The sequence below is a fragment of the Malus domestica genome, chromosome 13, assembly GCF_042453785.1.
Source record: "Malus domestica chromosome 13, GDT2T_hap1".
Taxonomy (NCBI): domain Eukaryota; kingdom Viridiplantae; phylum Streptophyta; class Magnoliopsida; order Rosales; family Rosaceae; genus Malus; species Malus domestica.
Genome location: NC_091673.1, coordinates 7,755,740 through 7,999,083, shown reverse-complemented (window position 1 = coordinate 7,999,083; position 243,344 = coordinate 7,755,740). Strand labels below are relative to the sequence as shown.

The window sequence follows — 243,344 nt, the reverse complement described above, 5'->3', positions numbered from 1 at the left end:
CAAGTCATGATTCCCTCTTCGGATTCCGCGCCTGCCTTGAATGAATTCTGCAGCAGGCCATGCGGTAGTGATCTCCAGCAGGTTGGGGCAGAGCCTGGAGCCCAATATCCAACAAAGCAGCAATCTTGTACGGACAGGAACAAACAGGAGGGTGCAGGCCCATTTGGGCCATCCACAGACAGCAGCCCAGTTTATTCACTCAGAAAATTTGCGCCCAGAGTTTTCCCTTTTAAATTTAATTAATTCTCAAGATCAATTTGACGATCCAAGTAAAATTGGTACTGCATTCACAACATCCAATAAACGAGATCCGGCTAGATAATTGACTCTAGGGCTACAGACCATATGACATATGATGAATCCTTGTTTCACTACTCAACCGTGCCACCCAAGGAGAATGTTATCACAGCAAACAGTGAAATTGCTCTAGTTACAGGAACGGGTTCCGTCACCCTTACTCCCTCTCTCTATCTCTGCATAACACTCTTCTTGTTCCTTCACTATTGAATCATTTACTTTCTGTTGGTCAAGTTATGAAACAATTAGATTGTGTTGTACTCATGTTTCCCACTTTTTGTCTACTACAAGATATCCAAACACGGGCGATCATTGGCTTGGTACTAAGATGATAGGGTTATATTATGTGGATGATGTGGTACCGAGCCAAGTCAACCAAGTGAGCAGTGGTCACAACAACAAGGTTAAGAGAATCTGGTTATGGCATCATCGACTAGGACATGCATCTTTTGGTTATTTAAGAAAATTACTTCCGTCTTTATTTAATGGCGTTTCTGACTCTGATTTTCGGTGTCAAGATTGCATTCTTGCAAAATGTCATCGTACTTCTTACCACTTGAGTCTTAATAAAAGATTAGTGCCCTTTGAGTTAATTCACTCTGATGTATGAGGTCCCTCGCCAATAGCAACGCGCCACGGTATTTGGTGGTTTGCTACCTTTGTAGATGATTGCACCAAAATGACTTGGCTCTATGCCATGAAATAGAAGAGTGACGTTAGGCAAATTTTCCAATAGTTTTATCGAATGATTGGAAATCAATTTTCTCTTCCTATCAAAGTCTTGTGATCCGATAATGGTGGAGAATATCTTAATTTTGAACTATCACAATTTTTGGCAGAGCACGGCACACTTTATGAGACTACTTGTCCTCAAACTCCTCAACAAAATGGTGTGGCAGAACGTAAGAATAGACATATCTTGGAAACTACACAGGCTCTTCTAATTAAGGCTCATGCTCCTCATGCCTATTAGGCGGATGCAGTTACGTATTCCGTTTATCTTCTTAATCAAATGCCCTATCGAGTTCACAACTTCTGAACTCTCATGGAAGTCCTGACGGATTATGTCACTCTACCATCTTCTCTTCAATTATCACCTCGCATATTTGGATGTGTGGCTTATGTGCATCTTCACAAGAATCAACGGAGTAAATTCGATCCGTGTGCTGTTCGTTGTGTATTTCTCGAATTTAATAGCCAACAAAAGGGATATCGATGTTACCATCCACCTACTAAGCATTTCTATGTCACCATGGATGTCACATTTTCTGAAACCAAGATGTTTTTCATCCTTGATCAAACCCACTGTACTCTTCAGGGGGAGTTGAATAGTAAAGACGAAGACTACAGTTGGTTTGATGTTCTGCATGAACGAGACAATTGGCATGGTCCTAATAGTACAGGCGAGACCGAGACTGAAGACTTAGGGGTTATAAGCAACCCACTTGACCACACCTTACCAGAGGGTAATGGGTCCGCAAATGAAACCCCTGACCGAGAGATAGCTCATGCAACATCGAATAGTAGGCCTACACTATTTATGGATTCAATAGAAGGTAATAGGTCCGCGAGTGATACTAAGACTGTGCAAACAGAAAATAACACTCATTCTCCTCCACTAGTACACACTCATGTTCCCATGGATATCCAAGAGGTATGTTCTCATACTCCAGATATTGTTGAAAATTCCTATATTTTACATCCTAGGCAAAACCGCGGGAAACCACCTGATAGGTTTTCTCCGGAAGGAAAAGTGAGATATGCAATTGCACAGTATGTGTTCACTCATCAACTATCACCAAAGTACCAAGCCATGGTGAATCAAATGGTTGGGGATTAAAATTCCAACAAAAGTGGAAGAGGCTTTGCGAGATCCCTGTTGGGTAGAAGCCATGTGAGTAGAAATGGAAGCCTTACAAAGAAAAAAAACGTGGAATGTAGTGTCACTACCACAAGGGAAGAGACCAGTAGGATGTAAATGGGTGTTCACCATAAAGCACAAGGCGAATGGATTCATTGACACTCCGGTCGCCAAAATGAATACTATTCGAGTCCTTTTATCTTTAGTAGCTGTTGGTACCAAACATATTGGGCCTCAGACCTTGACACATTGGGCCTCAACATTTGGGCCTCATTACCCAGCCCATAATTATATAAAAGGAGGAGCCCCTTATTCTATAAAAGGGGACTCTTCCCCCCTCACAAATCAGACTTTGTGAACCCAACAGAGGGCAATACCCTCACAAACACAGCAACACTTTCTTTCTTTAGGGGACTTCCCCTCACCCTTGTAATCCATACATACAGTCAAAGAAATACAATCAGTGTGGACGTAGCCCAAACATTGGGGTGAACCACGATACATCTTGTGTTATTTACATTTCTTGCAGATACACGGTCGGATTTACGTTGTTCCAAGACCTCCGGTTTTGTGCATCAACATTTGGCGCTGTCTGTGGGAATCGACACGAAACGCTATGTCGGTTATCTCTCAAATTTTCATCTCACCACCGTGACAACCTCACCACCGTCCACCGTGGATCTGCAAAACCGAGAGACACTCTCTCTCTATCTCTCTCCCTCACCCCCGTAGATATTTCTTCTCATCTACCTCAGTCTTTGTCTCCATTTTCTTCCACCCAGCAAATTAGCCAAGCCATATCACGTTTCAATCCACTGAATCCCCTATTTCTTGGATCAGAGGTTAGCAAAACCAGCAAAGCAAAATTATGAGTTTTGAAAATGAGGCCCTTGATCTGATGTTGGTCTCAAGTGGATTGCTCATCATGTTTGTCTATCACATCATCCTTCTCTATAGATATATCCATCTCCCTCATACCACAGTGGTTGGCTTTGAAAACAATGACAAAAGAGCTTGGGTTGAAAGAATCATGCAAGTTGATAAAAGATATGTAAGAAGTGATGTAGGCACAACCTTAAGTGTGATTTCATCCAATAAATCAGCAGCAACTTTCTGTGTTCCATCTCCTTAACTCTCAGCTCCCTCATCAGAGCTTGGATCGGAAGTAATTTGAATCAGACAGTCTTCCAAAGTAAATTAATTTATGGAAGCACCAACCCATCAATCCTCGCAATGAAATGACAGTCATAAGGGGAGTCTTCCATTACCTTGACACAAACACCAGGCCATTGCACCAACACCAGCTTCCCGGAAAGGAGATCGTCAAACACGTCGGTAAAAGAATCTCAGAGGTGCAAGTCTGACAAGTTCGATTCCCAGAGCTAATCCAGTCACGATGCTCCCTCAACGAGAAGAAGGTGTGGCTCCGCCAGCGGTATGGTCGGCAACCCGCGCAGCCCTACATGATGATGCCAACGTCGAATGCCCAGGCACCTGCATGTGGGCCCAGCAGTCGCATGTGGCGCCTCCAGCTCCGCAGCTTCCCCAGCCCGCCTCCAATGACGACTACTCCATGGACGTAATCTTAGGAGAGCTACGCCCTGTCTACGTGGGTAAGTCCTAAAGACGTTACCTTGTGGCCTCCAACATCATAGACCACTCGCTTTTCAAGGAACTGGCCGACAGGTCAGACGACGACACGATCAATGTCGCATGCAAGGTCGTGTTGTTTGAGCACTTGTTGGGGATGCTGTGATTTGGGGCCTCTGTGCACATTTCACTATGAACTGGATAATCGGGTTGGAGCTCGTGACGTCGAGAGGCCGAACTGGTGGGTGGAGATTGTTGTTGCTTATGTTGGAGCTTCAATTTCTTAACAGGAAAGGTGTCGTCTCCGACAACCATCCATCGGAGAAGATAAGCACTTCATCTTCTACAAATTATTTTTGTTTATTTAAATATCTTATTATTATTTTATATTATTTATTACATATTTGCCCAGTGAAGATGCCTATTACATATTTTATATTATTTTTGTTGGATAAGCACTCCATCTCCTACATGATTGCTAAAACTTCACGTACAAATTATTTTTGTTTAGTTAAATATCTTATTATTATTTTATATTATTTATTACATGATTGCTGATACTCCACGAGAGCTTTCACTATTGCTAATGGAGTAATAAAGTTGAAAGTGGAACTTACCTCCACGGATTGGGTATCTTTACTTAAAATGAATACCTCCCAACTTTTGCTTTAAACCTTCCCCACAAACAACATGATATCTTTACTTTTTCTTTTGTATTTTATTTTCTAAAAATGGAAGTGAGTCGGCAGTCGAAAATATACGGGCTAGTCCGTACGATGTCTTTATATCACACACATTAGGAACAACATTACAGGCTACATACTAGCTGTTCACACGCTGCTTAATTATGTTATAATATCATTAGTCTTTGTATCTTATTAATGGTTTATCACATGACTATTTCCCATAACATGTGACAAGTCTGACCAAATTGGATATCAACAACTTGAATAAAAATAATATATATATATATATATATATTATTCATCACCTAGTGACACATATTTAACCCAAGTACATGCGCAATATTTATTTATGGTCTAAAATATTGTGACTGCCTTTAAACTATGTCACTTATACAACATGTCATTTATCACACAACAGAATAAATTATTTATTTATAGAAGGCACATAGTACAATATTTTGCCTTGACAAACTTTGTCAATTTGATTTATTCATTATACGGTCGTACTTATACTGTCATTTATTGTCAGAAATTATTGAGCAACTAGATCCACTGATCAACATTGTTGTTGATTAAAAAAGTCTACCAACTTATAGATTGATGAGCCACGTACTCATGGTGATCTCTTATCTGACCGGACACCCACTTGCTCGGACATTCGCTTATTGGGACACCTATGTGCCTGGACCCAACTCGATGACCCTACAGATAGCCCCAACTCGATGACCCTACGTATGGCCCCGACTCAAAGACCCGACTTGTGGACCCGATCCGCGGATCCGACACATAGACCCAATATGCGAACCCGACAAACGGACCTGAGTCATGTCGAGAATCAACTCATATTGAGTGCATGTCGACATAAAATAGATACTTGCAATGAGGAATACCATGAGCTGAGTCGCCTCGCAGCGAGCATAGCCTCTAGCCGAGCCGCCTCGCAACGAGCATCGCCTTCAGCCGAGCAAACGCCTCGCCGCGAGCATAGCCTCTAGCTGAGCAGCCTCGCAACGAGCATAGCCTCCAGCCGAGCAGTCTCGTATCGTGTGATACCTCTAGCTGAGTATTGCTTTATGTTGAGCATTGCCTTAGGTTGAGTACTGGTTCAAGACATCTAGCCACTTCGGCCCGTACATGGATTGGATTTGAAGTCTCCAGCCAAAAGACTTTCTTGACTGAAGACTTGGGGGACTACTATTGGTACCACACATATTGGGCCTCATTACCCAGCCCATAATTATATAAAAGGAGGAGCCCCTTATTCTATAAAAGGGGACTCCTCCCCCCTCACAAATCGGACTCTGTGAACCCAACAGAGGGCAATACCCTCACAAACACAACAACTCTTTTCTCTTGGGGACTTCCCCTCACCCTTGTAATCCATACATACAGTCAGAGAAATACAATCAGTGTGGACGTAGCCCAAACATTGGGGTGAACCACGATACATCTTGTGTTATTTACATTTCTTGCAGATTCACGGTCGGATTTACGTTGTTCCAAGACCTCCGGTTTTGTGCATCAACAGTAGCTAACCTGGACTGGCCCTTGAAACAGTTCGATGTGAAGAATGTTTTCTTACATGGAGATCTGGAAGAAGAAGTATATATGGATCTTCGACCAAGATATGAAACATCGAATGAAGCAGGGAAAGTATGTAGACTCCGAAAGGCTCTCTATGGACTTAAACAATAACCAGAGCATGGTTTGGAAGGTTCACCGAAGCAATGAAAAAGTACGGCTATAGACAGGGAAATACGGACCACACCCTGTTCATCAAACGCATGAGAGGTAAAGTTACTTTGTTGATTATCTATATGGATGATATGGTAGTTACTGGTGATGACATAGAAGAGATAAAAAGGCTGCAGGGGTATCTTTCATCAGAATTTGAGATGAATGATCTAGGAAGCTTGAAATACTTCTTGGGCATTGAAGTTGCTCGTTCTCGTGATGGTATTTACTTGTCTCAGCGGAAGTATGTTCTTGATATTTTCTTTGAAACTGGAATGTTGGCTTGTAAACCAGTTGAAACTCTCATTGTGTAGAATCATCACTTGGCGATATACCAGGATCAAGTTCCTACCAATAAAGAAAGATATCAGAGATTGGTAGGACGGTTGATTTACCTATCACTTACATGTCCGGATATTGCGTATGCAGCTAGTGTTGTAAGTCAGTTCATGCATGCTCCTAATGAGGATCACATGGCAGCAATGATGCGTATACTGAGTTATCTGAAAGGTGCACCGGGTAGATGATTGATTTTCAGGAAGTATGGACATATGGAGGTAAATGGGTATACTGATGCTGATTGGGCGGGAAACATTACTGATTGTCGCCATCAAGCTACTTTACATTCGTAGCAGGAAATCTGGTAACTTGGAGAAGCAAGAAGCAAAATGTAGTGGCTAGATCCACGGCCGAGGTAGAGTATAGAGGGATGGCACATGGAATTTGTAAATTGTTATGGCTCAGGATTTTTCTAACTGAGATTGGGTTCAAGCCTTAGGGAGCTATGTTATTATACTATGACAATCAAGGTGCGAGAGAAATAACCAATAATCCCGTTCAGCATGATCGTACAAAGCATGTAGAGGTAGATAGACACTTCATCAAAGAGAAGTTAGATGTCAAATTGATTGATATTCCATATGTGAGGTCTGAAGAACAATTAGCAGATGTGTTAACTTATGCGGTTTCAACAAGGGTGTTTCAAGACTCACTTGACAAGTTGGGCTTAGGAGATATCTATGCACCAACTTGAGCGGGAGTGTTGGCGTGAGTCAACCATTTAGTTTATGAATGTAATCCTATAATTTATTCCTTGTATAATTGGGATTCTTATTTCCTGTTATGTGGAATATTGTACAACTATATATTTACCTTATAGAGAGAAGAATAAACATACAATTCAAACCCTAAACACTTTTATCTCTTCATGTTTTAGGCTCCTTCATAGCTCCAATGAACCACCTCACACTTGTATTATGATTCCAAGTCTAGCGAGCTCAAATAAACACCGGAAGTACGTACGAATAGAACCAATCATAAACTTTTAATAAAAAATACAACGAGAGAGAGTTAACCCGTGTTTTATTATACAACTCAACGTCTGTTTAGTGTCCTGAGGTTTTGTATGTGCATATTTCTCAATAAATGTTGATTCGTTGACATTTTTGATATATATCGTTCCTTTCATGTTCTGATAATGTGAATCTGTATATCTGGTTGCTCGTAGGTAATTTGTTAAAATAAACCAGCAAAGAGCCTAATAAAATGGTTAATCATTGAGTGTTCTTGGCCTCCAGGTGTTTCACATTTTATACAATAGAAAAACATAATTCTTCTAAGGGGGGTGGATTATGAGATCCCACATCGTTCAGGGAAGTGGATCATCTATGCCTTATATGTACATACCCACCTCCAATTAGCACGAGGCTTTTTGGAAGCTCACTGGTTTCGGGTTTCGTAGGAACTCCGAAGTTAAGCGAGAATGGGCTAGAGCATTCACAGGATGGGTGACCCACTGGGAAGTTCTGCTCGCGTGAGTTCCCAGAAACAAAACCGTGAGGGCATGATCGAGGCCTAAAATGGACAATATCGTGCTACGACGGAAGGGGGCCCGGGTCGGGATGTGACAATATGCGTCTTTTGGGAGACATTTTCTCAGAAGGGTGCTTTGCTCCTTGGCGTTCTTTCATCGCTTCAAACTTCATCTGAAAAAGTGAGTATGTTGATATAAAAATTAATTAAAAAATAATTAATTAAGGAACTTAATTATTAGAGGCCGAGGCCCATTTTTGATAATTAATTATATATTAATTATCAATTAATTAGCATACCCCAAAGCCCAAAACCCAAAGTTGAGCCTAATTTTACTCTCCAAGATCCATCACTCAAATCACTTTCTAAAAAGGACAAAGTCTTATAAAATGACTAAACCTTTTGGTAGTGACCAATGTGGGACAATGTAGAATGATATTTCTACTAAAAAATTTCCAACAACTGTCAACCCCTTGCAATTACAACCTGCAATAACACCAACAACATAGAGAGGGAAAAATTGCAACCTAAAATCCCAAAAAAATGGACGAGAAAGCCAACAGCAAAACTGGGGAATTTGAGGAAACGGGCCCAAAATCCGACTAGCCTTCTCCAAACCCAAATCTGAATCCCAAAACTTCAAGGACAGAGGTTCCAAAAGTGGAAATCTGCCTGTATTGACAAGGGAAATGTCAATAGACATGTTCAAGCCGGGTTTGGGAGGTTGGGACCAAAACCAATTAGAGGTGGAGACATTCTTGATAAATATGGATTCAAATTACTTTACGCTTTCAATACTGAATCGAGTCGCGAGGTTTCGATTTGGTGTAATCCTAGAAACGGCAGGTCTGTGCTGATCGAACCAAAATTTCTTGAAAGGAGAAAGAGAGAAAGGAGCAACATGGATGAAGGAGATAGAAGAGTGTAAAAACTATAAAGGATAATTTTGTAACTTACACTCCTGAAGAAAAAAAAAAACTAAAGATGTCATCTTTTATATGTATTAGTTAAAACCATTTTGTATAAAATAAAGTTACAAATAATTTAGATAATTGAATCCTTAAATTGAGGAAGGGATGAGATTCCATAAAAATAACAATTGATTAATTAATATTGTTGAGTGCATTTTTTGACATAGAAATGAATTTTAAATGAATATGAAAAAAGGGCTTTGAGGTCGTTCATATAGAATCGGACTCCAAATGTCTAGTGTTTAACGGGAAAACCCAACTTGATGTTGTGATTGAAGGTATCCTCTTTGATGTTTAGTTTTTGAAATAGCAGTTGAGGTCAATAGAATTTAAGGAAAACTAATGAAAAGGACTTGAAAACTTTGAGTTTTAATGATAAGGACAAAATAAAGGGTAAAGTGAATAGTACTAGGATTGACTTTTTAGTGTAAAAATGTGGTTTTTCGTTAAAGTGAACAGTACCAGGTGCTTTTCGTTAAAGTTCCCTAGAATTTATCCCCACTCCTCGTGTTTGCAACAAGACAACACATCTAGTGGCTTTTTTTGTTACCCAAGAAGGGGCTTTCATAATTGAGATAGTCTTAAGCACCAGTATGACTATTTAATACTTTAGTTTCATACTAGCAATAGTGCCCGCGCGTTGCTGCGAGTGTTGAAACTATTGGATGTAAACATGCATAAAAAAAACATGAGAATATGGTGTAAAATGATATGTAAGCCAGTTTTGTACTGAGAAGGCAGACACACATCTTAATCAAAGTGAAAAATGATGTCTAAGGATTAGATCTAGTATATTTCAGCTAATGATACAACTGCCTCTGAATTCCTTGTTGCAAACTTGCCTATTGAAAAGCCTCTGAATTTAGCCTAAATCAGCATCACACCATTAAATCACATTATTAAATCGGAATAAAAACATTGAAAAACATATGAACTGATTCCCAACTTTGATATCTGAACTCAATAAAAACAAAGCCTTCAGATCAAAGCAAAAAACTGAAGATGGTTACCTGAATTCAATAAAAACTGAAATATGATTACTCTTAAGCATGCTTCTTTTCAGGAATCAGTAAAACTTGAAAATATCCCAAATAGACTCTTATACCTCATGTATCCAATAGAGCTTGAATTTCTAAGGGAAAAACTTGAAATCATACACGTAAGAGTTGTGTTCCCTCTGCCAGGTAAAAGTGAGAAAGACAAAGTTTTCCAAAATTCTAATAACTTTGCACATTATCAATTTCGCAACAAAACACATTGGTTCCAGCACTAACAACATAAAAAGTTTTAAAATTGCAATCTAAACTAATGTTTTCTTTCTTCCTCTCCCTGTTCGTAAAACATGAATCCTCTCATTTCTTCGCAAAAATTATAAATCTATTTGAATCCAACAATTATCAATGCATTTTAAAGCTGGAAAAAAAGCAGGACATAAAACTTATCCAAAATATAAGAAGAGCGTCACAGGTGCCAGCAGATCTCAAATTTATTAACTGAGCAACCAAAATGCAAAATACTGTTTTAGCCGGGAAAGGCCTAACAAAAAAAAGCCAAACCATAAAATACATACTGAAAAAATTTTCCAGCCCCCTGCTGCACCAACAAACCGTGTATCTACAATTTGAAAGTGTTTGTACCAGACATATACCAAATCGCATTAATGATTATTAAACTTGACCCTACACTACATATGAAAATTTACTCACTGCTCTAACAAATCACTCTCACAAATCCAAAATACCATAGATATCACTCTTCTAATTTTATCACGACCACCTAAATCTTATGAATCAATCATAACCATCACATGAAGTCAAATGAAAAAAAGCAGCTGTGGATTTAAATAAAATTGCTAGCACAAAAATCAGCAAGAAAATATGCATTACCAATTAACAACCCAAACATGCACAAAAGAGGTCCCAAATCACCAAAACAAAACAAAAAAAAATCAAATTCAGCTGCAAAGAAAACAAAGGAAAAAACAAATAATACATTTATATACCTTTAGCACAAAGAGTTCCAAGAATCAGAATCGAAAATCCAAAAATCTAAAAGGGACAGTTTCCTGAATCTGGAAAACAAAATGCATCAGACACGCACAATAACGATCCAACGAAAAACAAAAGATCGAAACCATATAAGCTGATAAACATGCAGAACTCACCTAGAAACGCCGGATTAGATCGGTCTCAACCAAGTTCAAAGCGAACCCAAGATGGGCACAAAATTTCTGAAATCAAAGAGCAAAGCCCATGAGATATTAACAAAAAGCGTCCAAAGGGCTTCTTTAGCCAACTCACTTTGCAGCGTACACATCTTAAGTTTAAGTATGTAAAACTGAAATTGCAATTTAACCATTCTACATCACCGCCCTTCATTTTTTTTCTTCTGAGTTTCTTTCAAATCAAACCTAAAGCAGCCAAAACCCAAAAAGAGCATGAAATAGAGTTTACTATATCTGTCTGCAACTTAATCCATGCGCTCTAATAGAAAATCAAATAAGCAAACGAAATGAAAACACCAAACTAATTATAGAAATTTAATTAGTACAAAACCCAGGGACAATGTCAATTCATAAATCACATGTACTCACAGATAAATAACGATCTTGGTATTTGTGAACTAAGGAGAAGCTGATTTAGAATCACGATTCGTAATATCCCTGTAAGCGACCAACAATCTGTCAGAGCAATACCATTTTGTTTTTCCACTAATCCACATGAGATGAAACCCAAACATGTCAAAAAAATTTGTGCCTTTCAACACAGTCAACACAGTCAACACATGGATTAGTCCATTGACATTTAGATTAATGAACCATTGTTCTTTACCACATGGCTGCAATTTTTATATACAAACATTAGTCTTTTAACACAAATTTTCAAGATTGTTTGCGTGTTCACCAAAAACACAAAGGCTTCCAAAATTCCAACAACCCTTTTAATTTCTTCTCAAAAATTCAAAATCCATTTTAATCCAAACTGGAAAAAAGCAATACCATAAAAAGCACACACAAATAATTTTAAAACAACTGCACTCACACAGTTTATATCACCAAGAACATATAAAAAAAAAATTAAATCACAATCTAAATTAATGTTTCCTCTCCTCCTCTCCGTGTTTGTAACCCCATGCAGCATAAAACCCAGAAAAACAAACCTTCACACAACCTCAACAACTCCTCTCATCAAAAACTACGAATCCATTTAAATCCAATAATTACCAATCCATGTCTGAAGCAGAAGGGCATAAAAATACCCAAAAAATTACAGCAACGTTGCAAATACCAGCAAATCAGAGATTTGCCAACTGAAGAACAAAAACACAAAATTCTCCTTTAACAGGGAAAACCCAAGAGAGCACCACAATTGACAATAAAAGGAAACGATTAAGGTTTCATCAAAACAAAGGAAAAACCAAAAGAAAATGATTATAAAATATACCTTAGTTGGATCACACTTGTTCCACAGCGGGCTGCAATGACGCCACCCTTGAAAAGAGGTGTAAATTGGCCAAAAACCCAGCCACAACCTAGAAATCCCAAACGGAAAAAAGGGGAAACAGCAGGAATTCTTTACCCCAATTAGAGATGTCGAAACCCTCTGAACGCAAAAAATCCCAAATCTAAATAGACGCACAACGGCCCGGCAACCACAAATAATCCAAATACTAATCAAATCGGCTAAAAAATAAAAAAAAACCCAGATCATAATTTTCAAAAAGGAAAGGAAAATGGTAGGCCCAATCGGTCTCATACACAGAAAGCTAGAAATCAGAGCAACAGTGCAGAAAGAAAAGGAAAGAACAAGAGAGTTCGAAAGGAAAATAGGCAGATTTCATTCATTCATCCTTTTCAGATTACAATGATCTATTTATATACAATCTGCAAGGGAACCCTAGCACAACAGGCTGGGCTTTAAGTGAACTTGGTTAAGGGCTAACAATCACAGGCTGGAAGAGAGCTAGCTAAAGGCCCAAGTTATATGGTCCTAACAACTCCCCCCTGCTTGAGAAGAGACTTGTCCGCAGGTCTGAAAATCAGGAAAACGTGCAAGGATATCATCAGCCTCTTCCCAGGTAGCGTCTTCCGTTGGTAGTCCGGCCCATTTGATTAACCATTTAGTTACTGGTTTGTTCTTTTTCTTGAAGATGCCTCTGTCCAAAATTGTGTCTGGTTGCCATTTGAAGAATCCCGTGGAGTCCATCGGTGGAAGGGTGGGACTGGTAGGAATCGTTGCGCCAACCTTCTTTTTGAGCAAGGAGACATGGAAAATAGGGTGGATTTTGGAGTCTTGTGGAAGGTTGAGACGATAAGCCACCGAGCCAATGCGTTCCAGAATTTGAAATGGCCCATAAAACTTAGGTGCAAGTTTGTTGGAATGGCGCATGGCGACAGATTGTTGCCTATAGGGTTGAAGCTTGAGAAAGACCCAATCACCGACCATAAACTCTCGTTCAGTTCGACCTTTATCATGGAGTTGTTTCATTCTGTTTTGGGCAAGCTGAATGTTAGTCCGTAAAAGACGAAGCAGCTGGTCTCGGTCCTGGAGTGCAGCATCGACTGACTGAACTGCTGTTGTGCCAGGGATATAAGTGTGGACATATGGAGGGGGAACCCCGTACAAGGCTTGAAAGGGGGACATCTTGATAGCAGATTGGTAGGTGGTGTTATACCACCATTCGGCCCATGGCAGGAAGGAAGACCACTGGCTTGGTTTATCCGCAGAAAAACATCGGAGATAATGCTCCAAAGTGCGATTGAGTACTTCCGTTTGGCCATCCGATTGAGGGTGGTAGGCCGAGCTATGGCAGAGCTTGCTTCCTTGGTGTTTGAAAAATTCCTTCCAGAAGTTGCTGAGAAACGTTGGATCACGGTCGGATACTATGGATTTGGGCATACCATGTAAACGGAAAATCTCCTTAATGAAAGTGTCGGCTATTGTAGCTGAAGTGTATGGGTGTTTGATGGGGATGAAGTGACCATATTTGGTTAGACGGTCGACCACAACCAAGATGACTGTGTAACCATGTGAAGAAGGTAAACCCTCGACAAAATCAAGTGCAATATCTTGCCAAATGCCATTGGGGATGGGTAATGGCTGCAAGAGGCCCGGGGGGTGGATGGTTTCATGATTTTGGCGTTGGCATTCGTTGCAGTGGGCAACCAATGTCTTGACGTCGCGTCGGATGCCGGGCCAAAGAAAACTGCGTTTCACGCGATGATAGGTTTGAAGGAATCCAGAGTGGCCACCTTGTAGGGAAGAATGAAGTTCTTTGAGGATTGTATAACGCCATTGTGATGTAGAAGGAACATAAATACGGTGCTTGTAGTGTATGACGCCATTGTGGAGGGAAAAACCTTGAATGGTTGTATCGAGAGAAGACAATAAAGCAGGCTAGACACTGGAAAGAGAAGGATCCGTCGCATAAGCTTGTTGAAAGGCAGGAATACAGTCCAAGATGGGAGAGGAGAGACCCATCAGCTGCATGGGCTCGGCTTGGCGGGACAGAGAGTCAGGAGCACCATTTTGTGATCCCGGTCGGTATTCAACCGAATAGTGATAACCCAAAAGTTTGGCAAGCCATTTCTGTTGATGTGGGGTTGTGATGCGTTGCTCGAGAAAGTACTTGATGGGTTTGTGATCTGTGACAATCCGGAATTTTTGTCCTAACAGATATGGTCTCCAGTGTTGGACGGCAACCACAATAGCTAGGAGCTCTTTATCATACGTGGAGAGAGCGAGATTGCGTCCGGATAAAGCTTTGCTAAGGTAAGCGATTGGGTGGCCGTCTTGGCACAATACTGCTCCGATGCCGGTGCCGGAGGCATCAGTTTCCACCATAAATGGCTTTGTAAAATCAGGGAGAGCAAGAACTGGAGTGGATGTGAGGGCCTGTTTCAGGGTCTCAAAAGCATTAAGAGATTCAGGAGTCCATAAGAAGTTGCCCTGCTGCAACATAGTTGTTAATGGCTTGGCGAGCACCCCATAAAGCTTGACGAACTTACGATAATAACCTGTTAAGCCCAGAAAGCTGCGAAGGCTTTTAATACAAACTGGGCGTGGCCAATTGATGATTGCCTCAATTTTAGATGTATCCACAGAAACACCATGCCCCGAAATAGTATGGCCCAAATAATCAATTTGATGTTGTCCAAATGAACATTTACTGAGCTTCACTTTCAAGCTGTGTGTGGAGAGAAGTTGGAAAACGGCATCTAAATGGGAAATGTGAGTATTCAAAGATGAGCTATACACCAGAATATCATCAAAAAATACTAACACAAACTTTCGTAAGTACGGACGGAAAATGGAATTCATAAGGGCTTGAAAAGTAGAGGGAGCATTGGACAATCCAAAAGGCATTACCAAGAATTCGTAGTGACCGTCGTGTGTACGAAAGGCAGTTTTGGCAATGTCTTCTGTGCACATTCGTATCTGGTGGTACCCGGAGCGGAGGTCGAGTTTGGAGAAGACGCAAGCACCATGTAATTCATCCAAAAGCTCATCCACTACGGGAATTGGGAAACGATCCTTAATTGTAGCAGCGTTGAGAGCTCGATAATCGATGCAAAGACGCCATGAATCATCTTTCTTTTTGACCAATAGAACAGGGGAGGAGAATGGACTGTTGCTGTTCCGAATGACACCGGATGAGAGGAGTTCCTGCACTTGTTTCTCAATTTCTGCCTTCTGAGAATGAGGGTATCGATAGGGCCGAACATTGATGGGTTGGGTATCTGGGAGCAACGGGATCGTGTGGTCAATATGTCTGGGTGGTGGTAGATCAATAGGGGAAGAAAATAGATGTTGGTATTGAGATAACAGGGAAAGAAGGGCGGGATGGGTATTAGATGGTGGGGTAAGTGGTGTGGCGGTGGGTAAGGTGGGTCGGTGGGGTGGGGGAGTAGTGGAAGAAGGGAATTGAGTGGAGTGGCACAGGTGTAAGGGTGGGTGGGCCGTATGAAGGCCTTGGAGGGTGTATGTGTGGCCATGTGTTGTGAAAAGCATGGTTTTGTGTTGAAAATGCTAACCTATCCAGCCTAGGGACTCGAGCCACTCGGCTCCCAACACCAAGTCATAACCAGGTATGGTGAGTAAGAGAAAGGACCCCACTAAAGTATAATCTTGTAATTTGACAGCCACATTATGAACTCGCATAGTGGTGGTGACCTGTTTGTGAGAAGCTGTGGTGAATGGTATTGGAGTAATATGCTCAATTTGCAGCCCTAACTGTTGGGCAATATCGACGCTCAAAAGGTTACAAGCAGAGCCGGAGTCAATAAGGACCTTGATGGGTGTGGATTCAATAGAGCTACGTAATCGCATAGGTTGACCAAATCCAAGGTTCGGGATCGAAAACAGCTTAAGCATGTGACAAGAGTGATCAATGGGGTTGTCCTCCGCAGGATTACAATCCTGAAATTCATGGGAATCATCCTCGGGGGTATCAATGTCCAATAATACCATCATTGGATGTTTGCATTTGTGGCCAGGGGTATAAGGCTCTGAACAATGAAAACATTCTTTTTTTCGAATTTTATCTTGGACTTCCGCTGGGTTTAAACGTTTGAAGGGTTGTGGTGGGTGATATGGAGTGTGGGGAGGACCTGTGGGAAGACATGTGGTGGGGGGAATGGGTGGTCTCGAGAAGGAGGAGGATGGGAAAGGGCGAGAGAGTCGGGTATAACGTTTGGCTTGGTTTTTGGTTTCAAAGATTTTGGCGAGCTTCTGGGCTTGGTGGAGAGAGTCGGGTTCGAGAGCCAAGACATCGTGACGGATGTCGTCTCGTAATCCCCCAAGGAACACATGTTTCAACTGGTTTTCAGACCAGTCAATCACCCTACAAGACAGTTTGGTAAAGTCGGCGATATATTCATCGATGGTGCCTTTGTGTTGAATGTGGGTGAGCTGAGATTCAATGTTAGCACGGTCACCACCACCAAATCGTTGAAGCAAGAGGTCGACAAAGAGGCTCCAGTTGTCACGACCGTACCTTTGTTCGAATCCACGCATCCAAATCGATGCATCGGCGCCAAAGTTACAGGCTGCCACCAAAACCCATTGATTTGGGGGAACCTCGTAGTAGTCCAGGTATCTTTCAGCCATGGCCAGCCAACCATAAGGGTCATCCCTAGTAAAACGTGGTAAATCGATTTTGATAGGTTTAAAATGAGGGGGTTGGGGAGGAAAGGTGGGTGTGAAGTGTGGTTGAGTGTGGGAAGGTAATGGAATGGATGTGGGCAGGGGGTGTAATGAGTTGGGTGGATATGTAAAATGAGAGGGAGGGTGGGGGGTCGTAGAAGGAGGGCTGGGTGCAAGGTGGAAGGCGTGGGAGAAGGATGAGGGCGGGGTGGACGGGTGTAGAGAGAAATTGGAGGAAGAAGCCTAGTATGGGTGAGAGGAAATGGCCCTGGGTGTAATGGTAGTAGGGGATGGTGTGGGCCGGGTTAAAGGAATTGACGATGGAAGAGTGGCCAAAGTGGGTGGGTGGGAGAGACCCAAACCCGTATAGGTTGTAGTCGGTGGTGGAAAGAGGGAGCGGAAAGATGGGTGAGTGGTGGGTGTGGAGGAACGGGGAGGGGTGGGTGTAGCAGTGGGAGGTACGGGAATGGGTGGGTGGGTTGACGATGGCGTCGTGGTGGTCGGAGGTGGGGGAAAAGTGGATTTCAGAAGGCGTAGTTCCTCCAACAGTAGTGATTGGAATGACGCAAACTGGAAAGTGATGGTGGTTTGAAAGGTTTCGTTGGAATGTTGCAGTTGGTCAAGAGATTGTTGGAAAGTTGTTTGCTGGTTTTCGAGAGCTGAAACAGAATCGGAGATATCATCGACCTGGTTACGGAGGTGGTCGTTGCGCACGTCCAATGCCGCGGCAACGATATCGGGATCGGCGCTAGGGGGAGGAGTGTTTTTGCCCATCGAAATGGTTCTGATACCAATTGGTAGGCCCAATCGGTCTCATACACAGAAAGCTAGAAATCAAAGCAACAGTGCAGAAAGAAAAGGAAAGAACAAGAGAGTTCGAAAGGAAAATAGGCAGATTTCATTCATTCATCCTTTTCAGATTACAATGATCTATTTATATACAATCTGCAAGGGAACCCTAGCACAACAGGCTGGGCTTTAAGTGAACTTGGTTAAGGGCTAACAATCACAGGCTGGAAGAGAGCTAGCTAAAGGCCCAAGTCATATGGTCCTAACAGAAAATCCAAAACAAATGAAAGCTTTTGCAGTAGTATTTTTCATACCTAGACGCCATTGAGGAATGGGATCATTCAATACCTCCTACTCCTCTCTCTGTGTCTCTCTGAGGCGCGGCATGTGCTCCCATCCCCGAAACCCTCACCGAATGACAACAAACCTAATCCCATCCCAATCCGTCCAAAATCCTACAGACAAAATTACCCTCCAACCTTTTGATAATTACCCTCCAACCAGCCCCATTTGGCTGTGGCATTGTGGTAAATAGCGTGAAATCGAGTGGCAAAGGTTTCACTGTAGATAAGCTACAGTCACATCCTTGCTCAAGTTTAGAAATTAGAATAGATAACGTGAACATTTCTATTCGAATATAATAAAATTTCTTTCTTCTGGAAAACAAAAACAAGAAGTGAAAGTACTTTAAGTTGAAAAATAACAACTGAAAATGAGGCATTAGAATCCTCTCAGAATCTCTTGCCCTTACTTGTAGGCTAACAACTATTACTCCCTCCCAAAACAGTCCTAACAAGTGGACAAGCCAAAACTTAATTACAAGGAAAGTAGTTCCTACAAGCAAGGAAGAAAGGTTGATAAAAGACGTAAGGTGAGACAATCACTTTAACCCATGACTACCCATCCTTGAGATCTATACAAATCGATTTCAATAGCTAAAGTATTTTTAACGATACTTAAGAAAATGAACAAACATATCGATGTCATGTTCCGCGAGTTTCGGGTTGTGATTCGTGCAATTCAATTAATCTTCAAGTTAAACGAAACAATGGATGCTGTCATGGAGATAATCAGATCCATGAGCCAATTACCTTTTTTGCTTTCTTAACTACAGTCTCTTTTCTACCTGTCCACTTTGGCATGCAGTTGCTTTTAGCTCTATATAAGTCTCGTTGAAGAGCACCATAGAAGCACAACTCCAGCTCCTTATACCATTATTGTTTTGTTATCAAGATATCATGAAGGTTCAAGTTGTAGTAATCTCCAAGGAGATTATCAGACCATCTTCTCCAACTCCTGGCCACCTTCGCCATTACCAATTCTCCTTTCTTGATCAAATGGCTCCCCAAGTCTACAACCCTTTGCTCCTCTTCTATGAATACAATGCCAAGATGCATCCCAACATCACTGAAATATCCAACCACCTTAAGAACTCCTTATCCGAGGCCCTATCGCTATTCTACCCGCTAGCCGGTCGAATAAAAGACAACTGCTTCATACATTGCAATGACGAGGGCATCCCCTACATCGAAGCTCGAGTGCTGAATTGCACTCTCTCTGATGTTCTCAGCAACCCCAACCCTGATGAACTTAACAAGTTCATGCCATTTGAACTCGATGATATTACCAATCCATTACCCTTTGGGGTCCAGCTCAACATATTTCAGTGTGGAGGGTTTGCTATTGGCCAATGCGTTTCTCACAAGATTGCTGATGGGTTGTCCTATTTCACGTTCAGCAAAATTTGGGCAGCCATTGCCCGTGGGGAACAAGCCAACATAGACCCTCCACAATTTGTGTCAGCCACACTCTTCCCACCAAAGGAGTTTAATACTGGATTCGATGGAGGCGTTGGAATCACAAAAGATAGAGTGACAAAGAGGTTCGTGTTCAATGCCTCTAAAATAAAGACCCTCCAAGCAAAATATGAAAAAGATATGAAAAGCCTCCAACTAAAACACCCCACTCGTGTTGAGACCTTATCCGCTTTCATATGGAGTCGATATGTGGCGGCTACAAAGGATTGTACCGTGAATAAGTTGTACATGGTGATCCACGCAGTGAACCTACGTCCGCGGTTTAGTCCACCATTGCCTCAACATTCTTTTGGGAATCTTTTTCGTGTTGCCATGACATCACCGCTGCGAATCAGTAATGGCGGGGAGGAAGAATGTGATGGGGTGGTGATTGGGGAGGTGCGAGAAGCGATAAGCAAGATTGACAATGAGTACGTGAAGCAATTACAAGGGCAGGGTGATGAGCACTTGGGTTTGATGAAGAAAGCTGCTGATAGTTTCAAGAGAGGAGACATGGTTGCGGTACTTAGCTTCAGTAGCTATTGTAGGTTTCCTCTCTATGAGAATGACTTTGGTTGGGGTAAACCTGCGTGGGTGGGATCACCGGCACTGACCTATAAGAACCTAGTGCTTTTCATGGACACCAAGGAGGGTGATGGAATAGAGGCATATGTTAGCTTGGAGGAGAGAGTCATGGTCAAATTCGAATGTGATAGCGAGTTGCTGTCTTATGTTTCTCCAGACGGTCGGGTCCTGCTGAGCTGCGGAAATTAATTTCACTATGTTTGTGTTATGTGTCACAAATAATGTTACCCTCACACAACTGTTCCCCTCTATCCTCCCACCCTTTGTGTCTCACACAACTGTTCTCATCTATCCTCCCACTCTTCCACCCAGAATACTCTTGCTAGATGCTTGCTTTTGAATGAGAAGCCTTATTTGACCACTATATTTGTTACCCTGCCTCGAGAGTGAGTCATCGTTCAATCAGAGTAAGGTGTGCAAAACCACTTTGGTGGTTTCGGTCTCTACACCGCCTTTTTCTACGGTTCTGATGGTGTTTTGTCTACTTGCTTTGTTAGTATCAAAATTCTTTGTTTGCTGGTCCTCGGGTGATGAACATGGTTGCTGGTGTTGTTTATTCTTTTTGTTGGCTAAGTGTTTTTGGAGCAATTTTATGTATTGTTTGGGGATCTTTGATGTTGTGAAATTAGTGATATTTGGTTTGTTTTTCATTTGGGGCAGCTTTGTTTTTGTTTAGGGGCGTTTGTTTTTTGTTGGCACCAATGGCGAATCAGCTGACCTAACCGATGGAATGGCGAGGTGTTTGGTAGTTGTGGCGGTGATTGCTTCTGTCAACAAATTGAGTCTAATTCGGTCATCATGTGCTTTGTCTGGGCTTTTATGTCCTCTCAGCCTGCTTTCAACTTGTTTTTATATTTCTCTTGTATTGTCTTCTTGTATCAATAAAGTTTATGTTTGACAAAATAAAAAATTAATCTCTTCTAGTTTTTTTCCTAAAATGCTTTACACTTTTATTGTATCAGCACTCATGTCATAACAAGTCCATATTGCTCAATATGTACCGTGTCTCGCCTAATATACATATGTTTCCAACATTATATATCTGTAGGAGAAGCTAATAAATCTTGAAAATTTCATATCACCTCAATAATACAATTGTTTTTTTAATAAAAAAAATAATACAATTGTTTTCAAGTTTCATGACGTTGGAAAATTAGGCATTTACTATTTTCAAAAAGTTTAGCAAACCTAACAAATTTTAGTGCGAAAGCTGAAGAGTGGTATGGATTCCTATTTAGGAGAGATTTCTTTCAAATCATTTTGACAAAAATATTCTTAACTATTTTAAATTATTTTGATTCATTTTTTATTAAATTGAGAGTATTTGTGTCACTTTGATTCTTATTTAAAAGAATTTTTTACGAAATGACCAAAATGATTGACGGTGGAAAAAACTCAGGAACCACTCCTATCGATTTCAAACTTTAGAGACCAAAATGAAGAGTTATGACAATCTCTTTTAACAAAAAAAAGAACCTACTTTTTCCGTGCAACTACCAACTCAAAAGTTGAAACATGGTTTTGCATGTGTGTTGTGTTCAAACGTCTTACGTAATTTTTTCCCTTTGTGATTAAGTTGACGTCATTATTAATACTGTGTAATAGCTGAAAATAATAATAATAATGCACTCTAATATGAGTTTGATTTCTACCGATTCTTCCCTCACTCTCTCGCTTGTGAGTCTTTGATGTTGTTCCTCCCAACATTTTTTAAAAAGTATAAAGTAAAGCGAATTCCATAAGTCCCCGCTCCCCCACGGAACCGGATCCCTTCCGGACCCAAATAAACTGAGTCTCCTAATAAACAAAGGATCCAGGCCGTTGAATACGAACAGAAGGTTCCTCTAAAAGTTATAATAATTATAGTCGTTGAATCAAATTTCAAAGGTCCGGATCCTGATTCTTAGGCTCAGTTTATGATCCGGTTCCCTCCCCCACTAGCTTAGTTTAGTGATCAGTCAATCTCACTCTCTCCGACAGCCATTGTCTTCTTTAATCCCCCCAAAATAAATAAGTACGCCGTCGTTTCACCGACACTCTGTCCCCTTATATATATCACCAGTTCATCACTCATCAACGTCTCACTTTTCTTGTTACTATAAAGCATTAAACTTTAATCTCAGAGGGAGATATGTATAAGGTGAAAGAGTCCACCACTGCTTCTCTCAAGTCACCCGCCGCCGTTGACCGGCGGGTCACCGGGTCGGGGAAGGCCCACGTTCCGGGTCAATGGGCAGGGATCAGTCAGTGCCGTGATCAGCAGCGGAGACAAGGCGGCTGTGACGGCTGCAACGCCATTGCAGAGTAAAGGCGTTGATAAGTTGTCTGCTTCTGAAGGTGGAGAGATCCAAGTGAAGGGGTTGCAGGAAGCAGTCCAGCTCATCACTGTAATTTCTCGAGAGGCATATGCAAACATGTATGGCCCTACTACCGGTGATAGAGTTCGGCTTGGTGATACCAACTTGTTTGCTGAAATTGAAAAAGATTTTACTGTTTATGGGGATGAATCGGTATTGGTGGTAAAGTTATAAGAGAAGGAATGGGCAATGCATTGGATACGGTTATAACTATTGCTGATTCATCTGGGAACGACCGAGCTGATTCACTGGATATGGTTATAACTAATGCTGTGATCATTGATTATAGCGGGATATACAAGGCAAATATTGGTATCAAGGATGGTAACATTTTTGCCCTTGGGACGTCAGGCAATCCAGATGTTATGAAGGGTGTAAATATCATCTCACATTACAGCATGTCGTTCTGGAAGAAAATTTCTAGGAAGTTGATAAACACTACAAAAAATCTGGGCACTGTGCACAAAAAATTAATTGTGCCCTTTGATGCTTAAGGGCACCAACAGATGTGCCCATAGACTGATAGCACCAATGCAGCAACTAAAATATCATGTGCCCTCTATAGGCGTTGCCTTTGAGCATAGGACACAATATGGCTTTTGGTGCTCAAGAGATAAGCACAAATATGGGTCTTTTTGTGCCTATGTTCTGACAATTTGTCAGACATCTAACCACCACTTGACATGCACAATTTCAAAAATTGTGCCCAATATAATCTATGTAAAAAAAAAATTAAAACGTAAAAATTTGAAAAATCTAAACAGGCTATAAATTGAAATTTAAGCAAAACAAAAGATATAAAAAAATTCATAAAATCAAAACAGCAATCAAAATGAAAACAACTGTCTTGAGCTGTAACAACAAACCAAACAGTAGAAGTGGGATATCAATAATGAAAGTATATAAGTATTCCTCATAAAAAAAACATGTGTAGAAGTGTCCTAGACAAAGTCAGCAGAAGTAATGAGATTTTTCATAAAGCAATCCATGCATCTCTACATATAGGCGGGTGGAACTGATTTCACCTCTTTTTCCAACTTGGTGGATAGTGCAATCATCTTCCTGAAATCCAAATGAAAGTGAAAATGAAAAATAAATAAATAAAAGGACCTATTTCCAGTCATGTTCAAGGACCAAAACTTTCAATCGGCATTAAAAACTCAATAGCAGTGATGCATTGCTACTTTGTTATACCAAATTACAGTGAATAAAATATGCAACTAAACTAAGCAGCTAAACCATCATTACTAGCGAACAAGATGTACAAAACAATAAAAGTTTGGACAATCATTGTTATGACATTAATTTCTAAGAAAGATAGAAACTACTAAGAACCTTATAGGTTCTGCAACGCACAAGCTAATAAATAAGTATTTTGAAATCTAATTTTCAACTTTAGTGAAGTCTTTCATGTTTCCATACGGAAAGATAAGATTCATGGAGCTATTTAGTTTCTTATGACTGCAGGTTTCCTCACTGTTCAATCTCTCCTAAGAGCAACCTAAACACTTAACTACAGCTAAAAATTTGCAACAAAGCCCTCAAGTGGGTACTTGTGGGCTGTACCAATGTAATATATAGTCCATCCCTCTAAAATCCTTCCCCACTATTAGTTGTGTATAAACAGTTAAGAAGCTACAACATAACAATAGCATATGTTCATTTCTAACAATAAAATCATCCAGTATGAAACATACTCCTTATTAGACATTGTAGTGTTTTAAGGAGAGTGAAAACTCAAATCCGATCTTCACACTTCTGCCTGCACTTTTATTATGAACATAACATGATCACCAACAAGTTAAATGAAGATAACAAATTAAATTTATGTTCATTTTGCTAATAATAAAACAAGTAACAAACATACATCATAAGTGACGTTTATTTACCCCAATTGTCAAAACCACAGCTCTCTTGCAAGGCATCAAGGAACAAAACTCTTTTCCTTGAAAGCGAAAACAGTTAGGATTAAAAAGGAAAAATTGATGGGCATGGTAACAGTACAAGAAATCAATCCAATGCAATGAGACAAATCCGACAAAATTCACGCTAAATGCCACATGAATTTTAGTTATTGAAATTTTGAGAAAGACTTAAAATTCATCATAATGAAAATCTGCTTATCAATGACAGTGCACAACATTGTAACATTAGATTCAGAAAATGGTTTTGATTGGTTTTGATAGGAAGCATTGTGAGTTAATCCCAAACATTTAATTCATGCTTCCAAAATTAACAAATTCTACAACTGCAAGAGAAACCCTACTTAAATATCTTAAATTCCAAAACCAAAAAACTGCCCTTATATGCTGGAAGATAAGATCCTACCATCTTCTCTGTATTAATTCTCCACCACAGTTGCATTCCCGTATCTGCATTACCAAACACATAAAAACAAGGCAATCAATTCTCCATCCAAGAAAACAATTCAACATTGTTATGACATTATCCTTCCGTTTGCTCCACAAATGAACTAATCCGAATGATATATCATATATGCAGCATTTGGACCTCTCATCGCCAAAGTCATGAGTAGTATAAAACATTAAAGTCATGATCTAATTCATTAAATTTGATCAACAAACAGAAAACACAAATGTAGAACTACAAAAATTGATGGAGCAAGAGAGTTGTCACATCTCGACCCGGGCCCCCCCACTACATCCCGAGCTCGACTCTGCCATAGCACGATATTGTCCGCTTTGGGTACCGACCAGGCTTTCATGGTTTTATTTCTGGGAACTCACACGATAACTTCCCAGTGGATCACCCATCCTGGGATTGCTTTCGCGCGAACTCGCTTAACTTCGGAGTTTCGATGAAACCCGAAGCCAGTGAGCTCCTAAAAGGCCTCGTGCTAAGTAAAGATGAGAATATACATATAAAGCTTACAGGATCCTCACTCCTGGGTGATGTGGGATCTTACAGAGACAATGAGGCTCTAATAATTAAATTATTTAATTAATTATTTTCAAATTTAATTAATTATTTTTAATTTTTAAGTTAATTATTTATTTATTTTTTACCAACAGACTCATCTTTTCAGATGAAGTCTGAATTGTGGTAGAAGAACATAGAAAGCAAACACCCATTTGAGAAGATGGCTCCCAACAGATGCATCCCTTCTCCATACCTGTTGCGAACAGACATGATCGTATTATATATACATCCATCTGCATGGCATTTAGAACATAGAAAAACATAATTCTTCTTTTATAATTCTTCTTCTACAATCCAAAGTATTCTTACTGAGAGAACCACAAAGAAATTCGCCAGAAGTTAAGTTTTCCGGTGTTGGAATTTTAACTTGATCGTTGAATCCTAGTGAAGCAGACGTCCGTAGAACTACAAGCACTGAGTAGGGACGAAATATATGTTTCAAGGACATTGCGGTACGCAAGTCTCGATCTTTAGTTTTAACTATTTAATATTATTTCTTGTTCGTACTTTGTTAAGTTAGTTGTTCGCATTCATCATTTATTAGCATGTATAAAATTATCATTGATTGTTGATATTTATCCAACATTTGTTTCATTTTCTTTCCTGCTCAAATGTAATCATGAATGAACGTTGTGTTTTCTAAATTTTTTGCGGACAATGAACAAGCATTAAGGGGTGATGAGTAGATTTTATATTATATATTTTACCTTAAGCTTAGTATATTTTGGTTAATATATTGGAAGAATTTTGATACTTTGAATTGTATTTTCAATATAGGACTTTCGACTTCCTCTGGAGCAAAATAGGACCAAATGGATGAATTTTGGAGTGATTCCAGTGGGAGGACGTTCTTGAGTCACTTAGCTTGATCGTATCAAAATTTAGGATTTTTCCACCAAGCGGTTATTTTCTAGCGATGAAATAAAGAAGCAGTGTGCAGTGCTGGAAAATGACGTTTTTGGGCTTAAATTGCATTTTTGGAGCCCAAGATGACCTCAGATGGGTTCGTGGCCTTCTGGAAAAGTGTTCAGAATATTCCAAACATTAAATCCAGCTATATTGGGCCAGTTTTGGAGCAGCTTATGGGTCCAAAACGTGGCTGTTCAGTTTTTAGGCGAATTTTACCATCTAATTTAGGGTTATGTTTCCTATTTTATTGGGATTAATTTTAGTTTTTAGGTTTTTGTGTGGAGGCTTAGTAGATATATTGCTTGGCCGTCTACCATATTTCTTTACGCTTTATTTTATGCAATTTTGGAGACAGAGAGAAGTGCTAGGGTTTTGGAGATTTTCTACTTGAAGGTGTTTTCAATCCTTTTCTTAATAATATTTTCTATGATTTCAATTATGAATATGCGGAACTAATTTCTTTTGCTAGGGCGAAGCCTTGAGCCTTAACATGAATATGTGATTTTTATTTAATTGCTTATGATTGATTGCATGCGTACTTTGAATTGTTAATCACCGAGATAAAAATTATCTAATTGTCTTAATGCCTGATCACCATTATGATTTTTTAGAAAAGTAATTTGATGCAATTTTGGTTGGAAGATTCCCTGAAATTGACATTGGCTTTTTGTGATTAATAATTGTAATTTCACTTAGAATGAATATCACGTCTTAAGGATTGCATGGTTTTTCAAAGGATTTTCATAAAGCATAATGAGTCTTTCATGTTCAGATTTGATCCGAACGTCCGGACGGGTTGCATGTCAGATATATGTTCTATGTTGGGGGTTCCAAGTAGAATATGAATTAGGAAAATCTAACCTTCAAAGTGGCATGTATAGATCATAAGTAATGGGTAAAAATTCATAGGATTGCTAGGTGATGGTGGAACCCTAGTGCTTTCTTAATTTGATTCTCCCAAAACTGTTTTCTTTTCTCTCTAGTCCTAATATAGCAGATTGTTTATTTTAATTCATTAATTTCGTTTTTATTTTAATTAGGTTATAAAATCAATCACCTCAATTTCTACTTTACAATAATTAAATGGAATCTGATTAGTTTCGAATTATTTAATAATCCCTGTGGAGACGACCTTGCGAGATCCGTTTATACTACAATAACTTTGTGATTCTTGCAAGTAAAATAGAAGATTTAAGCCCGTTCACATGAGTAGTAAAAATCCTATCAAGGGGTCCATTTTCTGAAACTTCTACGTAATGTGTAGGGATCACAACATTAGTGGGAGGTGGAACAGGACCTGCTACTGGGACTCGTGCAACAACTTGTACACCATCCCCATTACAAATGAAGTTAATGCTGCAAGCAAACTGACTACCTACCTCTAAATTTTGGCTTTACGGGGAAGGTATGCATAAACTGTTGTGTGTACTTAAAAATCTCTTCTTTCTTCCCCACCCAATGCCCACATTCAACGATAAACCTGTTACTTCCATTTTACAAAATGTGAAGTGATAGCTAAAGCTGTTTCATTTTATATATTTCTTCCTTCTTTTTTAATACCCTTGGCTTACTTTAGGGGAACACTGCCAAACCCGAAGGGATGCATGGTATATTAAGGGCTGGGGCGATGGGACTGAAGCTGCATGAGGACTGGGGAAGCACTCCTGCCGCAATCGACAACTGTTTGGCTGTTGGAGATCAATATGACATCCAGGTGCTAGATTATGATCTTTATTTCATGTTAGGTCTTATAGGCTGTTTCCGGTGGTAGTATCTTACGAGTTTAACATCTTCAAATACCAATTCTGATCTTGATAGGTTAACATCCATACAGACACCTTGAATGAGTCTGGATTTGTAGAGCATACAATTGCTGCATTTAAAAGAAGAACTATCCATACTTACCAAGGGTATAAATCACATTCTTGGTCTATTTGATAAGTTGGCAATTTTTCTTCAGTCTTCTACAAGTTCGTGACCACTGTACTTTGTACAGAGAAGAGGCAAAAAAAACTTCGGCAGCTGAGGCATCACACTGACTACAGTTTGAGATCGTGGCCGTTTGGTCACATCTTGAGTCCTTGACATTTATCTAACCATTCCTGCAAACTTTAATATTTTGCATTTTCGTACCTATATTTTTTGCTGCGAGTCTTGATGACTTGTCAGTATGATTATATTGCTAAGTATACATATTTCCAATGACTATGAGTATCTTTGGCGTAACTTCCTGCATGTTTTTACACTTCGTTTGTTCTTTTCTTCTTCTTTGTGTTTTTCCTTTTTAGTTCTCATAGTATATCCTTGTTATCCCTTGGCAGTGAAGGAGCAGGTGGGGGCCATGCTCCAGATATAATCAGAGTCTGTGGCGTGAAAAATGTCCTGCCGTCATCAACGAATCCCACGCGGCCTTTCACCTCAAATACTATAGATGAGCATCTTGACATACTGGTATGAGAATATAACAGAAGTAGCGATACAGCATGAACTAAGGTTGTTTAGAGTCTTTCGACTGAATGTTATTATGAAATTTCAAATGGTGCAGACGGTTTGCCATCACCTTGACAAGGACATTCCAGAAGATGTAGCTTTTGCTGAATCAAGAGAATAAGAAACAACTGCTGCAGAAGATATTTTGCACGATATGGGAGCAATTAGCATTGTATCTTCTGATTCACAGGCCATGGGTCGCATCGGAGAGGCTCTTATTACCTTCACCTTATGCATTCTAGTTCCTCCTGACCATAGAAATTTTTTATAAACTGAGATACATGCCCGCATATGTCTGTTTTTATCGACTTCATTGAAACTGTAACAAAACAGTAACAAACAAAAAAGAAAACAGAAAGTCCTTATTTGAATTGAATTATAGACATTATCCTTGTCGCCTTTTACCAAACCGTGGATTTTCAAGCCTTCACTTGAAAGTCCCTGTTTCTGGCGTTAGTAATAGTCTTTGTCTATTTATTTTACACAGAGGCATGTATACGGCTTATTGTCTAAAACCTTTTCGTGTCAGGTGATAATCAGAACTTGGCAAACAGCTGACAAGATGAAATCACAAAAAAGGTCGATAGAACCTATTGGATCCGACAATGACACTTCCGGATCAAACGATACATCGCAAAGTACACTATAAATCCAGCAATAGTTAATGGATTTTCTCAGTATGTTGGTTCTATTGAGGTATGCCACTCTTAAATTCTTAATAGACAACCAAAATAATTCGTTTCAAGCTTTTTTTAACCTCTCTCATTTGAAGAAGAGCATTTGGAAATAAATGAATAAAAGTTAATCTTATTACTTTGAGCTTCAACCTTTTTGAGTATTTAACTCTCCTGGATGAAACTTACCTTTTCGGAATTACTTGCATTTCGTGGGTTCCATAAACACTGTTATTGCCATTAAAATAGCGGAATTCTCATTCTTCTCATGGGCTTGCATGTTATGCAGGTGGGGAAGCTGGCTGATCTTGTTCTATGGAAGCCGTCGTTCTTTGGCGCAAAACCAGAAATGGTGATCAAAGGTGGTGCAATTGCATGGGCTAATATGCGTGATCCAAATGCAAGCACATCACCACATCTGATGTCACATCCCGGCCCCGGGTCCACCACATCTCAGGCCCGCTCCATCACCGTAGCACGATATTGTCCGCTTTGGGCCCCGACCACGCCCTCACGGTTTTGTTTATGGGAACTCACATGAGAACTTCCTAGTGGGTTACCCATCATGGGAGTGCTCTCGCGCGCTACTCACTTAACTTCGGAGTTAAGATGGAACCTGAAGCCAGTGAACTCCCAAAATGCCTCATGCTAGGTAGGGATGAGAATATACATATAAGGATCACTCTTCTAGACGATGTGGGATCTTACACCTGAACCAGTAAAGTTTATAGTTCACGACAGTTCTTATGCATGGATGCTTTTTCTAGTCATGACAATTCTTTTACATGAGAGCAACTCCAGCGATGCAAAGGCCTCCTAGGGCAACTCACTATTGAATAGCCTTCAGTGAGCAGTAACTGCCTTTAATAAATAGTAACTGCCTTTTTGCATTTTCACCCCTAAACTAAATAACTATGGCAATAGGCAATAAAATATTAGTATTTTTTATTTTATAAAATAATACAAAATAATTTTATTTGTAATTTCGGATAGAATTTTTAATCGGTTTTGTTGTATCACATGTCATTAAATAAGAAATTACAACCCAAAGTTTTTGAGAAAATATAAAATTATGGTGTAAATTCGAAGATAATGATAACATATTGGGTAAATTACATTTTACCCCCTCATGTTTGGAGTCGATTTCAATTCCTTATAACATCTTTAAAACATTTCAATTTCATACATTTACTTACCATTTTATTTCAATTTCATATATCCGTTAGAAAATCCGTTAAGTGATGACGTGGCTACCAAATTTATGCCACGTGGCAAAAATATTTTTTTTATGCATTTAAAATATTATAATAATTTATCCTATTAAAAAAAGAAACCCATCTTCTTCCCCGAGCACACCCTATCCCACCCCACCCCGACCTCGTCGATTCCCAAAAGGCCCTCCACCAAACCCAGATTTCCGCTCCTGCCCCCTCTCTTCCCTCAAGTCTGTCAAGGGATGCCTCTCCTTTATGGGCATCGAGCACTCCGCCCAGGGTTGGATCCTTGACATGTACCCACAGCTCTTCACCGTGGACCGCACTTTGCCCTTTATCCAATCTTCGATTTCCTCCTCACCGAGGTCCGAATCCCCTTTCCAGATATCTAGAAATCCATAATCCGGTGCCTAAGGGTGGGTTTTGGGTGCCATCAGATTGATTCTCAGATTGTCTGAAGAAGAAAGACCTCAAACAGGTAAACCTAATTTCGACCCTAATCCAATTCTCTTTCTGTTTTGTTGTTTCTTCCTTGCACATTTCATCTTTAAATTACATTTTATGTTCTGTTTGGCTGCTGGGAAAACCGTCGGGAATGAAAAGATTGGGTATTCCACTAGCAATAAATTTTCCAAGAAAAGGGTTTCTCTCTAATTGAATGGATATGCGAAAGATGCTTCTTTGAATAAAAATTGGGTTTTGCACTTAGGAGAAATGGACATAACATTTGAATTGGACTTTGTGGGTGCTTATTGTTTTGTCACGCCCCGGACCCGGGGTCGGTAGTAAAATAAGACCCCGCGCCCGAAACGCGAGTAAAAGTAAAAGGAAATTGACATGGGTTGAAAAAATGAACTCCTCTTATTAAAATAACTCCAAAACCTTACAAGGTGTACAAAAGTAATAAATTAAAATCCTTAAAACTCTTATCTTGGTTATCGAAACAAAGGAGGAGGTGTAAATAAGTGATGGATGTGGCAGCTGGGAAGGGTGCTTACAAGCACCTCAAAATGAAATTCTAAAATTACTATAGATATTACTTGCTCAAATAATAAAACTGTAAGTAAATATAAATAATACATTAAAAAAAATAGGCAAAGGTTTTGAAAATACAGGTCATCACATGTTTCTTCCTTGATGGGTTGCGGGGGAGGTGGGGTGGGGTGGGGTGTGCTTGGGGAAGAAGACAGGTTTCTTTTCTTTTTTAATAGGATAAATTATTATAATATTTAAAATGCATAAAAAAAATTGTCATGTGGCATAAATTTGGTAGCCACGTCATTACTTAACGGTTTGCTTAATGAATTTTTTAACGGATGTATGAAATTGAAATAAAATAATAGTAAATGTATGAAATTGAAATGTTTTAAAGATGTTGTAAGGAATTGAAATCGGCTCCAAACCTGAGGGGTAAAATGTAATTTACCCTAACATATTTATAGAAAAAATTAAATTTTTTTTTTATTTTAATTTTTTTCGGATTTTTTATTCAAATTCTTTCTTTGTCAGTCGGTTCCCACATCTCTCTAGCTTTCTCTCTCTTTCACTCTCTCTCTCTCACGCACAATACTCCATCATTTCTTTTACTTTGACCGTTTCCCTCACCTAGCCCTCTCTCTCATTTCCCTTACACTTTTTTTTTCTCTCTCTCTATCGATGTAACCCTTCCCCCTCATTTCTGAAACCTCTATCTCTCTTTAATCTCTCGACACTCTCATTCTCTTTCTACAACTATGAGAGCTCTCATCCTTCCTCTTCTTCGAAATCGAAGCAAATCAAACTAACAAACTCTGAAATCTCAATCCCATGGACGAGAGGAACTTGAATATATCCTTGCATGCATCATCAAAGCACCATTTGGGTGATCCACCATTGAAGCCGAGAGCTTCAAGCTTCCATTGGTCAAACCCAGGTGAGGTTATTGCCCTACTTCAATTGCTTGAGTTATTCTCTGGTTTTTTATGTGTTTCGAGTTGAAACCCTTGGGTTTAGTCTCTGCCATTTGTTTGTGGGTGTATCATCAGCCTCGGCGACGAACTCCTGCGAGAGCCGTTGAGTTCGAAATTTGCTGGGTTTTACATTTTTTTTAATTTTTTAATTTTTTATTACTTTATTACTTTTTTATTAATTTTTTACATTTTTATTAATATTTTATATTTTTATTAATTTTATATTGTGGCGACGTTAGCCTGGCGTCACCTGGCCCTCGGGCTCTCGGGCCACTGATTCGAGCCAGGCCTCTCACTCGGGCCCCCCTTCATCCACATGCCTGCATGGGCTAGAGCTTGTAGCTCTAGCTATTGGGTTGAAAAAGTTGCCGGTCCATTGGACTAGGAGTCCCGGTGGAGTTGCTCTAACTGATGAGTTACATTGAGGAGGGTCCGAAAGAATTTGAAGATATAGTAGTTGATATTCTTTCTGGGAATGGGATATGTAATAAGTTTAGCGGTTTTTGTTCTGATTACTGTAGATAGCCTTATGTCCTAGCAGGTTATTTCAAGGCCTCTGTTTGGTGCATTTGGCAAGGCTAGTAGTGCGCATTCCATTGCTTTTGTCAGCCCAGGGCCGGCCCTAAGTATTTAGGGGCCCTGTGCAAAATTTAGATGGAGGCCCTTCATTTTTTTTTCAATTTTTTCATCTATAAACCTAAACTATTACAAGTTACTACAACAAAAATAAGTTGTTTGATCGGCCAGGTGTTTTTTCTTACCTTCAAAGGTCCTGAGTTCGATACACGTTGGATGCGTTTTTGTTATCCCCTTTTTAAGTTTACAAATTTGCAAAAACTTACAATAGCAAAACAATATCACAAGGATTCGAACCCAGCACAAGGTATATAAGGAAAAAAAGCTAAACCACTAGCGCTAGAACCACATATATGATTATCTTTTACATCTAATCTATTTTATATGCATCTATATACATGTAATGAAAATTTGGGGGCCTTCTGAATTAGGGCCCTGTGCGGTGGCATCTTTTGCACACCCTCAAGGCCAGCTCTGGTCAACCAGGCATGGATCTCTCTCTCTCTCTCTCTCTCTCACACACACACACACACATATGCGATACATGAGCAAGACTGATTTTCTTTTATTTCACTGTGCAAACAGGCAGCTGTAGATAATCGGGTTAAAGACTTGTATCGCCGACGCCTTGACAAGAAAGTAGAAGCCGTGTGCAACGTTAGGAAACTCAGCAAACTCGACATGAAGCTCAATGACGCCCTACCAAAAATAAGGTCGGAACTATTTCATGTTTTAGTCTCCTTCATAGTTCCAATGAACCACCTCTCCCACATGTATTTTAATTCAAGTCTAACGAACTCGAATAAACACCGCAAATACGTACAAATAGAACAAGTTATATACTTTAAATAAAAAAATACAATGGGAGGGCACTATCCCGTGTTTTATAATACGACTTAATGTCTGTTTAGTGCCCCAGAATTTCTATATGTGCATATTTCCCAATAAACATTGATTCGTTGACTGTTTTGATATATCATTTTCCTATATGTTCTGATAATGTGAATCTATATATCTGGTTGCTCATAGAAAATCTATTAACATAAGAGTAATGTTTAGGTGACCAAGTTTTTAAACAAAATTTGCAAACCAAATAATGTGTCAGCAATAGAAGATAAAAACGTTAATCAATACTTAAGTAATAATTTAATCATCAATGTCCACATCATTTAATTTATAAAATTTAATTTAAAATTTTAATCTCACTAACATCACGTTTAATATCAACTGTCAAGGAGCCTTAAAAAATGTCTGGTCATTGAGTGTTCTTTATCTCCGCTTAATGTGTTTCACATGTGGGACGGCTGGAACAAAAATAGTATATAGAAATAATTAAACCCAATCCAATCTCAACTTCTAGAAATGAAAAATAATATACGAGCTAGGGTTTCATTTTTCACGTGAATTATATGCCTAGTAAATGGGAACAAAATTTGACTACAAACAAAAGTTAACAAAATTGACCTTCACTCGTGTATATTTTTAATTATCAAATTGAATACTCAAGGATTTAACAGAATTAACCTCCTTCTTCTTCTTCTTCGGTTCATTCATTTAGAAATTAATTTAAAAGAATTTTAACGAAAAGCTCCCGGTACTATTTATTTTAACGAAAAATCATATTTTTACATTAAAAAGTCAATCCTAATGTTATTCATTTTACTATTTATTTTGTCCTTATCGTTAATTCTTGTCTCTTTAAAATAAAATATGTTATCATATAAAAGGAGATTTTGTAGTTTAGATCTGTTTCTATTCAGTTGAATTATTTACAAATTGTTGTGTTGTTGGTTGGATTTATAGAAAAAAAACATGTGAAAGAGAAGATATGGATTTATATGACTTATTGTGTTGGTTTATAATTAACAAGGATGACAAGACAAAATAGTGGTCGTCCATAAACTAATCAAATGCATGTCTCTATAGTAAACTACACATTGTTGTCAGTTAAGTAAGATAATGCTACCAGCGATCGGATTATGTGTTTATGTTATATTAATCTCCAACTAATTAAACTAAGGAAAACTAATGAAAAATGTTTGAAAATTTGATTTTAATCATAAGGACAAAATAAATGGTAAAGTGAATAGTACCAGAATTGATTTTTTAGTGTAAAAATATAGTCTTTCTTTAAAGTGAATAGTATTAGAAGTTTTTCGTTAAAGTTCTCATTAAACTAACCTAACATTGTTGCATATTTTCTTCTATTTTTCCCCATTTTATTAATATTTTCAAGGATCGTAGTACTTGTTTGATTTTTCAGTCAAAATAGTCTCTAATATTTAAAATTGATAGAATTGATTCATGAATTTGTCTATCATCAATTATTTTGATTATTCCGTGAAAAATCTTGTTAAATAAAGAAAAATGTCAAAAATACTCTCAACTTTGTCAAATCATTTGCAACTGGATCCCCTCTGGACCCAAAGAAACTAAGTCAAATGATCAAATGATCTGGGCCATTAAAATTTGATCCAATGTTACAATTATTATGACTTTTAAAGGAGCTCTTGTTTGTAGCCGTTAGATCAAATTTCAATGACCAGGATAATTTGATCCTTAGGCTCAGATTTTTTAGATCCGGAGGAGATCCGATTCCAAATCATTTGACACATTATTATTAGATTGAAGATATTTTTGTCATTTTAATACTTATTTAACATATATTTTTGAAGCAAATTACTAAAATAATTGATAGATTATAGACAAATTCAAATACCATTTTTATTGATTTCAAATCTTACAGCTCAAAATAAAGAACCACGCCTGCAACTACCAAACTCAAAAGTTGAAACGTGGTTGTGACTGTGAGTTGTGCTTTCTTATTTGCTACCCCTTGTGATTAAGTTGATGTCGTTATTAACGATGTTCATGATGGAAAGTGATGACGCATATACACTCTGGTACAAGTTTGATTTTCATCGATTCTTCTTACACTTAACAACGAACCATCCACTAATACCATCGCTCTACTCAAATCTTATTTACACGCATTTTCGCTTGCGAGTCTTTGCAGTTGTGTCTCCCAACATTTTACAAAAAGCTACTACAAAAATAAAGCAAATTCCACCTAAAGCTGGTCAAATACCACTTTTATTTGATTAATTCTGCTGCCAAACTCAAAAGTTGCAAAGGACTAAAATAATTGATAGATTATGGACAAACTCAAATATCACTTTTATTTGATTAATTCTGCTGCTCTGACTTGTGGTAACAGCGGCAGCATTCAATGTCGATGATGAGGGGTCGAACGGGATAGGGTTGTGGTGGTGGAGTGTAGAAGCGAAGGTGAAGTTGGACCGAAACTTGAGGCGACAGTAACTAAAAAGCTTTTAATTTATTTAATTGTTAAATTTGAAAATATTAGTGTCTATTTAAATAAAATTTTGGATATATTTAAATTTTTTTATAAAAAATGACATTTTTGAAATTAAGAATTAATTTTTTGTTATATTTCTACCGCGAGTTCCCCCACTCCCCCACTAGCTTTAGAGAGATGTATTCAAATGAGATTTTAAGGGATTTTAATTCCTTTAATGAATCTAGGGGTATTTAATCAAGATTTCAAGTGATTCTCTGAAATTATAGGTGTATTCAATTAGAATTTTAAGATGGTTTATTAAAATCCTTAGAAATCTAGGTGTATTCAATTAGGATTTTAAAGAAGTTTATAACATTCAAGGTGTATTCAATTAGAAATTGATTTTAAAGAATTTGAGAAAGTTGAGGAATTATAGGGAATTGGAGAGATTTCGTAGTGTATTTTAAGCATCCACAAATCTCACATCTTCCTATGAGATTTCAAGGGAATTGAATCAAAATTTTATATGAAATCTCTACAAATCAATAAAACTCCATAAAAATCTATGAATTTATAAATCCATTAAAATCTCTTACATTCTCAATTGAATACACCCTCTTTAGTTCAGTGATCGGTCAATCGCACTCTCTCCGACAGCCACTGTCTTCTTTAAGCCCCCAAAACACACAAGTACGCCGTCGTTTCACCGGCAATCTGTTTCCTTATATATCATCAGCATCTCACTCTTCCTGTTACTGTAAAGCATTAAACCTTAATCTCAGGGGGAGATATGTATGCGGTGAAACAATCCACCACTGCTTCTCTCAAGTCAGCCGCCGCCGTTGGCCGGCGGGTCACCGGGCCCGGGAACTACATCAGGGTCCGGAAGGCCCACGTTCCCGGATCACGGGTCAATGGGCAGGGATCAGTCAGGGCCGCGATCAGCGGCGGAGACAAGGTGACTGTGACGGCTGCAACGCCATTGCAGAGTAAAGGCGTTGATAAGTTGTCTTCTTCCGGAGGTGGAGAGATCCAGGTGAAGGCGGTGGTGACGATCAGGAAGAAGATGAAGGAGAAGATCACGGAGAAGATTGAGGATCAGTGGGAGTTCTTCATCAATGGGATTGGACAGGGAATTCTCATTCAGCTGGTCAGCGAGCAAGTTGATCCTGGTAATTAGTTGAAGTATTTTCTTAATCATAACTTTTTAAAGATTTTAACTTTATTGCTTTTTTTTTTAATTCACTTTAATTAGTTTAGTATTCTCTTAATTTCAACTAATTAATTATATTATAACTATTTTCTTCCTTTTAATTCACTTTTTCTGTTCTTTAATGGGTAGGGAGTAATTTTGTGTTCTTTTGCCTGTTTAAGGAGTTCTTTTTCGTTGCAGACAAATCACTATTTCGCATTTGTGCATAAACTTTTTTATTTTTGATGATTTTAACGACTTATTTTGCACTTGTGTCAGACTGTGATTTGTAGAATCGAGCAAGACGAAGCACTGTTCCAACTTAAGACCACATTCATAGAGTTATGAATGATCTATAGGGTTTCGTTTATTTTCCTACCATGAATTAATATCTTGTTATCATTGTATGATTTAATTTGTCCAATTTCTGTTTTATTTTTACACTTTTGTAGCGCCAAAAAGTCTGTTTTGGCTTTGTGTTTCCTAATTTGGGGCAGTTTGATTGATCTTTGTTACTTGTTTTCACAGTTACAAATTCAGGAAAGATCGTCCAGTCTGCCGTGAGAGGGTGGCTGCCAAAGCCGGTGCCTTCGGAGTACGCACACATTGTTGAATATGCTGCTGACTTCACTGTCCCATCCGACTTTGGCTGTCCTGGGGCAATTATGGTTACCAATCTTCAGGGCAAAGAGTTCTACTTGTTGGAGATTGTCATTCATGGTTTCGACGGAGGCCCCATTTTCTTCCCTGCCAACACTTGGATCCATTCACGCAAAGATAATCTGGAAAGTAGAATTATCTTCAAAAATCAAGTATGAATCGTTGCTTGTGTATATTTATTTTTCCTGAAGTAAATATTGCATGAATGATCTTGCAAGAGGTATGCTTTACATTATCTTGTTGTTGTAAACAGGCATGTCTGCCTGGACAGACACCACCGGGCCTTAAAGATCTTCGACGTGAAGACTTACTCAGCATTCGGGGTGATGGGAAAGGTAGGAGAAAGGAACATGATAGAATCTATGATTATGATGTTTACAATGATTTGGGAAATCCTGATAAGAGTAAAGATCTGGCTAGGCCGGTCATTGGTGGCGAGGAGAGGCCTTACCCTAGGCGTTGTAGGACCGGCCGGCCTCCAACCAAGACAGGTGTGTATGATGATCTCTCTTTGTATTTATTAGTGAAGTCTAGTTCTCTGTTTACATTCACTCTGTAGTATTGACGTCTAATCGCTGATTTGATGGCATTCAAACAGATCCTCTAACGGAGAGCAGAATTGAAAAGCCCCATCCAGTTTATGTACCTCGGGATGAGGCTTTCGAGGAAATTAAGCAGAATACTTTCTCCACTGGAAGATTGAAAGCTCTGCTTCACAATCTTATACCATCTCTTGCTGCTACATTGTCAAGTACAGACAATCCTTTCGAGTGCTTCTCTGATATAGATGACCTATATAGTGACGGTGTCCTCATGAGAGAGAAAGACGAGGAGAAGAAAGAAGGCAAGAAACTGTTTCTGGGCAGCATGGTGAAAGAGGTTCTTTCCGTTGGAGAAAGATGGTTGAAATACGAAATCCCCGCTGTTATAAAAAGTAAGTGCACTTTTTCTCCTTCTATCCTTATTCTTTTCCCTTGTTTTGTAAGATTTGAAGCTCCTACTACTCCATTAGATTACAATAACTTTGTCGAGACTCTGAGGCATCAGTTTAATTTCGTCTTTAATCTCACTTCTTTCTCCTGCTGTTTAATTTGTGGTTAGTGGATAGATTTGCTTGGTTGCGTGATAATGAATTTGCACGCCAAACTTTAGCTGGGGTCAATCCAGTCAACATTGAGATTTTGAAGGTAATATACAAACAAATCCTTTGTAAACTACTATGTCCTTTCAAATCAAATGCCCATTTGAGAGTCCATAAGTTGGGTTCTATTTCACAGGAATTTCCGATTCTCAGCAAACTAGATCCTGCTGTTTACGGTCCTCCTGAATCTGCTATCACAAGGGAATTGTTAGAGCAAGAAATCAATGGGATGAGTGTAGATAAGGTAATAATGTCTGAATTCCAATTTTCCGATATATGATCTTTAGTTTGAACCAACATGAAGTGTAGAATTTTGCAACTAAGAAAAATGCAAATAGGATTTTATGTGAAGGCACCTCTAACAGTAACATTTTATCATACCAGGCAATTGAGGAGAAGAGACTATTTATACTTGATCACCATGACACGTATATGCCATTTATTGAGAGGATGAACGCCTTGCCTGGGAGAAAAGCTTATGCCTCTAGGACGGTGTTCTTCTATACCCCTGCTGGTATTGTGAGGCCTATAGCTATTGAGCTTTCACTTCCACCAACGGCTTTATCCCCGCAAAATAAACGTGTTTATACTCATGGGCATCATGCTACTACACATTGGATTTGGAAGCTAGCCAAAGCTCATGTTTGCTCAAACGATGCCGGCATCCATCAACTAGTCAATCACTGGTAAAACTGAATTCATTTCAATCTGGATGGTTTACATTGTCAGAGTTTTATCAATTAACAACTATTTTAGACTATGCTGTCAACACTTCTAATTTGTTTGGTAATTATTAGGTTGAGGACTCATGCTTCCGTTGAACCTTATATAATTGCGACTCATAGACAGCTTAGCTCAATGCACCCGATTTACAAGCTACTCCACCCACACATGCGCTACACTTTGGAAATTAACGCACTTGCACGACAAAGCTTAATAAATGGAGGGGGAATAATTGAGGCTTCTTTTAGTCCTGGAAAGTACGCCATGGATGTAAGCTCTGCAGCATACAAGGATATGTGGAGGTTTGACATGGAGGCATTACCAGCTGATCTTCTTCGAAGGTAATGTTTGAACAAGTGAATAGAGGCAGTATGCCGTGTATTATTTCCCAAATTAACGGAGTTATTATTTGACAATTGTGTGAACATTTTCCAGAGGCATGGCTGTGGAAGATCCTTCGGCTCCTTGTGGCGTGAAACTTGTAATTGAGGACTATCCTTACGCTGCAGATGGTCTCCTCGTATGGTCTGCTATAAAAGAATGGGTAGAATCCTATGTGGAACACTACTACTCTGAGCCAAATTCTGTCACATCTGACATTGAGCTCCAAGAGTGGTGGAGTGAGATCAAGAATAAGGGACACGAAGACAAGCGAAACGAGCCCTGGTGGCCTAAACTCAATACCAAAGAGGACTTATCCGGTGTACTAACAACGATAATTTGGGTCGCTTCAGGTCAACACGCAGCCATCAACTTTGGCCAGTACCCTTTTGGTGGTTATGTACCAAACCGCCCGGCCATTATGAGAAAACTCATTCCGCAAGAAGACGACCCTGATTACGAAATGTTTATTTCTAACCCGCAGCAAACTTTCCTTTCTTCCTTGGCAACGAAGCTTCAAGCCACCAAGATAATGGCCGTACAAGATACACTCTCAACTCACTCTCCTGATGAAGAGTACTTGGGTCAGGTGAACCCTCTGGAATCCCATTGGATCAACGATAATGAAGTTATGAAGATGTTCAATAGATTCTCTGATAGACTGAAGGAGATAGAACATACCATTAACCTACGAAACAAAGATAGCCGTCTTAAAAACAGAAGTGGAGCTGGCATTCCGCCATACGAATTGCTGCTTCCCACCTCAGGCCCTGGAGTTACTGGCCGCGGAATCCCCAACAGCATCTCTATCTGATAGCTGTACTCGGATCAATGCTTTGGTATGTTCTCTTTTGTTTCACTCTGTCCGAAGCCCGTATGCTCAAGCGATCGATTAGTATCTCAATCGATATACAGTGTTTATGCAATTTTAGCTTGTTATTAAACTAGTGACTGATCTGTGATCAGTGTAGTATTGTGTATGTGAAAACATCGCACATACTTTAGAATAATGAGCAATCTTTGCTTGGTGCTCAAGTAATTGTATGTACATGAATTCTAAACTAATGCTAGAAGAAAGAAACTGGAATTTATAACTTGGATAATGCAATAAGTCCTTCCTTAACACTTAACCTTGTGCATTCTTTGATAATTGCGTCAATCAATGATACACGTCGTATTTTCAATATACGGTGCACTTACAGTTGATGCAAAGCAAAAACAGAAGTCGTATTTAAGTAGGGCAGAAACTTGAGTGTAACCGGTGATATATTCTCATCAGTATAACACAATATATACACCGATATGATACGTACGAATCTCCCATTTAAAAAGGGTGTAAAGCAGACAAACCTGGTAGCCTTTGTACTAGATCAAATCCTTTTCCGATCAACGAAAGCAGAAAACCTTCATTGTAACCATCCTACCGAGTCTATTTGTATTGTGGCATTTGCTCATTCCTCATCAAGTGAAATCGAAAATAAATGTCTCTTCCTGATCAATTGACTTAATCAATTGACTTAACGAACGTTTGTGGCATTGAATCTGATGAACTTACTTAACCGACATCTGCAACACCGTGTCTTAAAATGGCAACCGAATGCCACTCTCACAGTTGATTTCGTACATTTTCGCCAACATATGACATCAGCTTTCCAGTAGATCCTTCCACTTGGGTTTCCTCCAGGCCAACCGTAGCAAATACTGGGGCCCACTGTCAGCAAATACTGGGGCCCGTTGTCTCCGTCATCCATTACACAACCCCCAGAAAACGACAACTACCTATAATGATCCAACGGCTGGAACTCATTAACGAGTTTACGATTCAAAGCTGCACCAAACAATTTCTTTTTGTTCACGTTTGCTATATTTAAAAATAAAATATTACCGGCTTTTCTGGTCGATTAGCAGATGCTTCCTGAACAAAAATTTACCAAATAAGAATAAAAGTGACTTAAGATTGATGTCCTGGGTTTGATCAGATTCTCAGTAACTAAGTTCCTAATCCAAAAAAGCTTCCAACTTTCCTACTTTTACCACCTTAATCTCGATTGGGTAGTCACCATTTTAGCTCCAAAGTCCACACCCATCAAAATCTCAGCTTTAAGCTCCCTAACCCATCCATGGCGGACCCTCATATAAAAACAGATGAGCCACCTTCCCAGCTTACCCTTCTTCTCGATTCAAATCACAACAACCGCCACCAAGCACCAGAAGGAGAATACAAAGACACCCAATTGGACCAAACCCTCCAACGGCTAGAAACGTTTCTCACTCTATTGGGCTTCGATCAATCCTCTTGGTTCAGCCTTGCGCTGTCCTGGACTGCTCTGGCTTTTCTCGGTGTGGTGCTTCCGGTGGTCGTGCTCGAGATGTTCAACTGCTCGGACTGCGAGAAGTATCAGGTAAAAGGGTTCGAGCTCGTTATCGTGGGCTCGCAGGCGGTTCTGGCGGCGGTCTCTTTGCTCTGCATCTCTCATTGTCTTCGCAAGTATGGCATTCGGAGGTTCCTCTTTGTCGATCGCTATAGTGGCCGTATGGTTCGGTTTCGAAACGATTACATCAGGCAGATTAAGGTATGATTATAGTTTGAAATGGTTTTACTTGCGAAGACCTTAAATATTGGAAGAACTTAAATATTAGGTTTATCATATATCGATTTCAAATTTGATGATATGAGGATTTTCATAGTTGCGAAAATTCTCCGGTGTATGGCATGCATCGATGAAAGAAAGGTTAGATGTGCGGCCAAGAATCCAAACAGCCAAAGATCCCGGCGTTACTAACTTACTATTGACTGATGCATACTAGAAAATCCTAGTAGTTGTGTGAACGAGTTAATCCAAATTTATGTCTTGAATGCGAGTTAAAGGTGTCCCCTTTGGTCTGATTTTAAATTCGTGATTATAAATATTATCTATTCAAATCTGTCATGCGTCTGTCTACTAACCAGTAGGATTAGATGGTATGCACATAAAGTGCTTACCAAATTCAGCATGTTTTGTTTCCACTTCAGACCTGCAGGTGAAAACATAATCGAAATCTTCCATCTTTGCATTTGTTTACCAATATTGATAGGCATAGCACACACTAGCTGCAGCCAGCAAATATCGGGAAGACTTAACCGTGTTATCTGTTTATTTTAACTTGTATAGACAATTTTGGCCTGAAGTTTCCAGTGCTTATTGTGCTTAGAACTTTCCTTGGGTATCATATCTTAACAGGGTTCTTTACGCCTGCTCATTTGGTGGGCGCTGCCGTGTTTCCTTTTGAAGACTCTGCGTGAGGTCATCCGCATGATATATGTCCATCAGTCATGGTGGCTGTCATTTGCTGTATTACTAGCTTTGGTTCTGTCATGGGCTTATGTGAGTACAATCACTCTAACAGCCAGCATTTTATTTCACTTGATCTGCAACTTGCAAGTTATCCACTTCGATGATTATGGAAGGCTCTTGGAAAGGGATTCTAATGTGTTGCTATTTATGGAGGAGCATATTCGTCTGCGGTATCATCTTCATAAAATAAGCCACAGGTTCCGGATCTTCCTTCTTCTGCAGTTTATAATCGTCACCACGAGCCAGTTTGTGACTCTATTTGAGATCACAATATACAGTGGAAAAATCACTGTCATAAATGGCGGCGATTTTGCAGTAAGTTCAATGATTTTTGTGAATCTAATTCTCCGTTGATTAACTTCTCACTCTTATAGGATTCGATTCAAAACCATAATGGATTCCCCCATTTAACACTGGACCTCTCTGAAAACTCTCTAATCATCATTGATTGCAGACTAAATTTAATGCATTAAATTTCCTTCCTCCTTTTCCATCAAATTTTCAGGTCTCCACAATTGTTCAGGTTGTCGGCATTATTCTTTCCTTGCACGCAGCTACTAAAATTTCTGGTAGAGCCCAAGGTATAGCGACAGTTGCCAGTAGATGGCATGCGTTAATGACATGCAGTTCTAATGATTCACCGCATAACAGAAGTTCAGACAGTTTGGTGAACTTTGAGGCTGCCAACAGATTGAGCTCACTGCATTCAAGTTACTCTGAGAGTGATTTGGAGTCGGCGGATTATGTTCATGTGCCTACAAATTCCCAGCTGGCTTCACATATGGCTTCATACCACAAGAGACAAGCTTTTGGTATGCATCAGCTTATGCTGTTTCAGTTCTTCCCGTTTGTATCAAACCTTAAATTTCAAGCATTCTGTTTACCATTTTTGTGTTTGAAAAGAAGGCGCTTTGGTCGACATTTATGGTTTTCGTTTGTTCATTTCCATGGTTCAGTTTGACTGGTTGTTGATTGTGGCTCATACTCTATCCCTTTCTGCAATGCAGTGTTATACTTGCAAACCAATCATGGGGGCATAACAATTTTCGGATGGATGGTTGATAGAGGCCTCCTCACCACGATATTTTTCATCGAACTGTCTTTGATTACCTTTGTTCTTGGACAGACAATAGTTTTTTCGGCTGCTTGATGCATTGATCCATCCTGGCTTGCACCTTCATCGCTTCGACCGTTTGCTTGGTTTTGTGAAGTGTACAAGAGTATGTGGAGGGGGGATAGTTTAGGCTTCTTTGGGTCCGGATAAGTACGCCATGTAGGTCAACTCTCGAGGCATTACGAGCTGATCTTATACAAAGGTAAGGTTTTAACGGTGCATAGTCAGTGCAGCTGTGTCATTATTTCCAGAATTAATTGACTAGTTATTTGACACTTGTATTAACATTTTCAGAGGCATGGCTGTGGAAGTTCCTTTGATTCCTAGTGTAATTGAGGACCATCCATACGCTGTGGATGGTCGCTATAAAAGATGGGTAGAATCATACGCGGAACACTACTACTCTGAGTAATTCTGTAGCATCCGAGATTGAGCTCCAAGAGTGATGGAGTGAGATCATGAATAAGGGTTATGGCTGTTCAAGATACTCTCTCAACTCCCTCCCCTCATGCATAGTGAAATTTGGAAGTCCTTCAACAGATTCTCTGCTAGAGTAAAGAAGATACGGAAGACCATTGACCTAAGAAACAACGATAGCCGTCTTAAAAATAGAAGCGGAGCTGGCATTCCTCCATACGGTTGCTGCAGCCGTCGTCAGCCCCCCGGCTAACTTGGCATTGCAGTCTCCAGCAGCATTTATATTTGATGACTGTAGAGTTTAGCCGAATACGAATCAATGCTTTGGTATGTTCTCTTTTGTTTCACCATCTGAAAAGCTCGTACGCATGAGCTCATTAGTGTCTTAATCGATAAACAACATTTGTGCAATCTTGGTTTGTTTATTGAACAAGTAACGAAAAATCTGTAATAATTTGAAAAACATCGCACATACTTTGGCGTAATGAACAATCTTTGCTTGTTGCCAAAGCGATTAATCGTATTTACATTTGAGAGCTTGAAATCTAAACCAACACCAGAAGAAAGAAAGTGGAATTTATAACCTGGACGGTGCAAGTTTGATTAATTCCTTCCTCAACACTTTACCCTGTGCATTCTTTGGTATTGCCATGGTGAATGTTACGCGTCGTATCTTCTTATATGGCGCAACCTACAGTTGATGCAGTAGGGTAAAACTAAAATTGGTAAAACTGTAAAACTTCGTTTTTATGGTAGTTAGATGATGAAAATAGTCTGAGGTTTACCTGTTTGGCAATAAAATCCTTGATCTGTGATTCATCAATGGCACTTCCAAGGCACCTCACCACAAACGCCATCGGAACTTGACCTGCTTCCTCATCTGGGTACCTGTCAATCATTTTCCACCCACCCAAACACAAACTCGATGAGATGTTGACACGTGAAGCTTGAACTCAATCACTTTCAAACGACGGAGTAAGTTACTTACGGAATCACAGCTGCATCGACAATATCTGGGTGGGAGTGAAGCAGATCCTCCAACTCTGCCGGGGCAACCTGATGCAAACATAAGCAATCCCATTGAAGCGAAGAAGAAAACGAAAGTGTTTGGTTAAAGGGTGAGGTGCAGAGGTGGCAAACCTGGTAGCCTTTGTACTTGATCAATTCCTTGAGCCGATCGACGAAAAATAGAAAACCTTGGTTGTCAATGTAGCAAATGTCTCCGGTTTTTAACCATCCTTCCGAGTCCAAAATTGCGGCAGTTGCTGCTTCATCACCAACGTAACCTGCACTTATGAGCACCACCACCACCACCAATCAAAGCATGAACTAGTACTCTATTATCCAACTCCCCATTCTATTTGTAATTCACCGTCAATTGTCTCTTTCAACATTTATTTTGATAAGATTTCCGCATAAGCTAATGAGGGTAAGCCTTGGCGCAACGGAGAGGTTGCTCCTTTGTGAGCGAAATGTCACAAGTTCGAATCGTAATAAACAAACTCCTTGCAAAGCAAGGTAAAAGGCTACGACGTTTTCCCGTCGGGTGATTCAGAATGAACGTCGTGTCCAAATAAAATACATGCGTGAATATCAACGTTACCTTTCATAATGTTGGGTCCTCTGACCCAAAGTTCCCCATGCATCAAAGGAGGCAGCGCAGTGCCACTCTCAGGATCCACAATCTTGGCCTCAAGATCTGACATCAGCTTTCCATTGGCTCCTTCAACCCCAGTTTCTTCCGGACCCACCGCGGCAAACACTCGGGCCGTCGTCTCCGTCATCCCGTATGCCTGCACAGCCCGCCAGATGGCTAAAAACATTAAACGTCGTCGTTAAATCCTTAAGCTCATCGAAAACATACACATCAGTCACTGACAACACACACACTCTAACCTTACCTGAGAGACTTGTACGTTGGGCAGCCGTTCCCTCAGTTTCTCGATCACGCTCTTAGCCAGCGGAGCGCCGCCGCAGGCGATCACTTGCAGCGAACTCAAATCGTAGCCGCCCATCTCGTTTCCATCCCCATACTTCGTCAACGCCACGGCCACCGGTGGGGCCCAGGCCACGTGGGTGATTCCGAACCGCTCGATGGATCCTAACATCGCCTTCATATCGAACCTCGCCATCCACACCAGCGTGTCCCCCGTCGCCAAAGCCCTCAGGCAGTACGCGATCCCGTACACGTGGAAAAACGGTGCCGTACAGAGACACACAGCGTGTGGAGCCGACGCGTTTCGAGCCGCGCTGCTGGCCAAATTGGATATCCAGTTCCTGTGAGTCAACTCCACGCCTTTGACCCTCCCGGTCGTCCCCGACGAGTAGAGAATCGTGGCTGTGTCCGATTGGCTCACGCTAATTTGGCTCCACTTGGTCGAACTCGGACACTTCAGCATCATGGACTCGAACTCGGACGAGTCGAGGAGGACGGTCCCGAGGCGGAGGGAGTTGGGGATTTTGTGAGCGGTGTCGGAGGTGGCGAATGCGACGGCGGGGTTGCAGAGACTGATTTGACGGGAAATTTCGGGATTGGAGCTGGCGGGGTTGGAAGGAGAGACGATGACCCCGAGGTAGAGGAGAGAGAGGTGGAGGATGGGGAGGTTGAGGGAGTTGGGGGAGAGAACGAAAGCGCATTGGCCGTGGGAGAGACCGAGCTGAGATTGGAGCGAGGCGGCGAGGTTTTGGACGCGAAGAATGAACTCGGGGTAGAGAATTTGGTGGCCGGTGGTGGCGTGGACTAGGGCGGGAGTAGAAGGCGGGGGAGGGGACTGGTGGAGGCGGGAAAGGATGTAGTGGGTGAGGGAAAGAGGCGTGGTTTGAAGAGGGAGTTGGGATTTGGGTCTGAGGCTGTGGAAAGTTTTGGTCTTTGAGCAAAACCCGCTCTTTGGATCGATGCTGCCGCCACCGTCGCCGCAGCTGCTCTTCTGTTCAGTGGCCATTTTTGTATCAGTCGTTTGAGGTTGAGGTTTCTGGATTTGAATTGGAAATGGAGGTATTAAACTTGGGTTTGGATTACTAAGTAGTAAGTAGTTAATTGCGTTTGTAAATTGTCCAATAACGCGTCACGTTTTATCTTTTACCGGCCTTTCCGCATCCGCTCATGCAAGAGCCATTTTTTCATCACGAGTGCTACCGTTTTAATTAATGATGTGTTATTTTCCTTGTTTTCTTATTTTTTAAGTGATTCGCACGTACTCACTCAAAAAAACAAAAAAACAAAAAAAAAGTGATTCACACGTACAGAAAGATACTACTTAAAGATGTGTTGTTTGTTTTAGTCATTTCTTTATTTCTTAAGTGATTATTCAATGACAAATCCAAGGGATCGTAATAAATTGGATAAATTACAAAAAACTATCTCAACTATTGGGTCGTTAACAATTTCATACATCATCTTTAAAAAGTTTCAATGTCATACATTTGTTTACGAATTTGTTGCATTGTTCTACCTTCGTTACGTTGTCTGTCAATTCCTTTTATGCTGGGTCCCACCCTCTCCACATATGAACTTCCACGTTGGCATCTGATACACGTGGATCATCTAAAAGGATGACACTTGTATATCATAAAAAATTTAAAATTAAAAAAAAAATTTAAATCAAAATTTTTAAAAAAACTTCCCTCGTGAATCATGCAATTCGAATTGAAGCGTAAAGCCCTAACCGTGCGATTCCCTTCCATTTCTTTCGTTCCAGTTCCCAAATCAAAGAACCCTAACCCTAATTTCATATCACCCACCCCAAATCGCGATCAATAGTTCATTGAGCGAAAACCCTTAGTTCGTGTTGTTGTCGCCTACCTTCCTTTTGTTCGTTTTTGTTGAAAACCATAAGTTCTTCTGGTTTTCAAAAGATTTGATAGTATTTCGAAGGATTTGAAATGGGCTGGAATGTGCGCAAGGATCCCAAGCAAACGACGCCTACCTACTGTAAGTACAAATTTCAGTTCATTTTGTGCTTTGTTGCATCCCCTTTTTCTAGGTTTGTTTATTCGAAAATCTTTGTTGGTGATTTGTGGGTTTCATTGATTGTTTAATCGAAATGCTTATGGATATGTTGTAGAATGAGGGTCATGTGGCTCATTTGTTTATTGTTGTCGAGAAAAAGATTGTTTGGGTGCTGGTGGTCCAGGGGTCCGGTGGGTGCTTCATGTATTTTTGTCGGGGCCTCGGGGAAAAGGTAGTTTGGGTGGTGGTGGTCCTGGGGGTCCTTTGTATAATTGTTCAACAAAAGTTGAAATTTGGGTGCTTTCTTTTGTTTTTTTTATTCAAATGTTGGATAATGGAAGGTCCTTTAGGTGTTTTGTTTGTTGGAGATTGGTGGGTCGTTTTCAAATTTATTCAAAATGCTAACTGATTTGTTGGATAATGGGGTCCTTTTGGGTCCTTTTGTGCTTTTATCTGTGATGTGCTTTGTGCTTTGCTTTGTTGTTGGTTGTTGAATTGCAATTGTTTACATTTGGGGTGGGTGTGGTCCTAAGGTTTGTTGCCTGCACTAACTAAGGTCATTTTGGTGTTTTTTTGTTGGTGAAGAAGATGTAGTGTTTTCTGTGTTTAGGGTTTAAGGTTTAGGGTTTACAGCTTAGGGGTTAGGGCTTAGGGGTTAGGGGTAAGGCCTTAAGGGATAGAGGTTTAGGGCTTAGGCCTTAGGGCTTGGGGGTTACGGGTTAGGCCTAAGGGCTTAGAGGTTAAGCTTTAGGGCTTGAGGGTTAGGGGTTAGGCCTTAAGGCTTAGGGGTTAGGCCTTAAGGCTTAGGGGTTGGGGTTAGGCCTTAGGTAGGGCTTAGGGCTTGGGGGTTAGGACTTAGGCCTTAAGGGTTAGAGGTTAGGCCTTAGGGCTTTGGGGTTAGGCCTTAGGGCTTAGGGGTTAGGGGTTAGGCCTTAAGGCTTCGGGGTTAGGGGTTAGGCTTTAGGACTTGGGTGTTAGGGGTTTGGCTTTAAGGCTTAGGGCATTTCTCTGTGATGTGCATTGTGCTTTGCTTTGTCTACATTTATGGTGGGTTGTGGTCTTAGGGTTTTAACTGTTTTTTTTTTTTTTTTTTGTGAATTTCAGGTTATCCAAAACTATTTTTGATTCGTTTGCACCATGGTGGGGAGCTCGGTCATGAATACTACTGTGGGGGGAAAGTTGCATATATAGATTATTGCGACAAGGATTTAATGTCACTCCCTGTGATAAATGATATGGTGGAAGCTATAGGATATAATGAGATGTTCATGAACTATTACTACAAGATTCCCAACATGGACTTTAGTAATGGTTTGAAGCCCATTCAGAGTGATGCCGATGTACAAAAGATGTGTAACTTTGTTCCAAAGGCTCGAGTGTTAAACATGTACATTGAAGAATTGTTTGCATAAGAAGCCTTTACCAAGGAACAACAATTTATGGAGTATACGAAGTGCACCGGTCCAAACATAGTGATTATTGAGGAATTAAGTGAGGAGGAAGGGGATATTATGGCAATAACTTGTAAACCAAGAAAAAAAAGGGTTGCTAGCTATTGAAGGACCCTCAGATAATAAAGGGGTGTCTATTGAAGAAGAGGTGACTGTTATGTGCTCGGATGAAGGTTTTCACCAAGAAGAGTAGCTGGTACAAGTGTGGCTAAGGAAGAAGATGTACAAGTTGCTCGAGAAGGAGGTTTACAAGATGTACAAGTTGATGAACAAGGTTTACAAGTTGGTGAAGAAGGTGAAGATGAACACGGTGATACCTTCTTTGATGTACCTATCGATTTTGAAGGAGACCAAGAAGAAAGTGAAGAAGAAGATCCTGAAGAAGACAGTGACTTTGTAGAGAGTGATGAAGATACCCCAAATTTTGCTAAGTATGATGTGATTCAAAAAAATGAGGTGCAAAGAGCAGGAAGGCAATCTCAGAAAAGGAAAAAAAGGCAAACTGAGGAAAGCAATGAAGGAGAAGAAGAGTAAGTAAATGAAAGAGAAGGGGAGAGACAAGAAGGGGAAGGACAATAAGAGGTTGAAGAAGCTGGAGATGGGGATGTGAATCTGGTTCATGAACCAGATTATAATTATGATGATCTGGAAAGTGTACACTCTGAAGGTGAGGAAGAAGGCCAAAAAAGAAAGCATTATCCAGAGTTTAATGAGAAAATGGAAATGAAGAATCCACAGCTTACTCTAGGGCTTATTTTCAGAGACAATGTGCAATTCAAGAGAGCTGTCATGATGTATTCCTTAGTGAAAGGATATGGGGAAATTCATTTATATAGGAATGAGAAGTTGAAGATTACTGCCAAGGGTGCAAAGGACTGCCCTTGGATGTGTGTTGTTGGCAAGATGCATGGATCAAGCAGCATCCAAATCAAGACAGTCCTTAATCACCACACTTGTGGGAGGACTTGGGCAAATAAGAACATGACTGTTTTTTTACTCACAGATTTGTACTTGGATCGGATAAAGCTCAATCCCATATGGCCTGTCAAATCTTTTTTATCAACTGTGGAATACGAGTGGAATCATGGGTATACAAAGATGAAGGTTTATAGGGCATTAAATAAAGCTTTCAAGATTATTGAAGGGAAACATGCAGAGCAATATACAAAATTGTGGGATTTTGCTGATGAAGTAAGAAGGATTAACCCTAGAAGTACTGTGAAGTTGAAGTTGGATGGGGAAAGGTTTCAGAGGATATATGTTTGGTTGGGGGCATGCAAAGAAGGCTTTAAGGCAGGATGTAGACTTTTGATAGGTTTATATGGGTGCCACTTAAAGGTTTTACATAGAGGGCAGTTGCTATGTGTTGTTGGCATGATCCAAATGATGAGACATGGGTTATTGCTTATGAAGTGGTGGAAATGGAAAAAATGCAGCTTGGGTTTGGTTCTTACAACTTTTAGCTAATGATGTGGGTATAGAAAACCAAAATGGGTGGACATTCTTACAACTGTTAACTGATGATGTGGGTATAGAAAACCAAAATGGGTGGACATTTATCAATGACAAGCAAAATGGGCTAATTCTAGCATTTCAAAAGGTCATCCCCAGATGCCACCACATATTCTGTGTGAGGCATTTGTACACAAACTGTAAGAATTTGTTCAAAGGGAAAACTTTAAAAGATGCTCTATGGGCAGTTGCCAAAACAACAATGGTTCCACACTTCAAAAAGGCAATGGATGAGGTTAAGAAGCTAAATGAGAAGGCCTACAATCAGCTAGTGAAAAAGCCTGCAACTCAATGAAGCAAGTCCCACTTTGAAACTTATCCAAAGTGTGACATGTTGCTCAATAATTTGTGTGAATCATTCAATGCAGTCATACTAGTGCCAAGGCAAAACCCTATGTTGATGAAGAGAATTCAAATAAGGTGAGGTATAATGATGAAGCAAGTAGGAGATTTCTGCCCTAAGATTAGGAAGAAGTTGGAGGAAGCCAAACTTTTAAGTGGCAGGTGCACTGCATAATGGTCATGAGGGACCAAATTTCAAGTGGATGCTATAGGTGAGGAACAATATGTGGTGGACTTGGTTAAGAAGACATGCTCTTGTATGAAGTATGACTTGACGGGAATACCTTGCAACCATGCAATATCTATCATCCATTTCAAGAGAGAAAAACCTGAGAATTATGTGGATGCATACTATTCAAAGGCACGGTACTTGGAAGTTTATTGTTACTTAATAATGCCAATGAATGGTATGTCATTGTAGGAGGATACTGAAAACCCACCAATCTTGCCTCCATTATATACAAGGCAACTTGGAAGACCAAGGAAGAAAAGAAACAAAGAAGCTGCTAATTTGGAGAAAGATGGTGAACAAACTCCCACCAACCCACCAAATAATCCTGAAGGTCCTCCTAAGCCATTTAAGCTAGGAAAGAAAGGGCAAGGTGCTTTGAAGTGTACTATATGCAAGCAAGAAGGACATAATTCACAGACCCATCATTGACATTTTCCTCTAAGGGACAAACAAGTAACATTTTGTACTTTCTTTAATCTTTTAATCCTTTAATCCTTAATCCTTTAATCCTTTAATGAATGATTTTATACTTTCTTATAGGCATCCACATCAGCCCAAGAGAGAGCATCATCATCAGCCGAAGCTGCACCTAAAAAGAGAACAAGGAAATCTAAGGTACAAAACCTAATCCTCTTCTTTGAAGTTTACAACAACAAGTTTAGTTTAGAACCTTACTTTGCATTTAACCTTTTTGTAATGAACATTGAAATTAGGCATCGCAATCAAGGGATGATTCATCTGCAAATCCTGAAGCTCATTCACCGAGAGCCACCAAGCAGAGAAAGACAAGGCAAACCAAGACCTAAAGATGCCAGAAATTGTAACAAATTACTGTTTTCACTTCATGTTTTATGTGCAGTAGGAACTAAAATTATGGTACATGGGTTCTAGAATTAGACATCACAAACATTGAATTTCTTTTGGTTTTTTGAACTGATTTGTATCCCTGAAAATGCATTGTTTTGCACTGCTTTGATAGATGGATTTCAGTATGTTTTTTGGATCAGTGCACTGTGCATTTTGGGATATTTAAGGATGTCTAATGCATATCTTTGTAAATGTTAGATGGCTCAATGATGCTATATGAGTTACAGTTCATCTTTTGGTCTTTGCAAATGTTTTGTTTCAAGTGGACTTTGTGTTCATTTTTGGTTATATCATGTGTTTATGTACAATTTCCATTTGGTTTGGTTTTTTTAGGTTGTATTATCTTCCAAAATTGGACCCCTTAAAAAAAAAAAATATTTTTTTTGCTGACGTGGACGATTTTTGGCGGGAAATAATTATGTTGACAAAGAAATTCTAGTTTTTTTTTACATGAAAATTAATTTGGCAGGAAATCTACATGGCAGACCACGTGGAAGTTCATATGTGGAAATGGTGGGACGTGGCGTATGCCACGTCATCATATAACTGACCAATTGACAGCCAATGTAACGGAGGTAGCACATTGCAACAAATTCGAAGATAAGATATGACATTAAAACTTTTAAATATGAGGTATGAAACTGTTAATGACCGAATAGTTGAGGTAGTTATGTATAATTTACCCTAATAAATTTCAAGTGTGGGTGTTTTTTTGGTGATTGGAAATTATCATTATTGAGATGGGAGCATATATTGTCGAGAACAGAGAATTCCACATTAATTCTTTTTTCTTTTATATTTTTTTCCAAAACTTGTGAATGGTATTATTTTACGATTTTGACCATATTTTTATTGAATGTTGTTCATTGTTTCCATTTTAAATCGCACAATTATCACTTAGTATTACAGTGTAGTGGTATTCCTCTTTACTGGTAAGTAAAAGATTTTAGGTTCGATTCTCGTCAATGCGATTTTGAACCCACTTATGAGGCTTAGCCCAATATCTCACCCCTTAATATAGTTAATATCGTTTGTTCAAAAAAAAATCATAAAATTAGACATGTTATTAACGTGGGCTTATATGTCAATGGTGTCAGGTCTGCCGTTCAGTTAAAATTTGTAGGAGTATTTTAGGAATATTGAAAGCTTCCCCAAATTGGTGTGCTTCCCTTATATACATATGAGTATATTGTAGTAACAGTCTCTCAATTTTAACTCAACTGGAGTAATGATCCCTCAGCTTTGACCCAACTGTAACAATGATCATTTCAATATGACTCATTTTGACAGAATTCTGATGAAGTTAATGAAAATGACTATAACTACAGGTTTTGATGAATCAATGGACCATTACTCTAATTGGATTAAATTTAAGGAACCGTTGCTATAATTTTCTATATATAAATGTAGTTATTTTAGTTAATTTCTTTTGTGTACAGTGCCAAGTGACGACTTCTTGTTTATAAATATAAATGGGGTTGGGTTTAGGGACTAAAGACGAGCTCTAAGAACAAAACAGATGAGGACCTGATATACCACCAAATGTACAAGTCCATATCGATCTCCAGACCAAATATATAAAAGTCCATCAATATTGTCAAACCAATTCTTTCTTTATCGGAAATTAGAATTTATATAGTACATGAAAAAATGTTAAATTAAGAGCTAGTTGACATATAAAATCAACTATATGACAGACTAAACTTAGTTTCGTTACCAAATGTGTGTCATTTTCCACCAAATAAAAAAGAAAGGAAAACTAATTAAAAAAACTTGAAAACTTTGAGTTTTAATGATAATGACAAAATAAATAGCAAAATGAATAGTACCAGGATTGACTTTTTAGTGTAAAAATGTGGTTTTTCGTTAAAGTGAACAGTACCAGGTACTTTTCGTTAAAATTCCCATAAAAGAATTGATGTGGAATATATAGTTGAGTGGATTGAAAATTATCTTAATTGACGTAACAATAGGAAAATTTAAGCATTTTAAATTTGAGCTTCAAGCTCTGGGCTCAATCTCCGTTATTCTCAACTTGAGATCGTGAGGCACCTGTGATACATATAATATTTTGCGGTATTGTTTGTGTAAAGCGGTCTCAACTTACGACTATGGAAATTATGGGCTAGGCTCTCTTTGGCGGGTTTTAATGCTCCACGAGAACACAAGTGGTACATCACGTGTTTTAATAGGAGTAGTGAGAAATTTTATTTTTTAAGTTATTAACTTTTTAGTATACATATCCCACTATTTGTATAATGACACGTGGTGTACTACCCCGTGTACCGATCACATTGAAAAATATCTCATTTTTCACTGAGCAAATTAGAAATCAAACTTATTGCTTCAATGTGACCTATGAACTTTTTTTTTGGTCAATATGTGACCTATGAACTTCATTACATCAAATTCTCTTGTTATATTTGAAAATTATGTTTTTTATGCTAGAGATGCTAAGAGAGCAATATTGAGAATCAAACTTATTGTTTTGATGAGACGTACGAGCTTTTCATCTTAAATTCTATTGTTAAAATTTTGTTATTTTGAATTATGTTTTCAATTAGAATTGCTAGCAATGCTAATACTTGATGTAGGTATTAAATTGAGGTATTTTTGTCAAATCAAGCCCTCTTCTGCACCGGTGGTTTCTTAAATTTAACGAAGATTTTTTAGAAAATAACCAAAATGATTGACGATGGACAAATTCAGGAACTACTTCTATTGATTAATTCTTAAAAACCAAAATAAAGAGTTATGGAGACCATTTTGATTAAAAATCATAATTTTTTAATAATTTAATACTTCCACTCTTTAAAGTTATCGTTTAATTTCCTTCAATTATCACGCTATATCGCTACCTCAAAAACAGACATCATAAATTAGTGCATTGAATCATATCCTTCCACGAAAACTCTTTCCCTATTTAACTATACCAAAATCATCACCATCTCAATCGAATCATCTGCCACCAACAATGCTCCAGCCCACTTGAATCAAACCACTCCAGTCTCCACCCCCTTAACCCTCTTTCCAATCACCGATCCCCCACCAATTAATTAACCTTAAACCCCAATCAAAACCGCATAATCCGACATGCTTAATTAGCTTAGTTGTCACATATGTCGGCCAATGATTGCTCTTCCGGTGAGGCCATGACTGGCCCGGACATGTTCTTATTTGGCGGGAACACAGAAGCCTTCGAATTCGACAAAGTTGGTGTTCTAAAATATGAAACAACAAAAGCATTTTCTAAGATTACAGATCCGACATTTGTTGCGAGTCACTTTTTGTCCCCTTTGTTCCCAATACATGTCACTCAATCATCGTTTTGTCTTCCCCTTAAAGAATTCCAATTTCCAGGCCTCCAGGTTAAGTATATTCTTAAGCGTAAAGAAAATCAGAAGATTCAGAAAGAAAGAAAAAAAACCTGGGTTTTGATCTGATTCTTTAACCCGACGACAGGCTGGGCCTGTAAATTAATTTGCAAAAAGATTCCTACTTTCCTACTTAAAGCAACAAAATCTCAACTGGGTTGCCACCGTTTTATCTCTAAACCCGCTAAAATCTCAGCTTTAAGCTCCCTAATTAAGCTCTTAATCCATCCATGGCGGATCTTTTTATAAAAACAGAGGAGCCACCTTCCCAACTTACCCCTCTGCTCCATTCTGATAACAATAACCACCACCACCATAACTACCACCACAACAACCACCACAGCAACCACCACAACAACCACCACCACCTGGGAGGAGAAGAAGAATATAAAGACACGCAATTGGACCAAACCCTCCAATGGCTAGAAACGTTTCTCACTCTCTTGGGTTTCAACCAATCTTCTTGGTTGAGCCTTGCTCTGTCCTGGACGGCCCTGGTTCTCATCGGTGTGGCTCTTCCGGTGGTTGCGCTTGTGGTGTTCAACTGCTCCGACTGTGACAAGTATCAGATTAAAGGGTTCGAGCTAGTTATCGTGGGATCGCAAGCGGTTCTGGCGGCGGTCTCTGTGCTCTGCATCTCTCAGAGTCTTCGCAAGTATGGCATTCGGCGGTTCCTGTCTGTTGATCGCAATAGCGGTCACATGGTTCGGTTTCGAAACGATTATATCAAGCAGATTAAGGTATAATTTGAAATGGTTTACTTGATGAATTGATTGTGTTATGAACATGTGCATTGTATATATCACCCGAAAATTATGCTATGCTCCGGTGTATGGCATCCATTGAATGAATGTAGCATTAGATGTGCGGCCAATAATTCAACGGCCACAGATGTAGGTGTTTATAGTATACTAGAATTTTCCACATATGAAGTTAAAATGTGGTAACCAAATTTTCTTGGGACATATATCTTGACAGGATTCTTTCTGCTTGCTCGTTCGGTGGGCGCTCCCATGTTTTATTCTGAAGACTCTACGTGAGGTTGTTCGGATGATATATGTCCATCAGGATTCATGGGGGTGGGGGATGTCGGTCGGCGTACTGTTAGCTTTGGTTCTGTCATGGGCTTATGCGAGTACGATCACTTTAACAGCCAGCATTTTGTTTCACTTGGTCTGCAATTTGCAAGTTATCCACTTCGACGATTTCGGAAGGCTCTTGGAGAGGGAATCTGACATGCTGGTGTTTATGGAGGAGCATATCCGCCTGCGCTACCATCTCTGTAAAATAAGCCACAGGTTCCGGATCTTCCTCCTACTGCAGTTCTTAGTTGTCACAGCTAGCCAGTTTGTGACTCTATTTGAAACCACAGGATACAGTGGAGAAATCAGTGTCGTAAATTTGTGTGCCTTCCCGCTCTTACAGGCTCATAAATCATAATTCCTTCTATTTTTTCTCCCAAATTTTCAGGTCTCCACGATTGTTCAAGTTGTCGGCATTATTCTTTCCCTGCACACTGCAACCAGAATTTCCCATAGAGCGCAAGGCATAGCGACAGTTGCCAGTAGATGGAATGCGTTAATGACATGCAGTTCTAACGATACATCTCACAACAGAAGCTCAAACGGCTCAGTGAACTCAGAGGCCGCCAACTCATTAAACTCGCTGCATATAAGTTACTCCGACAGTGATTTGGAGTCGATGGATTATGTTCAAATGCCTACAAACACACAGCTGGCTTCGTACATGTCTTCGTATCACAGGAGACAAGCCTTTGGTATGTATCAGCTTCCATTGCTTCCGAAGTACATCTCTTTGTATTCTCTTAGTTCACTTGTGTTGGTTGTTGAAGTGTGGGATCATGATCCATGTCTTTATTCTCCAATGCAGTGTTGTACTTGCAAACCAACATCGGAGGGATCACAATTTTCGGATGGACGGTCGACAGAGGCCTCCTCAACACGATCTTTTTCATCGAACTGTCTTTGATTACCTTTGTGCTTGGAAAGACGTTAGTTTTCTCCTCGACTTGATACGTTCCCACTCTTTCCCGGCAACACTGGCGTTGAGAAACCGACCTGCGAAAATAGACGTTAAGGGTTCACGCCCCGAATCGTTGATTTGTTCTGGTTTGCACCGCCATCTCTTCGCGATGTGGTACTTTGAAGTGTACGACTTGTTTCCGACTACAAGTCCAGCGGCCGGAGAGAAATAGGAAGAAACTTGTATGTTGTAAACTATATACTTCAAATGCCAAATTCACGCTTCCTTTTTGTATACAGTCTACATAGGAGAACAATTTTCACCTGACTACCCAGGTTTCATTGTCGCATGCCTAAACCAAACATCAAATTTTTGGAATGAACCGCTCAGCCGAATTCCCCCTCCCCTTTAATGTAAAAAATATCGATGTATTCAAAAAATATATAACATATATATATATATATATATATATGGAAAGGATCGAGACAAACAGTGAGATCAATACACTACAGACTACTCGGTGCGCAAATGCAACCTAACATTTTCGACTATGCAGACATAATCGAGTCCCACAACGGCAGATCGTTAGCTATGATTGTGCATTAACTTCATCAGCTAATTACCTGTATTTGCATGCGATAACTCTACCGCCCTAATCTGCCTCTCGAGCCTCATCAGTCACCACCTGCAGCAAAGCATATGGCAAGTATTTGTCTACATTCCACCTAGGCTTACTGATTCTCCTCATACGATATTTGGTTAAGTTTATGGGAAGCAGACAACTATATTCCATCTTCAAGCAACCCATTCGACTCCAGCTGTGCCTATAATGGAATTACGACACAGATAAGCAACAATAACCGAATATCAAGCAAGGAGTATCCTCTTATCCATTAAAGAGATTCAAATTCCGAAAACCCATTTATTGATACAAAACTACAAAATTTAGAAAATCAGCTAGAGTTTCCTCTAAACCATGTATATAAACCGTAGTCTATATGCTTCGAGTTAGTCATCCCTATACATCAGCGGACCACCTTAACCCTAACTTTTTCTAAACATGAGTTTCAAACTTTCAAACGAATTACACCATCATACTAACTTATATCCAAAGAAAAGACTCCTATAACTCTTTCAGCTTTCAACAAGATGGTGTTTATGAACCAAGCCTTAAGTATTCGTAAGGATACATGCATTGGCTTTTCAAAGTTCTTTATATAGAATAATTTTGGACCAGAATTCATATCCTCATTTTTGTCCTCAAAAAAATGCACGAAACAAGACAAACATACAAAAGAAAGTGCTAGATGACAAATATGTTTATATCGCTATCATAACTAGCATTTCAGTATCTACGCATTCAGATTTTAAGCAGCATTGAATTTTATTCAATTATATGAACAACATAAAAGCAAACTGAATGGGCCACAACATGCTCCTGAAATCGTCAAATTTAGAATATGAACCATCCAGGAATTGCAACCAGAATTGATTTTTATTCTTCATTTTCCTTTCTAATGCATTTCTCAATACACTTCTGGAACAAACAAAAAAAAAAAGCATACACTAAAATGCTGTCAAAATAATTCACGGAAAAAACCATTAAGATCCGAAGAAGATAACACCAAAATCTAAACAAACCAAGGGTTTGCATGGTACCTCTAGTTTGCCCATAGGAACAACTAAATGAAGTTCTATAAATTCCTGGAAGTGCAGGAAACCTCCTCAATTTGCTTGCTTTGATACTGCAGTGACATGCGCAGATATACGTCATAAATAAATCTAGAACTAGTGAAATGTTGATTCTTCACCATCAGAAGCAAAAAAGGGAATAACTGGACAAAGTGAATCATTTTCCATGTCCACGGGTACTGATGGAGGTCAAAATACCAAAAATGACACTAATAAAGAATGACACCAACACAGGGTAACCATAGAATAGAATCAATTTGGTATGAACTCACTGAAAATTTGCAAACAAAAGAACTACACTAAGCAATAAAGTTGATATCTGAAAAACTTGATGCCTACCCAGCACAGAAGCAAAAAGAGAATGAATACAGTTACAGTTCTCGTGCACATATATTAGAAAGGTAAATTACCATGTAACCAGTCATGTACAGCATTGTTTTTTATACGTATTTTGAGGGCTTCAACTTCCAAGAAGCTACAGAAAAGATGTGTGTTCACTATCCAACAAATGTTTTAAACGAATATATTGTCTATATTAAAATTAAATAATACCCTTATGGCTTAAAATCTTCATCCCCCAGAACATTCCACAGATATCGGAGATTAACATATTACCTTATAAAATAATACGGTAACTGTCAAACTCTTCATCAAGAAAAAGCAAAGAATGCCCCTCCACTTCACACCAACCGCCTCTTGCAAACACAACGTGAATATTAAATATGTTCTAATATAACCGGCAGTGGTAATATTGAAAAGCAAAAGAGAGCTGTTTACAATGTACCAACAAAAATATGTTACATACACGAGTTTCAGCAGCAATTGATTCTCTTTTCTAAAGAAAAGGCAATCAAAGTAATGTCACAGATGCATTCCTATACGATGATCAAAGATGAAAGGCAAAGTTAACCTCGACATGAAAGCAATGTCACAGATACATTCTCCAACCAAATCATGAAGTGCCTGCTAAAAAACAGCACAAATGATCGTCTGACATAGAATGTTTGCAACTTCCGTTTGAAGCATGTCTCTCACCTCAGCCTAGGCCACTGATCACTGATTAATTTCTACTAGCCAAATACTCCACCAGTTCCTATTTGCCCTTGCTGCAACTCCTTTCTACGTTGCTCTTCCAAAGGATCTGGACTTTTCAAAACTCTCCGCGTGCGCCTATTTACAACATGAATTTTGTTAAATGTAGGAAATCAAGTCCCAAGTAATACCACATGTGGGACTTGTTTGTAGCAATAGATAGATCAAGATACCTGTCCTGAGCATGATGAGCAGGAAAGGTAGGCATGAACTCCTTCGTTGTAGGAAGAGGAACTTCATGAAACCACTCATGATTCAGAGCATCTCCAGCTGTAATTCTCTGTATAAAATACAGTACATATATAAGTAACTATACCAATCATACCCAAATAAGGCAAGTCTAGGTAGCAGACTTACCTCTTCAGGATCATAAGTTAGAAGCCTGTTCAACAAATTAAATCCAGCATCAGAAAGTACTGGAGATCCAGTAAATGGCGTAGCTGGGAACTTCTTGCGCAAAAGATTATACCTGAAAGAAACAGGTCAGAAGTTAATGCATAAATGAAAAGCTTAGAACTGAAAGCATCACCAACGGAGGCCAGATAGCCAGATCAGAATCACCCAAAGCTGGAAGCCTGGGAAAACAGCGGCAAGAATAAGAAAATCAAGATGTCATAATGAAAATTTGGGAATTAGTTAAAAAAAATATTCATACTTACGGGTGCTTAACAAAGTTGACCTTCACTCCAGGAAGCTTGGAATATCCGGGCCAGATTGTCTCATTTGGTGTGCCAAGGATTCTAAAAATCTGTAGTGATTATAAATTTTTATGAGAAGCGCAGTGATTATAAACTTAAATAACTAAATCCACAGGTATGTGAATGAGTAAGAAAGTAATCAAACTTCAAGCACGTCAAATAAAATTAATTACCTTGTCAAGTTGATCGAATTCAGTTTTCCCATTGAAAAGTGGCTCCTTTGATAATAGTTCAGCCATGATACAACCAAGTGACCACATATCGATAGATGTTGAATATTCTTTCGCTCCCAACAGAAGTTCCGGTGCCCTGCATTGAAATAGCATTAATGACTAAAACTTTTGAGGGTACACAAAAGTATGCATCTACGATTCTACATACAACATACACAAACACACATACACATGCACACCAGGCAAAAGCAAACAATAACCCACACATAACAAATAAAACAAATCAGAGGAAAGACAATTGTGTAAAACATGACCAGCTATATCAATGGCCTTTATCACATTATACCCATCATGACTAACATATGCTGAGATGGCATCAACCTTGAAATACAAAGAGAGATACCAAGAATACAAAGCTAATTGTACAGTCAAATTACTTGAGAATAAAAAGAACTGAATCCAATAACAATGAAAACCCGTGAAACCATATGTCAATCTTGAAATTCAAGGTGGAAGTCGTCAACCAATTAAAAAAATAAAAGATGAATTAATAGGTTAAACTGATAAGCATAAAACACCTAAAGGATGAAATTAAAAATAAAATAAAGAGCAATGTGCAGTTGCAGCTCACCTGTACCAAAGTGTAACCACCAAATGAGTATACGGTTTTAAAGGACTCCCATACTGACGAGCCATCCCAAAGTCGCATATTTTCAACTCACCCCGGTTATTCATAAGCAAGTTAGATGTCTTCAAATCTCGATGAAGCACCCAATTATCATGAAGATATTTCACACCTGCCAATAACTGAAGCATAAGGCATTTAACTTCACTCTGACTGAATGGCTGCTTCTTTGTCTCCATGAGTGCTTTAAGATCATGTTCCATGTACTCCATCACCATAAAAATACTATCAAGGTTACTCCCCACCACCACTTCCTTCACATCAACAATTGATGGGTGATGAAGCGAAAGAAGAATGTTTATTTCCCTAAGAGAAGTCAATGGGAAACCTTCTCTTTCCTTCTCCATCTTTACCTTCTTCAAGGCCACAATTTCTTTAGTTTTCTTATCCATAGCTCTATATACAACACCATAAGTGCCTTCATCGATCTTGTTTAGTCTCTCAAACTCGTCAACACTTCTACAACCCTGAAGCATGTTCACGCTTCTTTGTGGAGGAGCTGCAGGTTCTGCTGTCTCGCGAGAGTTATTATCATCATCTGAATCTGTGTCTGACTGACTAACACTAGAACCATTATTACCATGATCCTTGTCAGTATCCATATAGTCATCCCTCTCTGAATCATTATCCTGGTAATCATCCCCACTGGAAGATCTTATACGGGCATCTGTTTCATCAGATTCAGATGACTGCGCTCTTGCTAGTTCGGACTCGTCTCTCTTAAGCTCCCCCGACTCTGAGTTTAATGAATTATTCTGTACTCTATCTTCCACTGACCCTACCAGAGGAGTTTTCTTCCTCCTTTTAGGCATTTCCTGGTTCTCTAAACTTTCACCTTCATCAGGTGATATATTTCCTGCTGCCCATCTTGAAGATGATATATTTCGGGTGGGAACATATTCTTCATCTTCTAGCTGCTCTGCTTCATGATCATTACCCGATTGCTGATTTGGTGAAGATATCCCTAGTGGAGACTCAGAGACACCATTACTAACATACCCAGACGCCACTGGCGCCTTAACTGGTGAGGAAGATTGTAAATTCTCGACTTGATCAATTATAGCTGAAGATACTTGTACACTGCTATCTGAAATAACATTAGGAGACTGATGATGTACCCTAGACAATGATGGAGGTAGAGGAATTGCTGCACCCGCCATGGTGATCTTATTTTTTGATGGATTACTCACTCCTTTGTCATCTCTATCCCAGACAATTGGCGAAAACTTCCTTTTCTTCTCTTTTGGAGACTGAGTTCCATTCTCCACCACTTTTGAAACCGTATTTTCTTTGACCTGCGCTGCCGACTCAATAGCATCGTCAGACCCACTCTCACTCGACAATTCACCAGGTTCCCTATCCAATGCCCTAACCGAAAACCCACAAGGCTTGGGCCCATGGCTCACAACCCGACTACTGCTATTGCTTGAATAATTCCTACTCGAAGAGGAGCGATCCCCACCATTAGCCGCATTCCCCTCCTTAATATCCTTCTGCCTAACCCTAATTTTATCTCTCAAATCCCTAGCTTGACCCATTTCAACATCAGGACTTCCGTTCCTAATCCTTTCATTGTCCTCTTTGGCCGTAGCAAAATCCCTCCTTGGAAAATCAAAACTGGACTCTCGACCCCTGATCTCATTTTCGCGATGGTCCCCATGTCTTCCAGCAGCCATAAATCTCTATATCCAAAGCTCTAAAGCACCACGGAATAAGGAACCCTTATCCCAATTCAAGTCAGCTATAAAACCCTAACCCTAAACCCCCACAAAATTAGCCCAACTACTTGTTCCCAATATTTGAATTGAAAATTCACAAAATTCGAAGAAATTGAATACGCAGCCCTAAGTCCGAACGGACTCGGATCCAAAAACAATACGAAATTCAAACAATAGAGCAGAAAACAATACCAGTTACTTATTCAATTCTCGAGCTATGCAGCCACGGAGATTACTCGATTTCGAAAGGAAACCCTAGAAATTGAACAAGCAAAGAATAGGAAGCAAAGAAATTGATGAATAGGTATAACTGGGGGAATTAGGGTTTGAAAGGAATTGATTGATACCGTTTCAAGGAGAGAGACGGCGAGCGCCGACTGTAAAGCGAAAGGAAAGCCCTCGAAGGAAGACCGAGGAGGGGAAAGGAGTGCGTACGCAGGTGCTTTGAGGTCGGATGGGTCTTTTGGCTTCGCCAACTTTATTTTCCTGCTTTTATTTTGTTTTTTGTTTTTTATTTATTTGTTCAGTTGGCAAAATATCGGTTGACTTAATTTCCATTTTTTTTCTGGGGGTGTGGGGTGGGTGGGGTGGGGGGCATCATGGACTTCATCATCAAACATTTTGCCCTATCATAAGATTTTCTATTTGGGGCAAAATTTTAAGATTTCACTACAATACATATGTATTTGAAGTATTGTGTATTATGTTTGGAAAAGTGGAATAACCGTAGATTCAAGAACTCATGTTAATACGATGCGATTGTTCTCAACTCAATTAAGTCCACTATTAGATTTCGGTTGAGTTTTTTGAAAATTGCTCATTTCGCTGCTAATGCATCTATTTTATGGAAATGGAATATACCTGTGGATATATAGTTCTTGTTGCTGCTGCTTTGATGCAGCATTTTTGGTTTTGATGTCTGTTTTTCTTGTGGGTATAAAACATCGATGATATCGGAAATATCGGTAGTCCAAAAACACAGAAATTTTGATGGAAATATCGGGATATTATCGATATTGATAAAAATTGAATAAAAACCACGGAAATTGTAAGAAAAACTTAGGAAGTTTTTATTGAAACTTTGCATGATGTTTATTTAGTCAATTATCTATTAGTTTATCACAAAAAATTGGAAGGAAATGCATTGCATGATAGATATAACTGATTTAAATTGATTATATAGCAAGCTGACAAACATTGTGAGTATAGAAAATATGTAGTAATTAATGAAAGAAGTTTAAACACACCATAATCATTTATATACAATGAATTAGTATAATATTTTACACTTTATACATTGCATGGTAAGATACATGAGTGACTTAGCAAGGTCTAAAATATCGATGATATCGGAAATATCGATAGTCTAAAAAAATATCAGTAGTTCAAAAACACAGAAATTTCGATAAAAATATCAGGATATTATGGATATTTTAAACCATGCTTGTGCCTACAACTCTTTTGTTGCTTTTTTTAGAGCAGCTCTTTGCTTTGCTGCTTGTATTATCTTTTTCTCATCAATATATTTTATTTATAATAAAACAAATTTGTTGCAACCATTTCACAATCGCCTTGAAGGCATTGGCGGTTATTGACCCCAATAACTTATATATTCTCTTCTATGAAATTTCATTTGACCCCTATACTAGCTTAAGACGAATGAAATAAACAGACCTTTAATCAATATTTTTTTAACTGACACAAATCAAAACTACGTCATCTATGTTTTGTTTCACTTAAAAAAAAAATTTAGCACGGATTAGTAATCATGTCATTAATCGCACTGAGACTGATTTGATACGTGCTTTTCCTCCATACCAAACACACAGACACCCCCACCATTGACATACAAATTATTTAATTTTTTGCTTTGTGGAACAGAAGGTTGCACACCAAAATATAAAATTATTGTAGAAAAAAATGATATCCGTTAATTGGGGAGTCCCAATTTACTTTAGGAAAAATAAATAAATATGATAAAATTCCACAGGGTTCAAATTACATATTCAACAAGTGGCAGTAAAGAAAAAAAGAAAGAGAAATGGTGCGTGCACCATAAGATACTGCTACCAGCAAAGAGAAGGCAACTTGAAAGAGAAATTAGAGGGCAAATGACCAGTCCTCCTTATGTAATCTGCCTTTTCTGAAGTCCTCAAAGCATTTTCATTGAGTTTGGCCTCTGCATTTGCCCTCTTTTCTTCAGCTATTCTTCTGGTTGCTGCGAGTTTATTCGTTAACTTCTCTTGGCCCCGAGTTTTCATTCTCTCCGCTTTCACCTGGTACCAAACCAAAAATAACGAGTCAGAAAAGCTGCATTTCAGTAGGAATTGGTACATGGTTGAGTGTGTTTCTTATGGCCTATGATTAATACTATCGGGAAGTGGAAAAGCCGAATAATGGCGCTCATCAAAACCATTGAGCACGCTCTCAAGTTAGTGATGCAATTTTCCGTTAATGCTGTAGTACTTGAAGAAGATATTGATCATAGGGGTGGGCAAACGGGTCCTGGACCCGCGGGTAGGGGCGGGTATTAGCGGTTCGGGGCGGGTACGGGGCGGGTCCTAATTTTAAAAAAGAGAAACGGGGCGGGGCGGGGCGGGTCTTTGAAATTTTAGGTTCGGGCCGGTTCCAAAAGTATAGAAAAACGGGTACCCGGACCGGCCCGTTTGCAAAAATACCCTGTGTTGGGTACTGTTACTGTCCCAGGCCCACTTCTTTTTGTCCCTCCCCGTGATGGTTCTCACTCTCGAGAACACACACCCAATCTCTCGAACCTTCTCCCTTCTCCCTCATTCCTCTTCTCTGTTTCTTCTCCCCCCATCTCTGCAACTCTCATTCCGGAGCTCGATCGCGCTGATGTCATCCCAGGCCGGCCAAGTCGGAATCTACGGCTACACGGCCTACTCCGCCAGCAAGTTCGGGCTCCGTGGCTTGGCCGAGGCTCTGCAGCAAGAGGTGATTTCTCACGACATTCACGTTTCTCTCGTATTCCCGTTGGACATAGACACCCTTGGCTTCGCAGATGACTTTGCCGCTCTTTCTTCCCGAGATGCAGATGACTTTGCCGCTCTTTCTTCCCAGGACCAAGACTCGCAGTCTCTCTCTTCTTCCTCGGACACCTTCATACTCGGCTTCGTCATCGCCAACATCGTTGGAATTCAATACTCTCATTTCTCTCTCACCCCTTTCTCTCACTCTTTCACAGTCTCACTCTCTACACGTCCCTCATTTCTCTCGGATCTGTCATGGATCCGAGTGTTCTGTGCAAATAAAGCTCTTTGTCATGGATCCGAGTGGTATTTGCACACTCGTAATATACTCAGACCGACATGCATCAGTCACAGATTCGAGTGGTGTTCGCCGGAGACGTGACGATGCTGAACGGCGCGACGGTGAAGGTTGTCGCTGGGCATCTAGGTTTCGCATCGGAGGAAGATAGACAACGACGTCGTTCCCTTCCGTTGGACCCGTGGACCCGGCCCGAACCGCCCGTTTCAAACAGGCCGGGTTATGTCCGGTTCCAACTTCAGAAATTTCAATACCCGCCCCGCCCCGCCCCGTTCCATTTTAAAGCGGGTCCGGTCCGGTCCCTTCAAATTTGGGCCCGGCCCGGCCCGTGCCCACCCCTAATTGATCACACTGGTGATTTGATTCACCAACGAAGCGGATGGGGAAAAAGGGTTCACGCTAAGGGTAGTTTTTCGTTGTAATCATGGAAAATAACTTAGCAAATGTGAAACCAATGTCAGTGATTTGGATCTGCATTTATCTTTTTCATGAAAAGAAAACTGAGCTAATGCTAGTTCTTTCCGCACTAAGGAGAGAAACTTGAACTTTTCCGGCAACAAGTAGTAAGTACCAACAAACATGTAATGTAGACAATTTCAATCTAGGATCTAAACAAGTAGAACAAACAAAAATTTTCCAAGAAGAAACTGAAACTCTGAACTCAAGAACGAGTTATATACCTCCATTTTTCGCATTTCCATCTCGGCTTTCCTCTTCTCATGGTTTTCCCAGGCTTGTATTCTCACCTCTTCACGTTTATACCTACAAATCCAATAAACAATTGCCCCAATAAGTCCCAACTTTGAGCAGAAAATACTCAAATTAATTGCAACTGGTTGTAACTAACCAGCAAAAACAAAACAGAATATCAGCAACTCACCTTGCTATATATTTGGCACGTTCTGCTTCATCCCAAGCCATTGCTCTTGTTTCCAAGGGACTCGGTTTAGTACCTTGATCTGAACTCGGATTCTCAGACAAATTCTTGCAAGCATTTGATTCTTCTGCATAACGTTTCGCTGTGCCGCTCCCTCTCCCACAAGAACTGGTCTGATCATGACCACTTCTTCCCCCATCAGTTGATACTTGATACCCTTGATGAGCGCCCTGCCTCCCATGCTGGCACGGCCTCACCGGGGTAGATGACCCCGAAGATATAGGGCTGCGCGCGGCCGGAGTTGTTGCTCGAATAGGGGTGGTAGTTCTTGAAGGTTCCTGGCTTGCAGTAGGGGTCATTTCTGTCCCCATGTCCCTCAAACATATAGATCTCATAGTCACTGTCGAGTTCTCCATAGATTTGTTGCTGCTTCTCCACACTGAATCATCACAATCCACTTTCTTCGTCTCCACATCGTACTGATTCGCCATAGCTGACCTAGGACAGCCATTTTCTTCTTGTTGATGATGTTCTTCTTCTCCATCTGAATAGTCCTGCTCCTTCTGTGGTACAGGAGCTATGAGTCTCAAGTCATCAGCATTTGAGTTTCTGGGTTTTGTTTTGGACTGGTGTTTTTCTGCTCCTCTGGACAATCCCACCAACCATTTTTGTGCATCATCCCATTTGGAAGGTGTTGGTTTTCCCAAGGCTGTTCTGTGATGGGGTGTCCTGCTACCTCCATTTGCTTTCTGAAACTCAAAATTTATACCAGTCCCTCCAGAAATCTCCTTATCCTCTATGGATCTCATCTTCCTCAAAATTGCAAATCTCTCTCTCTCTCTCTCTAAACTAGAACACCATCCCACGGTATCCACTCAACCAAGTTGCAAAAAAAAACTACTATTTTGCAGTCTGCAATTGCACAAAGCAGATTCTAAGTAAACCAATAAGATTAAAGATTCTATCTTTCTTAATTAACTTGTCTAACTTAATACTAAAACAGATCTGGGAGGCAAAAACCAGTCCAAATATCTCACCCCAGAAAAACAAAAACTACTAGGAATTATGCAGCTTGACAGATAACCATACAAAAATACACAGATTTTTTCAGTAACATGCTTAGAGCACATGAGATGCAGACACCTACTAATAATCTTCCTACCCACTAAGAAGTAGCTACAATGCAAATAGACAAAAACAACTACATGAAACCAAAATTAATTACACTGAGAAGCAAAAACCCAGAAGAAAAAAATATCTGAAACTTCCAAAACTGCAGCAAGGGACCAAGGGCCCATCTGGGATTTATCCAAAAATGCCAACTAACCTCTAAAGATTAAAACTTTAAACCCCAATTAACCTGAAGGGTCAAATTTTTAGGGCAGATAACCTATTTGTGAAAAGTCCCAGCTGAGAATTTAGGTGCAACTGGCTCAGCACAACTATTGACAGATGGGTTTTGCAGAGGAAACCTTTGTCCTATACTCCTATGACTGTGAGAATAATATACATTTTAGGCATGGATTTTTGTGACTGCAGAATTTACAAATGAAAGTTCAGATCCATTCCGCCATTAAAATACTTAAAAGAAATGCATGGCGGTAACAGTAAGAAATGGACTCGTTAGAAAACGAATTTCTCTGGGAATTTGTGGACTGTAATTTACCGAGGCAACTACCAGGTTACAAATTTAACAATTCACCTTCACCGTCGTCACTACTCACACAAGAGGAATATTGGGCAGGGTTACAGTAAAAGCCCACAGGAAAAAATTGAAACTTCTCTGCTCCCCAGACAGTTAGAAAGGTTTTGAAATACGGTTGCCTTTTAAACGGTAACTAGCTGACGGTAGAAATATTATTAAGAACACCATCATCATTTCATTTCGTGTCCGTCTGATTTCGGGGGTACAAGAGAAAGACGACTGCTTATAGTTTAACATCAATTTTCGTGTTTTTGTGTTAATATTATTAAATATTATGCTAATTCATGAATAGTCTCACCATTCAAAGAATCTCCTTAATATTTTAAATATTTTAAATTTGAGTGAAATAATACAATCAGTAATAGTTTTTTTGTGTACATTGAAAAATTAGGGACTTTCATAACACATGTATATCTATATTGATTGTAGTACTGCGTATTAACAACTTAATGTATGTATAAATTTCATTTCGCATGATATAATGATATTATATCATGCGCATATACATCAAATGGATACATGTATATCTACATTGTAGTACCACGTATCAACAACTCAATGTATGTATAAATTTTATCTCACGTGATGTTGTATCATGCGCATAGACATCAAGATGGCGATATGCTCGTATCACAAAGAGTTAACGTAGATAAAGAGGGATTGATTCTCTAAGACAACTAATATTTCTTAGTGACAATACCGTCCAATAGAAAGTTATCACGTGTTAAAAAAATGTATTACTCGTTTAATAAACGATTGTCACGTTATCAAAATGATTCTTTAATAAACGATTGTCACGTGGTTATTATGTGTTGGTTTGATGACACGTGGACGGTGAGGATGCAGGAGAGTGTCAGTGCCCATCAGGTGCAATGTCGGAGTGGGATTTGAATTGCATTAAAATGTGGGAGACCGGGGCGTTTTCAGTTGGATGTGGTCAAGAGTTTTTTCTGCTGCAAGGTCAGGGTGGGCACAAAATAGCTGCAATTGGATAATAAATGGTTGTATGCGGACGTCATGGACGATGTCGTTTCCGTACTGAATGCCAAGATAGTGATACTTCTATTACTAGCCATTGGGAAGTGAGTAAATTGCCTTTTGAAGGGTACCCGTTGGAGGGCGAGGCAAGACAAGGGCAACACCATGTGATTTGCCTTTTAAAAAAATGAAAACTAATGAAAATGATTTGAAAACTTTGAGTTTTAATGATAAGGACAAAATAAAGGGTAAAATGAATAGTATCAAGATTGACTTTTTAGTGTAAAAATGTGGTTTTTCGTTAAAGTGAACAGTACCATGAGCTTTTCATTAAAGTTCCCTTTAAAAAATGATTGGCTTTGTGCAGGTTCATCGGTTTGGCAAGGATAAGAGCAAGAATGATTACTATTTACAAAAACACACACACACACACACACACATATATATATAGGGAATTATTATTAGCACTTTAAAAATCTCATTATACACTCCAAACTTTCTATATTAGGAAAGAAAAATACACTTGTGAGAAGTGTATAATGAGATTTTTGGAGTGCTAATAACAATTCTCTAAATATATATATATATATAAAGCCTTTAAGAGAAGGGATCTCCATTTTTTTTTTATAAAAATAGGATTAGTTGTGGGGTTCACATCACATCGAACTTTAACAATCCGAATCGTCTATTTTTCAAGTTGCACCTCATAGATCATCTTTACAAAATATTAACTAAATCAGAAATATTTAAGACATTTAATTGGGTTCAAAAACATTAACGAATAGGCAAATAATTTTGAATTGAATTGAATTTTTGCAAGGATGATTTATGAATCGAGACTTACAAAGGATCGTTAAAGTTCGATGTAGAGTAGACCCTACACCTAAACCGTATTTTTTTAAAATGGGGATTCATTTGCATAAAGGGCCTATATATATGGTTTTTAATGCTTTGTAAGTGTGTTTAAATGTGTATTTTGTAAGTTGGTTATCTGAAAATAAAAATTTATGTTTAACTCTGAAATTTAATTTTAAATATAGAGTAAAGCAAAATATAGCATTACAAACAAACGTAATTAACTAAAAATAGTAAATTATAGCAATGGTCCTTTAATTTTAACTCAATTGGAGCAATGGTCCCTCAACTAAAAATTCATTACCATTGGTCCCTCAACTTTCATCCAACTGGAGAAATGATCACTTAACTTTAACCCAATTATATTAATGGTCATTCCAACATAACTCATTTTGACAAAATTCTGACAAAGTTGACGAAAATGACCATAGCTACACGTTTTGATGAGTTGAGGGACCCCAATTGTAGCAATGGTCATTCCAACATAACTTATTTTGACAAAATTGTGACGAAGTTGAATAAAAGGACCATAACTACACATTTTGATGAGTTGAGGGACCAATAGTAATGAATTTTTAATTGAGGGACTATTACTCTAATTTGATTAAAGTTGAGAGACCATAAGGCAAATGAAGAAGATAGTTCAATATTTATACAATAAAAAAAATTTCCTAGTTTTTTGTATCTTTCTCCCTTTTTCTTTTATTTTTAATGATTAGATTAAGCTTGATCGTTGGATTTTTTTATATTATAATTATTGAATACGATGGCCCAAAATGTGATACGCGACCCAACAATAACTTTTTCAAAATTATTTACAATTAAAACTCAAAGGCCCGGATCATTAGGTTGTTGGAAATCCAACCACCCTCATCTCGCCACATTAGTCAGCAGTTGGCACAAAATTTGAATCTACAGCAACAAGGCTCACGCTAACTGAAGCTATTAGCCTATTTGCCTAATATGCGCGTTATTTACATGCGTCAGACCAAAAAAAAAAAAAAAAACACACGTAGCTGATGTCAGCCTTGCCCATCGACGCAAGCCTTGGCTCAAATTGCTCAGACTTGGGGTTGATGGTAGCCTTGCCCGTCAGCACAAGCTTGGGCTCAAATTGCTCAAGCTTGAGGTGACACACCCCGTCCCGAAGGAGGGCATGCTGGCCGTCACGTGAGAGTGACGTAACCATTTGCACAGTACGGAAGCTTTAAGATACAATTTATAAGTTGATACACCCGAAGGGAGTCCTAATTTTGTCCAATCTGTCAGAACACCGTCGAATTCCTCGTAGCCACCACACCTCAGCTATTCTTTAACCTGGAGGGGCGCAAAACCAAAATTGAGTGGGTCAGTAAAACAATTCTTTTCAAATCCAATTTTTTCTCAAAGCATTGTAACCCCTCTCCGTAAAACCTGTATACTTTCCCAGAAATGTAAAATATAAATATACATATATATTCTCAAAACTTCATTTTTACTATCTCAACATTTTTCTTTATCAATCATGCCATGCCATGTCTAATTCAACAGTTAAGTATGGATGCATCAACAATAATCATATCAGGTACAAGAAAGTAATCAACCGGAGGCCCTCTAATAGCCCTGTACGGTTGAACCTAGAGCTCAAAATCTATCATTCTCACACTCTGCCGGAGTCACTCCGCGTGACCTGTACGGCCTTCTGCACATAAGTTACGCTCTAGTGCTTCTCATAATCATCTGTGCACATAATCTAAGGTCACCCACCAGTCGGAATCTCACTAACACTCTCGCGACTGGCCTGTCGTACCCACTCCGCGTGGACTGTACGACTAGCATCTACTTGGATCCAAGGCGAGCGTGCGATGCGGTGAATACTATAAGCACTAAACTATGGTGCAGGATTTGAGCTCAATATACATCAACATCATCATAACAGAAATAAATACTCACATGTGCGTCCACCGCACCATTTCATACATATGCATCATAAATCAATTCTTACCTGTGCGTCCACCGCACCAATTCATACATATGCATCATAAATCAATTCTTACCTGTGCGTCCACCGCACCAATTCATACATATGCATCATATATTAATTCATGCATGGCATTTCAACTCACATTTCTATATACTTTTCATATCAATTCTATGCATGGTATTTCACTTCCCGTTTTTCCACATAACTCATATGCATTTCATTTTAAACATATTTTCATTTCAATTCAATTTCTGGGAAACGTCAAGTATATATATATACGGAAAACAAAACTGCCCACTCACCTGGAGTTCGTCCAACAACTCCCTAGCACCACACATCAAGGCGTCACGACGATCGCCGCCTAGAATAGTAATCAAATCCAACCTCAGAATTCATATCGATAGAATATATAACTTATATAAAATACGTCACTACGTAGTTCGATCCGGAAGATCTGCCACTCAGATTTTAAATCCATAACTTCCAGAGGTACACAATATATCTCTAGGACAACATCCTAAAATTTCATCACCATCCAACGGTTGGATCTCCGTCAATTTCCAAAACTAAGTGACGGTTAACATTTTATATTATGGACTTACAATTCCAATTCCGGAAGATCCGTAACTCGGATTCCCAATCCGTAAGTTCCAATAATCCTCGAATATTACGTATTACAACGTATCAAAGTTTGGTAACGATCCAACGGTCGGATCGTCAATTCACATTTTTACCTAAATGTGAAAACTATAAAACGTTATTCGAACACCTAACCAACAATCCTTAATAACTTTCTCATACGGTGCTCAATTTGGGTATATGAATATACCACGGTGATCTACTCGACGTCACGGACGTCGACATATTTTTAAAATAATTTTATTTTTATTTATTTTTTTTACTGTAGCACCTTCTTCTTCCTTGGGTCGCCAGACTGGTTTTTCCGGCGGCCGTTTTTCGGGCAGTTTTTCAAATTGCCATAACTTTGTCATTTCTCAACGAAATCAAGTGATTCAAAAACGAGAGTTGTAGCCCTTGAAGAGACAAAGAGAATGGTACCTTGCACAACACCTAGTTCGCCGTGGTTTGGCCGGAAACTGCCTCGAAAGCCTCGGAGGTCGCCGGAAACTGGGTATTTTTCAAATGAGTATAACTTCTTCAATACTCAACGAAATTGAGTGAAACAAAAAGGAAAGTTGTAGTACTTGACGAGACGAAGAGATTGATACCTACCTCGACTCCTAACTCGCCGGGGATTCGCCGGAAAATGCCTCGAAAGCTCCGGCCAAACTTTGAACTTGTCGATCTCCGTGTTCTTACGTCCAAAAACTTCCAACGAAGCACTCCGAGCATCCTTGGGACTTCCTAAAGCTCACTATGAGCTTGGTTTGGCCTAAAACACAACCAATTCAAAGCTCATGAACAGTACACATTCACGGCAACTTTAGAAACTAGGGTTTTCGAAGTGAAACTTACTTGAAATGGGTATCATCGTGATCGTATGGTCTTCAGGAGTACGATGGCACTCTTAAATCCGTCGTTGGTGGAAGTTTAGGGTGTTTTTTGTGGTGGTCTTGGTGGTTGCCGTGTGTTCGAGAGGGTGAGAGAGAGAGAGATCTGAAATGGAAGAAGAAGAGAGAGAAGGAAAGGTTACGGGTTTTAGGGAGTGCTTTGAGGTATGAGGATCCCACCTTAACCCAAACACAACATTACAACCTAGTTTTAGTCCCTAACACAAATTAACCATAGTTTAGGAACTTTAAATAAAACAAATGTCATCTCTTTACACACCTTAATCTCGTTTAAGGTCATTTTTGAAATTTCACGTCCTCGGAATGAAAAATCCCGGGACGGGCTGTGACATGAGGCTGACGGCAGCCTTGTCATCAATTGCCCTCCACAAAAAGGACCGACGGAAGGGATTTTTTGGGCTTTGGGTAACGGATGAACTTGCTCTGTGGGAAGTGAGCAGTGGCGATTTGGAATTTGACAATAAATCACATCACATGAGGGTCATGTTAGCAAATGCATTTGCTTCCATTTGCATTGTTAATAAGTGATAACATATAAAGTGAGATTCTTATTAAATTCCACACCCCACACTTTGTTAATTTGTTATTTTTTGCAACACCATTATGCGCTTGTTTTCTAGTTACGAGTGATTTTGTATGCACAATTATCTCGTCATTTTGTTGCAGGTAAAGTTTTTTCCAATGGAAATAATAATCATAATAATATTATGCTAAAGTGAAAATTTTCGCGGACGAAAAGTTATAACATTCTAATGAATTTACATTTAATTTATTTCCCTTTGCGCTTTATGAATATATGAGCAACAAATTTAATCTCATCTTTAGCATCTTAGGCGTTTGCTAACACATTTTGACTCTGATACAGCTTAAATTTTTTATTTTGTTTACTAACACATACGAAATCAAAATGCGTATAAGCCTGGCATTACAACAACGCAATATCCAACAACTTTGACCCCTTGATTCCTAATTTCTCAAAATTCATCCATAAATAGCCTCGTTTTCTCGATGTTCATGGGCTAATTTTGATGTGTGCCTAGAATACAGCCTGGTGCATCAAGTATTATAATACAAATATCCAACCATTTATATTATAACACTTAGTGCACGAGACCATGTTTCCGGCACGCTAAAAATTCTCTAATGTCCGTGCACCAAACATTATTTAAGGAACACCCAAAGCCACACACATGAGCAGTTTACACATGTATTGGGCCCAAGCTCAAAATATTTAAAATCAAACCTAAGCCCAAAAGTATTCAGTCCAGTCCCTCAAACCGACCTTCTCCAACCCACCAAGGCCCAAGCCAACCACCAAAGCAACTACTACTACTCCTCCACTCTTTGATCTTTCTTGTTCCTCACTTCAATGGCGATCTATGAAGCACGGATATGGCGGCGGAGGGATTCGGGAGCGTGAAAACTCGAAGAATCTTGATTTGGGAGAGGCGGAGATTCGCTAATTAGCAAATATTAAAACTAAAACGACACCGTTATCTATTTATACAAGGTCATCTTCTTCCATACAAGTCTGAAACCTTTCCGCCGTCTTCCCACCGTCGGCAACTGCAAACAAGCGAATGCCAAACGGTCGAACCAGTTCGGAACACGATAAGCGTCTGAATGCACCAAGCCATATCGGAGCTGTATTTCAGCCGCTCCACACCCTCACCTCACCAAGCCGTTTCTCAGCCGCATTGAGCCGTTGCAGTTCGTCTCCAAATTGAAGCTCCCGTTCTTCATATAAGGCGATGCTCTGAACGTCGTTTCAGCTTCTGGGTTATGGCAGTTTCGCGGTTGTTCAGGAGTTTTAGCGGCCTACACAAAGCCAATGCCAGAATACAAGCATACCCATTTGGCTACAAGCATAGCAGAGCCTTATCATCGGACTCTTTCAACAATGGAGACGATACGGTGCTTCCGGTTCTGATTGTCGGTGCAGGACCTGTGGGTCTCGTTTTGTCCATACTTTTAACAAAGCTAGGTATGTTCTTGTCCTAACCGATTGTTTTTCCAGTCCTTAGGCCTTGTTTGGTTGCCTAGAAAGTGTGGGATGGGTGAAGGAAAACTCTATAATGCTCTACTTAGCAATTTTTAATATTTTCACCTTCAAAGATACGTACTTTATTATTTTTCTTTCAAAAAAAGTAATTATAATCAAATTGTCTGTAAAGGGAGTAGTAAGTTCGAGTTGTCGAATTTTCGTGCAAATGCTGTGCTATTACTCTTTTTAATTTGACATCATGCTTGAGATTATCTGGAGGTGCTTGGAATGATGTTTGAGATGGGGCTTCATAGAATGTGAAACTTCTTGTTGGAAGTAAATAACTTTTCGCTTCTTTTGCAAGAAATTTTATCAGATGAAATGTACTAGGTCTTGTTTACTTGAGACATAATCATGCATTGTATCATTTTGCAGGGGTCAAATGTTCGGTTGTGGAGAAGAGCAAAACTTTCTCGAATCATCCACAGGCGCACTTCATCAACAATCGATCCATGGAGGTTGGTTTTCATGTTTGGGAGATATAATTAAATTATGAGTTATTTGAGGGATTTCAAGCTTCATTTTATTGAGGGATTTCAAGCTTCATTTGAACTTGTGTATTAGCAGGTGTTTCGCAAATTGGATGGCCTGGCGGAGGAGATCCAGAGGTCTCAACCACCAGTAGATTTATGGAGGAAGTTCATATATTGCACTTCGCTCTATGGTTCAATTCTTGGGTCGGTTGACCATATGCAACCCCAAGGTGCATTTGAACTCTTTATTATTCCATTTTTTCCTTACTTGGCACACAGCATTTAGGTCTTACTTATGGGATTTTGAGATTAGACAACAAGAAATTCTAATTATTTGAGATATTCCATACAATGACCATTCCCATGTATGCAAAATTTTCAAACATTTATAAATATACTTTGGGATTTGGTACGTTAGCAGTTTCATTTTGATTTCACTTTGTCTCAGATTTTGAGCAAGTCGTCAGCCCGGTCTCTGTTGCACACTTCTCACAGTACAAACTGATTAGTTTACTACTTAAGCAGCTTGAAAATCTCAGCTTCAAGTTCTGTACATCTGATGGGTTGGAAGGCCTCAACCATGGAACCTTTCAGGAAAAGCAACTATTAATGGGGCATGAGTGTGTTTCCATCAAAGCGAGTGATGATTTTGTTTCTGTGACTGCATCTTTTCTCAAGGATGGGAAGCGTATGGAAAGGAATATCAGATGTAATATCCTTGTTGGTACAGATGGAGCTGGAAGTACTGTACGTAAGCTGGCTGGAGTGGATATGAGAGGTGAAAAGGACTTACAGAAGCTTGTGAGTGTCCATTTCTTGAGCAAAGGTCTTGGGAAGTATTTACTCTGTGAGAGACCTGGCATGCTTTTTTTCATCTTCAATACTGAAGCTATAGGGGTCCTTGTTGCTCATGATCTCGAGCAAGGGGAATTTGTATTACAGGTATTGCAGGCGTTAAATTGTTTTTGGAAACAAGTTTGGGGATCTAAATGTGAAATTGCACTCATTATCTCTCGTCGTCTGGCAGATTCCGTTTTATCCACCTCAGCAAAACCTTGAAGATTTCAGTCGCCAGGTATTTTCTTTGCAAATAAGCTAATTTAATGGAAATTGTTCTACTTGATCTCATGACTGACCCTTAAGTTTAAGGGCATATTCTTGTGGCCATGATGAGATTATCTTTCTTCATTGTGGGTAATTGCTCAGTTTAAAGGGTTTAAAGTTTTGTAGATATGTGAGCAAATAATCTTCAAGTTGGTTGGTCGAGAGCTAGGAGACATAAATGTGATTGACATAAAACCATGGGTTATGCATGCTGAAGTTGCGGAGAAGTTTCTAAGTTGTGGCAACCGAATAATACTTGCTGGCGATGCTGCTCATCGATTCCCTCCTGCCGGAGGGTTTGGTTAGTATTTTTATTTTTGTTATGCGAATAAGGGAAACTCGCCTGGAATTAATCATTCAAATGAGTTTAGGCCTTTCATGTGATTTATACAGGAATGAATACTGGAATTCAGGACTCTCATAATCTTGCATGGAAAATAGCTTCGGTAGTAGAGGGTACTGCACCGACTTCAATACTTAATTCTTATGAAACAGAACGTAGGCCGGTATTGGCTTTTATCTCCTTCATTTCTATTCTTTAACTTTAATGTGAATTAGAATGGATCTTAATCATCAAAATTTGCATTTTTTTCCAGATTGCTGTTTTCAATACAGAACTTAGTATTGAGAACTTCAAAGCAGCCATGGCTGTTCCTGCTGCACTTGGTCTTGATCCAACTGTTGCAAACTCAGGTAAACCAATCTATTATTACTTTATTGCATATTAGTTTCCTTGTTTGTTGGAGACATTTCGTTACTAATTTCCTTCTTGAATTGCAGTGCATCGCGTCATAAATGAGGGGGTTGGTTCCATTTTACCATCTGAATTACAGAGGGCCATTTTGGATGGAATTTTCACAATAGGTCGTGCCCAGCTATCGGAATCTTTTTTGAATGAAAACAACCCACTTGGGTCGTCAAGGCTTGCTAAGCTAAGGCGCATATTTGAAGAAGGAAAGAGCCTCCAACTCCAGTTCCCAGCAGAGGATCTTGGTTTTAGGTATCACATTATTCAAGCTGCTTTAATTTCAAATTCTTGGAGCTTGACTCGAGATTATTTTGAATTCTGAGACTTGAATTGCAAAACTAATTTTTTGCTTTGTAGAATTGGATCTGAAACTTGATGAAAACTCATCAATATGCTTTTTCCAATTTTATAAACCCATCATTGACTGAACAAGCACATTTTGTGTTTGTCAATTTAGGTATCTAGAAGGTGCACTTATCCCTGATAGTGATGGTGGAATGAGTGCTCCAGAAGGACCTACTGGTCGCCGGAGGGACTATGTTCCTTCTGTGGTTCCAGGTGCAAGGCTCCCCCACATGAACGTGAGGATATTGTCAGATACCTCAAGTGAGGTATGTTGCTATTGTTTTCTTTCAAATGTTTACATAATATATGTCTTTTTGCTGTTGTTGCCAATTGTTTTCTTTTTCACTTGTGGTGAAATTATCTCGGTCTGTGTTGGCGGGTTGTGGCTCCATAAGCCACGAAGCTTTATGTTTTAGTTCCCAAGTAAAAGTAATAACGCAAAGCAACTACTTCTTTATGCCAGTGTCAAAACAGATTTCTAGAAGATTAATTGTATTTCCAATTTTCATTCACCTCGACGGTGTATTCTTCTGTAGGTTACTATTTCTACACTGGACCTTATATCTGGAGACAAGGTCGAGTTTCTCCTCATTATATCGCCAACCGAGCCGTCTTACCATCTTGCTCATGCTGCATTCAAAGTGGCCGAGGAATTCAAAGTTTCTGCAAGGGTGTGCGTGTTGTGGCCTGCCGGCAGTGTTAAGGGAGTCGAAATAAAGAGTAAGGCATCATTGGCACCCTGGGAGAATTACATTGACCTCGTGGAAGTTAAAAAGTCACCAAATTCGTCATCATGGTGGGATATCTGCCAAATGAATGACAAAGGAGCCATCTTAGTTCGACCGGATGAGCATGTTGCTTGGCGTGTGAAGTCAGGGGTTGTCCGTGACCCTATAACGGAAATGAGAAGGGTATTCTCGGCTACTCTCGGCATAAAACAACATACTAAAGATCAAGAAACTGACACATGACATTTGTTATCGAAATAAAACCACATACTAAAACCAATTGACTTGACACATGACATTTGTTATCGAAATAAAAGTGATCTTGATGTGCAGGAGTAACGTATTAGGTTTGTCGTAACATTCGACATTTTGCAACAGAATGTATTTTTACGTATGTCACTTTGTAATCAAGTAAGCTATGTTCTCTCTCTCTCTCTCTCTCTCTCTGCACCGTACAAGTAAAGGAGGGAGGGAGTGAGCTTCGAAAAGATAATAAGAGGGCCAACTCACAAAGACTCCAACATGATACAATCAAAATGGTGAAGGGACAATCAGAAGCTCCACTTGAATTAGACAAGCAATTATCGACCGACAAATCTTCAACTTCCCCCATCTTATCTCTAATCTTATATCTTCAAAATCTAGTATTATCCTTCTATAAGTCGAGGGGAATGATTTTTGTACATCTTTTTTTATTTTTTATTTATATTCAGACACTCTTAACGATGGTCCTTGATTCTTTTATTATATAAAGAAAGAATTTAATATCTAAAAGAACGAATGGTGTCCATAAGGTGAAAACATGTGTGCAGAAATCCTTTCCCGTAGTTAACTCCAATTGCTTCCTTAGTTGAACTGTTTTCAATTCTTCTTGGATAGTGAATTGGTTACCTCCCAACGCTTTGGGATGTGCAAACATGCTTACCTTTTTTCTTCACGGGAGGGAAAATCTGAACTAAGGAAGAGAAACATCATGTAACTCGTTTGGAAGTGCATATAAAATAAAAGTACTTTTGATGAAAATGCTTTTAGAATCAACCCTTGGTAAAAATACAAGTGAATCATGAAACAACACTTAAGGTGCTTCTTGCAAAAAACACTCAAAGTGCTTTTGGAACCCAAAAACGATTTCATCAAAAACGATTTTAGTCATTTTAAAAACATTTCCAAACGAGTTGCGCATAATTACCGAGTACCACATGATAGTCTCCGCTCTCAAAATTGAGGAGATTTTGGTTTCGAAGCAATTGAATGTATGAACGAGTGGCAACTTTTGGCATCGTAAAAGTAAAGTTGTACTTTATGCCTTGCTTGGATTACAAAGGCAAATATGGACCTTTACGTGAGGTAGTACCAAAGCAAAATACGGTCATCTTCAGTCAACCGAGCATGGTACTAATCGTCTCAACAAGACCGTTTCGTCGCTAAAAACACTTTAAGTCGATCAAATTACATCTTGCAAACAATTGTTTTTTTACAGAATGAAGACATGGTAACTGAATTATAGACAAGAAGGCCTATGTCTTCAACGTTGGGGGAAATACCGCGTATGAAGATGGATCTGCAATTCGCAATCCAAATGTATATTAGATGTGGCACTAAGAGATGATACCACAATATCACTATCTATGTGGACGTAAACCGCTCCAGGATCATGTCGTATGACCGATTGTTATAGTAATCAAATAGCCCATGCAAGCTGTGACAATTCCAAGCAAACTGCCGGCAACAACCTGTCAAACAGGAACAAGGATCATCATAAAAAAGGTTTCTTTTCATCAAAGTTTTCGGTATCCTATACTCGTAGATACATCATCCATTAAACAATTTTAAGAGCACAAACTAATGCAATATAGAGACCTGAGGAGGGGTGTGGCCGAGAAGCTCACGAAGTGGTCTGCTCTCAGCCAAAGGATGTTCAGCAGGGAGTTCATATACAATTTGATTCAAAACCTGAAGAATATTCATATCCAATGTTAATGCATGATAACCAAATCAACCAAAATTTGAATAGGATACTCATAAAGCTGAATTTTATGAGGACAACATGAAAAAACATGGCATTCAGACATCAAAGTTTCGACGAAGTTAATTCTTAGACAGAGTGTTTTGATACAGAAACTCAAGAAAACGAAGGAAAGGGTGGGAAAGAGCTCAAAGAGATCCAGGAGATCAAAAACATCAAACCTCTGCTTGGCGTCCAGCCTGTAGTCTTACACCGGTTGCATCATACATCACCTGCCACCAAATTTTCTACATTAGAGATCTCCTATTGACTTGTACAATCTCAAAAACATGACAACAACAAATCTTTATCATTCATTTTAAAATGCTTTTAAGTCGGTGAATATATAGATATGTGGATACACATATTCAGCTGGATTGATATAAAATTCAGTTCAACGTAAGCCCAAATGACAACTTCACATTTTAAAAAGTAAACAAATTGCTGTAAGAAGTAAGGCCAAATGCTATCTGCAAAACGCTGCAGAAAGAAGTGAAGGGTCTTACCACACATGCTAAGATCAATGCAATTGCAAAGAGTGATCCGCCGACGCCTTCTTGGAACCCAATGGCTGTAGCAATAGCAGTAACAGTCGCCGAATGAGATGAAGGCATTCCACCGGATCCAAGAAGTTGCTTGAAATCCCATCTTCTTTCCTTGTACCTGCAAATCTATCAAGGTTTAAGAACTCTTAGGATAAAATAATAACACCAACAATCACAAAAGGAAAGAACAACTTCCCATAAATAATTTATACACAGAGGCTCATTTCCATATACCAATATCACGGGAATCAAATTACCATTGTAACATCAAAATGTGGCCAATATTTTACAGGAATCAAATTACCATACAAGCATGTTTTTTGATTAAAGATTACGTTTTTCTACGCAAGAATCAAGATCTGGGTAAAACCCAAATGTTAATATAAAAATTTTTTTTTGGGTACAATTGAATGATTGAAAAGGTCAATAAAGAACAAGATCATGCAGCAACGCAAAAACCGAAAATTGAGGAATTGGGTCGGATCCAAATTCGGAGAAATGGGTGAAAAGGGAGAGAGAAAAGTACCAGGAGGTGAAGAACTTGATGGATTGGGCAATGGAGAAAGCTACGACAGCAGAGAGGAGAGGGTAGTTGGTGAAGATTGAGGACGATGATGCCGCCGCCGCCTCAACCATCGCGCTTTTATTGCTTTCTTTGTCTAATTCTTCGAACGCGATTGCAAATTCTAAAGGTAAAATCAAAACCCAAATTCTGAAAAACCTGCAAAATCTGAAATCTTCGATTGTTTTTTTTCGCGGGAGGGAATGCGAGCGTGACGTGATAATTAGGGGAGGACAGAGAACTGACCGATTCCACAACGTTCTACGCTGTTTTGTTTGAAAACAAAGGAAGGTGGTCAGAGTCTCAGAGGTGGAAGGTGGATTCTTCTTCTTCCGGCTAGAGGCTCTACAACTAGAAGCAGCAATGACTAGAAGCAATGGCGTATTTTTTGTTGATTTGTAACCAACGGTCTTTGCCTCTTTCTTTTATTTTTTTATTATTTAATATTTAACTGAATATGCCTCTTTGTTTGTGAAACATTTTGGTAGAATATACCCAAATCCCAGGGTGGCATGAAATGGCTTCCCCTTCGGATTTGGATCCTCTCTTGAACAGGTGGTCCGAATCCTCTTGACCCAATAACACGAACCGTTAGATTTTGATTCAAAGGTTACAAATAGAGGGTTTCTTTAAAAGTTATAATAATTGTAACGGTTTGATCAAAATTCAACGGTCATTGTTATTGGGCCAGGAGGATTCGGATCCCTGCTTAGGAGAGGATCCAAATCCGTCCCCGTCTAGGTTTTTTAATCTTTAGAAGGATGAAGAAGGAATTAGTGTTTGAGTTGTACAATACAAGTTTCACAAATTCGGGTTCTTGTAGGTCGTTTACACGGATTTGTAACATTTTAATCACAATTGACAACATTTTTATTGCACTTAGGCTTGCTCTCGTTCCAATAATTTACAGTGTTTTCTAAATTTTGGTTTCTTATATGACTTAAATGCTTAATTATCTATGTTTTTTTTATTATATTGGTTGAGGAGTGCAGGTATGCTATTTGACCAATTTTTATAGACTGTATATTTCACAAAAGAAAAAAAAAATCTAACATTAATATTGGAGAATTATCTGTAAAACTTGCACATAAGAAGTCTAATGTTACACTCGATCACTATTTATTAATCATGATGCCGTTGACAACATGTAAATTATTCGTTTTAAAAAGTTGAATATAATTAGCATTTATGAAATATTACTTTGGAGACGCTCGTGACATGTCTCATAAGCAATGACAACAAACATTTTTACCATTACACAAGCAAATCATTCGCGTAATTAACGTCTTTTTGATTTTGCATCCTTAATAATAAAGAAAGTTGACCACGACTATCGGTTTGTTTTCAAATTTAATGGTTAACAAAATTGTACCTAGTTTTAATGTTTGTGTTAGTCGTGATCTATTGACTTGATTGATGGGTACATATTTTCATATATTTTCATCGTATACTTTCTTTGGATTTTATATATATGAATGGGTTAAATAAATTAATTTATATTGTTTTTATTTATAGGCATTCAATATTGGAGTTATGCAACAAAGAAGTGAAAAATAAGCTTTTTAGGTGTGTAGAGTAATTTCAGTAGAGCAATAGGCTAATTAACTGCACCAAGACATATGTGTTACAACAAGAAAATGAGACTGCAACGATTTTGGAAATCAAATGGACATGGAAGTGCTATTCAATGGATTTAAGAAGACATAATTATTTGTTTTTATTATTTCCATTTATTTTCATTTTCTTTAATAAGGACTTGAAAGTCCATTAGAGCTAGGATTAGTGGTCATTTATTTGGCATTTTCTATCAACTTTTCCAATTCTTGCCGTGAGGTAATATTAAGGAGATCAATTCTCCTTGTGGAGAGTTAGAAAGCCACAAAAAAAAAACACAATTCATATTCCAAAGGGGGACTGCGGCAAGAAAGGGAAAAGGGAAGAGTTTTCTAGTTTGTTTCTTCTTTTCTAGGGCTATGATGTAGCCTAATCATGAATACTTAATTGCCTTGTGGCATTGTTGTTATCAAGTTTTTCTTCCTTGTTGAGTATCTTTTGCGTAATGCGCTTGATTTTTATTTAGATGCTTGATCACTATCTAAGTTTTAGTTAAGTTGATTTGATGCAAGTTAGATTAGATGCCATACTTAACTTGGGTTTAGCTTCTTGCAATTGATACCATAAACACCTATTTGTAGATGCCATGCAATTAGGGTTTTTGTGATTTTCCAACGATTTCCGTAGAGATTAATGGGTTCTTACTTGTTTAAATTCATCTAGATGCCATAGAGGGTTAACATGTAAGGATACTTATGATGTAATCAAATGCCATGGCCGTTGAATAATTTAGGGAAAATCGATCATCAATATTGGGGAACTACTTGAGCATAACATATTAAGGGAATTAAGTAGAATTGGTTACGGTGAATTCGGATGCCCTAGGTGCAATTTTTCTTATGTTTTTAAATTTATTATTTCATGCATTTTATTTTTAAGCTTCGTTTAATTTTCATTTTAAGTCAAAATATCATATATTTTCCGTTAAAGCTTCTCCATTATAATTTGTTTCAATTTAGTTAGTAAGATTTTTAGAATCAATTCGATCTCTGTGGGACGATATATGTGCTTCAAAGCTATACTATAATCTGATTCGTATACTTGCGAGCACTAAAATTCAAGACTTAATGAGGTTAATTTTGGTTATCTAATTTTCGCAACATTAATCTAGGGTGTGAACGTAAGTGAATTAGAGGTTTTAGTGTAACAACCGTATAGCTATCACACTTTTCCTCGAAGGGTTTAGGAAATCACACTTTTCTGAAGGGTTAGTAGTTAGTACTAGCTAGGGTTCAAACTATTTGAATGGTTAGTACTACCAATATATAGCAACCCAAAACAAAACAAAATGGCCGAACCACAAAGTGAAGAGATTTCCGGTGCACTTGGATCTGCTCATTTTGGTCAAGAGAACGGAAATCACCTTGTTTCCTACTCCTAGTCCAACAACAACCATAGTAAATGGGAGGTACTTGAACAGCATCAAATAATTATAATATATACACTTCCGATGATTATTGTCTGGTGTTGCTCAAGTCCCTCTTGTTTGCTATGGTTGTCGGACTAGTAGTGGAGTGGGAAACAATGTGACTGCATAGTTTACGTTTCTTTCTCTACTTTTGTACATGAAAGTCATCGACAATGACAACAAACACCTTCTCCACACACAACCTACTCCCGGAGCTCACATCACATCCTTCTGAAAAATTTGTTTTGCCTACTAAAACGCAAATTTTTTGGTGTAACTTGGGTATATCCCTCTCTCTGTTTCTCGGATTTTTATGCCTGATGGAGAGAGGGAGATATGTCCCGTTTACACGGAAGAATCTCTGTCTCTCTTGTGTGTCTTGGGCATGTGAGTGACATGGAACCGAAGTCTCTACTCGAGAATCTTTCCACCGGAAGGGAGTGAAAGATATGAGTAGCTTACTGCTTACCTGCCATAACTGAGTTTCTTTCGGCGAAAAGTCATCAGTGAGTTCTGTGCTGGTGGGAGAAAAAAAAAATGTTCTCCTTTTCTTCTGTACTCTGTTTATCCGATCCCTACTGCATGAATAAACTCATTAAGCATGAGTTGGTTTGAAACATGTTTCTTGGTGTAATCTCGTATTCAATTGCTTTGTGTAATCAAAACCGCTGATTAGACTCACTTTTTCAGAATTGCAGCAACAACAACATCATTTGCAGCAAGCAAAGCTGGGGATTATTAAGGGTAAAAATGTAATACAGTTAGTAATATAGTTAGGTAGTTAGTATTTGGTTAAAATAGTTAGGATTTCTATATAAACAGTATGTGTAATCTTCATTTGTGTTAGTTAATACAAATCCTATTTCTCTCTCTAAACTCTCTCTCTCTCTAATATCTCTGTGTTCATCCTTCTCTTCATCCATTGTTCTTGATTTTCCTTTCAATTCCCAAACACAACAATGTAGTTAACATGGTATCAGAGCCACCAGGCTCATGCCATGATTCTGGTGGTTCCGTTTTTTTTTTCATTAGATTTCGTCATTTTCATCGTTTTTATTTCATTAGATTTTCTCTTCAAATTTTCTTGAATTTTCCGTCAAGTTCTTCGGTGTTTTCTTCTTCTCTTTGGTTCCAAATCGGTGAAGGAAGCAGAATCAATTTCTTACTCAGTTTTTTATTTTTGTGGATGCGAATCGGCTGACAAGGAGCGCTCTTGTGGAGATCCTTGGTGCCACCAGCATGTTCCAGGTGGCTCTGTTTCTTGAAGGGTTGGTCCAATTTCTTGAGGGTCTTGTTGGGTTGAATCAATTTCTTGTTGTATTGATGGTGTATTCATCAGTTTGATCTCTCGGGAAGCAGAATCGCTTGGCGATTTGATTTGGGTACCAGCATTGCAGTCGTCCTGAGAGAGACGCTAAATGCCATGTCGTATCTCCATGGCCACAGACGCTTCCACAGCGACATCAAGCCCGGAAACATCTTGGTTGACTCTGATGGGTCTAAGATTGTCGATTTCGGGGTTCAGGTTGTTTTCTATATCTTTAATCCTTTTCTGCGTATATGTTGTTTGTGAAAATGTCTTAAACATATACTGTGGGATTTTATGCATGATTAAGTGTGAAGGCCGATGTCATATGTTGAAAGATGATGAAATATGAGTTCTTGTTAATTGAATGATAAGGTCGATGCCAATGGATTGATGTTCTGAAGATTCCAGTGTTGAATACTGTTAATCTTGAAGTTGAAATTGTTAATCAAGATGTTTGATAAGTCTGTAAGAATTGAAAGTTGGATTTTAATTGCTTGAAGAACTGTGTGATTGAATTCTTTGATTGTACTTTGTTCTCTTCTATGAGAGAAAGATTAGACCTATGCGCAATTCATGTGTCTGTCGAAATGCCCAGCTCAAAATTTTCATGTGAAGGTGCTTATTGAGGAGTTTGTGCAGTATGTTTCCCTTATCTTAGCCTATAATTTCAGAGTCTAACCAACTCAGTTGTTAGCATGAATCTACAGTAAGTCCGATTATACGATGAAGTTTGAAGAAGTTGTAAACGGTAAATCCCACGAAGGGTAATTCCGTGATGTGAATAGGTAAATCCCACGAAGGGTAGAAGAAGTTGTTAACGGTAAATCCCACGAAGGGTAATCCCGTGTTTTGAGTAAGTAAATCCCACGAAGGGTAATCCTACATAAATGTTGATTTTAAGTTGTTGAAATTGTGAAGGCCGATGCCATTGTTCAAAGAAGTTGTTTTTGGTAAAATCCACAAAGGGCGATCCCGTGGTGCTATAGTTAAGGCTGATGCCACACTATAGTTTGTTAATTTTCTGTTTTTGTAAATATTAAAGGCCGAAGCCAAGTTGAATGAGATTGTTGACGGTGAATCCCACGAAAGGTAATCCCGTAAGAAGTTGTTATACCGGCATGAGGGTGTGCTACAACTACTTTATAGAAGGTTGTTCTTATGTAAAACTCTTGATAGAGAGGCAGAGGAATACAAGGTGTCTTTATTTGTAAGGCAGTGGAAGAAATTTGGACAGACATACAGAGGTTTTTGGTCAACAGCTACAAAGAGGTCATGGGGTACACTTGTGTGTGTTATGTTATGATGAGGACGTTGTTTTCGTATCCGTTGTTGCGAACAATTAGGCGTCGGGGATCAATCCGCCATTTACCATCGACAATGAACTTGATCTCGTTTCTGCCCGGATACAATTTAAGGCACAAAGAGAAGATTCCTGTATGCGACTTCTCCATCTTTCTCTGGGTCGTCCAACCATCATATGATCCAGCTTTGAGAACTTCTGAGGCTGATTCGGCCAAACTATGCAAGCAGTACGAAGAAGTCGTAAGGCCCTACGAGCATCATTAATCCTCTTTTGTTTCTCCTTCACAATCTTTTGCGCTTCGATTATTGCCATTGCCATATTTCCTTCCAAAACAGCCAACTTTGCACGTGTTGACCGCAACTTGTCCTGGGCATGCATAATCTCATTTTCCTGAAACTCTAAAGCATCTGAAAGCTTCTGCACATCTTCAGAGGAGCTTTCATGACCCTTCTGTGCTGCAGCATCATCAGCTTTAGACCTCAATGAGCGGAGTGTGGAGGAGAGCTCTGATTCAAGCAGGCTAATCCAAAGTGTTGACTCTAGTCAAAGTGCTACATGTGGACAGATGTTTGGGTATCAATCCAATGGCGGTTTTCCTAAATCTACAGTTTCAGTGCTACCATGTCTCAATGCTTCCAATCTCAAACTGAGTTTCCCCAGTTGAGATTGAAGGGGAGTATTAAGGGTAAAAATGTAATACAGTTAGTAATATAGTTAGGTAGTTAGTATTTGGTTAAAGTAGTTAGGATTTCTATATAAACAGTATGTGTAATCTTCATATGTGTTAGTTAATACAAATCCTATTTCTCTCTCTAAACTCTCTCTCTCTAATATCTCTGTGTTCATCCTTCTCTTCATCCGTTGTTCTTGATTTTCCTTTCAATTCCCAAACACTACAATGTAGTTAACAGGGATGTCTGCATTCGTGCAAGTACCGCCATATTCAACCATCAAGAGGTCAGTTTTGTGACATTAATTCGAAGTTAAATCTTGGGGAATTAGAAACCTCAAAACATTTTTGCTACCTACATTATGAAAATTCAAGGTGCACGTTACATTCAACGCTGGAAGTAAATGCAAATATACTTCACCCAACTCCAACCGTGTTAGAACTGTGAGCATCACCTGCCAAAATAAATACAATCAATAAATCATTTTAGTGCATGAACTCTTCTTTCATATCAAACTTGCGAGGTGCAGTTTCTTTGACCAATGAACAAATTTTCCCACGCGATTTCTCATCACCGTTGAGTGAGAACACAATACATGAAACTGTGAACCATATCTAAACCTATGCAAGCCTTAGAGAAATTGAATTAACAGAAGATGTTACATATTTAACTACCTAAACACAAGACTGCGCAGTTTGAAATATGTGGTCTCATCATAACAAAGATGGCAATTGGACAACCTCCCATCCCGTTCAGCTCGTCCAATCTCCTACATAATTTTACCATTCATTTTGTTAACAAATCTAATAGGAAGAAGCTTTTGAAAAAATACAGTGGTTTTGAAGAATCTTCCACCTGCACATACTCCTCCAAGCTTTCTGGCAAGGTGTAATGAATCACCTGAAAATGATGATACCGCTGAGGTGACTCTGGTTAGCATTTTACGATAATGTTGATAGATTTTTATCACTCCTACTTATCACTCCTACTTATTATCTGCAAGGTGAGGCTAAACTTCTCCATGTTCATGCTCTCTGGTACAACCCCATCTTCCAGCTTCCAATCAAATGAGTTGACAAGTGAAAAATGTATGAATGGGATCGTAAATTGTACTGAACCAGTCAAAATTCAAAACTAAAATGGTTATTAGACATGCTGTATAGTAGTGAATGGTTAGAAGGTAACAAACAAACCAGAAGCTTATGTTTAATTTGTAGCCTGTCCATATCCTCATTGCTCACTTCGCTGATGTTCAAGAGAGAATCCAACATATCATTACTTGTGACATAATCATTCGATTTTCTCGATTCCCACCTTTGTGTAATAATTTGATCAAAGAGCCGATCCATCTTGCGGAAACGATTGGGGGTTAAGTATCCTAAGCAGAGGAAAATAGTCCCCAAAGTTTGGCTTCTCTGTCTCTTCCATTATACTCCACACCATGTCCTTGAACTCTCTAGCCACCTCACTCCTCGGTTCAGCTACATCGATCGAGACAATAGTATGCGAAAACAAATTGAGCGTGGTTTTGAAACCAGGCCTTTCAATTTCTACCACCTTACCTTTCACAACGCTTTCATTGATGTCGGCTATGAGCTCCTGCACTTTTAGGTGACCAATGGCTTGGTCGGCATCAAGGATTTTCATGGCGAACAATTGGTTGTTGCATATTTTGCGGAGGTTTCTCCATTTCGCGGAGAACAGTGTCCAGGGCAAGCTGTCCTGGTGAAGGTCGCATGCTTGGATTGCGTCATGGATGGTTTGGTTGCGCAAGAATTTGTCTTGGGTTCTGAGTTGATGAAGATACTACAGCCGTGGTTTTTTGTCCGAGTTGCAGGTCAATGACGGGGCCATAGCATTGTGCAAGGTTAGAGAGAGAGAGAGATGGGGTTTATTGCCATGCTGTAAGAGGTTGCCAATGACGGGAAATGGCTTTGGCCGAGGTGGAAGAAGAAGCCTTTTGGGACTGGATATGAAAGCTTGAATCGATAAATACAAGAGAAAGTAAAGACATGGGATTAAGATACAAGAACTCAACAAATCCATCTCTGATCTGTGTCTAAGTGCAGACTCACCAATTGACACAAAACTTGAATTTACACCTTTTTCCTTTGTAGTTGAAACTTGAAACTTTGAGAGAGGCTACAAAAGTTTAGTATTCCTTATATTCAGGTATGATATACATGCACTCCCATTGTCTCTGCTGTTTCATTAGTACGGAACGTTAAAGTGACAGTATACCAATTGTTGGAAAAATTACTTAGTGGTGAGATAAGGATTAGGTTCCTTTCCTAATATGATTAGATTGCTTTCCTAATCGTCTAAGGTTTGCCACTACTTTCCTATTTGTTGTAGATGTGTCATCACAAGTGTTATCCATTACCCTCCAGCAAACCCTTCGTTGACATGTCAGCCAGTTGGTCAGTGCTAGAGACATGGTGGAGGACCAAATCCTTCCTCTGAACACGCTCCCGTACTAAATAGACATCAACCTCTACATGTTTGGTAAGATCATGAAATAGTAGATTGTGCGCGACAACAAAATACTATCATTGGTATTACTTTGTTCGATATTTAAAGATATTTCAAGTTCAAATTTCTCCTTCTATTTATAATAGTAAAGCGTACCTAAAAGAAGAAGAAAAGAAAGCTTCCATTGGCAAAATGAGGCCTTGTTCTCCCTTTGCTACAATATTTGGTATATTTGGGTTAATTTACATAAGCCTTGCTGTATCTTTTAATCCAAACAACAAAAACACCCACATAAATATAAAATTACAAATTAAAAGTTCATACTATTAACCATATCAAATTAGGACTTTTTTCGGCACAGCTCTTAGAGGATGAGCCATCTGTAAGGTGAGGCCAAACTTCTCCTCCATGTTCATGTTCTCTGGTATAACTCCATCTTCAAGCTTCCAATCAAATGAGTTAATAAGTGAACCCAACATCAAGTGTAGCATCCGCATCGCCAATGGCAGGCCTGGACATATTCTCCTCCCTCCACCAAACGGAATAAGCTCAAAATTCTTGCCTAAAACATCGATTTGATCATCTAATCCGAAAAACCTCTCCGGTACAAATGAGGTTGGGTTGTCCCAAATGCAGGGGTCTCTGCCTATAGCCCATGCATTGACCAGCACTTGTGCACCCTTTGGGACAATGTACCCGCAAATTTCCACATCTTGTTTGGCTTTTCGAGGGAGTAGTAATGGAACAGCCGGGTGCAACCGGAAGGTCTCTTTGATTATTGCTTGTAAGTAAGGGAGTCGAGCAATGTCCGATTCCTCAACTGGTTTTCCTTTGCCAATGACTTGCTCTAGTTCCTCTTGCGCTTTGAACAGTTTTTCCGGGTTGCGTAGTAGTTCAGCCATTGCCCATTCCAATGTGGCTGAAGTTGTATCCGTGCCCGCAACAAATAGAGCCTATATACACACATATTGCAGCAATACAATAATTAAGTAATGCAATCGCATATTTCAATGAACAAAATGATAATTGAAAAACCGAAATGATTATCAAAGGCACCCTAAAATATTGAATATGAGTTGTTAGAAATTAGAAAACTGACCAAAAGCAGATGTTCAATCAAGAGCTTGTCCACATCCTCATTGCTCACTTCACTGATGTCCAAGAGAGAATCCAACATATCATTACTTGTGACATAATAGTTCGATTTTCTCAATTCTAACCTTTGCGTAATCATTCGATCAAAAAGCGAATCAATCTTAACGAAATGTTTGATCATGCGCCGTCGAATGCCTTGGGGGTCAAGTTTCCTAAGCAGAGGAAAATAGTCCCCCAAGTTTGGCTTCCCTGCCTCTTCCATCAAACCCCACACAATCTCCTTGAACTCTCTGCCCATCTCACTGCTCGGGTCAGCTAAATCGACCGAGAAAACAGTACGCGACAGCAGATTGAGCGTTGTCTTAAAAGCAGCCCTCCCAATTTCTACCGCCTTACCTTTCACAACGCTTTCATTGACATCGGCGATGAGCTCCTGCACTTTCAGGTGACGGTTGGCTTGGTTGGCGTCTAGGACTTTTGTTGCAAACAATTGGTTGTTGCATATTTTACGGAGGTTTCTCCATTTCTCTGACACCGGTATCCAGGGCAAGCTGTCCTGGCGGAGATCGCAAGCTTGGATTGCGTCTGGGACGGTTCGGTTGCACAAGAACTGGTCGTGGGTTCGGAGGACCTCCTTTGCCACGGTTGATGAAGAAACTACGACCGTGGTTACTTGTCCAAGTTGCAATGAAATAATGGGGCCGTATCGTTGTGAAAGGTTAGTGAGAGAGAGATGGGGTTTGTTGCCGAGCTCCAAGAGATTGCCAATGATGGGAAATGGCTTTGGTCCAGGTGGAAGCAGAAGCCTTTTGGGATCGGATCTGAAAGCTTGAACTGAGAAATACAAGAGAGAGAGAAGACATGGGATTATCAAGCAATAACTCAAGAAATCCATCTGTGAGTTGACACACACAACTTGAATCTACAACCTTCTCTCTTTGTAGTTGAAATTTTGAGAGGGAGCCAGCTAGTAGAGAGAAACGTGTTGCTGTAATCAATGCTCATATCAAATGTCAGCAGCCCTTGTGCTTATTTTTTATCTTGGCACGTGGTCCCTTCTGCTTTGTTTATGTACGTGCAGTGCGTTAATTGGGGTAGGGTTGGGGGTTGTCAAATCTTCTGTACGGAAAAAGACTCTGGCTTCTGCGATCACTCTAAGTGTGGTTTGGAAGTGAGATGCTTAAAAAAAAAATATCCATGAAAAAAGCTGTGAGGGTTTTAGGTGTTTGGTAAAATGAAAAAAAAAAGGCTTATTTTGGAAGCTGCTGTGAGAATAAGCTGAAATCAAAGGAAAAAGTTGAAGCTGCTATTTGCAGCTTTGGAAAACTGACTTTTTTTCAAAGCACACGGAGCTAGAGTGCTCTTTTAATGAAAAGACTCACTATCAGACTGCTTTTTTTTTTTTTTTCCAAAAGCACTTTTACAAAAAAGTTTACTAAACACTTTGCTGATTTTTTTCACAGCCTTCTCACAGCACAGCCGCTTATTCTTACAACAACTTTTTTTTCAAAGCACAGCAATACCAAACCAGCCTTAACAACGAGACTCTTGGCCATCAACCTGCACACCTTAACCGTATTAACTCCTCTGTTGTCTCTTAAGTTTGAAAAAAGAACCAAGGAAAAAGCCATGCGACTGCTGCGAGTTGGGGTGTAGATAATTGGGCCCTTGTAAGGGAAATCGCGCTTCGTCCCCACGGCCCGAAAGCGTCTGGTGAAAGTAAATTGGAGCAGCAACTTGGCTGCCGGCGTATTCCATCCCAGATTCAAGACAAACCAAAGGACACAAAAAATCTACGTAAGTAGAAAAATTGGACAAAATCAATTATTTACTGGTTTACAACAAATCAATCAAACTCAAAAACAAAATAAACAAAAAAAATGCAAAAAGCATGAACCTTGATTCAAAAGAATAAATCATTTCTAGTCATGTATGCAAGTTTCACACAAAGCTTGAGTACTGCGCAAATAATAGTTTTCTAGTTTATTTTAATTTTTAATTTTGTGCATTGCGTTTGAGTTGAAAAAAATAGGTCTACCCAACCCAAACCGGAGTAAACTCCAACGTCCGATCTGAATACTTCAAGACTCCGGTCGTCGATGGTCACATTGGTCAGAGATAAATCTCAGATGTCGTCGGGTTGACTTACATCAACAGCCAATAAGGTCTTCTCTTGTAAATCCCAGAAGAAATCATAAGACATATACTAATTCTGCGGCTTCGTCGGCGTCAGCGAGAAGGGGAGTTGGCTAGACAAATGCTAGAGATGATTGATTTATTGATTTTTTTTTTCGAATTTGGGAGATAACAAAGTAGTTAAATGAGAGATTTTTCAATATGACCGGTGTACCATCCCGTGTCATTAAACAAATTGTGGGATATGTGTGCTAAAAAGTTAATAACTTAAAAAAAAAATATTCTCACCACTTTTATTAAAACAAGTGGTGTAGCACTTGTATTCTCGTCACAATAAAACATTTCTCTAAGTTAACATAGTTAACGTGCATAAATAAGTGGGCAAATGTCGCATTTCTAGAGAAGCTACAGAGAGCCACAGCTCCATTTCGGTGGATAAGATTTTAAATCTTATAAGAGTAATGTTAGGTAGACTAAATTTAGAAACTAAATTATGTGTCACCAATAAGAAATAAGTACGTTAATTAACACTTGAGTAATAATACAATCATTAACTCTCTTGTCATTTAGATTACAAAATTTAATCTCCCTAACATTATTACCCGAAAAGTTGACCAAAGAAAAATAGGATACCTTTCAAAAAGCTTTAGTTTTACTTATGTTTTGCTTTCTGGAATTCGATTTAATCTCACTTTACTAACTGAAACTCAAAAGTCATCACTTTGCTCCCTGGAACTCGATTTCGATCTCACTTTGCCCCTCTTGAAACTCAAAAGTCGTCACTTTGTTTTTTGGAACTCGATTTCGATTCCATTTTGCCTCTTGAAACTCCAAAATCACCACTTTATTTCCTGAAACTCAATATTCACTCCACTTGGGTTTGTTTCGATATATTTCGTTAAATAACCGTTAAGTTTACTTATATACAATGTTCTAAAAAAGGGCCTAGGCGGTGGTGAGCCGAGGCATTTTCTTGCAAATCGGATGGGCTATAGGCGGCCGCCTAGGCAGGCTAGGCGGTTTTTATTTTATTTTAATGAAATTAAAAAATAAAATAAAAAATCCTATATGAGTCTAAGTGGTTTAAAATTGTGAACTTGTTGTACATGTGTCATCCTACAATACTCCTCACTATGGTTATATGACATATATGCTTAATGTGTTTTTAAATTTTGGACTTGTTGTATACTCTTTTTGCATTTTATCATTTTTTTATTATCTTATCCGTGGATTTTATACAAGTATAATTTTTTGTAAGTGTCAATACGCACTTAGTTACAAGATATACAATAAATTTACCTAAATCCGCCTAGCCGGCTGACTAACTATTAACTAGAAATACAGAGTTTGACATTGATGAAGAATCTTAGAGAATGAAGGAAGGTTAAAGAGCCAAGGAAAATCTCAGAAAACTTAGAGAGGAAAAGTACTTCACGACTATTGTATTTTTGTTAATTGAGAGAGTTATTACAAGAGAATCCAATATAAAGGACTACCACTACTTTCTTAATGACTAAGCTACCCCTCAACATATCTCACTAAATCTTATCAAATCTTATCCAATTAACTAAATCTTACAACTATATCCAACTGACCTTACAACCAAATCCAACTGATTTGCTGACATGGCAAATATATGTAATATTGCCATGTAACCATACTCATCATCCCCCCTCAATCTCAGGTAGGGTTACCAATCCTGAGATTGCAGCAATGTTTGAAGAATGTAGGCCCATGGAGACCTTTGGTAAGAACATCAGCCGTTTGTTCTTTAGTGGGAACATATTGAACTTGCAAGTCTTTCTTCTGAACTTTCTCTCTTACAAAGTGAAAATCGGTATCCAAATGTTTAATCCGTGTATGGAACACAGGATTAGAACATAAGGCTAACATAGAGAGATTATCACAATGTAACAATGGTGGCATTGATAGAAACTGATGAAGATCTTTGAGCAGCAACCTAATCCATACTACATCAGCTGCACAATGGGCCAATGCCTTATATTCTGCCTCTGTGGAGCTCCTAGAAATTGAGGACTGTTTCTTTAATTGCCACGAGATTGGATTGTGTCCCATATACTCCACAAAACCAGTAATAGACCTTATAGTATTAGGATCAACTGCCCAATCCAAATCAGAAAATGCCGTAATAGAGTTGTCCAGAGATGCAGAATAAGTAATACCACAAGTTACAGTACCTTGAACATAGCAAATAATTCTTTTCACAAGACCATAATGGACATCAGTAGGTTGATTCATATACTGGCAAGCCATGTTTACAGCATAAGACATATCTGGTCGAGTAAAGGTAAGATACTGTAAAGCACCAATAAGACTTCGATACATAGTGAGATCACTTAAAAGATTACCTTCAGATGCTAAGAGCTGAGTGTGTGGCTTACATGGTGTAGATGCAGGCTTGCAATTGTCCATACCAGCTTTATGAATCAAATCTTTGGCATACTTAGATTGATTCAAGAAAATATCACCATTATCGCTATACTGAATCTGCAACCCGAGAAAATAAGACAATTTGCCCATGTCTTTGAGATCAAAGACATCTCCCAATTCTTGAATAACAGCCTGAATTTTGGTGGCATTAGATCCTGTCAAGATAATGTCATCAACATATAATAATAAGGCGACAACATCAGTGCCATCATGTTTGAAAAACAGACTGTTATCAGATTGAGACACTGTAAATCCTATAGCTGGAAGATATCCTATAAACTTAGCATTCCAGGCCCTAGGTGCCTGTTTCAAACCATACAGAGACTTAACCAGTTTGCACACAAAATCAGGATGTGTAGAATCCACAAAACCTTGAGGTTGCTTCATGTAAACCTCTTCTTCTAAATCGCCATGTAAGAATGCATTTTTAATGTCAAGTTGCCTTAATTCCCATTTGTTTTGAGCAGCAATGGAAATTATCAATCGAACTGTAGTGTGCCTAACAACAGGACTAAAGGTTTCAAAATAATCCAAACCCAACTCTTGAGTATAACCTTAAGCCACTAACCTTGCCTTATATCTGGATATTGAACCATCATGATTCTTTTTAAGTTTATAGACCCACTTACTACCAATGATTGATCTATGTGTTGGTGGAGGAACCAAAACCCAAGTCCCTTGACTCTTTAATGCATCAAATTCTTCTTGCATGGCAATTTGCCAATTAACATTAGTTGCAGCACTCCTAAAAGATTTAGGCTCAGAGATATCACGAACACTAGCCACAAATGAAAAACCACTAGAACAAGAATCCTGGAAATCAAGCTGCAATGATTGCAATTCTGGTAATGATGCTATGTAATTAGCATATGTCTTCCTTGAAATTGCACCAGTTTGTAACCTTGTTTGCATTCTTGGAGGAGAGGAAACAATGTGATGTGTAGTACCAGAATTAGAAGATGAAGGAAATGGAAGAATTACCTCCAGTTGTGCAGGATCAAGGACATGTAACATCAAAGTTGTTGAGGAAGATGAGGGAGTTGTTTCAGATTCAGGTACAATAGAAGAATGACTAAGTGTGCCAGAAGATTGCAGAGAAGTATTCATCGTAGTAGAACCAGACAAATCGATACTACCTTGACCCTCAACAAATTCCAGAGATGAAACATCATTGGGCATTGAAACTGATTGTGGCAAAAATATAGCAGAATGTATTGGAGAAGATACATATGTGGAATCTTGAGAACTAATCCCCTGAGATGTATTCTGTAATGTATGTTGAGACTTATATGGAAACAAATCTTCATCATGAATCACATGCTGAGAAATGATAAATTTCCGAGACTTTGGATGGAAACAAATTACTCCTTTATAGCCTAATGCATATCCCATAAAGACACATAAAGAAGCCCTTGGTTGCAATTTATTTACAGTGTAAGGTCTAATATATGGATAGACAGCAGTACCAAAGACTTTAAGACCTTGCAATTAAGGAGAAACACCATATAGTCTTTGATATGGGGATTGCATGCCTAAAACCTTGCAAGGCATTCTATTAATAAAAAAAAACAGAATGTGCACAGGCATGATACCAAAGATCCTGAGGTAATTAAGCAGTAGTCATCAAGGTAATAGCAGTTTCCACAATATGTCGATGCTTTCTCTCAGCAAGACCATTTTGTTAAGGAGTGTATGGACACGAAATCATATGTACAATGCCCTTGTGTTTTAGAAAATCATCAAATCTTCTACTTATATACTCACCACTACCATCAGTTTGCAAACACTTAATTCCAATATTAAACTGAGTGAAAACAAAACTGTAGAATTTCTGAAAGACATCAAACACTTTAGATTTATTGATTAACGGAAATATCCATACAAATCTGGTATACTCATCAACAAAACTAACATAGTATTTGTAACCTTCTATAGACGTAGTAGGTGAAGGACCCCAAAGATCAGTATGCACCTTTTGAAATGAAAAGTTACAAGACTCTGTTCTATCATGAAATGGCAACCTAGACATCTTGCCAGAAATACAACAAGAACATAAATGTTGATGAGTATCAGGAGAACTAACTATATTGGATTGTTTCAACATTACAGACAACACTTCATTGCTAGGATGACCACATCGTTGATGCCATACTTCAGACTTTATTTTCTGTCCAAGAAGAGCCACTGACTTTTGAGATGGAGACTTTGATAACAACTTCACTGGAATCCGAAACAACTCACCCTCATTGGTCCTTCCATGATATAGAACAACCTTGGTTACCTTGTCCTGCACAAAGAAATCATTATCATCACATATAAACCAACAAAAATTATCCTTACATAATTGTTTAACTGACAGTAGACTAACTGCAATAGTGGGAACATGTAAAACTGTTCTGAGAATTAAAGACTGAGGTAAAGTATGTAAACGTGCAGAACCAATATTTTTGATTTGCAAACCTTCACCATTTCCAATGGTAATCTTATCAGTGCTTGCATAAGATGTGACTTGTTGCAGGGAGTTCAAATCAGCAGTTATATGGTGCGAAGCACCAGTGTCCTTTATCCAGGAATCTTGAGGTAGAAGATTAGAAGGAGCTTGAGCTTGAATAGCTGTCAAGGAAGGAGCAGGAGCTGTGCCTTGATAGGCAAAGTTATTGCGACGATGACAATCCAAAGCACTATGACCACGCTTGCCACATATTTGACATGCCACAACCTGTCCCATAGAACTAGGACTAGTAGATCGTTTCCAACAATTAGGAGCTGTGTGACCATGTTTAGAACAAATTTGACACTCTGGGACAATATGAAGTTTGGTGTCAGTATTCCCTGACCAAAACTGCCAAGTACCTCCACTTTGTTTAGGACCAGAAAATTGTCCTCTTCCATTTCCAAAATTTGAACCTCTATAACCCTCATTAGGCTTGGAACCAGAGAAAGATCTTGAACCATTATTGGAATTAGGAAATGGCCTAGGAAGATTACCAGTGCCAATAAAACCATAGACATTGGGAAAATCAGGATATATAGGAGGCAAAGATGGAGGCATCATGTATGAAGTAGGAGAATATGGAACTTGAGGAAACAGAGAACCATCAATAGAATAAGGAGCATGTGGAAAAATATGACCTGGTGGCTGAGTATGCATGGCAGTAGAACCCTGAGATATAAATGGCATACTCACAGGTGGAGCATTATTTGGTACTCGAGTAATAGTACCACCAGTGGTGAAAGGAACATTATTAGAGTTACTAGAAGAACCCTGAGAATCACTTGACTGAGAAGAAGATCCTTGCATATACAACCCAGAAAAATTATGAGTCAAAATGTTAACCATAGAATCAGCCTCTCTCTCTGCACACATTAATTGCTCTTTGAATTCTCATAGAGAAATAGAAGTATCTCGAGTAAGAATTACAGTTCGTATAGTAGAATACTCCCTCGGTAAACCAGACAAAGCAGGCACCACAAAATCATTGTCTGAAACAAATTCACCAGCTGCAACCAATTGTTCTTTAATGTGTCTCATTTAGACAAATACTGATCAATTGAATCACCGCCCTTTTGAATTGTTTGAAATTCTGTCTTTAAGGTATTCACCCTAGCCTTTGAGATTGAAGCATATCTATCCTGAAGATTAGACCATGCCTCATGTGCAGTCTTGCATCCCAAAACATGTTCAATAGACTCATCAGATAAAGTAGCAATCAGTAAACTCAAAAGTGCTAAATCAATGGATTCCCATTCAAGAAAAGCTTCTGTGAGAACACTAGTAACCCCAGAAGTCGTATCAATCACAAATTTAGGAGGACACACTGCAGTTCCATCAAAATGATCAAACAACTTATATCCTTTCAACACCGACTTAAACTGAAAAACCCATTTTGAGAAATTCTTATCAGTTAACTTGATTGTCAACATTCCAAGCAAACCCTCAATTTTAACTCCAGAAGATGCCATGATTATCACAAATCAGGAAAACAAACAACTACTTCTTGAAAGAAACAAAATGCCAATTCAACAATTATCAGTTAAATTGCCTACTAAACAACAAACCTTGCAAGAAAATTACCCAGATGGCTTCGTGCCTGCTACATAATCTTGAATTGGCTTCGTGCCCCAACTGATATCATAAGCCACAAAACAAAGAATCAAAGCTTCACAAAAAGAACTCTAGAAATCCAAAAAACCCAGATGCGCAAGAAACCAAGAAGCACCAAGAAACCCCCGATCAAGAACCTCGATCAAACTCTCAGAGAAAACCGCCCCAAGAAACTATGAACCACAGGAGGACCGCCAGCTCTGGATACCATATTAACTAGAAATACAGAGTTTGACATTGATGAAGAATCTTAGAGAATGAAGGAATGTTAAAGAGCCAAGGAAAATCTCAGAAAACTCAGAGAGGAAAAGTACTTCACGACTATTGTATTTTTGTTAATTGAGAGAGTTATTACAAGAGAATCCAATATAAAGGACTACCACTACTTTCTTAATGACTAAGCAACCCCTCAACATATCTCACTAAATCTTATCAAATCTTATCCAATAAACTAAATCTTACAACTATATCCAACTGACCTTACAACCAAATCCAACTGATTTGCTGACATGGCAAATATATGTAATATTGCCATGTAACCATACTCATCACTAAAGTCTAGCGTTTTTTAGTACCTTGCTTATATAACATAATTAAGTGTCACTTATGACTGATGTAAGGGAGTAGATAATTGGGTGTAGATAATTAAGTGTCAATTATTTACTGGTTTACAACAAATCAATCAAACTCAAAAACAAAAAAAAACAAAAAAACTGCAAAAAGCATGAACCTTGATTTAAAAGAATAAATCATTTCTAGTCATGTATGCAAGTTTCACACAAAGCTTGAGTACTGTGCAAATAATAGTTTTCTAGTTTATTTTAATTTTTAATTTTGTGCATTGCGTTTGAGTTGAAAAAAAATAGGTCTACCCAACCCAAACCGGTGTAAACTCCAACGTCCGATCTGAATACTTCAAGACTCCGGTCGATGGTCACATTGGTCAGAGATAATTCTCAGATGTCGTCGGGTTGACTTACATCAACAGCCAAGAAGGTCTTCTCTTGTAAATCCCAGAAGAAATCATAAGACAAACATATACTGATTCTGCGGCTTCGTCGGCGTCAGGGAGAAAGGGACTTGGCAAGACAAATGCTAGAGATGATTGAGTTTTTGATTTTTTTTTTTTCGAATTTGGGAGATAACAAAGATGTTAATTAAAGATTTTTCAATGTAATCGGTATACGGGGTGGTACATCACGTGTCACTATACAAATGGTGAGATATATGTGCTAAAAAGTTAATAACTTAAAAAAAAAAATTCTCATCACTTCTATTAAAACACGTGGTGTACCACTTGTATTCTCGTCATAATAAAAAATCTCTCGAAGTTAACACAGTTAACGTGCATAAGTAAGTGGGCAAATGTTGTGTTTCTAGAGAAGCTACAAAGAGCCATAGCTCCATTTCAGTGCATAAGATTTGAAATCTTTTAAGAGTAATGCTAGGTAGACTAAATTTAGAAACTAAATGATGTGTCACCAATAAGAAATAAGTACGTTAATCAAGACTTGAGTAATAATACAATCATTAACTATCATGTCATTTAGATTACAAAATTTAGTCTCCCTAACACTATTACCCACAAAGTTGACCAAAGAAAAATAGGATACCTTTCAAAAAGGTTTAGTTTTACTTATGTTATGCTTTCTGGAATTCGATTTAATCTCACTTTATTCACTGAAACTTAAAAGTCGTCACTTTGTTTTCTGGAACTCAATTTCGATTTCACTTTGCCTCTTGAAACTCCAAAATCGCCACTTTATTTCCTGAAACTCAATATTCACTCCACTTGGGTTTGTTTCAATATATTCTGTTAAATAATCGTTAAGTTTACTTATATAACATAATTAAGTGTCACTTATGGCTGATGTAGCACAAGTATAAAACTCACAAATCCAATCAAATAGTGTCACCTCAAAAGAAAATTGAATTTTCAAACATTGTATAATATATTTTAAAAAATAGCAAAAAATATTCCTAGGTTTCATCTCTCCGACTCTGACCCCTCTTTTTCCCATTGCTCTGTGTGAAGTTTCAGATTTTCATTAAACTTTAGGTAAACTTTACAAGGCTTTATACACCAGGAGGTCTATAGAATATAGGGGTCCTGTAGTAGCTATACAATACAATTAAATACAAATTACAATTAAATTATAACAACTCATCTTAACTGCCCTTGTCTACACTCCCCCGCAAACTTGACGCCGGAGAGGAGACAAGTTTGGAACATAAGGACTGAAAACGCGTATTCGGGAAACCGTTCGTAAAAAATTAGCCAGTTGCGAAACAAAAGGAAGAAAGTGAACATGATGAGTTCCTGAAGCAACACGTTCCGGACGAAATGATAATCCAAAGTAATGTGTTTTGTGTGAGCATGAAAGACCGGATTAGCAACCATATATATGACACTCAAATTGTCACAATGCACCAGTATTGGCTCAAAGATTGGTACACGAAGCTCACGCAAAAGACCCATTATCCAAATAGAATCAGCACATGCAAAGGCAAGAGCCCGATACTCCATTTCGGCACTAGATCAAGAGACCGTCCATTGTTTCTTAGCACATCAAAAAATTAGATTGTCACCAAGAAAAATACAAAAGCCAGTGGTGGAACGATATGTGTCAAGGCATCGTGCCCGGTCTGCATCAGAATAAGCAATGAGATGAAACGGTTGTGAAGACAAAGTTAAGCGAAATCCTATACTCAAGCTGCCCTGAAGATAATGCAATATTTGCTTAATCGTCTCCATGTGGGCATTAGTAGGATGACCCATAAACTGAGAAACATTTTGTACAGCAAAGGAAATATCCGGCTGAGTTAACATAAGATACTACAAAGAACCCACAAGCTACCGATAAAGAGATGGATCTGAGAATGGAGCACCGGTGTGTGCAAAAAGTTGAGTCTTGGCTGCTATAGGTGTGGAACAAGGTTTACACTCTAATAAGTCACCACGTTGTAATAACTCCAAAGTATATTTGTTATGAGACAAGTGAATGCCATTGGATAAATAAGATACCTCTATGCCAAGGAAATAGTGCAGCTTGTCGAGATCCTTTAGTTCAAACTCAGTGCTCAAAGTTTAGATAAAGGATTGAATCAAGGGAGAGGAATTAACTGTTAAAATGATGTCATCCACATATAAAAGAAAAACAAGGATAGTGGAGCCATGATGATATGTAAACATCGAACTATCGGCCTGACTTTGAACAAAGCCTACATGAATGAGAAAGGTGTTTAGGCGTTGAAACCAAGCTCGCAAAGCTTGTTTAAGACCGTAGATGGCTTTTCGAAGCTTACAAACATAATTGGGACGATTGGGATCAACAAATCCAGGTGGTTGGGTCATATAAACCTCTTCTATAAGTGAACCATGGAGAAATGCGTTCTTCACGTCAAGTTGATGTATCGGCCAACCAAAGGACACAACAAGGTTGAGCACGGTTTGAATCGTGGTAGGCTTCACAACAGAACTAAAGGTTCATAAGTAATCAACCCCAGGCTATTGATGGAAACCTTTGACGACAAGACGCACCTTGTAACGCTCTATTGATCTATCAGAATGATGTTTTTTTTTAACACCCATTTACATCCGAAAGTGTTAGCATAATGAACATAAGGAATTACAGTTCATCTACCTTGTTTGAGCAACGCATTGAACTCATCCAACATAACCTGGTGCCATTTAGGAGACTATGAGGCCTGTGTAAAACAAGTGGGCTCCTTATCGGATTCAACAAAGGCAGCCATTGTAGAAGGAATAGGATGACGACTTGCAAAGTATGCTTTGGTTTTGGGTTTGAAAATTCCAGACTTGGACTGTGTGTGAGGTCCTGAGGAAGGAGCATGAGCCACATCACTAGCTGGCAACTCAGACTTCTTACACATGGGATAAATCCATGTGTATCGTGTGTAATCATCTGCAAACAAGACATAGTAACAAAAACTCAACACCGACACAATAGGAGACATCCAAACATCAGAATGTATTAATTCAAAAAGAGATATAGCATAGTGTTCTGACGATGTAAATGCTAGGTGATGGGATTTAGCCAACGCACAGTGATTACAAAAATCTTTAGTGGAGGCAGTAAAAGACGAGCCTAATACATCACTAGATGCTAACACACTAAGAACTTGATGGGAGGGATGCCCAAGACGACGATGCCAGAGTGAGGGTGACGTAAAATGGAAACAAAAACATGTTTGGCAGTATAACCATTTTTAGAAGCAAGACCAAGCTTAATGGGATAAAGACCATCTTCACATGGGCCCTGAAAAAGAACAACACCCGTATTTAAGTCACGTATGACAAAACCCAATGGAAAGAACGTTAGACTAACAAGATTATCATGTGTAAACTTAGTAACTGACAATAAATTTTTCTCAATTGCTAGAACATGCGAAACTTGGGATAACCAAAAAATGAATGACCTGGACTTAAAGGAAATTTTACCAGTGTGCGCAATAGGGAGGGTCTCACCATTACCCATAACAACCTTGTCATTAGAACCATACCCCATAGCCGAAGTAATGGAGCTAGAGTCACTTGTCATATGGTGAGTAGCACCAATGTTTGGATACCATGTAGGATCAGAGGGGGAAGTAATGTGCATGCCAGCGAAAGCTCGAGAGATATCATCATCAGAACAAGTTGCTTGAGGACACAACACAACTATATGACTAAATTGATTGCATGCCCAACATTGAGGGCCACGAGTAGCAAGACCTGGTCCAAGGATGCCAGGTTGTTGTTGTGCAGCACGCTAACCATATCGGCCAACACCACCATGCATAGTAGAACGGCCACCACCATACGTACGAAGATGCCGATTGCCACTTAAAGTGCCATGATGGCGGGAGGGTGAACCAGCATGTCCCTGAGAGAAATTACCATCAGAATTACGTGCGGAGTAGAAAGCATAGGAAGCCAAAACAACTTGAGTCATAACATGTTTGGATTCATAAACTAAAAGATGAGCACGTAAATCGTTGAATGACGGTAGTGGAGGAAAGTTGGTCAGCACCAAGACAAGAATCTCATATTCAGGCCCCAAGCCATTAAGTACATAAGTCACCAAATCATCATTCTGAACAGGTTGGTCAATAGAAGCCAATTGATTTGCCAAATGTTGGCAAGACCAAGATATTTTGAAATCGTTTTAGTACCTTTCTGAAGAGACAACAACTGAAACCGAGTATGGGTAGAGTTGGTGAGGGATTGTTGAGAATTTTTTTGACGAAGATGCTCCCAAATCTCACGAGAAGTAAACAACCCGACAGTCAAAGAGAAAACAGGCTCTGTAAGCGTAGCACACAACGTGCTGACAAGTTTTGATCAGTCTAGTACCACACCAGGTAATCGGGGTTGGGAACACTAGTAGTCACAGAAGGCACCACTGTGGAGGAGTCGGAATCAGCAGAGGTATTTGGTGAAGCTGCATGAGTGGTGGTGGTGATAAAGGGAGGAGGGCAATGGTGGGTTCCATCTACAAAACGCCAAAGGTTTTGGCCAATCAAGAATGGCTTAACTTGACTTTCCCAAGGTAAGTAATTAGGCTCAGAAAGTTTGACAGAAACTAGTGTAGAGATATTAGGGATTGGAGATGTAGGAGAGGAAGTTGCGGAAGCCATGAAAAAAAAAAGGGATAAGAGGCTCAATACCATGTGAAGTTTCATATTTTCATTAAACTTTAGGTAAACTTTACAAGGCTTTATACACCAAGAGGTCTACAGAATATAGGGGTCTTGTAGCAGCTATACAATACAATTCAATACAAATTACAATTAAATGATAACAACTCATCCTAACTGCCCTTGTCTACACTCTCTAATCTTTGTCCATACATTCATCCATTCTCTCTCCATCTCTAGCCACCTTATCATTAATTCCATTGGTTTTGTTTTTGGGAAATGTTCTTATGCAATTAATGGAGGTAGTTGATGAAGAGAAGATGTTTTGTTCTTTTTTACTATTAATTTATTTCAACGAAAATTTGACATATTACTAATTATGAATTTTAAATAGATGAACTTATTCTAAAAACAAGGCAATGTAGAGCGAATTTTGAGTTTTAAGAAATAAAAAGACGAGTTTTGAGTTTCGGAGAGCAAAGTGTGATCAAAATCGAGTTCTAGGGAGTAAATTGGCTTTTGAGTTTCATGGAGCAAAGTGTGATCAAAATCGAGATTGCTGTTTTTGACAGTTAACTCTATCGGTGTTGCTTAATTTCATCAATGGGCTGTGGTCAAGCTGCGGATATGAGAGGAGAAACAAGATCCTGCATTGTTGAGACCAGGGTGCATGGATATGCACATTCACATGCCCTACTGCACACCAAGTGGATTCAAGATCCTTGCTTCTAACTACCTTGGAACAAAAACTCACCATCTCTTCGACGAAATTGAAGAATTCTTAAAGCAGCTGGAGGTGACTCCTGCAGAGATTGCAGTTCATGAAAAGGGAAGATGCCGATAAGGACTTGTTGCATTCCTCAAAGGACAAGAAAACCATGAACTGCAATGCTGAAGCCAAGATTGAAGAAACAAAAGAAGACAACGAATAAGAGAAATAATGCTTGGAATACAAGTCATAATTCTAAATTATTAATGTGCAATACAAACCAATTGGATTTCCTTCTGTCACTAACATAAAACGTGAAACCCAGAAGAAGAAAAAAAATAGTTATCAAACGAGCTCTATGAACTTTTGAGTAACAAGAAAATCAAGAAATTAAACATTTTATTTTTATCTCTAGATAAATCCAATAAGATTCGGTCTTAAGTAAACCTTTTTATCTTTTTGATAACCTCTAACTTTAGTCAAAGAATAACTCGTTGGCGCCAATGTTGAAGGAAATATCAAGTTCAACGACAAAAATTAGCAACAACACCTACAAAAGGGATTAGGATTTTGTTGTTGAAAGAATAACTCGTTGACTTTCTTTCTTTCTAATCTAATTCCCTTTTTGCCACAACAAATTTTGTGTTATTTTACAGAAGCATTGGTGCATCTCTTAATCCAAAAACAACCACATAAATAAAAAAATTACAAATTAAAAGTTAATACAATTACCATATCAAATAAGAGGTTGAGCCATCTGTAAGGTGAGGCCAAACTTCTCCTCCATGTTCATGTTCTCTTGTATAATTCCATCTTCAAGCTTCCAATTAAATGAGTTAATAAGTGAACCCAAAATCAAGTGTAGCATCTGCATCGCCAATGGCAGCCCTGGACATATTCTCCTCCCGCCACCAAACAGAATAAGCTCAAAATTCTTGCCTAAAACATCGATTTGATCATCTAATCTGAAAAACCTCTCCGGTGCAAATGAGGTCGGGTTGTCCCAAATGCAGGGGTATCTGCCTATAGCCCATGCATTGACCAGCACTTGTGCACCCTTTGGGACAATGTACGCGCAAATTTCCACATCTTGTTTGGCCTTTGGAGGGAGTAGTAATGGTGCAGCCGGATGCAACCGGAGGGTCTCTTTGATTATTGCTTGTAATTAAGGGAGTCTAGCAATGTCCGATTCTTCAACTGGTTTTCCTTTGCCAATAACTTGATCTAGTTCCTCTTGCGTTTTTGACAGTTTTTCCGGGTTGCGTAGTAGTTCAGCCATTGCCCATTCCAGCGTGGCCGAAATTGTATCCGTGCCCGCAACAAATAGAGACTATAAAAACATATTGCAGCAATACAATGATTAAATAATGGAATTGTAAATTTTAATGAACCGAATGATAACTGAAAAACCAAAATGTTTATCAAACGCATCCTAAAATACCGAATCTGAGTTGTTAGAAAGTAGAAAACTGACCAGAAGCAGATGTTCAATCAATAGCTTGTCCATATCCTCATTGCTTACTCCACCGATGTTCAAGAGAGAATCCAGCATATCATTATTTGTGACATCATCGTTCGATTTTCTCAATTCTAACCTTTGCGTAATCATTCGATCAAAAAGCGAATCAATCTTTAGAAAATGTTTGATCATGCGCCCTCGAATGCCTTGGGGGTCAAGTTTCCTAAGCAGAGGAAAATAGTCCCCAAAGTTTGGTTTCCCTGCCTCTTCCATCAAACCCCACACAATCTCCTTGAACTCTCTTCCCACCTCACTGCTCGGGTCAGCCAAATCGACGGAGAAAACAGTACGCGACAGCAGATTGAGGGTTGTGACATCCCACATTGTCCAGGGGAGTGATCCTTAAATGTATATTCACATCCCTATCTAGCACGAGGCCTTTTGGGAGCTCATTGGCTTCGAGTTCCGTCGGAACTCCGAAGTTAAGCTAGAAGGTGGCCAGAGCACTCCCATGATGGGTGACCCACTGAGAAGTTGCTCGTAAGTTCCCAGAAACAAAATCGTGAGGGCGTGATCGGGGCCCAAAGCGGACAATATCGTGCTACGATGGTGGAGCGGGCTCAGGAAGTAGTCCGCCCTGAGTCGGAATGTGACAAATGGTATCAGAGCCAATCTCTGGCCGGAAGTGTGCCGACGAGGACGTCGAGCCCCTAAGGGGGGTGGATTGTGACATCCCACATCGCCTAGGGGAGTGATCCTTAAATGTATATTCACATCCTTACCTAGCACGAGACCTTTTGGGAGCTCACTGGTTTCGGGTTCCGTCGGAACTCCAAAGTTAAGCGAGAAGGTGGCCAGAGCACTCCCATGATGGGTGATCCACTGGGAAGTTGCTCGTGAGTTCCCAGAAACAAAACCGTAAGGGCGTGATCGGGACCCAAAACGGACAATATCGTGCTACGGTGATGGAGCGGGCCCGAAAAGTAGTCCGCCCCGGGCCGGGATGTGACAAGGGTCGTCTTAAAAGCAGCCCTCCCAATTTCTACAGCCTTACCTTTCACAACGCTTTCATTGACATCGGCAATGAGCTCCTGCACTTTCAGGTGGCGGTTGGCTTGGTTGGCGTTGAGGACTTTCGTTGCAAACAATTGGTTGTTGCATATTTTACGGAGGTTTCTCCATCTGTCTGATGCGGGTATCCAGGGCAAGCTGTCCTGGCGGAGGTCGCAAGCTTGGATTGCGTTGGGGATGGTTCGGTTGCACAAGAACTGGTCGTGGGTTCAGAGTACCTCTTTTGCCACGGTTGATGAAGAAACTACAACCGTGGTTATTTGTCCGAGTTGCAAAGAAATAATGGGGCCGTTGTGAAAGGTTAGTGAGAGAGAGATGGGGTTTGTTGCCGAGCTCCAAGAGATTGCCAATGATGGGAAATGGCTTTGGTCCCGGTGGAAGAAGCCTTTTGCGATTGGATCTGAGAGCTTGAACTGAGAAATACCAGATAGAAAAAAGACATGGGATTATCAAGCAATAACTCAAGAAATCCATCTGTGATCTCACCAGTTGACACAGAACTTGAATTTACAACCTTCTCTCGCTTTCTGGTTGAAAATTTGAGAGGGAGGCAACCAGTCCAAGCGTGAGAGAGAGAGAGAGAGAGAGAGACACGTTACTCTACTAGTGTCATATAAATTGCTTTTGTATCCGAGAAGATAATGAGAATTTGGAGTTGGGGAAATTTGTCAAATATCAGCTGGCCTGCTTTTGTATCTGAGAAGATAATGAGAATTGTTGGGGAAATTTATCAAATATCAGCTGGCCTTGTACTTGGTAGTTTATGCAAGGGAAATTAAATTTATAAATAAAATTTTGTAACTAAATGACATGAAAGTTGATGGGGAAATTTTCATATGTGGGTGCATGTAAAATGCAAATTGTTCGCTAAGTGGAATTGTTCTTAATGCTACGTAGCATCAAGTGATTTGAAAAATTGTTAGTTGAGATTAAAAGTAAATATCTAACAATTGTGAAAATCAAATCTAACGACAAACACACTCGTAAGACTACTTAGCGTTGGTGTTTCTTTAGGCGATGCGTATGGCCAGCTACAACTTGTGGTTGTTTTTAGTTGTTTTATTGGATTCACACGGAGAAGGCTTTTAAGTCTCTTTAATATATACATCAATTGTAGCTGTAAAGGCTTCATATATATAATTCGACTTAAAAAAAACACCATACATAAATTAACATTAAGTAAGAAGAGCAACCAAAAGAATATGTTAGTACTGACACTTTGAAATGGGATACAATCTCTAAGAGAGTTTGAAGTTGCAACAGTTTTCAAACAACTATCTAACCTCCTCCTCCCATGAAAACGGGGACGCCAATTTTGCAGTAACTGAGATCAATTACGTAATGTCATCTCATAAATTTAAAAACACGTAATGATGCTTGATAAGTCAAAAATGCCACAACGGCATACTAGGGAGAGATTTTACTGTAAAATGATTCCATTATCTCTATCTCTCATCAATTCACGTATAAGTTATTTCAAAATGTCGAACCAAAATTTTAAAATGAAATTATAGATAGAGTAATGTACATACACACTCTAAAAAATAAACATACAATGATGCAATCCACTTGTATTTACAGAGTGTCAGTTCTATACGTCTAAATAATATTATTGTTATAGATAACAGATTATGAGATTGTCCACCAAAGTCGACTCGGCTTTTTTTCTTGGTCTTTTTTTATAGTGAAAATTGCTTGAGAAGCTTGTTTCTCTCATCTGGAAGATTGAATTGGCTTGAACAAATTTTAGTCAAACAGCTTCATGTGGAAGCTGCTTTTTCCACATTTTCCATGAAATCCCTTCACCAATATTTCGAACTCAACTCAACAAACCAGCAAATATAAAAACTCATACATTGAAAGATGTTTTCTCTAGCAAACATGCCTTCAACGACATCAGTCATATCAAGCTACAAAACTTTTGCTGCAGGAGCAATGCTGGCCAGGACAGTGATCAATGAGGTCCAGACCAGAGCCAACCAGTTCATACCCCGAAAACTCCACGACTGAATCATGGCCACACTCAGAGGCCTATTCGGAAACCTCTTCCTAATTCTCAAGCGACTCTCATCATTGATGAGTTCAGCGACATCTCTGTCAATGAAATTTACCAGGCTTCCGAAACCTACTTGAGCACAAGGATCACCCCTTCTGTCGAACAGCTCAAGGTCTCCAAGTCTGCGCAACAGAACAATTTATCCATCACCATCAACAAAGGCGAAAAGCTCATTGATGGATTCGAAGGAATCAAGTTGGTATGGAATTTCTGTTGTACTGAAACGCGAAGATTGGAATTTGACTACGAGCTGAAATCCACCTCACTAGAAGTGTCTGAGAACAAATCAATTCAGGTCAGTTTCCATAAAAGATACAGAGAAAAGGTGCTGAACGCTTACCTGACGTATGTAGTAGAGAGATCAAAAGCCCTACAACATGAAAACAAGGCGGTGAGGCTTCATGCTCTCGGAAACTTTACTGGAATACAATGCAGGTCCATGGGGCTCTGTCGTCCTTCATCATCCGTCTACTTTTGACACATTGGCAATGGATCCCAAGCTTAAGGAAGAGTTGATCGATGACTTGGTGAGGTTCGTGAAGCGAAAGGAGTTTTACGGGAGAGTAGGCAAGGCATGGAAAAGTGGATACTTGTTGTATGGTCCTCCCGGTACAAGAAAGTCCAGCTTGACGTTGATGACTTGAGCTTTTGCAAATGAGTAGCAACTCCGAGCACAGGAAGCCGTTAGTCTCCACTGCAAATCAACCGATACTCGTAATCAAAGATATTGATTGCAGCACTGGAATTAGTGACCGAAAACGTGGAGTCAGCAACAACGACAGCCAGGTAAGATGAAACTTTCATCATGAAAGTGATTTTACCTATACAAGAAATTTTATCTATGATTCTGTTCTAAATAAGTTGTCTGTTTTCGACAGTTAACTCTATCGGGGTTCCTTAATTTCATCGATGGGCTGTTGTCAAGCTGCGGAGATGAGAGGATAATCATGGACAAACTAGATCCTGCATTGTTGAGACCAGGGCGGATGAATATGCACATTAACATGTCGTACTGCACACCAAGTGGATTCAAGATCCTTGCTTCTAACTACCTTGGAACAAGAACTCACTATCCCTCCGACGAAATTGAAGAATTGATAAAGTAGCTGGAGGTGACTGATCCTGTAGAGATTGCAGTTCATGAAAAGTGAAGATGCCGATAATGTGCTTGCAGGACTTGTTGCATTCCTCAAGAACACGAAAATGATGAACCGCAATGCAGAAGCCAAGATTGTAGAAACAAAAGACAATAAACAAGATATTAAGGCTAATATTTTAAAAGATAAAACTTAGAAGATACTTTTCTGATATGGCTAGTTTTCATGAGCTGTAAATTAGTTAGGTGAGCTGTCATTTTTCATAGGTTTATTGGTTGTATATATAACCATCTGTTGTAATCTTATTGATTAAGAAATACAATCATAAGTTTTCTATCATGGTATCTCTCGCCATCTATCTCACGACTCTCTCTCGATCCTTTCCCTAACCTGCTTTCGCACCGCCTCTTTCTTCCCCAAATTGTAACCCTAATCGTCATCAATGGCGGCGTCTGCATCTCCTTCCTCTGATAATGTCTCTCTTTCTCCTCCTTCTCCAGCCGTTTCTTCGTCACCTTTTTCCATTACCATCCAGAATATTGGTTCAATGGTGCTGATTAAGCTCACTACCACCAACTATCTCACCTGGAGTGCGCTATTTGCTCCGATCTTCCAGCGCTATAATCTCACCAGCATTGTCGATGGATCTCAGGTGGCTCCGCCGAAGTATCTCTATGATACCTCTGAAAATCGCACTTCTACCTTGAATCCTGATTTTGTTTCTTGGTATGAAAATGATCAGAATATCCTAATTTGGATAAATTCGACTCTTTCTGATTCATTGATTCCTTATATTGTTGGTGTCAATTCTTCTCGCGAGCTCTGGTCTAAACTTTAATCAAGACTTGCGACGGTGTCGCACTTTCACATTCATGAGCTCCGATCTCGGCTTCGCACCATTACCAAAGGTGAGTCCTCCGCCGCCTTGTTTCTTCAACGGATTGAAGAAATTGCTGACACTTTGGCCAGCGCTGGTGCTCCGGTTGATGATTATGAGTTAATCTCTGTCACACTTCATGGTTTACCTCCTGAATTTGACTCATTTGGTGATGCTGTTCAATTCCGAGTTGTTTCTACAACTCTTGATGAACTACACGGTCTTTTGTTGAGCAAAGAAATTCAAATCGAAAATCGGAAGAAATTTTCCTCTACACCGATCCAAGCCTTCAATACTTCTACTGGTATTTTGCCTACACCTACTGATCCTCCTAATTCTCAGGCTTACATTGCTCAGAGTTCCTCCAATTTTTCTTCCAATCAAGGCCGTGGCTCGCATCTCCGAAATTCACAGAATCGAGGAAATTTCAGGGGTAACAATCAACGTAATCACTACACCAAGCCTAATAATCAGCGATATTCTCAGAATTGTGGCTTCAGATTCAACAACAACTCAAATTCCTTTACTCTGGCAGAAGACTGACTTGTCAAATTTGCAAGCAATTTGACCATGAAGCTATGGAGTGTTCTCAGCGCCTCAACCCTAATTTTGGTGCTCAATCCCAATCTGCTTTCTATGCTACTACCTCTCCATCTTAACACACTTGGTTGCTTGATTCTAGAGCTTCTTCTCACATGACAAACTCCTATGCAAAACTGCAAAATCCTGAATCCTACTCTGGTCCTGAACAGGTCTACATTGGCGATGGCAAAGGTTTGCCTATTCTTCATCTCGGCTCTTCTCGTGTCTCTACTAATACTCACTGCTTTAATCTTAAGAATGTTTTACATGTTCCTGCATTAAAGCAAGATTTGCTTTCTGCCAACAAATTCATTCTTGATAATCAATGCTCAGTTCATCTGTATCCTTTCCACTTTCTTGTGAAGGACCTTCATTCGGAGAATGTGCTTTTTAAGGGACCTGTATGCGATGGATTCTATCCCTTTCCTACTACAATTTATTCTGCTGGTACTCAACATGCTTTTGCAGCAACATTCAAGGCCTCTCAGGATATATGGCATCAAAGATTAGGCCATCCTTCATCTAGAATAATGAATAAGATTGCTTCAACTTCTTGTATTTCTTTCACTGGTAGTTCCCATCAGTCTTTGTGTTCCAGTTGTGCAATGGGAAAATGTTCAAAATTACCATTTCCTTATGTTTCTTATTCATCAAGCAAGCCTTTGGAGCTTTTACATACTGATATATGGGGACCATCACCAGTTAGTTCTGTTCAAGGTTTCCAATACTATATCATTTTTGTTTATGATTTCTCCAAATATTGCTGGTTCTTTCCACTTAAATACAAGTCTGAAGCTTTCATTGTTTTTACTCAATTCAAATCTATGTTGAGAATCTTCTGTGCACTAAGATTGTGACTCTGCGATCTGATTCTGGTGGGGAATTTACTAGTACTCAATTCTCCAGTTTCTTGAAAACACATGGTATCATACATCAACTTACCTGTCCCCACACCCCAGAACAGAATGGTTATGCTGAAAGGAAACACAGGCACATCGTTGAGACCGCAAGAACCCTTCTTGCTGCCTCTAAAGTTCCCCATGAATTTTGGATTGATGCCTTTGCTACAGCTATATATTTGATTAATCGGCTTCCCACTGCCTTAAAGTGTTCTCCCTGGGAATCTCTCTTTCACAAATCTCCAGATTATCATACACTCAAAATATTTGGCTGCAAGTGCTTTCCTTGGTTAAAACCTTATGTTCACTCGAAACTTGATCCAAAAAGTCAGCCTTGTGTATTTTTGGGGTACAGTTTGCAACATAAAGGTTACAAATGTCTCAATGTTGTTACTAGAAGGATTTATATCTCCCGTCATGTGCTTTTTGATGAACTCCACTTTCCTTTTCATCACATTCCCAACTTTCCCTCTCTATCTCCCCTTCTAAGTACCTGTCCCAATCTCATTCCCACATCTTTAACCTTTACCAATCCTATTCCCACATCTCTGTCTCAATCCCTTTCTTCCTCTTCTTCTAATCCTAATCATGCACCTCCTCCTTCCCCACCCTTATCCCCTTCTCTGCCACCTCAAGTTCCTCACCCTTATTCACCTCCGGTTAATAATCACCCTATGCCAACCCGTTCTAAATCTAGGATTCACAAGCCTAAAGCCTACACAGCCACCAAACATCCCCTTCCCTCTTCTCTATCCCTAGACTATATTCCACATTCCTACTTACAAGCCTCCAAACACTCTCATTAGCGACAGGCTATGCAGGAAAAGTACAATGCCTTGCTCAACACTGGGACTTGGTCTCTTGATCCATCCCAGCCTTTTCAAAACTTGGTAGGTTGCAAATGGGTTTTCCACATCAAGAGGAACCCATATGGTACTATTGCACGGTACAAAGCCCAACTTGTTGCAAAAGGGTTTCATCAACAACAAGGTCTAGATTATACAGAGACCTTCATTCCAGTTGCAAAACCTGTCACTATTTGGTTACTTCTTACTATGGCAGCTCAATTCGATTGGTTTCTCAATCAATTGGATGTCAACAATGCTTTTCTGCATGGGAACCTCTCTGAATCTGTGTTTATGGTTCAGCCCTCAGGCTTTGAAGATCTTACAAAGCCAACTCATGTTTGTGGACTGCACAAATCCTTGTATGGGCTCAAACAAGCCCCTCGGGCATGGTATGAGAAACTCTATTCTGCTCTTTCCTCTTTTGGTTTCCATGGTTCACAGAATGATCATTCTCTTTTTGTTAAAAAGGATCCTACCTTGGTATTCATACTTGTATATGTTGATGATATCCTTGTTACCGGTCCTGATGCTCAAACTTGTCAAGCTACAATTTCTCAGCTCAGTGCTTTGTTTCCTATCAAGGATTTGGGCCCTCTTCACTATTTCCTTGGCATTGAAGTAAAACGATCATCCTCTGGTATTTTTATTTCTCAGACAAAATACATTTTGGATCTACTTCAGAAATCCAAAATGGATGATGCCAAACCTTGTGCAACTCCCCTCAACACTTTTTCTATGGATCATGAGTCTCCCTTATTATCTGATCCTACAGAACATCGATCTCTTGTTGGTGGGTTGCAATACCTCACTAGGTCTCAGCCTGACCTTTTATTTGCCGTCAACTTGGTGTGTCAGTTCATGCATCAACCAAGGGAATCATATCTTCAAACTGTCAAAAGAATTCTTCGGTACCTAAAGGGTACTCTTGAGCTTGGTCTGTGGTTTTCTAAAACTGCCACACCTCTTCGCATCAATGCCTTTTCTGATGCTGATTGGGCCTGCTGTCACCTGGATCGACGATCAATTGGTGGTTTCTGTATTTTTCTAGGTAACTCTTTACTTAGCTGGAGTGTTAAGAAACAGCCTACTGTGGCCCGCTCTTCAACTGAAGCTGAGTATCGTTCTCTAACTAATTCTACTGCTGAACTCACTTGGATCTGCAAGCTTTTGATTGACGTTAGTCTGAAACTTCCCTCTCCTCCTACGCTCTGGTGTGACAATATTTTTGCTATGCATCTTGCTAAGAATCTTGTCTTTCATGCTCGGACCAAGCATGTTGAACTTGATTACCACTATATCCGAGAGAAAGGTTTATCTAAAGAGCTTTCAGTCCATTTCATCTGCACACAGGATCTACTTGTTGATATTTGCACAAAGCCTCTGTCCAAGGCTCGGTTTCATCTTCTCCGACATAAACTTGCTCTTCGACACCCTCAGTTTAGTTTGATGGGGGATATTAAGGCTAATATTGTAAAAGATAAAACTTAGAAGATACTTTTCTGATATGGTTAGTTTTCATGATCTGTAAATTAGTTAGGTGAGCTGTCATTTTTCATAGGTTTATTGGTTGTATATATAACCATCTGTTGTAATCTTATTGATTAAGAAATACAATCATAAGTTTTCTATCACAAGAGAGATAATGCTTGGAATACAAGGAGCAAGAATATATATATATATATATATATATGTATATGTATATATGTATATGTATATATATAGATTTTCTCAATATATTTTCTTAATGATGATCATAGAAGAGAAGAAGAAATAAATAAATGAATTCGTTGACTTTCTTTCTTTCTAATTCGGTTGATTTATTGTAAGGATGACCTAAAAAATAGGCAACTCGAATTATCAAGTAACATTGCAGTATGAAATTGAGAATTGAAAATGTAAAACGAGAAGCTCCTAGGTAAGAAGATTGCTAGCATAGTACCCCAGTATTATTTGGCACTACCTGTTTCTTTTCTTCACCTGTAAAGATTTGAATTTAACCTCTCAGAATCTATATTATATAAGAACCCACCAACCCACTAACGGGAATGGTTCCCACCAAAAGTAGATGTGGGTGTCGAAGATTGCAAAGAGTTGGTGTTTAGCTTCACTTTGTCTATATGGGTCTTTAAAGGAAGAAAATCTTTCTTCCGGGCTAATCGGCTATATAAGTAGCAAATCCTACTCATTCAATTTGCACTGAATAAACCTTAAAATTCACTGAAGTTGTCAGATAAACTTGCACTGAATAAACCTTAAAATTCACTGAAGTTGTCAGATAAACTTGCACTGAATAAACCCTAAGATTTTGTGGTGAGGTAAGGATTATGGTTCCTTCTTATTTCTAATACGATTAAGATTATCTTTCTCATGAGATTAGGATTAGGATTCCTTTCCTAATATGAGTAGATTACTTTCTAATCTTCTAGCGTTTGAGATTACTTTCCTATTTGTTGTGGATGTGTCATCAGAAGCGTTATCCATTACCCTACAGCAACCCCTTCGTCAACAAGTCAGCCAGCTGATCAGTGCTAGAGACATGATGGAGGATCAAATGGACATCGCCTTCCACCTGTTTGGTACGATCATGAAAAACTGGATTGTGCGCCAGAGCAATGACGGAAATATTATCACACCAAATAATAGGTGGCTAATAAAATACTATTATTGGTATTATTTTTTTTAATATTTTTTAAAGATATTTCAAGTCTGAATCTCTCCTACTAATAGTAAAGTGTACCTCAAAGAAGAAGAAAAGAAAGCTTCCATTGGCAAAATGAAGTACATTTGAGTTATTTTACATATGCCTTGCTGCATCTTTTAAACTAAAAACAACCACATAAATGTAAAATTACTAATTAAAAGTTAATAAAATTACCATTTCAAATTAATTAGGACTTTTGGCACAAGCCTTAGAGGATGAGCCATCTGTAAGGTGAGGCCAAACTTCTCCTCCATGTTCATGTTCTCTGGTATAACTCCATCTTCAAGCTTCCAATCAAATGAGTTAATAAGTGAACCCAACATCAAGTTTAGCATCCGTATTGCCAATAGCATCCCTGGACATATTCTCCGCCCGCCACCAAACGGAACGAGCTCAAAATTCTTGCCTAAAACATCGATTTGATCATCTAATCCCAAAAACCTCTCCGGTACAAATGAGATCGGGTTGTCCCAAATGCAAGGGTCTCTGCCTATAGCCCATGCATTGACCAGCACTTGTGCACCCTTTGGGACAACGTACCCGCAAATTTCCATGTCTTGTTCGGCTTTTCGAGGGAGTAGTAATGGAGTAGCCGGATGCAACCGGAAGGTCTCTTTGATTATTGCTTGTAAGTAAGGGAGTTGAGCAATGTCCGATTCCTCAACTGGTTTTCCTTTGCCAATGACTTGCTCTAGTTCCTCTTGTGCTTTGGACAGTTTTTCCGGGTTGCGTAGTAGTTCAGCCATTGCCCATTCCAACGTGGCTGAAGTTGTATCCGTGCCCGCAACAAATAGAGCCTATATATACACATATTGCAGCAATGCAACGACTAAATAATGGAATCGTAAATTTTAATGAACAGAATGATAACTGAAAAACCGAAATGATTATCAAAGGCACCCTAAAATATCGAATATGAGTTGTTAGAAATTAGAAAACTGACCAGAAGCAGATGTTCAATCAATAGCTTGTCCATATTCTCATTGCTCACTTCACTGACGTCCAAGAGAGAATCCAACATATCATTACTTGTGACATAATAGTTCGATTTTCTCAATTCTAACCTTTGCGTAATCATTCGATCAAAAAGCGAATCAATCTTAACGAAATGTTTGATCATGCGCCGTCGAATGCCTTGGGGGTCAAGTTTCCTAAGCAGAGGAAAATAGTCCCCCAAGTTTGGCTTCCCTGCCTCTTCCATCAAACCCCACACAATCTCCTTGAACTCTCTGCCCATCTCACTTCTCGGGTCAGCTAAATCGACCGAGAAAACAGTACGCGACAGCAGATTAAGCGTTGTCTTAAAAGCAGCCCTCCCAATTTCTACCGCCTTACCTTTCACAACGCTTTCATTGACATCGGCGATGAGCTCCTGCACTTTCAGGTGACGGTTGGCTTGGTTGGCGTCTAGAACTTTTGTTGCAAACAATTGGTTGTTGCATATTTTACGGAGGTTTCTCCATTTCTCTGACACCGGTATCCAGGGCAAGCTGTCCTGGCGGAGATCGCAAGCTTGGATTGCGTCTGGGACGGTTCGGTTGCACAAGAACTGGTCGTGGGTTCGGAGGACCTCCTTTGCCACGGTTGATGAAGAAACTACGACCGTGGTTACTTGTCCAAGTTGCAATGAAATAATGGGGCCGTATCGTTGTGAAAGGTTAGTGAGAGAGAGATGGGGTTTGTTGCCGAGCTCCAAGAGATTGCCAATGATGGGAAATGGCTTTGGTCCAGGTGGAAGAAGCCTTTTGGGATTGGATCTGAGAGCTTGAACTGAGAAACACAAGAGAGATAAAAGACATGGGATTATAATACAATAACTCAAGAAATCCATCTGTGATCTCACCCGTTGACACACAGAACTTGAATTTAAGCCTGCTCTCTCTTTCTAGTTGAAACTATGAGAGGGAGGCAACCAGTCCAAGCGTGAGAGAGAACACGTTATTCTTATAAATTGCTTCCCGTATTGGAAAAGATAATGAGAAAATGAAATTGTCGAAATTGGTCAAATATCAGCTGCCCTTGTACTTATTTTTTATCTTATCACACTGGTTAAGATATCCAGATCCGTTGCACGCGGTCCCTTATGCTTTGTTTATGTATGTGCAGTGCGCTGAGGTGCTTCCCAAAGTTGACCATAAAAAAAGTTACCACCCATAGTTGAACATAAAAAAAAGTTACCTCCCAAAAACTATTTGAATCTTTTTAACTTACCAACTAATCTGTGGCGGAAAATTTTATAGTGCTATTGAATATCTTGTATTTGAGATTTTTAACCTTTAAATTTTGATAATTATATGTTTAATCATGAAACTAATGATTGAAAACCCTAAAATATATCGGAAGTTTTCATTCGTGGGTGCATGCAAATTGCAAATTGCTCTCTAAGTGAAATTGTTTTTTAATGGTATGTAGTATCAAGTGATTCGAAAAATGGTTGATAAAAATTGAAAATAAAAAATCTAACATGAAATTCAAATTTATCAACCAAAACAATCTTAAAATTAGATAGCATTGTTGTTTCTTTTGGGGATGTGTATGGCCAGCCACAACTTGTGGTTAGTTTTTAGTTGTTTTATTGGACTCACATGGAGGAGGATTTTGAGTCTGTTTAAAATAAATCAATTGTAGCTGTAAAGGCTTCACCTAACATAAACCACATAATTATTTGTTAAAATTAAGTAAGAAGAGCAACCCAAAGATTATGTTAATACTGATACTTTAAAATGGAACCTAATCTCTAAGTGAGATCCTAGTATTCTGCTGGAGAGTTTCAAGTTGCAACAGTTTTCAAGCAGCTATCTAACCTCCTCCTCCTCCCATGAAATAGTGACACGTCCCAATCCTTATTTCCCTAAATACCAGGATAAGCACGTGCTGGCCGACATCCGAAGGTGACGAAAGCCATTTATTGAATGCAAATGCTGAGAATAAGGAATAGATAAGACTTAGAAATATAAAAGAATAATGAATATGCATTTAAGGAACGTGTTCAGAGCATACAACTAACTAGAACACTAAAAGAAATAATATAAAATTCAAAGAATAAAAGAATGGGTCCTACACCGAGAAAACTCGAAGATGCTGATGCGGAAGTGTCATGACGTCGGGATTGTATGCCTCGATTCTAAGTCCTGAATGGGGCGCAAAACAAACATGAGGAGACCAAGTTGCTATATATATAATAAAACAGTTATCAACATACTAACCCCCAGGTTTTATGAAAACACATATATATCATGATAAACATAGGTTTTCCGAAACCTAGCATGCCGTGCAATGTCTCAAATCATAACTTGTATATATAATAATCACTAGTGAATTGTCCAATAACCCCCAGGCCCCATGCCGGCTCCCCGTCTCTGAGCAGACAGTCAAAGGAAAATACACTCCAGGCCCCATGCCGGCTTCCCGTCCCTGTGCTAAATAGCCAGAGGAAACACACTCCAAGCCCTATGCCAACACCAAACTGTCGCTCGGGACGGACCGGAATCTATCTCTACGTCCCGTAGTGGAAATGACCACTAGGTAAGTACAAAACCATTGAACATATATATATTGAAAAGCAACTTCATAGTATAAAGTCATTCATCATCTATACTATAAAGAGGTGTTCGAAACATGTTCTAGATATCTTATCGTCATCCATCAGATATTCTATAAGAACATGGGTTATAGGAAAAATAGTAATAATTGAAACTAGCCTCAGTAAGCATGTTATCTCACAAAACGTTTCATAAAACGTAATCATCAAATCATGTTTTTCATGTATGCATTTCTATTATTAAAACATGCATTTTTAGAAGGGGTCCACTCACAGATACTTAGCGGCCGAAGAGTCACGCAAACTACCAAATACGGAAACGCCACAATAATTGCCCCTAAGCACGTAAAGGGTCCAATTAATAAAACCATACTCAAACAATTTAATTTAGGAAAATAGACGTCGGAAACGGATTCAGAATGTCAAATTACCCTAAGAAGGGTCCCGGATAATTTCGCAAACGTCAATAGAATATTCCAGAGAATATTCCTTGACGGAATATTCTGATGGAATATTCCACAAAAAGGTTTGAGCCGGCTAGGGTTTAGGGTTGGAAGGGTTCAAGGGTTTAGGCTTAGACTTTTAGGTGGGTTGGGTTTAGGTTTTTAAACTAAAAGCGTTTAGGTTTTTAAATTAAAAGGGTTTAGAGCTTTAACATATAAGACACAATGGCCTTTAAAACCAAAAATAAATAAAACAGAAAATAAAAAGGGTTGGAGGGTTCTAGGCCCAAAGGCCTAAACTAAAAAAAAAGGGTTTGGGGTTTAAAGTGCACGGGCCCTAGGCCCTCACAGCAATGGCCCAAAGGCCTTTAATTAAACAAAATAAAATTAAAACAAAATAAAAAGAGAAATGGGTTTGGGTTGGGCTCGGCAGGAAAGGCCCGAAGGGCCTATGTTTGATGGGTCGCCAGACCAAGGAAGAAGAAGGCTGGAATTCGGCCGGAATATTCTCGAACTTTATTCGTTCATAACTTTGTCAATAATCAACCAAATCAAGTGATTCAAAAACAAAAATCGTAGCCCTCGAAGAGAAGAAGAGAATGGTACACGCACGACATCTAAATCACTGTGGTTTGTCCGGAAAACGCCTCGAAAGTCTTGGAGGTCGCCGGAAACTGGGTAAGATTCAAATGGATATAACTTCTTCAATATTCAACGAAATTGGGTGAAACAAAAAGGAAAGTTGTAGTAGTTAGTGAGACAAAGAGATTGATACCTTGCACGCTAGCCAAATCACTGCGGTTTGGCCGGAAATTGTCTCGAAAGTGACGGAATCCTCGCCGAAAATATGGGGAAAGCTCCCCGAGTTGTTTTCACGTCTAAACCTTCACCAAATACCATATTTTAACAACCACTGAGCCTTCTAGACTACTAGGAAGGAAGATCGAAGGGTGTTTTTGACTTACCTTGTCGGAAATCACGTGCACCGTGACTGTGCACAGTGCCTAGACGAGAAAGAGATCGCAGGGTGGTGAGGGAGAGAACGATGAAGGTCAGATGATGAAGTTCTCCTGTTGGCTATATGTATGTATGGGTGTGTGTGTGATGATACTCGGGGAAGGAAGGAGAGAGTGCATAGAGAGTTGAGAGAAAAAAGAGGGAAAGAGAGAGAAAGAAGAAGGTCACAGGGAGGGAACACAAATAAAGGGGTGGGCCCTTGGGCTCACCAGTTAAGAACTAAAAACCATTTTTAAATAAAATGGAGGTGGGGTGTAATAAACAGGGATGCCAATTATTTTGCAGTGACTAAAATCAATTACATAATATCATGCCAACAAGTCAAAATACATCATTATGTTTAACAAGTCTGAAATGCCACAATGGCATGCTAAGAAAGATATTCTACCTTAAAACGAGTTCATTATCTCTCTCTCTCTCTCTCTCTCTCTCTCTCTCTCTCTCTCTCTTTCTCTCTCTCTCCCTCTCTCTCGCCTAATCGAGTGAAGTTGTTTCAAAATGTTGAACCAAAATTTTAAATGTGATTATGGCAAGCACATGTAGTGTACATTTGCATCCAAAAGTCTCTTTTGTATGCCTCATTGTGTCTCTCTAAAATTTGATCCATTATATCCTTACCATCTCACATCATCAATATCTAGATCAAGAATTTTAACACATTCTGCAACTTTTCAAACAATCATTGTCCTGTTGTGTTATTTACATTCAGAAATTGCAAAAAAATATTCTTCTACCTTTACTGGAGTACTATTCGCATCCACACATCTTAAGATAAAAGTAATCTATTCTCAGTGATTGAAATCAAGAGTACAATCAAGTATCATCGTAAAATATTTAGCTTCTTTTATTTTTATTTTTAAAATGATTGCTCCTCTAATTTCATAAGATATCAACAATACCAACTCATTCTAAGTGGTATGACTAAGATAATGAACCTTTGTAGTAATTTCCTTCAATGCTCTTTTTCTTTCTTGATCTGGTTTTGCACAATTTTGTCAAATTGTTTCTTTCTTTTTTTTTTTTTCTTTTTTTTAATTTTTTTGCAATTTAAGAAGCAAATCAATCCAAGTGGTCACATTCGAGATGTGATCATAACTGATTTCATGATCTTTAAGCTGCACAGTAAGATGTGTCCAATCTTTGTAGCCCTCATTTTGCATATTGAGCTTTGAGAGGCCGTTTCTTGAACAATTTCCCACAAAAACAGCACCCTGTGAATACACTAGCCAATATATAACATGTTTCTTGGATAAGTATCGAGTGTAGAATACTGCATTAAAATGCCTATTAAACTAATCTTTAGGATCTTTCTCAATTGATAGATCTCTTGCATGACCTTTTTTGCTAATAAATCAATTCATTACTATCCCAAATTTGACAATCATAAATGTTCGAGGGAATTGACTCACTTGATTGTTTAGTGAATACATTAGGAGCATCCTCATGATTATCATTCTCATCAAGGTCGTCGTCAATTTCATCATGGCCCAAAATCATCAACTGATTCCTCATTATCATTATGTTGGTCATTAACTCAGTACTCCATTGAACTTTGTTGTTTTTTTTTAGCAAAGAACCTATCAATAGCTTATTTTTAGAGTGAGTCAATTGTTTAACTTCTCTAGTAGTTGCCATCTTTTGTATCTCAAACAAGGTCACAATGAAATTATAATGTATGAACAATGAAACCTGGTATTCTGCAATGCGCGTTTGTCTAGTGGTTTTTTGTGACTACTCCTCTCTTGATATGCCGATTACTTGATTAATTTCTATGAGTTTTGCCCTGAAGAGTACAACATAAAAAAAATCATACCTAAATCTTCAATTTCCAACTTAATACACTTGAATTGGTAAATATCTTACTTTAATTGAAGTCTGCATCACTCTAACTACTTGAATTGTCTCAGTAATTTCAAAATTTATCTTTAGTTAACATGAAATTATGAATTCGCGTTTAATGTGTACGTGGAAAAAAGAGCAGTGGGGAGGGGAGATAGAGAGATTTTTTAGTGTGACTGAAATACGGAGTGGTACACCACGTGTCACGGAATATGTGTGCTAAAAAGTTAATAACTTAAAAAATATAATTTCTCACCACTTATATAAAAACACATGGTGTACCACCCATGCTCCCGTCACAATGAAAAATTTCTCGAGAAGATATAGGAGAAGGGGAAAAGGAAAAAGCATATGGCGTGAGAGGTGGACAATATTTCGAACTCAACTCAACAAACCAGCAAACACAAAAACCCACATTGAAAGATGTTTTCTCTAGCAAACATGCCTTCAACGGCATTAGTCCTATCAACTTACATAACTTTTGCTGCAGGAGCAATGCTGGCCAGGACAGTGATCAATGAGCTCCAGATCATAACCACCCAGCTCATACCTCAAAAACTCCTCGACAGATCATCGCCACACTCGGAGGCCTAATTCGGAAACCTTCCCAATTCTCAACTGACTCTCATCATCGATGAGTTCGGTGGCATCTCTATCAATGAAATTTACCAGGATTCTGAAACCTACTTGAGCACAAGGATCACCCATTCTGTCAAACAGCTCAAGGTGCCCAAAGTCCGCAAGACAGAATAATTTCTCTGTCACCATCAACAAGGTTGAAAAGCTCATCGATGGATTTGAAATAACCAAGTTGGTATGGGAATTCTATTGTACTGAAACATGAAGATAGAAATTTGACTACAAGCTGAAAGCCACCTCGATTGAAGTATCTGAGAACAAGTCAATTCAGGTCAGTTTCCATAAGAGATACAGAGAAAAGGTCTTGGGCGCTTACCTGCCGTATGTAGTAGAGAGATCAAAAACCGTACAACATGAGAACAATGGGGTGAAGCTTCATGCTCTCGGAAACTTTACCATAGAGTACAATGCAGGCCCATTGGGCTCTGTCGTCTTTCATCATTGATAGGACTTTTACCGTTTGCAAAAGTAAGAATAAAAACACTTAAAAATACTTGTACGAGTACAAGGTTGTCATACTCAAGTAACGTCATTTTTCACATATTGAATGAATAATTTGTATTGAAAACCAACTCTTAATTAATTATTTGAAATAAAGTTTGGAAAATGTTGATTTTAGAATTTAATTTAATAAAAAAACAAATTAAATAAATCAACTAGAAACCAGTTTAAAGATGTTTGTACCATACTTAGGGCCTCAGTATTTAGATTTCGTATAAATACTCGGAGGACTCAAATGTAATTATGTAATAAATGAAGGGCCAAATATGTAAAAATGGGAGGAGCCCTTAGTCTATAAAAGGGCCTCATCACCCTCACAATCCAGAAGGCTCTCATCCTCACATACAGAAGCCTCACATCCCCAAAGAGAGGCTCATATCCAGCAACCCCCTCACACTTTCAAACTCTCTCCTTCTCTGAGGCTCTCACCCTCACAATCCTCTCACAAACAGAGAAATACAATATCAGTGTAGACGTAACCCAAACATTAGGGTGAATCACGATACATCTTGTGTTCTTTACTTTCTTGCATATTCACGGTCGGATTTACGTTGTTCTAAGACCCTTCCAGTTTTGTGCATCAACATTTGGCACCGTTTGTGGGAAACAATACGAAAGGTTGTGGTTCTCTTTCATTTTTTCACCTCCGCCGTGAATCTGCAAAATTTGCAAAGACCAAATGAAACCCAAAGCTTTCCAAAAAAACCGAATAGTTCATTTTCTCTCTCTCTCTGCAAGTAGCCTCCTCACCAAATACCTTCTTTCTCTTTCCTACTTCTCTCTTTCTCTCTCTAGAAATTCCAGTTTTCTTTTCAGACAGTAAAAAAGAAGAAAGAAGAGGATGAGAGAGAGGCAACATCAATGGCTCTCACAAACCCAACAACTCTGTCCTCCAAATCAATCCGCAGCACTCTTTCAACTCCCCCACCCAATAACAACAACAGAAAAAGCTGAAAACCGAAAGATTGCGATTCCTCTCTCTCTCTCTCACTTCCTCTGATGTCAAATTGTATGGTGGAGGGCTGCATAGTTGAGACCAGCGATGGAGTCAAGCTCAGCGCATAACTCTTCAAACCAAAGAAGAAGAAGAGATCAAGAAGGGCAGCCATGTGGTGGTTCTGGTGCACCCATACTCCGTCCTCAACGGCTGCCAAAGCCTGTTAAGAGGAATAGCAGCTGGGTTGGCAGACAGAGGCTATAAAGCTTTGACCTTTGACATGAGAAGGGTTGGGAAGTCAACAGGGAGGACCTCTCTCACTGGGTTTGCAGAAATTAAAGATGTAATTACTGTCTGCAAATGGGTTTCTGAGAATCTATCAGCTGACGGGATTTTATGGGTCAACCCACGACCACGTGGCCCAAAGCCAAGATCTACTGAAGGTGAAACTAGTTCAGAAAGTCTTGTTCTAAGTGGTACACATGACCATTACGAAGGTGTCATCGTCCACATCAACGAAAATGATCTCATGGATCCTGCCACCTTCCTTTCATTACTTACCTCTTCGATTGCCCATTGGAAGCTTCAGGGGAAAAAGGGTGTTTGGATCAAGTTGCCTATAGAACGAGTAAATCTTGTTGAAGTTGCAGTAAAGGAAATATTTTGGTACTATCATGCAAAGCCTATGTATTCGATGCTCGTGTATTGGATTCCCCAATCCTCTCACACCCTTCCTTGCAACACCACCCACCGTGTCGGAATTGGCACTTTCGTCCTCAACCTCAACCACATCGACATTACCGAAGGAACTTGGAGCGGCGGAAAGGCACTTTGGGGTAGTGGAGGATGAGGATTTTTAGCCACATTGGCGGGAACAGAGAGACCAACAGTGGAGTGAAATGGGGTTTCTGAAATTTTAGGCAATGGCATCGGTCTCGCTGGAAAGGGGTTCGTAGAGATATGACAGCATGCTGGACACCACGTCTGGTCCCCAACGACTGCTTTACTTTTTTTATTTAATATGCTCCACTATTCCACTATCCCACGGGATAACATGATTAAAGATAAGAAGATGCCCACCAAGGTTCCCCGTCTCCACTTTCTGTTGGACCAGAAGATACCCATCAACATTCTGAAAAAGATGAAACTTTCATCATGAATGGGAGTGTAGTTCCCCAACGACTGCTTTATTTATTTATTATTTTTTTTAATGATGTGATTTACTTTTCTTATATGTTGGAGACATTTGTATAACCCCATCAGATGGTAAATAAAGAAAGAAGGCAGCATGCCAAAAAAAAAAGTACGTCCAATATTTCAAAATTATTCGGCAGGCTGCCGCTATTATCACTAACCAGGTGATCAAAAGTACGTCCAGTACTTCAAAATTATTCGGCAACCTGTCGCTATTATCCCTAACCAGGTGATCAAAAGTACGTCCAGTACTCCAAATTTATTCGGCACCCTGCCGCTATTATTACCAACCAGGTGATCGAAAGTACGCCCAGTACTCCAAAATTATTCGGTAGCCTGCCACTATTATCACCAACCAGGTGATCAAAAGTACGTCTAGTACTCCAAAATTATACATGAGCATCACTCATGTCAATCATACATAAACATTCATGAGCATCACTCATGTCAATCATACATAAACATTCATGACCATCATTCATGTCAACATTCATGAGTATCACTCATATCAACATTCATGAGCATCACTCATGTCAACATCCATGAGCATCACTCATGTCAATCAACACAAACATTCATGAGCATCACTCATGTCAATCGGCTTCGAAAGCTTCATTTACAGAGCTCCAGCTTTGTGAGCTCCAGCTTCAAAAGCTTCGTTTACAAAAGTTTCAGCTTCAAAACTTCACTTGCAAAGCTTCGCCTGCAAAGCTTCGCCTACAAAGCTTCAGTGCATGGTCTACAAAGACCGCCTCCGAACAACCGCCACTTCGGCCCATACATGGATTGAATTTGAAGTCTCCAGCCAACAACCTCTATTGATTGAAGACTTGGGGGACTACATTATGTACCATATATTGGGCTTCCGCAACTGGGCCTCATGAAAAATACTTAGGGGACTCTAGCCCATTATTTATGTACTGATGAGTGAACCCTTATTCTATAAAATGGACTCCCTTACTTTCATTAGAGAGCACCCATTATTTATGTATTGAGAAGCGAGCCCTTATTTTATAAAAGAGACTCATTCACCTTCATTAGAGAGCATCGCCGCTAGCTGAGCAACCGTCTCGCCGCCAACATCACTCCTAATCCATCACTTATGTATTGAGGAGCAAGCCCTTATTCTATAAAAGGGACTCCCTCACTTTCATTAGAGAGCACCCATCACTTATGTATTGAGGAGCGAACCCTTATTCTATAAAAGGGACTCCCTCACCATCATTAGAGAGCATTGCCACCAGTTGAGCAACCGTCTCGCCGCGAGCATCAACTCTTATCCCATCACTTATGTATTGAGGAGCGAGCCCTTATTCTATAAAAGGGACTCCCTCACCTTCAACGCCACAAGCTGAGCCAACCAAGGCAACATAAGCCACAAGCAGAGCAGCCTCACAACTGTGGTTATTTGTCCGAGTTGCAAAGGTATAATGGGGCCGTAACGTTTTGACAGGTTAGTGAGAAAGAGATGGGGCTTGTTGCCGAGCTCCAAGAGATTGCCAATGATGGGAAATGGCTTTGGTCCAAGTGGAAGAAGAAGCCTTTTGGGATTGGATCTGAGAGCTTGAACTAAGAAATACAAGAGAGAGTATAGACATGGGATTATTATGCAATAAGTCAAGAAATTTGATAGGGATTTTTACTACTCATGTGAATGCGATAAAAACCTCCTATTTTACTTGCAAGAATCACAAGGTTATTGTAGTACAAACGGATCTCGCAAGGTCATTCTCCACAGGGATTATTAAATAATTTGAAACAAATCAGATTTCAATTAATGATTGTAAAGTAGAAATTTGGATGATTGATTTTATAACCTACTTAAAGTAAAAACGAATTTAATGAATTAAAATAGATAATCTGCAATATTAAAGCTAGAGAGAAGAAAACAGTTATGAGAAAATCAAATTAAGAAGGCACTAGGGTTCCACCATCACCTAGCAATCCTATGAATTTTTACCCATTACTTATGATCTACACATGCCACTTTGAAGGTTAGATTTTCCTAATTCATATTCTACTTGGAACCTCCAATATAGAACGTATATCTAACATGCAACCCGTCCGGACGTTCGGATCAAATCTAAACATGAAAGACTCATTATGCTTTATGAAAATCCTTTGAAAAACCATGCAATCCTTAAGACGTGATATTCATCCTAAAAGAAATTACAATTATTAATCACAAGAAGCCAGCGTCAATTTCAGGGAACCTTCCGACCAAAATTGCATCAAATTACTTTTCTAAAGATCCTAATGGTGATCAGGCATTACGACAATTAGATAGTTTTTATCCCGGTGATTAACAATTCAAAGTCCGCATGCAATCAATCATAAGAAATTAAATAAAAATCACATATTCATGCTAAGGCTCAAGGTTTCGCCCTAGCAAAAGAAATTAGTTCCGCATATTCATAATTGAAATCATAGAAAATATTATTAAGAAAAGGATTGAAAACACCTTCAAGTAGAAAATCTTCAAAACCCTAGCCCTTCTCTCTGTCTCCAATATTGCATAAAATAAAGCGTAATCTAAAACTGTAGACGGCTAGACAATATAGTTTCCAAGCCACCACCCAAACCCTAGCCAACTAAAATTAATAAAAACCCTAATTAAAAATAGTAAAATTCGTCTAAAATCTGAATAGCCACGTTTTGGCCCATAAGCTGCTTCAAAACTGGCCCAATATAGCTGGATTTAATGTTTGGGCTATTCTGAACACTTTTCCAGAAGGCCACGAACCCATCCGAGGTCATCTTGGGCTCCAAAAACGTCATTTAAGCCCAAAAACGTCATTTTCCAGCACTGCGCACTGCTTCTTTATTTCATCGCCAGAAAATAACCGCTTGGTGGAAAAATCCCAAATTTTGATACGATCAAGCTAAGTGACTCACGAACGTCCTCCAACTGGAATTACTCCAAAATTCGTCCATTTAGTCCTGTTTTGCTCCAGAGGAAGTTGAAAGTCCTATATTGAAAATACAATTCAAAGTATCAAAATTCTTCCAAAATATTAACCAAATTATACTAAGATTAGGGTAAAATATATAATATAAAATCTACTCATCAAATACCCCCAAACTTAGCTTTTTGCTTGTCCTCAAGCAAAACAAGACTCAAACAAAAATAAAAACTTAACAAACTAAACAACTAGCTAAAATTAACTGACAAAAATTTTCACCTTCAAAGTTGCCATCCATAGCAAATTTTAAAAACTAGAACATCTTTTCAAAAGTTCCAACTAATCCCACCACAGAGTCTAAGCCATTTAGAATCAATTAGAAAAGAATTCACAAACTTCCTTTGGTGTAAAGTGAACCAACATAATTAAGGGGACTCGACTAAAACCCTTACCTCTCGTCCTTATTTATTTCACACATACTAACTTTAAATATAACTCTATTTCTTTTTCTTCTTTTTTTTTCTTTTTCACTTTTTTTTTTTTTTTTTTTTTCCAGTAACAGTAGTGGTCGTGCAATGTCGGTTCACTTAAGCTTTCAATCCAACCCATGTAACGAGCTTTAGGTCAATGACTCCCAAACCACTAGGGCTTTAGGGCACTAGGTGTAGAACACCCCTAAGGACTTATTAACCCGAGCTGAAAAGGCTACGAAACCAACTAACCACCCTGCCTCATGCCAAAACTCTACCGTTTGACGCGAGAATCACTGCTGATTAGGCAGGACTGGCCCGGTTACTAGGCAAAACCTCGGGTGAGACAATTATTACTTTATTCACAATAATAACTAACTTTACTTAAAACAAAAATTAAAAATTAAAAATAAACTTAGACTAAAAGCAAGTATTTCAATCTCACTCCCCACAAACCATGTTGGTGTGATGTGCAAAGTTCAAAGTATAATTCATGAATTAGTGTCTAAGTAACGATAAATAGAAAAGACTCTAATGTGGGATTAATCTTTACCATGTCCATTTGTTCTAACGTTTAAAATAATCTATGGATATTAACTTAGCAAGAATGAAAATTTTTAAACGACACAAAAATAAAAAAACTAAAACTTACTTTCCCACCCCCAAACTTATTTCACACTTTGTCCTCAAGGTGTGGAAAAAAAAAAAAAAAAAATTAAATAAATAAATAAATAAATAATAAAAAAAATGACAAAAATAAAATAAACTTAAACTAACAAATAATAATTATAACAAGGAAAAGTAGTAACAAGAAAGGAAGGCATAAAACCTGGCGCCTTTGGAAAACATCACAGCATGCATGTGATAAAGAGTAGGCATGGGAATGCTGGCACACGGATGTGATGTGTGAGTGATAAATGAATGGCCAAATACAAGCCACGCCTAGCCGTGGAATTAGCGTGAGAATGGCATGCAGATGTGGTTTAAAAATATTTTGTCAGTCAGGGCACCCACATAAAAAACTGCACCAGTCCATTGGATTCCCTTCTGTCGTCGAGTACCGAGCCAAACGGCTCCTTTCATGCCTTTCTTTATTTTTTATTTTTTTCAAACCAATCCGTGTTGAGAAATAAAATAATAATGCCGCATCCCCAAGTCCCCATGTCTAGTACCCCGAAAACCTTCAACCTCTCTCTCTTTAATAGCAGAAAACAGTATCAGATCTCAAAAACTCAAAAGCCTTCTCTCCATTTTCCTCTGACCCCATTTTTCTCCGCTCTCTCTCTCTCTTCTTCATTGCTCCAGAAAATGCAAAAACCTTCTCCCTTCCATTTAGTTTCTTTTTCGCATTTCCCTCGGATCCCATGTATGGTGGAGCAACACAGGCATGTCTGATTCCTCTATAATAGTGCTCTGGTCCGCAACACCGAGACTCAAACGAACAGATCTAAAACAGTTCGTCCAAAAATCCTCCCTTTGCAGGTAAAAATGAAGCCATGCCATGTCTCCTTTTTGTTCGTTCAAATGTAAAGATGTAGCTTCATTTCTGCAAACTTCATCACCAAGAGTAAAATGAAAATGTTTTTGACTGATGCATTTGATTGTTCTATGTATGTCTCAGTTTCTCACAGATTGATGCATCCGTAGCCTTCCATAACCCAACAACGCGCACCTCCGTGAGTACCCCGCCGTGGTGGAAAATCGGAAAAACGGAAACCCAAAGGTAAAATCACCCTCCAATCTTGGGGTTTCATTGTCCAATTAATTTGTTGGAGAGATCTGGAACAAACACTAACACCTGCATGTGGTTTATCAGTGGGAAGAGCCCTAATGGTTTCAAATCCGAGACAACCACACAAGAACACCCCCGGAGTCAGCAGCTCAGCTCAACCAAGGATCTGCAAATGTTGAGGTAAAACCCGTAACCCTTTTGATGGATGAATGATGATCTGAGATTTGAATAATAAAACCACTACTGTGACTGAAAATTTTTCCCTCAACTCCAGCGTACAACCGAGAGACAACAACCGTGAGCTTCCGGTCTAGTGGTTCCTGAAGGCAGCATAAATGAAGAATGTCTCGGCTCTGCAAATAAATAAGGTAACGATCTTGTACTTCTGCTTCTGCTGGACTCAACATTTACATATTCAACTACATTTTATTGCTGATGCCATACGAACTGAACACATACAATCACTTGAATAACTTGGATCTCTGAACTGAGAAAATACAGGTATACCATATGAACAAGAACCGTTAGAGGACATAATGAAGAACCATCCCAGACTTTAATAATGACATACTATTCAACTCCAATGCAAGAGTAATAAATCTGGTGAAAAATAGTCTGGTTGCTAACTCATGAATCTGGTTAGTTCTGTTTTTGATCTGTATAGATGCTCGTTCGATGTCCTGCATTCCCTAATATTTGTGCTCTTTGTGTAGGGGTATACAGATCAATGATAGAGCCAAGGAAACAGAAGGGTGGACAAATATCAGCTGCATTAAACAAACAGCACAAGCTTCCAAGAGCCCAGATCGGTGAATCTGGGAGGTAAAATTTCCTATCCTTGCAAGTGGAATTGTTGTAGATCTAGTAATAATAGCTGTACTCAGTTCTGTGGTGTATGGATCTGTGATTTAATTGTGCTTCCTCCATGCATCGCAAAACTGAGCTGCAGAAAATTAATTGCTCTAAATTCTGTTTTTGTGCTGGATCTGCAACAATCTCCCCCAAACTTGCATCTGTGAATGATTTTTTATGTTGACTGCTTTAAATTTCCAGCATAGTGTAGATGTGGTTGATGTGAACGTTAGACTTGCTGTTGGGTGCAGGATTCCAGCATAGGACGCGCTTTATTTTTCACGTTCGCAACCTGCAATTAACCAATATGCGTCAAAAAATTAAAATAAAATCAAATAAACTGGGTAAATAAAATCAATATGCAATCTTCCATTTTTTTCCGAATTTCTTTATTTTTTTATTTATTTTTTTTTTATGTATGTTTTTTTTAATATATATATATATATTTTTTTATCTTAAAGAGAAAATCAAACGAAAATTAAAATTAGGAAAGAGTTTAGAAAAATTGGGTTGCCTCCCAGTTAGCGCTTTATTTTAAGTCTGTAGCTAGACGTTGCGGAAGTCCGGTGGCTAGATCATTGGTGCCTTCAGAGTCAAAAACTCGCCTACACCAAATTTCTCTATGCATGGTTTTAGTTGATGTTTGGTCACCTTCAATGAGAAATCTGTGCCCTTAGCCTTAATGTCCACATTACCATTCTGAAAAACTTTTGTAACCAGAAAAGGGCCTTTCCATCGAGACTCTTGTTTCCCTGGAAATGTCTTGAAATCTGAACTTAATAACCACACTTTTTTACCAGGCTGTATTTTCTTAAAATTTGGGCTGCTTGGCAAATTTTCATATTTTTTCATAGTGTTAATTGGCTGGTCTTCATGTAGCACCATTTGCTGCTGTGGTTTAGGACTTGTACAATCACGAGTTAAATTTGGAGGCTTTATGGACAGATGGTCAGTTGATGATCTGTTCATAAACTTGGCACTTGGTAAACCATCCAATGCATCAACACGCATGCATTCTTGCTCGTCACCTGAATGTATGCTTGCTTCAAAGAACTTGAAAACAACAGTTTGATCTTCAACCCGGAATGTTAATGTTCCGGCTTCAACGTCAATAAGAGTCCGGGCTGTTGCCAGAAATGGGCGGCCCAAAATAATGGGCGTTGTCAAATCCTCATCCATGTCCAACACCATAAAATCAGCCGGTAAATATAAATTGTCAACTTTCACAATAACATCTTCAATGACTCCTCTAGGGTAGGTAATTGAACGGTCAGCCAATTGAATAATACTGGAGGTTGGCTTCAGCTCCCCTTCACCTAGACGTTTGAAAACAGAATATGGCATTAAGTTTACACTAGCACCTAAATCAATTAAAGCACTACTAAAATCACAATTTCCAATGGTGCAAGAGATAGTAAAACTCCCTGGATCTTTTTTCTTTGGAGGCAATTTATGCAATAAGACCGCACTGCACTGTTCTGTTAGAATCACTTTTTCGGAATCCACAAGCTTCTTTTTCTTTGTACAAACGTCCTTCAAAAACTTGGCATAAGATGGAATGTTCTTGATTGCATCAATTAATGGAAGATTAATTTGAACCTTAGCCAGAGTTTTCATAAAATCTGTCAACTGTTGATCTTTAGCTTTAGGCTTCAACCTTTCTGGGTAGGGCATAGGAGGCTCATAAACACGTTCTGCAGTTTTTGTGGTAGCTTCTGCAGTATTTTCGGATCTTTCTTGAGACTGCCCAGAATCTGCAGAAATTTCAGAATCTGCAAAATTTGCAGATTTAGGTTGAGGCAGTTCTGCTGCCTGCGAATTTTCAACAGAATTTTCATGTTTGCTGATGTAACTTTTGCCAGACCGTAAAGTGTGTACAGCATTGCATTCCTCTCGTCCTCTTGGATTAGGTACTGTTTGACTAGGAAATGAACCTGGTGCCCTTTCTGAAACCTGCAAAGCAATTTGCCCAATTTGTTTTTCCATATTTTTCATTGATGCATGCAGATTTTGGATTTCTTGACTGGTAGTATTTGCTAATTTTTCAATTGCAACTTCCCAAGCAGCCTTAGGTGCAGCATGTTGTGGTACCTGCTGTTGAAATTGAGGCCTAGTGTGTTGATCTTTGTCCCACTTTAAATTCGGATGATCTCTCCAACCTGGGTTGTAGAAATTTGAATACGGGTCATATCTGGGACGTTGAAAATTATTGAATGAATTAACCTGCTCCGCCATAAACTCCGGATAAGCATCTTTATGTGGACAGCTCAAAAAATCATGATTTGTCAAACTGCAAATGCTGCAGGCAGATTGTAAGGACTGCTGTACAGCAACTTGAGAACCTGGCATTCTTTGTAATAACATGTCAAATTTTGCGTCAAGCCTTTTCTCCATTTTTTCAATTTGTGCTGTAACATATGGAGAACCAGTAGACATCTCAAAAGCTGACCTAGATTGTGGCTGCTCCACTGCCCACTGCTGAGTATCTTCTGCCATTTTTTCAAATAACAAACAAGCCTCTTGTGCATTTTTGTCTTTGTAATTACCTCCGCATGATGCGTTGACAAGAGTTTTTGTAGTCATATTCAACCCTCTGAAAAATATGTGCATTTGATCAGTAGTGTTAATACCCGAATGTGGACATTTTCTAATCAACTCCTTAAATCGCTCCCACGCCTCATGAAACTCTTCATTCGGTTTTTGGGCGAAAGATAAAATCTGTGTTCTTATGTCAAGGGTCTTAGAAGCCGGATAATACTTGTTTAAAAAATTTTCACTGAGTTGGGCCCAAGTTGTAAAGCTTCCTGATGGGAGTGTGAGGAGCCATCTCCTTGCCTGATCTTTTAGAGTGTATGGAAATAACCGCAACTTAATAGATTCAGCTGAAAATCCCCTCACCAAAATGTTTTTGCACCCCATTAAAAATTCTGCAATGTGCATGTTAGGATCATCAGATGATAACCCATGAAACGTAGGTAGAATATTCAACATGTGCTGTTTTATTTCAAATGCAGTCCCTTCCTCCACTGTCGGATATGTAATGCAACTGGGTATATTTGTTATATGGGCTGTCAGTGAATCACCCAGGGGCAGACCTGCCTCTGGAATTACAAACGCCATTTTTTCTTTGTTGTGCAGGTCAAAGTCTGATTGCAGAAAAGTCTCCTGCAGAGGACGAACCCGCTGCAAATTTTGCTCTCTGCGCCTCCTCCTTAAATTCTGCTCAAGTTCTGGATCAAGTGGAATCAATTTCTGCACTGTTGAACGGGTGCTGACCATGCACAGATTTCAGAAATCTGCACTGTTGTACTGTTATAATCTGTAAAAATAAAATAAAACGAAAATTAATTTTTTTTTTTTTATATGTATAAACAGCAATAACTAATTGAAAATCTGATTCGTAGGGATTATTTTAAATAATCCCCGGCAACGGCGCCATTTTCTTGATAGGGATTTTTACTACTCATGTGAATGCGATAAAAACCTCCTATTTTACTTGCAAGAATCACAAGGTTATTGTAGTATAAACGGATCTCGCAAGGTCATTCTCCACCGGGATTATTAAATAATTTGAAACAAATCAGATTTCAATTAATGATTGTAAAGTAGAAATTTGGATGATTGATTTTATAACCTACTTAAAGTAAAAACGAATTTAATGAATTAAAATAGATAATCTGCAATATTAAAGCTAGAGAGAAGAAAACAGTTATGAGAAAATCAAATTAAGAAGGCACTAGGGTTCCACCATCACCTAGCAATCCTATGAATTTTTACCCATTACTTATGATCTACACATGCCACTTTGAAGGTTAGATTTTCCTAATTCATATTCTACTTGGAACCTCCAATATAGAACGTATATCTAACATGCAACCCGTCCGGACGTTCGGATCAAATCTAAACATGAAAGACTCATTATGCTTTATGAAAATCCTTTGAAAAACCATGCAATCCTTAAGACGTGATATTCATCCTAAAAGAAATTACAATTATTAATCACAAGAAGCCAGCGTCAATTTCAGGGAACCTTCCGACCAAAATTGCATCAAATTACTTTTCTAAAGATCCTAATGGTGATCAGGCATTACGACAATTAGATAGTTTTTATCCCGGTGATTAACAATTCAAAGTCCGCATGCAATCAATCATAAGAAATTAAATAAAAATCACATATTCATGCTAAGGCTCAAGGTTTCGCCCTAGCAAAAGAAATTAGTTCCGCATATTCATAATTGAAATCATAGAAAATATTATTAAGAAAAGGATTGAAAACACCTTCAAGTAGAAAATCTTCAAAACCCTAGCCCTTCTCTCTGTCTCCAATATTGCATAAAATAAAGCGTAATCTAAAACTGTAGACGGCTAGACAATATAGTTTCCAAGCCACCACCCAAACCCTAGCCAACTAAAATTAATAAAAACCCTAATTAAAAATAGTAAAATTCGTCTAAAATCTGAATAGCCACGTTTTGGCCCATAAGCTGCTTCAAAACTGGCCCAATATAGCTGGATTTAATGTTTGGGATATTCTGAACACTTTTCCAGAAGGCCACGAACCCATCCGAGGTCATCTTGGGCTCCAAAAACGTCATTTAAGCCCAAAAACGTCATTTTCCAGCACTGCGCACTGCTTCTTTATTTCATCGCCAGAAAATAACCGCTTGGTGGAAAAATCCCAAATTTTGATACGATCAAGATAAGTGACTCACGAACGTCCTCCAACTGGAATTACTCCAAAATTCGTCCATTTAGTCCTGTTTTGCTCCAGAGGAAGTTGAAAGTCCTATATTGAAAATACAATTCAAAGTATCAAAATTCTTCCAAAATATTAACCAAATTATACTAAGATTAGGGTAAAATATATAATATAAAATCTACTCATCAAAATTCATCTGTGACCCAACCAGTTTACTCGCAAAACTTGAATTTACAACCTTCTCTCTTTGTAGCTGAAACTTTGAGAGGGAGGCAACTAGTTAAAGCGTGAGATAGAGGTTTCAAAGTTGAATTTTTTTTTTTTTAAGAAAACTAATGAAAAATGTTTGAAAACTTTGAGTTTTAACGATAAGGGCAAAATAAAGGGTAAAGTAAATAGTACCATGATTGACTTTTTAGTATAAAAATGTGGTTTTTCGTTAAAGCGAACAGTACTAGAAGCTTTTTGTTAAAGTTACATTTTTTTAAATCTATTTTGTGATAACCAGAGTGGGCGGCCGCCTAGGTTTACATTTCTGAGGGCCCCAAATTTTATGTAAATCAAATTATGTGATTGTTGATAATTAGATTATTACTTAACCGTTGATTAATGTGCTTACGTTCTATTAGTTGTTAATTATTGAATTATTACTTAGTCGTTGATTAACATGTTTACTTCCTTGTGTTTGTTCAAATATAAAGTTTATAGACTTTGAGAGGTAGGCAACTAGATAAAGCTTGAGAGAGAGGTTACATAATTAAAAGTTCATTACCTATTTTATGAAAACAATAGTAGATGGCCGCCTAGAGCCTCCATTCCTGAGGTTCCCCAAATATATTTTATTTTAAAAATATAAATTAGTATTATAAATTTTGTGTTTGTAAATCATATGGTGTGATTGTTATCGATTATTTTATTGGTTAACGTGCTTATTTTTTATTAGTAACACATCACATAATTTACAAATGTTATCTAAAAAGTAGATTTTCCCTAACATTACTTGTTTGAAATACATATATTGTAGTTGTAAAGGCTTCACCTAAGGGCTAGTTTGGTATTGCTATGCTTTTGGGGGGGGAGGCAGTATCATAGTAACCAGCTGTGATTGTATGAAATGACCAAAAATGGTATAATACTAGATGTGCCATTAATTTAATTTTCTTAACAAATAAAGGTGAATTACTAAATATACTTTATTTTTAAAATAAAAATATTTATAAACTTTATCTTAAATATTAATTAGTATGACAAACTACTTCAATTGAAATATTTTTTATTCTATTTTCTTCTCCAATGTTCGGTTCTCCTCTTTTGCAAAACGTATATTTTCTTTCCTCTTCCGCCGCCCGCTCCCTCTCTCATCCTTCTCTCTTTGTCTCTCTCTCCCATCTAGAATTCTATAGTCATCCTTTTTGCCTTTTTTCATCTGATTTTCTCCACTCTGAGGACCACATCGTCCAGAAGTTCCTTCTCATCTACCTCAAGATCATCGACAAGATCGACTTTCTGATTTCTGAGACTGTGATTTCTACTTTTTTTCCCCTAATTATATAACTTCCACTACCACTAGTTTCCAAATTTCATCTCATCAGCCATCCACTACTTTCCCCATTACTTTCCGATCCACCTTCCTCTTGGAGTTGCAGAAGGAGCTTGCTATGAAGATCTGTTGTGTGAAATTGTGCATCTTGGATCGAGCACTTGATGGTTTTTGACAGCTGGGTTTTGGATTTGTTTCTTTGGTATGCGATGTGACAGCGAGTTGAAAAATACTCCAATGGGATTTCGATTTCGAAATTTGAAATTCGATGAAATCAGAATATCAACGATGAAGATTCGATTTTCAACCCAGCAAGAAGGAGAAACGAAGGAGGGTATTTTTGAGATTGTGAAAGTTTCATTAAATTCTACTGTTCACCCACCTCCTTGAAAAACGGCTTGTTTTGAGAAGCAGCATTTTGCTGCTTCTGCTTTTTGCCACTTTTCAGCTTAAAATGACCTGTGACTTTGAACATAAGCAGAGTTACCAAACACAAATTTTACTCCAAACACAAATTTTACCAAACCTTACCCAACACCTATACATAAACCACATAAATCAACATTATTTGTTAACTTGAGTAAGAAGAGCACCCAAAAGAATATGTTAATACTGATACTTTGAAACATATTCGCTAAGTGAGATCCCGAGGATTGTGCTGAGAGAGTTTCAAGCTACAACAGTTTTCAAGCAGCTATCTAACCTCATCCTCCCATGAAGTAGGGACGCCAATTTTGCAGTAATTCATGTCAATTATGTTATGTAAAAAAGTTAAAACACGTAATGATGCTTAATAAGTTTAAAATGTCAGAATGGCGTATTAGAAGAGAGATTTTACCATAAAACGATTTCATTATCTCTATCACTCGTCTAATCATGTCAAAATATTTCAAAATGTCGAACCAAATTTTTTAACTGATTATGGCAACCACATGGAGTATACATTGACCTTGATGTCTCCCTCTTGATCCATTATCCTATCATTTCCCTCTCACGTCATCAATTTCAAGATTAGGACTTTTTAACACTTTCAGCAACTCTTCAAACAGTCCTTGTCCTGATTTGTTATTCACATTCAGATATTACAAAAATATTCTTCTCTTTTACTGGAGTACTATTCACATCCACACATCTTAAGATCAAAGTCATATATTCTTAGTGGCTAAAATCAAGAGTACAATCAAGTATCACGGTAAAATATTTAGGTTATTTTATTTTTTGAATGGTTGCACTTTTTATTTCACAAGATATCAACAATATCATCATTATGGATAGTATGACAGAGATAATGATTCATTATTTTAAAAATGTTGAAGATAATTCTTTATGAATGAATCAGATTCAACCATCATTTCAACTAGGCTGGTAAAATTTCCTTTAATTTCTTGATAAAGCCTCTCGTTCTTTCCACGAAATGCTAGTGTGTATTTAGCTAAATATTTCACAATGGAAATCAACATTTGTAGTAACTCTCTCCAATGCTCTCTTTCTTTCTTGATTTGGTCTTACACGGCTTTGTCAATGTTTCATTTTTCTTTTCTTTTTTTTTTCTTTTTTTTTTTCTTTTTTTTTTTGGCAATCTAAGACGCAAATCAATTAAAGTGGTCATGTTTGAGATATGATCATAATTGGTTCCATGCTCTTTAAGCCTCATACTGAGATGTGTCCAATCTTTGTAGCCCTCATTTGCTAATTGAAATGCTGCATTAAAACGCCTATTAAACTGAACTTTAGGACTTTTCTTAATTGATAGATCTCTTGCAGGACCTTTTTCTGCTAACAAATGAATCCATCTGGATCTCAGACCATCCCAAATTCGAGGATCATAAATGTTCAAGGAAATTGACTCAATTGGTTGTTCTGTGAAGACATTAGAAGCATCATCATGGCCCAAATCATCAACTAGTTAAATTGTGTTGTTCATTAACTAAGTCCTCCATTGAACTTTGTAGTTTTTTTCCTTTAACAGAAAACCTATCAATAGCTCCTTTTTGAGATTGTGTCAGTTGTTCAACTTTTTTTTTCCTTTGGCACTTCAAGTAACCAGATGAATATTTTTTAGTAAGTGCGATCTTTTATATCTCAAATAAAATCAAAATAAAATTATAATAAGTGTGAACAATTAAACCTAGTAGTCTACAATGCATGTGCGCCTAGTAGATTTTTTGTGATTGCTCCCCTCTTGCTATGACGATTATTTTAATTTATTTCTCTGAGTTTTGCCCTGAAAAGTACAAAAAGAAAAAAAAATCATTATAAATCATAAATACCTAAATCTTCAATTTTCAACTTAAAATAGTAAATATCTTACTTTAATCAAAGCCTACATCACTTGAATCAAGGATTAATGGTGTATGTGAAAAAAAGAGCAGCGGACTCGGCACTCTCTCTTGGTCGTTTTTTATAGTGAAAATTGCTTAAGAACCTTGTTTCTCTCATCTAGAAGATTGACTTGGCTTGAACAAATATCATAGTGAAAGCCTTGTAACATCTTAGTCAAACAGCTTCGTGTGGAAGCTGCTTTTTCCAATTTTTGTGCTATAAAATCCCTTCACCAATATTTCCAACTCAACTCAACAAACCAGCAAGCACAAAAACTGACACCCAGCTCATACCCCGAAAACTCCATGATAGAATCATCGCGACACTCGGAGGCCTATTCGGAAACCTTCCCAATTCTCAAGTGACTTCATCACTGATGAGTTCAGTGGCATCTCTGTCAATGAAATTTACCAGGCTTCCGAAACTTACTTGAGCACAAGGATCAACCTTTCTGTCGAACAGCTCAAGGTCTCCAAGTCCGCGCAACAGAACAACTTTTCTGTCACCATCAACAAAGGCGAAAAGCTCATCGATGAATTCCAAGGAATCAAGTTGGTATGGGAATTCTGTTCTACTGAAACACGAAGATCAGAATTTGACTACGAGCTGAAAGCCACCTCAATTGAAGTATCTGAGAACAAGTCAATTCAGGTCAGTTTCCATAGAGATACAGAGAAAAGGTGCTAAGCGCTTACCTGCCGTATGTAGTAGAGAGATCAAAAGCCATACAACATGAAAACAAGGCAGTGAAGCTTCATGCTCTTGGAAACTTTACCACAGAGTACAATGCAGGTCCATGGGGCTCTGTCGTCTTTCAGCATCCGTCTACTTTTGACACATTGGCAATGGATCCCAAGCTTAAGGAGGAGTTGATCAATGACTTGGACAGGTTTGTGAAGCGGAAGGAGTTTTACGGGAGAGTAGGCAAGGCATGGAAACGCGGGTACTTGTTGTATGGTCCTCCCGGTACAGGAAAGTCCAGCTTGATCGCGGCCATGGCTAATTACCTTAAGTTTGACGTCTATGACTTGGAGCTTATGCAAATTCGTAGCAACTCCGAGCTCAGGAGGCTGTTAGTCTCCACTGCAAATCGATCGATACAAGTAATTGAAGATATTGATTGCAGCATTGAATTGAGTGACCGAAAACTTGGAGGAGGCAGTAACAATGACAGCCAGGTAAAAACCACAATGCACGTGATTTTACCCATACAAAAAGTTCTATCTATGACTCCGTTCATATTAAGTTGTCTGTTTTCGACAGTAAACTCTATCAGGGTTGCTTAATTTCACTGATGGGCTGTGGTCAAGCTGCGGAGATGAGAGGATTATCGTGTTTACGACAAATTACAAGGAGAAACTAGATCCTGCATTGTTGAGACCGGGGCGCATGGATATGCACATTCACATGTCCTACTGCACACCAAGTGGATTCAAGATCCTTGCTTCTAACTACCTCGGAATAAAAACTCACCATCTCTTCGACGAAATTGAAGAATTCTTAAAGCAGCTGGAGGTGACCCCTGCAGAGATTGCAGAACAACTCATGAAAAGTGAAGAAGCCGATAAGGCGCTTGCAGGACTCGCTGCATTCCTCAAGAACAAGAAAACGATGAACTGCAATGCAGAAGCCAAGATTGAAGAAACAAGAGACAATGAACAAGAGAAATGATGCTTTGGAATACAAGGAGCTTATACACTGACACACACACACACACACACATATATATTTAGATTTTCTCAATGATGAACACAGAAGACAAGAAGAAATAAATAAATGAATTCGTTGACTTTCTTGAGGAAATTTTAGCAATGGTTTTTCAACTTTAACTAAATTGCAGTAATGGTTCCTCAACAAAAAATTTGTAACCATTAGTCCTTCAACTCATCAAAACATGCAGTTATGGTCCTCTTCGCCAACTCTGTCCAAACTTTCGTCAAAATGAGTCACATGCCACATACGTGAGGTTGAATCAAGGGGCAAATACGGAAAAAAAAATTGTAGCAGACGTCCCTCAACTTTAACCTAATTTGAGCAAGTCCTTCCACCTTAAATCATTTTGACATAAGTTCTGACGGAATTGACGAAAGGAACCTGTAGACATCGAAATTTCGTAAATAAATGTTGACCGATAAATCAAAGTGTCAACGCTCATGTATTACATAAATTTTACACGTAGCGTGTGACTCAACGAAAATTGAAATGAGTTGGAAAAGTCATCAAATAGGACACGTGTCAACACTTGGCAGAAACGACAGAAACGACTTATTTCATCTGGGATATTATATTCAAAATTAGGCATTGGAAAATTCTATAAATACAAGCCCATTTCATTCATTTAAAAGAACCAATTCATATTACACCTTGAAGCTCTGAAGCTCTGAAACTCCGAAGCTCTCAAGCATCCAGGTTCCCGAAGAATCAAGAAAGTGTTCTTCGGTCTTCGTTCATCGTTCTCCCAAGATCAAGCCTCGACGGCCCTTGGATCAACAATCATCCACCTTCAAGATCAAGCCCCGACGGCCCTTGAAGAAAGCGTTCTTCATTCTTCGTTCATCGTTCTTCCAAGATCAAGCCCCAACGGCCCTTTGGATCAACAATCATCCACCAATTCAAGATCAAGCCCCGACGGCCCTTGAAGAAAGTGTTCTTCGTTCTTCGTTCATCGTTCTTCCAAGATCAAGCCCCGACGGCCCTTGGATCAACCATCCACCAATTCAAGATCAAGCCCCGACGGCCCTTGAAGAAAGCACCATCGTTCATCATCCGTTCATCCAAGATCAAGCCCCAACGGCCATTTGGATCAACAACGTCGACAAATCCACACATCCAACCGTTCTTCAAGATCAAGCCCAAAAGCCCTTGAAGATCCGTTCATCACTGTTCTTCGAGATCAAGCCCAAAGGCCCTCGAAGATCCGTTCAAGCCCAAAAGCTCTCGAAGATCCGTTCGTCACTGTTCTTCGAGTTCAAGCCCAAAAGCCCTCGGAAATCCGTTCATCATTGTTCTTCAAGATCAAGCCCAAAAGCCCTTGAAGATCCGTCAATCACCATTCTTCAAGATCAAGCCCAAAAGCCCTTGAAGATCCGTTCATCCTCGTTCATCCAAGATCAAGCCTCGACGACCCTTGGATCAATCGCACATCCCACAAATCAACACCTTACGGAGATCGAATCAGAGGATCAAAATAGAGAGAGATTGTAACCCAAAATCATCAAAAATACAAATATTTGTTTGTGCACGTTGTTCTTGTCTCTTTCGTTTCAGGAATTTTCCGTGTTCACAGAACCACAATTGCATATTTTGATGAGATAAGAGACTAATGGTCACGGATTTTTAGTTGAAAACCAAACATCCAGTTGGGTTAAAGTTAAGGCACAATTGCTACAATTTTCTCTTCTTTCTTTCTAATTTAATTGATTTTTTGTAAAAAATGAACTAAAAAAAGAAAAACTAATGAAAATAGTTTGAAAACTTTGAGTTTTAACGATAAGGACAAAATAAAAGATAAAGTGAATAGTACCATGATTGACTTTTTAATGTAAAAATGTGATTTTTCGTTAAAATGAACAGTACCGGAAGACGGCTTGAACATCAAGCAACATTGAGTATGAACTTGAGAGTCAAGAAGTTAAAACAAGAGTTCCTAAGTGAGAAGATTGCTTGCACCTCCTATTATTTTCGCTTCCCGAATATCTAGTAATAATAATCAAGGTATATTCTAAAACAATCATAATGAATATGAATGAATTGAGTTCTCGCACACACACACACACTAGTGGAGGAATTGAACCACATCGAACTTACTGATTCCCTAACAAGGCCGGAGCAACCACAAACCTCCGATGCCTCACACCACTACCAGCACCTAATGACAAGGGAAAACTTTACAATTACGTCGTGAAAACATCGCCGATTCGTTTTCACGACGATTAGTACAAATATATCGGAAGATTCGGAACTGATACAAACATTTGGCAAGTACCACAAACAGCCCCTTCAAACACAAAAAAAACAAGTAAAATACAAGTACTCGGCACCATCTCCTCCATAAATATCGGCTGCACTGAACTACTGAAGGAAGTGGCCAAAATGCACAGCGGGAACTTTAAGTGGGAATAGAATGGAGACTATCACATTATAGTACAGTTGCACTTGGATTCCAGCTTTGGAGGCTTCATGCTGTCTACCTTGGGAAGCCCTACATTCCGTTGCAAAGACTCATCAACATTCTCATCATTCTCAGTCTTACTAGCAGGAAGCTCAGCATCTGTTTCCAACTGCTTTGGCTTGCCCTTTTGAGGTTTTAAAGAACGTCGACTAACAGTTCTGCCCCGCGGTTCCTTTCTCTCAGGATTGGATTTCCCCAATATTGTAACTGTAGGCCGAAAACCTTCTAATGGGACTGAGGTTTCCTTTTCCATTGCTATGGCTGCAGCCTCGTAGGCCAGATCGTGGACAATGGAACTGCAGAAGAGTATTGTATCTGTTGCCTCTTCTAGTGTCAGGCTTCTCGTCTTGCTTCGACCTTGATACTCAACCATTACTGTTGATTCCTCTTCTGAAAAAAATGTATAGGCATGTCAGCTATTCACTCTAATTCCATATAATGTGGTCAGGAAGCACAAAAAAATAGGGAACCATGCTTCTTCCAAAAACTGGAAAAATAAGAGTGCCACTGCCAGACAGCATGAGGGAGAGCAAAAAAAGTTGAACACCGAAAAAAGTTTCTATTTCTGATATTGTAGTCCATACAATACTCGCCACCCTCATCGAGAAAAGTTTTAAAGTAAAAAATAAAAATAAAAAATGTCAAACAATAACTAGCAAGAAAGAAAAAAAGTTGAATACAAATTTTAAATCATACCTAAGATGCCATATGCATTATTAGAGGTGGTGTTCTCAGGAACTGAAGGTGTCATATCACTGTCGGAAGGAATTGGAACTGAAGGCTCCTGACACTCCTCAATCATGCTTTTTGACTCGATGGAAGCATCACTGTTCATTGAACAATGGGCACTGTGATTACTTTTTTCAGCATCCACTCTGTCAACACTACTGTTGAGAGTGGTGTTTTCCTCCTTGAATGAGTCTGGATTTACAACTGATATTTCTAGATCTGTGGCACTCCTTGCATGGTTTTGCGATTCTTCACCGTTCTCATTTGAAGCATAATTTTCACAACCTGGTGCTACCCAATTCTCCTCTAATGGAGTGCTAACTGCATGATTTGACAATTCTGTGGTAGAAGCATCAAATCGTCTACTGGTAGAACTGAACACAGTATCATCTTCCTTGACAACAGTTGTCCTGGTAGAAGCTGTAGCAGTAACATCTGGTTCTGTACATTCTGAAGCTAGCAAGGATTTTTGAGATGTCATGGGAGCCACCTCTGCAACATCATATTCCACATTTCCCACAGTAACCTCAAGATCATCATCATGTGTGTTTGACAAAAGACCTAATGTTTGGTAGGCATGGTTTGGATCTCCATATGATGATGATGATCCAATGCTTTGGGGTTTCATGTTTGTGTCATTTCTGTGATTGTCCATGTCCGATGATCCAACACTTCGGGTTTTCGTGTTTGTGTCATGCCTGTGGTTCTCCATGTCTGATTTCTTGCCGCTCAACTGTCGCTGCACACGAGTCTCCGTTTGTCTAGCTGAGCCATAATCAACTGAAGATGATGCAGAGAAACTATCCATGTCTGATTTCTTGCTACTCAACTGTCGTTGCACACGAGTCTCTGTTTGTCTAGCTGGGCCAAAATCAAATGAAGATGATGCAGAGAAACTAGCATGGCCAATGGAGCTTCTCATACTGTTTGAACTATCTCTAGCATATGACAGATCCTCGTAAGGTATGGTAGTGGCTGTTAAAGTCCTGCCCTGAACAACATCCCCCTTGGGACTGCTTGTCCTCTTAAGCAGTATGGAAATGCCTGCACCTTCTGAAATGTCAGCCCTCGTAATTGTATAGTTGTTAAAATGATGCAAATTCTGACTCACGGTCGCACTATTAGGCTGGCTACAACCAACAGTTAGTGCACCCACCTCTTGCTGGTTGGCTAGCCCATTCTCTCCTCCCTCCTCCACTGGTTTTACAAGAGACTCTTCTTGTAAATAATTAGGGATTTGCTCACTGTCAATAGTTTCGCCTGAACCGACATTCTCTTCACCCTGGGATTTGTTTAGAATTCCCAAATCAGAAACTTGGGGAGATCCAGGCACAATCACCATGGTTTCCTTTGCATCCAAATGCTTTTCTTCTTCCACAATTTCGACAGACAAAGATGGGGAGCTTTCAGGAACTTCAGTTATCTCCGGAATCAGGACAGTCAAAAGTTTATCTGTCCTGCACTCTGGACAAAATCTAATGTTCCTTTCCACCTCATCAGAAACATAATACCTGTGACCACATTTAAGACAATGTTCCATGCCTTCGAGATTATTGACTTCTGAAAAATCACCCTTAACATGAGAATCTTCAGAGGTTCGACTGACTTCTGTGATGTTATCAGGGTGACCATAATCTTCAGAGTGACCAGCTCCACACTCCACTGTACTCGTGTCTCCATTGAAGTCACCATGATGAATGTCATGTGAGCCATCATGGAAGTCATGCTTGGTGTTTTCATCTACTACATCCATCTTGTCAAAGCCAAAAATTTCTTCATGAACATCAGAGTATGGCACTTTCTCAGATTCACTGGCCATATCATCCTGGTTGTGATCACTCCCTTCTGTATCATGTGCGACACTAGTACCCAGATCAGTACTCGCATTGCTGCTAGTTGTGACTGAGGAGTTCCTGGAAATCAGAGGACGATGCGCAGAGTTTGCTGTTCCAACATAGAAGGTGCTAGTGGGAACACTAGATAAGAGTGGCCGAAACATATTCTGGGGACCTTTCCGTTGATCCTGCATGGACATGGTAAGTCATTAACCCTATGATGTGGATTTCTATACCGTATGAACGGAAATATCACAATGAGTGAAGTGCAAATGTAACATTTAATAACTATAGGATTTCAAGATGTAAGATCATAATGGCAACCTAATAAATATTGAGAGAGAGAATATTACAATAATTCAGTGCGGTTCTTGTTTTCAGCATCTTTTTATAACTCTGGTTAAACCCAATGTAACGTTATTACTTGAAATAGGAAAGAAACACACCAGAAAGACCTTGAATTGAAAGCTAGAGAAACCTTTAGCAGACAAGAAGTTCAGAAATTCTAAAGAATTGTATTGCTTAGTCATTGGATAAGAACTTAAGAAAACTATCCCTACTTTCAAATAGTTGCCTCTCATCGGATGATAAAAGAATTATTTTATAATAAAGGATGCAATTTAATGCAGTAGATCATAAAGTACCATTTGTCGAAGGGCAGAATCAAAGTATCTTTTTGGAGCAGAAGATGAGGACACCACTTTGGCTGGTCTCTTTGAGAAGGCCACAGCTCTGTTGTTTGAAAAAGTACCAACTCTTCTTGAAGTTGATCGGTCCAAACTACCCACCGGAAGAGATTGTAGAGAGTCTAGATCATCATCACCAGAAGATGCTATAGAACCTTTGCTGTGAGAACTAAATGGGTCTAGATCATGACTATGAGATGAACTGACACTTCTAGAAGCAGTTGGAGACATTGATTTCCTTCTGTAGTTGGAGGAATTGTCCCTACCATTTCTAGATGCTGGTGAGGAACCCCTCACATATGTTGCCGGTCGATCAGCAAGAGAAGTACGAAGATTGGGAGGTGCATCACAGGAGAAGCCTGGAATATTTGTTTGCCATGCTCTTATTTTTGGTGAAGCAGAGTTCCCTCGACTCGTCTTTGCTGGGGAAGTTCCTCTTGTCCCAGGTGAAGCCCCAGTACTACTGGACCCAGTGCTCATCCTCCGTGGTGTGGGGGTAGACGACCTTGGAGGAGGTGTTGGGGATTTACTTGGGGGAGTAGATGGTCTCTGTGATGGAGTAGATGGTCTCCGTGATGGTGATGGAGTAGATGGTCTCCGTGATGGTGATGGAGTAGATGGTCTCCGTGATGGAGTAGCAGGACGTAGACTTGGGGTTGGACTGGAATGGCGTACCGGTGATGGCTGTCCCCTTGACTGGATTGTACTATTCCCCGAACGAGGAGATGGGCTTAAGCGATTAGGACTAGCACTACCCCTGCTGCTTCGGTAACTCTTCTCCATCTGCATTAAATGAAAGGAAAATAAAGATATCAGCATAATCTTCAAAGTCTACGAGATGATGACTAACATAATCGAGTCCCATAAAAGTGATTTGACCCCCTACCGTGGATGATCTTGATATAGAAATAGGTTGACTTCGAGGTCTGCCCCTCTGTGGTGCATTAACTTGTGGTGGTTCATCATCCAATGAAGGAAAAAGAGGAGTGTCGGGAGGCGTTACCAACCTTTGAAATTTAAAAACCAGGTCATTCCGTCAGTAAAAAGACATAAACAGGACCAGCGCTGATAAGAATCAGTAAAGGAACAAAATGCAACCCACTTCTATAACATGTTGATCATTCAGTTTTTGCTCTATGAATAAATGGACAAATCTCAAGCAGTGAAATTTTCCAGCTATTTGACAGAAACTCTTAAAATCTCAGCCAGATAAGATGCAAGAATGAAAGTATGCATGAAACAGACAAACCCTCTTAGTTTGCGAGATCATTTTGGCACCCGAAAAATCACTTCCCACACTCCTCTATTTTCTCACATGAGGGGAGTTCATAAGGTTGTTTAAAATTGTTTTTGGAGTGCCAAAATCATCACCCAATTTTTTTAGGAAAATAATATCTGTGTTCTTTGTCCTCTGACAAAGTAAATTATTCTGGTTTACTGAAAAATTCCCAGTTTTAAGGCAGGACACTCGTCTTACAATTTACAACCAGGGCGTATCACGTGCTTACAATGTAAAACGCATGCAAATTGATCCTAGATGAAATTTAATCATTTCTTTAGTACTTAAGATTGAAAAGCATATCCTAAACCAGTAATATAGCATCGATAAATTAAGGTATCAGATAAAGAAAAAGTATAATTCACCAGTCATAGTCATTTTTCTCCCCCTCCACATTAAACAGATCGCTACTCTCTCCACGTGTCGGAATGGTGATTCCAAGCTTCACATCCGAAAATTGCCTCATATTTGTAGCTGTAAATTTAAAAACATAAATGAAACCCTGTCAGCCCTATCACCAGAGACAAAATCCTGAACCTTACACTTCCTAGCAAATGATAAAATGGTGGATGACATCTTACAGAATATAACTTCAAGATCATCTGACTGAAGCAAGAAATCCTCTTTTTCTCGGGTCTGCATTTCGTTGAACAAGGCAAGATCTTCGTCTTTCTCTTTCAAAAACACTCCACTTTCAAAACTTTGACCCCTTCTGTGATGGTTTGCTCTTGGCTCTCTTCCGGGAGAGCACCTCAATGACGGAGAAGGAGGCATCTCTCACAACATAAAAACTACACAATCAAAACCGACGCCCCAACCGCTCCATACATCGCAAATTGAAGCAGTAACCCATCACATACACCTAGCTAGTGCTCACAATGCCAACAATTTAAGCAACCAAGCTTCGTTTCCGATTCCCCCACAACACAAAATGCACCAAACTAATTTAACTACAATTCCAACCTCTCAATATCAGTGGGAATCATACATGCCAGGTCCAGGTCAACTCAAACCACAAATATTAAGTAAAAAATAGTACAAAATTGCATTAATTAACGCAGCAACTGAAACAACCGTACCAGTCGCAATGCAGAGGCTAAACGTCGACGTATCTAATCCAATCAAATCAAGACCTTCATCGTGTACCGAAGTCTCAAAACCCTAGATTCTGCCATTTGAAGACACCAAAAAAGAGCAACCACCGCACCCGCCACCAAAAACCTAACTCCAACTCCAATTCAGCTCCGGCCAACCACTACGCCGCCACTGAACCCGAATTCACACCGCCATTGACGAAACCACTACCGGCGCTTCCACAGCTCGACGACACACAGACAAAAATAGCTTCCGCAAAACTCACTGCGATCCCGAGAACTCGAAGCTCGACCGCAGCGAGCTCGAAGACAGCAACCGCAACGCGACGAATGCTGTATCAGGCAGTCGGATCTAAAGCATTTATTGCTCTGCCTAGGCGCGCACGGATCGGAAGACGAATGCGGTTACGGATCGGTGCGGCAGGAAATAGAAAGTGGAAATTTTGAGGAGGAGCTCCTGAAAACTGAAAAAATAAAAATAAATAAATAAAAACTGGGGATTTGCTGTCGTCTGGATTTGCTTGTTTCCTCCACAACAAGCTTTCGTTTTCTCCTTTTTGTTTCTTCAGTTTTCTCTTTACTCGTCCATTTTTTTTTCTTTTCTTTTTCGTGATTTTCTTTCTGTCAATTGCACTTTCTCTTCTTCTTCTTCTTAATTTTTACGACCGTTGCCACTGCCGTTATAGTAAGTAGTCTCTCTCTCCACTTAATCATGTATTTGTAACACTCCTTTTCATATGGTTATTTTCTAATTAAAGTAGTCAATAATTTGCATTTTTGCCGAATGATACTGTAATTTATATATATATTTTTTTCGAACGTTACACTAAACTCACCTTCTTTTTAAAAAGTAATCAAATAATATTAGTGGTTCACCTAAACGAGGAAAGTCTAACTCGAGTGATGATGGATCACAGTACTCTAGTCAACTTACCAAAATCAAAATTTGAAAATAATCTACACTAAATAAACCCAAAATTGATTTAAATTATTCTCACCGAAGAAAATCAAGAAATTTTCCTACCTACTCCATTTATGGCAAGTATTTTGATGCATTGCGTTGTTTTGGTGGATTTACGATTATACGATACACGCACAAGTTAAACATTATAACCATATAAGTAAAAGTTATGAATATTTGTTTAATTGTGATTTGTCTGCAAGGATGAATGACTTCTTATATATAATGAGTCAAGTATTTTCCTTTCGTTGTAAGAAAACCCTCATGCTCTATGTCAGTTTTCGTACACTTTCATTAGGTATACAAGTTTAGTAGCAAGAATGAATCGTATTGTTGATTCAAAAAATAGTCGTCAAGCATACACTTTCATGAAGTTTAATTCCTCGATCGTTATAGAGCACAAAATCTTTTGTTGTGTTAATCACATGCAATTCTACAAATCTGTAACTGAAAAATTATGAAATTCCCTCTCATAAGATAACAAGTGATGCTAATGGAAACAGATCCTTTATGAATTTGAACCATACGGATCCTGCAAAACAAATAATCTCAGTGATTCACGTAAAATCGTGCGGCTGCGATCACTCTTCTCCTTCAACTTTCTCACTCTTTCTCTTTCTCCTCAATATCGTTGCCTTCTTCTTCCGCGGCGATCGACGAAAAAGAACCACATAGAAAGAAAGAAAGAAAACGAAGAAAGTGGGGGGAGTTGAAGGTTGGGGAATTATGTATTAGAGATAATATTGTAACTAATAAAACTTAGAGATGTTATATTTGTTTTATCTGTTTTGGATATTTAGGAGAACCGTCCTTTCTGTTAGATAGATGAGGTGTCATGTACAAGGCTTTATATGGTTTGTATATATACCAACAATGTAATCTTATTCAGTAAGAAATGAAATCACAATTATATGTTACTCTCTCTCTACAATCTTTTCTCTCTCTAGATTCTAACATGGTATCAGAGCAACAGACTCTTGATCTTGTATTCATCTTGGTCTATGTGGATGACATCCTTGTCACTAGTCCCAATTCCCAAGCTTGCCAGGATACAATCTCTCAGCTCAGTGCTATCTTTCCCATTAAAGACTTGGGTCCACTACATTTTTTCCCTGGCATTGAAGTAAAAAGGTCCTCATATGGCATTTTTATCTCTCAGCCCAAGTATATCTTGGATTTACTCAAGAGAGCACATATGGATGGTGCTAAACCATGTGTTACTCCTCTAAGTACTTCCTCCCTGGATCATACTTCTCCATTGTTGTCTAATCCTGCAGAGTATAGATCCTTGGTGGGTGGACTGCAATATTTAACTTGGTCCATACCTGACTTATCTTTTGCAGTCAATTTGGTATGTCAATTCATGCAGCAACCTAGAGAATCACATCTCCAAGCAGTCAAGCGAATACTTAGGTATCTCAAAGGCACCATTGATCTTGGTCTCTGGTTTCCCAAGTGTTCCAAGCCCCTTAGCCTCAATGCTTTTTCAGATACTGATTAGGCAGGTTGCCATTTGGATAGACGATCCACTGGTGGGTTTTGTGTTTTTCTGGGAGATTCCCTTATCAGTTGGAGCGCCAAGAAACAACCTACAGTGGCACGCTCTTCCACTGAGGCTGAGTACAGATCCCTTGCCAATACAGCTGCAGAAATCACATGGATATGCAAATTATTGGTTGATGTTGGCTTGGTTCTTCCCTGTCCTCCTGCACTATGGTGTGACAATATTTCTGCTATCTCTTTAGCCAAAAATCCCATCTTTCATGCAAGGACTAAACATGTGGAAATCGATTATCACTATATTAGGGAAAAAGTGATGTCTAATGCTATATCGGTTCAATTTGTTTGTTCACAGGACCAACTTGCTGATATCTGTACCAAATCCTTGCCTAAGGCCAGATTTCTATTTCTCCGAGACAAACTATCACTTCATCTACCTCAGTTCAGTTTGAGGGGGCATATTAGAGATAATATTGTAACTGATAAAACTTAGAGATGTTATATTTGTTTTATCTGTTTTGGATATTTAGGAGAACTGTCCTTTCTGTTAGATAGATGAGGTGTCATGTACAAGGCTTTATATGGTTTGTATATATACCAACAATGTAATCTTATTCAGTAAGAAATGAAATCACAATTATATTTTACTCTCTCTCTCTACAGTCTTTTCTCTCTCTAGATTCTAACATTATGCAGTGGGATTGGGTTGGGAGGGGGAGGGGGAAGGAGAGGTGAGTGATGGTAGGGAGGTTTGTACGATATCGATGATTCGGATCTGGAGATGATTAGTTCCAATGTTAATAATCACATTAGATAATGAGGTTGTTATATTTGGATAAAACAATGCTTAATTAATCATTGTTGACTTGGATAATATCCACAAAAATGTAGATTGTAAAATGAACAAATGAAAGATAACCCATAAGTGTCAATGAGGCATTCAATTAAACCCTAAATAAAGGCAGTGGGACAGCGATGGAATTAGATAAAAGGCCGATGTACCAACAACCATGTGTTAATGTTATCATGAATTTGTGCACTAAATGGAAAGGTACTGCACAATGACGTCGTTTTAATTGGCAGGTGATGGAGAAAGAAAACTTGGAAGCCTTCAATGTAACCACAACCACTATTTATTTTTTCCCTTTTATATTCATTGTATGGCTTTCAACAAATCTTATGTAAAACTACACTCATAAAATATATAAGGTGTTTGTTCAATCAACCAAACTAATTAAAGTATTATACAAACCAATTAAAACTGTCGAGAAAAACCACGACCGTAATGTAGTTTTGTTTTATTCCATCTTCGAACGATATTAAATAAATAGGAGTGGATCCGTCGCACCATTTTTTTTACACAACTTTTGACCTAAATTTTTTCTGGACCCACTCAGTGATATATTTCAATGATCCGAACAGTCTATTTTTTAAAACATTATTCATATATTATCCTTGTAAAAAAAATAGATAGATCCAAAAGCATTAAGACATTCATTTGTAATGAAGAAAATGGACGAATACGTTTTCTACAAAGAAACCTAAATTCTTAATCCAATTGTCATAGGGTTCAAATTTGGGTGATTTTTGGTAGACATGGTCTTTAAGAGAATACCTAAAATTAAAGAAACGGTTCGAATCGTTAAAATACATTACAAATTGAGTTTCACAAAAATTTGTGTAAAAAATATTTAAAAAAATAATATCACATACCCGTCTCTAAATAATTAATAATAAATTTGAACCTGCTTAGCAGAACGACTTGAGAAGTACTACATGTTACAACTGCATGCATTATTTATATTATCTCGAATATATTTTGTCCGTCCGAGTAGAATAACAACTTGAACTAGCATTAAAGTAATAAATGTTGAAGAAAAATATAGGTTAAATACGGTTTTTGGATGATCAGGCCAAAATTTTAAATAGTTTTTTCTGTTGATTGTATTGGGTATTGGGCAATGGCATACAACGTTCCACAAAGACGTAAGGAGATGGAGACATATAATTTGGTAGTATCCAGCTGTGTATTTGCTGTATATTATAAATGAGGGTAGTGCGGGAGACTAAATTTTTTTAATTAAATTTGTAAACTAAATGATGTGGTTGTTGATAATTAGATTATTACTTAAACTTTGATTAACGTATTTATTTCTTAGTAGTGACACATTATTTGATTTGCAAATTTAGTTTAAAATTTTGATCTCTCTAGCATTACCCTATATACAAATGTATAAGTTCTATTGCATTTGCATGTATAAGTGACATATTTAATAGCTCGAAATAATTGAAACGCAAAACCTAATACCTAACTAATGTACACCTTATTCAACAAAACAAAATGAAATAAAATAACGTGTATATTATATATTTGTTTGCACCAAAGATCTGGTGACACATCGTATAATTTATAAATTTAGTCTAAAAATTTGGTCTGCCTAGCATTACTCTGATTTATAATAAACTACATAATAGATCATCTATAATAAATTGGTATCTAATTGCTCGTATACAGAAATTGAACTTTTAGACTCTTCATTTACCATTTAAAAAAACTACTAAATCTATCTCCAAATGAGAAGTCAAATATGTCAACTAGGACCTAAAGACATCAAGGTGTTATCTAATAGAGATGTCATTTATGACGTGACGGCCGAGCCATTTGACTTCTTACTTTCTAACTGTGTTATATATATATATATATTTTTTTTTTTTTTTTTTTTTACAGCAAACAAAGATGGAGTGAAATATATTTAATTTGATTTTTTAGTGCATGGGTCTCATTGACGACCAATAAGATAAAAACTAAAACTAATTTTAATTATTTTTAATAGTTAATGTAACATCCAATATATTAATAAAATAAATATTTGACATATCTATTGGAAATGAAGAAGATTTTAAATTTATATTCTGGACATATCAAACATCAAATAAAATTTTGACATATTATATTTGACATCTCCTTTAAAAATGCTCTAATCGTAGTTTTAAGCCACCTATTATCCTTAATTTTGATTTGAAAAATTAAATGAAACTAACTATTTGGTTGAAAAATTAAATTAAATTAACTATTTGGTTGAAAAATTAAATTAAATTAGCTATTTGGTTGAAAAATTAAATTTAATTAACTATCTGTTGCAAAAATTAAAATAAATTAATATACTAATATTACCTGTTCCCGATGCAACCAAATGTCCAAACTCAGTTGAACTCAAATCCTCGCTTTCATTTTCCAAGCACACGTGAACTTGAAGTTCGCGATATTCGTTTGACATTTACCTTTGTGTTACTATTTACTTTCTACCAACCCTCACGTTACTATTTAATTAACACCAACACGGTGCGTTTTGGTTTTAAAGATGATGCTTCTGGAAGCAACATCCCGAAACGCCGCCGTTGCTCGCCACTCACTCCGCAACGTTCTGAAACGCTGAAACCCAAACCCTGCATCAGCGCACCGCCACAACTAACACCACCATGTTGGCGGCTCTACGATCTCGGTCACTCCCTCTCTCGTCTGCTTCTTCCTCGTCGCTCCTTCAACAATGGAAGCTAGGGCTTCCAGTTGCGCTCTCCACGTTCGCCGGAAGAGGCCTCCTCGATCTCCAAGAGGTCGAGAAGGTTCTCAGCGACGTGAAGGCCGACGACGTGAAGGTCATACCGGCGGATAAGCACTGCGAATGGGCCGATTTCATGGTTCTTGCCACCGGAAGGTCCACGTGGCACGTCAAGAACATCGCTCAGGCCCTAATTTACAAGGCAGGTTCGAATTTATATGTAATTTCAATTCCTAATTTGTGTTTGGTTCCCTAGAATCGGAGGGAAACGGAAGAGAGTGAAACGCTGAGTCTTCTTTTGTACTGGTTTGTTGAATTCTGTCTATTGCCGATTGAGTAGAAAATGGAGTGTGATCTTATTATCTGTTTGGTTGCCTAGAAAATTTGAGTTTACATTTTCCTGTTGAATGCTGCTTTATGATTAACTAGGCTCCATTGCCTTGGTTTTCGATGATGAACTCGATTACCATCTGATAATCTTTGTCTGTTTATATGAGCAGTCTAAGCAAAAGCAACAAGGAGCTGAGCGGTTAGTGCTTCCCAGTGTGGAAGGGCAAGAAGGAGGAAAGTGGATTGTCATTGACTCTGGTATGTTCTGCACTTTGTAGGGTCGTCGGTTTTCGTTGTCGAAAGGTAGTTTTGATTAAATATTTACTTTTTTTATGGTATGTTCTATAAACTGCATAAACCCACCACCACAATAGTTCTGGAGGACTCAAAATTGTTTTTATTTTTATGGAAATGTCCAGTAGCCACACCGGGGCTCAGACTTTCCGTAGTGTGCACTTTAACTAAATTTGTGAACGACTAATGCCATTTTTGTATTTCATATTGTCCTTGTGTGAAAAATGAAATCTTACAAATAGTAGTAGGATATAAGAATCTTGCAGACTTCTGTATAATTTTCGAATAATGTTCCCCCACGAATGCACAGTACTTACATGCCTCCTTGATATTGTTTGTTCTTTTCTTTTTGGGTTTCAATAATGGGTTTCTCTAGGCAAAGTGATAGTTCATGCTCTTGATGAGAACGCTAGAGCTTATTACAATTTGGAGGCTCTTTGGACCTCGAAGAAGTCGGAAAAAGAAACATTGGAGGTAAATTGCTGTACTTACTTTGAATCATATTTTACTTCGTTATGCTACCCAGCCAATTGGCACCACTAAATGTTATGAATGATGTTTCTGGGAGATCAGACCACCTGAGCACTTTTTCACTAGGTATAAGCCCCCTTTCAGAAATAAGGACGTTGATCCAACCAAATGTCTTAGTGAGCTGTAGAATTCAGTTTTATCTCATATTTATCATAGAGCAAGTTTGATGAATGGAAAAGTGATTTTGGTTGGCTGAAAATTTGCATGATGGGTTTTAAACTAATTTTTGGGGTAATTTAGGTTATCAACATTTCAGAAGTTCTTGTATAAAAAATGAAAACGCTCTTGTATCGTTGTAGTTACCGTCATCCTGAAATTAGTTGGCATTAACGGATTATTTCTACAAATTTAATAGTCAATTAGTTTCTTAGGGTCCACCGGCATTGCAAAGCTAGAAGTAAAGTTCTTATATGGGTGGCTGAAGCCAATGCTCTTCCTCTGTTTTTCCTTTTCGTGGACTTTAGAGGAAAACTGTTGTCCAGCCGTGTTAAAATTCTGTTAGTTTATTGATATTTTGTTTATTTGTTCGGTTAACATTACCAAATTGGTAACCTATCTCCTCAACTCTCATGTAGATGCAGGGTCCTTGCGCACAAAAATTCCTCTAAATTTCTTGTTTTTTTTATTTGTTTAGGATTTGGACAAGGCTTTTGTGAAGATTCGTCCCAAGAACAACTGCAAGAGGAAACCGACAACGAAACGGGCATAATCATCAAATTTCATATGTATGAGAACCCTATACCATTTTATCTTTAACATCATCAAGCTCCATGCTTGTTCTAAATGTACATTGTGGTTGTCTATCTAGTTGAAATTTTCTTGGTGTTGGACTCAGACATATACGCTTAAGTCTGTGACGTTTAATGCCCCTTGCGTCTGATTTGGTTGATTTTTAATAGCAATAACTCTTTCTTTAACCGTCCTTATTACAGTTTTGTAATTAGCCACGAATTTTGTTAACTTCCGGGCCACAAAGTTCGTGGCGGGGGTGGGTATCGGGTAGGTAGGGCTGGGATGAGCTTCAACCCATGCGCGATATTAAGAGGAGGGAATGTACTTGGGTTGTTCTTGGATTACCAGATTTCATAAATTTCTTAACTGGCATGGGAATACCACCACACGACATTTTGTGCCAATGAAATAAAAATAAGGGGACAAAAACTTACCACGGGCCGCCACCACGTAAGTCCTCCTGATTCAGGGCCGTTGGTGGACCAGAACCGGTCCACGTCCTTAAAAGCCAAGACTATGACCCAGACGTCCGTCGTTATACCGCCAAAAGCCCAAACGATATTTGGAGCCAACAAACAAACAGTTGCAACAAGTTTGGTCCTGAAAATTTTCAACAAAAAAAATAAAACGGGTCGAATTGGTTGAGAGGAGTAACCTAATTTTCCTGCCCATCAATCTTAAAGTCCCACCCAAGTCCTCAATTCAACCTCAATATCACCATCCTACCCCTCCCAGCAACACCCTCATCACTGTCATCAGTGGCTGCATGGTAATTAAATGCAAAAGCAGCCCCACTCGTCAATCCCAGCAGCCACCTACTAAGAACCAGCTCAAGCTTCTTCACTCGACGCCTTGTTTCCATCGCCACTCCCAACCGTCTCGACTCTCTCCGGAGTTCCCAAAGCACTTCAACGCAGAAAAAACCGCACCAAAACGCACTCGTTTTATAAAAGCCGAACGGCATTGCCTCGCATTTCTAGCTTCTCACTTCTCCCTTGGCGTTTTTCAATCCTCCCGAGCTCTCTCATGGCTTCCATCGCTGCATCAAACGTCGTCGCTCTAAAGTCCGCCGGTAAATTTGGAGCTCCCGCCGACGCCAGGGCCTGCCAGTTTAAGCAATGGGCCCCGATTGGCGGCGCAGCCGGATCGGGTCGGAGCATTGGGCTTCAGTACAGATCCAAGCGCTCCTCCACTTCCTCTGGTAATTCGAATTGCAATTAGCTATAGAAAACGATTGGTATTGTTTTGATTTAACCTGATTAGGGATTTAGAATACAGAAATCAGAAGGCTGTTGGCAGTGTTATGTAAGAAATTTGGAATTTGATGGTGATGGTGGTGACACGTGACAGGTCACGTGAGGGCTCAGGTGGCGACGCTTGAGCAAGCGAGCGCCGGGGAAGCCAAAATCGTGGAGGGTCCGGTGGTGGTGGTGACCGGAGCTTCTAGAGGCATTGGCAGAGCAATTGCTCTGTCTTTGGGCAAAGCTGGTTGCAGGGTTAGTTTTTTAGTGTAATATTCTTTGTTTCTGTATTCTGGGCTTTGGTTGTTGATTGTGAATTGATGATTGTGTGTGCATGCAGGTCCTCGTTAATTACGCAAGGTCATCGAAGGAGGCCGAGGAGGTTTCCAAAGAGGTACAGTAAAATCATCTATGCAAATTATCCGAATTAGTCTTGCTGACTTGAAATTTGTTGTGTGCTATGATTAGTGAATGTGTGTTTGATTTTGTGTTCTTTCAGATTGAGGCGTTCGGTGGACAAGCTATTACTTTCGGAGGAGATGTTTCGAAAGAAGAAGATGTTGAGGCGATGCTCAAAACAGTAAGCAAATGTTCCTTCTTATGATTAATTGGGTTGTTTTGGCATGGTTATGCTAGTTTGGTGTGCTTAATGATTTTGCATCTGCAGGCGCTTGATGCTTGGGGAACCGTTGATGTACTGATAAACAATGCAGGTTATTCCAAACTTCACCTACTTTTTGTGTAATGTCCAATTTCAAACACGATCGTCTTAACTTTTGTACCATGATTTCAGGAATTACCAGGGATGGTCTATTGATGAGAATGAAGTTAAAACAATGGCAGGAGGTCATTGATCTAAATCTTACTGGTGTATATCTATGCACCCAGGTGTGTGCTTTGAATTTTCATTTTCATGGAAATGCTACTTGACTTCAATGTGGAACTGAGAAACTTAAACTTGTTTGTTTCAGGCAGCAGCTAAAATCATGATGAAGAAGAAGAAGGTGAATGCCATTCCTTTCAAAGGAGATTCCCCGCCCTTTTCTTCTTATGTCTTATCTCAGTCGGATAATGCTTCTTGCAGGGAAGGATTATCAATATAGCATCCGTTGTTGGTCTAGTTGGAAATGTTGGACAAGCCAACTACAGTGCTGCAAAAGCAGGAGTAATTGGTCTGACCAAGACTGTTGCTAAGGAGTACTCCAGCAGACACATCAATGTGAGTGCTCCATGTTTTTTCATATTTGCTATACTAATCGACTCATCCCGAGATGATATTAATGCTGTTTTATGGAGTGGGTCATAATTAATAAACAATGGATTTCCTTCAGGTTAATGCTGTTGCCCCGGGCTTTATTGCATCAGACATGACTGCCAAGCTAGGCGATGACATTGAGAAGAAAATTTTGGAGACTATCCCATTAGGTGAGTCTGGGGAAACTCTAATTATTCAAGTCAGATATTTTGTAATAATACTGATAATAGTTTGCTAAAATTATTTCATGGTGGCTGTGATTACAGGAAGATACGGCCAACCCGACGAAGTTGCTGGACTGGTGGAATTCTTGGCCCTTAGTCCAGCGGCCAGTTACATGACCGGACAGGTATGATCTTTTTGTTTTTAATTAATCACATTTAAGTAACTGGCCCTTAGTCCTGCGGCCAGTTACTTTAATGTGACTTGTTATGGTCTATGAAACGAGAATAGGAATGCAGTATATGCCACCTATCTTCAACCCATGATGGATTTGACTTGGACTCAAGTTGACGGTTTAACTACAAGTGATAAGTTTGAATGTGATGGAGTTTACATGTTTTCTTCGGATAAGTTTAGCCTCTTTTCCCTCAAACATCATAATGTACAGAAGTTCTTTAGTTATTAACGTACTGCGTTTCCCTTCAAAATGATTTATTGAAGAGATAAGTGAAGGAGATATTTGGATCATCAAAACTAATTAGAATGGAAGTGTATCACATTTTGGACAAGTGACCCTAGATCACGACGGCAGTAGTGCGTATTGTGGTGACTATGTTGCAATTAAGGAGCTTTTGTAGGGCGGTTTATCAGAAACCTTTCTTGAAATTTATTTATCGATGCCGTTCTTGCAGGTGCTCACCATTGATGGAGGGATGGTGATGTAGGTCTACTCTACCGCCGGCCTCGGAGAAGTGTATTACAGCCTTTGAGCTTCGGGGTTCGGATTATACGAGATGGATTCAGTGGTTTCTACTATGACGGTAAGAACTTAAGTGAAAGCTCAACAAGTTACAAATCTTTTGCTTTAAGTTAGTTCGACAATAAATTTTACTGCAAGGTTTGATAGAATTTCAGTTTTAGCTTGTTAATGGCACTAAAAAATCTCTGTAAAATGACACTGTTTGTGGAATGTGTTTGGTAAAATCGATTATGTTGTGACACAGAATTCCGAGGATGTATTGCCTCCAAAACTATGCACTCCGTATATTTACTGTCACTGTGGCATCTAGACTAGTAACATTGCATTGTACGTGTGTTTTTTCTCCGCATGACCTGATATAATTAAATCGGGATACCACGTAGAGCTGTAAACTTCCCTTATTGTTAAGCCAGCCATTGGAATCGAGGGTTTGTATGGTACAACTCTACTTTAGTGACCATAGAAAAAAGGGAACTTTAACGAAAAACATCCATAACTGTTCACTTTAACGAAAAATCACATTTTTACATTAAAAAGTCAATTCTGGTACTATTCATTTTACTCTTTATTTTGTTCTTATCATTAAAACTCAAAGTTTTCAAGCCCTTTTCATTAGTTTTCCTTAGGAAAAAATAGATGCAAGGAATATTTCTTTATTTTTTTTGGTTGGAAGCATAAAAGATAAGATTATTACGTGTTAGGATTCCAAAAATTGACATCCGAATAATCGACCGCCGTCGAAGGTGAGAGTAGAAATCCATTAAACTTGTATTCGTTGACTTTGATGTTTAAATAGCCATAATTTTATTATTATTATTATTTTATTTAAAGACTCTGGTAGATTTAAACAAATTTATTATATTTAAAATAAATAAGTGTTCTCTTATATTTAAAAAAATACATAATTATATATTTATATTATGCATAAATTGTAAAATAAAATTACATATAAAATATAAAGTAATTAGACATTGGACATTGGACATTGGACATTGGACATTGGACCCCTCTTAAATTCTAATCTACATATAATACGAGTTACTTTTGACAAACAACATATATTTACCTTGAATATTAAATTTTCTTGGATCAAGTTGAGTTAAGGAAAATTATAACATGATTAGGATTCTGTTTAATGCCGGTCCACCCACCAGGATTTCCTTCCTACTTTTCAATTTTCATCCACCTCACTTTAAAGCATTCTCACTCATCATCTTCAAAAGCTGGTAAGTAACCTTCTATCCACTCAGATTCTCTCTCTCTCTCTCTCTCTCTCTTCCCCCTCTCTGCAACTGGTTTTTAATTTCCATGGAGACCTCAATTCTTCCCTCCCCAACACTTCCCACTTTCTTCTCCATCTTTCTCCTCATCTACCTCTATGCATACTTCTTACTCTTCCGCAACTGGGGCCCAAAACACCGACCAGAAGCATCAAGCTGCCTCATCTCTCTATCCCACGGCACCGCCGCTGCCGCCATGGCCGCCCACGCAATCCTCCGCAGCCACAAAGCCACAACCTTCGCCTCCCCCAACACCCCCACCCAAAACACCGTGCTCGAATTCAGCATCGCCTACTTCTCCCTCGACCTCCTCCACTACCTCCTCTTCTTCCCCAACGACGTCCTCTTCATCCTCCACCACCTCGCCACCCTCTACGTCTTCACCACCTGCCTTTACGTCGTCCGCCACGGGGCCCACGCCATCCTTGTTCTTCTCTTCCTTGCTGAGATCACCAGCGGCTGCCAGAACGCCTGGACCCTCGCCGATTTTCGGAGGGCCGGTTCGCCCGCCGCGGCCAAATTGTACGACTTTTTGTCCCCTAAATTCTATGCCTTGTACAGTGTTTTTAGAGGGATTTTAGGGCCAATGTTCATGTACAGGATGGCGGTGTTCTACGTGAGCGGGGCGGCTGACCCCGTGATCCCCAGATGGGCATGGGTTTCTTGGATGGTTGTGATTTCAGTTGCCATTTGTCTTAGTATTTTGTGGGTTTTGAATCTTTGGATCGATTGGTACAAAAACAAAGCGCAAAAGAAAAAGAGGTAGAAATGCCTTTTAGGATGCTCTGTAATTTGCTAATTGTATGTATCCCTAAATATAAATATATAAATCAAAATTGGAACCATTTTGATTCTCGACTTGTCTGCGGTTTACTAAACCATGGGTATTAAAACGATTCCAATACTTCAATTTTCATGTGTTTACTAATACGAATGAAGTTTAAAACGGCCTAAAAATCAAGAATCATATCAACTAAGGGGGCTAGTTGAGTAACATGCCAAAGAAGAACATCAACACGAACCAATAAGAGACAATAATGCTTTTAAATTTCTTATATGATAATGCGTGATTAGTTTAGAATACCATCAGCGCACGGAATGGAATCCCTGTTACATTAGACAGGCTGGTCTTCTTCACTAATTGGTTGTCATTTATGGAGAAGGGTCCAAACTTCCTATCAGGGTCTTACATCGACTCTCTGCGCATGAGTTTGATTCTTCCTTGGGGAGCCTACCACAGAGTGTGACTAATAATTGCATGAAATGCACCATAAATTTATCACCATCAGTCGTTACAAAGCACATAAAATGACGTGCAATCGACCCTAGCCTATTGAGCTTTTTGAAACTTACTGCAAATTGAGTACAAGTTACAACAAATTTAACTTAAATCCGATGTTTATATGCTTATAATCGAAGCGTTCGTTGTGTCAGGATTACCGTAGTAGTCAAGCTCGACGAAAGTACCTCCTCCTTCTCCCTTGGCAAGTCTTCCCGGATTGACACAAATGCATTTAACCTGCTCTTTCTCTTCACCTCTTTCGCCTAGATTCAGTACCTATACTCAAACAAGTAAAATCCCCGTTAGCTTCTGTAGGTAAACATTTCAACATCTTGGTTACATATCTCTCAGTCGCAAAATTTAAAACCCAATCACTATCGGAGCGAGTGAGGTGCACCTTTCTGTACGACTTATTGGAATTGCTTTGACGTTGAAATTGGAATAACCATTTACCTTCACAAAATACTTCATGTCAGAGGGTAAGATGAGAATATCTGGGATCAATGAGATGTTTAGAGCTTCGGGAGCAAGCGAAAAATCCAATGGAGTGTCTTCTGCTGGTGGATACAGAGGATAAAAGCTGTCCCAAAAAAATTGCAAAATAAGTTTAGAATATCAGATAGTAGAGCTCCTCAAACCATATAGACCTTACCACCATCATGCGCAAGAACTTCTAAGAGATTAGGACGTGCCTGCGTTGGCTAATTATATGGTTTGCAAGTCTACTCAACCGGTCACTGGGTTTTCCACCCTTTGGAATGCGCGACATCTCCTCTGCACTAAGGTGTTTGAGAACATCCACAGAGCAGCAACCTATCTTGACCTGAAACCAATATGTGGTTGAAAACTTTGTCCATATCATATCATACTTTGGCTTATCGATGCAACTAAAGCAGGGATCGAAGGATTTGTAACGTCCATAGATAAAAATAAAATGGTCATGGATAGAGCTCAATCAAGTTACAGTTCATTTATTTGCCAATCCATCTTTCTTGGCCAAGCTTGTCTACTAAATTAGAATCCGAGCTTTTCAGATAATAAAATTTTGGACCACGTCGTGTTACCCCCGGGACTGAGTTAGTGGTCGAGTCGTTTTTGGTAATTGACACCCGTCACATTAGTTTCAATTCATATAAATAAAACTGATAACTCTAGCATCAACACTCATTTTAGCAAATTTACAGAGGTGGGTCATTTTCAGGGCAAGCGCTTGGTTACCTCATCTGCCTCAAAAATCCCTGGATTTGTGAGACTGGTTATCTGAGTACGAAAGGTAAAATCAGTTTAGTAAGCATAACCGCAGAAAACTAATTATTAGGGATTTTGAATGATGAAAGCTCGAAATCTACAAACATGTACCTGATGCTTAAGGTCAGGTGGATGAATATCAAAGGCAGGCTGCACAACCAAGACATTACATTCTATTATCATCTCAATGAATTGTAAACAAATTATTTACCAAAAAAAATGTAAGCAAATTAAGCAGATATATACTACTTTTACTCAGAAGTAACATTACCTGAGGGAAAACAAAATCATGGTTAGCATCCCGTATAGATGGTACAAGAACAACTCGTGCATGCGAACCCATGTATTCAACATGATCTTGCAACTGAAAATAAGATAAAACGAAAAAGGGCATGAAAACCAACACATAGAGAGAGTTCTTCAGCACAACTATTACACAACGCTCTGAGTAGATACCTTTCTAAGAATCTCAGTTTGGAATATTTCATCAAAGCTCCTGTCGACCGTTCCTTTCTTAATTTCTGGATGTTCAGAATCAATGAATGGTCCTAGCTGAGAAAGAAAAAAAAAAGATCAGTTTGTAAACAACATGAATGGTTCAAGCAGTATAATCTTGTTTAAGAAAAATCCAATTCAAGAAAAGTTGGTACTCACCAATATAAGCAACTGAGGCAGTTTTTTGCTTGCATATGCTAGAAGCTCTTTCAGAGGCTCAAACAATAAGTTGTCTGTTGTGGTAAAAGGACCTGATGCGATGATCTGTATAAATACAGAAATTATAGGCTACCAACACTGATAAACAAACTTGCACAGAATTATGAAAGGTCAGAAGAAAAAAAACAGCAGTAATTAATAAGCCAATAATGTCCACAGTTGCCTCTCATCGAGTAACATAGACTAAAAGTTTGCATACCACTGATAGCTCTGGTTGTTTAATGGACTGATCAGTTGGCAAAATCTCCTGATCCAAAGCTTGCTTTTTAGCAGGAGGCAAGTTTCCATCAGCAGCAACAGGTAAAGGGACTGAATCTATCAATTTTGAAGCAATGAAGCAGTGTCCACTAGGATTGGTCCCTTCAAAACCTACTACCTGCAGGAATGCAATCCTTCCATGTTAGATTTAGACTACAGTATTTCAAACTTTAAAATCTGACCATGGTTCTATGTCTTTCATGTCCAATTTCCATACCTGGCCTGGAAAGATTGAAAATTGGCTCAAATGTTGTAATTCCATACGAACACGTTGGCCTCCAGAATGCTCTGCACTGTCAAAGATTGAATGGGAAAGATAAAATACTTATCTAAAGAAAAAACTATAGATTACCAGAAGTGTCTCTAAGTTGTGTACAGAAGTAAAACATAGGTAGTTGTGCTTCACATTTAACAAGTCCTTTCCAAGAGAGTGTTGCCTGAGGGAAGGCTAAGATCCTCAGACACTATTGTTTAATAGCTAAACATATGCAAAGATTGCTTTCCTTGTGTGGATGTTAGTAAACTGTTTCACATGAAGAGTATAAAGGAGCGTCCAGGACTTTCTACCTGCACTGCAACAAGGTGGATTTGTCGTTCAAATGGCCCTCTCCGTCACAACAGATCATGCCAGCAGTAAACATAATTTTCTGAAACAAAACAAGTTTACATCAACAGCTTCACGATGACTTGGAGAGGTTGAGTTTCCAAAACACCTTCCCACTATCGGGGGAGGGGGAGGTACCATACCTGAGACGAAACTGTAGGGTCCAGCGGTTCCTCATACTGGCCAGATGAAACTAATGCAGTTGCATACTTTCTAATTCGGTTTTCAAGTGCGTTAAACTAAATCAGCAAAATATTAAGTTAGTTCAGAATATATAATTATATATGGAGGTTAAGATCAACATACTATAATAAGTTTCACTTACCCTATCTTCAATTCTATCGTACATAAACCTACAACCTGTTTCAGGTCCTGAACCATGGATTACTAAAGAACACCACTTTCCAGGTTTAACCTTCCTGATGAATTCATCATCCCCAGGATTCTCATTACCTTCCTTCTCCCCATTCTCTATATTTGGCTTATTATTGATGCTGAATTTCACAACAAACTTGTCTGTTCGTCGCCCAAAAGGAGTTACAAGTCTTGATGGTTTTCCAGAAGAAGGAACGCTCCCAATTGTTTGTGGTGTTGAGTCAGACGTCACTGAGTAATGGTTCTGAGATTCGGTTGGTGGAGTGCTAGGAACCTCGTCCTTTATATCTACATACTCATCATTCAGAATCCTGCACGCAGTTTCTCGTCAAATACTGAATTTTGAAACTAGAGTCACAATAACCCCATATCTACAATCATTCAAGCCGCCACAAACACACAAACATCTACAGATATAAACAGAAAAGTGAAAAAACCATATATTGTGCTCACATGTCCACATCTCTGCTTGAGTAGATATGCAGATTGGGCTCTGGTTCATCGATGGCTACTTTCTTCTGTTCTTGCAAATACCCTAAAAACCCATCCATTTCCACATCGCGTACCACCGTTCCATTCATTTGCCTGCCCCAAAATCACATTTTAGCAGATTATAATTGGCAACGCAAGTTAATCACAAAAAATAAAAAAAAAGGCAAACAAGTCTATTTACAAAATTAATCCCTTTCTCCGGCGACCATAACAAAAATACATTATACAGAAAAAAACAAAAAAAAACTAAAACTAAAGTTAAAACTATCCTCAGATTCCAAAAGTTAGAGTAAAAATCGTAAATTGGGGAAATTGGGAGAGAGATGAACCTGTTGAGGTAGTAAATTTCCCAGCTCGTAACGAGATCGGAAGGCGAAAGACTCAAATTTATGCAGAATGTAGCACCTAATCGACAATTGAGGCATCAATACGCACTCTTTTGTAAAAATTAGGGATTGAATTCAATTGGGAACAAAAATGCGAAAGATCTTACATTTTCTTAGGATTTCCTTTTCGTCGTCGAAAGTGAAACCGCTGCTGCTGAACTCCTCTTTGATTTGGCCTTCCATGTTGCGCGCTCTGGTTCTCTCTCTCTCTCTCTCTCTCTCTCTCTCTCTCTAGGGTTTCAAAAGCTGCCACTCTGGGAGTTGCAGAGAAATGGCGGGAAGATTGAGATATTTGGCGGGTAACACTGTTCCTTATTTCCTATACCTTTTTTATTGTCGATTCCCACGTCTCATGACTGCAACGACATGTCGTTCATAAATTCAGACTAATTGTTCCTTCTTTTAGTACAATTTGGGCCAAAGCGAAAAAGCCCAAAACAACTGTACAAATTGGCAATAGTAAGCCCAGCTATATTGACCCCAAACAATGCCCAACTCTAGTTGAAATCCTTCTTATGGACGTAATGTAGGGTTACCTCACCCAAGCTATAACATGTGCAATTCTATTAACATTATCCAATCATCACGGGGTGGTCCAGTGATTGAAGGTGAATTTCAGGCCCGTATTCCACACGACACGTTTTGGGTTCAATTCCCGACCTAGTGGTCAGAAAAATGTTGATATGCCTCTATGATTCTTGCCGGCCCCTGGAATGGTGGAATGTATTTGCAAAGCCACCCGCTGATCCCTCTTTTAAAAGAAGAAAAAAATATTCATTTGTGCAATTATAACTCGTAATGCATAAATAAGTAACATTACGTGTAATTTTAGTCATAGACATAACAAGTTCTTTGTGATGACTTGATCTTAGTCATGCTCGTATACGAATACCTCTGTCACTTCTTTTATCATTCCTCATTCCAATCATTCTCTCAAAACCCTCTATCTGAATTTTTCATTTCCGCTATTACGTGCTATTGGATCACTAAGACTGAACCTTCTCCAAATCCGCCATTGTTCTACATCTTCTTTCTTGGTTAGATGCAGTGAGCTCTATGGCTGCTCAACTTTGATTCGTGGTAGTAGTAATGGTTTAAGCTTCATGGGTTAATTTAAGGTCTTAGTTCTTTTAGTTGCACAAGATTGGATATATATCATGCTATATATGTATGTTTTTAAGTTGTTTGTCCGACTTTTAATTCGGAATTTTATTTTAAATTTTTTTGGTTTGATTTAAAAAAAAAATTAAATAAAAATCCGTAAATGGAGATGATTGTAGAAATATCTCTACTGCATGTTGAACAATGCTTGCAGACCAAGTAATCTAATTCCTTTTTTTCGTTTCTTTTTTCCATAGCGTTGTGTTTACATAAACGATTAACGAATTAAACAAATACTATTTAGACATGATTATTCTGCAAGAACTCTCCAAGAGGAGGTCGCCCTTGTCTCAAGTCCCATCGTGATCGTCGGACGGAACCAAAAGTCAGTTAATCCAGAAACGCTGAAGGGTTGCCTTGGTGGTCAAGCAACAGTCATCATATCTGTCTAACTTCGAGCTTTGAATATGAGTAGAGATGAATGTTTTGCTGCAGGTAAAATTTGCAATTTAAGAGAAGAATTTGTAGGTTTTCGCTTGCAAGATGATACTCCGTAGGGCACCGATGGGTGCTAGAATCATCAGGGTAACTCCCAGTATAATGCATGTCTGAAATAAAACTATAAGTCAGCACTATGAGTGAGCCCGAAGAACAAGTAATCGAAGCAAAAGAAAGCGTAGCATACCCAGTTTATGAACCAAGATAGACTGAAAACTCTAGGTTTGTAGATGGCGAGCCACATGATGCAGGGAAGCTGCAAATTAAGAACAGCATTGGAAAGTTAAGCTCTATTTGACATGTTATCGAAGCGTTACTGCAAATTCGCAAACCTGAGGAGGGAAAAAGGGTACGTGTGTGTGTGTGTTTATGTATGGAAAATAAGAGCATTGAATCCTTTAATTTGCTTACGAAGTATGTAGTTGGGGCAAAAGCAAATCCTCCAAAGAATCCGAGAAGGCCACCAAAGAAAGGGATGGCCATACCGACGACCATGGTAAATGCTGCCAAATTAAGAACACATTATATGGTCAGTACTGAAATATTAGCGTGCAAATCAGGAAAGCACTTTGCAGTAGTGAGGAGAATTGGAAGCTAACTCAGTTCACGTACCAACATATGTCGTGCGAGTAACGAAGCGAAGGGTGAAAGAAGGCTCAAAGTTCATTTTCGTGACGAGAAAAGTTTCAACCATGTCAAAAACTCCCATTGCGAAAACTTGGTAGCTTCCAATGACATGGATCACAACAAACATGTTAGCCGCTGCAATTAGCCAGACAGGTTTTTCGAGTGAGATGAGGACGTTGTCTTCAACAGTGTTTCCGTAAATATAGTAGCCAACAAAAGAAACAGGGAAGTAGCACAAAGCCACCACAATGTATGCCACAACCACTCCTTTCCACATTGGTCCCTTGGAAGGCTTCTCGGGTGTGGAAGGAATCGTTGCTTGGATCTCCAAAACGACATTGTGGCCGGCATAGGCAAATGCTATCTCTCCCAAGCCACTAAAGAAGTTGAAGACAGCTCCGGAATTGGATTTAGCTTTGTAGCTGTAGTCCACATCCGGTGCCTTCCCCCTGTGTATGGCAGCTCCCCATGCAATCGTTGAGTAACTGCATATGATCACAAACAAGATTCAACACAGGAATGGAAAGAAATCGGATCACAAGAAAAAGTAACCCTAAATTTTTGTCACGGCCAAATGATTGTGCGCAGTAGCTTTTGAATAAACCTACGTATACATACGAACAAGCAAAACACTGTCCACTTCAGTTCGAATTATAAAATTTTGGGAATTTGGTTGTAATTAGTCTCGATAGCATTACTTGGGAATCAAGAAATCTCTAGATTAACGATACTAATTGGGGGATTTAATTAAGAAAGACTTTGGATACGGTCCCTAGTTATGAATATTTTTTTATTGAAACCTTGTTAGTTTTTAATTTTTGATCGAAATCCCTGAAATTAATGTGATAATTTATTTCTATGTATGGTACTATATTTTTTAAATTAAAAATTGAAATTTATAGTTGTTTATATTAATAAGATTTTAAATAAAAAACCATAATTTGTGCGATTAAAAATATTAAAATATAAATATACTATTGTGTGTGTGTGTGTATAGACATGGGTACATTCATCAAAATTAACCAAAAAATTATTGTACCAAAACATGGGAACATTCTTCAAAATCACAACAAAAAAAAAAAAAAAAAAAACAATATTAGACTTAATAACATTAGTAAATTTCTTCGATTAAACTTGACATGGATACATTCTCAAATCAAAGAAAAAAGAATGTACCCTTATTAGTTAGGAGTTTAATAAAGGTTTGAGTATTAAAATTCTAAATCAATTATTAATTTTTATTTTAAAAAATTATATAACTGACATGTAAATTCATTACTACATTAATGTTAAGGACTTGGATTAAAATCTGAAAACTAATAAGGTTTCAATCAATGAACATTAGTAATTAAGGACTTGGATTAAAATTTGAAAACTAATAAAGTTTCAACCAATAAACATTAGTAACTAGGGACCGGAAACTAATTTTTCCTTTAATTAATTACCTCAAGGACATGACTGCAGCGGCAAGTGAGATACCAGAGACGGAGTTTAAGTTGGGGAGGTGGGAGATAACGAAGTGGACAGAAGCAAAAATAAAAATCCATAAGGTGAGTTTGATGTCTTTGCAGCTAGGGCAAATCACATCATGGAACTTCTTCAATGATTTTCCCCCTGTGACCATATAGACAATATTGACACCAACTTCCACAACGAGCTGTTGGGGCACCACAACCCAGAGCCCCAGCTTCTCCCCGAAGGCATACTGTCCCAGCTCGTGGTACCGATCGAACCGCTTCCCCGGCACCATTTCATGCATCTCTACCATTTGCCACAGTGTGTATAGGGTGATGATCCATGACAGAAGCATGACAGCCACACCAGGACCCCTGTGATTTTAATTTCCCAAAAATGGAAAAGCCCATTTCATTTTGTTAGGAATCAAAATTCTGTTTGAAATTGGCAGATAGAGATCATATACAAAAATTGTAACTTTGTAACATTCAATTTGGAATGCATATGGCTAAATGAGGAGTGCCAAAATCGCTACACTACGGGTGTTAATTCCAAGATTCCTAATCAAATTTTAGGAATGAAAGTCATGAAACAAAACAAAGGGTAGTTTAGTGATGTTCACACTCCTGTTTTCTCCTTGTGCACTCATTTTCTTGTTTCTGCCCCTTGATTTTCCTCTGATTTATTCAGTCCGAAGGTTAGCAAAAATTACTTGCCATGAAACGAACGTATAGACATATACATACCATCCAAGCTCAGACATGGCATACGGAAGGCTGAGGACACCAGCCCCAACCATGGCAGTGACATTGTGGAAAGCTGAGTACCACCATTTGGCATTCCTAGAAGAAGTGACCGGAAGCCAATCCTCAATCTTCTTCTGCCTCGCCTCTTCGGCTTCCATCGATGATTCTGCCATTCTCTCTCTCTCTCTCTCTCTCTCTCTCTCTCTCTCTCTCTCTCTCTCTCTCTCTCTCCAACAGATCGAACTCACAAAGCCATGACCTTTGTTTATATACTAGTCAGTAGAATGCAAGAATGCCCAAAATAGCAAAAGCGTTGGCCAGATTAGGAAAAGGAAAGCCTTCCGTTTAGGGGGAGTCTTTGATCAGGATGACAGTATGGAAAATTACCACCAAGCCCCTATTTTCTCACTCCTAGTCCTTGACAACTTGCTCTATCCGTAACCTCCAGAGGGTTCAAATGTAAAATTACCCGTGAAAGCCAACCCTAAGTCCCTCCAGCCTAACTGTCTCCAAACTCCTGGGGGGACTTGACCTCTGAGACCCTTCAAACATGGTTCCAGGGGGACCATGTCCTTGTCTTTAAGACAGGCTCCCACATTTCTCTCTCTCTCTCTCTCTCTAGGGCATCCCATCCACATACTAAGCTCATCGGTGGCATTATTTTGGTGATCTCGTCTCTTTTATTTTTTTATTTATTTTATTGGTATTAAGATATTTTTCAAATAGATTGAATCCACAATCTATCATAATCCAAACCGCTAAGCAATCATAACCCTAACTCATTTTTGGTTTATATTTAAGAGCTAGGACATAACTTATGTCGAAGTGTCATGCCGAGAGCGAACTTTGAGTTCCACATCGACTTTGCATCCTCGTATTTGTAATTTGGGAAATATGGGTAACTGAAAAATGGAAAAAGAGAAGAAAGTTGAATACTGTACGAAATTTCTTCTGGCAGATGACTCCTGTAAAGAGGAATTCTGGCCGGTGTATCAAGTACACATCATGTTACAGCAAACTAAGAAATCAAATTTGTGGACGGAAACAAATCAGAGATACATGTTAACGCGAAAATGACAGACATCTTGAACATCACCTTTCCGTACGTGATCTGCTTTTGTGTTTGTGATAATCTGAGTTTCAAGTCGATTATACAGAACCGTAGAGCAGATTGTGGCTGTTAGCAGTAATCTGATATCGAAAGCTTTACAGAGGTATGAAAGACAAGCAAATTCAACACATCAGCAAATATATTCATGTCTCTAACCAATAGTTTGATGAAAAGAAAAACGAGAACAGCAGGGAAAACACAATATGCACAGATATTATAAAACATGTAACCCTTTAACATTTCTTGAACATTATTCAGACAACTTTTACAACTAGTATGAAACTATGCACATATCCACAAAGATTATAAAAATATGTGATCGGTAAGGGGGGAAAGGATAATAAAGACAGAAGTGTATCGATAAAGAAATGAACTTTTTGAGAACTCACCACAATTCTAATCTATCTATAGGTCTAAGCAAGAACACCAACCCGTTTGTACATTCTGATCAAGCAACTAGAGGACCGGAGTGTTTGTGATTTTGATTCGACCAAGTGGAGCTAATTGATTCATTCACATCCAGGGCTTGTGCGCCAACAGACAAATATTGGTTTATTAACTTCTTACTGAGGGAATTATGTTTGAAGCTCGCTTGTGGATGTGGTGGTTTGCCATTTGAACTAGAGGGTCCCAAAATGTCAACACCCTTCTCTTTGTCCATGAACTTAGGGGAAGACATAGATGATCTTGCCTGAATCACACCGTGTGATAAACCAGCAGTAAATTTCATTTTAGTGTATGGACTCGGAAGAAAACTCCTCACGGAAACTGTCCTTTTGTTGTTTGGGAGGGAGGAAGATTTGGCATACATCTGCCGAAGAGGGATTGGATTGTCGTCCAAATCTACACAGGTGCTAAATGACTCCACAGAATCATTATCTCTTAAGTCTATGCTAGATTCCTTTTTTTCTTTCCTCCTCCGCCATTGAAGAAGAAACTTAAGGCGCCTTGCAGCATAAGTTACAGAACTTGACTTCTTATTGTTTACTGTGTTGGGTGAGCCAAACTGTCTTAGCTCACCTGAGAACGTGTTGAATTGCACACCTGACTGATCGCAATTGGCATCAGAAGCATTGTCAATGCCCGTGTATAATAATATCTCTGCATCAGGAATTCTGAAAGAGGTTCCCAGACTGCCTCCAATACCCCGCATTCTCAAATGGGAAACAAGGGCGCTCCTTGCTTTACGGTCCTGACGATTGGAGATCCCTCCAGCTGAAATCAATTCCTTGATCAGAAGTTCGGACGATGCTGACTTCGGCCTTTGTTTAAGAATATCTAGAGGGGTCATGCCGCCAGAGTCACGGATGTTCAAATCAATTGATGGAAGAGTCATGAGGAGTTCCACCAAATTAGATTGAACATTCTCAATTACAGCCATGTGAAGAGCAGTTCGTCCATCATTGTTCTTAACATTAACAACGTCCTGCATGTTCGCAATATCACCACATACTAATTGCTTAAGGAGCTCAATCTGTTTGTCCAGTCTCCGGAAACCAGGGCTTCTGAAACCAGCCACTGCCAAATGCAGAAAGGTGTCTCCATAGTTGTTTGATGACATGGTTAACGAGGGAGATGCACGAATTAGGACATCCACCACAGCCAGGTGACCCCTATAAGCGGCCACGTGTAAAGCTGTGTTCCCTTGATTATCTACTATTGTGATGGTATCGAAGAATGCTATTAGATACTCAACCACCTGCACGAAAGGATGATCAAACTTCAACATTAACATTGCAAGTAATAGTTCAATGATTAAAAGAAAGTTCGAAAATCAGTCAGCAAAGACACTCTGCATGTTCATCAACCGATGAATGATATATTCACAGGTTCAAATCTTTACATAACCAAGCAAGAAAATGAATTAAACAGAAGAAAAAGAGACTTCCTTTCATGTATAGAAAGAGTATTTAAGTCAAGTTTTGGTGCCTGTGAGGACATTAAATTTGGTGAGCAGCCATCAAGATGTTGAAGCCAAATAAGCACACACATAAACTGAAAAAATAAGAAAATAAGTGAAGAAAAATCTTTCCGTCTTCTGTAAACCTTACTAAGTATCACATCCAGAGTACCTTCAATTACATCAACATTCTACGAAACGATACCAAAGTAACTAAATTCAATCATCTAACAAGGTAACAAGCATATATGTGACCTCACCTCAACCTGCCCTCTGCCAGACGCTGTATGCAAGATGGTAGATCCCTGAGCATCTCTATAAGCCAAAACATCCTCACAATCCCCAAGCAGGTCCCTCAAAATCTCCAAATTGCCACCTCTAGCAGCGGCATGAACCGCCCGGTTCATCATTTCCCACTTGAAATCCGATGTAACATCACCCAACCTCTCTTCGAATTCTCCATTACTGAGGCTAAACCTTGGAGACACTGAGAAATCAAGCAGCAGCCTGAAAACCTCAGAGTTCTTGCTCCTGGCAGCAGCATAGAAGATGTCAGTGACTCCATACTCTCCTTCTCCAAAAACAAGAAGAGGGTCTCTCTCCAGCAACTCCCCGACAAACCCTACATCCCCGGCCGAGGCCGCAGTGTAGAGAAGCCATCCGCCGTAGCCGGCCCTGATGAGAGAGTTGTGTCCCCTCTGCATTTGGCACTCGTGGAGGAGCCTCTTGGCAACTTGTGACCGGCATTTGGCAACATCATCGAACTGAGCCTCGTCGTCCCAGACAGTTTCAAGGCGGCGGATGCGGCGCAATGAGGTCAGCTTGATGAGGAGGTTGGTGTCAAGGTGAAGAAGCTCACTGACCAAATCATATAAGCCATTGGCTGCTGCCCAATCGATTGGTGATGCATACCACCATTGGTCTCCGGTGCTTTCCCACCTTAAAGGGAAGTAAGATGGTGGCATTGTAACACAAGAAATGGCTACCAAAAACTCAAATAGCAACTCTCAGAGGAATTTAGTCAAACACGTGGAGGCAAAACACAAAACCCAGAAAAACAGAGCACGCAAAAGCAAATCAGAGATGAGATATAAAGCGAAAGTGGAAGAGCCCAAAAGGATAAGAAATGAAGTTCATTTTGGTGGGAAAGTTGCAGAAAAGCTAAAGATTTAAGCTTTTTATTGGCTTGAAGGTATAAAAACCAATGCAACTGAGTTTGTTAAACCAAAAAAAGAAAAAAAACAGATGGGAGAAGTGACCCATCAACTGTATGAGAACAACATGCAGTTTTGGATCAAACCCAACAGATTTTGTACTGAGAAATTGAGATTGGAGGACTGGGAGGAGAAGATAAAGCAGGAAAGGCCATTGTTTCCAGATGAAGCTATGGAGGTGAAAAGATAAGCAGGGGAGAGGAAAAGTGAGGAGATTGTAGGAAGATAATAACAAAACAAGAGGAAAATGGCCACTTGATTTAATGGGGATTTTTGGAGGGTATTTTACTAATTTACATGGTGGAGGGAAAGGTAGAGACAAAAGCATCGAATGATACAGATTAGCTTTGGGTCCCTGAGAGTCCAGTGCAGATTGAGATTTGAAGTGACAGAGTGAGAGAGAGAGAGAGAGAGAGAGAGAGAGAGGGTGTTTTATAATGTTTGCATAGGTGACTGGTGACGGACCAAACTAGGCGAAAGTAGTTCGTTCAACTGTTTTGAGGACATGTTTTTTTATGGAGGGATGGATTTCAAACGACCGGCGGTGCCGGTTCAATCGACTCTTGGTAACAGCTTTTCTGTAAAGTCGTCCGTTCGCTCGAAGACACCCACAAGTTTCAGTTTCACACATGCATAGCACTTACCCAAGAGTTGTTCGTGGGTACTCCCGTCCCTTAATTTTAAGGAATCTATCACTACTTTGATGTTGTTACAAAAGGTCTAATTTTTTAGTAATACGGTCTGGTAATATTTATTTTCACTTGAAAGTGAGAGGTTTTAAGTTCGAATCTCATGGACGGCAAATTCGATACCAAATTAGGTTGCTCATTGTGTGGCTTAACCGAACTTTTCATCTTTTTAATGTAAAAATATTGATGTACTAAAAAAAAAATTCAAGTAGGGCAGAAGGAAGGATAGAGGGGTCATACCGAGGGTGGGGGTATCCTAAGGTAGGGTTGTCCTAATAATCAAGGTGTATAACTATAAATAGAAAGTTGGGTGGTTAGTTTTTAAACGAGAGGACAAAATGGCATGTGCACAGTTTGATTTGTTGTCGTTGAGAAACATGAATGCATGTATCTCCCATTTCACTACACATTCATGAGAACTTCGGCACTTTATCGTTAACTGTCACTAAAGCCAATAATAAATTGGGAGTTCATCAAAAGTGGGTGGCAAGGACGGAGTTAGAAAATTTCGTAAGGGACGACTATAACTTTTGTTTTCTTAGACGCACTAAGTGATAGTCTAAGAGTATGTTTTTGCTCATTATCCTCAAGTAGTTGTAATGCTCATTAACCTATTTATTATTGTTAAATGAGTTTAAATTTTGAGAAATTCTAGCTAAAATGACGGCTTTGTCGCTTGATGGGTACCCAGAGAGGAAGAGTCATAAGAACTTTTTTTTTATTTATGATCATTTTTTAACAAAATTAATGAACATTTTATCGTTTGTTCAAAAAAAATTAACGGTCATTTTTTAACATATTATGGGATAACGAGACAAGTTTAATTAAATGAAATTCATATAATCTTTATTTGTTTATTTGAGATAGAGAGATGGAAACATGAGTTAGAGGGTCCACGTGATCCAACAATATCTCGAAATGCAGCATCACCTTCTAACAAACAGTCAAAAGATTCGTCCAGGATAACAACGACAAATGCAAATCAAGAAACGGATGACCCCATCTATCCAATCATCTAAAATTTAGCGAGTTGTCCAAGTTAAGCCAACCCTTAACGACCTAAGCGCGGCCTCTGTAGCACTCTCCCCCAATGCACACAAAGCCGGCGTGTCCAGAAAGCAATTTCACAGGAGATGATGTAGAAGCTGAGGTCTTTCACTCGGTGTAAATTCTTGATGTGATTTCACCACTACAACAATAACCCAGCCTTATTTCACAAAGTGGAGTCAGCTGCATAATCATACAACGTCATTACATTAAGTATTCCGGTAGCTTCAACTATTTCATATCTTTTTTTATGGTCTCTTTCAAATTCTTCCTAGTCTTCTTCTACACTTTTGCCACAAACCTCTGTGTCATAATCGCATATTCTAACCGAAGCATATAAGTCTTTAATTCACATGTCCAAACTATCATAACCGATTTTCTCTTGTATCGGATTTTTTTTAGAAAATTTTAATAAAAAACTCCGAGTACTGTTCACTTTAACGAAAAACCCTATTTTTACACTTAAAAAAATCAATCATTGTATTATTTACTTTACCCTTTATTTTTAACCTTACCATTAAAACTCAAAGTTTTCAACACTTTTTCATTAGTTTTTTATTTTTTATTTTTTATGCTTTTGCCAAATGCCTCCGTCTCATAGTCTCCACAATAGAATTAGGAAAAATGGCACCGACACCCAAGGCAGTGATTGGTTGGGACTTCGACAGTGTAGACTGCAGTTGATAAGGAATAAACCACCTCAGCTGGCATAGCTGCAATGATCTATTAAACTTCGCACAATAAACTTACCGCTTCTCTACAACATATGTTTGCCAACCCGAAGAGAATCGGACATGAAATCAAACACCGTTAATTGTCCTCGGGTTGGCAAACATCACAATGCTTAAGCTAACCAAGGAGAATAATAGCAAGCAAAATAACAAACAAGCAATCGAGGGTAGAAGCAGAATAAGAGAAACACATTCCATACGACAACCCCCTCAATTTTGCCTTTATATTCAAACTTGCAAAAACTAGAGTACAAAATGCCATATTTGCGTTTTAATCAGCAAAAAGGGGAGGAGAGGACGAACCCATAAAACTGAATGTCTAAAGCATAAAAAATAGAAAACTACGAGAGGAAACAAGATAACACTTCTTATTCTGAACTCCAAACCATAACACTTGAAAAGCCTAGAGACACTCAACACTTGGAAAATAAAGGCCTTGGATCCTCAAGGATTATGGATTTAGAGGGTGGATGCTACGTGCACGATCAAGTCAACCACACGGGTACTGTAACCCCACTCATTGTCATACCATGAGACGAGCTTGACAAAGGTATCGTTCAATGCAATTCCAGCCTTGGCGTCAAAGATGCTTGACCTGCAAGAGCACCAAAACACCTAATTAGGCTACATTCATGGTATCTAACGAACAATCAGCAAAAACACCATAGGAGAGCACAACAATCCTACGTTTTTTAAGGGGCAAACTTAGATTCAAAACTGTTTTAACATAATATTGACAATGGATAACAATACCACATTCATCAAAAATGGATTTAATATTTTACCTGCTGTCACCAATGAAGTCAGTGGACACAACATCATCTTCGGTGTATCCCAAGATACCCTTCAGCTTGCCCTCAGACTCCTCTCTGTTCATGACAGAATCACAGATAAAAATTAGCACCACAACAACGTCATGGTTATTTAAACAGCAACATCCTGATAAAGGATACCAAACATATAGAAGAACAGAGCAAAGCTTACTTGATAGCAGCCTTGATCTGGTCATAGCTTGCAGGCTTCGCAAGCCTGACAGTAAGGTCAACAACTGAAACATCAACAGTGGGCACACGGAAAGCCATTCCGGTCAACTTTCCGTTAAGTGCTGGGAGCACCTTTCCGACGGCCTTCATAAAACACACAACATACAAACACATTAGTCAAGATAGCATTGCAAGACACCTTACAAGAGACAGTCAATAGTAGAGAGCATTGTTAATCAAAATTCACCAATTACCTTGGCAGCTCCAGTGCTGCTAGGAATGATGTTGAAGGAAGCAGCACGTCCACCTCTCCAGTCCTTCTGTGATGGACCATCAACAGTCTTCTGGGTGGCTGAATAACAAGGTAAACATAAACTTAGGTTAGTTTCAAATTCAATTCATGTTATAAAAAATCATACAACTTCAAAACTCAAGAGTAAAAGCTCACCAGTGATGGAATGCACTGTGGTCATGAGACCCTCAACAATTCCGAACCTGTCATTGATAACCTATGAACAATTGAAAAGAAAAACAAGGTAAATCACAAACATTCACTAGTGCAGAAAGCAGCAAGCACCCACAACAACAAACAGACTCAAACCTTGGCAAGGGGAGCAAGGCAGTTGGTGGTGCAACTAGCATTGGAAAGAATGTGGATGTCTGGCTTGTATTCCTTCTCGTTCACACCAACAACGAACATGGGAGCATCCTTGCTGGGGGCAGAGATGATAACCTTCTTTGCACCTCCCTGGATAGGAAAACCAAACAATTCAGCACTACAACTTAAAAGTAAACATCTAAAACCATATGAACTCCGCATACATAGACAAGATCACCATAGAGGCTATGACAGATCAAACAAAAGTAACTTCAGAAGTAACAATTAAAAAATTCCAAATGCCTGCATCTTATGTAAGATCTTTTAACGAAATCATAATCACTAAATAGGCTACAACAAGAAGTATGCCCAAATAACCTAAAAAGTACTAAGTGAATTCCAAATGCCTAACACAGATATAAGAAGCGCAATCACAATACGGACAATCATGATAAACCACCATAAATTTCACATGCTATTTTCTTAAATCAAAGCATGCCATACTGATCAGAGCAATAATATCATAAAACTAATGGAAAGAGAGTAAACCTTGATGTGGGCAGCGGCTTTCTCCTTGTCAGTGAAAACACCGGTAGACTCAACAACGAAGTCAGCACCGCACTCGCCCCATGGGATCTCCTCTGGGTTCCTGTAAGAGATCGAGCAATTAAGCATTGAAATCTATGAAACAAATCAAACATAGCACCAGAAACAACAAAGTGGGTTCTATGCTAAGTTCAATAACTGAGAGTAAGAAACAAATTGTACCTGATCCCGAAAACGGTGACGGGCTTCTCACCGAAGAGAAGGGTCTTGGAGTCCTTGACCTTGAGCTCATGGTGCTTCCATGGACCATGGACTGTGTCGTACTTGAACATGTAGGTCTAAACACAAAAACAATCACACAAATCACTAATCAAATCCGAAATCGAAAACCCAAAACCCTAAATCTGAAAACCCTACAAAATAACACAAAACTTCAAGTAAATAACTCACCATGTAGTCCGTGGTGATGAAGGGATCGTTGACAGCAACAAGTTCAACATCATCCCTCTGAAGAGCGACCCTAGCAACCAATCGTCCGATTCTTCCGAATCCTAAACCATTTCAATTCAAATCTCAATCAATTCACAGATCAAATCACAAATGAACATACCAAAAATCAAAACTCAAGGAGCGATGGATCTGATCATCACCGTTGATTCCGATCTTGATCTTCTTGCCAGATGTTGCTGATCGATACAAACAAGGACAACAAACAAATGGTCAGAAAATCACACAAAAATTACAGAAAAATCAACAAACAAAAAAACACAAGATCTGAAACAAAAATGGCGAAATCGAAATCAATAATTGAGAATCGAGATCAATAGATCAATACCCATGATGATTGTAGAGAGAGAAAGTATAGTCTAGAGAGAGAGGCAGATAAGAAAGCTGATCGAGGGTTTTAGAAGGTAGTGTGAAAGAGAGTGAGTTACGAGAGAGTATATATAGCGGCGAAGGGTAAATCCGGAGACATATTTCAATATCACATTTGCACGAGATGCTACCTTACGTGTCTTTATATAAATAATAGGTTATGTATATTAAAAAGTTAATAATTTAAAAATTAAAATTTTCTACTAGTTACGTAAAAACACGTAATGTACTATCTGTATTCTCGTCACAACTAAAAATTTCTCGTATAACCGGTGGGTAGTCCTGATCTCGTGCAGCGGTTTTTATTTGACAAAAAGAAAGTCGCTTTGCAGCCGTTGATTACGTTTAGGGCTTTGTATTAGCCGCTGATTTACTATTAGCCGCTGGATTTCCGCTCTCCCGCCGTTGGGTCACGCGCAGAATCCGCTTTCGAGATTTCGCATTCATGGGAAGTGCGTGGTGAGCAAGGTGGTCCGGGTGCACGTTGCGCGCGTGAGAGTGGGGTCGGCGCTTTTGTTTTTTTTTTTGGAATATGCGGACGAAGATGCGGTGTGGAAGATGACGTGGCGAAATTGAATTGGGCTTGATAAGTGAAAAGTCGAATTGGAAAGAGTGGCGTGAGAATGAGCTCATGTGAGCTTGAGCTTCTAGATAGTTCTATGGTTTTTCCAACTTTTTTTTTACGGTTTTATTGCGAGGAAGATGATGTTCACATGTCACTTTAAGTAATTGCCTTTAAATTTACTTAATCTCAACCTTCTAATGCATTTTGTTCGCATCTCGAACAAACGCTTGTCTATGAGCTTATTTGAAAATATATTTAAAATGATTCAAAATGTTTTTAGTGAAATTATTTTTGGGTTCCAAAAAAACTTCAAGTGTTTTTGGAAGAAGCACTATATTGTGTTTCTTGCATAAAGTATTTTAAATATTTTTCCAAAAACCACTTAAATTTTTACTAAAAATTGATTTCAAAATCTCTTTTACAAAAAATATTTTCATTTATTTTAAAAGTACTTTTGAACCTTATTATACGTGGAGTGATTGAATTTGTGTGGTTTTTCTTTAGTAGTTGTTAAGTGGGCTAATTTCGTAACAATGGACACCAAACTTTTATTTGTCTACAAGTTTGCAATGGAGCCCACTAAATTTGTGGTGGTTCAACTACTATTTGCATATTTCAGAAGGGCTTCAAACCTAAGCATTGAAGTTGTTTCTTTCTTGTGTATAGTACTGGTTTGGTACTGAGGTACTGAGGTGCTTTTATAAAAAATAGGTATAAAAAAAAGTTGAGTTCAAAAATATGTTTGGTAAATACTTAAAAACAGCTTATTTTCATAATTTTGAATGAAAAAAAACTAAAAAACGCGAAGCAGCAAAATGAGTTTATTCTCACAGCACATCAGAATCAATTTTTTTTCAAAGTACAGTAATACCAAACCAGCCCGTTGTCAATTGGAGCGCGATCGGAATTGTATAGATCACCTTTGATGTGGCATCTTTTTCTGTTTATTCGATTTAACGGTCTAAAATTAATAAGGTATGTAAGAAGTAAAATGTGTCTATTGATAACACTACCCAAACAATAATGTTTTTTTATGACAACTTGGCAAATATTAAACTATTTGATTAGATGTAGCAAAAACAAATTTTCCTCGAGCAATTAACAAATCAAATAAAGCAAGTAACCAATTAAATAATAACGAATATAACACCTTTTGAAATTGATTTAACAATGCTATCAAAGTTGATGGTTTTTTTTTTGTTTTTTTTTTAAGAAAAGCTACTAGCGGGAGGATTCGCTACAATAGTCTACTTTTTCGAAGGTTAAGAAGACTTGCATAAGCAGTTTAGTCTTTTCATGACCATCATCGTGTAATCCACGAGCACCAAGAATTGAACTCATGATGTGTTATGTGGAATATAAATATGAAATTCGTCTCAACCACTGAACCACCCATGGTAGCTTTATCGAAGTTGATGTCGAAGTTGGAACTTGGAACACACTCTAAAAGGCACAATTCTGCTGCAAAGCAAACACCACAAGAGAATTTTGAAAGATTGTTGTTGTCATGCCTTACCCATGGATGATGATGCATCAACTCACTCTGCCCACACATTAATTCTTAAAAAGCCACAACCATTGCGAATTGACCTTTAAACTTTATCAAATAACTACTGGTCTTATATACGGTATGCGCAAACATCCATTCCAAAGTTGGAATAATTTATATACGAGACAATACGTATTTTGATTGTCCCAATATCATAACCATAATTGTTTATTTTCTTACTCACGACTCAATTTTAATGTTCGTCTCTATCAGAAAAATGATGATGACTCAATAATTGAATCATCATGATAGTGTTAATTTTTATCATAATCGTTGATTTATTTTATACTTCAGGTTGACTAAACATATCTTAATTTTAATTTACTATTACAATAATTAAGGGAAGAAAAGAATTCTAAACTCGGGATGGATGAGGGGAAACGAAATACTCTATCCACTAGAAAATAAGTATTATTCTAAATGATAAATTGGAAAGAAAAAAAAGGTAATAAAAAATTTACGAGCAAGTGATGGATTACTCTGGTGATTATAGTACGTTTATATGAAGTGGATTTGGACTTCAACCCATATATTCGGACTTTTATAAATTTTAAAAAATTTGGTGGGTAAAAGTTTGACATCATTCCTCCTGCATGGGCAATGCTTTGCCACAATCGTGCTATCAAATTATTCTTGCTAAAAATAATAATAAGTCTCAAATTCAATGTCTTCCAACAGAGAAAATAAAATACCTAAATATATAGCTAGGCGTGCATGCAACATCACCAACAACCAGGTAGAGGCGTCGATTGACGACCGATTGTTAGGTAAGCATTTTCAATAACAAAAGTCAACCATGAAATGAAATGAGAGACTCAAGAGTAAAGGCTAAGTAATTAATCAGTAAGTAACTTGTAGTTTAGTTTGTTAAGCATATTTGTTTTTGTATTCGAGACTCTATTAAGAATTTCTAGACCTGGTGTAGATTACCTTATCAATTGTAAAAATAAAAAATAAAAAAATAAATCTATTTTAAACATTAATTAACATAAAAACATTACCCTACTCTAACTCAACACACACTTAGAGCTCGATTGTGACTATTTTTGCAAACTCAATATGCTAATAATTGTGTTTTGCTAAAAAGTTGAATAAAAAAAATCGAGTGTTTCTGAAAAAGCATTTGGAAGTTCTTCATAAGCATAGATGTAATGTGACTTCTCCAAAGAATACTTATCCAACGTAGAAGTCAGTTTTAAGATTGTTCTTCCTTATTATAGTTAAAATTACTTTTGATTGTCAAAAAATACTCTTATACAAGCAATCCAAAACTTAATCATGCTAAAAAAAAAACTCAATGAATTTGTTACAAAATTGAACACACTCAGAGCTCGTTTGTGACTATTTTTGCAATCCTAATATGTTCATAACTCCTTTTGTTAAAAGTTAATTTTTTTTTTAAATGCAAGTACTTCTAGAAAAACATTTGAAAGTTCTTCATAAATACTGGCATTTGCCTACACACTTTGTGTGTATGAACACATTTTTTTAGAAAATGAGGAGAGAAAGGGAGTGGGAGGTTTTTGTTTTTGGTTTTTTAAATTTTAAATTTTTTTTATTTTTTAATATTGGGGTAGTTTAACATCACATGTAAATGAGACTTTAATAAAAAATAGTAAAATTTGGACTTGTGAAATTACATTATTGCCCATCATATTTTTATGTGATAGAATACTAAGTTGTTTTTTCATCCTCTTTATGTTGACAAAGATAGTTTCATTAATTAGTAAAGATAAACATAATATGGCTTCTCTAAATAATATTTATTTTAGTTAAAAACACTTTTGATTGTCGAAAAACACTCTTAGCCCCTATACAAGCGATCCAAAACTTAATCATGCTAAAAAATAATCAATCAATTTGTTACAAATTATATCAGACGTGCATGACATAGAACAGGGACAAGACAGTGATCCAATCTTGTCAGTGGCTTTGTTTAAAACCTTGTTGAGATCTGCTAAGTTCTATGCCAGAAAAATAAAAAAACTAAGAATATTATGTATTGCCCAATGATCGATGAACTATTTGAAGGAAGCTGGGAAGGGAACAATTGAATAAAGTCAAAGGCAGATGCCAGAATTTGTATTAAAATTTGCAGCCGACGGAGCAAGAGAGAAAGCGAGAAAAACAATAGGAATATAACACAGAGTTGGCTGGAAATGTTGGACCTTGATAGTTTGCTTTGTACTTTTCTCAAGTTATATAAATTTAGTCTGCTTTGTTCTTAATTGACCACATCGTGCTTATAGTTACCTCCAGTTGCCCAGCTCATGATGTTTGAACGGATTGAGGGATAGATAAACCCTAATTTGATAGCAAAATTCTCAACGACTTGGATTATGAATCTATGGCACGAGTGTTGTTCTATATAATAAAGGGACTCAATAGCATACGAGAGCTGGAAACTCAATGAAACCGAAAGACGTAGTCCAAGATAAAGAAATGACAACAATGAACATGAAGGTGGGTCTCGATTTGTGGTCAATATTGGATATAAGTCAACAATATGTGATATAATTATATATGTTAATAAACAATAAATGCGGATAGAAAAATTAACAGAGTATGAACAAAACAAAAATATAAAACATACAACTTGAAGATCGAGGCTTCTATACTGCAATGTCCTTGAAGCAGAAATTTCGTCCCTACTCAGTGCTTGTAGTTCTACGGACGTCTGCTTCACTAGGATTCAACGATCAAGTTAGAATTCCAGCACCGGAAAACTCAACTTCTAGCGAATTTCTATGTGTCTCTCTCAGTAAGAAGGTTTAGGCATGTAGAAGAAGAATTTGATATTTTCGGTGTTCTATATACCATGCAGATGGATGTATATATAGTGTGATTATGCATGTTCACAACATGTATGAGAATGAGATGTGATTGTTGGAAGACATCTCTTCAGAGGGGTGTTGTGCTCTCTACGTTTTTTTTTATTTCAGACTTCATCTGAAAAAATGAGTCTGTTCAAATAAATACTAATTTAATTAAATTTGAAATTAATTAAAAATAATTAATTAAAGAATTTAATTTTCAGAACCCCAAGGCTCAAGGCCCATCTTTTAAAAATTAATTATATATATATATTAATTATTAATTATCAATTAATTAGTACATCCCAAAGCCCAACCTTAAGGGTGAACCCAATTTTAGTCTCCAAGACTTATCACTCCAATCACTGTCTATAAAGGACAAAACCTTATAAAGTGAGGAAAATTTTTGGAAATTACCAATGTGGGACAATGAAATTTTTATTCAAAATTTCCAACAGTCAAGACGGATAATGTGATGACGAGTGACTTCTTTGTTGGATGCATCATACCTTCGGCTAGGTAGTCTTTTTAGTTGTTTTGGGCTCCGACCCAGTCCAAAATTTAGAAAGGGGATACAATCCGATTTTGGGCCGGATTACGGTGCTACTTGTACTTGAGCATTGTTCTGACAATAATATGACAATATTATGGCACACTTGGGGTATAGTCTCATTAGTTAGAACGGATGTAGTTCTTTTATACGTATGAATAGCTCATGTAATATAGAAAACGAGGAATCAAATTGTTAGACTTCTATCGTATAATGTTACTCAAGAGTTCATTCTCATCATTATCGATCCGCAAGAAGTACATAACTGGTCAAAATGGCAGAAAGCACCTTTCATAAAAATGTTTTTAAAATCAATTCTTACTTACATTGCAAGTTAATCATGGAAAACACTTAAAGTGTTTCTTGCAAGAAGCACATAACTGATGCTTATTGTAAGAAGCACTTCAACCTCTTTTTAAAACCCAAAAATATTTTCTGTTAAACTGCTATCAGTCATTTTAAAAATACTTCAAAACGAGCTCATGCGAATTTTTTTTTTTATTGAATAGACATGTACGAAAGAACTTCCATAGGCCCATTGGGCCAAAATGGGGGACTCAATTAACTTGTGTGAGGACCAAAACAGAAACTTAGTCAAATAGTTCCTCAACAGGGAAGGCCACAAACTTTGAACCGAAAAATTAGAATTAATCGGAATTTGGATAAAAATAGGTCAAGGCTGTGCTTTTTCTTTGGAAACTAAAAATGGGTAATTAGTGGGTGCTATAAATAAAGAGCTCATAGTTGTGAAAAAAAACTCAGGTAGTTCTGCCTTGTCTCTCACGCCACCTCCAAGAAAGAGAAGGGAACAGTTGTTCAATCATCTTCTCTTCTCTTCTTCTTCGTTTCTCTCAACAGCTTTACGATGGCTTCCTCCTCCAGATGGATAAGGCCCGAGGTACTGGAATTATTTCCATTCTCGACTTCTTATATGTTTCTTAAAGGTCAGAATATTGGTTTCTTAGAACCCTAACTAATTAATGTGGCACTCATATATGTGAAATGTATTTTTTGTTGGCCTGGATGCATAGGTGTTCCCCCTATTTGCTGCAGTTGGTATAGCTGTTGGCATTTGCGGCATGCAGCTTGTTAGGAACATCACCACCAACCCTGAAGTCAGGTACGTAGACCCATTTGCCCGTATGCACAAATAGAAACGATTACATGATACAAATAGAAACGATTACAAATAATTATTCGATGGTGTTGATTAATCTTGTGTTATGTATGTTTCAGGGTTACCAAGCAGAACAGAATTGCAGGGGTGCTAGAGAACCATGCAGAGGGTGAGAGATACGCAGAACATGGACTCCGGAAATATGTCCGAAGCAGAGCCCCCCAGATCATGCCATCTATCAACAAATACTTCTCAGATCCAAAGATTCCAAAGTGAATCGAATGATGCGATTCATAGACCTTGCAGGGATTGGAGAACGTAGGACACAAAATTTGTTTGGTAAAAGGGTTTATGAGACGAATTCTATGTACTGAGAGCTGCCAAGTTGTTGGTGTGTGTATGATTTTGTTTCTCAATAAAGTTCATATTATTCAACTCAGGTCTAAAATTAATTTCCTACTTTGCTTGTGGGCTAAGAAACAAAACCATAGCAGTAATATGCACTGAACTTACATACAAATCAATGAAGTTAAGACTAATAGTAGAGTTGGATTGGGATACCCAACTAATCGACATTAGATAAAAGGCCGTAATATGATCTTAACTCTGAACTCGAGTTTTTACAACAATCGCTTCCCAATAGGCAAAATTCAGGAGCAAAAGTTAATGAAAAGACCACACAGTTGATGAACTAGTTTTGGTTCTTAGTTCTAGCCTGCCCAAGCAATGGAAATATCATAAATTTAATCAGCATGGACGTAGAAGCAATCGGGGAGCTCTTCACTTCCATTCATGGAGTTTTTGGCTTATTCCACTTCAAGTGTTTGCGGTGCTGTTGGTTCTAGCAAGTCAAGCTTGCTATGTAGCATACTCGGCGAGATTCCAATTATTTTGTGACACGAATGCTGCTCCAGGGAATCCAGATTAGTCCTCACAGTTCCTTGAAATAAGGTTGAATCTTGCGGGATTATGCCCAAACTTGACCTTAAGTCTTGCAACCCAATTTTGAAATGTCTAATCTGTCAATGAGAATCTTCCCTCCTGAGGGTTCTACTATTCGGGACAGTGCTTGAATCAAAGTAGACATTCCACTTCCTGTCCTTCCCGCAACACCGACTTTCATATTTCCCGGGAAGGTGCAGGTGACCCCTTTGATCACCATATGGAGAGCTGGGTGATACTGAACTTGCAGGTTCTGAAGTTTGACTTTTCCTTCAGTTGGCCAACCAGTGTTTGGCCTAGAACCTTGAATCACAAGCGGTGCCTCACTTGGTATTCTTTTGAATTCAAGAATTCTCTCAACTGATATCATTGAGTTTTCGACATTGCATGGATTCCAGATAACCAAGCCTGAAGGACCATGAGGTTAAACCAATAAGATGCAGCCAATCTTGCCAAACCTGAGATTCAAAAGCATTAATCCCAATCAGATTGAATGAATTAATAACATTTCCTCTTAAATCTTGGTTTAGTAAAACATAGGGGACACAAGGGGGCTTACTGGGATAAATGGCGGATGCAGGCAAGGTCACCAAGACGATGAGGACTATGAAGAAGGCTAAGTTGAAGAGAAAGTTCATTCGCACCATTTCGTGGTTACATAATTGTGAAAGGCTACTCCTGAAAAATCGCTTCTTACTTTCTTCATGAAGCGATCTTGTTCTTGATTGAAACAACGAATAGTTGCAGCCCCCGTGATTGATTCGGAAAATTGATGCAGTATTGGAGCCTTTTGAATTGTAACCATCCTGGATAATTCTCTGGCAGTGCTAATGCAATACACCTGGGGAAAAGCAAAGCACAGTACTTATGCGTTTAATTTTTATCAAGAAACAAGATTATGCATTGCAATTTTAAGTGTGGAACGAACTAAGGTTCTCTTCTTGTTTACCATGTACCACGTGGAGAGCGCAAAGACGACAAGGAAAAGGAGGAAGACTTGCCAGGCCACTACAGACATAAGGATGACGGAACCTATTAGCTGGATGAGTGCAAATACTAATCCAGCTAATCTGAATGGAATATCCATGTCCACTGTGCTTTGATCAGTCGAAGACTGTAATATTCATAAGTTTATGTAAGCAACGAGAAAAGCCATGTTTTGTAGTACTCTTAGAATTTGATTTATAATTCAATGAAACAGTTTAACAAAATCTAACGTTGAACTTGTGAACTAGAGAATATCTTACTTACCCTATTGAGGATTCGACTAGAAGGAGTGGAATAAAAAAAACGCCATAGGTGCTCAGAAAACTGAACTCATCACCCATGCAAGAGACGCTGGGAAGTTTCAATGGTGACGGCTGAGGTTATAACAGCCCTTACCAAGATGAAGACACAGCTCCCTCCCTCCCGATTACAAAGCGAAAATCCAGTTCATCTCTTCTATGGTAATTCCATTTTCCTTCTTTGACGCCCAAACAATCCAGTAGTTTCTTGCCATTTCAAGCCCCTGGAAGAGAACTTGACAGAGCAAGATAACAGGAACAAGTGTGCCTCCATATGCACGAGTCACAAATGTCGAATACACACTCCACTTACTCGTCCTGTGTGTGCTTCTTCTTCCTCTTCTCGGCTTTTCTTATTAACAACATTGTTGTTAATGGAAGCTTCTTCCACTATTTCTACGTGTAATATTTTAGCAGTTCGTTTTGTATTACGGCAATAAGTAGTGTGTTCTGAGGAATCTTGCTGACAAGTCCGAACTTGCCGTAGAGATTTTGTATTTGCCTCACGAGTTCACCATTACGATCTGCAATCAGCTCCTTGGACGTGCCGGACAGACCAATATGACTGTCTTTAATTACCTATCTTAACCAAGAAGATCAGACTTGCAGAAAGAAAAAGAAAGAAACAATACAGAGAATATAGAAGAAAACTTAGAAAGAATATGAAAGGTTTTGTATTGATAGAATGATATTTTTCTTACAAACAATAAGCTGCAATCAGCTTTTTATATCCCTATAGTAGCCTAACTACCTTGCTTACTGTGTAAGCTACACAGCACCATCCTAACTAACTTTCAACAGAAATATGAATGACATGGCAGATGATGTGGCATTCACTTGAGTCAATTATTATCAGTCAACATAGTCATGTGAGACCCTAAGGGGTAGAGGAAGACCCAGGAAAACTTTGAGAGAGACCCTAAGAAAAGACTTAGAGTACTTGGATCTAACGGAGGACATGACACAGGACAGAACACAATGGCGTTCTAAGATTCATATAGCCGATCCCACTCAGTGACTTGGATTTTCCAAGTCTCCAACCGAGAAGTTGTCCTCGTTCGGGAAATTAAGGGAACACTACCTCAACCTACATGCTCCACTCACAAAGCTCCAACATACAAGCTTCAACAAAAGAAAATTCAAAGAACTTAGCGAAGAAGGCTTTGGTGATTTAACACAATACGTTGAAATGAAGGAAAGCTTATTTATTGATATCTTGATAAATTACAAATATGTACATATACTTGAGTCAAAATAAACAAACAAGAGGGAGCCTTCACAAAGGTTGCTTAGGAGAAGTCTCGGCAGTCGGTAGAGCCCCAGAAAGAGAAGGCACCGGAGGGGGATCATTCGGAGCCTCAGTACTGGACAGAACCCTAGAAGGAGGAGGCATCAGAGGTTGATCATTTGGAGCTTCATTACGCGGTACAGCCCCAGAAGACGAAGGCAATAAATGCCTTTGGAACAAACCCACAAATCTCTGATGATCAAGTAAAACCTGACCATCAGATTCCTTCATCTGGTCAAGCTTCCTCTTCATGTTTGTAGCATAGTCATGTGCGAGCCGGTGCAACTGTTTATTCTCATGCTTGAGCCCTCTAATCTCCTGTTTGAGACTCATCACTTCAGCCGCCAATGATTCAACTTGGCGGGTTCGAGCAAATAGGCGTTGTGCCATATTAGACATAGAACCTGCACACTGAACACTAAGAGCCAGAGAATCCTTAACAGCCAACTCATCAGACCGTTTGGAAAGTAGTCTGTTATCTTTGGGAGTGAGAAGGTTCCTGGCCACTACCGCAGCGGTCATATCATTCTTCATCACGGAATCCCCAACAGTAAGAGGACCAGTAGGGGAGACGAAGGATGGGCGCCATATGTTGTCTGGAGAAGGCGGGGCTGCCTCTTCAACAAGGTTCAAGTCAAAACGACGGTCGGAGGGGCCAGACATTTTCAAAGGTGTAGAAGAGAGAAGAGGTCGGACAAATCAAGATCTTAGAAGTGCAAGAATGGAGCTTCTACAGGTGGATATTCAAGTGTGCTTTGGAACTTAATGTTAGCCTCTATAAAAATCTGCACTCGACGAAGCTTCAGAAATCGAAGAGGCGTTTGCTTTCTCAAAAGCTGGGCTGCTCAGAGACCACGAGGGTCGATCTCAGAAATCGAAGAGGCGTTTGCTTTCTCAAAAGCTGGGCTGCTCAAAGACCACGAAGGCCGATCTCAGAAATCGAAGAGGTTTGCTTTCTCAAAAGCTGGGCTGCTCAGAGACCACGAGGGTCGATCTCAGAAATCGAAGAGGTTTGCTTTCTCAAAAGCTGGGCTGCTCAGAGACCACGAGGGCCGATCTCAGAAATCGAAGAGGTTTGCTTTCTCAAAAGCTGGGCTGCTCAGAGACCACGAGGGTCGATCTCAGAAATCGAAGAGGCACCTACTTTTCCAGCCTTGTCAGCACCTGTCACACGCACACTCAGCTTTGCGGAAATTATGGGCATTCTGTCGAAGATTTCTGGCGAAGTAGAAAGCACATGAATCGTACTGTTCAATCACCCACTTCCCACACGCAACAGTAGCTCATGGGTACCACATATAACTTTGCCAAAGTTCTCTGACAAAGTCGAGACACGTGAAGCTTGCAACTCTCACTACATCGCTCTGACCAAGAAGGGTAAAAGAATAGCAAAGAAACAACACTAACAAAGTTTAGACACATAAATTTTGACGGCCTAGCTACCATATTATTACCTACAAGGGTAAAGGAACAGTACCACTGCTGGATAATTGGAAAGTCCCGGTGTGTCAACCTCTGTGCTTCATGACAAGGTAGACTAGCAAACATGCCCAACCTTTACTCACATTCGAGAAAACACTCCCAACAAGATTGCTTGCCCCAAAATCGAAGAGGCATCGCCCTCCGAATCTCGAGAGCCAGACTCCCAACATGATTACTTTCTCAAAAATCGAATAGAGGGTAAAGGAACAGTACCACTGCTGGATAATTTGAAAGTCCCTGTGTGTCATCCTCTGTGCTTCGTGGCAAGGTAGACTAGCAAACATGCCCAACCTTTACTCACATTCGAGAAAACACCCCCAACAAGATTGCTTGCTCCAAAATCGAAGAGGCACCGCCCTCCGAATCTCGAGAGCCAGACTCCTAACATGATTACTTTCTCAAAAATCGAAGAGAGGGTAAAGGAACAGTACCACTGCTGGATAATTGGAAAGTCCCTGTGTGTCAACCTCTGTGCTTCGTGGCAAGGTAGACTAGCAAACATGCCCAACCTTTACTCATATTCGAGAAAACACTCCCAACTCCCAACATGATTACTTTCTCAAAAATCGAAGACACCGCTCTCCGAATCTCGAGAGCCAAACCCCCAGCATGATTGCTTTCTCAAAAATCGAAGAGGCATCGTTCTCCGAATCTCGAGAGCCAGATCCCCGACAGGATTGCTTGTTCGAAAACCGAAGAGGCACCACTTTCCCAACTTCAAGAGCCGGATCTCCTTGGATAAAGCTTGTCTGTAATCTTCACACGCAACATCAGCTTTCCAGATACCACAGACCACTTTTTCAAAGTGCTCTGACAGAGTTAAAACTTGTGAAGCTGGCAGCTCCCACTACCGTGCTATGACCAAGCAGGGTAAAGGAATAACATTATTACTTGATGTTAGGGAGACTCCTATATATGTCGACCTCCATCCCCAACGGACAGGCAGACCTGCAAAAATGCTCAACCCTTCCTCTTATCTGAGAGGGCACTCCCAACGAAGCCTTTCGAAATATTCAGCTTTCTTTCCCCCCGATAATACCTCTGTAAACAAGCTATACTAGAGCAAGAATATCTCATATCATCAGGGTTAAAAGCAAGAGTATCCCATATCATGCTTTTTCCCTGTCTTTTCCTTTGGCCTTGTTCTTACCTGCAAGACAAGGAGAAAGAGAGCAATCAGTCAGCACTTGGAATCAAGCTTCCAGCCAGGAACTGACTGCCTGGAACCCCTTACCCTGGCATTGCTCTCGAGTACTCATCTTCAACATCTTATGCTTCCAAGGAAGATACCGCATCTGCCTGAGGATAGGGCAAGTGAGAAGGATACAAGGAAGCATGTGGAGACAAGCGTAACAGCACACGTGCCGATACATCCACTACTCTGTCAAAAGCAAAAGTATCCCATATCAGCAGGGTCGAACGTACTCTAGATTTGATGGACTTGTTTTGACCCTCAAATTCTTCAGTCGGCCTTATACTTTGGAGGAAACCAGAAAACCCTCCAGCCCAGTTCAAGAATAAGCCTGTGGAAAGTTACTTCTTCAAAAGCAAAAGTATCCCATATCATCTCTTCTCATTTTTCTTCTCTTTATCCTTCATGCTGCCTGCAAGATAGGGAGAATGTGAACAATCAGCCGGAGCTCTGATTGCTTACCTTGTCTGTTACCTCTTTCAGCAGATCCCCTAGCTCGGCGACTTGGAGGACTCCTACTACATGGTTTGTATCGCGCTTGACCAAGCCTGAAACTACAAGTAAGCTTCAAGTGACATTGATACATTACCTTGTGCATCTCCACCAGTTACAGATACCACCCCTGGATGGAGGAAGAGTACTTCCAGAGAAGATTCCACATCTACCTATGAGATAGATAAGGAAAGTCAAGCCGATACCACACTCCGGGACTTAGAAGTTCGTGGTTACGAGATCATTCTCCCACAATATTTCCTAATGTCATTTGTACTAAATCATTCACTTGTACTCCCTAAAGGAGAGCTTGAACCTATGTACTTGTGTAAACCCTTCACAATTAATGAGAACTCCTCTATTCCGTGGACGTAGCCAATCTGGGTGAATCACGTACATCTTGTGTTTGCTTTCCTATCTCTATCCATTTATATACTTATCCACACTAATGACCGGAGCAATCTAGCGAAGATCACAAAAAGTGACCGTTTTCGCTACCTAGGATCTATCTTGCAAGAGAACGGAGAATTAGATGGAGATCTCAACCATAGAATACAAGCTGGATGGATGAAGTGTAAGAGTGTATCCGGCGTGTTGTGTGATCGTCGTAGGCCACTGAAGCTCAAGGGAAAATTTTATAGGACGGCAATAAGGCCAACGATGTTGTATGGCACAGAATGTTGGGCGGTGAAGCATCAACATGTACACAAAATGGGTGTAGCGGAGATGAGGATGCTTCGTGGGATGTATGGGCACACGAGAAAGGATAAGATTGGGAATGAGGATATCCAAGGTAAAGTAGGAATAGCCAAAATTGAAGGAAATATGAGAGAAAATCGGTTCCGGTGGTTTGGACATGTGCAAAGAAGGCCTACTGACGCTCCGGTTCGAAAATGTGACTACGGGACAGAAGTTCAGGGCCGAAGGGGTAGAGGAAGACCTAGGAAAACTTTGGAAGAGACCCTAAGAAAAGACTTGATTACTTGGATCTAACGGAGGACATGACACAAAACCGAGCGCAATGGCGTTCTAGGATTCATATAGCCGACCCCACTTAGTGGGAAAATGCTTTGTTGTTGTTGTTGTATAGTCATGTGAGACGGAGCTTGAGCAGAAAATGTAGTAAGAGAAGGAGGTGGAGGTGCCCCCTGATAGGAATAGTTATTCCGATGTCTACATTCCAGAGCATTATGACCTTTCTTTCCACAAATTTGACAGATTATAATCTGATAACCATCACTCCTATTCGAACAGTTTGCAGCAGTATGACCTCTGCGAGAACAAATCTGACATTCAACTATAGGACCTGTTTTGAAGAGGAGTTTAATGCAAGAGGAGTTTAATGCTGAGGTTATAATCTGACATTCAAATCTGGCAAACTGCAATGCAAGAGGAGTTTAATGCCCTCAAAACTCAAGGAACTTGGCAGTTGGTTCCTTCTCCACCAAACAGAACCATTATTGGCAGTAAGTGGGTATATAAAGTTAAGAAGAATCCTGATGGAAGTGTATCGAGGTATAAAGCCAGACTTGTGGCTCAAGGTTTTTCCCAAGAACAAGGCATTGACTACTCAGAAACTTTTAGTCCAGTAGTACGCCACACTACTGTACGACTCATTTTATCCTTAGCAGCTATAAATAAATGGGAATTGAGGCAGTTAGATATCAAAAATGCATTTCTGCATGGTGACTTACAAGAAGAGGTGTATATGAAACAGCCTCAAGGGTTTGTTGATCAAACTAAACCCCATTATGTCTGCAAGTTGATTAAATCGTTGTATGGGTTGAAGCAAGCCCCTCGGGCATGAAATTCAAAGTTCACAACCTATTTACCAGCTTTGGGATTTATACCCTCTTCATCGGATACCAGTTTGTTTGTGAAGAATGATGACAAGGATGTGGTGGTTCTTTTACTATATGTCGATGACATCATTTTGACAGGATCAAATGCTAGCAAAGTTCAGCAAGTTATCGATGATTTGGCAGGTGTTTTTGACTTAAAGGATATGGGCAGACTTACTTACTTCCTGGGACTTCAGATTCAATACAAGGAGAATGGAGAGATATTTGTGAATCAATCCAAGTATGTTAAAGATCTTATTCATAAAGCTGGAATGGAGTCTTGTAAACCTGCGAATACACCATGCAAACCTCACAATCAGATGCTATTGAATGAGGGCATACCATTGCAGGACTCCACATTGTACCGAAGTTTGGTTGGTTCCCTGCAATATCTCACTTTTACACGTCCAGATATAGCTTATGCTGTGAATTCCGTGTGTCAATTTATGACTGCTCCGACAGATATACATCTTACTTCTGTCAAACGAATTATTCGATATCTTCAAGGCACTGTCGAATGTGGTCTTACATATGCAGCTGATACTGACATACATTTGACAGCGTTTTCTGATGCTGATTGGGCTGCTGATTTGAACACAAGACGATCTGTGACTGGTTATGTGGTTTATCTTGGTGGGAATCCAATCTCTTGGCAGTCAAAGAAGCAATCCTCTGTCTCTCGCAGTTCTACAAAGGCGGAATACAAGGCACTTGCTCATACTGCAGCAGATGTGGCATGGATTCGGCTCATTTTGAAAGATTTGGGAGTTGCATTACCTGTTCAACCCACTATATTCTGTGATAATAAATCCGCAATAGCACTCAGTGCTAATCCGGTGTATCATTCGAGAATCAAACACCTTGATACGGATTATCATTTTGTCCGTGAAAGGGTGCATAATGGTGATCTGTTGGTTGAGTATCTCCCTACTGATGAACAGACCGCTGATATTCTTACTAAAGGATTACATAGTCCGCCATTCACTCGTCATTGTTTCAATCTCAAACTTGGTTTCCCTCGTTGAGATTGAGGGGGGATGTTGACTGATAATAATTGACTCAAGTGAATGCCACATCATCTTCCATGTCATTCATATTTCTGTTGAAAGTTAGTTAGGATGGTGCTGTGTAGCTTACACAGTAAGCAAGGTAGTTAGGCTACTATAGGGATATAAAAAGCTGATTGCAGCTTATTGTTTGTAAGAAAAATATCATTCTATCAATACAAAACCTTTCATATTCTTTCTAAGTTTTCTTCTATATTCTCTGTATTGTTTCTTTCTTTTTCTTTCTGCAAGTCTGATCTTCTTGGTTAAGAACCTAAATATAAATAATTGAATTATAATCATGAGTTAGATAAGTGAGTATTTGAAAAAAAAAATGTCCATGTAATCAATAATTAACTTACCAAAACAAAGTCTGCTGCTTCTAAAAATTCTAGTTGATGAGTGACATAGACGACCGTCTTTTCGGACGAGTTGCAAGAGACATTCCTGAACCAATTCCTGATCAATTACTACTGCATATACATTAAGTAAATACACTCGAAAACAATGAACTAGAATTTTGCCTGCCTTGGACAAGTGTGTTCGGGTATGGGCATCAACGGCACTTTTGGCTTTAACCTCATGGTCCTGCAGGCTTGGGTTATTTGGAATCTATGCAATGTCGACAACTCAATGATATCAATTGAGAGACTTCACCAAGTGAGGCACCGCTTGTGATCGAAGGTTCTAGGCCAAACGTTGATTGGCCAACTGAAGGAAAAGTCGAACTTCAGAACCTGCAAGTTCAGTATCACCCAGCTCTCCCAATGGTGATCAAAGGGGTCACATGCACCTTCTCGGAAAAGAGGAAAACCAGTGTTGTGGGAAGGACAGGAAGTGGAAAGTCTACATTGATTCAAGCACTGTTCCGAGTAGTAGAACCCTCAGGAGGGAGGATTCTCATTGACGGATTAGGCATTTCAAAAATTGGGTTGCAAGACTTAAGGTCAAGTTTGGGCATAATCCCACAAGATTGAACCTTATTTCAAGGAACTGCTAGAACCAACAGCACCGTAAACACTTGAAGCAGAATAAGCCAAACTCCGTGAATGGATGAGAAGAACTCCCCGATTGCTTCTACGTCCACGCTGATTAAATTTTCCATTGCTTGGGCAGCCAGATTTGAGAGAGATTGAGATGGACTTCTTGTAGATTAAGGCAATGAGAGCTGCTCTTACTCGTAGACCAATTCGTCGAGCAGCAAAGCACAACTGTCTTTGAGTAACCGATTCCAACGTCAGTGTGAAAAAGAACATCATGGCAAGAGGTATTCCGTAATGGTAGCTTGAACCATCAAGGTTTTTGAGCATATAGTTCACAAAGTTTGTGATTGGAAACGGACCGTTTAGGATGCGAAAGCATTAACTCCAACATCAAATTAAGAGTAACAATTAACAAGTTATTCATAAAAGTAAGACCAAAGGCGATATTTCAAGAGCAAATTCAGAGTAGTTACCTGTAAAGACAACATTTAGGGCCAATGACACTCATGTAGCCTGAAAAATTGCTTTGGTAAGCGAGGAAGAGTCTTGAAGTTGTTATGTTTGGGTTAAAACTTAAACTTTGGGCTTAGAAGGGAGTTGGCCCAAATAGAGAAGGAAAAGCCCGAAGCTCAGCCCAAACCCAGAAAGCAGAGAAGGCCTTTCCCCACTAGATGCAGATCATTTGCACCACTTGCTCACCTACCCAAGGGCCAAGTGGTAGCAAATCAGCCCAAAAGTACTTTATAAGGGCAATACAAGTAAATAGCTGATGAGTCACTATCCTTCAAACTGCATTCGGGCAGGATTATTTCTACAGGAGGCCAAGCCAAGGTGTCTATAAAAGGAGAAAAAGAAGTCAGAATCAAAGACACTCAAACAAACAAATACAAGCACAAACTTTGCTCAAAGCCAGATTTGCCTTCAAAACGAAGCTGTAGTCAGCCCAAGCCTTCATCCCCTTCGGGATAAACCCTTTGTAATAGCTCTGCTATCTTGTTCAACTCTTGCTGTAGTATCGATCTCTTTTCTGTAAACTCACCTCCTAAACCTTTTTCTAAGCTTTCAAACCTTCTGATAAACCACAAAGATAGGAAGTTGCAAGACGATCAGCCTTGCCCGACCCTCTTTGTTTTTGTCTTTTCATTCATTAGCCTAGCAATATGTTGTATACTACAAGTTGTATCCAAGTTATTTCTAGTAATATGGCTATTAAAATACTCTTTCAGCACTTGAATCCGATTTGAATATGTCTTCACAGTTCAAGTCAGATCTAAGTTCTAAGCCTTCGAGCATATAAGATTTGATCATTCTAAAAAGTCCTTGGCCTCAAGGCATAAAAAAGAACCTGATGTGGACTTAACCCATCCACTACAAACTTTGATAACAAGAAGTCCGAAGTTACTTGGGGCGCAAGTAATCGACCTGTCACTTAGTTTTATTGCTGTTATATTATGATTACCATATAGCGTTCGAGTATGGGGTGAGTTCTGATGGGAAGCCTCAAGGCCTATTCAAGGCCCCACAAAGGCACCTATTTGGATTCATCCTATTTCATAGGCAAGAACATTGAGTATAGAAGGGGTTCTGATGGGAAGCCTCAAGGCCTATTCAAGGCCCCACAAAGGCACCTATTTGGATTCATTCTGCTCTTTGAGCTCAGGTAATCAGAAGTATGATGGTTATAAGACCCATATAACCAACAAAAGGAACCTTATGTGTTCGAGTACTAAGTTAGTTATTTATGGGAAGCCTCAAGGCCTACACCTAAGGCCCCACAAAGGCACCTGTCAATAACTAACATAGTTTCGCGAATATATATAATTAAACTCAAACATCCGTTCTACATCTGCCATGCTGAAGATGGCAGTGGCACACTTGAGCACTTAAAGGTTAATCTTGATTGTGAGCCTCAAGGCCTACACCTAAGGCCTCACAAAGACACATTTCAAAGTTAACTCTGTCCTTCTCCTTCAGCCTTGCCTGACAAGACCGCCAGTAAAGCAGGAGCCCGACAGAAAGCATCAACCGGCGGCAACCTCTTGGGGAGCTGTGTGCTCATCGGACATGAAGCATCCCCCACGAAAATTCTTGCCACAAACATAGTTTTGGCACGCTCGGTGGGATATCATTTGTGTAGATCTTGCATGTCCAAAAAGAAAAGCCATACACTTTGTAGAAAGAAAACGAAGAGTGATTTTTCTCAACTTTTACTACCAATGACAGATCAATAAGGAAATCCTTCTTCCCCATCGGGACATGTGGTCCTAGAAAGCCCATCTTCATCCGGGAAGTCGGAAGGAAAAGAAACTAATGAGGAATTGCAGGCTACTATGATACAAGTATTGAGAAGCATGGAAAAAATCTCGTTGGAGACCAAGGGGGAGGTCAGTAGACTGTGTACCTTAACAGGAAATCTACAAAGAAGGCTCGATCTGGAGTTTTCCACTCCAAAAGGCGCTCAAGGAAGTGGGATGAGCCAGGTTACCATCAGAAGTGAGCCAGTTATTCCCCTATTTCCACTACTAGAAGAAGAAACGGATAGGGGAAAGAAGAAAGCAGTTCTTGAAGGAAGTCAACCCATGGTAGAGCCGGTCTTGGGGAAGGAGTTTCCTAGCTTCCTGTTGTTAACATTTAATAACAGGAAGCAAAGTGAGCAGGAGAGGACAAAGTATGGGATGCCCATAACAACAAGAGAGTCCAGCAAAAAAGAAAGCTTTGCAGCCCCGGACAAACCTCTTCCTTATAGGCCACCCCCTTTGGCTCATAAGGGATGGGGAACCAACTGGATAAAGCCTGAAACAAAGAAATAAGCATTCATAGGCAATGACCGAAGCCCGAAGGACGAGTCCGCCTTTATTTTCCAGAATAATACAGCTACTCAACAGCTAAGGGATGAGTTGGCTGAATTGAGGAGGGCAGTAGTTCAAAACGCTCAACCACGAGCTCGCCCAGTGTTCAGGATTACTTATCAAAAGCCTTATCCTGAATACATTGACGAACAGAATCCATTTCCTCCCAACTTCAAGATGCCCGCATTCCCAACATTCACGGGTGAAGACAGCGGTGTGTCCTCCAGAGATCACATTTTCAAGTTCTCTAATCATTGTGTGGCGTATGAAGACAACCCAAACTACAAGTTAAGGTTGTTTGGGAATTCGTTGGCAGGACTTGCATCCCAGTGGTATTCTCTATTACCCCCTAACTCTATTGCCAACTGGGGGCAAATTGAGATGGCTTTCCATGAACAATTTTACAGAATAGAACCAGAGATGACTATTAATGATCTGGTTGAAGTCAAACAATACGAGCATGAGTCCACAGAGGACTTCATGATGAGGTTCAGGAAGACAAGGATGAGGTGCCAATTCCCTGTTAACCAAGCTCAGCTCATATCAATTGCTCAAAGGGCTCTGAAATTACCTTTGAGGAAGAGATTTTATGATACACAATTTAATGAGCTACATGAGTTAGTCATTGCTGCCATAAGATATGAAAAACTATTACTAGAAGAATAGCAAGTGAAGCATACGTCCAAAACTCCTCCATTCTACAAAAACAAAGCTACAATTCATCATGTGGAGGTAGGAGAAATTGGGCCAGAGCAGGAGGACGATCATGATAGAGAGGAGATCGAGGTGTGTGCTACTGAAATGACTACGCCTTTCAAACCCTTGACGGTGAAATGATTAGTTCAGCCCATCAAGAACCAGAAGATCGTGATGAATGATGGAGACTTTGTCCCCATGAAACCTCCCAAATATCAGAGCTATTCGTTCGATCTGGCCAAAACACCTGAGATTTATGAAGAGCTGGTGTGGGTAAGAGTGATTGTGCCCGACAGTACAAAAAAGATGCCCAAACCAGAAGAGCTGAGGGGAAAGAAGTATTGCAAGTTACACTATACCTTCAACCATTCTATAACTAATTGTGTCCAGTTCAGAGACTGGGTGCAAGACCTTATAGTGAAGGGAAAGTTGTTACTTGACAAGCCACAAGCTAGCATGATGGTTGATACCAATCCTTTCCCGGAAGCTCCTATCAACGCGATCCATCTGGTTTAGATGGAGAAGCCAATGTCATCGACTGGTACGACAAAGGGGAAGATGGATCTCGGGTCGTCACAACACCATTGCTCAAATAAAGAAGAAAGTAAACAAGGGGGCAAAGAATTGCCCGAAAGAAGTTTGGATAGGGGCCAGAAGCAAAGCAAGCAAAAGACAAATACATGTTCATTCCACTGAGAGAGGGGTTACAAGTGATCCTAGTCTAATAATTTTACATTTTCACTCAGGGTGATTATTCGGGAGTGATATGTCTGCATAATTGTAAAAATCCTACTAGGTTCGGCCAGGACGGTATGACTATTTGCAAGCTGAGATCTAGAATGCTCCAACTCCGAGTTTGTCTTCTTCACTTCTTCAATTTGATTTTCGAGGGTGTCCAGAAGAGTTGCTTGCTCAGCCTTGAGAACAACCAGTTGTTCTTCTAGTTTTTGGATTTCAACAGTCACCACTCCAATTCTTTCTTTCGTTAATGAACCATCATTCATCAACTTGTCTACCTGAGCAGAAGTGCTTGATTCCTTCTCCTGGAAACATCTTACACGATTGGCTTGTCTTTCTGCCCTCTTATGTTGATCCCGAATAGCCCTCAGATTTTCAAAGAAGGAGAAGAAGGAATCATGTTGGGTTTTGGACAGTTGGTCAGCTTTGAAAAGCTCACTTGTAACCTTTTCCAGATCATGAAGGGCCTTAAGGCTAAATGAAGCGGAGAAATCCTTCCTTGCCCATTCTTGGAAAACTCGCTTCTGCTCTGGAAAACCTAAAGGTGAAGAATGCTTCGAGGATTTTAGCCTTGTCTCGAGCTGCCCGAATTTTTCAAACAGTTCGGGCAACTTAGCAGTTTTTAAAGCTAAAGAAGCAGGAGGGGGACTTCGCACTCCAGTTTCCTCTAATGAAGTAGCGCTTACTGATGGGGCAGTTTTTAGCTCTCCAGCCTTCTCCATTCCAGGATGAGCAATCCTAGCACTCCTAATAGTTAAATGAGGTCGGGGAAACTTTGGTTTACGAACCAAATGAGGAGGAGAAGTTTCTTCAGGAACTTGCTACAAAGACCAAAAGAAGATCAGATTGTTAAATAGACAATTTGAAATGAAGGAAAGTTTGGGGATGAAGAAATATACCTGACTAAGCCTTAGAGTCTCACAAGGAAGAATACTGATTCCTGGTTGAGGGGAAGACTCCCTACCACTTACGGAGGAAGAAGAAGCTGCACCTAAACCTTCACCAATACCCTGAAAGCACACAGGAAGGGCAATAATGGTTAGTAAGCAGATGGTAAGAGAAGAACGGGAAAGAAATATCTCCTTACCAGAGTTCGACCCTGAAGGGATGAATAAGGTCTATCAAGGGTAACTGTCGGGCAGGCAAACATCTGCAGAGTAGTTGCTTCTGAAGTTACAGGAATCTTAGGGACTATGGGTTCGTCACTTGTTCTTGTTGCCACTAATGGATTTTGTATTGAATGAGGCTGAGGAAGAGGTAAATAGAAGTTAATACCGAAACAATAAAAGGGGATTCACTGTAAGGATGGTTACTCACCAAATTACTGTCCTCATCCACGAAGTGCAACATTACTCTTGTGGATGGATCAAATTGAGAAGATGGAGTTGCCTCCAGGACAGAAGGAGAAATCAAAGGAGAACTTTGACTAGGCAAGGGAGCAGATACCCCGACTTAGATGAAGTCAGAAGAAAGAAAAAGATCGAGCATTACCCCCAAAAATCATGAAGTTACCTAAGGTTTAAGAAATGAAGTATACCTCTGAAAGATCAACCCTGGGGGGGGGGAGAGGTTTGTTTCTTGAGCAAGTGGTGAAGAGGCCTTGGGCGGATGAAGCTTTTCGTTTCTTGCAGCCTGACTCAAGTAACCATGCTCAGGGTTTTTGTGAAAGCAGGAAAGATTATGCAGATATAAAAGTAGACTATACCTCAAGTTCTTTAAGGGTGAGGTTTCTCAACTCTTCAGCCTTTTTATACATTGCAGCTCCTAAGGGTTCATCCTTGGAGGCGATGGTTGGTTTCTTTGATGCTTGAGGTCATGTGTTCAAGAAAAACATAGGTAACTGGATAAAGAAGAAATGTGGCAGCGTAACAAAAGGGAACATAACTCACTTGAAGATTTTTGCTTCTTTCTACCCGCCTCAATAACTGGAGCATGTGGGTATGAAGACTTGATAGTTTGGACGGTTCTGGTTCTCTTACTCTTTCTAGTAGGAGTAGGAATTCGTCGTTTAGTCTTGGGGGGATGCAGGATTAGAATCTGAGTTCTCAATCACGACTGTTTTCCTTCGCTTAGACACTTGGATGGTAGCTTCAGGCGCTTCTTTTTCAGCTCCTGAATCTTCTAAAACATCCCCACATTCTCCAGCTTCTCGCCTCTCAGCCTCTGCCGCAGCTCCATGAAGAACTGCTGCATCAGCTGAGTCATCCTCGGACTCAGTAGGTACTAATTCAACATCCACTTGGGCTGCAGGGTTAAGAAGGGAAAAAGTTAAAAGGGTTTAAGGGAAAAATTATGGAATCAAGATAAGAAGAAAGGATACCTATCAGAAGAACTCGATTCTTTTCTTGAATCATCTCCTTCCAATTTTCAAGTTCGCCCGAACTAGGGTTTGATTTGAGAGAAAGTTGACCGAACAGGCGATCATAAGTCTCTCTCAAGTCTCCTCCATATTTCTTGGTCCATTTGTCTTCCCACCAAGAAGAGAAGAGTGAAGTGCATTCAAAATTGAGGATGATGAACTTTCGGGCAGCCTGACTCATGACTTCAAGACTGCGTCAGGCAGCTCTAAAGGTCGCCTCAGAAGGAGATACTAAACGAAAAGAAGTGCCACAATGAACAGAGTCAAAGAATGGGATGGGGATGGTTTGCCTAAAACCTAATTGCCTGCTGCAAAAGTTGGGGTGATACACCTCCAACCCTCGATCGTACCGATTGCCCCGAACTCCCCAGGCCATATCTCTCGATTGGATGCAACTAATAAATTTGTCCCTACAAGAGGAGGTGGCATCTTCCCTAGGAGCATCGTGAAAGGCCTTGTCAGAAAACCAAGGATATCTTCTCAAAACTGATGCACCCCATTCCAGGTCTGATCGAGTCCTACAAACCTTGAAGAAATAAAAACAGGCGAAGGTGGAGTGATCAGTAAGAGCAGCTTCGGTTAGGATTCGAGTAGGGGCTACACCTTCTGGGAACTCTAAGTTGGCAGCCCGAAACTCTGGAAAGTACCATTGGAGCCATGTTTGTATCATCCATATGGGTCCATTCAGGTTAGTCTCAAATGGCTCGCCTTTAGTCATTTCGAATAGAAGATGGTAAAGATGAGAAAGAAGGAATTGACCTGTTGCCACATCGTCGAAGTTATGAAGAGCTTCCACCAAGGGGATCCATTCAACCTTCACCCATTTAGATTTGTTGGGGAAAATATGTTTGTTGAGCCAATATAAAAGGAAATACATGTGTTCTTGATCTCTATCAGCACGGGAAGAACCTGCTCCAAAATTTTCTTTTACAAAAGGGATGAATCCCTTGAATGATGTCTCGTAACTCTTGAAGGTTGCAAAGTTATATTCCAAGAAGAGGAAGGATGTGGATGAACTTGAGCTTTCAGCAATCGAGGGGAGAGCCCAGTCTTGAGTAATGTCTATTATCCTGCCCGATGGCCTTAACCCGAAGACTTGAGCCATATCTAGAATAGTCGGAGACATGGGACCTATGCGAAAGTCAAAAGTGTTTGTGCCCGAGTTCCAGAAAAGAAGAGAGGAAGCAAGCAGTTCGGGCTTAGGAATAATGGTGGTTTTTGAGAGCATTATCAACTCATAAATGCCATTATTCATCCATTTTTTCTTAAAGATTGGCTCTAGTTCATCAATCCATTGGACCCAAGCCGGATCATTCATCAATGGAAAGCCTCGGCGATATGACGACCATTTAGATGAGGAAATGCCCGACTTAGCCAAATAGGGATTTGGAGAAAACCAGTTATCCTTGGGCATATTATCTTCTATCACTGCAGGGACCCGAGAAATCCATGCAGGACCCAACGATTGTACTCCATGTACTTCAAAGAAAAGCTCAGAATACAAACCTGCTTGAGGGCGATGCAGGCCATTGAGTAAACGGCGCAAAGTGGCGATACCTTCGCCAGACTCATATGATAGATGGATTTGGCTGGATCCTGAAGCCATTTGATGAAGTTTGGAAATAGAATGACAAGGAATGAGCGACTGGAGGGTTAGGAAGTTTTTGATTACGGAAATAAGAAGAATGCAGGAGATTCGGGAGTGATGGGATTAACCGAAGAAAGGCGATGGTTGCTTTTGAAAAGTGTGCAAATCCCGAGAACGAAAGGCGTGGGTATTAACAGAGACCTATTCAATCAATATTGGCGCCTGGAATTCCAGTCTGAATATTGATTGAAGGGGGCACTGTTTGAGTTAAAACTTAAACTTTGGGCTTAGAAGGGAGTTGGCCCAAATAGAGAAGGAAAAGCCCGAAGCTCAGCCCAAACCCAGAAAGCAGAGAAGACCTTTCCTGACTAGATGTAGATCATTTGCACCACTTGCTCACCTACCCAAGGGCCAAGTGGTAGCTAATCAGCCCAAAAGTACTTTATAAGGGCAATACAAGTAAATAGCCAATGAGTCACTATCCTTCAAACTGCATTTGGGCAGGATTATTGCTACAGGAGGCCAAGCCAAGGTGTCTATAAAAGGAGAAAGAGAAGTCAGAATCAAAGACACTCAAACAAACAAATACAAGCACAAACTCTGCTCAAAGCCAGATTTGCCTTCAAAACGAAGCTGTAGTCAGCCCAAGCCTTCATCCCCTTCGGGATAAACCCTTTGTAATAGCTCTGCTACCCTGTTCAACTCTTGCTGTAGTATCGATCTCTTTTCTGTAAACTCACTTCCCAAACCTTTTTCTAATCTTTCAAACCTTCTGATAAACCACAAAGATAAGAAGTTGCAAGACGATCAGCCTTGCCCGACCCTATTTGTTTTTGTCTTTTCATTCATTAGGCTAGCAATATGTTGTACACTACAAGTTGTATCCAAGTTATTTCTAGTAATATGGCTGTTAAACGACTCTTTTAGCACTTGAATCCGATTTGAATATGTCTTCACAGTTCAAGCCAGATCTAAGTTCTAAGCTTTCGGGCATATAAGATTTGATCATTCTAAAAAGTCCTTGGCCTCAAGGCATAAAAAAGAACCTGATATGGACTTAACCCATCCACTACAAGCTTTGATAACAAGAAATCCGAAGTTACTTGGGGCGCAAGTAATCGACCTGTCACTTAGTTTTATTGCTGTTATATTATGATTACCATATAGCGTTCGAGTACGGGATGAGTTCTGATGGGAAGCCTCAAGGCCTATTCAAGGCCCCACAAAGGCACCTATTTGGATTCATCCTATTTCTCGGGCAAGAACATTGAGTATATAATGGGTTCTGATGGGAAGCCTCAAGGCTTATTCAAGGCCCCACAAAGGCACCTATTTGGATTCATTCTGCTCTTTGAGCTCAGGTAATCAGAAGTATGATGGTTATAAGACCCATATAACCAACAAAAGGAACCTTATGTGTTCGAGTACTAAGTTAGTTATTTATGGGAAACCTCAAGGCTTACACCTAAGGCCCCACAAAGGCACCTGTCAATAACTAACATAGTTTCGCGAATATATATAATTAAACTCAAACATCCGTTCTACATCTGCCATGCTGAAAATGGCAGTGGCACACTTGAGCACTTAAAGGTTAATCTTAATTGTGAGCCTCAAGGCCTACACCTAAGGCCTCACAAAGGCACCTTTCAAAGTTAACTCTGTCATTCTCTTTCAGCCTTGCCCGACAAGCCCGTCAGAAAAGCAGAAGCCCGATAGAAAGCATCAACCGGCGCCAACCTCTCGGGGAGCTGTGTGCTGGTCGGACAGGAAGCATCCCCCACGGAAATTCCCGCCACGAACATGTTCAGTGATTCTTGAGGCGCATAGGAAGCACTTTCTGCTCTTTCCGAGGGAGGAGCCGACGGTATATATTGTCATTTCAGTTTGAGGATTTGATTTCCCCTTTTGAAAAGCGGATTCATCCATCTAAATGTTAACTTGCTCCAAATTCAAGCTTCAGTGTGATGTGTACTGTCACTGACTTGGGGTAAGCTTCTCAAGTAATGGTTGTCGTGCAAGATCACCGTACGTGCAACTATCCATGACTACTTAGGCCATCTCCAACTGAAGGCTGACCAGATGGCTCGTTTTAGCTCTCTGGTCCTCCAAGAAATTAATATTTTAATGAATAGTGCATGGCCATATTTCTTACCATCTCCAACTGAGGGCCATAGGGCTAGTTTTAGCCCTGTCACAAAAAAATCATCTCCAACCAAGGGCTAAAGGGTCATAGGGCTAAACACAATTTATTATTAAAAAACTACAACTTAAATTCAAATCCAACAACTAAGTGACGTAAGCATGACGTCAGCTAGAAGTTGCACGATGACGTCAACTAGTCGTTGGATTTGAATTCTTTTGGGCTATAAATAGGGTGGATATTCGGCTATAATTCACACACCTTTGAATTCAATCTATTTCAATTCAACCTCTTTCAATTCAAGTTTGCAATGAATTTGTGGCTTAACTGTGACCGCACAAAATAGGAGGGGATGTGAGTGTATGGGAAGTGGGAGGGCAGAAAAGCCGAATCCCATCAAAAGTGGGTGGCAAGGGTGGAGTCAGAAAATTTCGTAAGGGACGGCTATAACTTTTGTTTCCTTTGTAAGCCTGGATGGAGTGGACTAACTTCTTTTTCACTAACGAGGAGAACTAAATCGAAATTCGCACTAAGTTATAGTCTAAGGGTACGTTTTTGCTCACTATCCTCAAGTAGTGGTAATGCTCATTAACCTACTTATTATTGTTAAATGAGTTCAAATTTTGAGAAATTCTAGTTAAAAGAGTGGCTATGTCGCTTGGTGGGTGGTCAGAAAGAAAGAGTCATAAGAACTTTTATTTATTTATGAATACGGACAATATCCTTAGTTGTTAGAAAGAAAAAAAAAGTTAAGAAGAGTTTCAAAGTAAGTTAGTACCAATAGAATAGTTGGAGGGTAACATGTACTAATTGGAGGGTGTGGAGCCTCCTAAGTGTGGTGCTCCAATGCAACTTAATTCACGTTCATTTTATTGTTTGTTCAAAAAAAAAAAATTAACAATCATTTTTTAACATATTATTGGATCACGAGACAAGTTTAATTAACTGAAATTCATATAATCTTTATTTGTTTATTTGAGATAGAGAGATGGAAACATGAGTTAGGGTCCACGTGATCCAACAATATCCCGAAATGTAGCATCACCTTCTAACAAACAGTCAAAAGATTCGTCCAGGATAACAACGACAAATGCAAACCAAGAAACGGATAACCCCATCTATCCAATCATCTAGGGCTCCAAGGACATCAGAACAGAGGAGCTCGGAAAAAAGACCATTTCTCTTAACTTTTAATTCTTGGGGTGTTTTAGGCTAAGGGCTCATTTCGATGTCTAAAATTTGAATGAATTTAGTGAGTTGTCCAAGTTAAGCCTATCATTAACGACCTAAATGCGGCGTCTGTAGCACTCTCCCCCAATCGCACACAAAGCCGCACTACTACAAAACTACCCATTACTGGCACAAATAAAAACGACAAGAAAAGGTTATTACTGAGGGATTTTAAGCAAAATCCGACAGAAAATGGTTGCAGTGGCGGATATCATAAGTGACAGCATTGCTCGCGTCAGGAAATAAATTTTCTGACAGAAAATACTATAAAACCGACAGGATATATATTTATTTATTATAATTTATGTCGCATAAAACCGACAGAAAATACTAAAACCGCCAGGAATTCTGTCGGATATAACCGACAGAGAATTTATTATAAAATATATAAAATCATTCTTGTCGGATAAAACCGACAGAAAGTATATTAATAAAAAAAAATCTGCGTTCACCATCCAAAACCTCGTCGGAGCTCGAGCTCGAACTCGAACTCGAAAACATCAGATCCCTCAACAACTTGAACAAACAGCCAAAAACCCAAGAAAACACACACAAAAGCTGAGAGAGAGTAGTAGATTTCATGGAGCTCGAGCTCGAGCTCGAACTCGAAAATAATATGTCGTGGCCTTTTGCTCTCTACCACTGGTTGAGCAAGATTGGATGGAGCCGAAGCTACAAAAGGTTCTATATCCCAAGGAGAACTGCAGCATGCTCGAGCTCGAACTCAAAAATAATATGTCGAGGCCTTTGAACTGCAGCATGCTCATCCCATTGAACCTGCAAGAAATACAACTAAAGATAAGTAGATGAACAGGAAGAAATAAAACAGCATTTGATCTGTAACTTGTTAGCATCTTAACCTTCAACGATCACCATTTAGATTCAGTCCACTGAGGACATAAATCCCCAACCTCAACTATTGTGCCTGTGAACCTGAGTAATATGAAAGACACAGAGAGAGAGAGAGAGAGAGAGATAGCTAAAGCTAGGGTTCGAACTAGAAGTAAATGAGGAGAGGAGAGAAGAGAAGAAGAAGGAAATGCGGAGAGGAGAAAATAGGGAAGGGAGAAGCACCGACGGCAGGGAGAGATGGAGGGGGGGTTATAATGTGGAAATGCTTCATTACTGTCGGTTAAAACCGACAGAAATCTTTTTAATAAAAACCGACAAAATTTTTTTAATAAAAACCGACAGAAACTTTCATTAATGTCGGCTATAACCGACAGAAACAAAATGGCGGCAAAAATTTTAAACTTTCCCCCAAATTTTAAAATTTTAAACTTTCCCCGAAATTTTAAATTCCCCCCCCCCAAATTTTGTTACAATTTAAAAAAATAAAATAATAATTGTTTGGTTTAATAAATAAATAAATAATATGTATTTAAATAGAATATGTTTTTAAAAATTAAATAAATAATTCTTTGGTTTAATAGATAATTTTTACATTTTTGGTTTAATAGATAATAATCCATGTAAAATATGCGATAAATAAACAAAAAGAGAATTGTACAATGAAAATGTCTTCACACGAACTAAATATTGTCTAATCAATACTTGAAAAACATAAATAAAAATTTAGCACATATTACTTTTCCCACTTCAATTTAGCACAAATTTAGCACAAAATTTTGGCAAATTTATGCATTCTACGAAATTAGTTTCCATGATCTAACCGTCAAACTTGTTTGTAGATACTACAAGATCGCATATGTAAAAAATCGTAAAAAACAAACATTCAAAGATTACGTAACGGAACAAAAGTTTTCGACGGTTATAAACGAAAATTCACAATTTAACGGTTATTTTAGCTTCGATTTTAATGATTTTTTACAACTACACTCTTCGATCCTATAAGAATGTAATGAATGAATTTGATCTTCAATTTAAAATATTTACACTAGTGGATACCACAAAATCTTATTTTATTCTTAATGGAAGTATAACATTAACTCTAAGTGTTTGTTTAATCTACTGTTTTGATGTGATACGCATTCTAAGAAGCTTTTTTCAACGATCCAACCGTCAAAATTATTTGTACACACTCCGAGATTGCATACGTAAAAAATCGTAAAAAACAAACATTCAGAGATTACGTAACGGAACAAAAGTTTTCGACGGTTACAAACAAAAAATCACAATTTAATGGTTATTTTAGCTCCGAATTTGATGATTTTTTACAGCTACACTCCTCGACCCTATAAGAATGTAATGAATAAATTTGATCTTTAATTTAAAATATTTACACTAGTGGATACCACAAAATCTTATTTTATTCTTAATGGAAGTATAACATTAACTCTAAGTGTTTGTTTAATCTACTGTTTTGATGTGATACGCATTCTAAGAAGCTTTTTTCAACGATCCAACCGTCAAAATTATTTGTACACACTCCGAGATTGCATACGTAAAAAATCGTAAAAAACAAACATTCAAATATTACGTAACGGAACAAAAGTTTTCGACGGTTACAAACAAAAAATCACAATTTAACGGTTATTTTAGCTCCGATTTTGATGATTTTTTACAGCTACACTCCTCGACCCTATAAGAATGTAATGAATAAATTTGATCTTTAATTTAAAATATTTACACTACTGGATACCACAAAATCTTACTTTATACTTAACAGAAGTATAATATTAACTAAGTGTTTGTTTAATCTACCGTTTTGACGCAATATGCATTCTACAAAACTTTTTTCAACGATCCAACCATCAAACTTATTTGTACACACTCCAAGATTGCATACGTCAAAAATCGTAAAAAACAAACATTCAAAGATTACGTAACGGAACAAATTTTTTCGACGGTTATAAAAGAAACATCACAATTTAATGGTTATTTTAGCTCCGATTTTGATGATTTTTTACAGCTACACTCCAGAACCCTATAAGAATGTAATGAATAAATTTGATCTTCAATTTAAAATATCTACACTAGTAGATACCACAAAATCTTATTTTATACTTAATAGAAGTATAATATTAACTAGTGTTTGTTTAATCTACAGTTTTGATGCAATATGCATTCTATGAAACTTTTTTCAACGATCCAACCGTCAAACTTATTTTTACACACTCCAAGATTGCATACGTAAAAAGTTGTAAAAAACAAACATTCAGAGATTAGGTAACGAAACAAAAAATTTCGATGATTATAAACAAAAAATCACAATTTAACGATTATTTTAGCTTCGATTTTGATGATTTTTTATAGCTACACTTCTCGATCTTCAATTTAAAATATTTGCACTAGTGGATAATTTTTTATACTTAATGGAACTATAACATTAACTCTTAAGTGTTTGTTAAATCTATCAATTTGATAGGATATGCATTCTACGAAACTAGTTTCAACGATTCAACCGTCAAATATGTTTGTCTATACTCTGAGATAGCATGTGTAAAAAATCGCCAAAAAAAAAAAACATTCAGAGATTAGGTAATGGGACCGTGAGTGAAAAAAAAAATATTCACACCATTTGTTTATTTATTTTTAATCAATGTAACATTTTAAAATAATAAAATAGTCAATTTCTGTCGGTTATAACCGGCAGAATACTAAAATAATAACCGCCAGAATCTAAAATAATAAAATAGTCAATTTATGTCGGTTATAACCGCCACAATTAACTTAGAAACCGTCAGAATAATTTAAAAATATTAAAAAAAAGAGAATTAAAAAATACTGAGGGTTATAATAATTTTATGGCGGTTAAATCCGCCAGGAAAAATCCGTCAGGACTTTATGTCAGATATATTCGACAGAAAGTAACTTTAATCCGACAGTAAATAAATTATGTGTCGGAAATCTTTTATCCGTCAGAATGACTTATTAACCGCCAGAATCGTCCGACACCTAAAGCTAATATTGTAGTAGTGCCGGCGTGTCCAGAATGCAATTTCACGGTTCACCGGAGATGATGTAGAAGCTGAGGTCTTTCACTCAGTGTAAATTCTTGATGTGATTTTACCACTACAACAATAATCCAGCCTTATTTCACCTGGAGTCGACTATATAATCATACAACGTCATTGCGCTAACTCTTCCGTTAGCTTCAAGTACTCCATATCCTTTTTTATAGTCTCCTTCAAATTCTTCCTAGTCTTTTTCTACACTTTTGTCACAAACCTCCGTGTCATAATCGTATATTTTAACCGAATCATGTAAGTCTTTAATTCACATGTCCAAACTATCATAACCGATTTTCTCTTGTATCGGATTTTTTATGCTTTTGCCATAACAGAATTAGGAAATCATATAAGTCTCCACCACAACAGAAATAGGAAAAATGGCACCGACACCAAGGCAATGATTGGTTGGGACTTCGACAGTGTAGACTGCAGTTGATAAGGAATAAACCACCTCAGCTGGCATAGCTGCAATGATCTATTAAACTCAGCATAATAAACTTGCCGCTTCTCTACAATATATGTTTTGCCTACCCGAAGAGAATCGGGCTTGAAATCAAACACTGTTAATTGTCTTCGGGTTGGCAAACATCACAATGCTTAAGCTAACCAAAGAGAATAATAGAAAGCAAAATAACAAACAAGGAATCGAGGGTAGAAGCAAAATAAGAGAAACACATTCCATACGACAACCCCATCAATTTTGCCTTTATATTCAAACTTGCATAAAAATTAGAAAACTCCAACAGGAAACAAGATAACACTTCTTATTCTGAACTCCAAACCATAACACTTGAAAAGCAAGCCTAGAGACACTCAACACTTTGGAAATTTGTAAACACGGGAATTCTTCTTGTCTTGGGTGCGAGGGGGCTCACTTCTTTATCTCATTTGCCTTGGTCTTGTAAACACGGGAATTCTTCTTGTCTTGGGTGCGCAGAGGCCCACTTCTCTTTGTCTCATTTGCCTTGGTCTTGGACGAGGTCTTGATGGGCGCAGAGGAGGTCTTGACGGGCATCTCACGGAAGACAAGGGTCTTGGAGTAGTTGACCTTGAGCTCATGGTGCGCGGAGGAGGTCTTGACGGGCTTCTCAGGGAAGACAAGGGTCTTGGAGTAGTTGACCTTGAACTCATGTTGCATCCATGGACGCTGGGCTGTGTCGTACTTGGACATGTAGGTCTAAACACAAAAACAATCACACAAATCACCAATCAAATCCGAAACCAAAAACCCTAAATCTGAAAACCCGACAAAATAACACAAAAACTTCAAGTAAATAACTCACCATGGGATCGGTGGTGATGAAGGGATCGTTGGCAGCCACAAGTTCAAAGGGATCGTTGGCAGCCACAAGTTCAAAGGGATCGTTGGCAGCCACAAGTAATCCTAAACCATTTCAATTCAAATCTCAATCAATTCACAGATCAAATCACAAAAGAACATACCAAAAATTAAAACTCAAGGAGCGATGGATCTGATCATCACCGTTGATTCCGATCTTGTTCTTCTTGCCAGATGTTGCTGATCGATACAAACAAGCACAACACACAAACGGTCAGAAAAACACAAAAAAATTACAGAAAAATCAACAACAAAAAAAAAAAACACAAGATCTGCAACAAAAATGGCGAAATCGAAATCAATAATTGAGAATCGAGATCAATAGATCAATACCCATGATGGTTGTAGAGAGAGAAAGTATTGTCTAGAGAGAGAGGCAGATAAGAAAGCTGATCGAGGGAAGGTAGTGTGAGAGAGAGAGCGAGTTAGAAATATATATAGGTGTAGCGCTTTGGAATATGCGGACGAATATGATGCCGTGGCGAAATTGAATTGGTAATGGCCTGAGAACTTGAGCTTCTAGGATTACCGGTTAGAATCAGGATTCTCTCCTGAACATTCCTTTTGTATTCTTTTTTGCTCTTTCTTTGTTTCTGTCATCACTGTTCATTCTACAGTAGAATGGCATTTTCGTCCCTGCCGTGCAACAGGATTCTTTTATTTCGGTTGCGCCTGAAATTGAAGGAGCAGAAAAACTGGATTGTTCGGGAGACTTCTTTCTTTTGATTTTGTCACCTGGCAGCTTAGCATAGTGACACGTGTTGATTGGGACGCGTGTCACTTTACCCATCTCTTTTTTCTCTGCTTTTACTTTGCTTTAGTTTTTTGTCTCCTCTTCCAAACTCCTCCATTTTCCATCGCCCTCTTCGATCTCTGCTTCGTGTTCTTCGATATTTGCTTCGTGATCTCTTCCATCTCTGCTTTCTCCGTGATTTCGTCTTTTCTGATCGACTTCTATTCGAATTGAAAACCTTCTAGATCTCTCTTCCCTAAATTTCAGCAGCAATTTTGCTCCAAATCTTTCCAATTGAAAAAACCCACATCATCATCATCTATTCCTCATCACCACAGGTACTTTCTACACCTATTATATGTCCAAATCTGTTCAAATATGTGATTTGATATAATTAGACTTCAGAAAAAAACTTGATTTTGTGGGTTAGAAAAAATTTTGCTAATTTTTTGGGTTCATCCTCATCACCATCGACGCGGGCAAAGCTTCCCAATTTGACCTCTTTCCAGATTTTTCTAACCCATCGTTTGGTTTCCGAGAAAAAATAATAATTTAATAAGAAATTTTTTTTTTGTTTTTTGCTTTGCTTTGCTTTGATGCAGAGATTAAAGGCACAGAAGGAACCGTGTGCGCCGAAGGGTTCTTCAACATTAAGATTCAGATACCCGAGGTTGGGTCAAGGATTTTGCCTCTGAACTCAATTCAGGTACACATAGTCTCTCTCTACTTTGATTCTCTCATTAGTTCTTCGCTTGGGCACCGACAAAGTGTCAAACATGAAATTATTGAATTAGTTCGCATGTTATTTTCCACTACCTGAGCAACTGACGGAAATCTAGGCCTGCCATATAACTAATTGACTTCAAATCTCATCAAACATCCTCAATTTTTATTTGTTTGTGGTTTATCCACCCCCCTCCATGTATTTTATTGACATTTTTAGTTGATCTGAAAAACATGACAAAAATCTTTACAATTACGATATGTTGTTTAACAAATGCATGTGTGCATTGTGCAATTGTGTGGTGTAGAGCGTAACATTTCATATACTTCTCTAAAAATTGGATTCTTATCGTTTCTCACAGGTGCCACACCCTCATATATCAGTAGCTTGGCCATTACCAAAAAAAAAAAAAAAAAAAAAAAAAAAAAAAACTGGCGCTTTTGCTTGCCACTCAGGTTTGTCTCGAAATTAGGTTGTTTTTTGTTCCGATTTTTGTCCTTCAGTCATGTTGTGTTTATCCGTTTAATTGTTGATACAGGGCTTGCAGAAAAATTGTGAAAAACTGCATTAAGGTACTCCCCCAATGAAATCGGCAATCACCTGTTCACCCAAGGTCTCCCCCTATTTCTCTTTCTCCTCACTTTCTCTCTAAAATCTTTATCCTTTTCAAATTTATTTGTCTAATCTTTTTAATTTGAAGTTTTCAGTCTTCTCTATTAATGCCAAATAAAAAAAAATAGTATTGGACTAAGACATAGTTGTACTAATGGATCTCTAATTCTAATAAATCTTGCATGTTGGCCGAAGTGACAATAGTCAGAGTTCCCCCTCTGTCTGTCTCTCTTAGTTTCTAATGAGACATAGCTGTATTAATGGGTCTCTGATCTTAATAAATTAAGGATTCTCAACCCATATATGATTTTAGTTTTGGGTTTTTCTTTTTTTGATAGCCAAGGTTAATTAATCCTTAATACCTATATTAATAAATTTTGTTATTAATTTGAGCACAAAAGTCCTAAATTATTTTCTAAATATAGGGAGAGATCTTTTTGCATTGTTTTAAAGGAGCATGAAAGTTCACTATTGTAGGCCTCATGTTCTGTTAAACCTTTTTTTTCCAGTTAGATCATAAGATATCAATCAAAGATCGATTTGATAAAAGCTAATGTTTAAAATTGTTTCTCTTCAAGTGTTTTCTAAATATGTTGCAATCTATTTATTTACAACTTTACCATAATCTTTTGGTAATTAAATTATAATAATCTGTGAGGACAATCTTATTGATTGGATTGCATGTTTGAGAATTTAGCTCTTTGTTTGCAATTTGAATTGCATGACTTTAAATGTATTCTATTTTCTTCAATTCCCAGCTTTGAATTCAGAAAGCAGTAGCTGCTACGGTTGAAATCCAATTGCATATCTTATTTCTACGCCTTTGTTTCATCCGTGGTTAGGTAAGGCTCAAATCTTTCAAATTTGTCTTTGTTTTGGATTGCATGTCTACATAAGGATTTAACATTTTGTAGTGTAGTTTCAATCATAAAAGATAATCAACTAAGGTTTTCTGAATCATTATTAGGGTTGGTTTTTGCATAATAGTTTCGAAATGTAACTTTTATGTGTTTGTTTTGGTTGATTGTAGATTACATATTGTCAAGTATTTAATAATTGACTTCTTTTCCTAGGGTTCTCAGCCCATTATCTGTTGTTTGGAGTTTAAACTTTTTTCAAGCCATGTTAACAAGGTCTAGAAATACCAAACTGAATAGAATGCTACGAGAAGGCCATATCGTTGGTTCTTCCAGTGGTATACAAGTTTGTGATAATCCAGGCTTTGAACCTCAGAACAAAAGACGAAAAGACGACCATATTGTTGGTTCTTCCAGTGGCATACAAGTTTGTGATAAACCAGGCTTTGAATCTGAAAACGAAAGACAAAAAAATGTTGACAATGTGTGTTCAACAAGTACAAACACAGTTCAAACCACTGTCAATGTCGATACATTTGATAATCCGAATCAAATTAGTAAAGGTCAAGCCAATTTTCAGAAAAATAAAAAAGGTAAACTATCTTTTTAACGTACAATTTCTTTGGGTTGGTTATGTATTTATGACTTTGCTTCTAATAGGTTGACTTTTTTTCCCCTTCTTTTTTCACCTTTTTTCAATAGGAAATGTTCAGAAATATGTGGATTTGGGAGACAAAAAGTATAAGTGCATCTATTGTGGTGCACTTTTTTGGATAAAAGAGTCTTTAAAGCAGAAGTCCAAGAATAATGAGCCCCTTTATTCTCTTTGTTGCCAACAAGGAAAAGTCAAGCTCCCACGTCCAATGCTTACTCCTCACTTTTTAGAAAATTTGCTTGACCCAACGAAAGGCCAAACAAGCTTATTGTTTAGAGAGAACATTAGAGCTTATAATTCAATGTTTGCATTTACTTCAATGGGAGCTAAAGTTGATCACACGGTTAACAATCAGTTAGGCCCGTACATTTTTAAAATTAGTGGTCAAGTGCATCATTTAATGGGCTCTTTGTTACCCCCTGATGGTGAATGCCCAAAGTTTGCTCAACTATATGTGTATGATACTGCTAATGAAATTGGAAATCGTTTCAATGCTATTAATTGTAAGGAAACAAATATGAAGCTTGATGAGAATATTGTCAAGGGTCTGATCAACATGTTCAATGAATCAAATGAATTGGTTCAAGTGTTTCGAACAATTAGAGATAAATTTGAAAACAATTCTCTCCCTTCTTTGAAAATAACTATATTGGGTAGGCAGTTAAATGATGATAAACAATATGGACAGCCTACATGTGATGAAATCGCTAGTTTAATAGTGGGTGATATTGGTCAATTTGACTCAAATAGAGATATTGTCATAGAGTTTAAAGATGGTGAACTAAAACGTGTGACAAAATTAAATCCAAAATTTATGTCTTTACAATATCCCATTCTTTTTCCATATGGTGAAGATGGATACAGACTTGATTTGAAATTGAATATCCCCTCAAACAATCGCCCATGTAAAAGAGGCAGAGTAACTATGAGAGCATTTATAGCCTATCAAATTCAAGAAAGGGAGTCTCAATTAGATACATTGTTAAAAGGAGGAAGACTTTTTCAACAATTTTTGGTAGATGCTTATGCAACACTTGAAGAGGATCGATTGGATTATATTAGAAAAAACCAAAAAAGCTTACGAAGTGAGGTGTATAAAGGCATTTATGACGCTGTATCAAAAGATGATCATGATGCTGATAACATAGGCAAGAAAGTAATATTACCTAGCTCATACACAGGAAGCCTTAGATATATGCTTAACAACTATCAAGATGCGATGGCTATTTGTAGACAATTTGGTAATCCTGATTTGTTCATAACCTTCACTTGCAATATCAAATGGCCTGAAATTGTGAGAGAATTTGATATAAAACTTGGATACAAGTTAGAGGATAGACCGTATATCATTTCTAGGGTTTTTAAGATGAAACTTGATGATATGATTAGCTACATAAAATCAGGAGAACCTTTTGGAGAAGTTGAAGCAGGTGAGTTTAAATTTTTTTTTTTTCTCAGTTTCTTTCATTTTATCTTTACAATGAAACTGACTATGATTTATATATTTCCTAACTTGATTGCAAACAGATGTTTGTACAATCGAGTTTCAGAAAAGAGGGTTGCCTCACGCTCACATCTTAATTTGGTTAAAGAAGCCTTACAAATGCTACTCTGCTGATGACATAGATTCCATCATTTCAACTGAAATACCAAATAAAAATTCAGATCCTCTCCTTTATGAAATTGTGAACCAATTCATGATTCATGGTCCTTGCGGACAACTTAATCAAAAGTCTCCATGCATGCGAGAGGGAAAATGTTCTAAGTTTTTCCCAAAGCAATACAAAAGTGAAACAATTTTTGAAACAAATATTTTTCCTATGTATAGGCGTCGTGATGATTAGTCAAAATTTATGGTTAAAAATGGGATGCAAATAGATAATGGTTTTGTTGTACCTTACAATTCAAATTTATTATTGAGATACAATGCTCATATAAATGTTGAGTCATGTTGCCAATCAATACTTATAAAATATCTTTTCAAATACATAAACAAAGGTTCAGATCGAGCAAGAATTGTTTTTGAAGAGAATTCAAACAATGAAATACGTGCTTATCTAAATTGTAGATATATATCTCCATACGAAGCTGTTTGGAGATTGTTTGAGTATCCAATTCATATGAGAGAACCTCATGTTGAATGATTGCCAGTACATCTTCCTTTGGAACAAACTATTGTTTTCAATAGTAATCAATCCCTTGAATCAATTGTTAGTCAAGAAGCTTCTGAACACACAATGTTGACAAGTTGGTTTGAAATAAATAAATTTTTTCTTGAAGCGCGAACACTAACTTATGCAGAATTGCCATCAAAGTTTGTTTGGGAATCTCGACATAAGATTTGGAAGCCTATGAAAAGAAAAGGAGGATCCATAGGCAGAATTGCCTACGTGCATCCTGCATCAGGTGAGTTATACTATTTAAGAATGCTTCTTAATATTAAAAAAGGTGTTCTCAATTTTGATGACATTAGAACTGTGAACGGCATTATTCAACCATCGTATCAAGCTGCATGTAAATGTTTGAGTTTACTAGGGGATGACAAAGAGTGGATTGAAGCTTTAGGAAATGCAGTTAATATTGCAACATCTCGCGAGTTGAGACAATTATTTGTTACAATGATTTTATTTTGTGAAATAGCAAATCCTCAACAGCTTTTTAATAGTCATTGGCAATATATGTGTGATGACATTTTGTATGAGCTTCGAAAATCTTTTGCAATGTCAACTCTGAATTTATCAGAATTGGAATTAAAAAACTCTCTTCTATTTGAATTAGAGCAACTATTTAATGCATCATCTAGCTCTTTAAAAGATCATAATTTGCCTATGCCTGATGAAAGAAAAATGTCAGAAATTAGAAACAAATTGTTGAGGGAAGAATTAAATTACAATTGTGATGATTTAAGTCGAGAACATTCTGTTTTGGTAACACAGCTTAATGAAACCCAAAAATTTGTCTATGATTGTGTTATTAGTATTGTGAATGAAAAAAGGTCAGGTCTCTTTTTTGTTTATGGCCATGGAGGAACTGGAAAAACATTTTTATGGCATACAATAATAAGTAAAATCAGGTCTGAGGGTAAAATTGTTTTAGCAGTTGCTTCATCTGGAATAGCTTCATTACTTTTACTAGGTGGTAGAACTGCTCACTCCAGATTCAAAATTCCTCTCATAGTTACAAATTGCTCAACATGTCAAATTAAGAAAGGGACTCATCTTGCTAAATTAATTGAAAAAACAGATCTTATTATTTGGGATGAAGCTCCTATGAATCATAAGCATTGTTTTGAAGCATTAGACAAGTCACTTTCTGATATTTTTTCACATTCAAATGATTCAAATAAAAATGCTCCATTTGGTGGCAAACCTTTTTTATTAGGCGGTGACTTTAGACAAATTTTACCAGTTATTCCTGGTGGAACAAAAGAACAGATAATAGATGCCTCTTTAAATAACTCTTATTTATGGCCTTTTTTCAAAGTATTTCAGTTGAAGGAAAATATGAGGCTTTCACAAAAGGGATTAAATAATGATCAAAAGAAAAAACTTGCTAATTTTGCATCTTGGATTTTACAGATAGGTGATGGCCAAATTGGAGATACACTTGATTCAAATGATAAAGATACATGTTGGATTGAAATTCCAGATGATTTACTCATTCATTCATACTCTGATCCTATTCATTCTATTTTTTCAGCAACTTATCCAGACTTTGAAAATAATTTTGCCAGTTTTGAATATTTACGAGAGCGAGCTATTGTTACACCAAAAAATGATATTGTAGTGGAGATAAATGATTATGCAATAGATTTGTTACTTGGTCAAAAACACGTTTATTTAAGCTCTGATTCTTTATACTCATCTACTGGAAATTTTGAGAATCTTAGTATAATGTATCCTACAGAATTTCTCAACACACTTGATTTCAATGGCTTGCCTTCGCACAACTTAATTTTAAAGATTGGAATGCCTATTATGTTGCTCCGAAACTTAAACCAATCTTTAGGTTTGTGTAATGGAACAAGATTGGTTGTGACTCAATTATTTGATAGAATTATTGAAGCTAGAATACTTGCTGGCAGCAACATTAATTACAAAGTTTTCATTCCTTAAATAATCTTGACAGCAACTGAAAACAAATGGCCTTTTGTACTTAAAAGACGTCAATTTCCAATAAGACCATGTTATGCAATGACAATTAACAAAAGTCAGGGACAATCATTGAAACAAGTGGGACTCTATTTACCACAACCTATCTTCACTCATGGTCAATTATATGTTGCATTATCTAGAGTCATATCAAGAGAGGGTCTCAAAGTTTTAATTACTAACAACAATGAAATGCCAAATACATTTACAAAAAATATAGTTTACAAAGATGTTCTGCAAAATTTAACAACAGGTTGTAGCTTGCATACATCTGCAATTAAAAACTTACATACTATACATTTTGATATATAGACACTTTTTTCCTAACAATATGTATATTTTGCTTGCAGATTTACAAGACAATGAGCATCGTGCCAATTTGTAGCAGGAGTCACTCACCAAGACATTGCAGGGCACGGGTGTACAATTCGGACTCGGTCATGGGGTTTCTTAAGGTAGACTGTTATCAAGTTTGAATTTTCTAATTTTCTTTCTGCAAATTATTTTTTATTTTTGGAATTGCAATTGTATAATCGGATAAGAAAACTAGAAAATATGTTCGATTAGAACAAATAATTTTAATCATATCTTTCATTTATTTTTGGATTCTATCTTGGTATCATGTTGAGTGTTAGTCTTATCTTTAAACTTTATGTGCTGCTGAGTTTGTTAAACTCTAACCGTAATTGTAGGTTGATTTGGACCTGGGCAACTATGAACGCTTCCTAGATGTGACTCTTACTAGGGGTAACAACATTACCACTGGCAAGATATATCAGGTGCTTCTAACTCGATTTTGACTTCCTTTGTGGTATGCATCATTTCCTAATTTTGACTTCGAACTTAATCTTACTTATAGTTTTTAGTTTTTGACAAAGATGTAAATGTAATAACTGAGGTTTGTAATAGGGAGGGAGACACCATCAGTTGCTGGAATCATTAACCCCGGTTCTGAGGGATTTCAAAAGCTATTTTTCAGTTAAGAGGAAATCACCATACCAGTGCACTCAAAGTAAGTCGCCATTCTCTCATCCTCTTCCTAGATTTCGACTTTCGTGGCTGCAAGCCACCTTTTGTATATTTATGTATATGCATGTATGCTTGGTTAATCTTAATTTTCCATATCCAATATATTCAAATCATGTTATTAGTCAGATTACCATTCTTGATCTGTTGTTTCGAGATTGTTTAACCTTTGGGTTGATAACTGTTACAGCATTGAAGCATCATGCGCCGCACATCCTACTGCTGATGTCTTAATCAACTTCGCTTCATACAGAAGGTCGGTGATTATTTTATGAGTAGTGTTTTGGAGTGCGAAACTTCTATGGTTGTACCTAACGATGAATGTATGTTGAAAAACAAAGTCAAAGATAAGTTGACGGGTTTGAGAGAAAGCAAAGGTGAGATTAATTGGAATTAGGCCATTCACTAGAATGGATATATTCTTATGTGTATTTGGAATACAAAGTAGTATAATACTAGCATTGGCACCCCCGCGATGCTGCGGGTATTTAAATAGGCATACAACATGTAGAAAGTTATATTTGAAACTTTGCTTAACTCAATTTATTTACAACTCTACGTAACTCAAGGAATAGATAAAAGTTTGTTTCCAATAGATCAACGCTTGAAGTTGCAAGAAAAATAAAAGAATCAATTTATGAGCAGTTGGAAGAATCATTATTTGTAAAAAATTTGTTGATTCAAATATAAACAAATGAAACTGACTGTAAAAGAAAGGCTTACCGAATGTTGCTCCAAACTGAGTTCTAAAAGAGTGTAATTGTGGAAATTCAATGCAACGCTCTGTTGAAGAGATATAAAAAGTAGATCACAAAATATTTACATCACCGTAAACAAAGATGTTGGAAGTTGTTTATACATAAAATATTAAACTTGTACAATCCTAAAACAAAAGATTGAAACCTGTTTACAGATAGACAAAAAACAATATAGTGATTGATTGGATTCTACCACTTGCATCTACCTCTCAAGTGGAACCAGCATTTATATACAAAAAATTAATGAATGCTGGTATACATGCAAAAAATATTATGAAGTTCAGACCAAAGAGACATTTACATGGCAGGCAAATATTATCAATATTGTTTGATACAAAATAACAAAAAACGGTTAATGCGTTTCACTATTGGAGATAGAGTTTTGGCACCGCATCGTTCATCCATAAGCAAGCAAGCTAGGGAAAAGAAATAAAATAATACAGTTAGATGGATATTAGATATATATCAAAATAAATGAGAGAAAAAGGACATACCTGAAGCACAACCAGCATGTAAATGCGAACACAATAGCTGGGAGAACGAACATCACCGTTTCCTGAAAATACAAAACACAACTAAATCATACACTCATAATTACAACCACGACACAAACAAAAACAAACAAAAAAAAAAACACAAAACACCGTTACGTAAAAATAAAATGAGAATCAAACCACATAGTCACTTAGAATCCCAACACAAAAAGAAAACCCTACTAATCTATAAGTCTCACCCCCATAAAAAATCCAAAGGAAATAGTTAACTCTAAACCTTCAAAATCAGCTAAACCCAAATTCAAACAAAAAACCTAACTTTAAATACAAAATTAAAAACAAAAAAGGGCAACCAACTTGAAACCTTCAAAATCAACTAAACCCAAATTCAAACAAAAGGCCTATCTCTAAATACAAAATTAAGAAAAATAGGCAAAAGATAGAAGCAGAAAAACGAATGGAAAAAGTGAACAAAGAGAGGAGTGAAAACGAAACAAAAAGGGTAAAATCCTCTCAACAACAGAAACACTACCGATGATCAACACGTGGTCTGCTCTACCCAATATAAGTATATGTACATTTTTTTTTCTCCCACCTTGCACTTCGCATTTATTATCTTTTTTTTCTGCTCTACTGAGTTTCCGAAAAAGATATAAAAAAAAGGACGGAAGGTGACTGTTCATAAACAGTGTCACATCATGACCTATCACTTCTTTTCTGTCCTAGCCAATATATTTTACTTTTTTTTTCTGCCAGTTCTGACCTCTGACTTTTACATTGAACCTTCATTACTTACTACCACAGCCATCTATATGTATATATAAATATATATTTCTGCCACTTTTATTTATTATCTCTTTTTTGAGAAATGAGCCTTTATCACTACCAGGACCTATTAAAATCTCTAATCTGGAAAAAAAAAAAACAAACAAAAAAGTAACCAATCCCAATATAAATAAATAGAAAGAAAAAAATAAGTCACCAATCACAATTGATTACCTCAGATAGTCTATTTCACATTCTTATACATGACAAACCAAAAAAAATTCAAAACATATATATAATCTCAAACAGGTGGTAAGCACTGACAACAGGAAATAAAACCAAATACCACATCAATCCAAAACCCAAATTTTATTTCATTTTCTTCGCATCAGATCCCCAAATCAAAATGGATCTGACCCCAGAAGAGCTCCAATTTCTCAACATCCCAGATCAATTAAAAAAATTAAATAGATTTAAATTCGGATATAGGAAACAATGAATGAAAGAAATCATATAAGAAATATACAGACACTACAGAGATCATTTAATATAAAAAATCAAGATGCTCAGAGACACAACACAGACACTATTCATACTAAGAATTCTTAGATACCTGTTGAAATTAATTAAATAAAAAAATTTCAGGGCAGCCAATTTATACCTCCGATATTGGTCCTTCACAGACTTTGCCGAGTACAAACTGCAAACATAAACACTACCCATTATACCTTTTTCAGATGGATTTTAGAGAGAGGCGAGAGAGAGATTAGGGTTTAAGAGCAATAACAAAAACTAATTTTATGTTGAGATAACCCAGTGAAGCAGTTGTGGTAGGCGTCTCTCAGATTTGCACAGGGAGAAGCGAAAGAAGAAGAAGGTAGAGAGGGGGTGGTCGATAGCTTACCCGGCGTTTGAGAGTGACAGAAGGCAAGTTGAGAGCAAAGGAAGCAGAGATTTGCGAAAGAGAGAACTGGAAACGGATGGAAAAATCGAGAAGCTGCAGTCGAAGTAGAGGTTCAGACGATGATGGACGCGTGGCCAACTTGGACAAATGCGTAATTTCACTATGCCAAGACTGAAAAACAACGGGGCAAGGAAAGTTGAATGAGGGCAATTCCGCCATTTTACTGCTGGTAAACAGTGCTTTTCCACCGGGTTTTAGTATATAGATAGGGTTGTGATTTTCACACACCCTTAATTACCTTTCCCACACCATTTCTTATTTTTTTAATACTTAATTGATATCTTACTATTTACTCTTCCATATATACCCTTTTTACTTTTTGACTTTTAAAAGTTGTTTTTTTTTTTTATTTACTTGAAACTCCCCTGCTTTTTCCCTTGCTTTCTCCTGCTTCTTCCCCAAAACCCAGACACCTCCTGCTTTTTCCCCAAACCCAGACACCTCTCGCAGCCCGATTCCCTCGCCGCTGCAAATATTTCCACTGCTTCTTCGAAGCCTCCCACTCCCTCCGCCGAGCCCAACGAGACCTATTCTGAAATATTTCCGTTCCCCTGTCCTCTTTATTACTTCTTGTGAAAAACCACAATGGATGACTTGATAATAACAGATAAAGAACTCCAGATGGACATTGAGTTGCAGAAGATATTGGATATGGCATGCAAGGAGGATGGCATGGAAGAAATTTCAGAATGCATTCCTCCTCTTAACACTTTTGATGGTAATTTTCTAAAGTATTTTCTCAAATTATTAAGATTGATTTTGGAATTTAGGGTTTTTGTTCTCTTCTTGCCTCAATTTGTTTTTTAGGTTTAGTTTTTTCTTTCCCTAATTTGTGGTTCAAATGATAATTGAATGAATGAATACTGGTGGTTTAAGATAAATGTATCATGTAACAATGAAGTAACTAAATCCAGGGGAAGAAATTTAGAAAAATGCGTCAAGTAAACAAAAAATCACGAAACTAAGTTTGTAAATGTTTTTGACATCAGAATTTTTTTTACAAGAATAACAAAAAATTAGGCAATGCTCAGAGACTAAGGAGCAAAAGATTAAAAACTACCATGCTTACTTGAATGCACCGGGCAATGCTCTATAACATATTTTTCTCTCATGTACACGGTACACATGCTATTTACACATCTAGATAAGAACCGTTAGATTGAAAATGAACAGACGAGATAAAAAGTATGATTGATATATTTTTTTTGTTTGAAATCTCTAACTTAAATTCTTGGTGTCTTTTGCCCAAAACAAAATCTCGGTGTCAACTCTGTAATCCAAACACTTGAACTTCAAATGAAGCAAAAAATTACCTATTCCTCATAAAAACTGGAGCAAAAATGTACTTTAACTATTGGTTTCTGTTGGGGTTTATAAAAACTGGAGCAAAAATGTACTTTTGCCCAAAACAAAAACTGGTGTCAACTCTGTACTCATAAAAACGGAAATAATAGAGAATATCGATTTGTGTTGGTTTTGGGGAAATTAATTTTCTATTGGAATCTATTGGTCCCCAATACACTTTAACTTAATGGTAAATTGGTATTAGGTTTAATTGTTGTGGTTTTACCTAGGCTCCATGTTTTGGTGTAAACTTGATATAATGCATACAATGCTTTGGTATAAATTTGATACTTAAATGTCTAGTCCATTGATAAAAAGTATATATTCTACATATATAAATGTGTTGGTTTGTGATATATAGGAAGTCAACCAACGATTGATGAGCCCGATAAAATGCTCTCTTTGTTGGCGAAATGTTTTGAAAGTCGAGAAGACCTCATCGGGGAAGTTCGTAAGATAGCATTAATGCAAGGGTTTGCAACCGTTATTAGAAGATCTAAGACAAATACATATGTTGCTATTGGTTGTGATAGAGGTGGGTATTATCGAGCCTCTAAAACTTCACTAGATGAAAGAAAAAAAAACTCAGGATCTCGCCTCATAAATTGTCCATTTGAAATCAAGGGGCGTAAAAAGAAATGTGAAGAATTTTGGAAGCTAGAGATAAAAAGTTTATTGCATAACCATGAACTTTCAAATGACATGTGTGGACATCCTTCTTGTCGTCAATTTTCACAAGAGGAAATCTTACGAATTAAAGAAATGAGTAAGGCTGGTATACCACCACGCCAAATTCTATCTTTGCTTCGGCAAGGCAATCCTCATCTTCAAGTAGTTTCTCGAAACATCTATAATCTAAGAGCTAAGATTGTGAAGGAGAGTCTAGCTGGGCGTCCAGTTATTCAAGCATTATTAGAAGAACTTGGTGAAGGTGGTTTCACTTATAACATTGAGTATGATCATGAAGGCCACTTAACTCATTTGATCTTTGCTCATCCCTTGTCTATAGAGTTGACCAAGAGCTACCCATATGTTTTTGTGATGGATTGCACATATAAGACCAACAAGTATAAGATGCCATTATTGGATATCATAGGAGTTTCAAGTTTCAACACATCCTTTTATTCTTGTTTTGTTTTCATGCAAAATGAGAAAGAAGAGGATTATGTGTGGGCTCTAAAAATGTTTAGTAAGATTTTGGGAGTTGATAATCATCTTATGGTGATTATAACAGATAGGGAGTTGGCATTAATGAATGCTATACGCATTGTCTTTCCGAGTACTTCCAATCTTTTGTGCGTGTGGCATATTGAGAAAAATATACTTGCAAATTGTAAAGCTCATTTTGAGGAAGAAGTTGATTGGATTGATTTCATTTCTACTTGGACAATTTTAATCCAATCTCCTAATGAAACATCATTCAATGAAGCTTGGAGTCGTTTTGAAGTTAAGTACGAGGAGAAGAAATTTGTTTTGAAATATATTCTTGGTACTTGGCTTCCATACAAAGAAAAGTTTGTAAGTGCATGGTCAGAGAAAGTTACCCACTTTGGTAACCGTGTTACTTCAAGAGCCGAAGGTGCACATGCAACGCTAAAAAAATATCTTCAAGTTTCAACTGGAGGTCTTCGCGAGGTAAAAGAAAAAATATGCCTTGCTATTGAAAATCAATTTCAAGAAATCAAAACTCAACATTCAAGTGAAAAAGTTAGAGTTTCACACAAGTTTCGACTTCCCTTCTTCAAAGAGGTTGTTACTCATGTATCTAGATTTGCATTGAATGAGTTATATAATCAATATGAAGCATCAAGTTCTTCTGATCTTCCATGTCAATGTAAGGGTCATTTTCTCAAGACAATGGGTCTTCCTTGTGCTCACATGATTAGAGAGATGAATATTGAAGTCTTGCAACTAAATGACATACATCCACAATGGAGGATTGATAGAAGATTGTTTGTCAATGATCATCATGTAAGCTTGGACAATGAACAAGATCAAATAAGCGGCCTTCTATTGGAGTTTAAAGATAAGTATGAAAAGTTGACTCTTACTCAAAAAGAGGATACCAAAAGGCAACTTTGTGAATTTATTGATACTTCTCTTCCATTAACTCTTGAGCCTAATGTTAAACCTCACAAAGGTCGTCCAATGGGTTCTAAAAATAGAAAAGAATCAAGCTCTACAAAGCATGGTCCTTCAAAGTTTGAAATAGTGGAGAAGGCTCAGAAACGTGCTCGACGGGTATGTCATTTTTTTATTTATCTTTTAATATTGTCTACTATGGTCATGATTATTTATATATACGTATAACTTAATGTTCATTGTTTATAGGTGTGATGAGCATAATGATTTGCCAAAGAAACTTTTTGTTAATAATAGCTTAGATGTGTAAAGAACACATTAAGGTACATATATTTTTGTTGATTTTTCCCCATAAAAATACTAATTAAGTTTGTAATTTTCTTTCCTTTTGTTGACATGTTTTTATTTTCTTGTAGGTTGGAGTGCATGGGTTTCATATCTTTTTGGTAATATTGACATCTCCTTTTGAACACAAGATTAAAGGCCAAACATAGTGTAGGCAGAATGTGAAAGCTTGTAATGATATCTGATGTATTTTTTGGGGCATGAGGCTACTATTATGGGGATTCAAGTGTATGTGGATTGCTTACTAGTATTTTGTACAATTCATGTAACTTATGCATATATGCTATATCATTAGGTAATCGTTTTATTTTTATTTATATAATAGGTGTTTTATACTTGTTTTGGGATCTCTCAGATTAGGCAGTAGAACTTGAGTTACAAATGGCATATATGGTTGAGTGTTAGAAAAAGAAAAAAACAAGTTTAAAATAAAATAACAAAAGTTTCAATGGTCAAAAAGTAAAAAGGGTATATATGGAAGAGTAAATAGTAAGATATCAATTAAGTATTAAAAAATAAGAAGGGGTGTGGGAAAGGTAATTAAGGGTGTGTGAAAATCACAACCCTATAGATAATGTGATATATGTGGTTTATACTTTCTATACTTTTTCTTATGTCTTTTTATGCCTTGGTCCAATTACCTTTTGAATTCAATCTGTTTTTTTAGAAACTTGGTTGCAAGAAAAAAGTTGGAAGGGCAACATAATTGGAAAATTGGGTTACAACAATCACCCTTTAAACTGCAGAGAAGTCTTCATTTGAAGTTCTTTTCGACTGGGATGAGAAGATTGGAGTCCCGAGAGCATTCATAATTAGAAATGAGCATCAGAGTGAGTTTTATTTGAGTTGATAACTGACCTTTATGTGCATTTTTGGTTTGGCTCTTATTTGAAATATTTTTCTAATTGTGATCATTGTGCCTCATGTTTTGTTAGGATTTTGATATTCTAATTTCTTTGTATAAGATTAGTGTATGTGTTAGGAATTTCGGGTTTAGTCATTTTTGTATACTATCACAAGATATGTGCTTGCACTTGCTAATCTTTTTTGCTATGTTTGTATAAATATGATATTGATGTGGTTATAAGAAATAAGAAAGTGACTTCAAATGCCCATTTCATTTGAGTCTTATCTTTTCCGTCTGAATATTAATAATCAGATCAAATTCTTTGACCTAAGCCGTAAATTTTGTGGGTTGAAAAAAAAAACACTGAATTATGTGAAGTGGAATGAAACCATAGGTTTTTGTAATACATTTGGAAATGAACATTATTATGCTTTTGTAATATGATGCTCTCTTAATTTTATTATGTAATTTGTTTCTGTAATACGATGATCTCTTAACTTGCTTTTGCAGATCTTCTTTGGTTCCTATGCTAGCTTTGTGTGTCTCCATCTCCAAATAATTTAGTTGAAAATCACTAATACGCATGCAAATTTGAAAGGGTTTTGATCTTTCGATGAGTTTAAAATGTTTGTTGGTGGTTGGTTGTATTGCTGTCAAATATTTGTTGGATAGTTTGGAACGGAGAAGTTGGTTGATTTAGAGAAACTGAATACACATGGAATTTGGAAGAGTTTTTGGTCTTATATTGGTTTAAACTACTTTTTTGACAATGAGTACTGGAGGGAACTTTTGGTGTTCCATTGAACAATTTTTGTCATATTTTATCAATGTAAATGACACAATATTTCTTAACGTTTTTTGCATGTAAATAGCCCAAAGTTCCATAACCTTTTGTATGTAAGTACTGCTGTTGATCGAAAATCACAAAAACTACCCAAGTGGAATGTGTTGATCTAATATGCTATGTACATAGATAGCCAAAACTTCTACAATTTTATGTGGAGTATCAATTAAATATAGCAATGAATTGTATTAATCTTTTATGACACAATTTTATATATCTTTCAAACATAATGCTTTTTACATTTATTAATCCCGCAACAACGTGCGGGCAATAATTTCTAGTATTAAACTATTTGATTAGATGTAGCAAAAACAAATTTTCCTCGAGCAATTAACAAATCAAATAAAGCAAGTAACCAATTAAATAATAACGAATATAACACCTTTTGAAATTGATTTAACAATGCTATCAAAGTTAATGGTTTTTATTTTATTTTATTTTTTTAAGAAAAGCGACTAGCTGGAGGCTTCGCTATAAGAGTCTACTTTTTCAAAGGTTAGGAAGACGTGCATAAGCATTTTAGTCTTTCCATGACCATCATCGTGTAATCCGCGAGCAACAAGAATTGAACTCATAAAGTGCTGTGTGCAATAATTTGAAATTCGTCTCAACCACTGAATCACCTCATGGTAGCTTTATCGAAGTTGATGTCGAAGTTGGAACTTGGAACACACTATAAAGGGCACAATTCTGCTGCAAAGCAAACTCCACAAGAGAATTTTGAAAGATTGTTGTTGTCATGCCTTACCCATGGATGATGATGCATCAACTCACTCTGCCCACACATTAATTCTTAAAAAACCACAACCATTGCGAATTGACCTTTAAACTTTATCAAATAACTACTAGTCTTATATACGGTATTCGCAATCATCCATTCCAAAGTTGGAATAATTTATATACGAGACAATACGTATTTTGACTGTCCCAATATCATGTTTATTTTCTTACTCACAACTCAATTTTAATATTCGTCTCTATTAGAAAAATGATGATGACTCAATAATTGAATCATCATGATAGTGTTAATTTTTATCATAATTGTGATTTATTTTATACATCAGGTTGACTAAACAAATCTTTATTTTAATTGACTATTACAATAATTAAGGGAAGAAGAGAATTCCGAGCCCGGGATGGATGGGGGGAAACGAAATACTCTATCCACTAGAACATAAGTATTATTCTAAATGATAGATTGGAAAGAAAAAAAAGGTAATAAAAAATTTACGAGTAAGTGATGGATTACTCTGGTGATTATAGTATGTTTTTATGAAGTGGATTTGGACTTCGACCTATATATTCTGACTTTTATAAATTTTAAAAAATTTGGTGGGTAAAAGTTTGACATCATTCCTCCTGCATGGGCAATGCTTTGCCACAATCGTGCTGTCAAATTATTCTTGGTAAAAATAATAATAAGTTTCAAATTCAATAGTCTTTCAACACAGAAAATAAAATACCTAAATATATAGCTAGGCGTGCATGAAACATCACCAACAACCAGGTAGAGGCGTCGATTGACGACCGATTGGTAGGGAAGCATTTGATGAAGTTATGAATCTGTGCGGTTGATGAGAGAGAGAAAGAGAGCTTGATTTGGATTGTAAGAAAAATGATTCTCATTACATTTTCTGATTTCTTATTACACAAGGATATATACATCAATAATAATATCCTATTCAATGCTGAGTTAGCAATACATAACCGACTATATCAAACTTAGCTTAATAGCTAAGCTAAGTACTAATCTAGTGCCTTATGTGCATTACAATCTGGTGGTCCTTCATTATCCTTAATATAACTCCCAAGTACCAGTGGATTGAAGTGCTTGATATTCATCTGTCATGGCTTTTACCCAAGCAGGATGCTTGGAGGCTTGAAGATAAGTGGTAGGGGTCGGAGGGATGATGGTGAGTGGATCAACTGAAGGGGAGAGAGGATGCTTAGTGGCTGTAAAGATCTTAGGCTTAGAAATACCTGCTTTGGCTCGGGTAATCATAGGATGTTGGTTGGCTGGGATAGTTGTAGGAGGGGGGACACGAGATGAAGAAGAGGGAGGAGGGAGGGGTACTGGTGAGGAGATAGGGGAAGATGAGGGATTATTTATAATGGGATGAGGGGTTGGAGTAGGATGAATAGGTATAGTAAGAGAAATAGGGTGAGAGAATGGAGGAGAAGAAATAGAAGGAGGGGATACAGTAGGAAAAGGTAAATTGGGAGAGTGCTTGAAAGGGAAAAGAGTTTCATCAAACACCACATGTCTCGAAATATATAACCTGTTAGTAACCGGATCAAGACAACGGTAACCACTGTGATTCAAGCTATATCCCAAGAACACACAAAGTTTACTCTTTGGATCCAACTTACTGGATGAGTAAGGTTGGAGCCATGGATAGCATGCACACCCAAAGGTCTTCAAGAGGTGATATTGAGGTGTAGCTTTGAAGAGTAATTCCCAAGGACTAATAGAAGAAGCCTGAGGTGGGAGGCGATTGATGAGGTATACTGCAGTTTGAAAAGCCTCAATCCAGTACTGAGATGGTAAGCCACTGTGAGATAATAAAGTTCGACCCATTTCAACCACATGTCGATGTTTGCGTTCCGCACATCCATTCTGCTCAGGAGTGTGAGGACAACTCAATTGATGAGTTATGCCTTGAATATTAAAGAAGCTTTGCAAAGTAGCACTTAAGAACTCACCCCCTGAATCAGATCTCAAACGTTGAACTTTACTGTCGAAAAGAGTTTGAACTTTGAGAACAAAAGTCTGAAGAACAGAACACACATCGGATTTATAATGCAGTGGATAGAGCCATCTATATTTAGTGAAATCATCAACTAGTATTAGGTAATAGCGATATCCAGTACAAGAAGAGGTGGGGGAAGGACCCCATACATCAACATGAACAAGATGAAATGGCTGAGTAGAACTACAAGGCAAAACAGAAAATTGCAATCTTGAGGCCTTCCCAAATTGACAATCAGAACAAACAGACTTCTGAGAATGTGAACCAGCAACATACAAGTGACCTTTATTTACTATTTTATTGAAAACTAGACTTGAAGGATGACCAAGTCGTCTGTGCCATGTAGTGATATCAGCTTTAGCAATCATTAAAGCATGAGGTGAAATAGCAATGCCAGAAACACCATTAGAAGCATGCCAGTAGAAAGGGTACAATCTTCCTTCACTGGGGCCCTGGAAAAACATCCTCCTAGTTCTTAGATCCTTGATGTAGAATCCAAAGGGATCAAAAGTCAGCGAGCACCAGTTGTCATACACAAATTTATAAACGGACAGGAGATTATGAGAGGCTTGAGGAACTAATAACACATCACAAAGTTTGAACACAGCATTAAGAGTACGTATTAAAGCATTTCCAGTATGAGAAATACACAAACCTTTGCCATCACCAACGAAAAGTTGGTATGTGCCAGTGTATGGTGTTGCAGAGTTTAGAGAGGCTGGATCATGAGTAACATGATGAGTCGCTCCACTGTCAGTAATCCAGTAGCTTGGAGGATGGGATGCAGTCAGAGCATTGAAACCCATGGGAGGGGAACGGTGAGAAGCAAACTGGGAGAGAGAGCCACAGTAAAGAGCAGAGTGACCATATTGATTACAAAGCTGATAAGGAATGGATTGTCCAGGTTGGGATGGTCCAGGAGTGTGACCGGAATGTGCGCCAGAGAATGAGGAACGAGAGGGAGCAGGACCAAGAATACCTCCAGAGTTATTATGTTGGCGATTGGCACCAAAGTTGCGATTATGAGGAAATCGATTACGATTGTGGTATTGATTGCGATTCTGATTCTGATATTTTCCCATGAAGTTGCCTTTGAAAGAAGGGGAACCAGATGATCCTTGTTGAGCAGCATAAGCATGGAAATGTGCAGAACTTGAGGATGAAGAGACTCGAGTCTTGTGTTTTTGAAGAGAAATCTCCTTACTAAGGAGAAGACCATGGAG

At 38.6% G+C, this 243,344-nt stretch overlaps 28 protein-coding genes, 2 long non-coding RNA genes, 1 other non-coding gene and 5 pseudogenes across 73 annotated transcripts; 17 read left to right on the top strand and 19 right to left on the bottom strand.

The window, feature by feature from the left end:
• Positions 1-9,648: 9,648 nt before the first annotated feature.
• LOC114820596 (uncharacterized) lies at positions 9,649-18,464 on the bottom strand. Of its 2 annotated transcripts, XR_011574836.1 has the most exons (6): positions 18,199-18,464; positions 12,395-12,482; positions 11,545-11,613; positions 11,116-11,181; positions 10,954-11,022; positions 9,649-9,818 (listed from the first exon to the last, which is right to left on the bottom strand). It is a non-coding gene; the product is annotated as an uncharacterized lncRNA (long non-coding RNA). The 2 variants fall into 2 exon arrangements; XR_011574835.1 differs by lacking the exon at positions 18,199-18,464 and having other exon boundaries at positions 12,395-12,746.
• Positions 18,465-19,086: 622 nt separating this feature from the next.
• On the top strand, positions 19,087-20,626 carry LOC103423883 (stemmadenine O-acetyltransferase-like). Its single transcript, XM_008361960.4, has one exon. The coding sequence runs from the start codon at positions 19,123-19,125 to the stop codon at positions 20,452-20,454; it is 1,332 nt and encodes a 443-aa protein (XP_008360182.1). The 5' UTR covers positions 19,087-19,122; the 3' UTR covers positions 20,455-20,626.
• A 2,178-nt stretch (positions 20,627-22,804) lies between these two features.
• On the top strand, positions 22,805-36,695 carry LOC103452414 (urease-like; annotated as a pseudogene).
• A 770-nt stretch (positions 36,696-37,465) lies between these two features.
• Positions 37,466-41,586, top strand: LOC103452114 (lipoxygenase 6, chloroplastic). Its single transcript, NM_001294083.1, is given in 9 exon segments — positions 37,466-37,847; positions 38,396-38,679; positions 38,781-39,018; positions 39,126-39,461; positions 39,629-39,714; positions 39,805-39,912; positions 40,053-40,354; positions 40,466-40,732; positions 40,827-41,586. Coding segments are annotated over 9 exon segments (2,763 nt in total).
• Positions 41,587-42,671: 1,085 nt separating this feature from the next.
• On the top strand, positions 42,672-46,148 carry LOC103452116 (uncharacterized). The gene is made up of 5 exons (XM_008391605.4): positions 42,672-43,345; positions 43,994-44,422; positions 44,613-44,919; positions 45,115-45,423; positions 45,516-46,148. Exons 1-4 carry the CDS (start codon positions 42,893-42,895, stop codon positions 45,255-45,257), a joined length of 1,332 nt encoding a protein of 443 aa, XP_008389827.3. The 5' UTR covers positions 42,672-42,892; the 3' UTR covers positions 45,258-45,423; positions 45,516-46,148.
• LOC103452115 (4-coumarate--CoA ligase-like 9) lies at positions 46,041-48,742 on the bottom strand. Its single transcript, XM_070810489.1, has 6 exons — positions 47,540-48,742; positions 47,242-47,431; positions 46,779-46,924; positions 46,627-46,694; positions 46,424-46,526; positions 46,041-46,329 (listed from the first exon to the last, which is right to left on the bottom strand). The coding sequence occupies exons 1-6, from the start codon at positions 48,578-48,580 to the stop codon at positions 46,216-46,218; spliced, it is 1,662 nt and encodes a 553-aa protein (XP_070666590.1). The 5' UTR covers positions 48,581-48,742; the 3' UTR covers positions 46,041-46,215.
• Positions 48,743-57,444: 8,702 nt separating this feature from the next.
• Positions 57,445-58,805, top strand: LOC108169266 (uncharacterized). The gene is made up of 2 exons (XM_070810395.1): positions 57,445-58,105; positions 58,344-58,805. The coding sequence occupies exons 1-2, from the start codon at positions 57,596-57,598 to the stop codon at positions 58,803-58,805; spliced, it is 972 nt and encodes a 323-aa protein (XP_070666496.1). The 5' UTR covers positions 57,445-57,595.
• LOC103452113 (cyclin-dependent kinase G-2) lies at positions 58,199-65,900 on the bottom strand. Of its 6 annotated transcripts, XR_011574485.1 has the most exons (9): positions 63,635-65,894; positions 63,004-63,139; positions 62,792-62,880; positions 62,490-62,601; positions 62,306-62,412; positions 62,076-62,210; positions 61,008-61,093; positions 59,972-60,172; positions 58,199-59,443 (listed from the first exon to the last, which is right to left on the bottom strand). XR_011574485.1 is itself a non-coding variant. In XM_070810394.1 (7 exons), exons 1-6 carry the CDS (start codon positions 65,362-65,364, stop codon positions 62,111-62,113), a joined length of 2,274 nt encoding a protein of 757 aa, XP_070666495.1. In that variant the 5' UTR covers positions 65,365-65,894; the 3' UTR covers positions 61,764-61,915; positions 62,076-62,110. The 6 variants fall into 6 exon arrangements, 2 of the variants coding, with proteins under 2 accessions (XP_070666495.1, XP_028947672.1); XR_011574484.1 differs by lacking the exon at positions 58,199-59,443 and having other exon boundaries at positions 59,756-60,172; XR_011574487.1 differs by lacking the exon at positions 58,199-59,443 and having other exon boundaries at positions 59,756-60,172; positions 62,490-62,707; positions 63,635-65,888.
• Positions 65,901-67,332: 1,432 nt separating this feature from the next.
• LOC103452111 (uncharacterized protein At3g61260) lies at positions 67,333-71,393 on the bottom strand. Its single transcript, XM_008391598.4, has 3 exons — positions 69,575-71,393; positions 69,375-69,456; positions 67,333-67,682 (listed from the first exon to the last, which is right to left on the bottom strand). Exons 1-3 carry the CDS (start codon positions 70,378-70,380, stop codon positions 67,473-67,475), a joined length of 1,098 nt encoding a protein of 365 aa, XP_008389820.3. The 5' UTR covers positions 70,381-71,393; the 3' UTR covers positions 67,333-67,472.
• A 2,496-nt stretch (positions 71,394-73,889) lies between these two features.
• On the bottom strand, positions 73,890-76,752 carry LOC139190599 (uncharacterized). Of its 2 annotated transcripts, XR_011574920.1 has the most exons (5): positions 76,549-76,752; positions 76,306-76,465; positions 76,132-76,200; positions 75,375-75,433; positions 73,890-74,426 (listed from the first exon to the last, which is right to left on the bottom strand). It is a non-coding gene; the product is annotated as an uncharacterized lncRNA (long non-coding RNA). The 2 variants fall into 2 exon arrangements; XR_011574921.1 differs by lacking the exon at positions 75,375-75,433 and having other exon boundaries at positions 74,307-74,426; positions 76,549-76,694.
• Positions 76,753-77,937: 1,185 nt separating this feature from the next.
• On the top strand, positions 77,938-82,378 carry LOC103452108 (uncharacterized). 2 transcript variants are annotated; one of them, XM_008391594.4, is made up of 11 exons: positions 77,938-78,588; positions 79,024-79,106; positions 79,216-79,351; positions 79,570-80,063; positions 80,149-80,196; positions 80,352-80,526; positions 80,619-80,731; positions 80,822-80,918; positions 81,006-81,225; positions 81,431-81,584; positions 81,855-82,378. In XM_008391594.4, the coding sequence occupies exons 1-11, from the start codon at positions 78,387-78,389 to the stop codon at positions 82,287-82,289; spliced, it is 2,157 nt and encodes a 718-aa protein (XP_008389816.2). In that variant the 5' UTR covers positions 77,938-78,386; the 3' UTR covers positions 82,290-82,378. The 2 variants fall into 2 exon arrangements, with proteins under 2 accessions (XP_008389816.2, XP_070666919.1); XM_070810818.1 differs by having other exon boundaries at positions 79,213-79,351.
• Positions 82,379-83,462: 1,084 nt separating this feature from the next.
• LOC103452109 (uncharacterized) lies at positions 83,463-85,540 on the bottom strand. 3 transcript variants are annotated; one of them, XM_017336698.3, is made up of 6 exons: positions 85,405-85,540; positions 85,123-85,282; positions 84,558-84,714; positions 84,234-84,284; positions 83,907-83,999; positions 83,463-83,779 (listed from the first exon to the last, which is right to left on the bottom strand). In XM_017336698.3, exons 2-6 carry the CDS (start codon positions 85,230-85,232, stop codon positions 83,699-83,701), a joined length of 492 nt encoding a protein of 163 aa, XP_017192187.1. In that variant the 5' UTR covers positions 85,233-85,282; positions 85,405-85,540; the 3' UTR covers positions 83,463-83,698. The 3 variants fall into 3 exon arrangements, with proteins under 3 accessions (XP_017192187.1, XP_008389818.1, XP_008389817.1); XM_008391596.4 differs by having other exon boundaries at positions 85,123-85,317; positions 85,405-85,539; XM_008391595.4 differs by having other exon boundaries at positions 85,123-85,326; positions 85,405-85,534.
• A 7,036-nt stretch (positions 85,541-92,576) lies between these two features.
• On the bottom strand, positions 92,577-93,509 carry LOC139190360 (geraniol 8-hydroxylase-like; annotated as a pseudogene).
• Positions 93,510-94,098: 589 nt separating this feature from the next.
• LOC103452110 (geraniol 8-hydroxylase-like) lies at positions 94,099-96,044 on the bottom strand. Its single transcript, XM_008391597.4, has 2 exons — positions 95,035-96,044; positions 94,099-94,888 (listed from the first exon to the last, which is right to left on the bottom strand). The coding sequence occupies exons 1-2, from the start codon at positions 95,923-95,925 to the stop codon at positions 94,271-94,273; spliced, it is 1,509 nt and encodes a 502-aa protein (XP_008389819.2). The 5' UTR covers positions 95,926-96,044; the 3' UTR covers positions 94,099-94,270.
• A 7,101-nt stretch (positions 96,045-103,145) lies between these two features.
• On the bottom strand, positions 103,146-103,580 carry LOC139190771 (uncharacterized). The gene has a single exon (XM_070811243.1). It carries the CDS (start codon positions 103,578-103,580, stop codon positions 103,146-103,148), a length of 435 nt encoding a protein of 144 aa, XP_070667344.1.
• Positions 103,581-110,693: 7,113 nt separating this feature from the next.
• LOC103452107 (geraniol 8-hydroxylase-like) lies at positions 110,694-113,168 on the bottom strand. Its single transcript, XM_017336916.3, has 2 exons — positions 111,546-113,168; positions 110,694-111,401 (listed from the first exon to the last, which is right to left on the bottom strand). The coding sequence occupies exons 1-2, from the start codon at positions 111,912-111,914 to the stop codon at positions 111,237-111,239; spliced, it is 534 nt and encodes a 177-aa protein (XP_017192405.1). The 5' UTR covers positions 111,915-113,168; the 3' UTR covers positions 110,694-111,236.
• On the bottom strand, positions 112,313-113,075 carry LOC139190513 (inactive cytochrome P450 76AD1-like; annotated as a pseudogene).
• Positions 113,169-114,135: 967 nt separating the features above from the next.
• On the top strand, positions 114,136-115,932 carry LOC103452410 (AAA-ATPase At3g50940-like; annotated as a pseudogene).
• A 5,772-nt stretch (positions 115,933-121,704) lies between these two features.
• On the bottom strand, positions 121,705-123,675 carry LOC103452106 (geraniol 8-hydroxylase-like). The gene is made up of 2 exons (XM_008391592.4): positions 122,605-123,675; positions 121,705-122,458 (listed from the first exon to the last, which is right to left on the bottom strand). The coding sequence occupies exons 1-2, from the start codon at positions 123,490-123,492 to the stop codon at positions 121,832-121,834; spliced, it is 1,515 nt and encodes a 504-aa protein (XP_008389814.1). The 5' UTR covers positions 123,493-123,675; the 3' UTR covers positions 121,705-121,831.
• A 7,183-nt stretch (positions 123,676-130,858) lies between these two features.
• LOC114820352 (nudix hydrolase 2-like) lies at positions 130,859-131,428 on the top strand. The gene has a single exon (XM_029090950.1). The coding sequence runs from the start codon at positions 130,859-130,861 to the stop codon at positions 131,426-131,428; it is 570 nt and encodes a 189-aa protein (XP_028946783.1).
• Positions 131,429-136,169: 4,741 nt separating this feature from the next.
• Positions 136,170-141,159, top strand: LOC103414332 (uncharacterized). Of its 4 annotated transcripts, XM_070810446.1 has the most exons (7): positions 136,309-136,627; positions 136,767-136,868; positions 136,962-137,057; positions 137,152-137,245; positions 137,379-137,515; positions 137,591-137,699; positions 140,868-141,159. In XM_070810446.1, exons 1-4 carry the CDS (start codon positions 136,533-136,535, stop codon positions 137,189-137,191), a joined length of 333 nt encoding a protein of 110 aa, XP_070666547.1. In that variant the 5' UTR covers positions 136,309-136,532; the 3' UTR covers positions 137,192-137,245; positions 137,379-137,515; positions 137,591-137,699; positions 140,868-141,159. The 4 variants fall into 4 exon arrangements, with proteins under 4 accessions (XP_070666545.1, XP_028947257.1, XP_070666547.1 ...); XM_070810444.1 differs by having other exon boundaries at positions 136,170-136,627; positions 137,591-141,159; XM_070810445.1 differs by lacking the exon at positions 137,379-137,515.
• Positions 137,959-141,008, bottom strand: LOC114821371 (uncharacterized). Its single transcript, XM_070811242.1, has 2 exons — positions 138,381-141,008; positions 137,959-138,021 (listed from the first exon to the last, which is right to left on the bottom strand). The coding sequence occupies exons 1-2, from the start codon at positions 141,006-141,008 to the stop codon at positions 137,959-137,961; spliced, it is 2,691 nt and encodes an 896-aa protein (XP_070667343.1).
• Positions 140,358-140,462, top strand: LOC114821875 (small nucleolar RNA R71). The gene has a single exon (XR_003769712.2). It is a non-coding gene; the product is annotated as a small nucleolar RNA R71 (small nucleolar RNA).
• A 4,950-nt stretch (positions 141,160-146,109) lies between the features above and the next one.
• LOC103430731 (AAA-ATPase At3g50940-like) lies at positions 146,110-148,093 on the top strand (annotated as a pseudogene).
• A 1,914-nt stretch (positions 148,094-150,007) lies between these two features.
• LOC103430673 (uncharacterized) lies at positions 150,008-156,775 on the bottom strand. Its single transcript, XM_008368825.4, has 6 exons — positions 155,572-156,775; positions 155,356-155,464; positions 154,598-154,718; positions 153,670-154,494; positions 151,158-153,213; positions 150,008-150,851 (listed from the first exon to the last, which is right to left on the bottom strand). The coding sequence occupies exons 1-6, from the start codon at positions 155,762-155,764 to the stop codon at positions 150,424-150,426; spliced, it is 3,732 nt and encodes a 1,243-aa protein (XP_008367047.2). The 5' UTR covers positions 155,765-156,775; the 3' UTR covers positions 150,008-150,423.
• Positions 156,776-161,731: 4,956 nt separating this feature from the next.
• Positions 161,732-164,177, top strand: LOC103452406 (protein Iojap-related, mitochondrial). The gene is made up of 4 exons (XM_029091922.2): positions 161,732-162,307; positions 162,606-162,693; positions 163,106-163,203; positions 163,895-164,177. Exons 1-4 carry the CDS (start codon positions 162,026-162,028, stop codon positions 163,967-163,969), a joined length of 543 nt encoding a protein of 180 aa, XP_028947755.1. The 5' UTR covers positions 161,732-162,025; the 3' UTR covers positions 163,970-164,177.
• A 385-nt stretch (positions 164,178-164,562) lies between these two features.
• On the top strand, positions 164,563-167,656 carry LOC103452100 (3-oxoacyl-[acyl-carrier-protein] reductase 4). Its single transcript, XM_008391588.4, has 11 exons — positions 164,563-165,193; positions 165,343-165,488; positions 165,574-165,627; positions 165,733-165,813; positions 165,901-165,946; positions 166,027-166,121; positions 166,205-166,237; positions 166,318-166,452; positions 166,565-166,658; positions 166,755-166,837; positions 167,343-167,656. Exons 1-11 carry the CDS (start codon positions 165,019-165,021, stop codon positions 167,373-167,375), a joined length of 975 nt encoding a protein of 324 aa, XP_008389810.1. The 5' UTR covers positions 164,563-165,018; the 3' UTR covers positions 167,376-167,656.
• An 871-nt stretch (positions 167,657-168,527) lies between these two features.
• LOC103452099 (TLC domain-containing protein At5g14285-like) lies at positions 168,528-169,535 on the top strand. The gene has a single exon (XM_008391587.4). The coding sequence runs from the start codon at positions 168,719-168,721 to the stop codon at positions 169,454-169,456; it is 738 nt and encodes a 245-aa protein (XP_008389809.1). The 5' UTR covers positions 168,528-168,718; the 3' UTR covers positions 169,457-169,535.
• Positions 169,536-169,934: 399 nt separating this feature from the next.
• Positions 169,935-174,357, bottom strand: LOC103452098 (uncharacterized). 2 transcript variants are annotated; one of them, XR_011574523.1, is made up of 16 exons: positions 174,157-174,357; positions 173,993-174,068; positions 173,625-173,756; positions 173,122-173,482; positions 172,940-173,035; positions 172,760-172,839; positions 172,410-172,485; positions 172,134-172,310; positions 171,875-171,979; positions 171,677-171,772; positions 171,492-171,584; positions 171,332-171,370; positions 171,191-171,232; positions 170,625-170,795; positions 170,426-170,552; positions 169,935-170,248 (listed from the first exon to the last, which is right to left on the bottom strand). XR_011574523.1 is itself a non-coding variant. In XM_008391586.4 (16 exons), the coding sequence occupies exons 1-16, from the start codon at positions 174,230-174,232 to the stop codon at positions 170,090-170,092; spliced, it is 1,866 nt and encodes a 621-aa protein (XP_008389808.1). In that variant the 5' UTR covers positions 174,233-174,357; the 3' UTR covers positions 169,935-170,089. The 2 variants fall into 2 exon arrangements, 1 of the variants encoding a protein (XP_008389808.1); XM_008391586.4 differs by having other exon boundaries at positions 170,665-170,795.
• A 1,001-nt stretch (positions 174,358-175,358) lies between these two features.
• On the bottom strand, positions 175,359-178,719 carry LOC103452097 (lysine histidine transporter 2). Its single transcript, XM_029091157.2, has 6 exons — positions 178,477-178,719; positions 177,721-178,104; positions 176,261-176,760; positions 176,060-176,151; positions 175,836-175,904; positions 175,359-175,758 (listed from the first exon to the last, which is right to left on the bottom strand). The coding sequence occupies exons 1-6, from the start codon at positions 178,647-178,649 to the stop codon at positions 175,660-175,662; spliced, it is 1,317 nt and encodes a 438-aa protein (XP_028946990.2). The 5' UTR covers positions 178,650-178,719; the 3' UTR covers positions 175,359-175,659.
• A 1,082-nt stretch (positions 178,720-179,801) lies between these two features.
• LOC103452096 (uncharacterized) lies at positions 179,802-183,175 on the bottom strand. The gene is made up of 2 exons (XM_070810443.1): positions 181,748-183,175; positions 179,802-181,286 (listed from the first exon to the last, which is right to left on the bottom strand). The coding sequence occupies exons 1-2, from the start codon at positions 182,450-182,452 to the stop codon at positions 180,036-180,038; spliced, it is 1,956 nt and encodes a 651-aa protein (XP_070666544.1). The 5' UTR covers positions 182,453-183,175; the 3' UTR covers positions 179,802-180,035.
• Positions 183,176-185,365: 2,190 nt separating this feature from the next.
• LOC103452095 (glyceraldehyde-3-phosphate dehydrogenase 2, cytosolic) lies at positions 185,366-222,608 on the bottom strand. 3 transcript variants are annotated; one of them, XM_029091500.2, is made up of 11 exons: positions 222,504-222,608; positions 222,315-222,350; positions 222,115-222,215; positions 187,518-187,633; positions 187,299-187,398; positions 186,753-186,899; positions 186,600-186,660; positions 186,406-186,503; positions 186,153-186,295; positions 185,954-186,037; positions 185,366-185,763 (listed from the first exon to the last, which is right to left on the bottom strand). In XM_029091500.2, the coding sequence occupies exons 1-11, from the start codon at positions 222,505-222,507 to the stop codon at positions 185,628-185,630; spliced, it is 1,026 nt and encodes a 341-aa protein (XP_028947333.1). In that variant the 5' UTR covers positions 222,508-222,608; the 3' UTR covers positions 185,366-185,627. The 3 variants fall into 3 exon arrangements, with proteins under 3 accessions (XP_028947333.1, XP_028947332.1, XP_008389804.1); XM_029091499.2 differs by lacking the exons at positions 222,115-222,215; positions 222,315-222,350 and adding exons at positions 187,746-187,846; positions 187,946-187,981 and having other exon boundaries at positions 222,504-222,578; XM_008391582.4 differs by lacking the exons at positions 222,115-222,215; positions 222,315-222,350; positions 222,504-222,608 and adding exons at positions 187,746-187,846; positions 187,946-187,981; positions 188,131-188,485.
• On the top strand, positions 194,396-195,200 carry LOC114820544 (uncharacterized). The gene is made up of 3 exons (XM_029091501.2): positions 194,396-194,546; positions 194,680-194,768; positions 194,885-195,200. The coding sequence occupies exons 1-3, from the start codon at positions 194,514-194,516 to the stop codon at positions 195,039-195,041; spliced, it is 279 nt and encodes a 92-aa protein (XP_028947334.1). The 5' UTR covers positions 194,396-194,513; the 3' UTR covers positions 195,042-195,200.
• Positions 222,609-222,716: 108 nt separating the features above from the next.
• On the top strand, positions 222,717-239,257 carry LOC139190347 (uncharacterized). 27 transcript variants are annotated; one of them, XR_011574505.1, is made up of 13 exons: positions 222,717-223,241; positions 223,506-223,609; positions 223,989-224,082; positions 224,166-224,240; positions 224,998-225,081; positions 225,313-225,689; positions 225,799-228,157; positions 230,253-230,357; positions 230,595-230,681; positions 230,812-230,914; positions 231,119-231,184; positions 238,348-238,510; positions 239,038-239,257. XR_011574505.1 is itself a non-coding variant. In XM_070810437.1 (11 exons), the coding sequence occupies exons 7-10, from the start codon at positions 230,265-230,267 to the stop codon at positions 231,160-231,162; spliced, it is 327 nt and encodes a 108-aa protein (XP_070666538.1). In that variant the 5' UTR covers positions 222,717-223,241; positions 223,506-223,609; positions 223,989-224,082; positions 224,166-224,240; positions 224,998-225,081; positions 228,053-228,157; positions 230,253-230,264; the 3' UTR covers positions 231,163-231,184; positions 238,348-239,257. The 27 variants fall into 27 exon arrangements, 7 of the variants coding, with proteins under 7 accessions (XP_070666538.1, XP_070666541.1, XP_070666539.1 ...); XR_011574503.1 differs by having other exon boundaries at positions 231,119-231,305; XR_011574508.1 differs by having other exon boundaries at positions 230,595-230,713.
• On the bottom strand, positions 231,733-234,068 carry LOC103452104 (uncharacterized). Its single transcript, XM_008391590.4, has 4 exons — positions 233,850-234,068; positions 233,607-233,645; positions 232,181-232,242; positions 231,733-232,102 (listed from the first exon to the last, which is right to left on the bottom strand). The coding sequence occupies exons 1-4, from the start codon at positions 234,066-234,068 to the stop codon at positions 232,084-232,086; spliced, it is 339 nt and encodes a 112-aa protein (XP_008389812.2). The 3' UTR covers positions 231,733-232,083.
• LOC103452617 (PKS-NRPS hybrid synthetase cheA-like) lies at positions 234,271-237,979 on the top strand. Its single transcript, XM_070810434.1, has 4 exons — positions 234,271-234,627; positions 235,615-237,494; positions 237,585-237,658; positions 237,752-237,979. The coding sequence occupies exons 1-3, from the start codon at positions 234,495-234,497 to the stop codon at positions 237,588-237,590; spliced, it is 2,019 nt and encodes a 672-aa protein (XP_070666535.1). The 5' UTR covers positions 234,271-234,494; the 3' UTR covers positions 237,591-237,658; positions 237,752-237,979.
• Positions 239,258-243,344: the final 4,087 nt, after the last annotated feature.

Excerpts from the sequence above, each read along its gene's own strand:
- LOC103423883 (XM_008361960.4), top strand. The coding sequence starts at position 19,123 with ATGAAGGTTCAAGTTGTAGTAATCTCCAAGGAGATTATCAGACCATCT.
- LOC103452116 (XM_008391605.4), top strand. The coding sequence starts at position 42,893 with ATGGCGGACCCTCATATAAAAACAGATGAGCCACCTTCCCAGCTTACC. Across the intron at positions 43,346-43,993 it reads ATTACATCAGGCAGATTAAG|GGTTCTTTACGCCTGCTCAT; the intron begins GTATGATTATAG and ends ATATCTTAACAG. Across the intron at positions 44,920-45,114 it reads CCACAAGAGACAAGCTTTTG|TGTTATACTTGCAAACCAAT; the intron begins GTATGCATCAGC and ends TCTGCAATGCAG.
- LOC103452115 (XM_070810489.1), bottom strand. The coding sequence starts at position 48,580 with ATGGCCACTGAACAGAAGAGCAGCTGCGGCGACGGTGGCGGCAGCATC. Across the intron at positions 46,695-46,778 it reads TCAAGTACAAAGGCTACCAG|GTTGCCCCGGCAGAGTTGGA; the intron begins GTTTGCCACCTC and ends TGTTTGCATCAG. Across the intron at positions 46,527-46,626 it reads GTCGATGCAGCTGTGATTCC|GTACCCAGATGAGGAAGCAG; the intron begins GTAAGTAACTTA and ends AATGATTGACAG.
- LOC108169266 (XM_070810395.1), top strand. The coding sequence starts at position 57,596 with ATGGCGGATCTTTTTATAAAAACAGAGGAGCCACCTTCCCAACTTACC. Across the intron at positions 58,106-58,343 it reads ATTATATCAAGCAGATTAAG|GATTCTTTCTGCTTGCTCGT; the intron begins GTATAATTTGAA and ends ATATCTTGACAG.
- LOC103452113 (XM_029091839.2), bottom strand. The coding sequence starts at position 65,364 with ATGGCTGCTGGAAGACATGGGGACCATCGCGAAAATGAGATCAGGGGT. Across the intron at positions 62,881-63,003 it reads AATTCGATCAACTTGACAAG|ATTTTTAGAATCCTTGGCAC; the intron begins GTAATTAATTTT and ends TAATCACTACAG. Across the intron at positions 62,602-62,791 it reads GTCAACTTTGTTAAGCACCC|GTATAATCTTTTGCGCAAGA; the intron begins GTAAGTATGAAT and ends TGTTTCTTTCAG.
- LOC103452111 (XM_008391598.4), bottom strand. The coding sequence starts at position 70,380 with ATGAGATCCATAGAGGATAAGGAGATTTCTGGAGGGACTGGTATAAAT. Across the intron at positions 69,457-69,574 it reads CGTGCCAAATATATAGCAAG|GTATAAACGTGAAGAGGTGA; the intron begins GTGAGTTGCTGA and ends TTGGATTTGTAG. Across the intron at positions 67,683-69,374 it reads TGGAAATGCGAAAAATGGAG|GTGAAAGCGGAGAGAATGAA; the intron begins GTATATAACTCG and ends GTTTGGTACCAG.
- LOC103452108 (XM_070810818.1), top strand. The coding sequence starts at position 78,387 with ATGGCAGTTTCGCGGTTGTTCAGGAGTTTTAGCGGCCTACACAAAGCC. Across the intron at positions 80,732-80,821 it reads ATGAAACAGAACGTAGGCCG|ATTGCTGTTTTCAATACAGA; the intron begins GTATTGGCTTTT and ends ATTTTTTTCCAG. Across the intron at positions 81,226-81,430 it reads GCAGAGGATCTTGGTTTTAG|GTATCTAGAAGGTGCACTTA; the intron begins GTATCACATTAT and ends TTGTCAATTTAG.
- LOC103452109 (XM_017336698.3), bottom strand. The coding sequence starts at position 85,232 with ATGGTTGAGGCGGCGGCGGCATCATCGTCCTCAATCTTCACCAACTAC. Across the intron at positions 84,715-85,122 it reads ATCAAGTTCTTCACCTCCTG|GTACAAGGAAAGAAGATGGG; the intron begins GTACTTTTCTCT and ends ATAGATTTGCAG. Across the intron at positions 84,285-84,557 it reads CATTGATCTTAGCATGTGTG|GTGATGTATGATGCAACCGG; the intron begins GTAAGACCCTTC and ends ATTTGGTGGCAG.
- LOC103452110 (XM_008391597.4), bottom strand. The coding sequence starts at position 95,925 with ATGGATTTCTTGAGTTATTGCTTGATAATCCCATGTCTTCTCTCTCTC. Across the intron at positions 94,889-95,034 it reads TGATTGAACATCTGCTTTTG|GCTCTATTTGTTGCGGGCAC; the intron begins GTCAGTTTTCTA and ends GTGTGTATATAG.
- LOC139190771 (XM_070811243.1), bottom strand. The coding sequence starts at position 103,580 with ATGGCATCTTCTGGAGTTAAAATTGAGGGTTTGCTTGGAATGTTGACA.
- LOC103452107 (XM_017336916.3), bottom strand. The coding sequence starts at position 111,914 with ATGTGGGATGTCACAACCCTCAATCTGCTGTCGCGTACTGTTTTCTCC. Across the intron at positions 111,402-111,545 it reads TGATTGAACATCTGCTTCTG|TCTCTATTTGTTGCGGGCAC; the intron begins GTCAGTTTTCTA and ends ATGTTTTTATAG.
- LOC103452106 (XM_008391592.4), bottom strand. The coding sequence starts at position 123,492 with ATGGATTTCTTGAGTTATTGTATTATAATCCCATGTCTTTTATCTCTC. Across the intron at positions 122,459-122,604 it reads TGATTGAACATCTGCTTCTG|GCTCTATTTGTTGCGGGCAC; the intron begins GTCAGTTTTCTA and ends GTGTATATATAG.
- LOC114820352 (XM_029090950.1), top strand. The coding sequence starts at position 130,859 with ATGAGAAGGGTTGGGAAGTCAACAGGGAGGACCTCTCTCACTGGGTTT.
- LOC103414332 (XM_070810444.1), top strand. The coding sequence starts at position 136,533 with ATGTCTGATTCCTCTATAATAGTGCTCTGGTCCGCAACACCGAGACTC. Across the intron at positions 136,869-136,961 it reads GGAAAAACGGAAACCCAAAG|TGGGAAGAGCCCTAATGGTT; the intron begins GTAAAATCACCC and ends GTGGTTTATCAG. Across the intron at positions 137,058-137,151 it reads AAGGATCTGCAAATGTTGAG|CGTACAACCGAGAGACAACA; the intron begins GTAAAACCCGTA and ends CCTCAACTCCAG.
- LOC114821371 (XM_070811242.1), bottom strand. The coding sequence starts at position 141,008 with ATGGTCAGCACCCGTTCAACAGTGCAGAAATTGATTCCACTTGATCCA. Across the intron at positions 138,022-138,380 it reads GCACAGATTTCTCATTGAAG|GTTGCGAACGTGAAAAATAA; the intron begins GTGACCAAACAT and ends GGTTAATTGCAG.
- LOC103430673 (XM_008368825.4), bottom strand. The coding sequence starts at position 155,764 with ATGCCTCCTTCTCCGTCATTGAGGTGCTCTCCCGGAAGAGAGCCAAGA. Across the intron at positions 154,719-155,355 it reads GAGAAAAATGACTATGACTG|GTTGGTAACGCCTCCCGACA; the intron begins GTGAATTATACT and ends TAAATTTCAAAG. Across the intron at positions 154,495-154,597 it reads CTATATCAAGATCATCCACG|ATGGAGAAGAGTTACCGAAG; the intron begins GTAGGGGGTCAA and ends CATTTAATGCAG.
- LOC103452406 (XM_029091922.2), top strand. The coding sequence starts at position 162,026 with ATGTTGGCGGCTCTACGATCTCGGTCACTCCCTCTCTCGTCTGCTTCT. Across the intron at positions 162,694-163,105 it reads GTGGATTGTCATTGACTCTG|GCAAAGTGATAGTTCATGCT; the intron begins GTATGTTCTGCA and ends GGGTTTCTCTAG. Across the intron at positions 163,204-163,894 it reads CGGAAAAAGAAACATTGGAG|GATTTGGACAAGGCTTTTGT; the intron begins GTAAATTGCTGT and ends TTATTTGTTTAG.
- LOC103452100 (XM_008391588.4), top strand. The coding sequence starts at position 165,019 with ATGGCTTCCATCGCTGCATCAAACGTCGTCGCTCTAAAGTCCGCCGGT. Across the intron at positions 165,947-166,026 it reads TGTACTGATAAACAATGCAG|GAATTACCAGGGATGGTCTA; the intron begins GTTATTCCAAAC and ends CCATGATTTCAG. Across the intron at positions 166,238-166,317 it reads TCATGATGAAGAAGAAGAAG|GGAAGGATTATCAATATAGC; the intron begins GTGAATGCCATT and ends TGCTTCTTGCAG.
- LOC103452099 (XM_008391587.4), top strand. The coding sequence starts at position 168,719 with ATGGAGACCTCAATTCTTCCCTCCCCAACACTTCCCACTTTCTTCTCC.
- LOC103452098 (XM_008391586.4), bottom strand. The coding sequence starts at position 174,232 with ATGGAAGGCCAAATCAAAGAGGAGTTCAGCAGCAGCGGTTTCACTTTC. Across the intron at positions 172,311-172,409 it reads TTTCAATCTTTCCAGGCCAG|GTAGTAGGTTTTGAAGGGAC; the intron begins GTATGGAAATTG and ends GCATTCCTGCAG. Across the intron at positions 170,249-170,425 it reads ACATGAAGTATTTTGTGAAG|GTACTGAATCTAGGCGAAAG; the intron begins GTAAATGGTTAT and ends GTTTGAGTATAG.
- LOC103452097 (XM_029091157.2), bottom strand. The coding sequence starts at position 178,649 with ATGGCAGAATCATCGATGGAAGCCGAAGAGGCGAGGCAGAAGAAGATT. Across the intron at positions 178,105-178,476 it reads GCCATGTCTGAGCTTGGATG|GGGTCCTGGTGTGGCTGTCA; the intron begins GTATGTATATGT and ends TTAAAATCACAG. Across the intron at positions 175,759-175,835 it reads TATCTTGGTTCATAAACTGG|ACATGCATTATACTGGGAGT; the intron begins GTATGCTACGCT and ends GTTTTATTTCAG.
- LOC103452096 (XM_070810443.1), bottom strand. The coding sequence starts at position 182,452 with ATGCCACCATCTTACTTCCCTTTAAGGTGGGAAAGCACCGGAGACCAA. Across the intron at positions 181,287-181,747 it reads CTGGCAGAGGGCAGGTTGAG|GTGGTTGAGTATCTAATAGC; the intron begins GTGAGGTCACAT and ends CCTTTCGTGCAG.
- LOC114820544 (XM_029091501.2), top strand. The coding sequence starts at position 194,514 with ATGGCTTCCTCCTCCAGATGGATAAGGCCCGAG. Across the intron at positions 194,547-194,679 it reads CCAGATGGATAAGGCCCGAG|GTGTTCCCCCTATTTGCTGC; the intron begins GTACTGGAATTA and ends CTGGATGCATAG. Across the intron at positions 194,769-194,884 it reads ACCACCAACCCTGAAGTCAG|GGTTACCAAGCAGAACAGAA; the intron begins GTACGTAGACCC and ends TGTATGTTTCAG.
- LOC103452095 (XM_029091500.2), bottom strand. Across the intron at positions 187,399-187,517 it reads GTCACCGTTTTCGGGATCAG|GAACCCAGAGGAGATCCCAT; the intron begins GTACAATTTGTT and ends GATCTCTTACAG. Across the intron at positions 186,900-187,298 it reads AAGCCGCTGCCCACATCAAG|GGAGGTGCAAAGAAGGTTAT; the intron begins GTTTACTCTCTT and ends TTTCCTATCCAG.
- LOC139190347 (XM_070810440.1), top strand. The coding sequence starts at position 230,265 with ATGAGCATCGTGCCAATTTGTAGCAGGAGTCACTCACCAAGACATTGC. Across the intron at positions 230,358-230,594 it reads CGGTCATGGGGTTTCTTAAG|GTTGATTTGGACCTGGGCAA; the intron begins GTAGACTGTTAT and ends CCGTAATTGTAG. Across the intron at positions 230,682-230,811 it reads CCACTGGCAAGATATATCAG|GGAGGGAGACACCATCAGTT; the intron begins GTGCTTCTAACT and ends GGTTTGTAATAG.
- LOC103452104 (XM_008391590.4), bottom strand. The coding sequence starts at position 234,068 with ATGGCGGAATTGCCCTCATTCAACTTTCCTTGCCCCGTTGTTTTTCAG. Across the intron at positions 233,646-233,849 it reads CTGTCACTCTCAAACGCCGG|TTTGTACTCGGCAAAGTCTG; the intron begins GTAAGCTATCGA and ends TTATGTTTGCAG. Across the intron at positions 232,243-233,606 it reads GTGAAGGACCAATATCGGAG|GAAACGGTGATGTTCGTTCT; the intron begins GTATAAATTGGC and ends TTGTATTTTCAG.
- LOC103452617 (XM_070810434.1), top strand. The coding sequence starts at position 234,495 with ATGGATGACTTGATAATAACAGATAAAGAACTCCAGATGGACATTGAG. Across the intron at positions 234,628-235,614 it reads TCCTCTTAACACTTTTGATG|GAAGTCAACCAACGATTGAT; the intron begins GTAATTTTCTAA and ends TGTGATATATAG.